This window comes from Pelobates fuscus, chromosome 6 (genome assembly GCF_036172605.1).
Source record: "Pelobates fuscus isolate aPelFus1 chromosome 6, aPelFus1.pri, whole genome shotgun sequence".
Lineage (NCBI taxonomy): Eukaryota > Metazoa > Chordata > Amphibia > Anura > Pelobatidae > Pelobates > Pelobates fuscus.
Window position 1 is genome coordinate 289470789 of NC_086322.1, and position 244650 is coordinate 289715438.

Below are 244650 nucleotides of genomic sequence, written 5' to 3' on the forward strand. Positions count from 1 at the left end.
ATAAGAAAGGAATAAATGTAAATCTCTTTAGCTTGGAAAAACGTTGCCTGAGGGGGGATATGATAACATTATACAAATATATTCGGGGCCAGTACAAACCTTTATCTGGAAATCTATTCATAAACAGGGCTATACATAGGACACAAGGTCGCAAATTTAGGCTGGAAGAAAGGAGACTTCATCTAAGGCAAAGAAACGGTTTTGTTTCAGTAAGAACTAAAAGGATATGGAATTCTCTCCCTGAAGAGGTGGTTTTATCAGAGTCCATACAGGTGTTTAAAAGGCAATTGGATAAAGACTTCCAAAAACATAACATACAGAGATATAATGTCTGATAAGGGGGGTAATAGCTGCTTGATCCAAGGAGACATCTAACTGCTATTTTGGGGTCAAGCAGGCATTTTTTTCCTAGTTTGTTGCAATATTTGAAGCGCTTCTTTTGGATCAATAGCAAAAACATATGTGAGGAAGGCTGAACTTGATGGATACAAGTCTCTTTTCAGCTATGTAACTATGTAACTATATATGACAGGATCCTTCAGCCATATATTTACACCTTGGGTCAGACTGTGTTTAAAAAAAATTCACAGTTAGTCTCTATGGTCTTTCCTGCTTCACTCCCTGCACAAAAAACATCGAAGACCATAGAGACTAACTGTTGGTTTTCAAACACTGTCTGACCCAAGGTGCATGTATATGGCTGAAGGATCCTAAAGGTAGGAAGGAGTTTCTCATTTTATTACATATACTTTGCTTTAAAAAAAACTATTCCTTTCAATATTTAAAGTAGCACTATAGGGCCAGGAACACAAACATGTATTTCTGACCCTATAGGGTTAAAACCACCATCTAGCTCCCCTGTCCCCCCCCCCCCCCCCCCCCATGCCTCCCTAAATATAGTAAAATCTTACTTGTATTCAAGCCTGAAGCTGCTGGCTTTGTCCCTGTTTACTTTAGACCTGCCCACTGCCTGCTGACATCAGCAGAAGTGGTAGCCTGATCCAATCACAATGCTTCCCCATAGGATTGGCTGAGACTGACAAGGAGGCAGATCAGGGGCAGAGCCAGCACAGTCCTGGCCAATCAGCATCTCCTCATAGAGATGAATTGAATCAATGAATCTCTATGAGGAAAGTTCAGTGTCTGCATGCAGAGGGAGGAGACCCTGAATGTTTGGATGCATTTTAGGCAGCCATGACCCAGGAAGGATCTCTAACAGCCATCTATGGATTGGCCAGTCAGTGGAGTTATCACTAGGCTCTAATGTAAACACTGCATTTTCTCTGAAAAGACAGTGTTTACAGCAAAACGCCTGAAGGTAATAATTCTACTCACCAGAACAAATTCAATAAGCTGTAGTTGTTCTGGTGACTATAGTGTCCCTTTAAATAAAAATATTATATTGATATTAAAACATATTTTGATGTGACAATTGTCCTCTAATCATTTCCACTGGGCACCCAGTATTGTAAAACTATAAGAATTCAGAATGCGTATTAATTCTTCTGTAATTCCATTTCTGGATTCTTAATCAAACCTCAAACACTAAACAGATGTTTTCCTGTTCTACGCTCTAACGATTTTAATGTTATAGCAATAGCTGTGCAAATTTACTTTCTCTGTTCATATCAAATCTCAAATACTCCGGCGTAATTAAACTTTGATTTACAATTGCTTGAAATCAAACACTGTAAATCCTCACTCCAGTGCTAATCAGACAAACTCGGGCAACAGTATTTCCAGCTGACCATAAAAGAAAAACCTCAACCTTCGTACCTAACAGCATTTTTTTAAAAGTAATATTTTTGGATAAACGTAGCTGACAATATCACCTCCCATGTTTAACAATATTTCTTAAGCGTAGCTAAGTAATGATGGATGCCTCTATGTAATTGGAAGGAGAGATAAACACATTATCTTCAGATTTACATTAACGACAAGTTAATAAATAACTTTAATTGTGGTTTCATTTCCTGTCATCAGGTCCAAGGGAAACACAACTGACGATCCTGTTATTATTAAATGAACATCACTTCACTTTGGTTCAAAGGATTGGTAGCTTTCGGGATATTTTACCTTTCTAGAAAACAGGAAGTTGTACACTATATTAAACTGTGGTATTTAGAGGGTGACACCAAACAGGAGATACGCACTTACCAGCCTACCTGATTTTTTTTTAGAATTGTTTTGCTTTGAGTGAGAAATAGAATAAATTGTCTTGTGAACTTGATAGTGTCCTCCAAACATCATTAGAGAATATGGTGGCGGGACTATTGATTATTTCTCATGATAGATCTGATTTTCTATTTCCTATATCAAGAAAAATTAACTTGCAGCAGCCTGAGCTGTAGATTAAATTACGTCTCCGAGTGCCCTATATTGCCCAAGAGATACGATGACTTTTTGAAAAGTTGAGTGGGGTCCCCAGAAAACCCTAGTAAGTGGGAATGCAATTTTATTATAATAGATGGCTAGATTCTTGGGATACCCTCACAGACTCAGTCACTCATTGACCAGAGGACATGGTCAGTCATTAGTAGGTCATAGGGACCCTGCTTTGGTTTAGAAAGTGGGCAAAGTTTGTAGGCCCTCATTAGTTACTAGAGGCCTACATAACCCTGTTTAAAGTTGAAGAAATCAGAGAATATCTTATTTTATAGGAGAATAATTATCTATCCATCTTTCTATCTATCTATCTATCTGTCTGTCTATCTATCTATCTATCTATCCATCTTTATATCTATCTATCTATCTATCTATCTATCTGTCTGTCTGTCTGTCTGTCTGTCTATCTATCTATCTGTCTGTCTGTCTGTCTATCTATCTATCTATCTGTCTATCTATCTATCTGTCTATCTATCTATCTATCTGTCTATCTATCTATCTATATGTCTATCTGTCTATCTGTCTATCTATCTATCTATCTATCTATCTGTTTTGTGCAGGCACTAATGTCTGTTTTCTGGGGGCCTTTAATATTAAAGCTATTTATTAATATATACTATGGCAACAACAGGGATTAAAATGTCCACTATTACTTGGTGACTTCAAATTTATCACTGGCGGGTAGACGTTTACCCCTAGACCAGGGGTAGGCAACCTTTGGCACTCCAGATGTTGTGAACCATTTCTCCCCTGATGCCTTGCTAGCATTATGGCTGTGATAACTTTATGGGAGATGTAGTCCACAACATCTGGAGTGTCAAAGGTTGCCCACCCTGATCTAGAGAATGTGCCAAGGCCAGAGTGGCGAGGAACACAGGTCTACATTATGGCAGCATTATTTAGGTTCACTGCATTGTTTTGGTTGCCAAAACTAAAAAGACATACTAACCAGCAGACATCTGGAAAACAATATTGGCAAAATAAAAAAAGTTTGTAATAATGACTATTTTGTGTATTTTTTCATTATTTGGGCTTTGGCTTCCAGAAATGAATGTAGCGAATAAAACTACAATAACTGATTCACGCAATCCAACTATAATTTTGCCTCTTTACAAAACAACGGTTAGACCCTGCCTTAAATATGTTGTGGATATTGCAAAACTAAATAAAAGTGCAGAGGTGAGCTACAAAACTAGTAAGGGGGATGGAAAACATTAGTTATAAGTAAAGGCAAAAAAAATTTAATTAATTTCTTTAGAAAAAAGGCATCTCAATGTGATAGCACTATACAGATATATACAGGGTTAGTAAAACTGCTATATGCTAACCTGTTCATTAGCAGAATATACAACAGGCAAGAGGTCACTCATTGAGACTGGAAGAAATACATTTTCACTTACAGAAGAGGAAAGAGGTCTTTACAGTAGGAACGATAAAGATGCAGAATTCTCTGCCTAAAGAGGTTGTGTTATCAGAATATATATATACATTTAAAAAAGACTTGGGTGCTTATTTGGTTTATTTACCACGGACGAAACGCGATATATCCCTGAAGAAGTCCTTTATTTACCACGGACGAAACGCGATATATCCCTGAAGAAGTCCTTTATTTACCACGGACGAAACGCGTTGGATATTGAACTTTTCGGACTGTTTCTTGCTTTTATTTGTTTTATAATCATTTATTGTTCCTGTACTCTGCTGCTCCTATTGGATCTGTGTCCGGTATTTCTACTCTGCCTTCCAGTTCCACTGAGAGTGGAGACATGCTTACCACTACTTTATGTTTGTAAGTGTAACCATTAAATTCCCTTTTGATATTTTTATACATACTTCACCATGTATGGCTCTTTTTTCCCATTTCTTTGAAGACACTTTTGTGGGGGGTGAGAGGCCTGATTTACACTTCTGTTTGTGAGTGCATTACTTACTCCATATCTTATTAATATATCTTTACTGTGTTACGCTATGATATACACTTTTTATCATTTCAGATTTTATTATATTCTTATATAGAATATTCCAATTTTGGATATATTCCTCAGGTTGTATTTCAATTCTATGTGAAGGTGGTTTCCACTTTGTTGCTAAAAAGGGTTAATCAACCTTAGATCTGTTTGCCTTTGACTAGCTTTGTAAAAGGCATTCACCACGTTGTGTTATCTCTTGTCTGTATATATCGTTATCCCTTGTATATATTTTCCCTATCCCTTGTATCCCTGAGATTTAAGGTTAATTTACCTTTTATAACATAGATAGTTACATAGTAAATATTGCATTTAAGAATTAGGTTACACATTACATAGTGTGTTTTATAACAAGGTGGAAAGATAATTACATGAATTAGGGGAATATAAATACGTATTTATGACATTTACTAACAACTCAGTATTTGATCAATAAATTACCACAAATGCTAAATGTAAAAAGTAGCAATTAATTTTGAATTAATTCAACAGATGTTTTGCACTTTTTTTTAACAGAGATCAAACTGAAATGCTCTGTCTGGGTAAAATGAAAAAAATTACAGTGTTTTTTCTCCCCGCAAAATATATATTTAAGGAGCTGAGGGAATTATGAGAAAGAGTTAGCAGTCCCCCTTTTTTTGTATTTTTTTTGACTTATTAGTCATAATGAGCAGTAAATCCTAAAAAAAAAATTGTAAAAATGTTTAAAAAATCTATGCTTTACTGAATCATCCAAGTTGGGAATTTACGCCGGCTGTGTATAAAATGATTCTGTTTTTTTTTTTTTATTAATTTAGCTCAATATCGACAGAAAATAGCAAGGAGATTTAATTAAGTCAATGGTTTTACATTATAAGAGCCATAGAAAATAGACTGTAATATTTGGTGTTGTGCTACTGGTGCACTGGGTCATTCTTTACTTCTTAAGCACCATTTAGACAAATGACATATATATGGAGCCATTAATCTGAGCTTTTAGAGACAATCGCAAGCATAAAATAGAACCCTGGGGATTGCAATGACGAGCTGCGAAGCAAACCTTTAGGCTTTACAGCTCAGACCGATATGTCATCTCATCAATTATTACAAATGTCTTCTGCGATACAGCACCTTCACAGATTGAGGGAATAAAATGAAATTGTCATGCTGGACACAGCACAAAAAAGGTTGCGGTTTACTGCGTCTTATTTTGCAAAATGAGTGATGGTTTGTTTCTACAGCAAAACAATATGATTCATAAATATAAATGGCAATAAAATTAAATAAACAACAGTATCTTTGTGTTAATGCTAAACGGATGCAACTTTTGTAAAAAGTACTGGCTTAAAGGTAAATGTAGCTTTAAGAGGGGAATGTTGAAATTCTATGATGTAGGGGTACAATTTTTTTCAAACTCTGTGTCCCTCTTCTATTTTAACCAGGGCTGCTTGTTTCAGTAGGGAAATTAGCGAGCCATGGCATAAAACTGACAATTGAAACATGTGCCGATACCCCAATTAAGGGGAAAGAAAACGTGTTCAAAAAACTATTCAAAAGGATATACCAATATCGAAACATGGCAATAAATTCATTTCTCAATTCACCATGACAATGTTTGTGCCCAAAATGTTCAGTGCCGACAGCATAGTTCCTACAATTCTGAAAATTCCAACAAAGTAGCAATATTTTCTGGGGTACAAATTTCCTTAAAGTGCGGATTTATTCAAATTGTTGAATTACATGAATACATCTGCACTATAATTAAATTTGTTCTCCAGAAATTCATTTTTTCACCAGGTTTCTCTAAGTACGGTATCGGTACTTTGCAAGCTATTCAGAGCTTTTCAGGTCTCTCTGTTGCCTGGCTCAGCTTTTTGTGAGAGAGCAGGGAGAGTTTCTTAGAAATGTGGCTCCTGGAGGGTGGTTCATTACTGTAAGCCCGCCTTGGAGGATGGCTTAATAGGCCAAACTCTCATCTTATTGGCCGGTGTATATGAATAAGCATTTTTCAGTAACAGAAGTCACAAAACATATTAATGTTGACGAAAGGTAAGGTTTTAGGGCTTTATAAATATTCCTGCAAGTTTAGCAATGCATTTTATTACAATGATTAATTATATGCACAAAAATACACGTTTTTGAAAATATATTTTTACTTTACGTAAACCTAATATTTAAAAAAAGAAATAGCAGGAAACAGTTCTCCTTAACTAAGTAGCAAAAAAGTAAGAAAATGACTGGGTACCTAATTTTTTGTAGATATGTTTTTTGTTTTTTTTTAATTATTGTTATTGGTCTTTTTTATTTCAAAGCAATAGTTGTGCGGAGCGATTAGGTGTTAACGTTGTGAGACTCGTAGGTCTCGCACAGGAGGTTGCTATTCAGGTTGAAGAATCAGCTAGGTGTGAGCAGGGCCGGCCTTAAGGGTGTGCGAGCTGTGCGGCCGCACAGGGCGCCATGGAGCAGGGGGCGCCCTGCGGCTGCATAGCTCACACGGCAGGGGCGTATTAGCCGCGAGGCAAACAAGGCATTTGCCTTGGGCAGCATTTTCCAGGGGGCGGCAAAAAAAACCGCCCCCAAATGCCCAAGGCAAATGTCTTGTTAGCCTTGCGGCTAACAGACATGCCGGCGGGCTGCTGGGCGGTCGGGCGGCGCTGGTGGGCAGGCTGGCGAGGGAGCATTTCCTCTGAGCTGTCTGCTCAGCTCCCTCGCGCGCCGCAGAGTGAGGCTGGGAGCCGGAATATGACGTCATATTCCGGCTCCCAGCCTCACTCTGAGGCGCTCGAGTGAGCTGAGCAGACAGCTCAGAGGAAGTGCTCCCTCGCCAGCCGCCCGCCAGCCAGCCAGCACCGCTCGCCCAGCAGCCACTGGACCACCAGGGAGGAATAGACACCCCCCAGCATTCGCAAAGGTAAGGAGGCTGGGGGGGTGTTTAATTAAATCTTTAAAAATGTGTTAATGTGGGTGAGTGTGTGTGTGTGTGTGTGTCTGTTAGTGTGTGTCTGTGTCTGTTAGTGTCTGTGTCTGTTAGTGTGTGTGTTTCTGTTAGTGTGTTTCTGTTAGTGTGTTTCTGTTAGTGTGTTTGCCTGTGAGTGTGTGTGTGTGTGTGTGGCTGTCTGCCTGTGTGTGTGTGACTGTTTGCCTATGTGTGTGTGTGACTGTCTGCGTGTGTGACTGTCTGCGTGTGTGTGTGTCTGTCTGTCTGTCTGTCTGTGTGTGTGTGTGTGTGTGTGTGACTGTCTGTCTGTGTGTGTGTGACTATCTGTGTGTGGCTGTCTGCCTGTGTGTGTGTGGCTGTCTGCCAGTGTGTTTGTGTGTGACTGCCGGCCTGTGTGTGTGGCTGTCTGCCTGTGTGTGTTTGTGTGTGTGTGTGTGTGTGGCTGTCTGCCTGTGTGTGTGTGTGTTTGTGTGTGTGACTGCCTATGTGTGACTGTCTGGGCAGACTAGATGGGCCGAATGGTTCTTATCTGCCGTCACATTCTATGTCTGTGTGTGTGTGTTTGTGTGTGGCTGTCTGTGTATGACTGCCTGAGTGTGTTTGTGTATGTGTGTGTATATGGCTGTCTGCCTGTGTGTGTGTGTGACAGGGTGTGTGGGAAGGGGGAAGGAGTGGGGGAGAGTGGGATGGGAAGGGAGGGCGCTGTGAAGATTTTTCGCACAGGGCGCCCAAATGCCTAAGGCCGGCCCTGGGTGTGAGTTCACTGGTCCGCAATGTGGTGTGGAACAACAGGGCTCTCAGGCCTCGAACGTATAACAAGGAATCAATAGTCATGCATCCGTTGTCACTTTGTATGTGGTGACAAGTCGGATGCGTATTCGGAGATCATCACGTTCTTTTCCCCTGTGTCCAAAGTTAAAGGAGGTCGGCTCATTGTCGTGGGCCTCATTGCTCACAGGCCCAGTACAGCGCCTTCGATTACCCAGGGCCCATCAGTGTCCTTATGTGCGTCTTTAAGGTCTGCCTGACTTAGGTGTGAGTGTCATGGGTCTCCCGCGAGTCGCGGAGTGTGTTCCCTCGACTGTCAGGCGTTGGTTATAGGTCCGCAGCGTGTATGCCGAGTGTTATCTCGGGACCCGCATGTCTCTAAGTGTGTGTAAGCCTTTGGGGCCTCAGTGTTTTGTCGCCTTGTCTCCCTGTCTCTCAATCCTGTTCGGTCAGCATGTATGTGTATGTTGTCGTCTCTGGTGGGTCTGGTGTGATCCTGGAGGAGCTGTGTTCCCTTAAGTTACGTGTCGGAGGGGCCCTGTATGTTGGGGCTGTGGTGTAATTACGCAGTGTGTGGTGTTTAAGCTCTTCGTCCTGAGTCACGTGAAGCTCAGTTGCCTCCCCTGCTCTTTCCCCGCATCCCTCCCTGTCTAAGCGTCAAAGTTCTGATGATTGTTCCGTCTGGTTAATTGCATTTTTTTTAATACCAGTTGATTTTCTTTTTTGCTTCTCATCCAAATTCAGTAAATGAATGGATACATTTTGATGACTCCTGTAGGTCAAGAGATAATGATAAAATCAAGGACAATTGATATGCACCGCTGTATGGAATGTATATAAAGTATTTAGTTCTCAGAAACGATTCCCAGATTCTCTTAGAGAACAGTCATCTGAATTATTTAAGAAAAAAAAGGAAATTTATCATCAATGATGCTGCCACAGAGACCAAAATTTGTACAAAATACAGATTAAGGGACAGACCGCACACAAAAAAAGAACCAAGCCATAGTGTCCCAATATCGGTGGCTCCTACACTAATTCCAACATGGGTGACAACTTAAATAGTGCTAAATGAACTAAAGTGTTTCTAATTATTTTGTTGTAAGAGCATTGTGAATATATATATATATATAATGCAAAATTAATTAATACATTCCGATACTGGGGTACTCGTCACACAGTGTTTGGTTTAACACAATATGGTTATATGGTGGAACTGAATCCCAATATCTGTTTGCTGACATAGGTGATTTTTAGTAGCCTTGTTAAATTTACAGCTGTATTTTTGTGTGCACAGTTCCTTAAGCTGTATGTTGTATACATTTTTGGTCTCTACGCCAACACCACTGCTGAGAAAGGCATGTTTTGGATTTGCCCCCAATTGCCTTTTTTTTATTTATTATGTATGTTTGGAATCCAGACCAGATTCCTTTTCGGGTTAAGCACTCCATCCAGCCTCCCAACTTCAGTTGCCCCTTTAGAGGTAACCACAGGAACGCATACATTTGAGGAGGTCTTGTATAGCAATGTCACTTTAATTATAATTTTCATTAGATATAGAGCATGTACATAAATTGCATTGTGAGTATATACTTTAAATCACTATCATTTTCAATGGTTAGTTTCAAAGTTTTCTTTTTTAATTGTGTTTGTCATGTTTATTTTGACATATGGTGGAACTGAATTTAATTTTTTTTTTTTTTTTATTCTTTATATTTGAAGTGCAAATACCACAACAGCAGTGACAAGCATGGCGGTAACTGACAGTATGAAATATTAGCATGGCGTTCAGAAAAAAACTGCACAATTTTTTGTATGGGTACTAACAGGATAGATCTCACAGCTGCACAACTTATGCGGTTGAAGTAGGCCCAGTGCTCGTGAGGAGGAACTGTGGGAATATCTGATTGTACTGTAAGCCCGGAGCACTAAGTGCTTGCGATAATAATGAGGGGACAGCTGTTATGAGATATGCTATGAAGTGAATTAAAGTAAAGCATGAGTATAGCTGAGTGAAACAAACGTCAGTAGACCTTCGCCCCCAGCTTTGTTAATTAAAAGGTGTGCTTGTCTGTGCCCTGTGCAGTTAGGTACTAAGAACCACATATAACACACAATATATTTCACAAATAAAATGTTGAAGATCTGCTTGAGCTAATGATATCACCACTGTGAGGAACAAACAGGAGTTTTTACCACTGAAAGACTAAAAACTGTGTGGCAATAATAGTTAGGACAGGCAACGCAAGGGCTACAGCCCACTCATCCAATACCCTGAGCAAACAGATAGAGTTCATACAGGTACTGTGACGGAACGCCTGCCACCCCGACTGGGTGCCTCCGTCAAAAGATGCTCCTAGTGCTCGCCAAGGACCATCAGCACCACACTCGACACCACAACCATCGACAAACCCACGAACCGCCGTAGCTTGGTTGGGATTTCGCCGTCTTCCACCCACTCTGGACCCAAGACCAGGGTTCAGCTTCCAGTGGGTAGACCTCTCTTAGATCCAGAGAGCAAAGCAGGAACAAGCTCTTACAAGAGCTTAAACTCAGGGGAGTATTGTGATATAGCAATCCCCAGAGTGTAGTTATCCCATCCCCCAAACATGAGCCAAGACTTCATGAAGGGGCAAAGCAGTTCTGTTTAATGGAAGCAAGCACTCACAATGTATACAATTCCCCAGGCCAGAGGCACACCCCCTGGACCTGATGGTACACAGGCATACAAAGTACACAAACCAATCAAAACAATACAACAACAATGAGAGTCTGACACTCCCATTCATTACAGCAAAATCCTCCCCTCTGCCTGTGATATAATTACTGAACACAATGGGCTAACGTAATTATCACAGGCAGGAAAATATACAGTTTTACACAATATTCATAACTTTAAAAGTATACATCACATTCAGGCAGCATACAAACCAATGTCAAAATCAAACAAATTGATCCAGTGGTTCAAATGTTAGGGGGAAGTCATTTTTGACCGACTGCAAGCATGGCTTGGGTGTGGTAAGCCAATTATCTCCAGGTACAGAAAATATCTCTATTCACAACAACAGCAAAAATACACAAAAATACATAATTCCTATCATACTGAACAGAACCCCCACATTCATCCTATCCCCAGATAGTTTGGATCTGAGCGCCCAATATAGGTGAACAGCGCTCAGATCCCACGAACACAGTCAAACATACTGCATCAGCTTGTTCCAGTGGGAAAGCAAGTGGGGAGATTAGCCGCCTCTCCCACACCCTCACCCCTAGCTAGGCCGCAATAATGTTTTGGGTCAAATTGCTGGACATGTAGCAGTAAAGCTTTGGATTGAAGCTGAACTGAGCATAGGCTGTCTCCAGCTCATGGATTGTTGTGTTTTTGTGAGGAAAAGTCAAGATTAGAGCAGTTTCAGAGATTTCTCACTCAGAGCTCACACTGCATGCGACCATTGAGTTTGGCAGCCAGGCCCTGCCCCCATGAATTTTCATATTTGATTGCTGAGATAAGTGATTTTAAGTAACCTTGTAAAATGTAATACTGTATATTTCTCTGTTGCTTAATCTGTATTTATTTTGATTATTTAGGACAGCTGCTTTTGGACCCTGGTTAAGAAATAGTGTTGAGTCTAATAAAAGAGTGTTCTGTGTTCAGAGAGAGGATTAAAACACATTAATCAAAATGAGTAATTGTTATTTATATTTGGATAATTTTTTTCTCTATTGTCTGTCTAATGACAAGATTTAAAATCTATTATCCTAACAATAAATATCCTATCCCATCATTTGTTCAAGGAAGATGCAGAACCCTGTGAACTAAACCCCTGACCTCGAATTATGAGTGTCCATGAAAGGCTCGTGATATTGGGAAGGTCTATAGGTCCAGGTTATAATGTCAATTAAGCAATTTATCTGGAGGAAAGTAACACTCCTTCAAAGAAAGCCTTTTTAGCAAGAGTGGCTCATCCCCGGAACAACTCCATCAGAACACTGGGGGCAAAGTAACTTTGGTGGCAGCCCCATTGCATAGGCAACACTATTTTTGTTATGATAATGAATAACCCAACACACAAGATGCAGACCAGAACCTAGAACTAAGAATGCAAAGATAAACCGTAGATATATCACTAGACTTTAAAGTGGCTGAGCTTAGTGGAACACCTCTTAAAATCCAGAATGCATGAAGGCAATAATGTATTCAAAATGTCAGATGGGCACATTGGAAGACGAGACAGGCCCAGATGAATTTCCTCAAACAGATCAAGAAGTCAGCAATGAACTGGGATCAATGGGTCATAATGCCACAAGACCTAAAGTTTCAACTAAGAAGGTGGATAAAACAAGGATGCAATTTGAACAAGGGCTTTCCCATGGAAGATCCCCAATGGGAAGTTATTACAACGGATGTAAGTACAAAAGGATGGGGAGCTCATTACAAGAACCTCGTCGCGCAAGGAATATGGAACAACCAGATCTGTCTTCTCCACTCCAACATCCTGGAGATGAGGGCAGTTTTCAAGGCAATTATGTCCTTTGCCATTTACCTGAAGGGGAAAAGACTATTGATAAGAACAGACAACAGGGTGGTTGCTGCCTACCTGACTCACCAAGGGGGCACAAAGAGCTATCAGCTGCTTTCTCAACTGCAACAAATTATGCATTGGGCCATGATTCACCTGAAAGACCTAAAAGCGATATACTTATCAGGAACAGAAAATACCTTGGTAGACTTCTTGAGCAGAGCAAGTATGGAGCCAGGAGAATGGTCTCTGAACAGGGAAGTCTTCCTACAGGTAGTGACGACATTGTTTAATTATTCCTGTCCTGACAGCTGGCAGGAGGAGCTTACCCATATGTGATGCTGCCATGTGTAATAGCCAGGAAAAGAAAATAACAGTAAGTATGGACACATTTTCTACTTTACTTTACAATATTTCTCTTTTATTTATGTCACAATTGGACAAGTAACAAGGCGACACTGCCTTACTATTAATCTTATGCAGAATACACACTCCAGGGTTGATGCAAAAAGACACAATATTTTATCCTTCATTTAAAGGAACGATGCACAAGTTGAAAGGCGTTACCTTGCATAAGGAACTGAATCTCGCTCGTCTTGTCTTTCTTAGACCTCGCTTACAAATTACAGCCTTGTACATATATATGTATGAGCCTTTCACGGACACTCATAATTCGAGGTCAGGGGTTTAGTTCACAGGGTTCTGCATCTTCCTTGAATAAATGATGGAATTGGATATTTATTGTTAGGATAATAGATTTTAAATCTTGTCATTAGACAGACAATAGAGACAAAAAAATTATCCAAATATAAATAACAATTACTCATTTTGATTAATACCGGTTCCACTCTGAATATATGGCTATAGACACATATCCCGTTTCCTAGTACAGTTTTTATATCTACCATGGATACAGAATAATCCCACTTATTGTTGAACTTTGACAAGATGCTAAGCAGTTCTATTGTTTTACGGTTAACTCCCTTCTTAAAACCTTCTATTACTCCAAAGTTCATGGAGCGAGGGACGGATCACTAGCGTACCCTGTCTTTTATCATCCAGCCCCCCTAGTGTGTGCCAAATTAACCGAGTCAGAGGAGAAGGAAACAGGTCAAAACTTGAGACAGACGTAAATTGTAATTTCTTTGTGACCGATATAATTTGAGTGCATTGTGTATATGCAAATTACATTATGTACAGTTAAACAGATATTTAGTGATGCTCTTTTATAATCCCAGATGCTTTTTATTGGTAACGTGCGCTGCATATTAAACGCTTCAGTGTCTAAGTGTTGCTCGTTGCAGTTGAAGCACATGTTTTACCCAGAGCAGTAAAAGAATCATCCGTGATCCCAGAACTCCAGAAATGATATGCTCTCTCCTTTCCAATTTTCTCACGTAAAGTATCTTTTGACAATGTTTAACAATAATAACCAGCCAGATCTGGTGTAGCAACCTTTGACACTCCATATGTTGCGAACTACATCTTCCCTGATGCTTTGCCAGCATTCCTAATGCAAGAGAACTATGGGAGATGTAGTAATCAACATCTGGAGTGCCAAAGGTTGCCTACTCCTGCTATAGGCTATATCCGCACGGAGGCTTCACATAATGTGACTACTCTCGTTCTTATCTAGCTACACGCCCAAGAATTTCACATTTAAGGCCAAAGTAGCTGAATGAAAAGCCTTGCTGACTTGGAGAATTTTTCAGCTTAGTTTTTTTTAAATTTACTTTGAATTCACTTTGAATTTGCGCGTTGGTGAATAACCCTGGATATCTTCTATTTGCAAACAAATCTACTGCCAGTGGATGGTAAAGGCCCATCGAAATTATATCATGCGCACAGCTGAAGGGATTATTGAATCATTCGAATCCCAGGAGTTTAGAGAGAGGTTTCATGCTGTAGTTTGAAATGTAATTGTACTGAAGGTAAAGAACAAAGTAATATTGTATGCCTTATTATTTATTTCACCTACAATTGTTCATTTTCATTTATTAAATATTTCATATTTTTGCAATTTAAAGAAATACACTGCAGCGTTGCAAAAGGTACTAACAATGTCCATGCATTTCACATATCCTTGAAAAAGGCAGCTCAAAAATAAATTTAGTTAAAAAAAAAAATAGCTTCTATTTCAAAATAGTATTGATGCACAGCATTGTACACACTCCAATATATGAAAAAGGATAAACTTATTCCCAGAACAAATGCCTAACGCGTTTTGTGCCTCATTGCATTTAATCTTAGGCACTCAATTGTTTCATACAGTGAAAAAAATAAGAAAAAAATTACTTGCACACTATCCCAAATCCCTATGCACATTTAAATAACTGGCGTTTTTTTAATATTACTCCATTAGCCATTCAAGTGTGAGCTCACCTGCCAAGTCAAGGTAAAACCTTTAAGGTGAGTCCTACACTAACAGTTTACCTTGCTGTCTTCAGATATAAAGTAGAATATCTATTGAGACAGAGAGGGGTATTTCTCTAAATCCCTACACACTTATTATCCCTTAATAGGGAACACGTGGGGTGGGCGGCAGCACTGTAAAATGGCTGTGTAATAAAAAAGTAATCTAACAAGAAAGAGAATGCACACCAAAAAAAGCCACAATAGTCACTTAACCTGGTTTAATAAGCCAATATCAGATACAGGCAAAAACAAACAATTATAATTAAAGTGACAAAATTAGGCACAAAAAATAAATCAAAAAAATCAATGATAATTACCAAAAGTTTTCACAAGCCTAATAGGGCAGAAACAGGACACAAAAAGTAACCCCCCAACGTTTCGGCACCTCCTGGTTGCCTTTATCAAGGGAACATTATGTAAAAAAAGCAAATACAAACATAAAAAATGAACCACCTTACATACACCTTCAAGTATATATATAAATAAAATGATTAATGTATAATGCGCTCAATGCCGCTCCGCACTTAATCTAAGGCACTCAAATATTTCATGCCTGTAACTCAGTATTTCATAAAACACGATGGAAAGAAAATCCTTTGTTATTATTTATATATTTCTACATAAATACTCTTGGCACCATAACAGCCAAATTAATGCAACGCAAAGTCAGTGCATGCAAAAAACTTCATTTCAGCAGCCCGGAATATATGTTCATTTTATCCCACAGAGTAGCAATGCACGATTTCTGGATTGTGGAATCAAATAGGAACTGTAATGCTTAAAGGGACTCTCCAGTGCCAGGAAAACATATTCGTGACTTACCGGAGTCCAGTGCCTACTCTCCACCCCGCCGCCATCAGCCGGCGGGGGAGACCTAATACGTATGCGCGGCAATGGCCGCGCACATGCGCATTAGACCTCCCCAAGCATTATTCAATGCTTTCCTATGGGGATTCCGGCGACGCTGGAGGTCCTCACATAGCGTGAGGACATCCAGCGTTGTTTAAAACACTATGTGTTTTAAGAACAAGGAAGTCCCTCTAGTGGCTGTCTGACAGACAGCCACTAGAGGAGGACTTAACCCTGCAAGGTAATTATTGCAGTTTATAAAAACTGCTATAATTACATTTGCAGCGTTAAGGGTGGTGGGAGTTGGCAACCAGACCACTCCAACGGGCAGAAGTGGTCTGGGTGCCTGGAGTGTCCCTTTAAGTCTTTAATAACCAGGGGTATCCCGATTTGCTTTTCCTTCCTATGGGGTACTGATATGTCATCAGTCCTAAAGGGCTTAATATGAGTATGACTGGGAGGCATGTTATATGAGTTGGAAAACAGTACATTTTTTATTGTTAAAAAAAAAAAAAAGGGAAGGCAAATAAAAATCCAATCATGAGATCAAATTCTCATAATGGTATTAAATTTTATATATTAATTCAAATGACATTCGCAGAGATTTATTCGGCAAACTGGGACAAAGCCTAAGTGTTTTTTATGATGCTGAAAATGCCTTTAATGCACTGTACGAAGGACGTGTGTGATAATGGATACTCAACAAGAAAACAAAGTATTTAGGAAAATGCAATGTTTATATTTAATCTGCTCGAACTAGGATTTGTTGAACAGGACAAGGAATTGGGTCAAAATCGCTGACCTATCTTTAGAAACAAAGTCATTCGTTTATATCCTTGGAACATGTTTTACGGAGAAGGATACACTGAGTTTTCGTTTTTTTGTTGTTGTAGTTTTCAAGGTTGTTCAGTAGTGATGTACCGAACTGTCCGCCGGCGAACAGTTCCCGGCGAACTTAGCGCGTTCGCGTTCGCCGCGGCGGGCGGACACATGCGCAGTTCGATCCGCCCCCTATTCGTCATCATTGGGCAAACTTTGACCCTGTGCCTCTCGGTCAGCAGACACATTCCAGCCAATCAGCAGCACTCCCTCCCTTCCACACCCTCCAACCTCCCTCCCAGCATCCATTTTCGATTAATTCGGAAGATGCATGCTTAGTGAGAGGAGGGAAAGTTTAGCTGCTGCTGATTAGATAGGGAAATTGATAGCTAGGCTAGGGTATTCAGTGTCCACTACAATCCTGAAGGACTCATCTGATCTCTGCTGTAAGGACAGCACCCCAAAAAGCCCTTTTTAGGGCTATAACATCAGGCTGCTTTTTTTTTTTTTCCTGTGTAATGTAATTGCAGGTGCCTGCCTGCCAGCTTCTGTGTGAGGTTCACATTGGATACTGTGCCTACTTGCCCAGTGCCACCACTCATATCTGTTTTAACAATAGGTTAAGCTTTACATTTAAAATAAATCATTTTTTTTCACTGTAATAGAAGAGCAGTTGCCTGCCTGCCAGCTTCTGTGTGAGGTTCACATTGGACACTGTGCCCACTTGCCCAGTGCCACCACTCATATCTGTTTTAACAATTGGTTAAGCTTTAGATTTAAAATAAATAATTTTTTTTCACTGTAATAGAAGAGCAGTTGCCTGCCTGCCAGCTTCTGTGTCAGGTTGGATGCCTTGCCCATTTGCACAGTCAGTGCCACCACTCATATCTATTTTAACAATTGGTTAAGCTTTAGATTTTAAATAAATATTTTTTTTCACTGTAATAGAAGAGCAGTTGCCTGCCTGCCAGCTTCTGTGTGAGGTTCACATTGGATACTGTGCCTACTTGCCCAGTGCCACCACTCATATCTGTTTTAACATTAGGTTAAGCTTTACATTTAAAATAAATATTTTTTTTTTCACTGTAATAGAAGAGCAGTTGCCTGCCTGCCAGCTTCTGTGTGAGGTTCACATTGGATACTGTGCCCACTTGCCCAGTGCCACCACTCATATCTGTCTTAACAATTGGTTAAGCTTTAGATTTAAAATAAATTATTTTTTTTCACTGTAATAGAAGAGCAGTTGCCTGCCTGCCAGCTTCTGTGTCAGGTTGGATGCCTTGCCCATTTGCACAGTCAGTGCCACCACTCATATCTGTTTTAACAATTGGTTAAGCTTTCGATTTAAAATAAATAATTTGTTTTCACTGTAATAGAAGAGCAGTTGCCTGCCTGCCAGCTTCTGTGTCAGGTTGGATGCCTTGCCCATTTGCACAGTCAGTGCCACCACTCATATCTGTTTTAACAATAGCTTAAGCTTTAGATTTTAAAGAAATCATTTTTTTTCACTGTAATAGAAGATCAGTTAGTTGTCTGCAAGCGTCTGGGTGTCAGGCCTACTTCAGCGTGTGCTCTGCAGACCTGTGCCAGCGTGCTTTGACAGTTGCCAATCATATCTGGTGTCTCTTTAGCGTGCTTTTACAAAGAAAAAAGGTTTCCAGTGTAAGCTAATAGCAGACAGTCAGTGTCCTTCAAGCGGCTCTGTCAGGCCTTCCTTCAGCGTGTGCCCTGCACAACCCTGCCAGCGTACTTTGACAGTTGCCACTCATATCTGGTGTCTCTATAGCGTGCTTTTACAACCAAAATTTTGTTTCCACTGTAATAGAAGAGCAGTTGCCTGCCTGCCAGCTTCTGTGTGAGGTTCACATTGGATACTGTGCCTACTTGCCCAGTGCCACCACTCATATCTGTTTTAACAATTGTTTAAGCTTTACATTTAAAATACATTTTTTTTTCACTGTAATAGAAGAGCAGTTGCCTGCCTGCCAGCTTCTGTGTGAGGTTCACATTGGATACTGTGCCCACTTGCCCAGTGCCACCACTCATATCTGTTTTAACAATTAGTTAAGCTTTAGATTTAAAATAAATAATTTTTTTTCACTGTAATAGAAGAGCAGTTGCCTGCCTGCCAGCTTCTGTGTCAGGTTGGATGCCTTGCCCATTTGCACAGTCAGTGCCACCACTCATATCTGTTTTAACAATTGGTTAAGCTTTAGATTTTAAATAAATAATTTTTTTCACTGTAATAGAAGAGCAGTTGCCTGCCTGCCAACTTCTGTGTGAGGTTCACATTGGATACTGTGCCCACTTGCCCAGTGCCACCACTCATATCTGTTTTAACAATTGGTTAAGCTTTAGATTTTAAATAAATATTTTTTTTCACTGTAATAGAAGAGCAGTTGCCTGCCTGCCAGCTTCTGTGTCAGGTTGGATGCCTTGCCCATTTGCACAGTCAGTGCCACCACTCATATCTGTTTTAACAATAGCTTAAGCGTTAGATTTTAAAGAAATAATTTTTTTTCACTGTAATAGAAGATCAGTTAGTTGTCTGCAAGCGTCTGGGTGTCAGGCCTACTTCAGCGTGTGCTCTGTAGACCTGTTCCAGCGTGCTTTGACAGTTGCCAATCATATTTGGTGTCTCTATAGCGTGCTTTTAAAACCAAAATGTGTTTTTCACTGTTATAGATTGAATAGCAGTTACTTGTCTTCAAGCGGCTCTGTCAGTCCTTCCTTCAGCGTGTGCTCTGCAGAACTGTTCCAGTGCACATTGCCAATCATATCTGGTGTCTCTATAGCGTGCTTTTAAAACCAAAATTAGTTTTTCACTGTTATAGATTGAATAGCAGTTACTTGTCTTCAAGCGGGTGTCTTAGGCCTACAGTGTGTGCTCTGCAGAACTGTTCCAGTGCACATTGCCAATAATATCTGGTGTCTCTATAGCGTGCTTTTAAAACCAAAATTTATTTTTCACTGTTATAGATTGAATAGCAGTTACTTGTCTTCAAGCGGGTGTCTTAGGCCTACAGTGTGTGCTCTGCAGAACTGTTACAGTTCACATTGCCAATCATATCTGGTCTCACAGTAGTTACTGACTGACTGCTGGGAGGGAACAGCTACAGCTTCCCAGTTACTGACTGACTGCTGAGAGGGAACAGCTACAGCTTCCCAGCTACTAACTGACTGCTGGGAGGGAACAGCTACAGCTTCCCAGTTACTGACTGACTGCTGGGAGGGAACAGCTACAGCTTCCCAGTTACTGACTGACTGCTGGGAGGGAACAGCTACAGCTTCCCAGTTACTGACTGACTGCTGAGAGGGAACAGCTACAGCTTCCCAGTTACTGACTGACTGCTGGGAAAAAAAATGACAGGCAGAGGCAGGCCACCCCGCAGGGGCTGTCGTGGTCGTGGTGCTGTGATTCCCTTTTGCCCTAGAATAATGCCCAGTTTTCAGAAGCCACGTACCCTGAACTTGAAAAGTTCTGAGGACATAGTTGACTGGCTAACACAGGACACCCAATCTTGTACAGCCTCCGCTCGGAACCTTGACGCACCATCCTCCTCCAGCTTAGCTTCAGGCACCTCTCAAGATAGCACTCACCCGCCTGCCGCCACCACCAAAACTAGCACCACAGCCACTTTACTTGGTATGTCAGAGGAGTTATTCACACACCCATTTGAAGAAATTAGTGATGCGCAACCATTATTGCTAGAGGATGTAGATAACAGGGATATGTCTCAGGCAGGCAGCATTAAACGCATGGAGGTACGGTGTGATGATGATGATGTTGTACCCGCTGCTGCTTCCTTTTCTGAGTTGTCAGATACAAGCAAAGCGGTTGATGATGATGATGCGTCCATGGATGTCACGTGGGTGCCCGCTCGGCAAGAAGAAGAACAGGGCGAAAGTTCAGATGGGGAGACAGAGAGGAGGAGGAGACGAGTTGGAAGCAGGGGGGGGTCGTCGCAAGGAGCTAGTGGCACAGTCAGACAGCATGCATCGGCACCCGGGGTCAGCCCGACAGCACGCCAATCAACGCATGCTGTGTCCACCACCAGAATGCCGTCATTGCAGAGCTCAGCAGTGTGGCATTTTTTTGTGTGTCTGCCTCTGACAACAGCGATGCCATTTGCAACCTGTGCCAAAGGAAACTGAGTCGTGGGAGGTCCAACACCCACCTAGGTACAACTGCTTTGCGTAGGCACATGATCTCACATCACAAACGCCTATGGGATCAACACATGAGTACAAGCAGCACGCCTACTCTAAGCCGCCATCCTCCTCCTGGTCCAGCATCTTCAGCCACGTCAACCACTGCTGTCCTTCTTGCCCCCTCTCAACCATCCGCCACTCCGTCTCCCGCCTTGAGCAGTTCCCGCTCATCTGCCCACAGTCATGTGTCTGTCAAGGACATGTTTGAGCGTAAGAAGCCAATGTCACCAAGTCACCCCCTTGCCCAGCGTCTGACAGCTGGCTTGTCCGAACTATTAGCCCGCCAGCTTTTACCATACAATCTGGTTGAGTCTGAGGCGTTCAAAAAATTTGTAGCTATTGGGACACCGCAGTGGAAGGTACCCGGCCGGAATTTCTTTTCACAAAAGGCAATCCCCAACTTGTACTCGATTGTGCAAAAGGAAGTCATGGCATGTCTGGCACACAGTGTTGGGGCAAGGGTCCATCTGACCACTGATACCTGGTCTGCAAAGCATGGTCAGGGCAGGTATATCACCTACACTGCGCATTGGGTAAACCTGCTGACGGCTGACAAGCAAGGAATGCGTGGCATTGCAGAGGAGTTGGTGACACGAATTGCAGGCAGTCCTGCTGCCACCTCCTCTACTCCTCCTACTCCATCCTCTTCCATAACCTCCTCGGCTGAGTCCTCTTGTGCCGCTGCTTCTTGCTCCACATCAACGGCACCCCCCCAGCTCCCCAGGTACTATTCCACATCCCGGATACGGCAGTGTCACGCCGTCTTTGGTTTGACTTGCTTGAAAGCAGAGAGTCACACCGGACAAGCACTCCTGTCCGCCCTGAACGCACAGGTGGAAAAGTGTCTGACTCTGCAGCAACTGGATATCGGCAAAGTGGTGTGTGACAACGGAAAAAATTTGATAGCGTCATTGAAGTTGGGCAAGTTGACACATGTGCCGTGCATGGCACATGTGTGTAATCTGATCGTACAACGCTTTGTGCATAAGTACACAGGCTTACAGGACGTCCTGAAGCAGCCCAGGAAGGTGTGTGGCCATTTCAGGCGTTCCTACACGGCCATGGCTCATTTTGCCGATATCCAGCGGCGAAACAACATGCCAGTGAGGCGCTTGATTTGCGACAGCCCTACACGTTGGAATTCAAGACTCCTAATGTTCGACCGCCTGCTCCAACAAGAAAAAGCTGTTAATGAATATTTGTATGACCGGGGTGCTAGGACAGCCTCTGGGGAGCTGGGAATTTTTTTGCCACGTTACTGGACGCTCATGCGCAATGCCTGTAGGCTCATGCGTCCTTTTGAGGAGGTGACAAACCTAGTCAGTCGCAACGAAGGCACCATCAGCGACATCATACTGATGTAGAATTATTAAAAAATCTTATTGTATTTATATTGAATTGCTGCTCTAACTCTGTATTAACCTGATACTGTGACAAATCCTCCATTTTGTCCTCATAACCTGACTTCTTCATATGAAAACTACATTACATGACAGTATTTCTCAGCACATCTAATACAATAGACAAGGACAGTATTCTCCATAAGGATATGACTAACCCAGGAACTGTTGAATTTCCCCTAACTCGCAACATAGTATAATTTAAAGGCCATGAGAACACAGTAGTAATGAAATGTTCTATTCATAAGAGACCTTGCACCTAACCACGAGATTTGACATCACCGACCGAGTAAAATGACGCTCAAGACCCCTTGTCCCCCACCCGTGTCCGAAAAAGTACCACCTCTTGGTGGGTGGACACGGAACTAACCACTTAGCTTTTGATCCAATTAATTATATTGATAGGTGGACACTAACCCAGACACTTAACAATTAATCCAATTAATGATGTTTATTCACTGATATCTTGATAATCAATGATGACGAAAATGTCTCTTAAAAGGGCCTGCGCGCCCGCTGATTCTGCACTTGCCAATAAATTTCCTCGAAGTTATTTTAACCTGAACTCCGTGTGTCAGACTGAATTACTTCAGCGTATATACGCAATTCAATTCTCTTTAATTTGGACAGGAACAGATAGACACTTAAACATTTTGGTTTACTGAAAAAGTACCATAACAACTTTGGCGCCCGAACAGGGACTCCGGGCTATGTCTGGCCGGTGAGCCGTCCTAAGGAAGACAAGGGTGGACGGAGGAATCCAGGGGGAAGGAAGGGAGACTGATCACCTCCAGTTACACGGTAGAGACTTCTGCAGAGCCACCGGTACGTTCCGGCCCCTTTGATTGACCCGTCCACGTGTCTGTGACTGCTTCCCGGGAGGACATCAAAGACAGGTAATATCTTGCCCGGAGTCTTATTACCCATTTGTTACCTGCATTTAGTCTATCTGTTGCCTGGGTGTGTCTAGTTTGGTTGCCCGGGCTGAATGTTTATTTGTTTCCCCTTTTTGGGATAAAGGGGGGTGGACCAGTGGTAGTTTGCTTGAGGGTCCTGTGTTTGTCTGTTTTCCCCTTTTTGGGATAAAGGGGGGGGTGGACCCGAGGGATTTGCCTGGAGTCCTGTTGCCTGTTTTACTCCTTTTAGGAGCCACGTGTTTGTGGCTGTAGGGAAAAAGGGGGGTTGACCTGTGGATGTGTTCCTGGGGGTCTTCTTTGCCTGTTTACTTCTTTTAGGAGCCTCGTGGCTGTGGCTGTAAGGAAAAAGAAGTTTGTGGAATTGTGGGATCTGTGTAGAATCATAGTTTCCTGTGATCCAATTTTGTGTCACTTTGATAGCCTAGCTAGCTTCACTGTGCGCTTTCGGACCATCCAGCTCTAGTTGAGTTGGGGACGTCCTGACCCGGACCATCCAGCTCTAGTTGAGTTGGGGACGTCCTGACCCGGACCCTTCGGCTCTAGTTGAGTTGAAGGTCCACTGATTATTTTAACTGTGGTAGGAGACTTAGCCTTGTGGCAGGGGACTCAGTTTCCTGGGGGGATTCAGGCAGGCATTGCTTGTTTTCCGCATCACGTGGTAGTGAGACTTATAGAGTGGGTTTTATAAGGGCACTACGGGAGTGAGGGTGGCGTGGCCACTTTAAGTGGACTGCTGTAACGAGGGAGGCTAGAAAGGATTTCGGACCGGTGTTAGCTGTTATCCTTGGCCGCTGGTAGTGAGACTTGAGGAAGTCATTCTCCGAGCGGGGACACTACGAGGTTGAGAAAGGTGACTTTGGAGTAAGCACATGTAGAAGGAAAGGGATTACTGTTGATTTCATTTGAACTGTGATGCATGCACTGTATTTCAACTGTACTGTTGTCTTGTTTGTTTAATGTGGAGTCATTTAAACTCCTGTATCTGTCTCTAAGGATTTTCCTTCCCTTACTCTTTACCTTTTCTACACTTCCTGTACTATTGTACTATCCACTCCCATTCCTCTTAATAGAGAAGTGATTGGTCACACACTTCTCACCTCGCTCCAATCCGTGTCTACCACCCCGGGTAGGCGGATTCAGTGACTAGTCTACGTTTTGGGAAGACGCACTTGAGAAAGACCCACGATTCTCAGGTGGCAGTCGAGCATTGTAGACGTTCCGGTTCAATTTTCCTTATCTTTCCCTATATCTGGGACGCTGGTGTAGGGGAGAAGGGATCATGGGGCAGGATTTAGGTAAGCCCAGTAAGGGCTGGTTAGCATGTGATTTAGTTGATGACAGAGAGGGTGAGGAGATGGTTAAAGGTGTTGAAAAGATTGCAAAAGTTTGTAAAATAGCTGTGCCGACATGTGGTAAATTACAACCAGAAAGTTGGCGTAGATTGTTGATGGAAAAGAAAGGCAAGCTTGCAAATTATGATTTATTAAAAACAGCTGAAGCATGGTACAGAGTAGCAAAGGCTATTCAGCAAGAAGGTTGGGTTGAAGAAGAAATAATTCACAAGGGTGTGAAAATGTTTGTGTACCATAATAATTGTGTTGCTGGGGCTCTTCCTCAGCCAGCGCCCCAAAATGGCGCCCGGGGGATGTCTATCCCAAAGGTCCAGTCAGCAATGGGAGATTGCCAGCTGACTATGTATCCCACTCCCAATCCTCCCAATCCCCATCCCGTCACCTCTCCCGTTTGCCCGGTCCTAAATTCTGATGGATCCTACTTTTCCCCTTCTCCTTCCCTAACATTCCCATCATCCTCATCCATCCCCAAGCCACCTTCTGAGTCTAATGCTAACATCTCATCTGCCATTCCTTCCTCACACTTTGTCTCCGTAGATAATCCTACCCTCCCATCTGCATCTGCCCAGTTCACTAACCCCTCCTCTCCTGCCACTGTCAATCTTGCTGATCCCACTCCGGCTCCTCCTCCTTCAGGCACCTTTACTGACTCTTCCCCACCCTCTCCCTCGCCCGCCCCGACCACAGCCCAGTTTCCCACCCCCTCTGCTAATCCCTCCCCAACCTCACTGCCCACTCCAGGTTCCGCCCCAACTCCCACCCAAATGGCCTGGCCATACCCCTTCCCATACCCCTATCCTCACTGGCCATACCCCTTTCCCCAAGCCACTCCCCAGGTTCCGGTCATGCCCAGTCCGGTTCAGTCTGCCCCGGATGTGCCCACATCCAACATGGCCGCCACGTCTTCCCTTAACCCCAATGCAACTTCCTTCCCCACCTCCAATATGGCGGCCCCCAGCCATTCAGCACCCCTGATGCCGGTGCTTCCCGGTGATTACCGGTCCCAAGGTTATGACCCAATGGCAACTCCCGCCTCCGGAGCTCCCTCCTATCCCCCGGCCCTGTCTCCTCAGGTGTTCCCCTCACGCAGAAGGTCCCAGATAATAGAGCTAGATGAGGAAGAGGATGACAGGCTGTCCCAGGGTTCAATGGAGGCTGCGAGAGCCCACCGTTCTATTGAAGATCCCTTCGGCCATCAGGGTCGGGGAGAACAGGCCCCTCCTAAATATGTCGCTTTTAACCCCACACAAGCTAGTGCTTTAATGAAATCTCTCCCTGACCCAGAGAAACAGCCTATGCCTTTTTACCGAGGGATAGTTCAGATACAAAAGACTTATTCCGCCGCCTGGCGTGACCTACTGAGCATTTGTGCTATTAAAGCAGGGGATGCATATTGGCCCAGCATGGCCCGCCACCTCAGTACAGATCTGCTTACAAGTGATGTTGATTATCCCTCCGGAGTAACCTTTTGCAATCAATTGAGAGATTGGGCTAAGGATAAACTTGCAGATCAAGCTGCTGGCCTTACTGATGTTGTGCAAGACAAAGGAGAATCAGTGGAAAGGTTTCATGCAAGATTATATCAAATGTTTACAGATTTGGGATTTGATCTCACTGACAAAATTCATTCACAAATGCTATCAGGTGCGTTTGTCCAAGGTGTTAAAGATTCCATACGCAAGGGAATCATTGCTGCACGCCCTGAATACAAGGTTGTTCCCCTAGATACGTTACTCCTAGTTGCTAGAGGTTTGGAATCTGCCCAAACCCCCAGAAGACCCAATTCAGCTCCTCTCATGGTGGCCCGTGCCACCCCCATCACCCCTGGCACCAAGGGTGTCAAGTTAGAGGACGTAACATGTTTTAATTGTGGGGCTAAGGGACACTACAGAAGTGACTGTCCAGAACCCAAAAGGGAACCGGGGGAGCCCAAAAAGTTTCCTACAGGGGAGCCCAAAAAGTTTCCCAAGCCTGCCCCGGCCCCTAAGACCATGAAAACGGTTCCAATTGTTGAGGAACCAGATGATGATTAGGAAATTGGCAAACCTGTGTCATTAACCCCTGTCATGGCAGTGTTTACAGGGGATAAGGGAGGGGGGCCACTTGCCACAGTGACTTTACCCATTGAAGGCCAACCTACCACATTTCTTATCGACACAGGCGCAGCCCGAAGTGTTCTCAGAGAACAAGACCTGCCAGACCCATCTTTCTTGTCAAGTATTGATGTCTCCTGTGTTGGAGTGGATGGCCAACCGAGACACAGTCCTCTAACAACCCCTCTGCGGGTTGGCACAAGCTTACTTGCTCGTTTTGTAGTTTCCTCCACATGCCCAATTAACCTGTTAGGCGCTGATGTCCTTTCACGCCTGCAGGCGTCTATAACCTTCACTCCAGATGGACAGGTAGAAATGTCTACACCTCTATCTGTTTCTGACACTTCAGCCCTGTGCTCCATACCTTTGATGCTGCAATTAGATATATCCAATGAGCAAGCAGCAGAACCTAGGTCCAATTTCCCAGATGAGTTAAAAACTCAGGTGCCTGCTAAGTTATGGTCCTCAGGCCCAGAGGATATAGGTCATCTAAATGTCCCACCTGTGGTGGTTAAGCTTATCCCAGGAGCTAAGTTACCAAGGAAACCACAATATCCTCTAAAACCAGCACAGGCTGCAGCCATTTCTATTCACATCAAAGCGCTCCTGGAAAAGGGTGCTTTAGTGGAGTGTAAATCAGAATGTAATACTCCATTATTTCCTGTGAAGAAGAAGACTCTAAAAGGTGAGCCAGTAAAGTACAGGATGGTTCAGGATCTCCGTGCGGTCAATGAAGCCACTGTCCTGGACACCCCTCTTGTACCAAACCCCCATACCCTGCTCTCTGGCGTCCCACCTTCTGCAAAGTATTTCACAGTCATTGATCTAGCTAATGCCTTTTTCAGTGTTCCACTAGATCCATCCTGTCAATACCTGTTCGCTTTCACCCATGAAATGCAACAATATACATGGACTGTCATGCCCCAAGGGGCACAAAATTCTCCAAGTCAATTTGCCAAAGCCATGTGTACTATTCTTGACCCATGGCAAGCTGAACACCCAGAAGTTGTTTTACTCCAGTATGTGGATGATTTGTTGCTCTGTGGAGATGATATACCCACTACTGAAAAATGTTCAATTAGTCTGCTTTGCTATTTGGCAGAACAAGGATGTAAAGCTTCGCTTCTCAAGCTGCAATTCTGTCAACCCTCTGTGATTTTCCTTGGACATTGCCTATCTCAAGGTACCAGACATCTCACTCGGGACCGAGTCAGAACAATTCTGGACATTCAACCCCCAAGGACTTCAAAATCTCTTCATGCCTTCTTAGGCCTCATTTCCTACTGCAGAGCATGGATCCCAGAGGCCTCTCTGCTTATGCAACCTCTCTACGATGCACTCAAGTCAGATCCATTCGGCCTGACCAACGAAGCTCTGGACAATTTCAAATCTCTTAAGCGTGCCATTGCTTCTGCTCCTGCCTTGGGCCTACCTGATTACTCCAAACCTTTCAAATTATTTGTCTCTGAAAGACAAGGCCACGCAACAGGAGTTCTCACCCAAACTAATGACTTAAGAGGCCGCCAGAGGCCTATTGGATATTTCTCATGTCAACTGGACATTGTGGCCAGAGGGACTCCTTCCTGTCTCAGGGCTGTTTTTGCTGCAAGAGAGCTCATAGAAAGAACCTCAGACCTGGTCCTTGGCCACCCCCTGGTTGTTTTGGCCCCTCATGACATTTCTGCCATCATCAACCAAGTCCAGCTCAAGCACGTGTCTCCAGCCAGACACCTACGCCTCCAGTGCCATCTTCTTCTACCTGACAACATTTCCATACAAAGATGTCAAGTTCTTAACCCATCCACTCTTCTTCCACTCCCTGAGGGGGGTATCTATTATGGATTTATCACAGATGAAACCTACATTTACCTGCTTTGTGGATGTATCAAGAAAGTCATGCATCCACATTTGACATTTTATGAAGGTGAAAAGCCTCTCTGTGAAGGCCCAGATCACGCCTTCTGTACCATGTGGTACAAACCAGACATTACTCCCGAGCCTTGCTATGAAGATGAGCTCTACCATTGGACTGATGTTAAGCTCACTGCTCAAGATTTCTATTGTGACTCTGAAGGCAATAGCATGGTCTTGGTCCAACTACCTCAACAACTTAACTACCTTTACCGCCATTGGGATACTGCTATCCCACATATTCCTGTTACCAAATTGAAGACAAAGTCATGGAATGATCTTGGGCCCATGGCAAAGTTATGGGCCACCATGGATGAAGAACAGCTACAGGAAAATGGTATTGTCAAATACCCAACAACTGACCTCCTGGAAGCATGGCCACGCCACTTCCTAGAAAAAGAATTTAAAGACCTAGTTATAACAAATGACTATGACCCAGAAACTCCTCATGACTGTTTCGAACAGATGAAAATGGAAACAGTACACTTACCAACTGTGCATGAGAATCCATTACCGGATCCGGATTTTACTCTGTTTGTGGACGGTTCAAGGTATGCTGATGAAGAAGGAAAATACCATACAGGATATGCCGTAACCACAACAGGGGAAGTTCTCAAGTCATCACCTCTACCGCCAGCAATGTCTGCGCAAGAAGCTGAATTGCAAGCCCTGACTTCAGCATGCAAGATTTCCAAGGGAAAGCGTGCCAACATCTATACAGATTCAAGATATGCTCTGGGTGTGGCACATGACTTCGGCCTCATTTGGAAGACAAGAGGATTTCTTACCACTGCCGGTACACCAGTCAAACACAGCTCTGCAATCAAGGAACTAATGGATGCCCTCCTACTCCCTGAAGAAGTGGCCGTTTTGAAAGTAAAGGCACATGGGAAATTGGATTCAGATGAAGCAAAGGGCAACCATTTGGCCGATCAGGCTGCTAAGCAAGCAGCCAGAGATTTGCAGGAAGTGGATGAAGAAGTGTCCGGTCAAGAAGAAGAAATTCCTATCTTTACCTTACAAACTCTTCCTACTGACCTAAGAATTCTACGAGAACAACAAGCTATAATTACCCCTGAAGAAATCCAGAAATGGAAGAAGAAAGGAGCTGTCCTAAAGGACGGAATTTACTACAACAATTCTAAATTTTGCCTTCCAAGAAGCTTATACCCAGCAGTTGTCCAATGGGCCCATGGGCCTGCACATCTGTCAAAAGACCTAATGGCCGCCCTCATTCAAAAATATTATGAAGCACCTGGAATCACAACCCTGATCAACAGCTTCTGCAGGGCCTGTGTCATTTGTGCAAAATGTAATCCAGGAAGACCAATCAAGGTGCCTGCAAAGCACCTAGCAAAACCCATGTACCCATTCCAGAGAATTCAAATTGATCATATCCAAATGCCCAAGAGTGGGTCTCATGAATATGCACTAGTAATGGTGGATATGTTCTCAGGCTGGCCAGAAGCCTACCCTGTAGCCAATATCACTGCAAAAACAACCGCAAGACGCCTACTTACAGACATTGTATGTAGATTTGGACTTCCAGAAGTCATTGAAAGTGATCAAGGCCCAGCCTTTACAGCAACAGTGACTAAAGAAATTTGGACTGCTCTGGGAGTGACCCTAGCCTTCCACACCCCTTACCACCCACAAAGTAGTGGTAAAGTAGAGCGCATGAATGGCACTCTAAAAGCCAGAATGTTAAAAATGTCACAAGAAACAAAAATGCCCTGGCCAGAAAGTCTGTCAATAGCTTTGTTCAGCGTTAGGCACACACCTAGAGGGAAACACTCGTTATCCCCATATGAAATTCTATTTGGGACAGCACCCAGGCTAGGTTGTTATTATCCACAGCAGTTACAGCTTCAATCAGATGTTTTAGTAGACTATGTAACTGAACTTGCAAGTGCCTTGAACAAAATACATGCCCAAGTTTTCTCTTCAATTCCAGATCCTGACCTGAACACAGGTACCCATAACCTGCTTCCCGGAGATTGGGTTCTGGTTAAGAAGTTCGTGCGGAAAAGCTCCCTGGAACCAAGATTTGACGGGCCATTCCAAGTTCTCCTGATCACCGCAACTTCCGTCAAATTGGCCGGCAGGCCACATTGGATCCACGCTTCCCACTGCAAGAAGTCTCCTGCCCCAGAGGAAGCAGATACCGCACAACCATGTACCTCTGGTACATTGTCTCCTTAATTAGTTTAATTAAGGCCCAGCAAGTAGCCATCACTAAAGATGCTAGTGGGTACACCTTCTGGTATAATTCATCATGTACCCGTGTGGCTACCTATACCTTTGATTATTGTGACATCGTAGAATGCCCATTCACTACAACACAAATCCAGAATATCTATAGAGATATCCCTCATGTAAAAGATCCATATGTTTGTGTAGTTGACAAACAATGGGGGCATGATTGTGGCCATTGGGGGGGCGGCGGGATGGAATGCCGGACCTTCCTGGGGCTACAAGCCAAAAAGTGCCTTATCTAAAGTAGATGATCATGGTAGGTCCCTCCTTCAAAGAATGACTCTGAGAAAGCCTGGAGGAGGCACACCAATGAAATTAATTCTTAATGTTGAGCATCCAAGCCCAACAGATGCAGACCAGTATGTATTGGGAATGTACTGGAAAAAGGGTTCCTATACTAAATTAGGGCATTTCTACCTTAAAGATATGTGTAATTCCCCTGAGTGGCAAGGAGCTACTCATATGGTCACAAACCCATTAAAACCACACATCCAGTCCTTTAAGGACATGATGGCCATTGCTAACCCCACCTTTGAAGATACTATGGCCGCTGAAACAGGTTTTAATGATGTTAACCTATGGTTAGAATGGATGAAATATAATGCCAACAAACATAACCGAACCGCATGCTATGTGTGTGGTGGTGCCCGGCCTCATCTGGGCACTGTACCTTTAACCCTGCCAGTAGATGAAGAAAAATGCATTTTAAGTCTTTTTGCCTACCAATATAATTTCAACAGGTCTCAATGTCAAGCATGGACAGCGGAGTATCCTCTTATAGCCAAAAATGTAAGACCTCCTCATGGTGTTACCGTATATAAAGGTAATTACACTTGCTATGTCAAACATGATGGGATTGGTAAATTTGTGGGTAACTTTCCCGCAGGTTATTGTACTACATATAGAACTGTTCCTGTACGTTTGCTGCAGCAGCACACTAGGTCACTGGGAGATATTTACTGGTTGTGTGGGGATTTACAGTTAAGATCCAGAATGGACACAGAGTGGTGGGGGGAGTGTACATTGGCCAAGGCCATTATGCCTATACACATTATTTCTGACACACACACCAACACCCATGAGTCCAGCCACACTAAGGCCAAGCGTGAAGCCCCAGTAAAAGGAAGTTTTGACCCTCACATTTACATTGATGCCATTGGGGTGCCTAGGGGGGTACCCAATGAATTTAAAGCAAGAGATGAAGTTGCTGCAGGATTTGAATCAATTTTTACCATAGTTACTGCAAACAAGAACTTAAATTGGATAAACTACATTTATTACAATCAACAGCGTTTCGTTAATTACACCAGAGATGCCCTCCAGGGATTAGCCGAACAATTGCAGGCAACATCCCAAATGGCCTTCCAAAATAGAATAGCCCTGGATATGATCCTAGCCGAAAAAGGAGGGGTATGTAAAATTTTGCCCGACACCATGACATGTTGTACCTACATCCCAGAAAACACAGGTCCTAATGGTAAAGTTACATTAGCCATAGCAAAATTAAATGACCTCTCAGAAGAATTAAAAAGGAATTCTGGGATAAAAGATCCCTGGGACAGATGGTTTGGTTGGATGACGGGTTGGAAAAAGGCTTTAATGCATATTGGTATGGCAATACTAATTTCTCTTTTTATCTTTGCTCTTCTCTTTTGTTGTGTCTTCCCCTGCCTGAGGAAAGCTCTCACGAAGACTATTGACCAAGCGGCACCCACTTTCACACTACTTGATGTTGATGACCAAGATTTCCAGGATCTCAACTCACCCTGTTTGCCGCTGCAATCCATCCCTTTTGATGATAAAGTGCGAGAGTTCTAGGAAGGGACTAGATTAGGGACAGCATCTGTCGGTGAATGGTAAAGGCCCCATGTGGAGAAGTGGTGGGTTAGCTGCCATGGGATACCCTTGGGTGTGAAGTGTTCGAGAGCCATACTGACAGATGAGCTAGCCTAGTAGGGTCAGAAAATAGGGACAGACTTGCACTTTGCATTTAACACCTAGCTAGCGGCCACGGGGTTTCTGTGCCTTTGGGCTAACACGTCTTCTGATATTAAATAAAGTTTTTATCTCTTAGAATCTAACATTTCATAGGGGGGACTGATGTAGAATTATTAAAAAATCTTATTGTATTTATATTGAATTGCTGCTCTAACTCTGTATTAACCTGATACTGTGACAAATCCTCCATTTTGTCCTCATAACCTGACTTCTTCATATGAAAACTACATTACATGACAGTATTTCTCAGCACATCTAATACAATAGACAAGGACAGTATTCTCCATAAGGATATGACTAACCCAGGAACTGTTGAATTTCCCCTAACTCGCAACATAGTATAATTTAAAGGCCATGAGAACACAGTAGTAATGAAATGTTCTATTCATAAGAGACCTTGCACCTAACCACGAGATTTGACATCACCGACCGAGTAAAATGACGCTCAAGACCCCTTGTCCCCCACCCGTGTCCGAAAAAGTACCACCTCTTGGTGGGTGGACACGGAACTAACCACTTAGCTTTTGATCCAATTAATTATATTGATAGGTGGACACTAACCCAGACACTTAACAATTAATCCAATTAATGATGTTTATTCACTGATATCTTGATAATCAATGATGACGAAAATGTCTCTTAAAAGGGCCTGCGCGCCCGCTGATTCTGCACTTGCCAATAAATTTCCTCGAAGTTATTTTAACCTGAACTCCGTGTGTCAGACTGAATTACTTCAGCGTATATACGCAATTCAATTCTCTTTAATTTGGACAGGAACAGATAGACACTTAAACATTTTGGTTTACTGAAAAAGTACCATAACAATACCATTTGTTTTCTTCATGGAGCGTGCCCTGCGAAGAGTGCTGGATCAGGCTGTAGATGAGTGTGAAGAGGAAGAGGAAGAGTTGTGGTCACCATTACCACCAGAAACAGCCTTATCAGCATCGCTTCCTGGACCGGCGGCAACGCTGGAAGAGGATTGTGAGGAAGAGGAGTCAGAGGAGGATTGTGTCAGGGTACCTGAGGCCTCTACCTCTAAGGGAGGTAGAGACTTGGTGGTGTATCCGTCCAGGCGAGCTGTTTCCTCCGTTCCTCGCGGTTCATCCAGTCACTTAAACACCGGCCGCGAGGAATCCACGTCCTTTTCTAGCAGGACGCTCAATACGTGACGTCATGACGCTAGCACGAGCTATCTGTCACTCAAGTGTCCGATATCCAATCGGTACTTGTCAGAGGCGTGATTTCATCCAGAGCCAGGGTATTTAAGCTTACTCCTTACTTCAGCTCATTGCCCTGTCGTGGTTCTAGCTTGTCTAGTCACTCAGTGCTCTGGTATTCTAGTTTGCTCCATTGGTTTTGACTCGGCTCGTTGTACTACCCTGTTTCTCTGTTATCCCTTGACCCGGCTTGTCTCTCGCTTATCTGTCTTCTCGTTCCCTCGACCTCGGCTTGCCTCTGACTATTCTTTACTCTCGGTACGTTAGTCCGGCCATTCTAAGGCCCGGTATACGTACCTTTCCACTCTTTGTACTCTGCGTGTTGGATCCCTGTCCCGATCCTGACATTACGACAGGGCCAATGGATCCTGCAGGTACAAACAGTCAGCTTGGTTCTTCGGATCCCAGGTTTGACGCCATGGAACATAGGATGGATCAGATGGCTTTGGCACTACAGGCACTTTTGTCTCGTGCTAGTAATCCACCTGAGGAGACACGTACTCCTTCTATCTCTCCTGCAGTCTCAGGTCTAGAGGTAGCCACTGTAGGTGCTTCTTCCCGTATTACCCCACCAGTACGTTATGGCGGGTCACCGGAGAAGTGTCGTGGCTTTCTAAACCAGATTAGCATCCATTTCGAACTACAACCCCGCTCTTATCCTACAGATAGAGCAAAGGTTGGATTTATTATTACTCTGCTCATTGAAAAGGCTTTGAGATGGGCCAATCCTTTATGGGAGAATGATAATCCACTCGTCTATAATTATAATGCCTTTGTAGCTGCGTTTAGAAGAACTTTTGACCCTCCTGGCAGAAAGGTCAATGCAGCTAGATTAATGTTGCGCCTTAAACAGGACAATCGAACACTTGTGGATTATGCACTAGAGTTCAGATCCTTGGCGGCAGAAGTTAAGTGGAACGAACAGGCTTATATAGATGTGTTTCTGAATGGGTTATCAGATGTAATTCTTGACGAGGTCGCTACTAGAGAACTCCCTGAAAATTTGGAGGATTTAATTTCTTTTATATCTCGTATTGATGAACGCTTAAGAGAGAGGCAGAACACTCGAGATAGGACCCGTAGACCCTCCTTTAAACTAGCGCCTACCTTTCAAATCTCTGAGTTCGAAGACTTACGTATTCCTGAACCTATGCAGATAGGCAGTACTCATCTCACTGAAAGGGAGAGACAGTACAGGAGAAGGGAGGGTTTATGTATGTATTGTGGAGTCAGGGGTCATTTACGCCTAAATTGTCCCAATCGTTCGGGAAACGCTCGCACCTAAGTTCCTCTAGAGGACAGGCCTTGGGTGTTTCTACTTTGTCCTCTATTCACAACTACAAGGAGCTCAGGCTTGTGTTACCCGTTTCTTTAAAGTGGGAGAAGGGAGTAGTTAAGACTATGGCGCTAATCGATTCTGGAGCTGCTGAGAGCTTTATAGATCAGGGTTTTGCTGCCAAGCATGCTATTCCATCCCAGTTAAAAGAGACACCTCTGGCTGTTGAGGCCATCGATGGTAGACCGTTACTTGAGCCTGTTATTTTTCATGAGACCATACCGATTAACTTGACTGTTGGCATCCTGCATAAAGAGGATATATCCTTGATGCTCATTTCTTCTCCGTCTATTCCCATAGTTCTGGGGTACTCCTGGCTGAGGAGACACAACCCTATTATTAATTGGGAATCAGGGGAGATAGTTTCGTGGGGAGAGAATTGTCAAGAAAAATGCTTGCGGAAGGTCTTACCTCTTGGATTAACTAATACATCGAATACCTCTGACAATCCTACAGAGACACAAATTCCGCCTCAGTATCTAGATTTAAAGGCAGTATTTGACAAAAAGAAAGCCGATACCTTACCCCCACACAGGTCCTTTGATTGCAAAATTAACCTACTCCCTGGTACCATGCCTCCCAGAGGTCATGTATACCCATTATCTATAAAGGAGAACTCAGTCCTAGAGGAATATATTCACGAGAATTTAGACAAGGGATTCATCAGGAGGTCCTCCTCCCCTGCCGGGGCTGGATTTTTTTTTGTTAAAAAGAAAGATGGTTCTTTGAGACCTTGTATTGATTATCGAGGTTTGAATAAGATAACCATTAAAAATGCCTACCCGATTCCCTTGATCACCGAACTCTTCGATCGTTTGAAGGGCTCTACAATTTTCACCAAGTTAGACCTCAGAGGGGCATATAACTTGGTGAGAATCCAGCAGGGACATGAGTGGATGACGGCATTCAATACTCGATATGGCCACTATGAATATACTGTCATGCCTTTTGGGTTATGCAATGCGCCGGCAGTATTCCAAGATCTGATTAATGAGGTTCTTAGGGAATTTCAGCAAGAGTGCATCATTGTATACCTAGATGATATACTCATTCATTCTAGTGACATTGAGATTCATCACAAACAAGTCAGGAGGGTTTTGCACAAGCTTCTCCAGCATGGCTTGTACTGCAAGTTGGAGAAATGTAGCTTTGATCAAACCCAGGTAACCTTTCTCGGCTATGTGATCTCTGGGGAGGGATTTAAGATGGATCCGGATAAGCTCCAATCCATTCTAGAGTGGCCTTTACCCACAGGTCTTAAAGCCATACAGAGATTTATTGGTTTTTCCAATTATTATAGGCGCTTTATTAAGGGCTATTCTTCCATTATTGCACCTATCACTAACATGACCAAACAGGGGGCTGACACTAAGAATTGGACTACTGAAGCTCTCCTTGCGTTCAAGACTCTCAAGGAGCTTTTCGCTTCCGCTCCAATTTTAGTTCACCCTGACACTTCTCTGCCATTTTTGCTCGAGGTAGACGCATCAGAGACTGGTTTAGGTGCTGTTCTATCCCAAAGGTTGGGTGTTGATAAACCATTACATCCATGTGGATTTTTCTCTAAAAAATTGACCGGTACTGAAAGCAGGTATGACATTGGTGACAGAGAATTACTAGCGGTTATCAAGGCTTTGAAAGAATGGAGACATTTATTGGAAGGTACATTACATCCTGTTACCATCCTGACAGACCACAAAAACTTGTCCTATATCGGAGAGGCCAAGCGTCTGTCCTCCAGGCAGGCTCGTTGGTCGTTGTTTCTTACCCATTTCAATTACGTTCTGACTTACAGACCTGGGTCAAAGAATTCTAAAGCCGATGCGCTATCTCGCCAATATGAACCCTCTGCTTCAGTTGAACCACTTTTGTCTTCCATTGTACCCAAATGCAATATTATTGCTAATACCAGTCTCAAAATTCATTCCCCGCTACTTGACCAGATCTTGAAGTCACAACATCTAGCTCCCGGAAACACTCCTGAGGGAAGAAACTTTGTTCCTCCTGAACTTCAACTGGAGCTCTTACAATGTTTTCATGAAAGTAAAATAGCTGGTCATCCTGGTATTCGCAAGACGTACTCTCTGATATCCAAGGATTTCTGGTGGCCTTCTCTTCGTAAGGATATTGAGGAGTTCGTCGCAGCTTGTGAGACTTGTGCCAAGACTAAACTATCTCATGCATCCCCATGTGGCCTGTTACACCCCTTGGACATTCCTGAGAAACCTTGGTCCTGTTTGTCCATTGACTTTATCGTTGATTTGCCTGCTTCCAAAAGACAGACTGTTATTCTCACGGTGGTGGATAGATTTACCAAGATGGCCCATTTCGTGCCATTACCTAAACTTCCGACTTCTCCTGAATTGGCGGAGATTTTTGCGAGAGAAGTTTTTCGTCTACATGGGATCCCTTCAGAGATTGTTTCTGATAGAGGTTCTCAATTTGTCTCACGTTTCTGGAGATCCTTTTGTTCTCAAATGGGCATCAAATTGAACTTTTCCTCTGCCTATCACCCTCAGTCTAACGGAGCTGCTGAACGTACTAATCAAAAGATCGAACAGTATCTGCGTTGCTTTGTTTCCGAACACCAGGACGATTGGGTCGGTCTGATTCCTTGGGCGGAGTTCGCACACAATAACCTTGTTTGCGATTCAACTCGCTCTAGCCCTTTCTTCATGAACTATGGCTTTCATCCTTCGATTTTTCCTTCGGTTTCCTCTTCTCAGGGGATACCGTCGGTTGATGATCATGTCGCCAACCTGAAGAAATTATGGGATCAGACTCGACAAATTCTATTACATAGTTCCTCGCTGTTCAAGAAACACGCTGACAAACATAGAAGAGCGGCTCCTGTTTTTGTTCCTGGGGATAGGGTATGGTTGAGTACTAAGAATATTCGCCTAAAAGTTCCGTCCATGAAATTTGCTCCTCGTTACATAGGCCCTTACAGGGTTCTCACTCGTATCAATCCGGTTGCGTATCGCCTTGCTCTGCCACCTGCCTTACGCATTCCTAACTCTTTTCATGTCTCCTTGTTGAAACCCCTCATTTGCAACAAATTCTCCTCTAAGGTCTCCTCGCCTCGCCCTGTTCAGGTGGAGGGTCGGGAGGAGTACGAGGTCAGCTCCATCATTGATTCCAGAATTTCAAGGGGAAAATTGCAATATCTGGTCAACTGGAGGGGATATGGTCCTGAGGAGAGGAGTTGGGTACCTCAGGAGGACGTCCATGCTTCTCGCCTTCGCAGAGCATTTCACCTTCGCTTCCCATCTCGCCCCGGTTCATTCCGCCCGGTGGGCGTATCTGAGAGGGGGGGTACTGTCAGGGTACCTGAGGCCTCTACCTCTAAGGGAGGTAGAGACTTGGTGGTGTATCCGTCCAGGCGAGCTGTTTCCTCCGTTCCTCGCGGTTCATCCAGTCACTTAAACACCGGCCGCGAGGAATCCACGTCCTTTTCTAGCAGGACGCTCAATACGTGACGTCATGACGCTAGCACGAGCTATCTGTCACTCAAGTGTCCGATATCCAATCGGTACTTGTCAGAGGCGTGATTTCATCCAGAGCCAGGGTATTTAAGCTTACTCCTTACTTCAGCTCATTGCCCTGTCGTGGTTCTAGCTTGTCTAGTCACTCAGTGCTCTGGTATTCTAGTTTGCTCCATTGGTTTTGACTCGGCTCGTTGTACTACCCTGTTTCTCTGTTATCCCTTGACCCGGCTTGTCTCTCGCTTATCTGTCTTCTCGTTCCCTCGACCTCGGCTTGCCTCTGACTATTCTTTACTCTCGGTACGTTAGTCCGGCCATTCTAAGGCCCGGTATACGTACCTTTCCACTCTTTGTACTCTGCGTGTTGGATCCCTGTCCCGATCCTGACAGATTGTAGCTTTGAGGAGGAGGAGGAGGAGCAAGACCAAACACAACAGGCATCCCAGGGTGCTCGTTGTCACCTATCTGGTACCCGTGGTGTTGTACGTGGCTGGGGGGAAGAACATACCTTCAATGACATCAGTGAGGAGGAGGAACGGGAAATGAGTAGCTCGGCATCCAACCTTGTGCAAATGGGGTCTTTCATGCTGTCCTGCCTGTTGAGGGACCCTCGTATAAAAAGGCTGAAGGAGAACGATCTGTACTGGGTGTCCACGCTACTAGACCCCCGGTATAAGCAGAAAGTGGCGGAAATGTTACCGAATTACAACAAGTCGGAAAGGATGCAGCATTTGCAAAATAAATTAAAAAGTATGCTTTACACAGCGTATAAGGGTGATGTCACAGCACAACGGGAATCTAACAGGGGGAGAGGTGGAAGTCATCCTCCTCCTCCCACGACCACGCCGGCAAGGACAGGACGCTTTAAAGACGTGTTGTTGATGGAGGACATGCGGACCTTTTTAAGTCCTATGCATCGCCACAGCCCTTCGGGATCCACCCTCAGAGAGCGACTCGACCGACAGGTAGCAGACTACCTCGCCTTAACTGCAGATATCGACACTCTGAGGAGCGATGAACCCCTTGACTACTGGGTGTGCAGGCTTGACCTGTGGCCTGAGCTATCCCAATTTGCGATAGAACTTCTGGCCTGCCCCGCTTCAAGTGTCCTGTCAGAAAGGACCTTCAGTGCAGCAGGAGGTATTGTCACTGAGAAGAGAAGTCGCCTAGGTCAAAAAAGTCTAGATTACCTCACCTTTATTAAGATGAATGAGGGATGGATCCCAAAGGGACTGACACTGGGCGATACATTCGCTTAAAAAAGGCCTGATGAGATGAGCTGCCTTGGGTTAAAAATGGTCCACACGCTGCTGTATTTTAGCTCTGAATGACGTTTGACTTGCGTGACTTATCCGCCACCAACTAGGGTTCAAGCCGCCATGTTTTAGCACACTTTCTGCCTGTGAAACAAACATCAATTTTTCTGGCCGCTGCTACAGCAGCGGCTGCACCAATACCAAATTTTTCAGGCATGTGTACATGCCTAATTTTTAGGCCCACTGGTGCAGCACTGTGGCTTCAAAAACCAAACCAAAAATTAAAATCCTCCAAGATGGCACCAATATACCAGTGGTTTAAGCATCTTCCCACCTTGGCCTAAAAAGGGGAGGTGATTCAACAATTAGAAATCTCTGCCATTTACACGTCCACTGATAGGAGACGCGGAAGGTATTAAACTGATATGAACAATACTCCACTCCTATCAGTAGGTCCGTCCCATTGTGATTTATGCCCCCCACCCACCGCGCAGGGATGGGGGCCGGGGGGAGGAAAGTAGGCCCCCCCATTGTGATTTATGCCCCCCACCCACCGCGCAGGGGTGGGGGCCGAGGGGGGGAGGACAGTAGGTCACCCCATTGTGATTTATGGCCCCCACCCACCGCGCAGGGGTTGGGGAGGTCAGTAGCTCCCCACAGTGTGTATCAGGGGCTTTGAGGACAGGTGTCAATCCATACCTGCCAAGTGACCCTATGTAGGGGGAACAGTCTCTATTCTGCTCTGTGTCAGTGTGTATCATGGTCTCTGTGGACGGGGAACAGTCTCTATTCTGCTCTGTGTCAGTGTGTATCATGGACTCTGTGGACAGGGAACAGTCCCTATTCTGCTCTGTGTCAGTGTGTATCATGGTCTCTGTGGACGGGGAACAGTCTCTATTCTGCTCTGTGTCAGTGTGTATCATGGACTCTGTGGACAGGGAACAGTCCCTATTCTGCTCTGTGTCAGTGTGTATCAGGGGTTTTGAGGACAGGTGTCAATCCATATCTGCCAAGTGACCCTATGTAGGGGTAACAGTCCCTATTCTGCTCTGTGTCAGTGTGTATCATGGTCTCTGTGGACAGGGAACAGTCTCTATTCTGCTCTGTGTCAGTGTGTATCAGGGGTTTTGAGGACAGGTGTCAATCCATATCTGCCAAGTGACCCTATGTAGGGGGAACAGTCCCTATTCTGCTCTGTGTCAGTGTGTATCAGGGGTTTTGAGGACAGGTGTCAATCCATATCTGCCAAGTGACCCTATGTAGGGGGAACAGTCTCTATTCTGCTCTGTGTCAGTGTGTATCAGGGGTTTTGAGGACAGGTGTCAATCCATATCTGCCAAGTGACCCTATGTAGGGGGAACAGTCTCTATTCTGCTCTGTGTCAGTGTGTATCAGGGCTGGGCTTTGAGGACAGGTGTCAATGTTAGGTGATTTCTGCCCTTTATGGATTAAAAGCAGACTCTGCATCAACTGTGTAATTTTCCATGGGAGTTTTGCCATGGATCCCCCTCCGGCATGCCACAGTCCAGGTGTTAGACCCCTTGAAACAACTTTTCCATCACTATTGTGGCCAGAAAGAGTCCCTGTTGTTTTTAAAATTCGCCTGCCCATTGAAGTCAATGGCGGTTTGCGCGGTTCGCCGGTTCGCGAACATTTGCGGAAGTTCGCGTTCGCCGTTCGCGAACCGAAAATTTCGGGTTCGCGACAACACTATTGTTCAGGCATATAGTAAACAATACATCGTATTTGCGAGATACTCATTAACACATACAAAACAAACAGTCGCGTCTTTCTAGAGATTTGAAACTGGCGGAGGATTTTGTGTTTTGTAGTAAATTAAGTTACACTTGCAGAGCGTTGGCTGAATACTCGCAGACGAGATAAATCCTGCAGTACGGGACATAGCTGAGGTAAGCTAACAGAAGTTCCTGCTTGGTATCTTCTGGCTCTCCAACATTAGTAGTGAAGGCGGGCAGCTGCGCCTGGTGCACCTGAGGTAAGAAGTCAAAGAATGGCTTGAATACTCACAATGTAGGGATGCCAGAGCAACCCTGGCACCATAACTACTCCAATAAGCTGGGATAGCTAAGGTGACTTAAACTAATTATGTCCAGGACTCCAAGACTCTGGGCAGGGACTTACATTGTTTTTACTGATAACCTCCTGTGGGGAATGTGCCTATAAAATACCTGTAAAAAAAAAACAATATGTGCTGGCACTCAATTATGTGTTAGGTGCCGGTATTCGAGGTATAACCCCACAATAGACCTCCTAATCTATATCATAAACAAAATATGAATACCGCACTCAACCAATGGCAATAAATCTGATAGTTAAACCTGTGTTCAATTTCATAGTATTTATTGTGATGTTTTTAGAACAATTCATAAAGATAGTGGTATTTCATCAAAGTAACACAAAATTCATCCTATATACACCAGCTATATACATATATCTACACACAGAATCCTCCTTTGTTCGATGAACAGTTCAAAGTCTGTATATCTGTACACGTTAATTGGTGATCTTAAGCGCAAAGAAAATAGAAAAACAAATGAGGAGAAAATCATGTGGAAAAATGAAAAAGTGAAATAATGGAAAAATAAGAAAAAAATAGGAAAAATGAAAAAAATGGAAACAATGCAAAGTACTACAGTCCTGATTAATTGCAGTCCAGTATATAGTGCACTATATATACCCCACTATCAGCGGGTTGATCTCACCAATGTCGTCTATTTCTTTATGCTGTATCATGTAGGAAGATCCTGTAGTCTGTGAGAGATGGTGTGATTGGAGGGGATGAAAACAGTTCCTGATGGTTGTAGAGATGATCACCACACTGTATCAGCAGGTAGCTGGTCAATCCTTGTGTAGTAAGAGAAGTCAATCCTAAGGCTCTCCTATAATTAGGCTGCGCACTCGGGACATGTGTGTCCCTTCGATGGCCCCAGTATACTCCGTGTAGGTTATCCCCTTTGGCTGATAGGAAGCAAGCTTGGCGGAGGTAACCAGCCGGGGTACAAGGAGCTCCGTCACACCTGTGACTACAAACGGAATGTTACCTAGCTTTACACAAATGTCAGTGTGTTCGAGCTGACCCATGTGTTTGATATATGTCTTTGTCAAAACGATGTTTGAAATACATATATGCCTCGAAACAAAATTGATTGGCAAAAAAAAATTACTCAGTATTTGGTTCATAAATTCATGGGATCCTTCATTAACATAATACTCTGAATGCGAAGGATGAAGCAAATAGATTTCAGAAGGCTTGAGAAATGCATAAAGTACATAAATGCAGATATCATTTCATCATATGCAGAGCTGTTGTTTTTTGTTTTTTTTAAAAACCTCAAGCAAATATTACTAAATATTTTGCTTAAGATTATTAGAGGAAAATAAAATTAACATGCAAACCGTCACATCGAGTATTAAGGGGACAATAGGAAAATTAATATGTCAAATGTGTCCCTACGGTAAGGATCTTCAAAAGAGATGTGAATTACGAACGTCGCCTCTCGGAAACAAAATAGTTCTTTTGAAAACAAAACAGACAATTTCAAATTGAAATTGGTCTGGAAAATGTGCGTGGGAATTCATGTTAAAATTCATAAAACCACCTACTGTGAATGTAAAGTGTCTACAATAACAGAGGAAAAAAAATGTGTTAATTTGGTCTGAAAGAACAAACAAACCGGGTAATTCAGAAAACACAACATTTTACTTGGATGGACAAAATCCAAACCTCAATTCTCATATTTCCAGAAGCCAAACCTGCTAAGAATGCAGTCGTAATAATAGCGAGGAGGGCCAATACTACTAATGCCTTTAAAATAATATATACTTCATACATCAGAATTCTTATTTCTCCAAATGTTTTTTCTTCAACCCCAATAAGACCAAAAAAAACAATTTGCGAAAAAATTAAAACAACAACAACAACAACAACAACAACAACAACAAAACCTGACACAAGAAAATTATAGATCCATCTTTACCCCATGAGGGCTCCACACAGAATGGGCTTCAGGTCAATTTTCCCATGCTTTGAACTCTCACTAGAGCACTCCGTTAATTTGACTTGTGAGCAGTGGTGTATCCTGGTTTTGTGCTGCCCTAGGCAGAACAAAACTCAGGCGCCCCCCCCCGCGCGCCCCCCCCACCCAACCTTTACCCCGCCCCGCATTCTAAATACACACACACACATTCACTGACAGATAGACACACACTAATAGACAAACTCACACTCAGTAACAGACAAACTCACACTCAGTAACAGACAAACTCACACTCAGTAACAGACAAACTCACACTCAGTAACAGACACTCACTAACAGACACTCTCTCACTCACTAGCAGACACAAACTAGCAGACACACACACTAACATACACACACACTCACAGGCAAACACACACACACAGTCAGACATACACACACACACACTCACAGGCAAACACACTAACAGACACACACACTAACAGACACACACACACACTCACTAACAGACAGACACACACACTCACTAACAGACACACACACACTCACTCACTAACAGACACACACACACACTCACTAACAGACACACACGCACTCACTCACTAACAGACACACACACTCACACTCACTAACAGACACACACACTCACACTCACTAACAGACACACACACACTCACTAACAGACACTCACATTAACACTTTTTTTTTTTTTTTACTTTAACCCTCCCCAGCCTCCTTACCTTTGGGAATGCTGGGGGGGGGGGCCTTCTTTTTTCCCTGGTGGTCCAGTGGCTTTTTTTTTAACTTTAACCCCCCAGCCTCCTTACCTTTGGGAATGCTGGGGGGGGGGGGCTTCTTTTTTCCCTGGTGGTCCAGTGGCTTTTTTTTTTTTAACTTTAACCCCCCCCAGCCTCCTTACCTTTGGGAATGCTGGGGGGGGGGGCTTCTTTATTCCCTGGTGGTCCAGTGGCTGCTGGGCATGCGGGCGGCGCTGCTGGGCGGGCGGCGAGGGAGCACTTCCCCTGAGCTGTCTGCTCAGCTCCCTCGCGCGCCGCACATTGAGGCTGGGAGGCGGAGCCGGAATATGACGTCATATTCCGGCTCCCAGCCTCACTGTGCGGCGCGCGAGGGAGCTGAGCAGACAGCTCAGGGGAAGTGCTCCCTCGCCGCCCGCCCAGCAGCGCCTCCCGACCGCCCAGCATGTCTGTTAGCCGCAAGGCTAACAAGACATTTGCCTTGGGCATTTGGGGGGCGGCTTTTTTTGCCGCCCCCTGGAAAATGCCGCCCAAGGCAAATGCCTTGTTTGCCTCGCGGCTAATATGCCCCTGCTTGTGAGCCAACCAATCAGAGTTCTCAGACGGACAAATCCTACTTCTCCTGAGACTTGGGATTGAAATATTCACAGGCAAATGGATAATCTCCGAATCTCAAAAAGAAGTGGTAGAACTTCAATACAATCCAATAGACAGAGAGAGGTCCGGGTCCTCAAGGGTTTTCCTAAGCAGATTTTATTGGTAATGGAGTAGGCAACATTTCATGTCCTCATTGGAGACTTCCTCAAACCATAAACATCATTGTCCAGCACAGTCGCACATAGTTCAGATCTACTAATGTTCGGAGGTATGAGCTGTTGATATGATTGTATAAAATATGTTATATCAGTTACCACAGGCTTGATGGATGACATACTAAATAAAATCCCCATTTCACCGTATTTCAGAGTGCATGATTGTTTTGTTTTGAAAAACTGTTTTCAATAATTGATTTTGGCTGAAGAAAGGAAATTGCAGTTTTTCAATCAAGACATCAACAGATAAATGTAAAATCAATCAAACTTCACTGGGGAGAGTTATTAACCGCATGGGGCCAGGATACCTTGGATCCCCCGTTCCTTTATTTGGTAGAGCATTTGAGTGTGGGCAGTTATTGTTGGTAATAAGGCCAGGGTATTAAGTACCCTCTGACCCTCTGGTTATTGAAATATGGTACTGGGCATCCCCTAGTGTCAATTTATATCGAGTAATTAGATACATAAATACATTGTTTAAACCAAACTATTTACATGCTCAGAAATAAGGTCTCCAAGACTTAGCTTACCACTTTTTAGGGGTGTGAATGGGTGAGGTTTGATGGTGGACTAACCTTACAGATCTACGAAGCGAGCAGCCAACCTCCTAATTGTCCCTATTTAGGAGGGACAGTCCCTATTTTAAGCCCAAGTCCCTCTGTCCCATTTTTATATGATAATGTCTATCTTTTCTATGAGCTCCGTAATGTCAGTGTGTCTGAGTGTATAACAGAGCTGCACAGCAATACAATAAATACGATAAATATGTTTAGAAAACAATCTATGCAAATAAGATACATTGTTCTTATTCTAAATCATATATTAGTTGCATAAATTATTAGTAAGTCCCCTAAAATTTCTCATAACAGCCTCCCCCAGCCCCGACCACACTCCCATTCACACCCCTAAAATTAAAGTGTATCTCTCTGTCCGTTTGAAATGATGGGCAGTATGGCAAGCTTGTAGAGTCAGGACACAAATCACGTTAGGGAGCTTCCCTGTCCTCCCTGCTTTTATAGACTAAATAAATTCTACCATTATTCAAAGACCGATGTAAGGTGTTATTTTCCATTTACAGTTGACCAAGAACATTTTTTTTTTAAATTCCCTCTTGACATTAAAGCCCTGGTATCGTTCATCACTTCAGTTGAACAGTTTATTCTCCTTGTAAGTTACTGTAATTTCAGGTGGAACAGATACATAGGCATATGGTAATTTAGAACATTAATGGTAATTAAAATATGTCACAGAGACAGTGGAGTAGCCAGAATTGACAAGACGATTTCCGTCAGCATAATGAAAGTGATTGCTGTTACATGTTACCATAGACATTGCAATTATATGGAACTGAGAATCAAGAGTAAATGTAATTATGTTTCATAATCATATTGAATAATGTACACATGTTTTTTTCTAAGCCTAAAAGTGAAATCAAATGTGTGCGTTTTCTGGATTAATCAAAAAACTGTATTCACCTTAAGGACTAGTCTTCAATTTGTTTACAGTAAACTTGTAGTGACACAGCCAAAATAATGTACGGAATATGACAACACAGGTGAATGGATATCCAATATCAAAATATCGTCTAATTACCTCTTAGCAGCTGGGAAGGTAAGTCTGTAATGCACAGACATAAAAATTTAAATAGTGCGGCCTGGAACAACCAAAGTATTGATATATATGCAAATTAGACAGTTTAAGCATTCAATGTTCTCTATACAATGATGAAAGAGAAGGGGTGGGCTAGGCTGGGGGAGGGGGGCAAATGCCTCCTGGACTTCTCTGGATGCCCGCATAAATTGGACACACGGCTCCCACAAAATCCCGCACACAGTACCGCACAATAAAAGCAGTGCTGCATGTGTGTGATATGGTGGGGGTCAGGGGCGGCTCTCTAGTTAGGCGGTTTAGGTGGCTGCCTAAGGCCTCGTGCTGGCTGGTGCCTCGCGGCCACCTAATCCGCCTGAGGGCAGACTGTGTTAGGTCCTCAGTCAGTGACCGAGGACCCGACACCAGGAGGGGGCCCGGCGGCTTGCTCAGTATGCCGCCGGGTGCAGGGCCGTCTTTAACATTGATTGGACCCTGGGCATGCATTTGTTTGGGCCCCATGGATCCTGCCCTCTCCCCCCCCCCCCCCACACACACTTTCACTCTCTGGCATGCAATCACGCCCTCCACCCCAACACAGTGGCAGAACTAATGTAGACAGGGCCCTGATGCAAGACATTGTTTTGAGCCTCCCTTCTAGCGCAAGAGCAGAGAAAAGATGGATCCTCATCTGTTGTTTAAGTGTAGGGATGTGTTTCTATATACTTTGTGAGTTTAAATTCAGGGGTGTGTTTGCATGTTGTGTTTGATTGCCGTGATGTATGACATGCATTCACAGATATACATACACATTAGCACACTGATACATGCACACATCTGGACACATGCACACACTGACAAAGACTGGCGTATACACACACAGACACATACATAAATACACTTGCGCACACACAGAGATAAAAACACTGGCACATCCACACACAGATACACACTTACACACACTGACACAGATATGTACACACACAAACACAGGTACACATGCAGGGGTGTATTTGTGTGCAGTGTTGGCGTAGGAATGCTGGAATGTATACATTGTCACACAGATGCACATTTACACAAACACTGAGATACACACAGGGACACAGATACACATGCAGTGGTGTATTTGTGTGCATTGTTAATGTTGGAATGCAGGGGTGTATTTGTGTGCAATGTTAGATGGGATGTATGCATTGCCACACGCAGATACACACAAACACAGTGAGATACACACACCCACAGTGAGATACACACACACACAGTGAGATACACACACAGATAGTTTTACACACACAGTCAGACACACACACACACAGTCAGACACACAAACAGTCAGACACACACAGTCAGATATACACACATACAGTCAGATACACATACACACATACAGTCAGATACACACACACACAGTCAGATACACACACACACAGTCAGATACACACACAAACACTGAGATACATACACACACACAGTGAGATACACACACACAGTTAGATATACATACACACACAGTCAGATATACACACACACACACACACACAGTCAGACACACACACAGTCAGATATACACACATACAGTCAAATATATACACACACAGTCAGATACACATACACACACAGTCAGATACACATACACACACACGGTCAGATACACACACACATACAGTCAGATACACACACACACAGTCATATACACACACACACAGTCAGATACACACACACACACACACACAGTCAGATACACACACAGTCAGATATACACACATACAGTCAGATACACACACACAGTCAGATATACACATATACAGTCAGATACACACACACACAGTCAGATACACACACACATACAGTCAGATACACATACACACATACAGTCAGATGCACACACACACACACACACACATACAGTCAGATACACATACAGTCAGATACACACACAGTCAGATACACACACACATATCAATTTACATAGTTTAGCCACCCTCCTTACCTTTACAGAAGTGTGGCTTCCCTGGAGTCCAGTGGGAGCTGGATGGCTAAGATTGATGGGAGTCTTCTTCTTCTTCTTGGTCTGTACCTTCTCTCTTGGTCACCTTCTCTCCATATATGCCTCCTCCTCCCCAGCGGCACTCAGTTAATTGGGAGGAAGTAACCTCACAACACTTCCTCCCAGCAGGCAGGAAGACAGAGGCCCGGTCTGGAGCTCTCTTAAAGGGCCGGGGGGCCCTTATTACCTCACCTGCAGCAGCCCACCGGAATATTTCTTAGTATCCCGGTGGGCTGTTCAGTCCTGGCTGCGGGCAGGGGGCCCACAGGGCAGCTGCTTTGGGCCCAACAGGAGCAACAGGGCCCGGGGCAGCTGCCCCGTTTGCCCCTTGTTAAAGACGGCCCTGGCCGGGTTCGAAGTCCCTCCTGTCTGCCCGGCCAGCCGTCACAGACACTGGTCTGCATCTCAGCAGTGAGCAGAGCTGCAGACCATGTATCTCGCGAGATACATCAGACCATTGCCATGGTAACCCACGGCAATGCTCTGATGGATCTCGCGAGATACATGATCTGCAGCTCTGCGGAGCTGCAGACCGGATGTAATGGCCACCAGACAACCAGGGAGCCCACCGGACCACCAGGCAGCCCACCGTTGACCACCAGTGATTAAAAAAAATATATGTTGTCCACCCCCTCTCTCCATCAGACCCTCCTCCCTTAGCATCAACCCCTCTCCCTCAGCATCACCCCCTCCCTTAACATCACCCTCCCTCAACATCACCCCCCCTTACCATCACCTCTCCTCCCTCAACATCACTCCCCTCAACCCCCTCACCATCACCCCTCACTATCATCCCCAATCCCTCACCATCAACCCCCCTCCCTCACCATCAAACCCCCTCACCATCAACCCCCCTCCCTTAACATCACCCCCCTTACCATCACCCCTCCTCCCTCAACATCACCCCCTCATCCCCCTTACCATTACCTCTCACCATCAACCCCCCTCCCTCACCATCAAACCCCCTCACCATCAACCCCCCTCCCTCTTACCATCACCCCCCTTTCTGTCACCATCATCCCCCTCTCCCTCTCACCATCACTCCCACGCCATCACCTCCCTCTCACCATCACCTCGTCTCCCTTTCACCATCGCCCCCCACACCCTCTCACCATCACCACCCCACACCATCACACCGCTCCCACTCTCATCATCACCCCCTCCCTCCCATCATCACCCACTCCCTCCCTCTCATCATCACCCCACTCCCTCCCTCAAACCTCTCACACACACATTATCACCTCCCTCAACACACACACAAACACATCCCCTGCATACAAACACTGCAAACAAATACAACCCTGCATACAAACACCAACACAGCACACAAATACAACCCTGCATACAAACACCAACACAGCACACAAATACAATTTTGCATACAAACACCAACACAGCACACAAATACAATTTTGCATACAAACACCAACACAGCACACAAATACAACCCTGCATACAAACACCAACACAGCACACAAATACAACCCTGCATACAAACACCAACACAGCACACAAACACAACTCTGCATACAAACACCAACACAGCACACAAATACAACCCTGCATACAAACACCAACACTGCACACAAATACACTCCTACATGCCAACACCAACACAGCACAGAATTACGCTGAGGATCTACCTTTTTGGCCATTCTTGCAGCCAATTTGGAAAGTGTGTGTTTCGCTCCTATTTGTGACCTGATCTAGTAACTTGCCTTCTCTCACCTATTTGCAGGTCTCTCAATAACAATCTCTTCGCTTATAACTACATTTCCTATAAATCTTGCTCCATCACACAGTTAGTTATAACCGCTAAAGAATACCGTGCATGCAGACCTGCCAGAAGATCTACTCAAAAACACAAGTGGACCCATATGGTAATTAGCTTTTAAAAAGGAGAATATTTAATATGAATACATAACACTATCTAGTAAAGTAACCTACATCTTGCTTATTCATTTGTTTCTTTCCAACTCAACATTTTCTTACATTTCCGAAGATTTAAACAATTTCCATTTTTAATACCCTACATTTCCACTGCAAGTGCATAAACAGTTTAGTTGATTGAATATGTTTTAATATGCTTAATATTGACTTACAATGATCCAATCTGGGAATACTAGACTTAAACACTCATCATTTTGAGGCATCATCTACGTAGACCTACAGCTGGTGTGGATAAGTTTGCATCCCAGAGGAAAATGCCATTATTTTTTCAAATAAGTGCAAGAAAAGGCACGCTACAACGCAGCATTTTTGACTCTTAATACTCCAAGTCAGAGGTTCCCAAACCAGTCCTGATGGCCCACCAACAGTCCAGGATTTATGTATTTCCCTATTTTATTCCAATGGAGATACTAACAAAACCTGGACGGTTGGTGGGTCTTGAGGACTGGTTTGGGAAGCGCTACTCTAAGTCAATAGTAAATTGCCAGTCGCAGATTGACCACGTTTACATTAGAATGTTTGCCATTGCTACTCATATTCTATTGTATTCACATTTTAAATTGTATTGATTGATGTAGTTTTGTCGTCTTTATAATGCTCTTTGATATGATAATTTTGAAACCATCTTATTTGAATATCGTACTTTAAATCCCAAGGCAAGGTCACTTTGATTAAAAAGAGCTGAGAATTTCTCTCTTTTTCTGGTTATCAAAGGAATCGTCTCTCAGTGACATTAATGTAATTTGCCAAATTAGACATATGTCTGTTATCAATCGTATCTGTAAATAACGGGAATAAAAATAAAAGAGTAGACATACTGTACTGAGGGAATAGTGGGGGGGCGTCTCAGAATATTGATAAGAGTAGTAAGCTATTTTATAAGCAGTGTTAAAGAAACACCCCACCGTTATATTTAAAGATATTTATTAAAACACTTGCTGGTTGGATAGTCTCTTAAACTCCCTTCATCCCCCCAAAAGCATTAAAAAAAAGTTTCAGTTACCACAAATCTAGCAGCACAATGGTGTATTTCTAAAAATATCTATTCAATATGTATTTGTTAACTGTTATAGTGGAACAAAAATGTCACATACCTCCCAAGTGTCCCTATTCAGGGGGGACAGTCCCTATTTTGGGCCCAAATCCATTGGTCCCTCTTTTCTATCCTAATGCCCCTCTTTTCTAGGAGCTCCATGTTGTTGTTGTGTCTGAGCTCCACAGTGATAATACTCCCAGTAATGTGTGTGAGTGTATAACAGAGCTCCACAGTGATAATACTCCCAGTAACGTGTCTGAGTGTATAACAGAGCTCCACAGTAATAATACTCCCAGTAATGTGTCTGAGTGTATAACAGAGCTCCACAGCGATAATACTCCCAGTAATGTGTCTGAGTGTATAACAGAGCTCTACGGCAATAATACTCCCAGTAATGTGTCTGAGTGTATAACAGAACCCCACAGCAATAATACTCCCAGTAATGTGTCTGAGTGTATAACAGGGTTTCACAGTAATAATACTCCCAGTAATGTGTCCGAGTGTATAACATTAGTTTTCACTTTTCAGGAAGTGTTTAGGAAGGCTGTATAAGTCACATGCAGGGAGGTGTGGCTAGGGCTGCATAAACAAAGTGATTCAACTCCTAAACGGCAGAGAATTGAGCAGTGAAATTGCAGGGGCGTGATCTATACACAAAAAATTGTTTTGGTGTCTATAGTGCCCCTTTAACTAGCCCCTCTCATTTCAATCTGGCATTTATTAGGGATTTAGTTATTACATTAACCCACTACTCTAGGATCACTATATAAAGCACGGCACTTTTTTTTTTTTAAGAAGCATTTTCAAACAGTACATTTTAAAGACTAAGCAATAATGAGATGTAATCAGTGTCATATATTCCACCCGATCAGCGTGGCGCTTTGGTATTCCTGTGAGGGCTGACTGTATCAATATGGAGGCTGTTCCACTTTCTTTCCACGCTGGCAGCATTGTTAACATTGCCTGATTGTGGCACATGCCTTTTTATGAAATACAGGTGCACCCAGGGCCGGCGCTTCCATAAGGCGGCTCAGGCAGCCGCCTTAGTGCTCCAGAGCAGGGGGGCGCAAAAATCCGAATCCCCTACCTCTGGCTGGTGACTAGGGTTTTTCTAATTACCTGTCTCCCTGCAGCCTGTAGCCAGTGGAGTTAGCCGGCCTCTCCTGATGATGTCAGGAGGAGGGGACGGGACTTCCTCTGCTCTTCTCCCAGGACCGCTGTGGAGTCTGGAAGAAGAGCAGAGGAAGTCACGCCCCCTCCTCCTGACATCATCAGAAGAGGCCGACTTCACTGACTGCTGTACGTAGACTCCAGATCCCACCCCTCCTGGCCCAAAGTAAGTCTCAGAGAGGGGGGGAATACACTTTTTTTTTTAGATCCCTCTTCCTCAGCCCCTGTCCCCTTACTCATCCCCTGTCCCCCTACTCAGCCCCTGTCCCTCTTCCTCAGCCCCTGTCCTCCTTCCTCAGCCCCTGTCCTCCTTCCTCAGCCCCTGTCCTCCTTCCTCAGCCCCTGTCCTCCTTCCTCAGCCCCTGTCCCTCTTCCTCAGCCCCTGTCCTCCTTCCTCAGCCCCGTCCCTCTTCCTCAACCCCTGTCCCCCTCCTTAGCCCCTGTCCCCCTCCTTAGCCCCTGTCCCCTTACTCAGCCCCTGTCCCCCTTCCTCAGCCCCTGTCCCCCTCCTAAGCCCCTGTCCCCTTACTCAGCCCCTGTCCCCCTTCCTCATCCCCTGTCCCCCTCCTTAGCCCCTGTCCCCTTACTCAGCCCCTGTCCCCCTTACTCAGCCCCTGTCCCCCCCTTTCAGCCCCATGCCCTCCCCCCCTACCACCAATGTGCTGAGGGGAGAGCACCACAGAAAGGGGCTGGGGTGGGAGGGGGGGTGGAGAGAGAGACACGCAAAAATAATTGGGGGGAGACACACAAAGGGGCTAGGGAAAGACAGAGATACACAAGGGGGGTTATAAGAGACACACAAGAGGGTGTAAGACATACTAAAGGAGGGATAAAATACACTAAAGAGGGTAAAAGGGGGGACAGGAAAATGCATCTTTGCCTGTGTAGCCAAAAATCCTTGCACCGGCCCTGGGTGCACCACGCCACTTCCGGTTACAACCAGCCCACGTCATACCTGCAACATCATTATCGTACTTTTTGAGGTTGCACAGGTGATGTGGACCAATTAAATGGTCATAACTGTTTAAATAGTGTTTTTGGCTTGGTATTCTTGCCATGTCGTGGTTTCCATTTGTCGGAGTTTCCTGAGCAGCATGTTTTTTTCTGTATTTCTGACTTCTTGGCTTGTTCTATTGACTCAGAATATCTCTTTTGCCTTATATTTTTCCTATATTTTTGCACTAGCCCGGCCACTCTAAGAACTAGTAGTATGCCCAGTACTGTATTTTCTATTTCAACCTGTTCTGTGTGATGGGGTATCGTATTATCTGACAATTAGGATCTATGTTGGCCAAAATAATAGCAATGGCGAAGAAAAATAAAAAAAATAATAATAATAGAGGAGGCAGTAAATTTAAAAAGCTGGGAAAAAATAAAAGTGGGGAAAAAGAGACCAAGAATCCTGGCCCAAGAGGACACTATCCATGGAGACCATACATTATGGCACTTCTATATTGTACAAAATCCTCACCCTTCTCCAGTATTTTGCTCTACATGGATGGACTGTCCTCTCAACCCAACAGATGTTGCATTTTATTTTTAGTTCTTATCTGTTTCTCTGCTGCCTTTTCCTTTCTCTCATTTTATCGTGTTTAACTTTTCATATCGTGCAGAGTCAACAAGCCTCTATACTTCGTTTGCACAAGATGCACTTTGTCACGTTCCACGCTATATGGCCTTGTTTGAGCAGATTGTATTACTATCTCATTAGTTTGTCAATTACTGATGGCTTACACTCGCCTTGCTCTGGTAAAGCTTTTTAAATATAGCATTTAGTTTCAATTCATAACTTCCTCAATAACTTATTTAAAAAACAGTTATTGTGTATAGCCTAACTGAAGGGCAAGCCTGGCGCTACCAAAAGATGGTACGAGCGGCTGCCTTAGGTTGCACAGGCCCAAGGGGACATAATGTCCAAAGCTTCTCCAGAAACACGGAGGTAAGAAAAACAAAGGAGGGAATATGAGACGCAAGGGTTGTAGGATACAAAAAAGGGGCAATGGTAAGAAAGGTATAAAGGGGGTTAACAGGTATAGGGGGTAAGAAACACAGTGCGTAAGAGACACATATGTGGGAGTAAGAGACAAGTGGGGGTAAAAGACACAAAGGGGGAAGAGACACAATATGGAGGTAAAAGACACAATATGGAGATAAGAGACACAAAAAGGCAATTTCATAGGTAAAGGAAGGGGAAAAGGGAGGGTTAGCAGACACATGTGATGATGCACAAAAAGCCAAAAATCCTTGCGTTGTGTGAACGCTTTTTTTTTTGTTTAGTGGCAAATTATGTTTGGAGCTGTATGGGAGATACAAGCATGCATTAAATATGTCTCCTGGAGAGCATGAATTGTCTGCTTTCTAGGTCTGCTCAATGTTTGCTCATTTATCACACGTTGCCCACTCCTGATAGATGACTCATTCCTGCGAGACTGCGAGGATGTCACTCCAAGTTAATTACCCCCCGTATAGGCTGTATCAGTGATAGCTAAACATTGGTAATGTGTTCTAGGCTGCGTTTTCAGTGGTGTACAGTCTACAGCTACAGTGCCAGTAATATACAGTTTATGTAACTCTTCTCTTACAATGGATCTATTCTAAAGAGAGTGCATATTACATGTACATTGAATAAGAGGGGATAAAGATAGCCTGCTGTTTCAGCTATCATTTAATATAATTATACATAAAATGGTATTTCTCTTATGTGCTGTGACAAGCTGTGATTGACAGGTAGACACAATGCTTATAAACTATAAGTACAGGCTGAAGGAAAACAAAACAATATTCATAATGTCTAACAAGATAAATGACACATTTAAGCCAAAATCTAGTGATATACTCTGGTCAACTTTTAAATGAGGCAAAAGGGGAAATTGTATAGTTACATAGTTACATAGGCTGGAAAGAGACATGTGTCCACCAAGTTCAGTCTGTCTCACATCTGATTTTTTGCTGTTGATCCAAAAGAAGGCAAAAAAAAAAAAAACAGTTTTAAGCACTTTTAATTTTGCAACAAACTAGGAAAATAATTCCCTCTTGACCCCAGAATGGCAGTCAGATTTATCCTTGGATCATGAAGCTATTACCTTAAAGTTGAAAAATTATATCCTTAAATATTCTGTTTTTGCAAGTATGCAGCTAGTTGCTGTTTAAACATCTGTACAGACTCTGATAAAACCACTTTATCAGGCAGAGAATTCCATATCCTTCTTACGGTAAAAATCCCGTTCCTTTGCCTTAGACTAAATCTTCTTTCTTCCAGTCTAAACGCATGACCTTGTGTCCTACGTAACGTCCGGTTTGTGAATTCAGCTGGAGTTCAGAATTAGGAAAGCTAGAGAAGCGAATCTAGTGGATCTATATACACAGTTGTCGAAATCGGAACAATGTTGCATAAACAATCCTACATTTTTTTATCTCCGAACAAATTAGAGCAGTTCTACTCCAGCTTAATCTATCACTTGAGGATGGAGTAAGAAAGGTGATTACATCATTAAATCAAAGCTGGTATAGTGGCAAAAATAGAACACGGAAGATATAAAGAAAATTATTGACGAAGATAAAATCCATCTCTCCCCGCATCATATAGGCAAAGCCTTTGTAAAATATGTTGCCTCTTCTTATAATCTGCCTGAAGACAAGTTTTCTCAACTAGAACTAGTTAAAGGGACACTATAGTCACCAAATCAACTTTAGCTTAATGAAGCAGTTTTGGTGTATAAATCATGTCTCATCATGAAGTTTCACTGCTCAATTCTCTGCCATATAGGAGTTGAACCACTTTTGTTTCTGTTTATGCAGTCCTAGCCACACCTCCCCTGATTGTGACTGACACAGTCTGCATGAAAAAAATGGTTCCATTTTCAATCAGATGTAACATACTTTGGAAGTTTTTAGCTCTTGCTCTGTTAATTGAGCTTTAATCACACACAGGAGGCTCCTGCAGATTATAGCAAGCTATTAGCAGAGCAGGAGATAAGAAATTCTAAATTAAACACAATTTGCAACAAAGGAAGTATAAGCATTAGATCTCTCTTTAAATCTAAATTCCTTCAAGAGAAGGCTTTGAGCCATGATTTCAAGTTCAGCTAGTCCAATAAATCAATCCAATATCTGGGAATTAAAATAAATTTCGATATTTCTAGTTGTTAAAATATGATTACAAACTGAGGTACAATATCGTGGTTAGGGAGAATAAATATTCTCAGCGTGTATCTGTTGCCAAAACTAAAATATAATTTTCACACTATTGTCCTCGGAGTTCCGAGAAAGCTGCTGTATCTGTTTCATAGTTTATTTTTATCATATGTTTGGAAAGGCAGGAAACCCAGTATTGCACTTAGCGTAGGGTTAGCTGAGGTGGGGTTTATCCTATCCCAATATCTATCACTTGCATGATATTGTAATGTTTTCTCCTTTTTTTAGAATGGGGAAATATGAATTTGTTAACAAAATCTTGGTACACTTATGAGGAAACAGCATGTGGAAATATTGACCAATTCTATTTTGGGTAGACAAAAAATATGTAAAAATTTGACAATTTAACAATAGGTCTTTCAATCTATGGATCCGATAAATATATATTTTTTTATTTTCACAATCATATTTCTATACATGCCCCCTCAATCTCAATCTGACCAGATGGGTTGATGCAAGTATATTGAAAATAGATTTGTACTTTAACTCTGACATTGGTACGTTTTTACAGATAAAATATTGATGATCTAGGGGCTGGCTGAGGACAAGTACAAGTGCAAACTCAGTGTGATGAAACACCGTCACTGAGTGCCATCCCCACTTCTGCCCACTTGCTTGTTCATGTATTTTTTTCTATAGTACTGTGTGTTTCCCCTGGCTACCCTTATATTTTCTGTAATATGCCCTGTTTACCGTTCGGAAACGGTCATACGAACAGAACCAATTCGTCTCCCGAACGAGGACCACCTCAATATCCCATTTAGAACGCTAGTTAGAATGTTTACACCTCTAACATAGTTGCAAAACTGCAAGGGAAGCAATTATTGAGCGCTCCCCTGGGTTGCCGCCATTTCGTATAGACGAATGCCGGCATGAGGTTGGTGTGGACTCTGGTGGGGCACTGACTGGTTTGGCGGGCTTTTCTGTGCCTGGGAGAAAAAGGGAAGGTCTCTTTTTCTGCGCCTTGACTCCCAGGCACAGAGGCTCATGGGATGAGGACCCCCCTTGTTGTCCTGGGCAGAAATCACCCTCGTCTGAGTCACGGGCTTTCCATATTTGGGAGACAAAGAAACAGCGACCCCCCCAAGCATAGTGGATCCTTGCATGGGGCTATGCATAAAAGCCGTGTTGTACCTCCAGAACTGTGTGTCGTCCAATTGCTGGGAGGAAGGGATGGGGGGGGGGGGGAGGGAATGTGTCTCTTTATCTTCTGAGATGGTTCCTGAGCAGCTGGAAGATGTTAGCAGAGGTAACTGGTCGGGTTTCCCGGGGTCCACTACAATATAATAGGGACTCTTTCTCATACTTAAGGATAGCTAATTTTTGTGTAAAATTTTATTAATAAAACAATCTCCTTTAGATCAGATTCTGTATGGGACTTACTCAAAAACATCTCTAAAGATCAGGAACATCAGCAAGTTAGGATGGGAAGATAAGAACTATTATATAATGGGAAGAGGATTTGGGTAGATCTTTCCCTTTGCAATCATGGCTTAAATCCCTTGAGCTGATCAGGACTTGTATACACTGTATGAATATAAAAAATACATTTCTTAAACTCCTTCACAGATGGTGCATGGTTCCTATTAAATTGTGTAAATTTCAGGTAGTTTCTTCCAGTTAATGCTGGAGATGTAATAAAGAACCAGGTACAATAAAGCATATCTGGTGGGATTGCTTGACTGGGGTCTCTCAGGACCTCTTCCACCGGTCCAGGGATTGAATAATTGTAAATTGGGTGTTTCTCAGTTTTCTGCAGAACTGGAATTAAACGTTATTACCTTAACTCATGAAAGGTTTCCATTTCATCTTGATCTTCAGAAATGACCTAAATTGTTACTTTCTCTTACAGGCCATATTTTGATGGCCACAAAACTTTGTATCTTTAGACATTGTAGAAAAGAAGAGAACCACTGTGAAGGAACGCTGGTACGCCGTCACTTGGACATCAAGGGCTCCTTTGTTTGGGTGGGCTCTGGTGGGGAGCGGCCATTTAGACCACACATACTTTGACCTAGCCACAACATGGAGCGACAAGATGGCGCCGAACCTGAGACTGTGTGACCACATGGGTGGGGGTTGGGACTTTCCCCTTTGTGACTCAGGGAGCTGAGCCACCTATTGTTTACTGTGTGTTAATCCCTTTACCTAATGCATAATGTTTTCCTGTGTATGCAAAGTAGGTGTTTTGTGATGGTGTGTCCTATTGGTTATTAACTTAGTTGTGATTGGCTGTTTGTTTAGGCTCAGTTTGATTGGTTGCTGTTCCAAACCTTTGCGTGTTTACTAATGATTTTACTTGTATACAAATACCTGTGTGTGTCTAATAAAAATTAATTCCTGTTGTAGCCTTCATCAAGTCTAGGCTGATGTTTGGGTAGCTCAGAGCTTAATTTTAGTCAACCGTTGCAGGGAGGCAAAATACGTCTTCACCTGTGTAATCAAAAAAGTAAATCGTCGATTGCCGTGGAGCTTCCCACAATGCTTTGCCAGTTGAGATTAACTTTTTTGGCCAGCCCTGCTCTACACCTACTTGTACCTGTAGACGTGAAGGCGGGAATTTGAGCCTAATTTAGAAAACCCTAAATTAAGCATATACTTTTTCAATTTTTTTTTTTACTATGCTATAATTTGATCCACATATGTCAGTTGTTCCTAATTTAACAAATTCTCTTTTTAACGCACACATTCTTAAAAAAATCTCATTTCAAGAACTAAATTTGCAGTAGTTAATTTTAAATCTACCATCTGTGGTTATTCATTATTTTATGACTGTTTATTTTTACAGCAGCCACTTTCATTTGACTTGGTGCCTATCAGATAGGGAAATGAAATTTAAAGGCAGGATAATTAACATGTACAAACATTTTACACACTCTGGTTGGCATCTAAAAGCTAAGCAAGCACTATTTTTTTTATTTTTTAACTCTCACAGTTTTATGTTTTATTTTACATTGTATGTCTGGCTGTCTTGGCATAGGTGACTAAGGAAGGGATACTAGCATTTATTGGGGTGAGATAATTAGAAACAAACTCTTTCAGAGAATCGACAGATACACTTTACTGTATATATGAAAGGAAATAGAACAGTCAGTTATATCCTCCTGGGACCCAGCACATTAACTTGTGTCCTCTGTACTGGACATTTCGTTCACATGCACCTCCTTTTATTCTTTTGAGCTACTCTATTAATCCCTGCTGTGTTGTGAAGAGGACATCCTGGGTTTTCCAGTGATATGTCATTTGATAGGCTGGAATGCTGGGAATTCTCTCTTTATATAAAAAAATGAATGGCATATTGGAAGACATTTATTTCCTCGGTTCCCAGGAGGATATAGTTGGTACAATCAAAGACTAAAATGCAATAAAACAATCCACATCTCAGCTATTTCCCAGCAATCTATTCGCAAAAGATGATTATGATTATTATTATTAATATTATTATTTATATAGCGCCATCAGATTCGTAGCACTGTACAATGGGTGATGTTGTGCTGGTCCTTTAGCTTGTGACTGTTAATTAAGGTTAGAGTATGTTTTTTGACTACACCCAGATCGTGAAAAATAATACTGATCAACAGCGATGATATTTTAATTTCTCAGTATATTTCTAAGTATATATGTAGTTATACATGCTGTACATAAAGGTTATGCTAAATCTAGTTATGTAACATTAAACGCTAAGTATAAACATTCACAGGAGTAATTATTTTTAAAGTATTTACTTTAATTCATTTTTTGGGGGGGTCAACCATACAGCTGGCTGTGCATTAATGTATACATGCATGCTTTAAATAGATCTTTCATGGTAACATATGCACTTAAAGGGGCTCTGTCACGTTTACTTGTTTTTACATTTTTCTTTCCTTATGCCCATTGTATCTTAATTATTAAGCTTTCCTGTTTTTAATTTACTTTACTTTATATTTATTATGTTTTCTTCCTTGCGCAAGATCTTAATACCTGGCTGCCTCCATTTTGTTCTCCTCTTTCCGTAATGTCTGCAGTTTGCCCATCTGTGGGATTGTTTTGACTGATGGATTGTGGGTAAACTAACTAAGCAACTGAAAATTGAACTTTGCTTAAGCTCCGCTCATTGTCCAAATTTGCCAAAGATCACGCTCCTCATGAGTCAAAGTAGTCGCTATATATTTCTGTGTTTAACTAAAAAACTGAGCTAAAGTTAAAAAAAAAATTAAACACAAGTAGAAATAGTATTTGTGGTTGATTAGGTGGAGAGAAGAAAGTAGTCATTAAAATACAGCCCATACGTGTCAAATCAGCTTCTGATCTGTTGACACTAATGCTACATAGCACATGTAGTGCCCATCATGTAGTGCCCATCAGCATCACACCATATTTGTACAGGAATTATTATGGATTGGTCAACCCTTGGTCAGTTGCTCGTAGTAAATGGAAAAGAAATGTAAAAGGATAATCTGAGCGCCATAAACTCCATAGCTCAGTGTAGTAGTTATGTTACAGGAAGTGTCTAAAGGTCCAATCCTATTTTTTGTCAAACCTTTATAGAACTCTTTGACACAAACATGACTCTCCCAGGCTGAGAGTGTTGGGCTAACCCAGTGGTTTCCAAACCAGGCCTCACGACCCAGCAACAATTTACCGTATATACTCGAGTATAAGCCGAGTTTTTCAGCCCATTTTTTGGGCTGAAAAACCCCAACTCGGCTTATACTCGAGTCAAGGTCTGTATTATGGCAATTTGCATTGCCATAATACAGACTGGGGGAGAGGGGGGCTGGCAGAGCTGTACTTACCTTTCCTGCAGCTCCTGTCAGCTCTCTCCTCCTCTGCGCCGTCCGGTCAGCACCTCGGTCAGCTCCCAGTGTAAGTCTCGCGAGAGCCGCGGCTCTCGCGAGACTTACACTGGGAGCTGACAGAAGAGCAGAACGGACGGCGCAGAGGAGGAGAGAGCTGACAGGAGCTGCAGGAAAGGTAAGTACAGCTCTGCCAGCCCCCCTCTCCCCCCCACTGAACTGCCACTGGACCACCAGGGAAGGAGAGCCCCCCTCCCTGCCATATATCAAGCAGGGAGGGGGGACGAAAAAAATAAAATATAAATAAAATAAGAAATAATAATAAAAAAATAATAATAATAAACAAAATTAATAATAACAAAAAAAGGGGTATAAGGACCACTATGGGAGGGAGGGGGGTATAAGGACCACTATGGGAGGGGGGGGGTATAAGGACCACTATTGGAGGGATGGGGTGGGTTAAGGACCACTATGGGAGGGGGGGGGTAAGGACCACTATGGGAGGGAGGGGGGGGATAAGGACCACTATGGGAGGGAGGGGGGTATAAGGACCACTATGGGAGGGAGGGGGTGGGTTAAGGACCACTATGGGAGGGAGGGGGGGGGTATAAGGACCACTATGGGAGGGAGGGGGGGTATATGGACCACTATGGGAGGGATGGGGGGGATAAGGAACACTATGGGAGGGAGAAGGGGGATAAGGACCACTATGGGAGGGAGGGGGGTATAAGGACCACTATGGGAGGGAGGGGGGGGATAAGGACCACTATGGGAGGGAGGGGGGTATAAGGACCACTATGGGAGGGAGGGGGTGGGTTAAGGACCACTATGGGAGGGAGGGGGGTATAAGGACCACTATGGGAGGGAGGGGGGGATAAGGAACGCTATGGGAGGGAGGGGGGGATAAGGACCACTATGGGAGGGGGGTATAAGGACCACTATGGGAGGGAGGGGGGGGATAAGGACCACTATGGGAGGGAGGGGGGGGGGATAAGGACCACTATTGGAGGGAGGGGGGTATAAGGACCACTATGGGAGGGAGGGGGGGTATAAGGACCACTATGGGAGGGAGGGGGGGTATATGGACCACTATGGGAGGGATGGGGGGGGGATAAGGAACACTATGGGAGGGAGAAGGGGGATAAGGACCACTATGAGAGGGAGGGGGTGGGATAAGGACCACTATGTGAGGGGAGGGGGAAGTAAGGACCACTAGGGGAGGGGAGGGTAAGGACCACTAGGGGAGGGGAGGGTAAGGACCACTAGGGGAGGGGTGAGTCAGGACCACTAGGGGAGGGGTGAGTCAGGACCACTGGGGGGGTGAAGGAACACGGGGGTGGGGAGGTAAGGACCACTGAGGGAGGAGGGGGGAAGTCAGGACATATGGGGGGGGGAGGGGGCGGCAAAAATTTTTTTGCCTACGGCGGCAAATATCCTTGCACCGGCCCTGCACACACTGCATTCACACACTGCATTCATGCACACACACACTGCACTCATACACACACGCTGCACTCATACACACACGCTGCACTCATACACACACGCTGCAATCATACACACACACATACGCACACACTGCATTCATTATACACACACTGTAAATAAATATTCAATTAATATATTTTTTTTAGGATCTAATTTTATTTAGAAATTTACCAGTAGCTGCTGCATTTCCCACCCTAGTCTTATACTCGAGTCAATACGTTTTCCCAGTTTTTTGGGATAAAATTAGGGGCCTCGGCTTATATTCGGGTCGGCTTATACTCGAGTATATATGGTAGGTTTTGCAAAAAAAAAAAGTAGGTTCGGGCACACCCAGTAGTTTCTTTGAGCAGGTGGATTTTCTTTGAGGAGTACAAAATTGTAGACAATGTTTCGGGCTCCCCTAAGCTTTACAAACCTGCTGAAAAAACTCCTGGGTGTGACCAAGCCTACTTTTTTGTTCCACTGGATTTGTCTGGGCTGGGGCCTTCCCTGTTTTGGAGCACCCTAGTGGGAGTATTCTCTAAAAAAGTGTGTGTGCAAGGTCCTCTGAAAATTCTACATGACAATCCAGGTTTTGTCACTATCTCCTTTGGGGGAAAAAAAGGGGAATACATAAATCCTGGAATGTTGGTGGGCCATGAGGACTGATTTGGAAACCACTGGGCTAACCCAACCCCAGCAGGAAACAGTTACATAGCTTTAATCTACTCTCTATGGATAGAGAATAAAAAATTCAGAGGAACGAACCTTAAAGTAGAACTGCAATATGATTAATGCTGCACGATATGTACTAAAAGCTAATTAAGAAGATGGCATTCTTATCTCTGTCCACAGACTAGTAAAATCCAGACTTAGCCTCCGCCGTGTGAGGCTGATGGGGCTTTTTTACAAACTATTTTAAGCATCCGAGTATTCACCTCTGCTCATTTCTTCATAGGAAATGATTTTCCCAATGGAATTTATTAAGTTAACATTGCATTTCTGAAACCTGCAGCCTTTATTATTGATTCTGTTATTAATTTATTTTTGGGGGAAAATCGAGCACAGAAGTTTTAATCTAAAATGCATTTTCAACTAGATTCTTTACCAGCGTTCCTTCTAGCACTGACGTAACAAAGGTATGAAATGTATATTTGTACCCACCAACCGTGAAATGAGTCGCTTTTGTTCTTATTGAGATGTTCTTCATTGTACTGTATCTGTCCCGAGTAATTACCTCTGTAACCCCTGCAGAACTTGTGCACTTTTATGGGTTTATTTGTTGTTGTAAGTAGTTTTACGTCTAGATTATACGTGTGTTTCCACAGGGCCCACTTCACCTTAAGCGTTTTTAAGCAATTACTTACATTTTAATTTGAAATATTATTTACTGCTTTGGACTAATGTGAATGGAATTTGGTGAATAATATTTGGACTTATTCATACTTTCTGAATTTATCCCTGGTTAACGATTCATTGGTTTATTATAGATTAACATTTGGGTTACCGTATATCAATTTAATTTAAACAACAATGTATTGATTTATTTTCCTAGATACGAGCTTCTGGTATTCTGCAAAGTATTTTCTTTGTGTTGATTTCTATATATGTTATTATAGAGCTATGGATGGTGGCTCTTCTTAGTAGACAACCCTTAATTTCCCTTCATTTTTTTTTTATTAATAAGTAAGTAATGCTGAACAGAGACGTCTTCTTGGAAGGCTCTTTATTATTAGGTCCTCTGTCCTGAGGCCAAAATGTGATGGGTTTCTAAATTAGATCTTTGAACAATTTACTTTTCATTTTAAATGTTCAGATATGCGCTCTTAAACTTTGCAGACGGTTAGTCAATATCAATATAATTATTGTCTATATTCATTATTCCATTCCTTTTAAAAAAAAAAAAAAAAGTAAATCTGCTAATCTGCCTTCATTTTCAGAAAAGGTCATTCCACCTACCTGACATTCATGACAATTCTCGTTTTATTTTATTTTTATTTTTGTTTAGCTTTACAATAGCATGCCTACTGAAATGTGCAAAGTAGATCAAATCGAACAATTCATGACAATTTTCCAGGTTTACAAAGGATTATAACATTTTGTATGGTATTATTATGCAAATTAATTTCAGGGAATAAAATATTATTCTTGTCATTGAAAGCCTGGATAATATGTCATCTTGAGATCTTGAATACCGGGTTCGGGTTATGGTGCAAGTTTTAAAACTATTTTATAAAGCATATCAGCGAAAATAACTTATCATTAGAGAAGCAAGATGAAAGTATTGTAATTATACAAATTTATTCATCAAGCTCATTTTTTTTTATTTTAATCAATTCTAAATTTCTCATTTGTTGGTGGGAAGGAAGAGGTCCTTAAAATGATGGTGGAACCTGTCAAAATGGCATGTGATCTGTATAAAAGAGGATTATGGGTAATAAAGGTTCCCATGCTAATGGTGGCAAATATATTAGATTTGAATAGATAAAAATCTCTCTGACTTATTATTCATAGAGATGGTGTACCAAATATTGGTATATCGATGCTATAATGAAAACAGCACACACGGATTAAAGTGAGCATACAACTGTTTATTGCACATAGTCCAGCAACATTTGGCAGAACAATTAATGGACCATTTTGCATATATTTCAGAACAAATGTTAAAATTGGCCACATTTTTCTTGTGTGTAACCAGTGAAGCATCTGTTTTGCTTTTGTAAGACCCAAACATTCAATACAAACATGGCCTAACGTGCGTAAAAGCTTAATCGGAGGTAAAAGAAATGCAGACTACAAGTATTTACTGCCTTTGCATTTCATTGTAACGAATTAGGTGCCAAATTAGCATGCCTGATTGTCCATGTTGGTCGAAGGATTGTGTGTTGATGTATGAAGGACACATTGGGTTTAAAATGGTGGGTGAACAAGTACATGACCAGAAGGTCTTTAAAACAACATTGTCTTTGTCAAAGAATCGTACTATTCCTTATTTCGATATCTTACATCTTTCTACAGAGTTCTAACAAATAAGCCAGTAATCCTTCCAGGCAGGCTAAATTATATTTGAGAGGATAAATGATGATACAAAACCGTAACCTTTTTGCCAGCTCATAGTGAAGATGCTATGGGTTGAGGTGAGTCAACAGTAATAAAACAGTTTTAATACTCTCTCCAAGAAAATATTCATTTGTTATGACTCAACAATATCTCTTAACTTTGAAATATGGCGTACCGAAAAAACACCACTAAGTCGGTTTAAAGAAGAAATATTCAACTGTGTGACCTTATGAATAAAAATGAGAAACAAAGCTTTATCCCTAACTTTAGTATATGACAGGACCCTTCAGCCATATCCATGCACCTTTGGTCGGTCAGTGTTTGAAAGCCAACAGTTAGTCTCTATGGTCTTCCCAGTTTCTGTGCAGGGAGTGAAGCAGGGAAGACCATAGAGACTAACTGTTGGATTTCAAACACTGACCGACCAAAGGTGCATGGATATGGCTGAAGGATCCTGTTATATACTGTATAGATGAGCTTTTCTGTTTTTTTTTTGTTGTTGTTGTTTTTACATAAACTGCTTTTGAAACAAAAAATCTATTTCCCTTACTTGTAAGGATTATTTTATTAAAAAGTATTTTTGGACTGACAGTTCTCTGTAAGGACTGAAATCTATGTTATAAGAAGCACTTCTTTCGAACTCCCAGTCCTTCTGTTGTGCTCGTCACAAAGTGAACTTATGAAGACTTGGAGCCTTAGGACATCTTCAGTATGTATTTCTACCCCATAGATACATCACTGATAAAGTGGCAAGTGAGGAATAAGTCTAATTAAATGTGAATTTCATAAGAATCATTCGGACCTCCCAAATATTGCATATGGTTGACAACTAATTTGGCACCTCTTTAATTATAAATCTCAGAAATATAATTCTGTTAATCACAGTGAACCAAAAATAACTAAAATAGTATACTTTTTAAAAAAAATTTTATTTGAACACGCAACTAACAAAAGCACGATAAGTAACAAAAAAAAAAAAAAAATCTCCGGACCTCTTTTCCGATATTCCTTAAACTTTTGCATGTCATAGACATAATCAGATGGATTTTCACATACACAACAATCCCTTTTACATTTTTTAATTTGACTTTTTTTTTTTTTTTGCTTTAATCAGTATTTTCTCAATTAGATACAGATGGTGTCTGACTTGTGTTAGCAGTAAAACTAATTTTCAAAAATAGATAAATGAACAAAACATTTGAACAACGCTATACTTCTCTGTGCACACACTTCTAAGATACACTTTTTGATGCTGAGATGCATTTTTACGTGCTGACTCAAATATCTAAATTTTAAAGAAACAGATTCAACATTCATTTGCAAAAAAAAACCACATTGTTATCACTCACAAATTGTCACATCTGAAGCAACATTCATCAAATTCATGTCTGACTGCTTTCAAAGGGCACACATTTGATTTTATATAAAAAAAAGCCCACCAATTTTTTTTTTTTTTAAATATATGCATAAACTTTTAGGACTTGTCTACTAAAACTACTGATAAAAGATGGGGGCTGAAGGGTGGGGGGCAAGAGAAACACATTAGCCTTTAAAAAAAAAAATAGCTGCATTCTGATTGGATATCTTTTCATCCATTAAGAGTATAGCTAGATTTCAAATCACAAAAAAATGTGATGTGATGAGAATAAACTAATTTCTGTACGTAAAAAATTGCAGACTTCCTGGAGCAATACAGATAAATTAGAAAAGTCCCACACACCTCACGTATTTGTTTGAACTTTTATTTAGGCTACAGTCTGCATCCAGGTATCGGCAAAAAATAAATACAAAATGAAAAAAAAAACGAGTATTGACTGCAACTAGGCAAAAGAGTGGTTGAAACATTTCCCAATTTCAGCCCATTGTTCTATTTTTATAAAGAAAAAAAAAAATATATACATATAGATTTTTTTTAAATTAACTATATTAATAATAAACTTTGCCTTTCATTTGTTATATTCCTTGTGCGCCACAACGTGTGACGGTTTGAGTGTGTTACAAAAATGTGTGTATTTGTAGACATGCATAATTTACATGTGTGCGGATTTTGTGGCTGAAAGGAGACGTACTAAGAAGGGTTGTTTCCTAAACAGTGAGATGCGGCGAATTGAAAACAGAATACAAATTTAAAATTTAAAATAAATAATTAGAAATTACCTATAATCCTGAGCTGATTACATTTTCTCCCTGTAACCTGACCCTCCTGCTCTCTCTACACCTCACGGCGTGGGGAGGGATATTATGGAGGCTTGGTGGGGCACTGGGCCGCCATGGGATGTCCATCATCAGCATGCTATGCATGTTTGACGACAGATGCATTTTAGGCATATATTTAACCCCTTAAGGACCTAACTTCTGGAATAAAAGGGAATCATGACATGTCACACATGTCATGTGTCCTTAAGGGGTTGATGGGACACTATAGGCACCCAGATCCCTTCAGCTCATTGTCCTTTAACCCTGCTAAGGTAATTACTGCAGTTTTTAATAAACTGCAATAATTACCTTTAAGTGTTAACTCCACCTCTAGTGGCTTTCTACCAGTCAGCCACAAGAGGGACTTCAAAGTCTTTAGGCGACTTTTGGTCGCCTAACCGAAGCTGGACGTCCTAACGCTATGCATGAGCACATCCAGCATTACCCAAACCTCCGTAGGAAAGCATTATACATGGCCAGAAGGTCTTTAAAATAAAATTGCCTTTGTCAAAGAATTATACAAGCTTTTCTATGGGGGAAATACTAATGCAAGTGCGGCTATTGCCGCGCATGTGCACTACATCTAGAGGAGTGGAGGCAAAGCCCGATCCAGGGACATCGGCACAGGAATCAGCTAAGTGACAGAAGGGGTTTTGAACCCCTTCTGCACCATGGGGGTAGGGCATGAGGGAGGCACTATAGAGACCAATAGTGTCAGGAAAACAAACTTTGTTTTCCTGGCACTATTGTTTCCCTTTATCATTAACCACCTGAAACGCTTGTTACGAATGGATTATGAAGCTGTCAGAGGTAGAATTACAACTCCCACAGCAAAGCTAAATATCTTTTTATGTGCAATGTTTCATGTGGAAAGATATGCAAAACACTGAAGTGGTTATGGTGCTTGAAGTAACCCATCAAATTAATAAACCCCAATCCATATTTGCAGAATAGGAAAAAAGGTATAGTCCACCAAAGACTTATTGTAGCTGTTCCCCAGAAGGGCCGCCGGGAATAATATGTGGCTGTATTGTCCGATATATCGCTTATTATCTTCTGAAAGGCTCGGCTACAGAAACTGATTAAAGCTCTGACTTAATATTTTTGAATAAGCTTTTCTAATTATTTAATACTTTTAGATGAACTTGTAAAATGATTTAATATTTTTTTTTAATTTTAATATTTTGATATGAAGATAACGGTACCTGCACGATGAAGAGATAAGACACAGGCACAGAGATGAAACTAAAAAAGGATTAAATTAAACGGTTTATTAAAGCACCATGACCACTTCAGTTATTTGAAGTGGTGATGGTGTCCACTATAAAAACGCTACACATACAGACTTTAACCACACTACTGCCAGAGGTGTAACTCCAACTCTAGCAGTGTAATTGGGGCGTAATTAGCCATCCCAGAACGAGAGTAGTGAATGTCAATTCTGTACAAATTTTCCTACACAGAATTGCATTCACTGGTTTAGAGAGGTCAGCTGACCTTGTTAGCCAATTGCAACTTTGCAGAAGATGAACTCAGCAAAAGTTGGAAGTCCATCACCAGCGCTGAGCGCAGACTATGTGCCTGGCGAGGACCCAGGTAAGAGGGCAACCTCTTACTACACGGTTTGCCCCATTACTGAGGAACTGTGCCAAGGTACTCCTGGCATCATAACCACTAAAGCTGACTGTAGTAGTTATTATGCTTGCAGTAACCCTTTAAAGGACAGTATAGTCACCAGAACCACCACAGCTTTATGTAGTCATTCTGGTGTCAATAGCCTGTCACAAAAACTGATCTTTTAGAGAAAGGTGCAGTCACTCAGACAGCCACTAGGGGTGCTTCCTATTTCAGTGCTGCACAGTGTGCAGCACCTACGTTCAGCTTCTCTACGCTCTGCATGGAGGCGCTAAGTGGAGGAGGGGCCAGCCATGGCAAGAGCGGCATGGTGGCTAAGCTATCTACGGGGGGGAGGGGGGGGAGGGGGCAGAGATCTAAATAGTTAGTTATACACTATAGTGTCTGGAATATGTGTGAATTCTTGACACTATAATGTCCCAAAAGAGAATTAATTTTGGTGTGTTATTAGAAATCTACACAATATCATGGAGATACTAGTGAATATTATTAGTTAAATTTGCATGTTAGGGGCATGCCGTTATGATTTAAGCATTATGGGAACAGTGATGGGGTTTAGGTTCGTTAGCAAAAACTGGAAAAATGCTTCTTATAAAACCCCTGACAAACACAAACATGATTACTCACAGGGAATTGCACAGAATTGACAATGGAATTATTTTGGTCTAAATTTTACAATTTCCTTGTCACTTCTACAGAATTTCTGATTTCTTGAATACACCACAAATAATCTAAAAATAGTATAACTTGATTAATAATTGTACACTCAAAAAAGCAACCTAAAACATTATTGATAAAGCCTTCATACCTCTAGTGGCTGCATGTGGTACTGCAAGTAATACATTATGAAACATTAATGGATTCTTCAGAGTAGAGAGGCCAACAGGGCATTTCCCTCTCTCCTCATCATGCCATACCCCCATTGGGGTTTTACCATTTTGAAATTGCTGCAGGTTTACTTTAAGCCCGGTCTCTAAGCTTAATATTCCTTTTTTGTGTAGGGATAATCGAAATCAATGAAACTGCTTTTTAAGTAATGATGTAGCAGAGTCCATAAATATATTTAAACATTCCTTGGCCAAGGTGTTTCTAAGTTTGATAACTTTTGCTAAAACCAATTCTATAATAACGATCTGTTCCCCAAAATGCGACTAATCGTTTTGTTTTTTTGTTTTGCTTTTTTAATGTTTAATTTCTCAAAAAAATGTTTTTGTATGTGACCCCAAAAATAAAAAAATATTGTGGACTTTTTGAGAAATCTCTTAAAACAAATAAAAACATAAAAGATATCTAAAAGACTATAAAAAAAACTATCTCAGGTGACTCTGGAAAACCGAAGATTCTCATTACTTAGTATAGGACTGTTTAATTTGTCCAAGTCATTGTGACAAAAAAGGCATATTACTCTTGTAAGAAAAAAGGAATGAACCCACGCGTTTCACTATTTTGAATATTCTTAGGGATGTGGTAGTTGACTACTGCTAGTATTACTAGGATGATGTACGTTACTGATGTCGGTTGCCGAGGGAACATTTCTACCTTTAAATATGAAGGTCATCTTTAAGACCAAGACAAGTGTGATATGCTTATCGAACAATTGTTTCTGTACTGGTACAAGTGAACAGGAAAATGCAAGACCCCCAAAGGTACATTTACCCACATAGGACAAAAGATATTCAGTTCTATATCTGTTCTCTCTCTATCTTATATTACATTGTCTTAGCTATTTTCCAGGACAGCCAGGAGGGAAAAATATAAATAATTATTTTACACCATGTTAGACACTACCATATTCTCTCAGCCCTTTGAAATAAAACAAACTAATATTCAAACACAATTGTGTTATGCAATTAATCGTGACCTACTGTACATACAATTAAAACAAAAAGAAACTAAAGCATGCAAAACTCACTCGTTAGAATTTGCAGGAGCATTGCTACAACATAACAAACTCATTGACAACAAAGTGATCAAAAAGTTAAAGCTCTACATAACACTTGAAAATGATAAGTCTTATTTTTTTAGTGTTTTCATTTTTGGACCAAGAAGAAGATATGTTTGGACCTCTGAAGACAGTCAACAGAAGATGCTGTTTCGCAACGGAGTTGAAACCCTCAGAATTCCTTTTGGCTGAGAATGTTTTTAATGGGGAACTGTCAATTTCTGAGATTTGTAATATTTTGTTTTACAAATATGTCTTTGTAAGATGTGAAAAACAATATTATAAGTAAAACAACTCAGTAGGTCCGAAAAAAAAAATTGCTCTGGTAGTCCGAAATTCATTCATAGGTCAGTTTGGCTCAGACGATTTTTGGCCATGAAAATAATTCCGCAACCCGATTTAGACAAAACAATATGGTAGATCGATGGGCCAATCAGTGCACTGAAAAATATATTATTCATGTATTTTGCAGTTAGCAATGTGTGCAATTTTATGTCATTTGGTCGACAGATCAAGTGTAAAAAAGTAGCCAATAAAAGAAAAAAGAGAAGAAGCAACTGAAAAAAAATCTATATTTCTGTATTATATATAAATTAAATATATAATATATAAATAAAGATCTTTTTTCCCCTATTGGTCACTTCTCACTTGATCTGTGAATAAAATCAACACGTTGTGGTTCTCCCCTAGCCAGCAATGATCTTTTTTCCCATCAATCTTCTAATTTTTTTGGTGCAACGGTCAGAACTCCGAAAAACAAACCAAAAGAACTTGCTTGGCCATTGTCCAGTTTGTTTGTGCGTGATATATACATAAGAGCGTTGGAGTGATAGAACTGAGATGATCTGCAAATCACCCTAAATTCGGACCAATCCTAGTTAATTTGACTGGGAGTAAGTCTACTCTTTATCCTGCAACTGGGTGCCTCCATCTTAGTTTCTTGACAATCATTGTTTTATGCTCTGATCGTTGCACCTGGCAGTCAGCATACAGAAAACATACAGGATAGAGGAGGAATTAAACAATGTATCTATTTATCCTCCTCATTTGCAATGTGTGCCCTGGCTGTGCCTTGCCTGAACTGAATTATGATATAACTTTCTAAATCTTCAATATGATTGTAAAAGAAAAAGGCGAATCTCATTTAAAAAAAAAATACTAACACTAGATTTTTTAATATATTGTTTTAATAAACGGCGTAAAGTCCAGAGAAGTGACAGTTCCCCTTTAACATCAATCCTGCCAATGGAAATCTAAGACCAATAGTGATTGGGAGGAGATTTCTACAGAGGCCAAAAACAGTATCTTTTCATATCTTTAGAACTCAAATAGACATTGATCTGGTACAAAATGAAAACACTCCATAAATCAATATTTTCATTTTAAAATTGTAATAGTCCTTTAAAACCCTAACGATTAAACCAGTGATTACACCTATACAAGATGCTCTGTATTTAATGTATTGCATCTTTTCTCTTCAACATGCTTCATTGTGTGCACTTTCATCACTATTGTACAATAATTCCAAAAAAAAAAACTAAGCTCTAGCACATGCATAAAAATATGTATAAATAAAAAAAAATATAGATTTTTTTTATTTAATTTTGAAATCCTATCTTTAAGACATGGGGTTAGATAACAGTTATTTTTTTAATTTTTTATTTTTTTAGAGTGAATAAGTGTAAACATATCATCTCCTTCTTCCTACATCATAAGATTTGCTAAACTAAATCCCCGGACGCAGAATAAACCTTTCTAAAAAAAAAAATAAAAAAAATAAACTAAGGAGATAAAATCTACATGGATCAGAGTCTCTTTCAAACACTACCCCACCCAAGCACGTAAATATTTCCATTCTAAGAATTCCTAAACTTTGTGTAGCAAAGATTTAGTTTTGCTTATTAGTGAATTCACATATTTTTTAAAAAATGTAATCATAATAGTAAAGTATGTCAGCTTAAGCTTTAGATGTTAAGCTCTTTTGAGCTGGGCCTTCACCCTATCTCTTGTTCTTGTAAGTCAAACTCGTCTTGTTGATTTTACTTGTATGTTTCGTCCACCCTTTGGACAGTGCCGAGAAATATATTAGCTTTTTCAAAATAATATTGATAAACAAATTCTTTATTTGCCAACAAGGCCAGTTTAACCTCACAGTGTGGTGCGACACCTCATAGAAGAAGTATCGGTAGTCTGTTTCCTGTCATTGCTTGAACGAAACAGGCATATGTGAAGAATTGAATTTCTGTTCATTATCCACGACTCTCAGCGCCTTTATTTCTTTGTCAAGGTACAAAACGACTTTTCCTCTTTCAGACGGTTCTCCGTGTGATCTTTCTGAAAGGCAGCTTCGAGAGATCCATGGTATTCATTATAAACTTTCCTGTGTGAGCAAAATGTAACCAAATATGTCAATACAAATATATAATCTGTCATATATTATTTATATCTATAATTGTTCACGAATTGGTAAAGGAACTTTACAGATCACATATAAAACTGTGAATTCATTATACGTTGGGTTGGGTGGAGTTACCTCCTTGTGAGTGAATATTGGAAAATATATTTACATTTTCATATGTTACGTTGTAATTCTTCTTCACTGGGCCTTTGCCAAAGCTAACAATAGTTTTCAAAAATGTCAACAATATGTATTGGAATAAAGAAATCAGACTTCAGCAGTAGAGGAGGTTGACGATAAGGTCTACTTTTTGTGGGGTCATGTAATCCATGCACTCTTGTAACCTGTCCAGGGATGTTTGTGGGACTAATTTGCCATATTTGTTAAAGGTATTGAATTCTGTCTGATTGTATTGTTTTGGACATGTGCCCATTATGCTGGTTGTTGTTTTTCTGGGACACAGGAAAAGATATTAAAAAAAATAAATAAACACTCACATCACACTCACATCATGAGAAGATCTTTGAATGAGTTCTGTCACTAGTAAGATGTCCTACGTCACTAGGTATATGCCTGGGCACTTTCTAAGCATTTTGAACATGCTCATGGTCAACCTGTTGACCTCCTTTCATTATTAAACCATGTTTACTTGTACTTTTATTTTATGGTCTTCATTTATCAAGACACTTCCCTGGAGAGTCCAATTGTGGTCTACTAATGTTGGGAGAGGTTCACTCCCTGGTTATTCAGGGCGAGTATTTCTTTATCCCTGCTCTCTTCTCTTGCTCCACATAGAACAGAATGAATATAAATAAAACTTAGTTCTATAACCAGTTGGAGGCGAGAGGTCATCATGGGTGACTCCGATAATGCAAAATGTGAGACTTGGAGCCTTCATTAAGTTTCATTAAGTTCCAGCTGGGGATGAGAGTTCACTTCTCTTTTTTGTTTCTTCACTCCAAAAAATGCTATTGAAGAATTTTAAACAACAGTTACCTCTGACGGACTTTCATATCTAAAAGAGTGTGGACAATCCATGATGCTCCAGGAGCATTTATGCATACTTGGGCATGTGCTTAAAAAATGCCTTAGGAGCATGGATGGATTTACCAATAGGTAGCTGCCTACAGGCGCCTGTTTTATAAGGGTACATGACATGATTACAAGTGGGCATTTTATTAGGATATACTTTGTAGAATTTTTTTTCATTGTGTTATTTATTAATTAATTATATATATATATATAGTTAATACATTGCTTAACACAAATACACACACCAGTCAAGTCATAAGGCCTTTCCAACAGAAATCTAACTTTAACAGTGCTCTCACTACTGCAGGGGATTCTGGGTAGGCAAATGCAAATGAGCTCAACAAAGAACCACATTTTTGCCTCAATTCCACTCTATACATGGATTTCTTGGAGTATGTGTTTGCTGTAAACAACAGCTTTGAAACACAACTCAGGAAGAGGAGCAAAGCCAGTGAACCACTCATGGACAGCTGTTTCGGTGTAAATTCAACTCATCAGCATGAGGTTGGTTACTGGCATGCTTTGGAGGCTTGGCGTTACTTCACAAGTAACGCCAAGCCTCCAAAGCAAGCCAGTTCATAAAGTGGAATTGAGGCAAAAATGTGGTTCTTTGTTGCGCTCATTTGCATACGTCTACCCAGAATCCCTTGCAGTAGTGAGAGCACTGTTAGGTGGAAGGGGTTTTCATCCACACTTGTTTCCCCACCACAACTCTGTTGGTATATATATATATATATATATATATATATATATATATATATATATACATTATTTTTCATTTTTTCATTTTTTTTGCAGAGGGTGCGACATATGTAATTTCTGACTTCAAATTGTGGACTATTTGCATTTGGTGGATTTTTTGGGGGGGTGGGGGAGATAGCAGCATGTGAGAATCTGGCCCTCATGATCTGACCTGCACATGTGAACTTGAGTATTCATTACATATGGATGGACATGCTTCTGTTAAAACATAAAGGTGACAGATTCATGATAAAGTCTCACGTGGTTGGAGAACTAAATAAATATGGCAGCAATATATATAATTACATTTTTTTCCCCTGACAAAGGTGCATGTAGTTCTGCACCGAAACGCGCGTCGGGCGGTTTTGCTTTTTGTTTTATTACTGGGCACTTTATTTTTCACTAATGGTTAGCATGTTGCTTTGATGGTTCACTTACTTTGATTTTTACTTCTGATCTTTCCTCCTATGTCTGTCTAGCAAGCTTAACAGGGAGTAAGGCTTTGATTGTTTAACTTTTTGCCAGTCTTTTATTGGTAATAGTGTCATGATCTGATCTGCTCTGTTCTGATGTCTGGACTTGGCTTCTGGTATCCAGTACTCTTTTTGCTATTCTTGCTTAGTTTTCCTTGTTTTTTTGGTTTTCTATGCTATGTCTGGTTTTCTTTATGCTGGGATTTCTGAGTTCATTCCTATAATCCATCCCTGGGATTCCCAGTCTCCAGGTTTAATTTAAATGTTTGTTTTATGTTGCCACACCTGTTTGTTTTCCATCATTCACTCTGTTTCAGTGTTCCTGCAGGCAGCTCCTCAAGGCTTCTGCCCTTTCTTGCAGGTAAGTGCTATATATGTATTTTGGTTGTTTTAGCATACATTAGGCAGTGTAGGACCTGCCAGATATGGGGTACATTGGCGTTGTTGGCAGGCTTATGCAATGTATGATCATATAGTGTGACTAAATCCCCATGATTTTCATATGTAGTACTTAGTTATTTCTCCTCTTGTTTTGCCTATGTTATCTAGTCTTGTTTTAGTTTGTATACCCAGCCCACGTACAGTCCTATCCAGTCATGCCCATGTTATGTTCATGTTTTCCTCATGTCTTGTGTATATGTTCTGGGTTTAGCTTGCTATCCTTCTCTGGTTCTGGGTTCTATTAGTTCTGTCTTGTTTTCATGTTTGGTGCCTATCTCTAGTCTTGCCTTGTTTCTAGTACTGGATACAATCTTGCTGCAGAGCCTCCTTATTCAGCTCCTTGGAGGTCTGCTAATTTCCATGCTCCTAGTTCCTGGTATCCGCTTAAGCTGATTCAGGGTCTTGGTATGAGGCTGCACAAACGCTGGTGCTCAACACCAGGGGGCGTGCGGTTACCCTGCACCAGACCCTGCTAATCCACCTCCACGCTGAAGACTCCCACTTAACATCAGGCATTATGGGTCCTGGTCCATGCGCCGTCGCCTGGACACTGTGTCTGGGTTCCGGGCACCAGACCGCCACCCTGACAAATAGCATTTTTCATCTTTCTCTAATTGGCTATATTGTAAATAACTATTTGGCCACTTGGCCACCCAACAGGCTTTATTTGACTAATTTAAATAGCCCTTCATGCCTCATACAGGCTGACATTATCTTGACACTTAGGTCCACTTGGTGCTATGTATACTGATTGACTACATAGCCTCTCTTTCCCTGCAGCAATCAATTGTTCTCACAGGGGCTGACATGTGTATATTTATTAAAGCTCATTTTTATTGTGATACCAGCCTTGTGAGACTTTGTACAATACTTATTTTGAGATAGGAGGCTTACTGTACAAGGTGTTTATTGTAGTGTATTGTATTTAATTTTTCTTTTAATACTGTACTGGAGAATCTCAGAGGACATTTACTTTGCTCCAGGTTAATTACTTAATATTTATATTTAGCAATACTACTATCTATATCTCCAGGAAGCGTTGTATGTTCCCTTGTGGTGAACCTGCATGCTCTGTTTTGTCTTTCAGCAATATATTACCTGGTAATGTATTCAATACTTACGTCATTGCTTCATGTCAGCAAATGTACAAATAGGATGGACAAGCCAATATTCAATAAAATCACCATGCAGATCATAATGATATCGGGTCTCTGAAAGACAGTAAAAGGGACAGTTTAATATTAAGGTGTTGTGACAAACCAAAACATGGATATTCAGGTATATTAGATAGTCAGAGTGTCTGTAGGGGCCCAAACTCATCATTCTAATTTCAAAATCAATGTTGGAGCCAATTATAACTCCCATCACTCATGGGAAGACTTCACGGATCACGCTATTCAGCTACAATGTATGAATAAATGTGCCTTGCAGACTCGATTTGGAACCACTGCCCTAATTAGCCCTTATATAGAAGATTTTAAATATGGTGTTTTCTCAGTTAAACAGTATGGAGTGATGCTAACACCAGGAAACAACATGAATATATGTATCTGGGAGGTTAGGATATCAAAACGCTGGCAGAGAATTTGGAAAAATAAAGTCTAAAATGATGTGATTAGAAGTGATTATGGTGCATGGAGTCCGAATATGCAGCATTTTGCAGGGCTAGAGTTTTGGCCTGATTCATGTCAATTCTGTGCCTATTTCTACGCACAGAGTTGCATTCATTGGCTGAGAGTGGACAGCCCCAACACATACACAAAACCTGCACAGCACATAGATGCACACACAGAACCTCCACAGCCACCGCACCCATACATAACACATGCAGAATTCTCAAACATAGACAAACGATGCCTTTATGGAATACTATAAGCATTAAAACAATTTAAAGTTAATGAAGCAGTTTTGATGTATATATCATACCCCATGCAGTTTCACATCTCAATTCTCTGCCATTTAAGAGTTACATCACTTTTGTTTCTGTTTATGCAGCCTTCGCTGCACCACCCCTAGCTGTGACTTAAACAGCCTGCATGAAAGAAATGGTTTCATTTTTATTCAGATGGTTTTAATCTCCTGCTCTGCAAATTTAACTTTAATCACACACAGGAGGCTCCAACAGGTTCTAGAATGTTATTAACAGAGCAGGAGATAATAAGTTCTAAACTAAACATAATTTGCGGTAAAGGAAGTGTAAACATCAGTTGACTCTTTACAGGAAGTGTTTAGGAAGGCTGTGTAAGTGACATGCAGCAAGGCATAACTATGACTGTATAAACAAAGTGACAACTCCCAACAGCTTCATTAAGCTGTTTTGGTGCCTATAGTGTCCCTTTAAACAAATAGGGCCAAAACACTAAAAGACTTGCAGTATAGCTATATAGTTACAATCTCTACAGAGAAAGTCTGCTACTGTCTGCTACTGTCTGCTACTGTCAAATTACATTTCAGGAGTTAAGCTTTTAATAAAATGCTTTTTAAAAAAAAAATAATAATAATAATTATGAAGTAAAACACTAGAATGACACTTCCTATATGTCTCTGTAATGTCAATATTTGGTTAACTACTCAAAGTAATTAAATGCATTCTTGTTATAGTCTATCACTGATTAAGATATTATTACCAGCAAATGCATTTTCAGCTAAATGAGGATATTTTATGTCTGGGCACTTTCAATATGTTAATTCCACAGTGAACTAAATTTAATAGATGCATAACCTTTAGAGCTGCAACCAGAATAGTATTCATGGACTAAAATACCATAGATTTGATTACGAAGACCTTTATTCTTAGAGTTAGATTTTTTTTGGATTCTGAAATGTATAAAGCAAGTTATCTGAGTTATGGTATAGATTACAGAATGGACAGAATGTAGCTTGCATTAATAAATAAATATATATATGACCTCAAACATAGGAATGAGTTGATGTAGCAATCGCAGAATGTAGAGATGGAATATATGTATGATGGAATGAAAGGGCGATGGAATTGACAATGTAGTGGTTATAAAGGTATGGGTTGTAGATTGAAGATATTAATATGGTAATCTAGTGATTGTGGGATGTAGAGATGAGGGTATGTAGGTTGCAATATGAGTTGATGGAATGTATAGGAGATGGAATGTAGACTATAGTTAGAGTTAGTGGAATGTAACAGTAGTGAAATGTAAATAGCAGCAAGAAATTTGTTACCATGTAGAGGTGATGGAATGTAGGTTACAGTAAGAGAGTTGGCAAAATGTTGATTTAAAGGGACACTTCGGATCTCTAAATCACTATAGCTTTCTAAAAAGGCTTTATGTGTGACGAGTGTGTCTTCTTTTTTCATTCTATGAAAAGTGCAGATTTCAATAGAAATTGGCACTTTTACAAACTAACCCATTGCTGTCAATCACACAACGGGCCCTGTCACTTCCTGGTTGTTTAGCTCAGTGTCAGTAAACTCAAGTGGCAGCAATTAACCAGTACAGATGCCTGGCAAAGACTTCTCAATGAGCTGCATTGGGAAGTCTGTGATTGGAAAGCAACAGAAAGTCTGGGCGAAGTTAGAAGGGGAGGGCTTGGAAAGGCTGCAGACAAGAGATCTGCAGCTTTTGCAAGCTGTTTCTAGATATACTACCAATGAAAGCATGTATTATTAAATAGTGATATTTTTTTTTTACATTTGAGCAGTAGAGTATCCTTTTAACGAAATTCAGATTTCAGCATGACAATAAATAGAACGCAAATTACATTACGAGAGTTGATGGAATGTAAAAGTGATGGGGTGCACATTGCAGTGGGAGACTTGATTGAATGTAGAGGTGAAGGAATGTAGATTAGAAAGAGAGAGCTGATCGAATTTAAACTTAAATACATAGATCTAATAATTTAAGTAGAGATGTCGCGAACATAAAATTTTCCGTCCATAGACTTCAATAGGCAGGCGAATTTTAAAACCCACAGGGACTCTTTCTGGCCACAATAGTGATGGAAAAGTTGCTTCAAGGGGACTAACACCTGGACTGTGGCATGCCGGAGAGGGATCCATGGCAAAACTCCCATGGAAAATTTCATAGTTGATGCAGAGTCTGGTTATAATCCATAAAGGGCATAAATCACCTAACATTCCTAAATTGTTTGGAATAACATGCTTTAAAACATGAGGTATGATGTTGTATCGATCAGGTAGTGTAAGGGTTACGCCCGCTTCACAGTGACAGACCAAACTCCCCGTTTAACGCACAGCAAACAGTCATTTGCACAACCGCAAACTCCCCATTTGCACAAGGTTGGATACCAAGCTAGCCATGTCCCGTTCCTTGTCCTCACTGATGTCATTGAAGGTCTCTTCCTCCACGTAGCCACGTACAAGACCAAGTGTCCCCGAAAGGTGACAACAAGCCCCCTGGGACGCCTGCTGTGTTTGGTCTTCCACCTCCTCAAAGCCACCTTCCTCCTCTGACTCCTCTTCTTCAGACTCCTCTCTCTGCGTTGCCTCTCTCTGCGTTATTATAAGGTGTGTTAAGTAGTACTATTCCTATCAGTTTAATCCCTGTTACGTCCCCTATCAGGGAACGTGTATATGGCATCGATTTTAGGAACCGGGAGATGGAAAAAGATGCTTGGTCGGTCCTCCTACTTCAAATATGGGGCTCTGTGCGTGCAATCTAATGTGCCACCAGATAGGAGTGGTTTGTTAAGTAGTACTATTCCTATCAGTTTAATCCCTGTTACGTCCCCCTCATCAGGCCTTTTTTAGTCGAATGTATCGCCCACTGTCAGTCCCTTTGGGATCCATCCCTCATTCATCTTAATAAAGGTGAGGTAATCTAGACTTTTTTTATTTTAAATTCTTTATTTTTGTAGTGCGTAAGTTTACAACAATTGCTCGTGAGGTACCCCAAAGGTAGTCCTCTAGCACATTTCAAACATTATAACATCAAGGTACAAGAAAAACTAGCACAATTTTTATATATATGTATGTGGTGAAGTCAGGTGGTAAACAGCTTGTGGTGAAGGAGCTTAGCCTCTGCTATGACATTTCGATTACCGTGTATTATATTATGATTATTTTGTGAATTGACGAGTGTCTACTGGGGTTTATACCGGCTGTCAGGTGTACGGACGGATAAGCCTTCCGTTCCTCTATAGATTTTATACCGGTTGGAGCGCCATAGCGTTCCCCATTGACTAGGAAAACTGTGCCTATCGGTGTAGCAGTTACACGGCACTAGGTAGCGATCTATCGCATGTTTAGCTTGGGTCTAGATCGCGGTTCTGAGCGGAGTCCTATGTTGTACATATATCAGTCGTGTGGAGCAGTAAGTGGATGTCAGGTTGGGGCCCCCTCTGTGGCTACAAATTCAGTTGGCCCAGGCTAGGTCTCTCCTGTTATACATGTTAAACACAATATTTAAACAGACGGAGCAAACTAGACATATGGGTAAGTACCGCATCATGCGATTATATGACACCTCATGGGGAAGCATGTTGTGGAGAACCCCGTTGTAGTGATGGGCTTGCGGAGGGTGTATATAATCAAAACAAGAGATCCTAGGCGTACTGGCTACGTTGCCATCTTTGGCCTTATGACAATAAAGCTGAAACTACTTTTGACTCTTAGGGGTAAAAAGGCTTAACAAGGCTTAGTTAAATAAGATAGTTAAACTGTGCTGGTACAATAGAGAAATATACAGTTGGTGGGTGCAAGTAAAACAAAGTGTTATTTTTATGAGTCAAATTAGGTATTAATGGCTCGGTGGGATCAGACTGGAGAGTGGCTTGTGCTCTGTGGCCCAAGCCTGGTACTTTATGGATCCTACTAAAAATAAACAAAATCCAAGCTAATGAAGGAGTGTAACAGTAGGAAAATAAAATGAAAAAGCAAAACTGTGGTATGAGTCACTTTTGGTCGAGTGGAAGTCAGCTGTGGGTATTCCGTGGCTGGGGTGCCGGTATCAGGTATGGGTAAACTGAGTTGGCAGGTTCCGAGCACCGTAGGTATAAGTTCCCTTTGTTGGGGCAACAGGTGGTGGGAGAGCAGTTCCACGGTAAGTGGCGGGTCAGGGCGATGTCTCGGCCCCAGTGGCAGAGGCTTGGGTATTATGCCTCCGTGTGCTCTAGGTTGTGGGCGTGCTGACAGTTCAACATGAGGGACGGGGTCCAGTTGTGCTGGTGGCCAGGTATTGTCAGGGTTCATCCCGGTTTTGCCGGGTTGATCGTTTGTGTGTTCAGGTTGTGACCACAGCCCGAGAGGTGTGGGCCTTGACCCTGGGTACAAAGTCCCGTGTGGCCTCGGGATTCCAGCCGTGTGGGTTCGTTGGACGGAGCAAGTCCAGTGGCAGTCCTAACGCCTGCAGGTGGTGTGCTGCATCAGGCAAGTCATGAATAGTGATGACCGTTTCCCCGTGAGGTATGATAAGTGCCGTGCTTGGCTCCAGCGGTAACTGATATTCTTCTCACGTAGTTGGGAAGTAAGGGGTCGGAGGGTCCGCCTCCAAGCAAGGGTTCCCCCGGATAAATCCGCGAAAAATGTCAGGGCCATCCCCTCGAAGTTGTATGGGGTATGTCCCCTGGTGGCCGCCATTACGGCTGCTTTGTCCCTGATGCTTTGGAATTGTAGCACTATGTCGCCCGGAGCTGCGGGTGGTGCCTTGGCAGGTATTGGTAGACGGAATATTCCCTCGATTTGTGTCGCTTTAGCTTGCTTCGGCACAAGTATGGCCGTCAGGAGTCGCCTGGCAAAATGTGGGAGTTCGTCTGGCGGTACCGACATCCCTACTCCCCTGATTTTCAAGTTTTTCTGCCTTCGTTTGTCCTCTAGTGTGTCAAAGGTTTTCTCGTGATTGCAGCTCTGTTGTGTGAGCTCTTCAACTTTCTGCCTCAGGTCGAAGATTTGTGTTGTATGGGTCTGCGTGGTATTTTCCATCTCACCGAGACGGTCTGTCAGTCCCCGCAGGTCTTGTCGGAGCAAGGCCACATCCGCTGAGATTTTCGATTGGAAGTCCGCCATGATCTCCCTGATGGCTGCCAGTGTCACTGGAGCAGCATCGGGTGCCTTGTGTGGGGGTTCCGTCCTCGCTGTTGGCTGCCGCACTGCTGTCTGTATGTGGTCTCCATCTTCCTCATCCGAAACTCCGTCGGAGAAGTCGGAGCAGCCGCCATGAAGGGACGCCATTGCGGCCTCCTGGACGCCTTGTGCTTGCTGCCAGAGGTCCCCGATGCTTCGCCCCTGTTGGGGTCTGTCGGGCTTTAGTCTTTTCATCTTCTTGCCCATTAGAGCTATGTTAGGGTCTTTTGGGTGCCCTTTGTCTCGGTTTTTAGGGGTTTGTTTTTATCGTTTCGCCGGAGCTCTGAGGCCATGCGACTTTCCTCTCCAGTGGTCAGGCCACACCCCCTCAATCTAGACTTTTTTGACCTAGGCGACTTCTCTTCTCAGTGACAATACCTCCTGCTGCACTGAAGGTCCTTTCTGACAGGACACTTGAAGCGGGGCAGGCCAGAAGTTCTATCGCAAATTGGGATAGCTCAGGCCACAGGTCAAGCCTGCACACCCAGTAGTCAAGGGGTTCATCGCTCCTCAGAGTGTCGATATCTGCAGTTAAGGCGAGGTAGTCTGCTACCTGTCGGTCGAGTCCTTCTCTGAGGGTGGACCCCGAAGGGCTGTGGTGATGCGTAGGACTTAAAAAGCTCTGCATGTCGTCCATCAACAACACATCTGTAAAGCGTCCTGTCCTTGCCGGCGTGGTCGTGGGAGGAGGAGGATTACTTTCACCTCTTTCCCTGTTAGATTCCCGTTGTGCTGAGACATCACCCTTATACGCTGTGTAAAGCATACTTTTTAATTAATTTTGGAACTGCTGCATCCTTTCCGACTTGTGGTAATTCGGTAACATTTCAGGCACCTTCTGCTTATACCGGGGGTCTAGTAGCGTGGACACCCAGTACAGGTCGTTCTTCTTCAGCCTTTTTATACGAGGGTCCCTCAACAGGCACGACAGCATGAAAGACCCCATTTGCACAAGGTTGGATGCCGAGCTACTCATGTCCCGTTCCTCATCCTCAGTGATCTCACTGAAGGTATGTTCTTCCCCCCAGCCACGTACAACACCACGGGTACCAGATAGGTGACAACGAGCACCCTGGGATGCCTGTTGTGGTTGGTCTTCCTCATCCTCCTCAAAGCCACACTCCTCCTCTGACTCTGCTTCCTCACAATCCTCTTCCAGCATTGCCGCAGGTCCAGCAAGCGATGCTGATAAGGCTGTTTCTGGTGGTGATGGTGACCACAACTCTTCCTCTTCCTCTTCACGCTCATCTACGGCCTGATCCAGCACTCTTCGCAGGGCACGCTCCAGAAAGAAAACAAATGGTATGATGTCGCTGATGGTGCCTTCGGTGCGACTGACTAGGTTTTTCACCTCCTCAAAAGGAGGCATTGCGCAGGCATTGCGCATGAGCGTCCAGTAACGTGGCAAAAAAATTCCCAGCTCCGCAGAGGCTGTCCTAGCACCCCGGTCATACAAATAGTCGTTAACGACTTTTTCTTGTTGGAGCAGGCGGTCGAACAGTAGGAGTGTTGAATTCCAATGTGTCGGGCTGTCGCAAATCAAGTGCCTCACTGGCATGTTGTTTCGCCGCTAGATATCTGAAAAGTGCGCCATGGCCGTGTAGGAACGCCTGAAATGGCCACACACCTTCCTGGCCTGCTTCAGGACGTCCTGTAAGCCTGAGTACTTATGCACAAAGCGTTGTACGATCAGATTACACACATGTGCCATGCACAGCACATGTGTCAACTTGCCCAAATTCAATGCCGCCAACAAATTTCTTCCGTTGTCACAAACCACTTTGCCGATCTCCAGTTGGTGCAGAGTCAGCCACTGATCCACCTGTGCATTCAGGGCGGACAGGAGTGCTGGTCCGGTGTGACTCTCTGCTTTCAGGCAAGTCAACCCCAAGACGTCGTGACACTGCCGTATTCGGGATGTGGAATAGTACCTCGGGAGCTGGGGGGGTGCCGTTGATGTGGAGCAAGATGCAGCAGCAGAAGAGGACTCAGCCAAGGAGGTTATGGAAGAGGATGGAGTAGGATGGAGTAGGAGGAGTATAGGAGGTGGCAGCAGGCTTGCCTGCAAGTCGTGGCGGTGTCACCAACTCCTCTGCAGAGCCACGCATTCCATGCTTGGCAGCCGTCAGCAGGTTTACCCAATGCGCAGTGTAGGTGATATAACTGCCCTGACCATGCTTTGAAGACCAGATATCAGTGGTCAGATGGACCCTTGCCCCAACACCGTGTGCCAGACATGCCATTACTTCCTTTTGCACAATCGAGTACAGGTTGGGGATTGCCTTTTGTGCAAAGAAACCTTCCACTGCGGTGTCCCAATAGCTACAAATTTTTGGAATGCCTCAGACTCCACCAGCTTGTATGGTAAAAGCTGGCGGGCTAAGAGTTCAGACAAGCCAGCTGTCAGATGCCGGGCAAGGGGGTGACTTTGTGACATTGGCTTCTTACGCTCAAACATGTCCTTGACAGACACCTGACTGTGGGCAGATGAGCAGGGACTGCTCAAGGCGAGAGACAGAGTGGCGGATGGTTGAGAGGGGGCAAGGAGGACAGCAGTAGTTGACGTGGCTGAAGATGCTGGACCAGGAGGAGGATGGCGGCTTTGAGTTTGTGTGCTGCTTGTACTCATGTGTTGATCCCATAGGTGTTTGTGATGTGCGATCATGTGCCTTCGCAAAGCAGTTGTACCTAGGTGGGTGTTGGACTTCCCACGACTCAGTTTCTTTTGGCACAGGCTGCAAATGGCATCGCTGTTGTCAGAGGCAGACACACAAAAATAATGGACACTGCTGAGCTCTGCAATGACGGCATTCTGGTGGTGGCAACAGCATGCTGTCTGACTGTGCCACTAGCTCCTTGCGACGACCTCCCCCTGCTTCCAACTCGTCTCCTCCTCCTCTCTGTCTCCCCATCTGAACTTTCCCCCTGTTCTTCTTCTCTTCTAGCGGGCACCCACGTGACATCCACAGACGCATCGTCATCAACCGCTTCACTTGTAACTGACTACTCAGCAAAGGAAGCAGCAGCGGGTACAACATCATCACACTGTATGTCCATGTGTGTAATGCTGCCTGACTGAGACATATCCCTGTTATCAACATCCTCTGGCAATAATGGTTGCGCATCACTCATTTCTTCCAACTGATGTGTAAATAACTCCTCTGACAGATCAAGTGAAGCGGCTGTGGTGCTAGTGTTGGTGGTGGCGACAGGCGGGCGAGTGGTAACATGAGAGTTGCCCGAAGCTAAGCTGGAGGAGGATGGTGCGTCAAGGTTCCGAGCGTAAGCTGTAGAAGATTGGGTGTCCTGTGTTACCCAGTCAACTATGTCCTCAGAGCTTTTCGAGTTCAGGGTACGTGGCCTCTGAACACTGGGCATTATTCTAGGGCCAAAGGGAATCACAGCACCACGACCATGACGGCCCCTGCGGGGTGGCCTGCCTCTGCCTGTCATTTTTTTTCGATTAGTGGTACTATGCGTGCAAGCTACTGTGACAACAGATATGAGTGGCACTGTGCACTGGCAGAAGTTGGCAGAGTAGACGCTGTAGGCCTGACACACACGCTTGCAGACAACTAACTGCTATTCAATCTATTACAGTCAAAATTGTATTTTTTTTAAAATGTACACTACTGTTACACCAGATATGAGTTGCACTCGTGTGACACTGTGCCCTGGCAGGCCCTGAAACGCACACGTGTGAAGGAAACTGACTGATATTATTTCACAGTCAAATTTCTATTTTTTTATTTATTTTTTTTAATGTACACTACTGTTACACCAGATATGAGTTGCACTGGTGTGACACTGTGAGCTACTGTGACAACAGATATGAGTGGCACTGTGCACTGGCAGAAGTTGGCAGAGTAGACGCTGTAGGCCTGACACACACGCTTGCAGACAACTAACTGCTATTCAATCTATTACAGTCAAAATTGTATTTTTTTTAAAATGTACACTACTGTTACACCAGATATGAGTTGCACTCGTGTGACACTGTGCCCTGGCAGGCCCTGAAACGCACACGTGTGAAGGAAACTGACTGCTATTATTTCACAGTCAAATTTCTATTTTTTTTTTTAATGTACACTACTGTTACACCAGATATGAGTTGCACTGGTGTGACACTGTGCCCTGGCAGGCCCTGAAACGCACACGTGTGAAGGAAACTGACTGCTATTATGTTACAGTCAAAAATTTTTTTTTGTTTTTTAAATGCAAGCTATTGTGACACCAGATATGAGTAGTGGCACTGGGCAAGTGGGCACAGTATACGCTGTGAGCCTGACACACACGCTGGCAGGCAGGCAACTGCAATTAGATTACACAGGATAAAAAAAAAAAAGCAGACTGATGTTCTAGCCCTAAAAAGGTTTTTTTGGGGTGCTGTCCTTACAGCAGAGATCAGATGAGTCCTTCAGGACTGTAGTGGACACTGAATACACTAGCCTAGCTATCGATTTCCCTATTAAATCAGCAGAAGCTACACTGTCCCTCCTCTCACTAAGAAGGCAGCTTCCGGGGGGTGGGGCCTAACTGTCATGGAGGAAAGACACACTTTGTGTGAGCTCCCTCAATATCTCACTTTAAGCAGCTATCAACAAGCAAATTTCAGCCCAGAAGGGGATGACCCAGCAATGTTGCTCCTACCTGACCGACCCAACATGCTTAATAGCGGTCAGCAACTCGACAGAGTCTTACTTACCTCCGCGTGGCAAGTGTGGCCTGGTGCTCACCGGGCGGGAGAGGCGGCCGATCTCCCGATCCTGGGATGCCCAGGAGCAGCTACTTCCCGGCAGGAGCTCCGTTACCCCCCCCTCGGACCGGTGGGGGTTATCCCGGTCCACCCCTGAGAGGCTGTCTGGAGCTAATGGACGCACAGAGCTCAGCCGCCCAGGCTGACATACTCATCTGTGACTCTCCTAATGTGGCAGAAGGCGCATGTCCTCCTGGTACCAGCAAAGCATGGCAGAATATTGAGTCTAAGCTGGACAGACTCTTTAATCAATTTTGGAAGCAAATAACAAGCAGGAAGCCCCAACAAGCTCCACCACAGCCCCAACAAGCTCCACCACAGCTAAGCGAAGCAGTCCCCATTAAAATCCACCAACGCAAAAGGCGCGGAGGCACAAACAGAAATGCAGAGCCTGCCCCACGTCAAGCACTCGCCTCCACCTTAAGCTACCACAATCCCGCACCGGACGTGAAGCACCACCGGGACAGATCCGACCACCCGACAAAACAAGCTTCCACCACCTCAAGCCGTGAACCCGGCACTCAGCCAGAGACTTGCCTTTGTTGTTCCAGGTATCAGGGACTCCCAGGGTCTGCACCTGGCGCCCAGAAGGGATCGGATGAGCACAAGCAGTAAACAGCAGCCTGCCAAGCATGTCCCACTATAGCCGATCCTCCACACCATGCCTTTGATCACATGAACTGCTCTCTGCACATTAACTAATCGTAAAGTAGCTAGCGTTTAAACATGTCATTATTTCACCTCCTAAAGAGTTTATTGTTGTAGTTCCTTACATGCCTTTACCTTAACCGTTCATGTATTATGTTATTCACTAGTCTCATCTCATGGGGCGACTCACGATATAAATACACAGTTGATAACGTGCAAGCTACACCCTAAACATGACAGCCATCTTTCACAACAATGTACTGCTATATACTCATACCCTCAGTGCAACTAGCCATGATATACGCACGTTCACCCTAGCATGCTCAAATATAACACACTTCTGTCTAAAAAAAAAAAAGAATGCAGCTTCCGAATGAATCTAAAATAGTGATTGATGGGCTTTAGATTGCATATGGTGCTTGAATGTAGACAGAATATAGATTGTGGCAAGAGAGATATTGGAATATAATTAGAAGAAAGAAAAGCATTTAGAGAAATGAGGTTACTACAAACGTGATGGAAGAGACTGGATACAGAGATGATTCAACATAGGCGTTTGGGAATGTAGCTTTGACAGAGAGTTGTTTCACTGTAGATGTGATGGAATGTAAATTAGATAGAGATAGCTTATTAACATAGAGGTTTGGGACAGATTAGACAGAGAGAGAGACGATTGAATGTACAGGGGTTGGATTGTAGACTGGACACAGTAAGGTGACTGAATGTAGAGGTAATAGGGGGTAGCATGGACAGAGTAATTGAATATAAAGGGGATGGAATGTAGAGTGGACAGAATCAGGTAATGTAATTTAGAGTGGACACAGAGTGAGGTGTCTGGATGTAGAGGTGATAGAATGTAAATTGGACAGAGATAGATTCTTTACATAGAGGTTTGAGATTGTAGATTGGACTGAGATATGATTGGTTGTAGAGGTGATGGAATGTATATTGGACAAAGTGAGGGGAGTAAATGTAGAGGTGAGGGAATGAAGAGTAGACAGAGAGAGAATTGCTTGTAGAGATGATGGCATATTGATTGGTTAGAAAGATTACTGAAAGAGGTGGTGGAATGTAGATTCAATATAGAGTTGACTGAATGTAGAGGTGATGGAATGTAAATAAGGATATAGAGTGAAAACAAAATGTGAAAGAGATGAAATAAAGATTGGGTATAAACATTGATAACAAAAAAATACTGTAAGATAGATATTATAACATAGATATGATAGATTCAGACATTGCAGAAAATAGATTACATCCAGAAATATTGAAAAAAAGCCAATAAATTTTATACATCAAATATAGTACACATGGATAGAATACGACTAAGTTTAAGATACATGTAAGACAATTTAAATATAAAATAATATACTTTATTAATATACTTTAATATAATTGGTGTAGTGCATTAATGACCTGCCAGCCTGGTAGAGATCGTATTGTCAATGTCAAAAGGGGTTTAGAAGGTTAGAAGGTTTTTAAGCCTTAATTCTCTTTGAAGCTGGGACCCCCCACCGAGGTCAGATGACAGAAGGGGTAATGGAAATTGCATAGGAATGTGAAAAGGGTTTTACCATATGGATAGAGCCTGTGAATTAATCAAAGGCTTTGTAAGGTGTGAGTGGATTTCTTTGATATGTTAATGGCCATTAGTCTTGTTTCAATATCATATCCAAAGGAAAAAATATTAATATTTACCCACAGAATAATAATTAAGCCTCATTTTTGTTATATTTGGAATGTAACAAGCGCCATCTTCTAAACAAGCCCAAACATGAGTGGCATAACTTGACCATAAGGGATGGAATTGTGATGTCCACCATATTGGGTCGCAAGTACGGCAATCAACTTATCTATAGAATGGGAAACTAATAACAAATTCGTAGATGCAATTATTATTTCTGTGGAAGGTACATTAGAGAAGATAGAGCCACATGTTTCCGTTTGGATTGATGTGAATCTGGACACAAGGTGGTGGTCACTTAGGATCTCTATAGATACGCCTTAACTCCAGGTGTGGTTATTCCAGAGGGTATATCTCTAATGAAACGGAAGTGTGCATTGTACTTGCTTGGGGCCAGAATCTAATACTAAGAGAGTGACAAACCTTCCTACCAGAAGAACCTTTTGTTTTTATCTGTTGTTGGTGTAAATAATTTGCTTATCATCTATATTTTTGTATGCACTGTGACTATTTTTTTTTTCTCATAATAAATATTTCTTTATTAAAGGACCACTATAGTGCCCCATTTGAAGAAAGGGCAGATAAACAACATATTGGTTTGATATATCTTAGAAAAGAAAATTACAATAAATTCTAAAGAACCCAGTGTTGCCCTGTTTAGTGTAGAATATCGCACTGTGCACACTTATTGTCAGTATAGGACATGAGGTCACGAGATTAACTGCTTAACAAAAAACAAATAACCCTTGTATTTAAGCTTTAAGTACATTTACTGAACAATTTCTTTAAATCTGCGTTTTGCATTTTCTAATCACAAGTCTGCTCAGTTTTGGAAACCATCTTATTTTAGCCTCTCTCAGTAGTGACTCTTCAATGTTGACAAACTCAGTAGGGACTCAACAATATCATGTTTTTAATGAGACATTCAATTTCTTCCTAGATTTTAGTTGGTACCCAGCATGGTAATGTATTCAAATGCAGAGTCATATCTGTTTTAGTCCAGGGTTCTATTGAAAAGGAGAGATCACAAGAGGAGTTTTGTTAACTGAATGCAAAACATTGGTATCAGCTTGAGCCATTCCAGCAAACCAGGCCCCACCCTCAGGGTCCCACTCCCGCCAGGTTTTAGGGGGAGGAAGGGGTTAAACGTACCTCTTTCTCCAGCGCCGGGCGAGGAGCTCTCCTCCTCCTCTCCTCCCTCTTCTTCCGTCACCGGCACGCGCACGCGCACACGTTCAGCCAGTCCATAGGAAAGCCTTATCAATGCTTTCCTATGGACGCTGGCGTCTTCTCACTGTGAAAAATCACAGTGAGAAGCACGGAAGCCCTCTAGCGGCTGTCAATGAGACAGCCACTAGAGGCTGGATTAACCCATAGGTAAACATAGCAGCTTCTCTGAAACGGCTATGTTTAAAGAAAAAAGGGTTAATCGTAGCTGGACCTGGCACCCAGACCACTTCATTAAGCTGAAGTGGTCTAGGTGCCTATAGTGGTCCTTTAAGTTCTGCTTTTGTAAGGTAAAGGATCGCGTTACCTGAAGAGACTAATTAGTATTTTTGCAATTTCTTAAATATTGGGCTAAGTTGTATTTGGTGGGTTTTTATTATTGATTTACCTGGGGGACCAAGACACCCCATTTATAAATTTCCTTGGTGGTGGCAGCATTAAAATAGTAATATGTATTTTATTATGTTTAAGTGTGGGTGGTTTTAAGGGGGATTTTGTCATTATTTCCGGTCTAGTGCAGACAAATAGTGAACTTTAACCCTTTCACCGCCACAACTATGTCACACCCACTCTTGAAGTAGGGTGCGTTCGAGACAGAGACTACTTAATATAGATTTAAAGAACAAGTTATAAAATGCAACTAAATGTAATGAAGTAATGTAGTAAAGAACAGAATGTAGATAGCAAAAACAAACATTATGTAATATACAGCTGATGTAATTTAGGATGCAGATAGAGAGATGATGTAATACAGAGATTGTGGGAGTAAGAATGTGGGTATAAGAAATGTTAATATGTCAAGGTAATGAAATGCACATTGTATACTGAAGAATTAGCAAATACTATATGTAAAAGTGAAAACCCGAACGCTCTAGCTATACACCATTTATGGTACTACGGCCTGGTTTGCTGGAATGGCTCAACCTGATACCAATGTTTTGCATTCAGTTAACAAAACTCCTCTTGTGATCTCTCCTTTTCAATAGAACCCTGGACTAAAACAGACATGACTCTGCATTTGAATCAATTACCATGCTGGGTACCAACTAAAATCTAGGAAGAAACTGAATGTCTCATTAAAAACATGATATTGTTGGGGGCGGGGCCTGACCGCCGACATGAATGGCCGCACGATCCATGCGCTCCGGAGATAACCTTATAATTCAGCCTGATAAATAAGCCAAACAACTGGAGCCAAGCATAATCCAGCTCGGAGCAGACCTGGGGTCACCCTGAGACCACCCTCGGGAGACATCCGAACACTACTTGCAGCTGGACCTTACGCGACGCTCTGTGGCCTAACGCTGGACGCAGGCGGGAGAGACACGGCCGACCCTCCTGCTGGGCGCTCCACTGGAAACTACTGCAAAGGTTGGGGCCACCGGTGAGGGATATCCCGGTTCAAGCAACAGGGTGATACGCAGAGATAAGGAGAGCACTCGACACGAGCATTGCATAATTATCACCGACCCAACAAACCTGGGAAATGCTGGCCCGACTGACAACATTTGAGCAGCGCCTGGAGGACCTTCTTAACAGCTTCTGGCTGAAATTGCAGAGCAAAGGGTTCCACACCTCCAGGGAGAAGCAACCGCGAGCTGTGCAGAGATGCCCACCCTCACTCAAACCGCACCATACCCACAGCGGGAACTGGAGGCGGCCTGTGCCATCCAACAAGAGGAGAACAAAGAAGAAGAAACAGCCCACTAAGTCCAAGACCCGCTACCGCCTTCCTGGGCCGAGGGCACGAAGGGGATGCCCCCCGACGCTTATCCCACATATCCGGACGGCCCGATACCACCCTGCGACCGCCCGAGACCTCGCTTACGGAGCTGTCAGCAGCCGGAGCAGTGGGAACTGCATAAGAGCCCTCGAGAAGGCCTGGGGCTGGCAGAGCGGACACTGTCACTGTCTGCCGCACTCCTATTCAGCAAGGGTATAGGGTAAATGCCAGGGGGCATCAGGGTAGGAGACCCATGCTCCCAATATAGTCGCCTAAAATTACCACGTCTGCTCCATTGCCGAAGGGTCCCCCACTTGTTTTGTTTATGTTTAGATATGGTTGTTCTATACTTGCTATAGGGGTAGCCGCCAGGGGACTTAATCTTTTACTTATGTGTCAATTCCCTAACCATATTCTTAAACATGTACATTGCCACCTTAGTTTTAAGCTAACGGTTATCTTGATGCACTAATAGGCACCCACATCCTGATTACTCACCTGGGCTAATCACCCACATGCTATCAGTTAGTTCAACCTGTGATAATACTGTTGATTATTGTCTACTGACAAGTGCTTCTTGTGCCCTCTTTGTTAAGCGATAAATGTGAGTCTAACATGCAAGCGTAGCACACTACACTCGACTTACCCTTAACTTTTTATATGTTCGTTTTGATGCCTATAAGCGGAACTTAGATCAGCTTGGTTACACATATTGTTTACTACTCAACTTGTCCATATCCTGATTTTCATAACAAAAATGTGCAAAGTTTCCTCATGCCATACCTGTGATATATCATGTATACGTATCTGCTTGCACCAGCTGTCGTGGCAGTGCAAACATGTCTGTTATCTTTATGCACAAACAAAATAAAGAATTACAAAAAAAAACATGATATTGTTGAGTCCCTACTGAGTTTGTCAACATAGAAGAGTCACTACTGAGAGAGGCTAAAATAAGATGGTTCCAAAACTGAGCAGACTTGTGATTAGAAAATGCAAAACGCAGATTTAAAGAAATTGTTCAGTAAATGTACTTAAAGCTTAAATACAAAGGTTATTTTTTTTTGTTAAGCAGTTAATCTCGTGACCTCATGTCCTATACTGACAATAAGTGTGCACAGTGTGATATTCTACACTAAACAGGGCAACACTGGGTTCTTTAGAATTTATTGTAAATTTTTTTTCTAAGATATATCAAACCAATATGTTGTTTATCTGCCCTTTCCTCAAATGTACCTATAGTATTATAAATAAGAAGTCTACCATTTCTTGAATGGTTTAAAGAAACAGGTTTGTAGGACACAAAGAGGACTATACAAAAGAAATAGTGGACATGCTTTAACACTCATTCCTTGATAAATTTCATGACCAGCTATTTACTATTCCGAGGAGGCACACCCAACAATAGTTATAAGCTATCTGTTACAACCAGATCCACTTAAAGTGTAAGAGAAAGAACTTGACTTTTTAATTAAAAAAAATGATACCCATTGAAAATGCTCACCTCCTCCGATTCCTCTTGTGTACTTGCCACCAAAGCACTTTGGGCACCTTTTTTAGCTACACTCTTTGCTTCATATTTTGCCACTGCTTTAGACTCAGTCTTGGGTCCAGACTTTGTTTCCGGTTTTTGGGGTGCTGGTTTTGGTGCAGCTTTAGGCTCTGGTCTCAATGCAATTGGTTTCTGTATTGTCTTGGGCTCAGGTTTCTGGACTACTTTGGTCTCATAAATCTGTTCTTTTTTTGTTTCAGTATTGTCACTTCTAGCATCAGCTTTGGAGACTGTCTTGGTCTGGGGTTTCTCTGCTTTTACTTCTGCTTTTACTTCTGCTTTGATTTCTTTGCTAGGTTCTGCTTTCTTAAGTGGTTCTGCCATGGCCTTCCTTTCTTGCGAAGATTCTTTTACATGTTCTTTCAGATCTGGGGTCCCTGTTTTCGGTGATGCTGTAGGTGATGGGAATGCTTCTCTCTCTTCGTATTCTACTGGAGGAGTCACCGGTGATGTCCGTACGGCATAGCTATGATATCCCTTATGAAATTCAACATCTGTATCAGCTATTTTCTCTTGTAGTCTGTGAATAGACTGCATTTGTGCATCATATGCAGGATTCACTCGGTGAGTTTGCCTAAGTGGACTGTAAGTTGAAATACCAGTGTTACCATGTGCCATCACATTCGATGGAGTTGTCGATCTGCTTCCAACATGACTTGCACCTCGATTCTGGTCTCCACTAAAATTGCCTGGGGTCAATAACTTCTCTTTCCTTGAGCTCTGCTTCAATCTTTTTGCATCTGATGGTGTTTCAGCCAAGGTCGGAGATGGTGTTCGAACCGGGGAAGTATCTCTTGGAGAAGGTTGATTGTCTTGATGATGGGGACTTTCTGGAGGTGTTGGAGGTGGTTCTTTTGAGGCTGATGGTTCTTTTGGCTCCATTTGGTCTGCATTTTCCATTATCTCTTGAAGCAACTTTCTTTTAATGTACTCAGGACCTGAAAACGATGACAAAAAAATAAATAAAGGTGAAAACATTTATAAAAAAAAATAACAATTTCAAAAGTAAATATGGTTTATTTCTTGGATAAAAAAAAACATTTGAACAAATGCATACACCTAGAGATAAACATAGATGTCTATAACTACTTTGGAATACATAAACATGATTTTTTTTTTGCTTGAGGGCAGTGGGTGAGGCTATTTATTCCATCTATTCTATCCCCAATCTTTAACCCCTTAAGGACCAAACTTCTGGAACAAAAGGGAATCATGACATGTCACACATGTCATGTCTCCTTAAGGGGTTAAAGAACCACTCCACACACCAAAAGCACTTTATGTGTGAAGAGTGTGTCCCATTTTTTAATTCTGCAAACAGTGCAGATTTCAATACAAATCGGCACATTTATACATTAAAGGGACACTATAGTCATCTGAACAACTTTAGCTTAATGAAGCAGTTTTGGTGTATAGAACATGCCCCTGCAGCCTCACTGCTCAATCCTCTGCCATTTAGAAGTTAAATCCCTTTGTTTATGAACCCTAGTCACACCTGCATGTGACTTGCACAGCCTCCCATAAACACTTCCTGTAAAGAGAGCCCTATTTAGGCTTTCTTTATTGCAAGTTCTGTTTAATTAAGATTTTCTTATCCCCTGCTATGTTAATAGCTTGCTAGACCCTGCAAGAGCCTCCTGTATGTGATTAAAGTTCAATTTAGAGATTGAGATACAATTATTTAAGGTAAATTACATCTGTTTGAAAGTGAAACCAGTTTTTTTTCCATGCAAGCTCTGTCAATCATAGCCAGGGGAGGTGTGGCTAGGGCTGCATAAACAGAAACAACGTGATTTAACTCCTAAATGACAGTGAATTGAGCAGTGAAATTGCAGGGGAATGATCTATACACTAAAACTGCTTAATTTAGCTAAAGTAATTTAGGTGACTATAGTGTTCCTTTAACCTTGCTAAATTCAAAAGTCAGTGGAGCTAAACTCAAAATTCAGCAATTGGCCGGAGCACCTGCCTTGCAAAGACTTCTCATTGAGCTGCATTGGGAAGTCTGTGATTGGACAGCCATAAAAAGTCTGGGTGGGATTGTCACGGTCCCCGGCTCGCGGCAGCATGTGGTTGCACTCGATCGGTGCGACCACGCTGACAGGTTGGAGGAATTACCTGTTCAGCAATGAGCCAGGAGTCAACCCGCTGGGGCATCCGTCCCCTCCACACGTGGGATCCAAGATGGTGCCGACCACGAGGTCGCGGCCATTTGTAGCTCCGCCTCCAAAGATCATGCGAACGTGCGTGTGACTCCGACGCATGCGCACATTCTGGGGTCAGAGGTCAAGCTCTGACCAATCACAGCCCAAGGAGGGATATTTAAACCCGTGAATTTCCCTAGCTCATTGCCCTGTCGTGGTTTCCGTTCCTGGTAACTGAGAGTGCGTTTTCTATTCTAAATTCTGGTTTCCCTGACTTGGCTTTCTAATCGACCTTGTGTATTTCTGGCTCCCTTGACCTTGGCTTTCCCTTGACTATTCTCTATTTTTTAACATATTAACCTGGCCATTCTTAGGACCGGTTTATGTTCTGTCTCTTTTTCTGTTCTATGTAGATGTTACATAGTTTCGCTTGCAAAGGCTGTAGACAATAGATCTGCAGCTTTTGCAAGCTGTTTTTAGATATACTACCAAAGAAAAAATGTATTAATAAATGCATGCATGTTTTCATTGGTGATATATCTACTAAAAATGGTTTCTTCTTTTTTTTGAGCAGTGGAGTGTTCCTTTAAGACACAGCAATTGTCCTGGATGTGCCTTGAGGACAGCATTAACACAGTGTTATTTTTGGGACACATTATTTCCTCTATAAGATCCACCAAAATATGGATCCCAACATTCTTTAAGGGTCCTGGAACCACTGGCCTATTTTAGTTTTATCACTCCCTCCGATCCCTTCATGCTTCTACTTTGTCTTTTGCATAGTTACAGATTCCACCTTCTGTCACATTTTATCATTCTCTTCCCTCCTCCAATTTCAGTTTAACTGCTCAATAGATTTCAGTTCACTTAAGCAATTCCCATTTCAATGTTTCTGTCCTGTTTCAGTTTTTTTTTACTCCTGCTACCTATTTCTTTATATCCTTGCTGTCTTATTTAGATCCTATTTATAACATTCTCTAAGCATTCACTTTTCTCCTCCTATGCCACATCTTATATCCCCTGTGGTACCTTCATGGACAGTTTATGTCCCCCTATTTTAGTTAAATCTTTTTAGTTTGGAAAAACGGCACCTCAGAGGTGATATGATAGCGTTATAAAAATATATTCAGGGCCTATACAAACAAACCATTGTCTGTAAATCTATTCATAATCAGGACTATTCATAGTACACAAGGTCATGCCTTTAGACTGGAAGAAAGGAGATTTAGTCTAAAGCAAAGGAAATTATTTTTACAGTTAGAACAATAAGGAGGTGTTTTTTTTCAGTCTATATAGCTGTTTAAACAGCAATTCGATAAATAGTTGCAAAAACATAATATTGAAGGATATACATTTTAATTAATTAGTGGGGTTATAGCTTCTCGATCCAAGGAGATATCTGACTGTCATTCTGGGGTCAAGAAGGACTTGTTTTTCCTAGCTTTTTGCAAAATTGAAAGCGTTTCAGACTGGGGTTCTCACTGTCTTTTGAATAAACAGGAAAAACAGATGTGAGAAAGATTGAACTTCATGGACGCATGTCTATTTTCAGCTATGTAACTATGTAGCTCTACTGACACTCCTGTGCACTTCTTCTGTAAATTACCAGTCCAGAATATAATCACATAAGTATTTGCTTCTTCTAAAACTGCTGACAAATTTTCTGGATTCTTCACACTTTAATGAATAGACTTGAAATTGTCCCTTAACCAGGGAAGCATGCATATATATATATATGTGTATATAGCAAATTGTATTCATATTATTGCAGCCGTGATGGTGCAGCTTTTAAACTATAAATATAATATAAATATGTAGCTATAGCGGAATCCACAGTGTGAACGGCCCAGAAGCCGAAGTATTTCAAACTCCCGTGAAAACACAGCTCTCCTGGCTCAATAAACACTGTTCTCAACTTATTGAAAATCAAATGTTCTGTTGCTTTCAGTTTTTCCTGCTTTTGTTCAAATAGCATTCTTCATCCTATCTCATATACTTTAAAAACAAGTTTAGAGCACTTTAGATAAAAAAGCGTGCTTTATGTCGCTGCCAACAAAATTATGACTGCGAACAAAATCTGTGATTGAGAAAAAAAAAAATACCTTTTAACAAAAAAAGGCTAAAAATTATATTCGCGAAAACCTTTTAGAGAACTCCACTAATGCATCTTTGCACTCACAGCAGAAGAATCGTCTTTGGTGTTATACATTTAAAAGTGTTAAAATTATTATTTTTTAATTTATTTTTTTATAAACAAAAAGGAAAAGTACTAATTAATACAATATATTCATCTCAGAATATTATAGCTACAATCCAGGCTGGAGGTGACCCACTTGTAGTTTTAAATGCGTTTTAGAGATAACGCATTAAGAAAAATGGATGCAAGAACAATACATTGAAAATATAAAAAAGTTACGTATATAAAAAGTTATATATGTAAGTTATATTTTTAAACTCTGCTTTTGCTGCAAATCCAGAAGCTTTGCAGCTTCTACAGTGAGCTCTAGCCTGATTGACTTGTGAGTGACAGACTTTGACAATAAAGGAGGAAAAAAAAAACTCGTTATTTTACATTAAAGGGACAGGAAAGTCATATTGCTGCAGGAATGTTTGTAAGTTTCTGGAATTAGAAGCATCTGTGCTCAGGGACCCAGTTACAGGTACTCTCCTTCCACCGTAGCCTCGTAAAACTGTATAGTTATGGTGCTTAGAGTGTCCCTTTAAGCAAGCATGGGACTTGGACTTATAATATGATACTTTCATTTCAACTACACGTGTAGGTTTTTGGCAAATTGAATAGCTAAATGTCCAGTAAAGTATTCTGCTTTTTATGTTTTTATTTTGTGTAGTCTAGTAGTTAATAAAGACATCTTTTTAACAACTGCAAGAACCTGTGAGCAGTGAGATAGGCTCAGTCCTCTAAAGTTTGTCATTTTTTGCTGGGTATGTATTTGATTGTTTATATTTTTATTTTTTTATTTTTTCTTATTTTTTTTTTAGTTCTTTTCACAGTACCTGGTTGGTAAAAGTCCGGAGAGAGCTCCCTGGCCATTGTTCTTGCAATGCTGGATTCATTGTTAGACAGGACGGCCGCCTGCTCTGCCCCGTCTGCTTTTGCCTTAGCATGAGCTGTCCTGCAGAAGAAAAAAAAAAGATAGATTTTAATATAAGAAAGACGTTCAAACAAAATAAAAAAAACAAAATCAGCAACAGATACACAAATATAAGAGATTTTTTTTAGATTTACACAAAATACACTGAGCTGGTACATTCTGTACACCCCATTGACTCTGCAATCACAATATGATTATAGTATATGTGCCTATTTGACAGTAATGTAGTTTGTTTGCTGCACCCCTTCTAGCTCAAGTATGGCCACAAGGTAGATCCCCATCTGTCGTACAACTCCCACAATGCATTGCCAGCTGGGGATCTACTGTGTGCCTATCCTTGCAGAGCTGTATTTGTAAGCAGTGTTTGTGTTTGAATGTTAGCCAGTTTTGTGTGTGTGTGAATGCATGAATGTATTTGTGTGTAGTGTTGGCACTTAAATGCTGTTGCATGTTTGTATGTACTGTTGCTATTTGAGACCAGTGGTGTACTTGTGTTTAGTGTTTATGTTTGTATGTGTTTGCATCTAGAGTTTGTATTTAGAGTTGGCGCTTGATTGCTGGGATGTATGCACATACACTGCCCTGCATATACGCACTGACACATACACACACAGACTCACATTAACACATACACACAGATGCACACTTACACACACATACAAATGCACACACTGACACACAGTGACACACAAAGATAACACATACACACACTGACACATACACAAATAGACACACACAGACAACACATATACACAGACATACACACACACATACACATACACACAAAGATCAGAATTGACATATTGTTAGCTACCCCCTGCTTGCTTCCATACATTTTTGAAGCAGGAGAGTGGCTTCCCTGGGGCCCAGTGGCCTGTGGCTGAGTCTGATGTGAGTCTGGACCAGGCTATCCCTCCTCTCTGGTTCTCCCCTCTCTTTCACTCATCTTGTTGGTAAGCTGGGAGGAAATGACTTGTACTCACTTCCTCACAGTACCCCAGATTAACACTGAGCCCGGTCATGCTGTTAAAGGGCAGCGGCACCTGTCCTGGCCCCTGATTAAACATTGCCATCGAGTGGCCCTAAGTGTATGGGCCACCCGATGGGCTCCTTGACTTTTCAGGTTCAAGTGCATCAGTAGTAATAGATCGACAGACAGACAGACAGACAGACAGACAGACATAGATAGATAGATAGATAGATAGATAGATAGATAGATAGACAGATAGACAGACAGACAGACAGACAGATAGATAGATAGATAGATAGATAGATAGATAGATAGATAGATAGATAGATAGATAGATAGATAACCACCTGGTGGGTTAACCATAAACCTACTACATATTTGTAGCAAGATCCTTAAAAATGTACCCTTAAAATTCCTTTTATTGTGCGACTTTGTGGTTCAAACAAAACAAGGTCCCAGGAATAGATAGCTGTCGATTTATGTCGGTTTTACTGGAAACAGATACTTTGTATACACATGATAAACTAAAGTTAGCAGGCAATGCATACAAAATCCCTATATATGTATAAACTAAAGGGTAACTCAACACACCATAAACACTTCATCTTACTCAAATTGTTACTTTGTCCCTGCAACCTATTTCTAAAAAAAAAACAATGTTTAATTCCAGAGATAAATACTCATTTGTATTCTGTCTTCCTGGGAATATCAGTTTTGTGCAACTTTTGCATCTGGTGTCAACACACACATATGGACAGCCTGCCCATGACTGGTGAATTACACTTACAGGGCTATTCAATAAAGAGAGAGTACAAAGTGAAATCAAATTTCATTTCACATGCACCAAACTGTAAAAGAAATTATCTAAATCAGCTGTGCTTTGAGTACGGCTACTCAGACATTACACGTTTAAATCACTTTGGATTCACTTAGAAGTCTCACTTTATTAAATCACCCTGATGGTGTCAAAGCATTTGCTGCCTAGCTCAAGGGGAATTTAATTATTTAACTCCCTGTTAAAGAAAAATACATAAATCTCTTCTGGTTTTTGCCCTTCCTGGGTGCAGAGGTCAGAGTATTAAAAAAGCCACGGCCAACTTGTAGGGAATGTATGTCCCTTTAAATTGAGTCCACCTTTCCATTTTTGTATGAATCCGTAAGTCTTCTTAAAACCGCACATCTCTATGAGAAGGGTTGGACTGGATCTTTGTCCAAACACATCTCACTAAGAAGCATTGCTGGGCAGAAAGGACAAGCCAGCTCCGAAGCTAATGAAAGGGAGTATTTCTTTCTAAGTAAATATTTTACAAAAATGTTATTGTGTTCATATTTTTGCAACTATTATTTGGGCATTTTGAACATAGAGTTTCTATTTAAACATGTAGAAAGATTAAGTCAGCCTTAAAATGAAAAGGCTCCGTATATTTGTCCTGGAGAAGAAAGAAAAATCTAATACAGTTCTGTTTGTTAAATCCATTTTAAAAATTCATTATTTGTCAGGCGCACAGACATGTAGCAGACTTGAATACCGCAGGAAATGTATTATAATGTAATAACCAACAAACTCAACAAATTTCAATTTCTATAAGATTGTTTAGAGTCAAATATGTCATTTCACGGAAGAAGAGGCTTTTCTGTATTGATTTAAAGGAAAACTGTCATAATTTTTTTTGTACTTCGGAATAAAAGATTGTACTCTATGCCCAATATTTTTTTTATAAATATGTATTGCGTCTGACCAAGGACTTAAGATGGCCTCCCCCATGAAGCATCAATAAGCCAGGATGTGCACTTAAAATAGTTATTTACTTACATTTATTCAATACAAATGCATACATACAGAGGTTATAATACATGTATTATTTTATTTAAAAAAATAATAATAATAAAGTCAATTATGTTTTCTTTAATTTAAAGGAATAGAAATGCTTAAAGGGAAACTATAGTCACCTGAACAACTTTAGCTTAATGAATCAGTTTTGGTGTATAGAACATGCCCCTGCAGCCTCACTGCTCAATCCTCTGCCATTTAGGAGTTAAATACCTTTGTTTATGAACCCTAGTCACACCTCCCTGCATGTGACTTGCACAGCCTTCCATAAACACTTCCTGTAAAGAGAGCCCTATTTAGGCTTTCTTTATTGCAAGTTCTGTTTAATTAAGATTTTCTTATCCCCTGCTATGTTAATAGCTTACTAGACCCTGCAAGAGCCTCCTGTATGTGATTAAAGTTCAATTTAGAGATTGAGATACAATTATTTAAGGTAAATTACATCTGTTTGAAACTGAAACCAGTTTTTTTTTTCATGCAGGCTCTGTCAATCATAGCCAGGGAAGGTGTGGCTAGGGCTGCATAAACAGAAACAAAGTGATTTAACTCCTAAATGACAGTGAATTGAGAAGTGAAATTGCAGGGGAATGATCTATACACTAAAACTGCTTTATTTAGCTAAAGTAATTTAGGTGACTATAGTGTTCCTTTAAATATAAAAATGTTAGACTAAGGAGCACAATTTGAATATTATTTTGTCACTGCTTAAATGTACTTTTTTTTGATAATTTTTAAAGATTATTACATACTACCTTTTACTATTTATTACTTGCATTACACATTTTATAACACAAGGTGTCCGTTAGATTATTCTCTTCTGTACCCTTCCTGGTTAGAAACTCTGATATAAACCCTGGCTGTATTATTCTAATTGGCTGGAAGAATGAAGATGACAAAGAGAATTAAACTTAGATTTTAAGCAATTATTACTCTTTACGTCCAACATGCAGATAACGGCAAATCTTATATTTTTATTTAACGTCCATCTATGCTAAGGCACTATTGTACGTTTAATGTGTAAGCAAGTCAAATTAGGTAATATCTTTATTTTATATAATCTTTTATACTGAGTAGAAAATCCAAACACAATTCCCACATTTTGTATGCATAACTGCAGTTGTATTTATTAATAATTCCGATCTATTCATATATAAGCATATTTATATTGTCAAAAAAATTCATAGTCTATAGGACACTACTGACAATGGAAAACTGTTGTAATTTTTATATGATTATTACTGAAAACAAATATTGAAAAAGGTTACTTGGTTCTATTTTACTGGGTCCTCATTGAACTCCGAGGCTCCTATTGTGCCGGGGTAACACGGGTGAAGCCGATCTAATCGCCAGTTTCTGTAACTTATCAATTACTATACAGCATTGTAAAAAATGTATAATATGCCAATCAGCTACAGAGTAATGATTTAGTAGAGGGAACCTTTGAGGAGATTTGTCCCCTTTAAAAATCAAACCGTCCAGACGTAGACAGCCACTGATTTAAATTTAACTGGAACGTTAAAGGATACCATTTGTGCTATATTCTAAGTATACATCAGCAGCTGTTTGCTGCCTTGTAGGGAAAGTTGCTATGTGAAGGACAATACGAAAATCTACCGAATAAAAAGAGTCAAATTTCTTAAGAAATATTTAGCTACCTCAAGGGATTATCGTAACCGCTTGTTGGAATTTAGAGAACTTGGTATGTGCAGCTCTCAGCAATGACTGGGGGCATTTTTAAAGTGCTGAAACTTTACCCTAATCCTTAAATAACCTGGGTCTACCATTCATGAAGGAGACAGACAGATAGATAGATAGATAGATAGATAGATAGATAGATAGATAGATAGATAGATAGACAGACAGACAGACAGACAGATAGATGAATAGACAGACAGACAGATAGATAGATAGATAGATAGATAGATAGATAAATAGACAGACAGACAGACAGACAGACAGACAGATAGATGAATAGACAGACAGACAGATAGATAGATAGACAGACAGATAGATAGATAGATAGATAGACAGACAGATAGATAGATAGATAGATAGATAGATAGATGGATAGACAGACAGACAGATAGATGAAAAGACAGACATACAGATAGATAGATAGATAGACAGACAGACAGACAGACAGACAGATAGATAGATAGATAGATAGACAGACATATAGATAGATAGATAGACAGACAGATAGATAGTTAGATAGATAGACAGACAGATAGACAGACAGATAGATAGATAGATAGATAGATAGATAGATAGATAGACAGATAGATAGTTAAATAGACAGACAGACAGATAGATAGATAGATAGATAGATAGATAGATAGATAGATAGGCAGACATATAGATAGATAGATAGATAGATAGATAGATATACAGATAGATAGATAGATAGATAGATAGACAGATAGATAGATAGATAGATAGACAGACAGACAGACAGACAGACAGACAGACAGACAGACAGACAGACAGACAGACAACCTGGGTCCACCATTAATGAAGGAAATAAATAGATAGATAGACGGAAGGACGGACAAAGAGAGAGAGAGAGACAGACAACAAAATTAAGTTTACTCACTGAACTCCAAATTGTACTAAATTAAAATCTGAATTGCACAATTTTGGCTAACGTAGTCACAACTATAACTGTAGCTGAGCTTGAAAATGTTTCCCAATCAGCTAGTTATGGAATTTAGATTTGAATGGTGCACAATTCAGAGTCTAGTTAAATAAACCCGAATGTAGGATCGTCTCAGGTCAACCCAACATCTTTGCAAAATCAAAACCACTCGGAAAGCTTGAGCCTATTTAAATATTAAGGGTTTTCTTCAAAATTCTGCTCCCTTTTTTTTTTAAACAGCTCCCAGAGCACAACAGATTCAGTGACTCAAGATTATTACCCGAGGATTTATCTAACTAAAGTGACGGAAATAATATTTTAGTATATACATCATTAATGTGTGAAATGGCTACGTTTTGAATACAAGAACTAAACAGTAAGAGAGAATGAGCAATTGTAACCTGTTGTCCTATGCCAATATTTCCTTTTATTAAGCAACCTCCGTTTTAAGATCATCCTAATTTAATGTCTCAGATAGTGCCAGGCCTTGCCAAGTCTTAATCACTGTGTATGGTCTCCATTTAATTAAAATTCTCAGCTGCAAAACTAATGGAAATAACTACAGACAAGTTAGAAAGCAAAGGGCTCCAGCAGAGAAGCAATTAGACTCTTCGAAGAGATAACTTGGAAGTATCTTTCGCCTTCTCTACTCTGCATCTGTATCCCGTGACTTTGTCAACTAAATCGCTCAATATATGGTTTTCATAAATCACATTCTAACAGACGACAAAAGCTTTTACATCAATGAGAGAGATATATCTACTGGGTTATTTAAGCAAAAGATACCCATCAGCGGATGTAATTAAAACAGAGCCAAACCGAATCCTAATTTATAGTATGAAATGTCATGGCATATGCATCGTCGTTACAAAACAGGTAAGTGAGGATTAATTAAGATGGCCTCTGACCTAAAATGGGCACTATATACGTATACTCCTCTAACAGAGACCGCTCCTCCAGTTATCTAGCCAGTCCCCATACATTAGACCCCTCATATGCCTGTCTCCTAGCCCTGTCAAGACCCATTCCCCTTAGCTGCGCTGGGCTACAATTTAGCATGTTCTATCCTGGGATTAAATCTAAGTCCCACAGCGACTGTTGTAAATAAAAAAGGAATTGGGAGATGTTAAAAGAAATCAGTCGCACCTATCAAGCTGCTACCCCCTGAACTACACACCCATTCTACACAAAATTATGCAAGACATACAGTTATGGCAAGACATGCCTATCTTGTGGCTAGGGAGACTGGCCTCCATTAAAATGAACGTCTTGCCGAGGCTCCTGTACCTCTTCCAAGCCCTCTCTATACCAATCTCAAGAACAGATTTCAAAAGCCTACAAACCCCCATAGATAAATTCATCTGGATGAACAAACACGCCAGAATCAAGCGACAAATGCTGTACGTCCCTAACCGGGCGGGGGGCCTCCACCTACCGCATCAAACACATTAGATAATAATATACTTCACACTCCACCTCCCCCTTCTCCTGTTTTTTTCCTTTTTTCTCCCTTTTTTTAAATTCTATTTCTCTCCTCTCTTCCCCACTCTCCCCCTCCTCCCTCTTCTCTCTCGTACTCATCCCTCGCGACCAGCCCCATACCCACTGGCTCCACTCGGGCCCACTCCAACGGGTACGACCCTCTCCCTGACACCAGGCTCTGCCCGGTCCTGATCGATCCGGGGCCGTACATGGAATGAACCATCGCAATCATGCCTTCACCAGCCAAACATGAGGACCAACCCAACCACATCTAACTAACACACAGACTGCACAATGTCCCATGCATTACCACACTGAAACCCCAAGGGGCGATATAAAGGACTGAGTAACAGGGACCAGAAAATGAACTCGACACCCGACCACCCCATGGTAATCCTACTACAACCAGCCCTTTTTTAATCTCCCCTGCTCAACCAGGTCGCCTCACCTAAACCCGTGAGAGGCCGACCGATTTCCACTCTATCTTAATGTTCACTGGTTTTATTTCATTTATTGTTGTTATCATGCATGTTCATTTTATGATGGCGAACCACAGAAATTAACCTTTATGTGCCTAGAGCTGCATCGACCATACGGATGACCAAAGAAACGACCCTATGTGTCAAACCGCCTCATCAATCCCGTTCATGAATTGTTAGACACTCATGTTATCTCATGACTGTAATCTTTTCGAACTGCCTCTAAAATGTAAACATTGCACTTAATAAATAAAGATTTTTTGGGGGAAAAAATCAGTCGCTTCACTGCAAGAATTGAACACTAGAATAGAATATTATACTGAAACTTTAAAAAGCAAATTTCGGGGGGCGGGGCTTAGCAACCAAGCAGCCCAGACGTGTCCAGCGAGAGCTCCCACGTCTGGGGACAAAAAAACGGGGATTTCTGCCCATAAATCAAGGCTGACAGCCTGCAAACCACGACGACTGCAACGGGGAGAGGCTGCTGCATCGATTGGTGCCTCTCCCAAGCTCCGGCACAATCCAACAGACACGCCGAGGCTTGCGGCCTACCAGGGACTGAGCCACGAGGAGACGGCCGCTCTCCGGGCACAGACACGGCGACTGCGACCTCGTCTACACACCTCCCCCCCCCCCCCCGGCCCAGTGGGGGTTATCCTGGACCATATAGCGACTGCCTAAACAAGCGACAAGACACCTACCTCCAAACCTGCAACGGGGCCTAATCAAGCATAGAGCTTCAAACCAAGATGGCGCCTGCGACCTGGCCGAGTGGGACGGCTCACACAGCAGCCCTCGGCTCTGTAGACCGTGTACTGCAGCGGCTGAATAAGCATTTCCGAAAGCTCTGGGAAACCCTGGAGAGCTACCAGCTCACTGTGCCGACCCAACACAGAGCGGATGAGCGGAGGGGCGAGGGCCGGAGAGCGGGGAGGACCCCCTCGGGCCTAGCACTAGCTGAAAAGCCTGCACCGCATGGTACCGGCCTACCTGGGCCGAGAGCCACCAGGGGCATGCCCCAAAGACACCGCCTACACAGAAAGAGGGACGCCCACCACAGACGACGGCTAAACACCATGTCCCCCCGCCACCCCCGCTCTGGAAGAGTCTTGGGCCACAAAGGAGACCGGGTCCGTGGACTAAAGGTGACAACCTTCATACAGGCCTGGGGCAGGAGGGTGAACCTACCTCGCCCTCGACGAGCCGTCGCCTCTGCGTCCTACCCTGTTTTCACGGACGCTGGACGCACACGGAGATTGGACCGAAACCGCGCTACTCACTACCGCGACATACAAGCATGGATACAAGGCACTGGAGCACGGCAGGAAAGCCTCATAGACGTTCATCCCAGAGCTGCAGGCAAGACCCCCAGACTGGGCATCGGCTAGGCGCATATGGACTGGCATGCAGGACTTCTCACACTCTTTGCCCACATACATGCCAAGTGAACTTTACAAATGACTATCAGCAGGTTTATAATTAAGGCACAGCAACTCCTGAGCGAATTTTGCTTATACCTATATTGCCAGCTAAACGTTTAGCATTTCTGTGATGTGTTATTTACCTGCAACCTATCTTTATACCAGCCAATTGACGCCTTAGTATGCAGTAAGTTAGACAACGCCTGTGCGACATAGCCAGAATAGCACTCACACAAAGCTTGTAGATCACACAAAGCTAACTGTCTAGATACACCAGCGAAGTTACCCCTCAGCCAAGCTATAGAATTAACTGTTGATCCCTCTAAGGTACGCGGAAACAGACGAGTTACTTAGCAAATTGTTTTATTGTAGCTCATTCCTTTCTACCTAACCTATTACTATGCCCTTCGAGAAAAAAATGTGTGCACTTTCTTTCAGCCACTGTATTACTCGCATATGTTCCAGTATAAATGCACGCTGTTGTGGCGTATGTCAATCGTATGTACTCCCTTTGCACACCAAAAATAAAGAATTTAAAAAAAAAAAAAAGCAAATTTCTGCCCAAATTTTTTTAAAGGGACACCCCTACAGCACTTTAGCTTGCTGGCATAAAGTCTGGGTGGGGTTACAAGGGGAGGGCTTGTAAAAGCTTCAGGCAAGAGACCTGCAGCTTTTACAAGCTGTTTTAGATATACCTGCATGAACAAAATGTACAAACAAATGCATGCATGTTTTCATTGGGGTATATCTACTAAACAGAGACCTTTATATATTTTTTTTTATTTGGGCAGTCCCTTGAAAGCACTGTCGCTCACAACTGTCACTTCAAAGTTTTTCACGAAGCTAGAATCTTTGAAAGATAGAAAATGGTACACATATTTTTGGGGAATTTCAATGAAGTTCCCAAGTAATTAAATATACACATTATATATATGACTGTCTTGTGTTTCATTAAAGCAACGTATGGGGAAAGGCAGAGCTTTATTGGGCTTCTAATTGCTATTTTTGTCATTTTACATACTGTCGCTCTTGACAGTTGATGTGAAAATGGATCTTTTCACCTGATGTGCAATATAAGTGCAATAGATATTCAAGGCATTTCCTTGCTCATTTACAGACCTGTGTAGAATTCCACTGGGTCTTCCTAGACCCCCGTTCTATAGGCTTGCGCATGCACAAAAATACAAAATGTGGCGGTTTATCATTGGTTGCTCTGCCAAGAACTGAAAAGAGTTAGATAGCAGCGCTAGGTGGAAGTATATCTGTTCCACTTCTCACATTATGCACCACAACTGACATTACTGACTGTAATATGAGGAACAAGTTGACAATATTTAGTATTTTTTATACACAAAATAAAGTCGTGTTCTGCTTGCATTAAAGGACCACTATAAGCATCCAGACCACTTTAGCTTAATGAAGTGGTCTGGGTGCCAGGTCCAGCTAGGTTTAACCCTTTTTGCTGTAAACACAGCAGTTTCAGAGAAACTGCTATGTTTACATTAGGGTTAATCCAGCCTCTAGTGGCTGTCTCATTGACAGCCGCTAGAGGCGCTTCCGTGCTTCTCACTGTGATTTTCACAGTGAGAAAACGCCAGCGTCCATAGGAAAGCATTGAGAATGCTTTCCTATGGACTGGCTGAATTCGCGTGCGGCTCTTGCCGCGCATGCACATTCAGCCAGTGGCGTCAGAAGAGGGAGGAGAGTCCCCGGCGCCGAGGGAGCCTGGCGCTGGAAAAAAGGTAAGGGATTAACCCTCTTCCTCCCCCTTCAGCACCACGGGAGTGGGACCCTGAGGGTGGGGGCACCCTCAGGGCACTATAGTGCCAGGAAAACAAGTATGTGGTCCTTTAACATGGCTCTTTTTCGGTAATTTTTATTTTTATTTTTGGAGAATAAAAAAATCCAGTTATTGAATTTTAGGTGCCTTCCTGGAAAATCACCCTGTTTTATTAATAATAAAATAGGGCACTCTAAGCATTAAAATCATCACATCTTGTCCATGCAGACTAACAAATGTAAGCATTGCCATTTGCGAGAAACTGTAGTGTTTACATTGTTACAAAGGATGCCAATAGTGGCTCTCAATCAGAGGCACTTCTTAGTGAAAAGTTTCAGCAATTGAGCATGGATTGCCATGCTTCTCATACAGACACTCTGAACTCAATGCTTTTTTAGGAAATGTATCCAGTTAGCTAAGTTACCGCATACCTGTAGGGGCTCAAAGCTTCACAATTAGAAGCACTGGATTGGACCCAAGTTAATTTGGATGGGTGATCTGATAAAGGGGGAAGCGGCTGAAGCGGCTGAGATTGCCAGTGTCGGATTTTCACCTTTGTTTTTTGTTGTTGTTGTTGTTGTTTTGTAATAGCTACGTAATTATTTCTATTTCCATTAAGGAAAGAGCTAAATTGATTAAACATAATTAAATATTTGATAGAGATGTGATACCTAATAGGACAATCTACTTTAGTTTGTCAAGTCTGCCCCAAAGTTCTATCAAATCTTTTCTGGATAGAATCACCACTGACCCAGGTTTTATCAATAATGTTATACGGACAAGTATCACCTCACAACTATTTTATAATATAGTAATCCTCAAGTTTTGAAAGGAAATAGATTTGTTTTTTCTTTTATGAAGTATATGTAAGAAAAGTAAAAAACTAGCATTTAGTCTCTATGGTCTTCCTGATTTCTGTGCAGGGAGTGAAGCAGAGACCATAGAGCCTGTCTGCTTTTTAAACACTGTCCGAAAAAATGTGCATGTACATAATTGAAGGATCTTGATATATGGATGACTTTGTCTCATTATTTTTAAATATACTTTAAAAAAAAGTTTTCCTTTAATGGAATGCAGTGGGTTTTATTTAAATTCTGGATATGTACTGGGTTAGAACACTATTCTAAGTCCTAACCTACATCTGGCGACGCGTGAGCAAAGGGGGTTATATATAAATATATTTATTTTTCATTTTAGAATGTCCTGCACAGTTAAATGTTTGACAGAGATGTGAGAAACTTAATTTGAAATTGATTATAGGAAATGTACCTATGGACCTGTTTAGTTAATGATGTTGTTTAAGTACCTCAACGGCCATGGTAGTCTTACCAATGCATAAACATTTACGATTGGCTCAATTAATATTTACAGTAGATAGCATTATAAATTTGTGCGCTGTCACACTACACCACTGTATTGGCCAATGTCCAGGCATCCGTTTAAAGAAACAACATACTGGGTTAGCAGCCCTTATTGGCTAAGTCTTCTCTAATCTCCTCAGCTGATTGGCTATTGTCCAGGCATTATTTTACCATTATCACCCGGAGAGGTTGGCCTAGTATCAGACATCTTTCAGAGATAAGGCAGCTTTGTAAATGAGGGCAAAGCTTGCATGGCTTAATATGTTCAATATGAATGTTAGGGTGATGGCCTCAAGCACTATACCAGGGGTGGCCACAAAGCAGGCCACTCAACTTTAACACTGCAAATCCCACGTAATTTTGCCAGCCTGTAGGCTGGAGGTCAACCTTTTGGCCTCCTCAGCTCTTGAGGCTTTGTGATACATGTATTAAATGCTGATGAATTTGTGTACCAATACAGAGGTTTACATTATACAAACAACAGTAGATTATTTTACTAATCATTAAATTGCCTGCTTACCTGCTTGCACCTTATAGGGAACTATGATTCACCTGTCTGTTCTGAGATATGGCATTATTTAAAGGGACACTATAGTCACAAAAACAAACTTAGCTTAATGGAAGCAGTTTTAGTGTATAGATCATGCCTCGGATGTCTCTCTGCCATTTTGAAGTTAAATCGCTTTTATTTGCCCTAGCCACATCTCCCCTGGCTGTGACGTACACAGCATGCATGAAAAAAAGTTTAATTTTCAATCAGATGTTAACTTACTTTAGATATTTCTATCTTCTGTAGTGTACATTGAATTTTAATCACATACAAGAGGCTTCAACATACCTCAATGCAGAATGCACCAGTCATGGTTCACTATATTTATTACCTATTGACTATATGTATTACCTATTGTGTATTAAATTTATATATGTGTGTGTATGTGCATCTCTCTCTCTCCCTCCTCTGTTTTTTTTATTTTTTTTCCCCCCTATGGTTTATGTTCTCTCTCTCCTTCCTCTATTGTTTATGTATATAAAGATATCTCAATGAGTTGCATTGTTACAATAGGATACAATATAATATTTAAAAAATAACATACAAACCTGCGAACAGCCCTGCCTTCATAACAGCCCTGGGCCTCACCCCGCAAGGGGCTCCTATCCCAGGCACACCCGATACCCGCCAGAGAGACTCAGAGAAACCCCCCTCTCCCACACGCAGAGGAGGACGAGAGCCGGACACCTGAACTTGTCCAAAAGAACGGACTTGATGTTTACAATTTGATAACACATGACCTCCTTTCTTTTTGTTTATATGTGTTTTTATTGTTAATAATAAGTTGAGACCATACTCTTACGATACACACTACTCTCAATATCTCTCACCACACAAAACCTAGGCTCTGCGATACCACCTGCACGCTCAATGCTAGTCTCCATTAACATGGCGACGACCCTTCATACCGGGTCTGGCGCTTCCCCCCCCCAACGCCCTGGGGTTACAGGGCACAATTAACACAAAGCGCTACAACCCACACCTAGACCTCACCACAGAGGGAGCACATAACCAAGGTGCACAGACACGATGGGCGTACCCCTATAAACCTACAAAATGGATAAACACGCTCCACACCACAACACGTACCCAGATAGACGACACCTACCAGCTAGGTCACAGGCCATCCTACAGGGGCCCAAAACACTCAGGGGCTGGACAGACCATTACACCCCATAGTGACTAAACACCGGTGCTAACACACCACTAACCCTGCCTGACACACTTTCACACGCCTACACCCCCACCTACAATCCAGCTGCTCCACGACTACATACGCCCGACTCTAACGGTGCGCACTAGGCAACCTCCACCATATGGGGTAGACACGCAGACGACAACAAGCCTTGGGTTCACACGACAAACAACGCCAGGTGGCGATTCTGACGGCCCACAAGAGCCCAACACATAGTAGACAACACCCAGTGGAAGAGCCACCCCAGTACACCTCACTACCTAGCTTACACACATACTACAGTGAGTCAATCGTTATAACCTAACAGTCCTTCATACTAAAAATGTGCATAATATTATTTAGCCAATTCAATGTATTGACATGTCTAGTATACAGGTTCACTCATTGCTGTTGTGGCAAGTGAAGAAATGTCTGTACTAATTTTATGGCACTGAAAAAAAAAAATTAAAAAAAAAAAAAATAACATACAATATATATAGTATATAGTACTTTTTTTTTTTTTATATTATATTTTACCCTGTTGTAACAATGCAGTGTTTGTGGGCCCAGGATATACTTGAAAACAAGAGAAAGCTAAATGTATCCTTCCTGGTAAAATATATTATAAATAAATAAATAAATACAGGAGGCTTCTGCAAAGTCTAGCTATTAACAGTGCAAGAGATAAGAATTCTAAATTAAACAGAATTTCCAATAAAGGAAGTGTAAACATTAGATGACTCTTTACAGGAAGTGTTTAGGAAGGCTGTACACATTACTTGCATGGAGGTATGACTGAGGCTGTATAAACAAACTAATTTAACACCTAAATGACAGAGAATTAAGCAGTGAGACTGCAGGGGCATGATCTATACACCAAAACAGCTTCATTAAGCTAAAGCTGTTTTGGTTATTATAGTGTCCCTTTAAATAAAAACCACAAGCCCTACAGTGAAACCGGTAAACTTTAACTTGTGTACAGCTAGACACTATAATCTAGTCCTGTTTGTACAACTAGCCGTGATCAAGTATGTAACTTCTGCAGATAGAAACAGAACATCTTGTTGTAGGTGTGCATACCATATAAAACCAATTAGTGCCCATTAAAGGAATTCCTTAGTAGCCCTGGCTGTGCTATGATATATCACGATGATTAGTTGCAGACTTCTGAGCCTGAGTTACTGTTTGTAACCTTAGTTACAGTCATTTGGTAAACACCGTGACTTATTCTTTCCCTTATCTGCTAGAATTGTTTGAGCAAATATTTCCAGCTGGCGAACCTGTCAATGTATAATATGTATATCATCATCACATGTATATCACATAATATGTATATCATCGTACGCTGTAAAAAGCAGAAAAAGGATAAAACCGGGTTTGTGAACAGGCAATGAAAGGAATGAGTTGGCTCTTGCCTATCCATAACGCTAGTAATGAGAGTATATATAGTATGTAGTATCTGACTGCTATTAGTGACTCTTTTTAACGAGACATCTCAGGTGCTATTATATGTTGAACTCTATACAGTTCCCGCACTCCTGCTTTGACCCCCAACATTGTTTCCTCTTTTATTGCTTGATTTTCCCATTCTCTTCAGACCCTTCTCCCCTTTATCTTCCATCCTTTGTCCTCTACTCTATGTCCTTCCTCTATGGTTTATGTTTTGTTTTCTCTCTCATTCCTCTATGGTTTATGTTCTCGCTCTCTATTTTTCTTATATGGTTTATCTCTCTCTCTCATTCCTCTATGGTCTCTCTCTCTCTTTTTTTCTCTATCCTTCCTCTATGGTTTCTCTCTCTCTCCTTCCTTTATGGTTTATATTCTCTCTCTCTCTTCTTCTCTCCTTCATCTATGGTTTATGTTCTCTCGCTCTCATTCCTCTATGGTTTATGTTTTCTTTTTCTCTTTCTCTCTCCTCTCCTTCCTCTATGGGTTATGTTCTCTCTCTCTCTCCTTCCTCTATGGTTTATGTTCTCTCTCTCTCTCTCTCTCAGTACTCTATGGTTTATGTCCTCTATCTCTCTCTGTACTCTATGGTTTATGTTCTCTCTCTCTCTCTCTTTCTCTGTACTCTATGGTTTATGTTCTCTCTCTCTCGGTACTCTATGGTTTATGTCCTCTCTCTCTCTTTCTCTGTACTCTATGGTTTATTCTCTCTCTCTCTCTCTCTCTCTCTCTCTCCACTCTATGGTTTATGTTCTCTCTCTTTCTCTCTCTCTCTCTCTCTCGTTCCTCCATGGTTTATGCTCTCTCTCTCTCTCTCGGTACTCTATGGTTTATGTTCTCTCTCTCTCTCTTTCTCTGCACTCTATGGTTTATGTTCTCTCTCTCTCTGTACTGTACTCTATGGTTTGTGTTCTCTCTCTTTCTTTCTCTCTCTCTCTCTCGGTACTCTATGGTTTATGTTCTCTCTCTTTCTCTCTCTCTCTCTCGGTACTCTATGGCTTATGTTCTCTCTCTCTCTTTCTCTGTACTCTATGGTTTATGTTCTCTCTCTCTCTTTCTCTCTCTCTCTCTCTCTCTCTCTCTCGGTACTCTATGGTTTATGTTCTCTCTCTCTCGCTCTTTCTCTGTACTCTATGGTTTATGTTCTCTCTCTCTCTTTCTCTCTCTCTCTCTCTCGGTACTCTATGGTTTATGTTCTCTCTCGGTACTCTATGGTTTATGTTCTCTCTCTCTCTCTTTCTCTGTACTCTATGGTTTATGTTCTCTCTCTTTCTCTCTCGTTCCTCCATGGTTTATGTTCTCTCTTTCTCTCTCTCTTTCTCAGTACTCTATGGTTTATGTTCTCTCTCTCTCTTTCTCGCTCTCTCTCTCTCTTTCCTCCATGGTTTATGTTCTCTCTCTCTCTGTACTCTATGGTTTATGTTCTCTCTCTCTCTCTCTCTCTCGGTACTTTATGGTTTATTTTCTCTCTCTCTCTCTCTCTCTCTCTCTCTCTCTCTCTCTCGGTACTCTATGGTTTATTTTCTCTCTCTCTCTGTACTCTATGGTTTATGTTCTCTCTCTCTCTCTCTCTCTCTCTCTCTCTGTACTCTATGGTTTATGTTCTCTCTCTCTCTCTCTCTCGGTACTCTATGGTTTATGTTCTCTTTCTCTCTCCTATCTCTATGGGTTTTTTTCTCTCTCCTCCCTCTATGGTCTATCTCTCTCACTCTATTATGTTATGTTCTCTCCCTGATTTCTACCCCCATGTTCCTCCTTGTCTTCTGTTCTTCTATCTCTTTGACCTCCACCCCTTCTTCTAATTCCTCTTCTTCCTGATTCCTCCTTTGCTTTTCAGTCCTCCTACCTGTCCTCGTGTCACTGGATGTTATTTCTTGGTTGTTTCTCTCCCACTCCAGCTTATTTCTAATGCTTCCATTTCCCCACCCCACTCCACATTCAGTGGCTATTGTATTCCACAACAAAATGTTATCATCATATAACACAGCCAGTACCAATAGCATAGAATTACTCAACAACAGACACCAACACAGACTTTTCTTTCTTTCTTTTTTAGGATTTTATTTCATGGCTGTTGATATTTTCTCATACCTTGTTTTTGTTACAATATTTCTATGAAAATCGCAAAAAACCTTCTGCACAAAATATATTAAGAATAAAACTCCTGTGTCTTTTATAATCATGGAACAAAGAAAGCGGAGGACATTAATTTATTTATTTTTACGACAAAAAAGAACCTAATTCTTAGCATTATCCTTTTTTTTTCACAATATACAATAGATGTTGCTGAAATGATTGCATTCCAATCTGGCAGAGAGCTGATATTAAATAAATCCATAGGTAAATTGTGTCCCCTAATGGAATATATTGTTATTACACAATCATTTCTACAGGAGTTGGAGAAACACATTGCCAGGATATTAGACTAAAGTAAAGCTAAGCCTTTAGTGTTTCATACAGGTGGCATTACAAACTATAAGATTTTTCTTCTAAAATATCACTTTTTGCTATGAGCTCAAAATATTTGGTGATGTGCAGTGAATATGCGTGTATCACAGAGCTCCACAGCAATAAAACTCACAGTAATGTGCAATGTGTATGAGTAAAAAACAAAGAAAAACTAAAAAGTTACCTGCGCTCTTCCCAAATCCCTATGCATATTTAACCCCTTAGCAGTGGCGTCTCTAGGATTCATTTTTAAGGGGGGGCACATGGTGGGCCAGGGACAAAAGTAGGGGGACACATTTAACCCCAGCCCTCGCCGCAGTTTGACCCCGCCCCTGCCGCATAATAATAACAATACATGGCTGTGTGTATAATATCCTGGGACAGTCAGTGCTCCCTGTATAGTGTTGCTCTCTGTATAATACATGGCTGTGTGTATAATATCCCTGGACAGTCAGTGCTCCCTGTATAGTGCTGCTCTCTGTATAATACATGGCTGTGTGTATAATATCCTGGGACAGTCAGTGCTCCCTGTATAGTGTTGCTCTCTGTATAATACATGGCTGTGTGTATAATATCCCAGGACAGTCAGTGCTCCCTGTATAGTGCTGCTCTCTGTAAATACAGATCTGTTTGTGTATAATATCCCAAGACAGAGAGCAGCACTATACAGGGAACACTGATTGTCCCAGTATATTATACAGACACAGACCTGTATTATACAGAGAACAGCACTATAGTATTATACATATAGCTGAGCATATACCCCGTGTCCCAATCTCTAGACTACTGGTACCTGTCAACAGCAGCTCCCAGATGCGTGTAACAGGGCTAAAGTGTGCGGCAGCTCACACAGATGATTCAGCGGTAAAGCGCACTCGCTGGCAGCCCTGGTGGTCCGGTGGCATGGTGGAGCGAGCCAGCCGCGTTACATTGAAGAGGGGGCCCAGCAGCACACACTGTCTTCCTTTCCAGCTCCTCTCTGACTAACTCTCGCGAGACAGGTAACCCATGGCAACGCGCTGGCGACCGCAGGGCGTAGGGAAGTTAGACAGAGAGCAGCTGGAAAGGAAGACATAGTGTGCTGCTGGGCCCCCTCTTCAATGTACAGGTAGCAGGGGGCCCTCTGTGCACATATATATATATAGCAAAAATTGCTATATATATATATATATATATATAAGTGCACATAAGGAATGTGGGGCTCGGACTGCCAGAGTAGTTTGGGCCCCCCAGGACCGCCGGGCCCATGACAACCGTTATGGTTGTCATGCCCTGATGGCGGTCCTGCTGCTGAGTCCATACACACACAGACTGCTGAGTCCATACACACACACACACACACACACACAGACTGGTAAGTCCATACACTCACAGACACAGAGACTGCTGAGTCCATACACACACAGACACACAGACTGCTGAGTCCATACACACACAGACACACAGACTGCTGAGTCCATACACACACAGACTGCTGAGTCAATCCACACACACACACACACACACACACACACACACACAGACTGCTGAGTCCACACACACACACAGACTGCTGAGTCCACACACACACACACACACAGACTGCTGAGTCCACACACACACACACACACACACACAGACTGCTGAGTCCATACACACAGACACACAAGCACATTAAGCCTACCTGTCACTGGAGCCTGTTGCTGGAGGTCAGGCAGCCATCTTCCATGCTTTCCAGCAGCAGCATGGGCTGCTGCTTAACGGCCCCAGACAGCACCTTACCCAGCGCTCCAGCTGCTCTTCCCTGCATTCCCTCGGGCTGTAACAGGCTGTTACAGCCCGAGGGAATATAATTTAAACACATAGCCAGCAGGTTGCTGGCATTTGGGGGGGATGAAGGGGGGGGGGCACAGCATGATGTAGGGGGGGCCATGGCCCCCTCTGCCCCCTCCTCCCCCAGCGACACCACTGCCCCTTAGTGACCAGACCACTTTTCAATTTTCTTACCGTTTGGGACCAGGGCTGTTTTTACATTTCTGTGGTGTGTTTAGCTGTAATTTTCCTCTTACTCATTTACTTTACCCACACATATTTTATACCGTTTTTCTCGCCATTAAATGGTCTTTCTAAAGATACCATTACTTTCATCATACCATATAATTTACTATAAGAAAGATTATAAAATATGATGAAAAAATGTAAAATAAACCACACCTGTTCTAACTTTGACCGCCAAAATCTGTTACGCATCTACAACCGGCAAAAAACACCCGTGCTAAATAGTTTATAAATTTTGTCCTGAGTTAGAAATACCCAATGTTAACATGTACTTAGCTTTTTTTGGAAAGTTGTAGGGCAATAAGTACAAGTAGCACTTTGCTATTTCCAAACCATTTTTGTTCAAAATTAACACGTTACATTGTAACACTGATATCTGTCAGGAATCCCTGAATAACCCTTCACATGTATATATTTTTTAAAAGAAGACAACTTAAGGTGTTAAACTTGGGGTATTTTGACTCTTTTCACGCACCCATTTTACCACCAATCTATGCCAAATGTAAAAAAAAATAATAATTGGTAATTTCTTTTTACACACATAGCAATTTAAGAATACAGGGTTTACACATTGAATGCGTTCTCTGGGACTTTTCTTATTGCAAAAAATTTGTGAACCGAAACGTGGTTTCCCACAAGAATGCACTGAAAATAAATTAATCCATTCCAGAGGTGCGAAAAAAGTAAAAATGAGCTGGCATGGAAACCAACCCACAATGCAGAACACACAGTAAAAGACATGCAAACGACGAAGCTCAGTTCCCTACCTTTCCACCATTTGAGAAATGCAGCCAAAACGTCCCAAAATACTTGCAAACAATTACCAGAATGGCTCCAAAACTCAAGGCAAAAACCACCCCAACACCTCCAACACCTCCACACTCGACACCATGTGCTACCCACAGACTCCAGCATGCACGGGGGCTGCGGTATAAACCTCCCAGGTGCAATGCATCCTGGGAAAACGTGCTTCATGTTGCAAAAACAAATTCGTAAATAGAGACATTATTTTCAATGGATTTTAATTTGTAAACCAAAAATTATGCTAACCGAGGCATTTGTAAACCGAGGTACCAGACCACCCAGGTGCAGTATATAGAAATAAAATAAAATAAAAGGATAGTTACTTCCTTTTTGATCGGGTATAGGTACAACAAAAGGATTCCTCTCAATCCTCAATACAACTTTAGACAAAATAGGATGTACCTAAACCTATAAAGTAAAAGAAAATACGCTCATATGGGGATTAACGTAAAGACACAAATAGCCCCACTGTACCACTGTACATGTACTGGGAACTTTAAGGGTTACTGCCAAAGAACACCCCAATATGTGTTCAGCAATATCTCCCGAGTACAGTGATACCACCCATGTATAGGTGTGTCTGGTTCTCTGGGGGGCTAAAAGACGTTTTTGGAGGGTACGCATTCCAATTTCTCCAAATCCAATTTCTTGGAATTTTCACATTTGGTCATCATGCACCCATGTCCTATTTGGGACATTTTTTAAGCCGGACAATGTAATTTACCCCCATCAAACAATAGTAGACAACCCAAGGTATTGCAAATGGGGTATGTCCAGTCTTTTTTAGTAACCACTTAGTCACAAACACTGGCCAAAGTTAGCATTTATGTTTGTTCGCGTGTTAAAAATGCAAAAAAAACAATTATGAACGCTAACTTTGGCCAGTGTTTGTCACTAAGTGGTTACTAAAAAAGACTGGACATACCCCATTTGCAATACCTTGGGTTGTCTGCTTTTGCAAATGGTATGCCATCATGGGGGTAATTCTCATTCCTGGGCTAACATACCCTCTCACAGCCTTATATTTGACCCTATAACTTTCAAATACGCTATAAAACCTGTACATGGGGGGTACTTTTATACTTGGGAGACTTTGCTGAACACAAATATTAGTGTTTCAAAACAGGAAACCGTATCACAACAATTATATCATCAGTAAAAGTGCTGTTTGTGTGTGGAAAATGCAAAAAGAGTCACTTTCACTGACAATATCATCGCTGGGATATGTTTTACTGTTTTGAATCACTAATATTTGTGTTCAGCGAAGTCTCCTGAGTAAAACAGTACCCCCCATGTACAGGTTTTAGGGTGTCTTGGAAAGTTGCAGGGTTAAATATAGTGCTAGAAAATTTAATTCTCTGGACTTTCTGCCTGGGTTGTCAGGCAGGTCTTCCAAATTGCAATCAATAAAATTATTTAATTATGTAAAATATTACATAAATATGCACATAGAATTTATATATATATATATTTATTCATTTGAGATCTATGTGTATTTATGAAATTATTTATGTAATTATGTATATGGACATATGTATATTTCGTATTATTTTTATTTAGTTATATATACATAGATGTATATATATAATTTAATTCTAAGTGTATTTGATATAAATATATATATATAATATCAAAATACAGTTAGAATAAAATTACATATATGAATATATAATTTTTTTGTAAAAATTTTAAATTATTTTCAAATTGTTTAATTTTAATTAATTATTTTTTTTATATTATATATATATACAATATATATAATTAATATATATATATATATATATACATACATATATATATATATATATATATATATATAAAAAGAAATAAAGAGATGCACTCCAAGGACTTGGTAGATGAAAAAAGGGGTAGTTTATTCCAATAGGTATAGCATTAAAAAATAGCCGACGTTTTCGATCCGTTCGGGTCTTTCTCAAGGTCCGGGACCCGAATGGGTCGAAACGTCAGCTATTTTTTAATGCTATACCTATTGGAATAAACTACCTCTTTTTTCATCTATCAAGAGTGCATTTTTTTATTTCTGTTTATATATTTTCAATGTGGGATTGCACCCAGGCTGAATTGAACTATACACATGAAAGGGTGAGTGCCAAGAAACACTGTTTGAATATATATATATATATATATATATATATATATACACACGTGTAATTTTACTCTAAGTGTATTTTTATATTAATATATGTATTTATTAACTTTTTAAAACTTTTTTCACCAACAGGAGGACTGCCTGTCAGTTCAGGCAGTCCCCCTGCTGGCAGCACTATGAACACCTATTGTGGCTATGTGACCGCTCTTTTAGAACGTCAGGAGAACGGCGGCGATCGGGTAAGTACATATGGAGGGAGAGGGAGGGAGGGAAGGAAGGGGTTAATTTAACTTTTTTACTATTTTTATTTTTTATTTTATTACACTTCACTGAGTGCCTCGACCTGATGGCTTTCGATCCTCTGCCTCACTGTCGGGAGACACGTTTGGCAACCCGGAAGTGATCGCTCCGGGGAAATGATCACCCGGCGGCCCGGCAGTGACGGGGGGTATTGCACGATGCCTCAACATCAAGGCATTGCTGCAATACCATCAGAGTGGCTGGAAGGAATCATGATCTAATTAGCCGCGGATGTATCACGTTTTTTGTCGGATGTACCTGATACGTCTGCGGTACTTAAGGGGTTAAATAAATGGAGGTTATTTATTAACTCCAATGACCATTAGATGGAAGCCCACCTGCCACTTCAAGGCAAACCTCTTAGGTGGGTCATACACGACTATTCGCCTTGCTTCCTTGATCTTCAGGCACAGATATCTCTAATGAGACAGAGAGGGGTATTTTTCTAAACCCGTACATACTTATTAACCCTTAATAGGGAACAAATGGGGTGGGCGGCAGCATTGTAACATAGCTGTGTGATAGAAAAGTAAATACAAATAAACACTTCTGTATCACACAGCTATGCTGCCGCCCACCTAACCAAAATCAGGGAGGGTGGGAGGGACAACAACAAGGTCAGTGAGAAAGCATTAGAATAGGAAAATTTCAAGATGGCTGCCCTACATGTATCAGCCTGCCCAGAGAGCTAGCCAATCCTTCCACACTAACTATAAATGCCTACCTCCTGGCTCTGTCAAGACCCTATTCCACTAAACTGTGCTGCTCCATGGGCTACAGTTAACTTTTTTTTTCCCTTGGGTTTTTACTGTATGTATTGGGGCTGTTGTGTACCATGGCCATTGCTGCCGCCCAGGAGTAGTGTTAGTTTGAGAGCAGGACTTGTTTTTGTGTAGTGTGTATGAGTAGTGTATATGTAGTCAGTGGTGTATCCTGGTTTTGTGCTGGACAGGACAAAACTCAGGCGCCCCCCCCCCCCGCACCACCCCCACCCAACCTTTACCCCGCCCCGCATTCTAAATACACACACACACATTCACTGACAGATACGCATACACTAGCTAACAGAAACTCACACTCGCTAACAGAAACACACACACACTAACAGACACACTCACACTCAGTAACAGACAAACACACTCACTAACAGACACACACTCACTCACTAGCAGACACAAACTAGCAGACACACACACTCACTAACATACACACACACTCACAGGCAAACACACACACACAAACAGACACACACTCACAGGCAAACACACTAACAGAAACACACTAACAGACACACACACTAACAGACACACACACTAACAGACACACACTAACAGACAGACACACAGACACTCACACTCACTAACAGACACACACACACACACTCACACTCACTAACAGACACACACACTCACACTCACTAACAGACACACACACACTCACACTAACAGACACACACTCACACTAACAGACACACACACTCACTAACAGACACACACACTCACACTCACACTCACTCACATTAACACTTTTTTTTTTTACTTTAACCCCCCCCAGCCTCCTTACCTTCGGGAATGCTGGGGGGGCAGTCATCTTTCTCCCTGGTGGTCCAGTGGCTGCTGGGCGGGCGGGCGGGCGACTGGCGAGGGAGCACTTCCTCTGAGCTGTCTGCTCAGCTCCCTCGTGCGCCGCACAGTGAGGCTGGGAGGCGGAGCCGGAATATGCCTTGTTTGCCTCGCGGCTAATACGCCCCTGTATGTAGTGTGTTGTATATGAATGTATCACAGAGCTACAATGCAATAAAACTAGTACAGGTTTGTGGCTTTAAAGGAACACTAAAGTCACCTAAATTACTTTAGCTAAATAAAGCAGTTTTAGTGTAGAGATCATTCCCCTGCAATTTCACTGCTCAATTCACTGCCATTTAGGAGTTAAATCACTTCGTTTCTGTTTATGCAGCCCTAGCCACACCTCCCCTGGCTATGATTGACAGAGCCTGCATGAAAAAAAAACTGGTTTCACTTTCAAACAGATGTAATTTACCTTAAACAATTGTATCTCAATCTCTAAATTGAACTTTAATCACATACAGGAGGCTCTTGCAGGGTCTAGCAAGCTATTAACATAGCAGGGGATAAGAAAATCTTAATTAAACAGAACTTGCAATGAAGAAAGCCTAAATAGGGCTCTCTTTACAGGAAGTGTTTATGGAAGGCTGTGCAAGTCACATGCAGGGAGGTGTGACTAGGGTTCATAAACAAATGGATTTCACTCCTAAATGGCAGAGGATTGAGCAGTGAGCCTGCAGGGGCATGTTCTATACACCAAAACTGCTTAATTAAGCCAAAGTTGTTCAGGTGACTATAGTGTCCCTTTAATTGTATCATCATATCTGGCAACATGCAAAGTTTCATGCATGAAGGGTAATTTAAAGGAACATAGAACACTTTCTTTTCGCTGTGAAAACCCTCCTCCTAATCCCACTTAAAACTGTTATGACCTGACAGAGGAAAGGGTAATGCCAAATTTGGCATAAAAGTTATTTTAAAAAAAAAATTTGTTCAGCCTAAATAAGATAATGTATAATAATAGCGATAATAATAGTCTATAATAACATTACACAAATGCCTAAAAACTATTACATGACTGGAAAACTAAAAGCACAAAAACAACAATGTTTATTTCAGCCAGATTAAAAGTTTAAAAAAGGCGTTTACTGTCTAGGAATCTTTTTCAACAGTTTTGGCTGGCATATCTGGTTTTAAAGGGAAACTGTGTTAAAAAAAAGAATACATTTCAATATAATTAAGCATATAGAGATATGTATGTGTTTGATTGTTGAGTTTAAATGGGAAGTGTTATTTTGTTTAAAAGAAAGAGCTGGAGTACCCATAAGACGACATAGGCGGGAACTTAAGACTCAGGCTCATAGAGGAAGTACAGTGGGGCCCTGTCTGGGCCTGGTGCTGCAGCTCTGTTTCTCTGCATTGAGGGAGCATTGTGGTCTGCACCTCTTTCTGGAGCTTCCTCTCAGTTCTCTAGAACTTCTCAATGACTCACAGTGCTGCAGTCAGCACTCTGAGTCATTGACTGAGCATCAGGGCCACAAAGGAGCTGTTAAAGTGATCTGCACCCGTAAGGGGCGCAGACTGCTATGCTCCCACTTGGGATCACCAGAGATACTGAAAAAAAATGGCCTTCCTTGGACCACCAGGAATTTCACACAACCCTCATTCTCTCCAACACACATTCAACATGCCTCCCAACATTGGGAGATATGCAATCAGGACGAGGATTAGGCCAGGAGCTGACCATCAGCCCCATACCAACAGAACCATGCGGAGAACACTATTAAAGCCTGCCGCGCAGTGCGAACGCATCAAATGTTGCACACGCATGTGCGGCCCTGGGATAGTTCCCTGGTGCCCTGAATGAAGGGCACCAGGGAACTAAAGCGGGATGGTGGGACAGGACCCCAAACGAATTATGGGCCATCCCGCCAAAAGTAGGACTGTTTGGAGGAATGCATACACTACTCATAACATTTACGTTAAATGGCCCAGGGCTCTAGAACGGGACCACAACCTGGCATGCTGCCTTGGGCCCGGGGCAATATAAACCGGGCTATGGAGATTGTATTCCTTCATCCAGTCCCTCCAAGGTATGTGTCCCTTCTCTAAGTCATACAGCCAATAGTCCTAGATTTGGAGGATCAGTCACAGAGATTAAATCTCCAAAAGAAAAGCATAGTAGGCGTTTATCAGAGGTAATAAGGGCATTGCTTCTGACATGTCCCCTTTTGGGTAGGACTGCACCGATTTCAGGATGGTCACACCGACTGCCATTACATTGTCACTCCCCTAATTGACCTATGGCTTCCCCCCATCCTACTTAGTCTCAGGATCCATGCTCTTATCCAGGGTTCTGCAAACTCTGGCCCTCAAGATGTTGCTGAACTACAGCTCCCATGTTTCTCTGGCTATCTATGTCATTCAAAGAATCATGGGAGTTGTAGTTTAGCAACATTTGAAAGGCCAGACTTTGCAGAACCCTGCTGAATGCTTAACGCAGAATATCAGAACCTGCTAATATGTCAATCAGTAAGAATGAGTGACTGCTGTCTGCAGAATACTCGGAGACCACAGTAGCTCACACTAGAGGCAAGATAATTAACCAGTATATTTTGGACTCAAAGAACTTGGTAAACACTGTGCATTTAAAATCACTGAGCCAGCATATTAAAAGTAATTTCTGATAGTTCCCTTTAAATCCTTCAAACTTTGTGTAGGGAAGTTGGAAAAATCTATTGCACAAAGCATAAAAATGAATCTTTATACATTAATGAAGGCTGTGGGATTTTGGCATCTTCTTTCTTCTTGTGGTTCACAGGAATTATATAGCATCCTATGATCTTGAAAAATTCTCCATAGACCTCAGTTTTGAACTCCTGCGCATGAGCAAGAGTATAGCAGTGACAAGGCTTCGGACAGATGATGTAAGATTTAGATGACAGATGATTTAGAAATCACAACATAATGGGAAGATAATCATCAGTTAAAGGGCCATTACTGTCAAATATAAAGCATTTAATTACTATATCATGAAATGTATTGAATTGAGAACCAGACTACAAAATTAAGGCCAAAAACATAAAGTTGGAGAATGTTTACTTTTATTGCAAATTCAGCAGAAAATACAATTTAGTGACTACACCTCAAGAACACTTCTTCCATAGCATTCCAAAATATGACTGAATAATAGATTCCTTGTGTTTTCACAGTGTGACTATTTTACATGGTAAAACAGGATTATTCTCTAAAGCTATGCTTTCAGATCTGCAATCCTGGCTTTAAATGTTAAATTTACGTGCCTATCCCATGCATGCTTAACCCCTTAAGGACCAAACTTCTGGAATAAAAGGGGTTTAACTCCTTTACTGTGTTAACCTCTACCACTTCAGCTGGAAGGCTATTCCTTGCATCCACTACCCTCTCTGTAAAAACCAAGTTCACGGCAAATGTCACATAATAATTCCAAACTATTTATCCATTCTGGTTTCCAGGTACATCCTGGGGATGTTACCTTAGCCAAAATTCCAGGGGTTGTTACTATTACCCAATGTAATGATAATATTTTATCTTCCTCAGAATGCTGAATAGCTGAGTCAATCCTGCTGGGATTTGAACCTGCTGCCTCCAAGGGTTGAACAGATTCTACTGATGATGCATTAGCCCACTGAACTACCTCACCGGCCTTAAAAATAAACATAACCTTGATAGACATTCAATAAAATATTATATTGCACTGGTAAAAGTTATTTGACCCAGGTTCTGCATTTGAGCTCAGTGAGAGACAAAACTGAGGTTAAAGTAGCTGGGACAATAATTAAGTTGGATCGTGTTTTTCAGATCACCTATTTCTGGACGATTTTAATTTGTTGCAGTTTGTGGTTTCATAAATAACCCTTACAAGTCGTTCGTTTTTAACCCTTTCAGTCCCAAAGACAAGTAGATAAACCACTGGCAATGATGAGCCAACCACTGATGAGGATAGTGACGTGTACTGCTTTAACCCTTCCAGCCCTTTACCGAGTTAAATCCCACCTTCCGCTGTTCCTGAAATAACAGAAGACACCCCTGGCTGGCTGTGGTTTAAACTGCTTAGTGGCGATCTCACATTCGTGTCACACTCTTGTTTCTCTCAGGCTAAATGACTTATATCTTCTTCTGCTCGGGATCGAGAAGACGTTACATTTCATGAGATAGAATGACTCCTCAAGGGACTCTGGTGTATGGTATAAATGACGTACAGCCAGGGTGCAGCGTTGTCAGCACTTAATTCTCTGACTATATATGGGAATGCATAGCAATGGTTTATCGGGCTTCAGAGAGAATGTGACAGATGGAGGGACGGTTCTAGTGCCGTTCAACCCACTGAGTGCATTAAGAGCCTTTAGGAAAATGTGTCAACGTAAAAACAGACTTGTACGTAATATCCCTGCAGTGTGTCAATCGGTTTATCAATTAAAAATGCTAACACTCATTGTGGGGGGGGGGGGGGGGGGACCGGGACTTTCACTAAACTGCCAAAAAAAAGAAATTGTGGCGAAAGAGAATCTGTTACATCTTAGACCAAAATAGCTAACCTGGACAAATTGATTCGGAGAATGTTTCTAGTTCAGCTCGTTTGGTCTAAAAAGTGCAATTCTCTTGTTAATTCTCGACAGCTAAAAACTTTTTCATACTTTTTTCAAAAAAAACCTCAGATGTTGTTGAGCTTTTTTTTTTTACAACTTAATTTTTTTTCAGAACTACAATCCCCACAATGCTTTGCCATCCTCAAAGCTTCAAGTAAGTTGTATTTTTTTTTTAAAGCTGGTATCATACTTTTCCCCACATCTCTTTCTATATTTATAGTGTAAGTATAATGTGCTCAACAGAGCTACATCAATATCATTAACGGCCAGCATAATGTGTCTGATATAGCCGCCCCTAATTAAAGCTATAATGTTTTTAAAATAAATATTTAAAGTACCGTTTCAAAGGTACACGCCCATCCCCATGACATCTTCAAGCAGAACTGTCATTCCCAGTATGTTTAATATTATGTTTACTTATTTTTAACAAATATGTATTTGTGAGGTGTGAAGAATAAAATAAAATGTACAAATCCGCACCGCTTTATCAAGTAGCCAAGAGCCTCCATCTTAGCTCCTTGTCAGCTGTTGTTACAAGCTCTGTCCTTTCTACCTGGTAGTCAAGTGCACTGTTTGACCTGGATTTGCCTTGTCTGAACTGAATTAAGATGCAAAAGGAAAACAGAGCATCTCATATAAAAAGGGTAAATTGAAGTTTTACAGTGTATTATTGAACATAGGGATTGACCGATATTGATTTTTTAGAGCCAATATCAATAATCTGTGAACTTCCAGGCCGATAGTCCATAGCTTACCGATATTCTGTACAATTACCGTTTTGAAAGAAATATTTTTTTTTATTAAGTGGTAAATGCACAAAATAAACATGCCAGTCAGATTTTTTTATGTTTTAAAGAATATTTAAATGTGTGTGTAGTGGGTGCAGTGAGAGTATTTGATTAGTAAATGCAGTGTGTGTTTGTGTAGTGGATGCAGTGTGTTTGTGTGTAAATATTTGCAGTAGGAACCCCCAGTCCCCCCCTTCCCCTTAATGTTCCTCTCCCTTATCTTTTAGTGCCCCCCCCCCCCACCCCAGTGTTCCTTTTCCCTTCCCTATACCTTAGTGCCCTCCCTTAATGTTTCTCTCTCCCCCCCTAGTGTTCTTTCTCCCCTCCCATGTCCCATAGTGTTCTCCCCTCCCCTGTCCCATAGTGTTCTTTCCTCCCAACGCCTCCCGTGTCCCATAGTGTTCTTTCCTGCCCACCCCATCCCATTGTTTTCTTTCCTGCCCCCCGTCCCATAGTGTTCTTTCCCTAACACCTCCCTTGTCCAATAGATTTTTTTCCTCCCTCCTCCCACTCCCCTGTCCCATAGCATTTTATCCTCCCCATTTCCCTCCCTCCCCTCTCCACAAGTGTAACCTCCCCCTGTCTTGTCTCCTGCGGTAGAGGAGATTCAGTCTCCTGTACCCAGCCGGAGAAATTCAGTCTCCTGTACCCAGCCGGACTGACAGGAAGTGCTCTTGGCCATGCTACACAAAGTGACGGGCAGGAGGGAGCACTGTGCGCCCACCTCCTGCCTGTCACTCCAATCTAGCACCTTATGGATGCACCGGCCTACCTCATTATCTGTATTACCAGTGATTATCGGCCAATGCCGATACTTACAAAAAAATCTGAATATCGGACGATCATATCGGCAAAAAATCGGTCGATACCTAATTGAACATATAGTATAAATTTCAGGGAAGTGACACTTTCAACTCACTGACGTTGTAATGGGTGCAATAGTGTCTGGGTGCCATCTTACCTTCAGGCAGGGCCCCCAGCTATAACAATTTTGGCTCAACTGTCCCATTTTGCGGTCCAGTTACGCTGTCCTGATTTAGTACGCCGGTGTCCAACTGCAGGAGACACCAGTGAACACAGACTCCAGGGAACAGTCCTCAGGCAGTCCCCAGAAAAAAACACCTGTGCCTACTCACCTCCTTCCTGCCAGCTGTTACAGTATTAGGAATGTTTGCGAGTCAAGCAGTATTTATAATTTCTCTTAATAGGCAGCCAGTGATAGACCAAAATTAAGTGAGGAGGCAAAGTGCTGGTTACTGGGTTTAACCCCAGAAAATAAGATGACACCCAAACACTCCTGCACCCTTAAAGGGACAATCCCCTGCCCAAATGCAAAATAAATCAAAACAACTGTTTAGTAAATATAACCCAAATAAAACCTTGCATGTATTTTGCAAAACTTGCAGTTCTCTAGTTTGAATACTTTGCAAGCCCTCCCCTTCTAATCCCGCCCAGACTTTCTGTGGCTGTCCAATCACAGACTTCCCAATGCAGCTCAATGAGAAGTCTTTGCAAGGCAGGTGCTCTGGGTAATCGCTGCCTCTTAAGTTTAGTTCCACCAAGCTAACCAAACCAGGAAGTATTGGTTGTCTGAGTGGCAGCCAGGCGGGGTGTAACCAGAATTTTATAGAAAAGTTTCAGTTTCTTCTGAAATCTGTACTTTTTGCAAAATGAAAAAAATAGGACACATTCTTCACAGATAAGCTAGAGTGCTTTAGGGGTCTGGAGTGTCCCTTTAATCACATCAATGAGCTAAATTTGTTCTGGGATGGGAGTGTTCCTTTAAAATGCAGTGAGTATTCAATTATTGGCCTCAGTGGAATTGTCAAACAGAATGTTCGTACTGATAAAGCATTATTTGAATTCTTAGCAATGAGGTCAAATAGATTACTACCCTATAGCAAGTTAGTATATGTTGGCAGTCAGGAATGAAATGATGTAAGTGTTAAATGATATATACAGGGTGTAAATGTAGATATAATAGTAATAATGTAACAATGCAAAGCTCAGCAGTCTCTTAGCTGCTGTTAACTTGCTGAACTTGTTCTTTGCTTGAGTTTAAACTGTGTATTTAGTAAGGCTGACCTAATATAATATTACACATGTCAATAAAGAGTTTTAGTTTCTTAAAGGGATCCTACAGTGCCAAGAAAACAAAGCCGTTTTCCTGTCACTATATGTTTCTAAGGAGCCCCCCTCCCGCGTGCCCCCCTCCCGCGTGGCTGAAGGGATTAAAACCCATTCAGTCACTTACCTGAGTCCAGTGCCGATGTCCCTCAGCGCTGGGTCAGGCTCCGCCCACGCTCCTCCCGGCTGACATCGGCGTGGGAGACCTAATGCGTATGCGCGGCAATGGCCACGATCGCATTAGGATTTCCCCATGGGCAAGCATTAATCAATGCGTTCCTATGGGGAAAGTCTGACACTGGAGGTCCTCATGCAGAGCGTTTTTTTCACATTTACATTTTTTTTATTCAATAGATTTTCATTTGTCAAGAGAAGGGTCCAAATAATTAAGAAAGTAGGTAGTTACAGGGAATGTAAAGTGGCGTGCCCAAATGGTAGATACCCAGTTGCTAAAGAAATGTAACTCCCATGATGCTTCACAAACATTTAAAGTGACAATGCATCATGGTAGTTGTAGGTCCCAAAAATATGGGGATCTACTTTTTTGTGTAGCCCTGGTGTAGAATATCAATCAGACTCCTAGGTTGATGTTCCTACTCTCTGATGATGTAGCTTTAGCTACAAATCTTCTCTGCCCACCTTCAGGAACAGGGATGGGCAGGCAAGAGAGCAGGCTGGACAGAGCACAGTGCAAATGGTAGACCCATCAGTAGCAAACTTATTCCTCTCCGTTCGATTGTCCATACCCCCCCTTGTTAGTTTTCTGAATGGAGAATGTGTGGTCCCCCTTTTACAACCCCCGAACACCTACCACTCCTAGCTTGTTAACTTCAAAGGAGCAATTAACTCAAGTGTTTTTCCATTTGTATAACCGAACACACATGCTCTAGTGAATGGAGGACATTTTATCTCCCGAACACATTCAGAGGTACATGGTCGAATGCGTGAAATCCTTTTCGGCTACTGGATCCTGCAAACTCAGGGGAAAAATTCAACGCTGCTCGTTCCACTCCCAGACAAGTTAGGAGAACGACGTTTGGGAGAAAGGAACTACCGAATGGGGGGAGCATTTGTTCCCTAAAAGCCAGGAGAAGCATTCATCGTTGTTCACACAGGAACTTCCGAAAGTGAACTGTGAAAGTGACCAGCTGTTTCCTCTTTTCTGGAACTAATTTGGGCTATCACCTCGTGGCTGGCCTGTCAGAACTTTAGCTGAATGGCGATTACGTTCTACCAAAGGGATCTCAGCGATATTTGGACATCTTGGGCGCTCAGATCTGGGCTATTCAGGGATATAAGATTTGTGCGGTTCCTGTGTATTATGACTGTATCTTCGGGGTGTTTTATGTATTTCCTATGTGGTTCCCTGTAATTGAGAGATAATTGAGTTACCGGTCTTTAACTTAATTATCTCAAACACAGGTACGCCTGAGAGGGGTTTGTGTTGTTTTGAATGGAGACCCCATGCTGGGGGACTGTGCATAAAAGCAGAGTGTGGCTCAATAAACTTCAGTTGTACTTCCAGAACTGTGTGTGGTCCAGTTACTGGGGAAGAGAAGAGCTATTCACTTTTCAGTGCCTTGTTCCTGAGTTCCAACTACCACAGGTAGCGGAGGAATGTCCTGGTCAAGACTAAGGCTCCGCTATGCCATCCATGAAAGGGGGGCTCTCCATGAAAGGCCCAAGTCTAGAGAGGTTGGCCATGCTGACTGACATCCTACACCCTCAAAGCAGATGATGGACATAGAACTGCTGAAGTTCTTAGTACCTGGTTCGAGTGCCCAGAGCCTTCCTGCATCTGGAAATCTGCCAGCAGGTTTTGAAATGCGGGTCAGGTCCCCAGGACCTATTTTTGCTGCGATAGTAACCCAAAATGCAGGACTGTCACAGTAAACTCAGGACCATTGGCGCCTATGGCTCTCCTCTAAATTAACATCATGTAGCATTTGTGGAAATACTCTTTCCATTGTTTTTTCCAATCCCTATTGTTACCACTCTGCTGGAACAGACGACGACACCATATAAATTGTTTAAGTTCTAATAGTAAAAAAAAAAAAACCTGCATGATGTTAAAAAGTTTAAAAAGAGAGAAACGAAGTCCAATTTACCTTGTGAAAACATGATAACTTTAAAGATGTATGAAAAATATGTCAGAATTGAATAAGGACAGTATGGTAGAGTAGACCATTAAACATCCCAGTCCTTAGATCATTTTTTCCCCCACAGAAGATTGTCCCTTTAAATGCTCCTCTGATCTCATCCCTTATTGAACATTTCTGCTATTTGAAACAGTAGATGGACACTATTTACCACCTGATCAGCTTGCGGAGAGGGATGAGCATTATGACCTCAGCCATGAAGAACCTACCCAAGCCAAGTAACATATTTTAAATTATAAAGTAAATGCGGTCATCACCTGTGGACCGTTTTCTTGTGATGTTTTTTATGGTGGCTGATGAAATACTGTGATACACATTAAACCGTAGCCCAGTCCAGATCCAGCCGTAACATTGCATCACTAGTCGCTCTTCTGGATGTGTCTATTAGAATATTTTATTGCACGTACTAGATACCGTCAAGAATAGCTTGCCAGCGGTCTATATTCAGGAAATGATTCAAGAGAATGGCTGTTATATTGAAAGCATGCCATGGATGTACATGCATTCATTTCTGTTGGTGTATCATTCATTGGGGAATTCAATACATTTTGACTGAGGACCATGTGATCCTCCTGTATGACATTCTGTTTGGATGTAATGTTTCGGGAATGTGCATTAGCAGTTTGTGATGCATCCCTTCATATTACCAGAATAGCAATAGACTATTAGCCTGTGGTGTACCCATAGTCGAGTTCACAATGCTAGAGATGTAAACACATACCTCCCACGTGTCTTTATTTAGGAGGGGCAGTCCCTATTTTGGCCCAAATCCCTCTGTCCCTATTTTCTTTCCTAATGTCCCTCTTTTCTAGGAGCTCCATATTGTTGGCGTGTCTGAATGTATATTAGAGCTCCACAGACATAATACACTCAGTAATGTGTCTTTAAAGGAACAACTAGAGGTCAGGAACACAAACATGTATTCCTGACCCTATATTGTTAAAAAAACACCATCTAGCCATCTAGGGCCCTTGCCCTCCTAAATATAGTAAAAATCATACCTTCATTCCAGCCTGCTGCTGCTAGCTCGGCCCCTGATCTGCCTGATTGGCTGACATCATCAGAAGTGCTGATCAAAAGTAAATCACAATGCTTTCCCAAAGGATAGTATTGGATTGGCTGAGCTTGTCAAGGAGGCAGATCGGGGGCAGAGTCCGCACAATCCAAACACAGCACTGGCCAATCAGCATCTCCTCATAGAGATACATTGAATCATTGTATCTCTATGAGGAAAGTTCAGTGTCTCCACGCAGAGGTTGGAGACACTGAATGTCAGTCATATTGTGCAGCACTGTCCCAGGAAGCACCTCTAGAAGCCATCTGGGGAGTGGCCACTGGAGGTATCCCTAGGCTGCAATGTAAACACTGCATTTCTCTGGGGGAAATATACAGTGTTTACTGCAAAACGCCTGAAAGGAATGATTATACTGACCAGAACAAATACAATAAGCTATAGTTGTTCTGGGGACTATACTGTCCATTTAAAGTACAATAAGTGTGTTTAGAAATCAGTATCACACCCCTAAAATTAAAGTCCTTCTTTGTCCATTTAGAATGTTGATAGGCATGCAAACATGTAGCTACTGGGCTACTAGCCTGAACATACATTAGGAATGAAAAGCCTTCGAATGAGACAGTTGTCTCAAAGGGATGCATGTCCTCTTAAGGTAACCTGTTAAGGATGGTGTTTTATAGACATTCTGCATTTGTGAGTACTAGAAGGATCTTGGACAGACCTGAATAATAGTCTGGGCTCCTGAGCAGAATGTGCTCCTGTCCCCAAGCAGTAATTTGCCAAATATTCCTGAGTTTTTCTCTTTGAGAGAGAAACCTACCCAGATGAACAAGGATCTGTTATCCCCTAAGACATGCTTCGAAATGTCCACTTACTAACTTGCCATTAGAGAATGGATATTCAGCTATGATCAGGGCCGTCTTTAATGCGGGGCAAACGGGGCAGCTGCCCCAGGCCCTGTCCCTGCTGGGGGGCCCAAGACAGCTGCTCCGTTTGCCCTCTGTGTCAGCAGGGGCCCGGTCGGGCGCTGTGGCGCTTTAACAGCGCGACCGGGCCCTTGCTTTTCGGCAGCCGACTGGGAGGAAGTGACAGCCACGCGTCACTTCCTCCCACAGAAACAGGAGCGCGGGAGGAAGAAGCTGTTCCAGAGGGGGCCAGGCCGGGAGAGCTTAACTCCCAGCCACCCCAGCCAGCCCCCAGGGAAGCCACCCTCCAGGAAAAGGTAAGAAACTGGAGGGTGGTTATCAAATTTTGCATGAGTATGTGTGTGTGTCAGTGTCAGTATATATGTATGTGTGTATGTGTTAGTGTGCCAGTATGTCTGTCAGTGTATCTGTATGTCTGTGTGTGTGAGTCTGTCAGTGTCTGTGTGGTTCAGTATGTATGCATGTCTGTCAGTGTATGTGTGTATGTCTGTCAGTGTGTCAGTATGTCTGTGTGTGTGAGTCTGTCAGTGTGTCAGTATGTCTGTCTGTCTGTGTGTGTGTGTGTGTCTGTCAGTCTGTCTGTCTGTCTGTGTGTATGTGTGCCAGAATGTCTGTATGTCTATGTGTGAGTCTGTCAGTGTCCGTGTGGTTCTGTATGTCTGTGTTTGTCAATATGTCTGTCAGTGTATGTGTGTTTCAGTATGTCCATCTGTCTGTGTGTATATGTGCCGGTATGTCTGTCAGTGTATCTGTATGTCTGTGTGTGTGAGTCCGTCAGTGTCTGTGTGGTTCAGTATGTCTTTGTGTATGTGTGTTTCAGTATGGCTGTCTGTGTCAGTAAGTCTGTCAGAATGTGTCTCTGTATCTGTATGTTGTCCATTTGTGTTTGTGTGTGTATCTGTATGTGTCAGTGTTTGTATTTGTATATCTGCATGTGTGTCAGGTTGTGTATCTGTGTGTCTGTATGTGTGTCAGTGTGTGTGTCGGTGTATCTATCTGAAGTCAGTGTGTGTACCTTTGTATCTGCATGCATGCCAGTGTTTGTATCTGTGTGTGTCTATGTGTGTGTCAGTGTATCTATATGTAGTCTTATCTGTGTGTGTCTATGTATGTGTCAGTGTATCTATATGTAGTCTGTGTGTATCTGTATGTTCCCTTGTGTATCTATATGCGGTCAGTGTGTATCTGCGTGTGTGTGTCAGGTAGTGTATTTGTGCGTATCTATATGTAGTCAGGGGGGCCCAAGTAAATGCTTGCCCAGCGTCCAATCCAAATTAAAGACGGCCCTGGCTATGATGAGTCAGACAGGTCCAGTGAGGTGTAAGTGGCCCAAATCGTGTACTTGCTGGAGGCTCCATAACCAGAGCTCATTTTAGGAATTATGATTGCCTCTGCATGGAACTTCTGTTGGTACTGGACAGAACTGCTTTGAAACCGCTTCCGGTGTTAATCTCTGGTTTGATATCACACACAGAAGCAGATTGAAAGGAATTGCTGAATCAGCTGATCAGTATTGGCAAAGACACAGTTTCATGTGTCTCCTCGAAGTTCACTAGACATCAGGAATAAGGTCCTCTCTACAGGCAAAGGAAGAAATCCAGGAGGGTACTTCACAATTTAAAAACAATGGGAAGGTAAATGATATTGGGTCAAAATAAGCAGATGCGCTAAGGAAAAGTAAAAATAAAAGTAAAGTGGTAGTCTTAAGATAAGAAAGAAAAAGAGCTAGTGATATAGAAAGAAAGGGGCACAATCTGGACAGATGTGACATGGACTCCTGGATCTTATAAATGACATGGAGAGAGCTTGGGAAATTTGGAGAGAGTGGGCTAGTTTCTTTAGAAGGACAAAGCAGTCAAGTGATAATAGAAGATAAAATGAGAAAGCCGACAAGGCGAAACGCGTCATCAGGCATTAGCACGTTACACCACGTCATTACGTGTAGTGAGCGAAGCTCTAGTGGTGTCTACAGACCGGGGGATTGCATAAACCAGCAGCAAATCGGAGGTGTGGCAACACTGGTATGAAAAGAGCTACCCTGTTGGGAATGTTGTTACATATGTGGTTTTAACTTTGTGAACTTTGTGAATAGACATTTTTCAAGTACCTACTGCTGCTACATGATCTCTGCTGTACCCTACCTGTATTAGAAAGATACTGAGAGCGCTTAAAGTAAAGTTTTTTACTTGTGAGTGGTATTCCATTTATACACTGAGAGTGAATAATATTAGTGTTGTATTAAACAATATATGTTTTTCTTTTGTTCTCTGCCTTATGTTATATTGAGTAACTGGGCATCTGCAATTTGGGCATGACAAGTGTATAATATAGCGTACGTGTCTTTTGTTTCAGAGTACACTACATTTCGTTTTTTGCACTTATTGCGCAATACAATTGGCATTTTACAAAGCTTTGTTATAGTGCACTTTTTTTTTAATTGCACCTTACATATGATATATTACTGTCTGTGTAGTCACAATTTTAAATACTGTCTAAAAGACTTTATACATTAGATGTTTTTAAGAGTGTATTTTTTATGGGCTATTGCACTTTATATGTATTGCTTTTTGCTCAAAATGTTGCACATATTTTAAAATCACATTTATTCAATAGACATTGTTAGAGCCTTTTTTACTTTTTTTGTGTATATAGAAGATAAAATGTGTCAGGTATCATGGACAGAGAGTGTGCCAGTGACTCGGAGAAGCAGGTGACATTAAGAGATAAAAATTAGGGTTCAAATACACGCTTATATTCATACACACTGACCCTTGGAGCAAGCAGGAAAAATACTGAAACTGAGTATCTTGACACAATGCAAGATAGAGTAAAAATGACACAAGCTGTTCTATTTCTGGAGTCACAGATCTGTCCATGACACATGATACATGTCCTCCTAAGGCCAGGAACCATCAATTCATCAAATGTCGAAGTATGTGTCACTTGCAAGTGTCGATGTCCATTGACTTGAAGGACAGTTAGTGCCAACTGCTATGTTATAAATTTTCCAGGAGTCCTTCCCCCCTAGTATACGGTGTGTTTGTAAATTCATCGTTGTCATACCTGGAAACTCTCCGAATTTGCCACCTATATAACACCTGGTCTCTGGACCTCCGGGACATAGCTCTGTTCTCAAAATGTATGGGAGACATGTTGGGCACACCATATTAATTGTCCAACTCTGCTTCAGATTGACAATTCCCCACTTCATGACCTGTCTTATCCATTCTCAATTCTGTCCACTCTGGATTTTGGACCTTTAATCAAAAAATAAATGTCCCTAGATATGGGTATTATGTATTATACCCAGCTTTGCTCAGTTAGACCACTTTTCATCCAGTAATTGATGATTACATATGATGTAGCTTCCACAAAAAGATCTGCACTGCCATACACCTTGGGAGCGAGGGTCTTTGTTTCACTATGAGCCTAAAGTCGAATTATGGAAGTGATCCTCCTTTTACTTCTCTCCCAAAAGCACAGATACTGGTGCTAGCTTTTAGTTTGCAGTGTGAAGCAGTGGAAAGTCATATTTATCATTGAAAGCCCCATTCTACTCTCTTCTATAGTGCTGGTTTTCAGTCTGCAGAGAATGTTTCTGACGGGGATCCATTCTCTCAATAATAATTTTTTGCAATGGGCATAAATGGAAGTCCCTCCTGTCTCACACAATCTAATTTTTGTTTTAATGTAATGGCTATATTATAACAGCCATGTAGGGTTAAGAGGTTTGTTCTGAGACAACGAAGTCCATTAGCAGTTTGTACAGTATACATACTTTCTATAACTGAATTTAATATAATTTGTACATTATGGTGGCGTTCTTAGGAGGCTCCATTCCCAGAAATTCCATCAGGTTCCTCTATAAATAGGCAAGACATTTTTACAATTGTCTCTTCTATTTCTGCTTAAGTGCTGCTTACAAAAGCAATGTTTCAAATGTATGTTAGCTCTTAAGTTCTGTTACAGCCAGGACTTGTATTTCCAAGTTCCAACCATGAAAATCATGGGTGCTAAGAATTCTTTAATTTCGGTCAAGCTGCTTTATAACAAGGACAAAGCAATAGCCCACTCTACCCTAACCACTGCAATCTGTTTTTCTTGGAGTGTCCGTTTAATTTAGTCCTTATTTAAACTCACATGGTTCAACTTGGGTGCTATTGCTATGTCGACTGTTTTGATAATCTGAATTTGCTACTGAGTCTGTCACCCCATCACCGTCAGTATGTGCCTCCTCTCCATTGATGCCAGAATTTGATCGAGACTCTGTGTACTTTGTGTGACCCGACTGTAGCCAACACTAGGATTAAGATTATCCATCAGGATTCTTATAGCTTGCTTGCAGTCGTGTCTATAAATTATTAGCTCAGCTCAGCAGTCAAATCTTTTTTTTTTATACAAAAAGAGTACATCACGTGGGTCAAAAGCATTGCATAGTAAAGTCGGTTGGAATAACAGGACTCGGATGATTGCATTTAATTGTATATGCATAGTTATGACACAGTGATATTGCATAATAAAAAAGAAGGGAACACGAATGGCCAAAATATAGATAAAACGTGTTAAAAGAAAAATCAGAGGGAAAATCGCGCAGCTCGGGTGGGTTTTATTTTTTCTCGCTAATTCTTTTAATTTTGGAACTAGATATAGGAACACAAATTGGTTCGTACTGGACCTAAAAGGGTTTTTAGGAACTCAATCTAAGAGGCCCACATGGATATGCACTGTTAATACCGTTTACAGAATGAGGACTTAATTTACTCCGTGGATCTAATTGTTTCTACTTTATCTATTCATTGAGTAATAGACAGAATAACAGTGGATTTTCAGTGGGAAGGTGTCATAGTTTTGGCTGCATTCAACAAGTGTGGGAGCGATGTTCGTTAATATTTACTCGCTGTGGTAAGAAAGCGGTGGAACAAGTAGGTATCTAATGTAAATGGCACGGAGGCTCCCGTAAAGGTGTTTATAGGTGCAGAGATTTTAGGCCAATAGGGCCGTATTCGGAAACATTGCCACCAAATGTGAGCTGATGTACCTGGATGAGAACCGTGTCTCAAACTATTTTTTTAATTTAATTTATAGAATTACTAGGGGAGATATTATGGAACGTCATAAGAGTGAAATGCCATCGGCATTGTAGTTTAGAATTCGCCAGTTGCATATTTGAATCTATGGAGGATGCCTGCATGAGCAAAACCATGAGTTTCCATTGGCAAGCCCCAGTTCCCTAGACTGTGCTTTAACATATTATCTGAGCAGATACCGTTTGTATAAGTGTGTGGAACATTGAGAGACATGGTTTACTTGGTTTGGGTATCGTGCATAATGTTTCAAATTTGGTTAAAGTCTGGGAAACCAGTGCCTGAGTAAGAATAGTTTTTAAAAAGTGACACATTTGAAAATGCCGAAATCATTCCCTCAAGGTTCAAGCTGAAGAAATGGGACAGCTCTGAGAGAGGGGTAATGTGAGAACCCATAGCTACCTTTCCCAAACACAGGACTTGGTCCTCTCTGGGTATACCAATGTGGATACCCACCATCCCAGGATTGAACACCGGGTTATGGGTGTGAATTTATGCCTGAAAGTTGAAATTGGGATTTATGTTTTCTACATAGTGGAATGGTAGGAATAATAGTGGGAAGTAGAGGTTTAAAAATGGGTGCCGTCTGCCAGGGAAACATGTGCAGGGGTACATACATAGGTAAATGAACTCTCCAAGCTCAATCACTGCTTTGAATTCTCAGGCCTACTTGGCATGTATACTCTAGTCAACATGTTTGCTACATAGTAGTGGTAAATGTCAGGTAAATTGAGGCCACCACATTCAATAGAGCATTATATGATGGAATAACTTAATTTAGGCTGTTTTTTTTCCCATATGAATTAAGTGAACATTGCACGCCCCGAGCTAAAGAAAGCCCCAGGGATATAAATAGGAAGAGCTTGCATAAGGTATAGCAATCATGGCAATACATCCATTTTAAGAATTTGAATTTGTCCTATCAAGTTAAAGTGTGTGAGGTTTAATTTCCTAAGGTCTTGTTGAATACAGGTGATTAAAGGGGGGAAATTCATCTCATATAGTGATAGGGATGAGGATAATCTAATTCATAGGTATTTTAGTTTGACACCCATTGGAAAGGAAACTTCGCTTTCAATATTGACACATCTGTGTCCGGCACATTAAGATTTCACTTTTCTCACAATTAACCTTAAAACCTGAAAAGTTCCCATATATTGCCATTCCTTCAAAAAAACAGGAAGAGACAGGAGAGGAGAATTTAGTGTAACTAGCAAGTTGTCCACAAATGCAGATGCCTTGCATTCCGTATTCCCTAGTTGGATTTCCTTAATGAGGGGATTATTGCAGGTTACCTGGAGAGGTCCCATACTGAGTATGAAAAGTAGAGCAGAGGGGGGACAACCCTGTCGAGTGTCCAATTGAGAATGGGGCTGAAAATTGGTCATTAAATAGTAGCCTTGCGAAAGGGTTAAAGTAGAGTGAGTGGATCCAGCTCTTCCACTTGGGTCCAAAACCCAAACTCTCCATGGTATGGAATAAGGACCAATCCACCCACTCAATAGCTTAGTGGTGCTATCCCTCGCTTCTCTGGCAGGGATAAAGCCGATGGATCAGTTATGGTAGGCGTGGTTGTAAGCTGAATGCTAATATTTTAGCAAAGATCTTAAGATCTAGGTTGATTAATGAAATGGGTCTATAGCTGCTCCAAAGGAAAGGGTCTTTCCCCCGATTGGCAAGAATTGTAATGGCATTCCATAGTGGAATAAGGCAACTCTAGGCTAGATTGCAGGGAATTAAAAAATGAGTCACCATCTCCTGTTCAAATATTTTATAATACGTGACCTCACAGTTGCTGCATGTCCTTCCCCATTTCTGACAGCTTTGTCAACAATGCATCCAATTTTGCTAGCATACTAGCATGCTGTGTAGGTCTTCCTTAATAGGTAGGTATTTTAAAAAAATTTCTATCTCGGATGCCATCATAGAGCACTCCAAAGGTTCATAACCTGATGTTCATCCAGGCAGGCCTAAGGAGTCATAGTGGATTCTCGACCCTCCGATTCCTTTGTTGTGTTATTGTGGATAGACTTGGTTAATGTTGACAAATGACATGCCACATGAAGTTTGGGAGTTCCTCCTGTGTTCCTGTCTTTTTTTTTTGTTGCCCATGACTAGGTTACTGCTTGGATGATCGCCAATTTGCTTGCTAATGTGAGCAGCTTGGGAAGCAGCATCCATTCTCATCTAGATGGAACTGCAGAGAATCAACTATAATTTGTCACATTTTGAAAGGATGTTTTTCAATTTTCTTACCATTAAGGACCAGGGCTGCTTTTACATTTCTGTGGTGTTTGTGTTTAGCTGTAATTTTCCTCTTACCCATTTACTGTATCCACACATATTATAGACCGTTTTTCTTGCCACTAAATGGTCTTTCTAAAGATACCATTATTTCCATCATATAATTTACTATAACAAAAATGTGAAAAAACACAATTTTTTTTACTTTGACCCCCAAAATCTGTTGCGCATCTACAACCGACAAAAAACACCCATGCTAAATAGTTTCTAAATTTTGTCCTGAGTTTATAAATACCCAATGTTGACATGTTCTTAGCTTGTATTTGCAAGTTATAGGGCTATAAGTACAAGTAGGACATTGCTGTTTCAAAATATATATTTTTAAATTTATCAATAGTGACATTGTAACACTGTTATCTGTCATAAATCTTTGAATCACACCTCACATGTACATATTTTTTTAAGTAGACAACCCAGGGTATTCAATATGGGGTATGTCCAGTCTTTTTTAGTAGCCACTTAGTCACAAACACTGGCCAAAATTAGCATTTAAATTTGTTTGTGTGTTAAAAATGCAAAAAACAATTATGAAGGCTAACTTTGGCCAGTGTTTGCGACTAAGTGGCTACTAAAAAAGACTGGACATACCCCATTTGCAATACCTTGGGTTGTCTTCTTTTGCAAATGGTATGTCATCATGGGGGTGATTCTCATTCCCAGGCTACTATATGCTCTCAAAGGCAACATAACCAATCTGGCAAATTTCAATGTGAAAAAACTGAAAATCATGCCTTATATTTGACCCTGTAACTTTCAAAAACACTATAAAACCTGTACATGGGTACTGTTATACTCGGGAGACTTCGCTGAACACAAATATTAGTGTTTCAAATTAGTAAAACATATCACAACAATAATATCATCAGTGAAAGTGATGTTTGTGTGTGAAAAATGCAATTTTTGCATCTTTCCCCTTCTGAGGAGGCTAATCTTTCCCCTTCTGAGGAGGCTAAGACAAGATGAAGTATCCATCATTCTCATAGCCCCATTCTGGCCACGCAGACCATGGTTTCCTCTCCTGCTGAGCCTCTGCAAGGAAAATCCATGGCAGATTCTAAAACTTCCTTATTTGATTCAACAAGGTCCATTTTTTCATCCATATCTAGTCTACCTCATTCTGATGGCATGGAATTTGAAAGGGAAGGGTTAAAAGAGAGGATTTTCCCAAGCAGTGATTAACACTCTATTGCAGGCAAGGAAGCATTCCACTTCAGCAAGATATTACAGAGTTTGGGATGTTTTTTACACATGGGCAATGTCTAAACAAATAGACATTCAGAAACCATCTAATAAAGATATTTTAGCATTCTTACAACCAGGATTAGATAAAGGCCTGAGTTATAATAACTTGAAGGTACATCTTTCGTCACTGATGGACCATAAATGGGCCTTTGACATGGATGTAGCTAGATTCATGATAGCAGTCTTAAAGGTAAATCCACCTATCAAGTCTTTTGCAACCCCATGTGATTTACTGCTGGTTCTAAAAGCTCTTAAAGCTCATCCTTTTGAACCATTAGAATCGGTTTCACCTCATCTTCTCACAATATAAACAGTCCTTCTAGTGGCCTTAGCTTCGGTTAGAATACTATCAGAACTCCATGCCCTATCTGCTAAAGAGCCCTTCAGTCTTCCACAAAGAGTGATTGTAAGAACAGTTCCCGAATTCCATCCAAAAGTTACTTCATCATTCCACATAAATGAAGTAATAGTGCTTCCAAAATTACATTCGGAGGAACAAGATAAGGGAGAAGAATCTAACATGGCATCTATTGATTTGGTGAGATGTCTTTCCATTTACGTACAGAGATCTACATCAGGGGTTTTCAACCCAGTCCTCAAGGACCCCCGAACTGACCAGGATTTAGGGATTACCCTGCTGTGTCTAATGTGTTTTTAAGGGGGGAGGGAGAGGGACAAACACTTTTGTCACAACAGGGTAATTCCTAAATCCTTGACTGGTAGGGGGTCCTTGTAGGGGGTCCTTGGGGACTGGGTTGAGAACCCCTGATCTACATCATGGCGAATCTCTTAAAGACTATTCATTATACCTAAAGGGTCCAGAAGAGGTCTTCAGGCATCCAAAGTAGCTATCAGTCAATGGATTGTCTCAGCTATCATACAAGCATACAAAGCATCTAAGATGAAGATACCAGAGGGACTCAAGGTCTCTCTCTTCCTCCTGGACAGCAGCGGCCAAAGTGTCCCTAGAACTTATTTTCAAGGCAGTCACTTGGTCTTCAACAAACACTTTCATCAGACATTATCAAATAGATGTAAAGGCTGGTCAATTTGATCAATTTGGTAAATCTGTCCTTTCTGCATCTAACTTATAAGTGTGCATTCTTGCTGTGATTTCCCATTTGTGGTTTGCTAATACACTTGCATTATTTAATCTTGAGTCTGAGTTTCATTCCTTCCCTTGGTTATTGCTTAGGTATTACCCATTGTTGTGCTTCCATGGATATGGCCAGGAAAGAAGAAAATGTATTCATACTTACTGTAATTTTCTTTTCCTGGTTATAGGCCATGGCAGCACAAAGAACCCACCTGGGATATTGCTGGTAACAAGACTGAGGGAGGAGGGGGTATATATACCTGTATTTAAATTTAGTTCCTGTCTAACCAGGGATAGGGAGGAGCTACCAATTGTTGTGCTGCCATGGCCTATGACCAGGAAAAGAAAATTACAGTATGTATGAATAACTTTTCATATAAATAACTATTTATTTTTTCTAAACTTTTTTTTTACTTTTGTCACCAGCAGGGGGACTGCCTGTCAGATGCCTGGACGCCTATTGCGGCCATGTGACCGCTCTTTCAGAGTGATCACATGGCTCTTGTGGTCCTATTTTGCAGAGGGGGGACTGTCTGGACTGTCAGACAGTCCCCCCAGTGGAGTAGAACACCGATCGACGGCGGGGTAACGGTGGCGATCGGGTAAGTACATAGGAATACCGCAGATGTACTAGGTAAGTCCACGGTCCTGTGGAGAGAGTATTTACTTATATATATATATATTTTTTATTATTTAAATTTTTTTTTATTGATTTTATCTTCACTGAGTGCCTCAATCCCTCGAGGCACTCAGCACACAGACAGAGCATCAGGGGAGCTATCACCCGGCGGCCTGGCAGTGAGGGGGGTATTGCAGGATCCGAAGCATCCCTCAAATGTCACTGAGGCCGCGTGTAGTCCAATAAAAGGCTTTTCATAGAGAAGCCTCTAAATGCACTTTTCCCCCAGCTCAGAGCACATGTGCGAATTCTGGTCCAGCGGGGCAGTGAAGGAGAAGAGGGAGGGTTTAAAAAAAACAAAAAAAAACAATGTGCAAATAGGGAGCGCAAAGTGGTGGGTGCGAGGGTAGAGCTATTTTCCCCTTGCAGCCGTAGAGCATGAAGATGGCAGTGGCTGCGAGGGACAGTCTGAGATAAGAAAACCTACCTCCCCGGCACCCCACAACCACCGTACCCAAACCGGATTTGTCACTATCAAGGATCTTTGGGAAATATCCAGAATTCCCTGAAAGTGGCAGGTCCGCTTTTGGAGGAACAAAAGGATGTGGATCCAGAATAAAGAGAGACACCTTGGTTAAAGTTTGCCTACACCTCGGATGTTGAACTGCAGATTCCTAGATGTAATTAGACTACAGTTCTCATTATTACAGGAATTGTAGTCCCACAATATCTGGTCTGTGGGCAGTTGGATTACCCTGGCCTACAAAGACTTCACCCTTTGTGGAATACTCTACTTTATGCTCTTTACTACCAACGCGCATTATAATTCGGGATTATTCTAACTTTTAGTGACCGAATAATCTAAATTTTATTAAAGACAGGAGGCGAATATTTGCTTATCTTTCTTTACTGTAACTCCCAGCAGCAAAGAAACAGTTAACAATCAGTGTAAAAAAGTTTAACCAATCAGCATGCATCACAGTAATATAAACTGTCATCAGGCTCCTCCCAATTCCTCTTTCTTGATGTAGCCGAACAGTCGTAGAGTCAACCAGGTAAACGTAGAACCATTAGAACGATGAGTAGGTAACGGTGAAACAGTGCTCAACCCGCAGGGAAGACTTGCGCGATCTTCACACTAGGAGGAGAGAAAACATTGTGAAAGTATGGTCTCTTGGGCAAGAGAAAATCAAATTAAATTCCATGAAACTAACGTCCAATTTAAGTGCAAGCTTTAACATATAATAACTAACTGTATGGTGTCTTGGGTAAGTGAGAACCAAATTAAAAATGCAATGAAACTAACGTTCAATTTGAATGCAAACTTTAACATAATAATTAACTGACGAGTATAGGCCAGAAAAGAAGACAAGTCGAAAGGATGCTAGCCACCTAGTTAGAGATGGAGGTACTAAGAGATACTTGCCTAATAGGTTGGGTAAAGGTATTCCAGGGTGGGAAAATATTCGCCTCCTGTCTTTAATAAAATTTAGATTATTCGGTCACTAAAAGTTAGAATAATCCCGAATTTTATGGCAAGACAGGAGGCTTCATATTTGCTATTTTAACGCGTAGATAGCATGGACAAAGAAACGTGTGGAGAATGTCTAAAATAAAAGGTACGGAAAGTGGATTCCCTTGACCAATCGGCGGAGGACAAAATTTCCGCCAGGGAACCTCCAGCCATGAACACAGAGGAGGCGGCCACACCTCTAACCGAGTGAGCCCAGAAAAACGCATTAATGCCAGCCAGAGCTTGTAGCCATTTAATCCACCGAGCAATAGTAGGGCTCGAGACTGGTTTGTGTGGTCGCACATAAGACACAAGGAGGGGCCCAGTAGGTGGTCTAATTGGTCTTGGTGCATCTAGTGATGTGAAAGTGCTCCCCTTCCGGTGTCAAATCAAGGGCATGAAAGTCGAAAGCCCTGATGTTGGAGACTCTTTGGAAGGAGACCAAGCAAAGGAGGAGAGCTAATTTGGCTGATATTTATTGGTACATCCAAAAAATGCAATACATTCATACAATACAAACACACGGACTGCTGAATACAGTCACAGACTGCTGAATACCTCGTTGTCTGGCCAAGCTTCTAAGAACGTAAGCATGAGAGCCACGTCCCAGAATTGATTATATTTGGGAGCCGGAGGTCTAGCGATGCAGATGTCCCACAAGAGTCTACACACAGAAGGGTGTTTGCCTACTGAAGAACTTTCAATAGGAATGTGCACTGCAGAAATAGCAGATCGAAACACATTAATAGTCCGGTAGAATTTACCCTGATCGAACATAGACGACAGGAAATTGATAATATTAATTATAGATGTTGAAAAGGGATCAAAGTTCCTTTCCAAACACCAGCAAACTTCAATGACGTCATGTGGAGATGTAAGAGCGTTTGGTTCCTGGGGCCCATGAATCCCAAAGGAGTCCCTGAGCAGGAGCCGAAAGGCCTGAGACATTCCAAGATCCCCTGAAATGGTCCAAGCCACTAGTCGGAGATGATCCTGGATTGCCAACAGGTGAAAGTTGCCTACCGGGTCCCTGAGGAGGTTGCAGGAGGTGGGTAGAAGCAGGGGAAAATCCACTGACATTTCCAGGAGGTAAGGGTACCATGGTTGGGCGCACCATAGTAGGGTTACCAGAGTTATCTTGACACCTTGAGTTTCGAGGTACTGTAGTGTGCGTGGGATCATGGAGAATGGAGGGAACGCATATCCTCTGGATATCGGCCATGTCTGTAAGAAGGCATTGACTGCAAGGCACGCTGGGTCTGGCAACCAGCTGAAAAAAGTGTCCGTCTGACAGTTGAGGCGAGACGCAAATGGGTCAAGGTTGAATGGTCCCCACCAGACCTGGAGACGGTGAAATATTTGTGGATCCAGTTGCCAATCGCTGGAATCTCTCCAATGTCGGGAGAACCAGTCTGCGATAAGGTTGTCTGATTTGGAACCTCCTAGATGATTCACATAGTGAACCGCTGAGACATTGTCCATCTTCAGCAACATGGAACAATTGTAAACATCCTTGGCAAAACTTCGGATTGCGAAGGAGCCCGCAATTAGTTCGAGGCAATTGATATGAAGAGCTTGTTTCGAATGGTAGAGCCCTCCTGTAGAGCTTTCCGAGCAAGTTGCGCCCCATCCAAGCAGGATTGCATCCGATTCCAGGATGAAATCGGGTTGAGATCCAAAGATGGCTCTCCCATTCCAAGCGTCCATGTGGTGTAGCCACCAATGGAGTTCTAGCTGGACTTCGTCTGTAAGTGTGATCTGCTGATCGTAGGATGTCGACTGATGTAAATATTGCGTCTTCAGGTGTTGCAATGCTCGGTAGTGCAATGGGGCAGGGGATATTGCCTGTATTGAAGCGGAGAGCAAGCCGATGATGCGAGCTTAATCTCGCAGGCACAGGTATGGTGATATCAGCAACCTCCGAATGTCCTTTTATATGGATTTAATTTTGGTTGCCGGAAGTTGTAGGACTGCCTGAACAGAATCTATCTGGAATCCCAGGAATTGTACCGTCTGAGACAGAGTGAGAGATGACTTCTGGCGATTGATCGCGGAGGTCATGACTGTCTGAAGGTGAAGAGTCTCTTGGTCCTGCGCCATGAGGAGAATATCGTCCAGATAAATGATGGACTGGATTCCATGGGAACGCAGTAATGCCATTACTGGTTTCATGAGTTTGGTAAAGCACCAGGGTGCGGAAGATAGGCCGAAGGGGAGGCAGGTGAATTGCCATAGTTCCTGTTCCCAACGAAACTGAAGGAGGCAGCGGTGGACTGGTGTTACCGGCACCGTGAGGTATGCATCCTTTAGATCGAAGTGGGAGAACCAATCTCCCTCGCAGAGTAGGTCTCTCAATAAATGGATTTCCTCCATTTTGAAGTGACGGTATGTGATGAACCTGTTCAGATCTCTCAGATTGGTAACAGGTCGTAGGTCTCCTGGTTTATTTTTTTATTTATTTGTTGTTTTTTTTGTTTTTACTAGAAACATGTTGCTTATAAAGACCTGTGGGCCAACAACTCTTTCGATCACACCTTGGCGAATAGATTGTTGAGTTCGCTCCATAGAGTCGACTCGTCTAACAATGACATCTTGATCGGGATAGGAGGAGATTTTTTGAATCGGTTCGTCTGAAAAGTCCATGTGGAACCCGGACACAATCTGAAGGATCCAAGGATCCCGAGTGAGTTGAGACCACTATTAGGTAAAAGGGGTTAACCAGCCTGCAATAGGAATATGAGAATAAGTAAGGTCCATTACCTGTAGCAGTGCGACCGCGGAGGGAAGCAGATCCACGTCCTCGGATAGCTCCGCGAGAGGTGAAAAACTGCCTGTGGTGGAATCGGGTATTGCCAGAGTTCCAAGGGTCTGTGGGTCAAGGCCTGTAGCCTGTGAAGGCGGCTCTGTCAGTCGCTCGGCCTCTATAGCGACCACCTTGCGGATGGAGGATTGCGCTTTAGTTAGCGTAGTAAATACAGAGATGTGTTTACTTAGTTCTTTTATGAACTTGTCTCTGAATAACATGCCTTGAGCCTCTGGACCAAGCTCTTTAATGCCCAATTCGGCAAGCTTGGCATCGATTTTATAAAGGATGGCCTTTCGCCATTCTGTCGAGATCGCCACGTTGGCATTGCCTAAAAGGCACAAAGCCCTTTGTGCCTACTCTCGCACCATATGTGCGTCAAAAGTGCCACCTGATAGAGCCTCGTCTGCTATAATGAAAATTTGTATAAGCGGGCCCGCCACATCCATCAGTTTATCTTGAGTGGCGTTCAGACCCTGTTCTAGACCCTTACGGGGGTCTTTCCCTGACTTGGTCAGAAAGGTAACAAGGAAGGGGTCGAATTCAGGTGTAATGGCCACCTTGTCCGGGATGATGGGACGTGGGCATTCTGCCCTCAATTTGTCTCTCACCTCTTTTTCTAAAGGCCGACGGAGCCACATTCTACAGTATTTGGCAATGTGGTCCGTGGGTGTCCATTTGGCAGATCTAGGGTGCCTGATGCATCTAGGGTCAAATAAAGGGCGGCCAGAGGTGTCAAATAAGGTGTCATCTTTTAAGTTAGGGTCAGATGTTAGGTCAGATATCAAATGGAATTCCTCTTGATTTGATATGAGGGAGGGCTCATTAGGAAATCAGAAGGGTAAAGGTCTCGGGATGTCTTTTGAGGTGGAGCATCATTATCCGAATGTTCTGCATAGTATTCATCTACCACCTGAAGATTAAAATTAGAAGTTGAACCCTCAAGTGGGTCAAAATCATGTTGGGAGACAACTGCCCTGGGTTTAGAAAGGGCAACTATCGGGTGTTTGGCAGGCGCCTTGCCTTTACCGGCGGTAGCGCTATCGCCCTTCCAAGGGCGCTTGCGAGGAACTTCGTCCCGGTCTGAACCATGAGACTCCTCAGAGTCTGACAGCTGGGTAATAGTCGCCGTAGGGGCTGGAACTGTCTGCTCGCGGAAAGCCGCTAAAGCTTTGGGTATAGAGTCGGCAATTGCATTGTATAGCCCATTGGCGGATCCAGGGGGGGGGCAACGGGGCAATTGCCCCCCCCCGAGAAAATATTGCTGCCCGAGGCTCTCCCCTGCCGGTCCATGCAGGGCTGGTGCTATCCAAGCACCAGCCCTGCTGATTGCCATCACGGACCGGAGATCAGTGATCTCCCTCCCCGGCCCACACAGGCAGATTGCTGGGCGGCCGGCAGGGGAGGGAGTGAGAGAGAGAACCCGGGGAAGCTCTTACCTGCAGCTCCGCCGGGTTCTCCTCTCGCGAGCACGGAGCGTTACCATGGCAACGCTCCGTTCTCGCGAGAGTGAACTCTAGCCTGAGCTGCAGGTTAGAGTTCACTCCCCCACTAGAACCACCAGGGAATGGAAGAGAAAGCAATGTCTCCCCCTCCCTCAGCAAAGGTAAGAAGGGAGGGGGTACATTAGCTTTATTTATTTAATTATTATTTAATAATGAAAACAAAAAAAATTATCTTTTATCTGCACCCCTATCCCCTCACACACTGCACCACACAGCCCCCCTAACCTACACAGCCCCCCTTACCTACACAGCCCCCCTTACCTACACAGCCCCCCTTACCTACACAGCCCACCCTTACATACACAGCCCCCCCCTTACCTACACAGCCCCCCTTACCTACACAGCTCACCCTTACATACACAGCCCCCCCTTACATACACAGTCCCCCTTACCTACACAGCCCCCCCCTTACATACACAGCCCCCCCCTTACATACACAGTCCCCCCTTACCTACACAGCCCCCCTTACCTACATAGCCCCCCCTTACCTACACAGCCCCCCTCTTACATACACAGCCCCCTTGCCTACACAGCCCCCCCTTTACATACACAGCCCCTTACATACACAGTCCCTTACCTACACAGCCCCCCCTTACATACACAGCCCCCCTTACCTACACAGCCCCCCTCTTACATACAGTCCCCCCTTACCTACACAGCCCCCCCTTACATACACAGCCCCCCCTTACCTACACACCCCCCCTTACACACCCCCCCTTACATACACAGCCCCCCTAATACATACACAGCCCCCTTACACACACAGCCCCCCCTTACACACACAGCCCCCCTTACATACACAGCCCCCCTTACACACACAGCCCCCCCTTACACACACAGCTCCCCCTTACACACATAGCCCCCCTTACACACACACACAGCCCCCCCTTACACATAGCCCCCAATACACTCACTGCCCCCCATACACACACAGCACCCCTCACACAAAAACACACTGCGCCACTCACGCACAAACACACTGCTCCCAATACACACACTGCACCATTTACACACAAACACACTGCTCCCAATATACATATTGCTACCCCATACATACACTGCACCCCTCTCACACACGCACTACCCCTTCATACACATACTGCGACCCTCACACACACTGCACCCCTCACACACATACACACTACAACCCCTATCCCAGCAGACATGGGTAAGTTATCAACATTTTTTTAAACAGTTTGACTACTTACTCTGGGAGGGCGCCACAGCAACTCCTGGCACCAAAACCACTACAGAGAGCTGTAGTGGTTATTGTGCCTGGATTGTTTATTAAAATAATCTGCCAGTGCCCCTCCCGAGATTAGCTTCTGGATCCGCCACTGGTATAGCCATGCTTTAAGTTTGGCAGAGACTGCTGGATCTGGTAAATCCGACATAATGTCAAAAACACTGGGGTCACCACTAAAATTTATATTTATTTATTTATTTATTTATTTTATTATTATTTGTTTGTTTGTTTGTTTGTTTGTTTGTTTGTTTGTTTTTTAAATATGCAGACAACTATTTACAAAGAGGCGGTGGACTTTAAACAGGATTTGTACAATACATAAAGAATTAACCTGTTAGACAAGTGGGGTTCATCCACCGTATATCAGTGGGGTTCACCCAGAGAAAAAAAGGACAATATAACGTCCAACATTAATAACAGGTATGTACCTGTGTAATCATATAGGGGGTTACCCTGTATAGAGGCAAAAGGGGGTCACCCTTAAATAGAGGCTATAGGGGGTCACCCTAAAAGTAATGCAAGGGTTTAAGGCATTTAGTTTTTGTGTTTTGGGAATCTGTAACAGAAAAATTGATATTTTGAGTTGTGTGTTTGTATACCTTTAAATAAATAACGGTCTGGGGCTTTAAGAAGAAAATGATTTACTTACCTAACGGCTGGATCGCAACCACAGATCAGGAGCTGAAGGCAAACGAAACTGCCGCACAGAGACCGTCCACAAGATGGCGCCCAGGCAAAAAGCCCGGGAAAAAGCAAGAGAGATGGCCGCGGCACAGAGGAAAGGGCGGGACGCGTCACCATGGAGACGCTGAGGGGAAGGCAGGCGAGCACAGCAAACTGAGTGGCTGAACTGACCGTCAAAATGCCGGGAGCTGCGGCGAAACTGTCAGTGATCTAATTAAACTGACAGAGCACAATATAAGAAGGCTGTTATATTTAGGAAGTAATATAAAGCTGTGGGCTGACTGGAATGTCAGCCCACTAAGTGTGCTAAAACGGAAAACACTTCACATTTTTAATAAATATTAAATAAATAATAATAATAAATTAAATGATTACTGACAGCTAAAAGAGCAAGATTATTAAAAAGATAATAGTCAGTTTAAAAGAGCTATTAATAGGGATATAATTAGAATAGACTCACCTGGGAGGCTGAGCAGCAAAGAAAGAGGAGTTGGGAGGAGCCTGATGACAGCTTATATTACTGTGATGCATGCTGATTGGTTAAACTTTTTTACACTGATTGTTAACTGTTTCTTTGCTGCTGGGAGTTACAGTAAAGAAAGATAAGCAAATATGAAGCCTCCTGTCTTGCCATAAAATTCCCAATATGTTCTAGAATCTGGAGTATTTCTAGACTGCGAAGTTTATCTTGGCCGCTGTTCAGTGAGCACTGCTTACACTTAACAATAACAAGTAAGAAACACGAAATGGTTTTCATCATTCATTGGAATGCGGTGTTCTGCGTCGACATAACAATAGCTCGGGAAGAAATTCCCCACTAAGGAAACCTTCAGCTCTCCTGAAACCTTAAAAAAAAACAAAAAAAAAACAATACCCAGTTTGAACTTGCTAACATGGAAACAGGCTCATCCCTTTTTATTTTTGTGAATTCAACTCCATATTGCAGATAACCTCCATCATATATCTCGTTACCCTTTCCTTATCCATGGTAGAACATGCTGTCCTTCTGGGTCCTTCACACCCTCCCTCCAGAGAGCTGCAGACAGATCTAATTTTGTATGTGGAGTTCAATTAGCCCTGTTTGGCAAACACCAAAGGGAGAAGGGGGAAGGTGTACTCTTACGTTTTATTGCAGGAAAGAGAGATATTAAAGGAGAACTGTTACTTCATGGGATTTTTAATATTATGTTTGCTTATCACAATGGCTAAAAATGTACCTGGCATGATAGTTTCAACTTATACTCTTTTTAAAGAACATGAAATGCTGTGCATACGTTATGTTAGCGGACTTGCTAGCAGATGTATAGATTCTGAGATTAAATAAATAAATATAAAAAAAATATAAAAAATAGGTCTTTCTCTCACCTGTCAATCAATTCTTCGCAGAGGAATTGAGTGACAGGGAGAGCAGAAGAGACGTTGAACAAACAGTGCTTATATGCTTTCATGTGCTGCCTGTGGTTGTTATGGTTAGTCCCTGGCCAACTAGATAGGGCCTTTGGAGCAGAGTGACTGACACTATTCTGCTCAAAATATGTTGTCTAGGGGTGTATACATCAACGGCAACATTCTTTCTATGTTAATTTTAAGACAGGATGCCACATAATCACTTATACTTATTGCAAAGGATGGACACACAAAGGACAACAGAACATTGTAGAAAGGTATGTATTATTGGCTGTTTTTAACTATCCCTTAACAGCGGTCTATTTATCATATTGTTTTTTCCTGATTTCACGTATTAAATATTGAAAAATATATATATATAAATGTCTGTAAATAACATAACGCATATACTTATACATTATCAGAATATTCTGTTAAGCTAAAAAAATAAACCGATATATATATATATACTGCAATATCATTTAAAATATGAGCCCTCCCAGCACATTCCTCTATGGATCAACTCTCAAACAAAGAATGGCTATGTGCTCCTGTAACAGCTGAGCTCGGGGAAGATCAAACCCTGGTGATCGTCGGATCCAAAGGAAACAGGTGAGTATCAATCTCCGATATAGACAACAAAATCTACAGAATATGGGGAGCAACAACTTATATTTCAAACCAAAATAAACTTAAACTAGCCGAGTGGAGGGTATAAGGCCCTCTATCGGAAGGACACATATATTAAATGATATTGCACTATATGTATATAATTCGCACTTCAGAGATTTGAGCACATAGCACTTTAAATAAGCCTAAATACAAAAAAAATAAATATACAGACACAAAAAAATAAATATACTGGCACTCTTATATCGTAACCCTGTTGTCTAAAGTATATAGTATTATGCATCATTAAGCATCTCACAGAATTTAAACACTACCATTTTGTTACATTGGACATTGTCTGACTATATTGCCCTCCGGTATAGCGCATTCAATGGGAGGACGCATGTGCTGGTGAAATTTTTACACGCATGCGCACACGGAGAGGAGCACGTAATGACGTCATGTGCGTCATTACGTCATTCGGACGCGACCCGCGCGAACAAGCGGGCGCACCGAATATGGATATAAATGTGGACTTATCACTCTTTTTTCCTACACAGGGTCATTGAAGGGGCCGAAGGGTCCGGAGCGCGCAGCCCGTCCATCCTTTAAAAGAGTCTGCAGTCTGGATATATTTGACCAGGACCTGCCAAGTACCTACCAAGTATTTGCCGATCCACCACTTTAAACTAACAGAGGAGGAACAGTCTACAACATACAGCATGACAGCTTCACTTGGAATTGGATCTTCCCCTTTTTTACAGCAGGACATATTGGTGAGATCCACCCATATACAATAGTGTGTACACACTGGTGACTGTATATACATTTTTTCTTCATTATTTCTTTTTTCCTCTCTTTTTTTTCTTTTTTTGATTTTTTTCAATTTTTTCTACCTTTTCCTCATTTTTTCCCCAATTTTTTCCATTATTGTATATATTGTATATATTTTTCTGTCAACATTGGTCAATATTCCAGATTGGGAATTCCTCATGCTACTATAATGTTCATTATACATATATGAATTTAACTCTTGTAAGGATTTTGTGTTTTTTACATGATATTCCATTGGTTGCTATAGGATACATGTTATTTACAGTATCTATTTTTTCAAGTTTTTTGTACATATTCAAATATCTATGAAATTGATTCATTATCAATAATTAAATATAACACTATTTTTCTACTTTATTTTGAGTGCAGTATCAATTATTGTATTAAATAAGTCTAAGCCTATTTTTTCCCACCTTATTTAGTTCTTACGTGTTAATTATTCGTTTTATGCTCCAAATCAATTTTATTTTTATTTTTTGTGTGGGGAATGGCATACAAAAGGGACATGGTTGATAAACATAATATTTCAATGCTGATTTCATATACGGACTAAGGTTGAAGAATATATTCATTTAAAATTTGTGGGGGTTTTTGTTTACTTGTTTTTTGTTTGTTTTTTTAATTTAATTTCTGTTCTTTTGGGTCCATTTATTTATTTTATTATTTTTTTAAAAAACAAAAAACATGTCTAGTTCCCAAGATAGAAAGGCAAAAAAAATGTGTCTTTATGTCAGTTGTGTAAGGTGAAATTTTGCAGATGAAGATCTAAAATGGAAACATTACACGGGGAATCCTCGAATATGCTTACATATGGCTACTGGGAGGTCATTCAACATCCGCGTAGAGATAAAAACCAGAGCAAAATAGACAGCCCTTACTTCCAACTTTTAAAGGGAAACAGTACCTGGTATTTAATCTATGTTATAATAAAGCCTTAAGGACGTACTTTACGAGTGCTTTTACAAGTGTGAAGTGGAATCAAAGTAACTCAAACAAGGTCACATACCAGTGGCGTACACACAACCCATCGGGCCCCGGTGCAAAAACTGATCTGTGGGCCCCCCCCACCCCCCCCACTTACTCTGCGCGGGCTGGGGCCGCAACACATGGCGGGCGGGCACCTGGTCGCAGGGCTGCGACCCGTGCGACCGCGGTATGTACGCCAGTGCATGCATAAACACACACACTTAAAGGACCACTACAGACACCCAGATCAAATCAGCTCAATGAAGTGGTCTGGGTGCCAGGTCTCTCTAGTTTTAACCCTGCAGCTGAAAACAGCAGTTTCAGAGAAACTGCTATGTTTCACTGAGGGTTAATCCATCTCTAGTGGCTGTCTCATTAACAGCCGCTAGAGGATTTTCTGCGATTCTCACTGTGAAAATCACAGTGAGAAGACGCTGAACGTCCATAGGAAAGCATTGAGTAATGCTTTCCTATATGGGCGGTTTGAATGCGCGCGTGGCTCTTGCCACGCATGTGCATTCGGAGCTGAGAGGCGGATCGGGACGGAGAGATCCCCAGCGCCAAGGGAGCCCGGCGCTGGAGAAAGGTAAGTGCTTTAGACACACACACACACACTCTCATGAACAGACGCACACATTTACTGACAGACACACACTCAGTGACAGAAGCACACAAACATACTCAGTAACAGACACACACACTAACACTAACACACTCTAAAACTAACACAATCACTCACACTAACACACTCTCTAACACACTCACTAACACACACTCACTAACACACACTCACTCACTCACACTCACTCACTAACACACTCACTCACTAACACACACACAAACTAACACTAACACACTCACTAACACACACTAACACACTCACTAACACTAACACACTCACTAACACACTCACTCACACACTCACTAACACAATCACTCACACTAACACACTCACACTAACACACTCACACTAACACACTCACACTAACACACTCACACTAACACACTACCACTAACACACTCACACTAACACACTCACACTAACACACTCACACTAACACACTCACTCACACACTCACTCACACACTCACTAACACAATCACTCACACTAACACACTCACACTAACACACTCACACTAACACACTACCACTAACACACTCACACTAACACACTCACACTAACACACTCACTAACACACTCACTCACACACTCACTAACACAATCACTCACACTAACACACTCACACTAACACACTCACACTAACACACTCACACTAACACACTCACACTAACACACTACCACTAACACACTCACACTAACACACTCACACTAACACACTCACACTAACACACTCACTCACACACTCACTCACACACTCACTAACACAATCACTCACACTAACACACTCACACTAACACACTCACACTAACACACTCACACTAACACACTACCACTAACACACTACCACTAACACACTCACACTAACACACTCACACTAACACACTCACACTAACACACTCACTCACACACTCACTCACACACTCACTAACACAATCACTCACACTAACACACTCACACTAACACACTCACACTAACACACTCACACTAACACACTACCACTAACACACTCACACTAACACACTACCACTAACACACTCACACTAACACACTCACACTAACACACTCACACTAACACACTCACTCACACACTCACTCACACACTCACTAACACAATCACTCACACTAACACACTCACACTAACACACTCACACTAACACACTCACACTAACACACTACCACTAACACACTCACACTAACACACTCACTAACACACTCACTCACACACTCACTAACACAATCACTCACACTAACACACTCACACTAACACACTCACACTAACACACTACCACTAACACACTCACACTAACACACTCACACTAACACACTCACTAACACTAACACACTCACTAACACACTCACTAACACTAACACACTCACATTAACACTAACACACTCACTAACACACTCTCTCACTAACACACACACTAACACACACACACACACACACTAACACAAACTAACACTAACACACTCACTAACACTAACACACTCACATTAACACACTCACTAACACACACACTCACTCACTCACTAACACTCACACACTCACTAACACACTCACATTAACACACTCACTAACACACACACTCACTCACTCACTAACACTCACACACTCACTAACACACTCACATTAACACACTCACTAACACTAACACACTCACTAACACACTCACTAACACTAACACACTCACTAACACACTCACTCACACTCACATTAACACACTCACTAACACACTCACTCACACTCACATTAACACACTCACTAACACAAACACACTCACTAACACACTCACATTAACACACTCACTCACTACCACTCTCACTAACACACTCACTAACACTAACACACACACACTCACTAACACTCACTAACACACTCACTAACACTAACACACTCACTAACACACACTCACTAAACACACACACACGTTTTTTCTGTTTTTTTTTTTTATTTAATCCCCCCAGCCTCCTTACCTGCGTGAGAGCTGGGGGGATTCCCTGGGGTCCAGTGGTGTTGCTGGTCACCCGGCTGGCGGGCGCGCGAGGGAGCACTGTCCCCTGGGTGCTCCCTCTTCAGCTCCCTCGCGCGCCGCGTACTGATACCGGAGCCGGAAGATGACGTCATCTTCCGGCTCCGGTTTCAGTGCGGTGCGCGAGGGATCTGAAGAGGGAGCACCCAGGGGACAGTGCTCCCTCGCGCGCCCGCCAGCCGGGTGACAGCAGGGCCAGCCTCGGGGGGCCCGGAGGTGCCCGGCTCCTGGGCCCCCCAGCAGAAGAGGCTGGCCCTGTGGGTACATACCGGGTCGCAGGGGCGGCCGGGCCCCCCTGGTGGGCCGGGCCCGGTCGCAGCCGCGACCCCTGCGACCCTGGTATGTACGCCACTGTCACATACTGCGGGAACACTAGCGAGGTTGATGGTTTTGAGGCAGTGAGGACAAATCTTAGCACCACAGAAATGTGTGAACTATGTTTTTCATGATGCTCTCCCCATCCAGAGTAGTGCTGGGCATTAAAGGGACACTATAGGCACCAGGACTACTTCATCTCATTGAAGTGATCTGAGTGCAGTGTTCCTGTTCCCTTAACCCAGCAATGTTAAACAAACTGCAATGTTTATATTGTTGTGCTAAGACTGTCTACTTTAGCCGCTTCCTGGATTTATACAGAGTTTAACTCAGTGAAACAACGTTGGACATCCTCGTGCTCTGCATCTTCAAAATCTGTGGGGAAGCCCTACTCCGCATGCGCATTGAGATCCCACATCGGAATGATGTCGCTGGAGGAGGAGACCAATCGAGCGACCGGGGACCTCGGCGCTGGAAACGGGTAAGTGTAAAAAAGTTTTTTGACCCTTCAATCGTTGGACAGCTGGGAAGGTGGGATAAATAAATAGAAAGAGAAGCACCATAGCAATGTTTTACATTGCAGCAGGGACACTGTACCCAGACCACTTTAATGAGCTGAAGTGGTCTGGGTGCCTTGTGTTCCTTTAACTTTAGCCCATAAACCTTGTAAATAAATGAATGCTAAGTACATGAAGAGCCGGCTTCTCGAAGAATTGCTGTCAAGGAAAGAGTTCTCCTAGAAAGAAGCAAATGCACTTACCTGACGACCAATAATAATAATATTCATTGGTTGTGGGGATACAAGGGGAAACCATTACATTCTTTGAAAGTCGGTGAACTTGCAAACACATTTTACTTTAAAAGACTCTTCTAACATAGGGTTAAAATTATCGTTTGTAATTTTTTTTATTTTACCTGGAAGCTGAGATCTCCGACTTTTGCCGAGCGATAGCTGCTGCCCTCTGTGCTCCTTCAATACTTCTGTCTACTTTCTGCCTAATCTTTGCACTCTTTAATGGTATCACTCGCTTCTTCATTCCCTTAATTAAAATATTGTTCCTATACTTTCCTTCTTCCTTCCGTCCGTCTGTAAACGTCGTACAGCCGTAGCCATGTCTTAAATTGTCCAGCCATTCTCCTTCATACTTTAACCCATTCGAGCGTTCGCTAATTCCAAAGCCAGATCGTTTGTCATTCTTCCATTCGCCATTGTAAGTCTCAGTGGTTGTAAGCTCGATATCTGAGTCCATCGGTGGAAATTCTTCAGGTTCCATCCCATCACCAAAACTCACGGTTGAGTTGGTGTCACTTGCTGCAGAACTCATCCCGCTTTCGCTCTTCAAGAAGCTTAGTTTGCTTCTTTGAGAGGAAAGAGAAGTATTTGAATCTGTTTTCCTAAGCTTACCCAACAAAGAACCTCTTCTGAAAAAGCCTTTTTTCTTCCCCTTGAGGGATTCAGTGTCCGAATAGAGCGAAAGGGCGAAACCACCCCTGGTGATAGTGGGAGAAACTATATTATCTGGAGATACAGAGATGGTGTCATGCTGCACCATCCCATTGCTGTGCTCGCTTCGAAGTGAGGTTAGGGAGGTGCGGAGAGGTGATCGAACCACAGTAGCATTTGCGTATGGTACACTTTGACGAACCCCATAGCCGTGCCGCATGCCATTAGTGAATTGTCCCTGGTAGGTTCCTGTAGATAAAAAAGAAAAAGCACAGATAATTGAGTTTATTTCACACTGCTACAATTGCTTGACACAATCATTCAAAAGGTAAAGCACTTATTATTCTATAAAATGATAAAAGGCAAGCTCCGCCGTAATCTTTTGTCCAATCCCAGCAGTGGGATTCACTAATGGTCTCGCTCATTGTGAAATTTCATCTATGGAGGCACAGCGGTCTTGCGGGATCCTCCATAGACCTCAGTATTATACTTTTGTGTATGAGCGAGAATACTGACATGGCTCCTGGAAAATTAAGCCGCAGGAGCTGAAGAAGACAAGAATAAGAAGATGGGGGAGGCAGATTCCGGTAATTAAAACCTACCTTCCACTGCAACCCTCGGCCACCCTAACCAGAGAAATCACCTTCAGGGTTTTTTTTTGCCAAATATGCAAAGTCCCCCAAAAGTCACAAAGACCCTATAGGTGAATTGTTGGAAATTCAACATGAATTTCACATTTTTAGTCAAAATAACTGGATTTAAAAAAAATTTAAAAAAAAGAGTTGTTTTGTCAACTTTGTTTTGTTTTGTCAAGTTTGGTTAATTTGGTATAGAAATTGAGTTCAAACTAGAATTGAAATCTAAATGGATGGCAACATGTAGGCAAAAATAGGTATCTGGAAAAATTATCCAACACACTACAGTTGTGGTTATATTATCCTAAATTCTGGTATTCGTATTTCAAATTTCTTTAATTCAGAGTTCAAGAAATAACCCTGTGTAAGAATGAGCCACCACTGGACCCCAGGGAAAGTCACCCTCCTGCACCTAGGAGGCAGGAAATAGGAGGGTGACTTAAACATTTTGTATATGTGTGTTTTTGTTTGTATGTATGTATGTGTGATTGTGTGTCTGTCTGCATGTGTGTCTCTGTATGTGTGTGTGTGTGTCTGTGTCTGTATGTATGTGTCTTTGTGTGTCTGTGTGTATGTGTCTGTCTCTATGTATGTGTATGTTGTATGTATATGTCTGTGTGTGTGTCTGTATGTATGTGTCTGTGTGTGTCTGTCAGGGGAGTGGGGGGGGGGGGGTGTCCATGGATCAGTTTTGCCCCAGGGGCCCATGGATTGTGTGTACGCCACTGATGAAAATATATATATTTCAAACAAATCCAGATTTACATATTGTTTCTCTGGCATTGTTTGTCTTAGGCATCCAATGACATCACTGCTTCTTTAGAAGATACTTTTTGATATACAGATGCCTCGTCTAATTCATGATACAGGGTGGGGACTTCGGAATGTAAAATGAGCACTGTTTATTTTCTAGACTGGAAACGATATGGTAAACCCATTAGTTGCTAGTGACCAGGGCTTCCATCAGGAACCATGGAGTGGCGCTGTATACAAAACAAATTTCATTGTTTTCGTTGTTGGATATTAATAATAATTATTGCTAGAGATTCATTCTGCTTTTTTAATTTATCATTTCTTGTTTTATGATTTTTTTTCAATTTAGAAAACTACACTCGGACATTACAACTGTTTTCTGAAAAGGCACAAACAGGGCATTTTATGCAAATCGCCTTCTTTGTCTTGTGATCTTGAGATACAATTAAGCCCGGTCAGTTATTATGCGTTTATGAGAACAGATTGCAAAAATGTGGGGAAATTACTGCTACTCCTTAACACAACTCCAGGAAAAATGTGTGTTTAAATAAGTGTAATAGATTTTTGTTTCCTACAGGGTAATCATAAGATCAGAATGCATGCCGCAACCCAGAAATGCTGCACAGAGGCAAAACCTCTGGGGCCTGCACGCTCACCTGATGGGTATTGCTGAAGAGGGGTCTGATTGCCGCAGGTTCCCTTTAACAGCACAACCACTCCCCTGTAATTTCGGCGATGTTGGGAGGAAGTGAAAACAGATCACTTCTTCCCACATACAGAGGAAGCCGTGTGGGAATGATAGGAGCAAAGAGTGAGCCAGCTCCACCCCGCACTCCAAATCAGCCTCAGGCAGCAGCAGCCGACCCCCAAGAAAGCCATGGCATATTGCTACAAATATAAAAAGTATGACGTGTGTGTGTCAGTTTGTGTGTGTATCTATGTGTCAGTGTGTATAATTGTATGTATATATGTGTCAGTGTGTTTATCTGTGTGTCAGTGTGTGGATGTGTTAGTGAGTTTATCTGTGTGTCAAGGTGTGTGCATGTGTCAGTGTGTATATCTGTGTGTCAGTGAGTGTATCTGTGTCAAGGTGTGTGTATGTGTCAATGTGTGTATCTGTGGGTCAAGGTGTGTGTGTGTGTGTATCTGAGTTTGTGTGTATGTGTCAGTGTGTGTATTTATGTGTCAAGGTCTTTGCATGTGGCAGTGTGTGTATCTTTGTTTATATGTCAGTGTGTATCTAAATGTGTGTATATGTTTCAGTGTGTGTGTGAGTGTGTGTATATCTGAATGTTTGTGTCTGTGTGTGTTAATGTATATGTATATCTGTGTATGTATGTGGCAGTGTTTATGTGTATCCACATACATTCCAGCAAGCAAACGCCAACACAACATGCAAACACACCCCTGCAATAAAACATAACATACAAACACACTCCTGCATTCAAACTCCAAAATTATATACAAGCTCACCCCTTCATTCAAACACCAATAATGCACACAAATGTACACCTGCATTTAAAATACAACACAACCTACAAACACACTCCTGCATTCAAACGTGAACACTACCCACACGTGCACCACTGCATTCCAATGGCAACAGTACATACAAATACACCCCTACATGCACACACTCTATACAAAAACATGCTTACATGCAAACACATAAACAAACACTGCTCACAAAGGCAACCCTGCAAGGATGGGCAAATGGTTCCCCCAGCTGGCATACTATCGTGGGAGTTTGACAGATGGGAATCTGCATTTTGGCCACCCTTGACATTTCTTGTGCCAGGGTCCTCTCTACATTAGTTCTGCCACCTGGTCCTGCACAAGATCCTCAACGTGCCCTGCTCTTCAACCCTTTAAAGACGTCCTGGTCCCACAAAACGTACAATCTAATCATTAGAATTTAAAAGCAGTCTGTTGCATTAACTTACTGCTGACTTTGGTCTGTGATACAAAGTGTTAAACATGTCTTAGATCATACAGTGCATATATTTGGACATATCTTAAATTTTGCAGACTCCTAATCTTTGTTTGTACACTTTCTTTTACAGGCAATGTCGGAGTGTCCGGTTTATCTTAATGACTTCAGTTATGGTTTGCTCGATGAAGTAAGGTAAACACTCAAGCATTCACTAAAGCATTGACTGTGGAGAATTCAAAATAAATTTCAAATTTCATGCCAAAATGTCTGAACTGAAACATAACTCAGAGAATTCACTTTTGATTTCACATTTCAATGGTGGGCAGTCACCTCCGCATGCACTCCAGTGTTATCAGTTGTCCTTTCTGGGCATCCAGTCTGGGCTGTCCACATGTTGGCTTAAGGCAACAGAGCCTGTCTATCGGGTGATCTAGGACAGGAATAGGCAACCTTTGGCCTTTTGGACTACACCTCCCATGATGCTTTGCCATCTTTATGGCTGTAAAGGCATTGTGGGAGATGTAGTCCACAACATATGGCGTGCCGAAGGTTGCCTATCCCTGATCTAGGAGATGGATTACAGATTATGTTACACATCTGCCCCAACTAAAAGTAATGAGGTTTGTGATTAGGCATGTGTAGTGCAAACCTCCCAGCAGTCAATCGAGAGGGGAAAATTGGGACGGGGTGGGTGGAACTTTGAAGTGCAAAGCTATGGGCGAACCTGCCCCGAAAAGGGGTCAGGTCCACCGGCAATGGCTTTCAGGACCATGCATTAAAGGATCACTATAGGGTAAGGAACACAAACATGTATTCTTGACCCTACAGTGTTAAAACCACCATCTAGCCCCGCTGGGCCCCTCATGCCTCCATAAACATAGCCAAATCTTACTGTATTCAAGCCTGAAGCTGTAACTCTGCATGCTGTTTGCTTCAGAAAAACAAGCAGTCTGCTGACATCATTAGAAGTGGTGAATCAATGAATCTCTATGAGGAAAGTTCAGTGTCTGCATGCAGAGGGAGGAGATACTGAATGTTTGGATGCATTTTAGGCAGCCATGACACAGGAAGGATCTCTAACAGCTATCTGAGGAGTGGCCAGTGAAGTTATCACTAGGCTGTAATGTAAACACTGCATTTTCTCTGAATAGACAGTGTTTACAGCAAAAAGCCTGACGGTAATGATTCTACTCACCAGAACAAATTCAATAAGCTGTAGTTGTTCTGGTGACTATAATGTCCCTTTAAATGCTCCCTTCTCGGCCATCTGCTCAGCACAAGTGCGAGCACTGTGTCTATGACAGTTCCCTGGTGTCCTGGAACAGCCAGACAGGACCCTAAAATCGAGACTGTTCTGTCGAAAGCAGGACTGTTGAGAAGCCAATAGCGTGGATTAGAGCCTAGAAAAATTGGCACTTTATTGTCTTCAATTTTAGCCATTCTCATTATTCTCTAAAAGCAACCGTCAATACATTTGGACAACTCTCCTCTGGAACATGATATATCAACATATAAGTAAAATAATAAAAACGCATCTCTAAAATAAGAATAAAACAAACAAAAAATGCTTTTTTCCCCAAATACAGTACATTTTCCCACCACTGCTTCTTTTACTCACATAATTAAACTCTTCCAGACATCTGGATATCTTTATATAGTATGTAACGTTTTACAAAGTGCAGAGGAATGAAACTGTCACAATTCTAGGAACCAAAACACGCTAACATACACACAGAAAAGGTGCAGTACCGGACCTTAGAGTGGCCGGGCTAAGCACACAAAGAATAGTCAGGAGACAAGCCGAGTAAGGGGAACCAGAAGACAGAATAACGAGAGACAAGCCGAGGTCAACGGGTAGGAGAAAGTCACAAAGTCAGATTCACAAGCCAGAGAGTACGTAACCAGAAAACACAAGTTCAGTAGCTATACTAGCAAGCAAAGACCACAACAGGGCACAGAGAGACAGGAAAGGTAAGTATTTAAACCCATTGCTTAACTCTGATTGGATATTTATACCTCCCACTGTGATTGAGGCACTGTGCCTTTAACGCCGGGTCAGGTGGCTGACCCTGGCGTTTACAAAACTGGGCGGTCTCACAGCGTGCAGCGTCACGAAGAGGAAGACGCGGGCGGCTTCCGAGGCTGGGAGGATGCCGCTCGCCGAGCGCACGAGGAGAAGGGGACCGCGGACGGCTGGAGGGTGAGTGCCGCGAGCGGACTGCAGCCTCCCCTCGCAGCCGCCCGCGGGATCCTGACAGAAACATCCTAAAATACATATTGTTAAGGGCAGCGACGGGCGGAATAATCAGATTTGTAGAAATACCATTGGTTACTTTGACCAACAGATAACGTGGAATGAGTTATTTATACCCGACGCATTTTATGTCAACATTTAACAATCTAATTTTTTACAGTGAATTCACAGAAAGTTAGCCAAACATTCATATTATTGTGTACGATGCATGTTCAACCCTGCATTGCTGCTACAGATGTAGCAAACAGGAGGGCCGGCGCTACCTGTTAGGCAGACTAGACAGACGCCTAGGGCACCCCTTGGGAAGGGACGCCGCCAGGAGCGCCGGCCCCCCTCATGCTGCAGCCGCCCGAGCGCTCTGTAGAGAGCCTCAGGCGGCTGCAGCTTTGCCCGGGCTGGTGCGTCCATGAGGGCGCACCGCCCGGGCGCAGCGTGAGGAGAGGGGCTGGCAGGAGGTTAGGAGGTCAGGAGGTCACTCCCTCACTGTAGCGTGGCCGAGCCCTGTATGGTCCGCGGGTACAGGGAGCATCTGTCTCCTGTACCCGGCCGGACTAACAGGAAGTGTGCACTGAGTGTGGACTTCCTTTTAGTCCGGCCGGGGACTGGAAACAAAAGCTCCCTGTACCCGCGGACCATACAGGGCTTGGCCACGCTACAACACAGGTAGGGGAGGGGGGGGGGAGAAATTGACAGGGGGAAGAAATTGACAGGGGGGGAGAAATAAATTGACAGGGAGGGGGAATAAATTGACTGGGGGGGAGAAATAAATTGACAGGGGGAGAAATAAATTGACAGGGGGGAATAAATTGACAGTGGGGGAGAAATAAATTGACAGGGGGGGAGAAATATATTGACGGGGGGAGAAAGAAATTGACAGGGAGGGTGGGGGAAAGAAATTGACAGGGAGGGTGGGGGAAAGAAATTGACGGGGGAGGGGGGAGAAAGAAATTGACAGGGAGGGTGGGGGAAAGAAATTGACAGGGAGGGTGGGGGAAAGAAATTGACAGGGAGGGTGGGGGAAAGAAATTGACAGGGAGGGGGGAGAGAAAGAAATTGACAGGGGGTGAGAGTGACAGGGGATGGAGGTGGAATGAGAGTGGGGAGGGAGAGGGGAGAAGAGAGTGACAAGGGAGGCGGGAGAAGAAAGGGTCAGGGGGGGGAGAAGAAAGGGACAAGGTAGGGAGAGGGGGGAAAGATTGACATCCATCACACACACACACACAATCGCACACAATGCACCCCTTACACACAAAGACAATGCACCCCTTGCACACAGAAAAACACACAATGCATTACACACACAGACACACACACACACACACAAGCAATGCATCCCTTACACTCACAGAAACACACAATGCATTCCTTACACACACTCAATGCGCCCCTTACAGACACACACACTGCATCCCATACATACACAGAAACACACCTTGCAGCCCTTACACATACAAACACAGATTCACACAATGCATTCCTTACACACATATCAGGACATCCCCTACACACTCCACCCCCTCTGAACAAACTCATTGGTGGAACATGAAGGTGGACCCTGGGACACAGCACATTTTTGTGTAAAGGGCCCCCAAAAAATTGAGCTGCTTCCAGTTCTACCAGAACATTGATTTTTGTGACCACAGTTACAAACAGCCTCCAGAGAGCCTGTTCTAAACCAGACCAGTGGAGCCAGACTGCAGCCAGAGCCCATCATCATCCTCATCTGGTTGTAAGTAGGCAATCTAGCATATTATTCGTGGCACTTATCTCTAATTTACCTCACATTAAAGAAACACTATAGTCCCCAGAACCACTGCAGCTTAATGTAGTGGTTCTGGTGTCTATAGCCTGTCCCTGCAGGCCTTTTAATGTAAACACGGCGGCACTGCAGCTCTGGCGTTAGTTAACATGGCAGATCATATGGGTGGGGCATTGTGATGTCACATGGGGGGGCGGCAAACTTTACTTTTGCCTAAGGCGGCAAAAATCCTTACACCGGCCCTGCAAACAGGACACATTGATCTCCAGATCTTCAAAGACCGAGACCTACTTGCACTGTAACCTCTACAAGAAGCATTGATCGTTTTTGTTCTTGATTTATCTCTTAAGTTTCACATGTGCCGTCTCTAAATAGTTAAAGTGTAAAATGACGCCAACATGCCCAGCTCGCTAGACAGATTGTATTTCTATATCTCTGACTGTACCAAGAGCAGAGAATATGATGTGTTACTTAAAAACCCGGCTTGTAATGCTAAATTGGAACATTTCTTGAGAAGATATGGCTGAATAATAATATGAAATAATATGAAATTTCTGCTGACTGATTTTCTAGCTTAACCCTATAAAACTATAAAAATAAAAGGTGGGGGTTACCTTCACTACACGGGTACACCGGTCTCCATGCAGCCGCCCCACCTCCCCTGGCTGAGAACACCAACCCTGATGATTACAGCCAATCCTATACTTTCCTATAGGGATGCATTGGGAGGCTAGTAGGCATGCGTGGCAAAACATCTCACTGTGCCAGTCAGCATCTCCTAATAGCAATGCATTGACTCAATGTATCTCTATGGGATACCAACAAAGTGTCCCTGTTTAGTAGTGAGAGTCACTATTTTGGAGCCAAATCCCTCTGTCCCTCTTTTCTACCCTGATCTCCCTCTTTTCTAGAAGCTCCATATTGTTGGTGTGTCTGAGTGTATAACAGAGCTCCACAGCAATAATACTCCCAGTAATGTGTCTGAGTGTATAACAGAGCTCCACAGCAATAATACTCCCAGTAATGTGTCTGAGTGTGTAACAGAGCTCCACAGTAATAATACTCCCAGTAATGTGTCTAAGTGTGTAACAGAGCTTCACAGCAATAATACTCCCAGTAATGTGTCTGAGTGTATAACAGAGCTCCACAGCAATAATACTCCCAGTAATGTGTCTGAGTGTATAACAGAGCTCCACAGCAATAATACTCCCAGTAATGTGTCTGAGTGTATAACAGAGCTCCACAGCAATAATACTCCCAGTAATGTGTCTGAGTGTATAACAAAGCTCCACAGCAATAATACTCCCAGTAATGTGACTGAGTGTATAACAGGGCTCCACAGCAATAATACTCCCAGTAATGTGTCTGAGTGTATAACAGAACTCCACAGCAATAATACTCCCAGTAATGTGTCTGAGTGTATAACAGAGCTCCAGAGCAATAATACTCCCAGTAATGTGTCTGAGTGTGTAACAGAGCTCCACAGCATTAATACTCCCAGTAATGTGTCTCAGTGTATAACAGAGCTCCACAGCAATAATACTCCCAGTAATGTGTCTGAGTGTATAACAGAGCTCCACAGCAATAATACTCCCAGTAATGTGACTGAGTGTATAACAGAGCTCCACAGCAATAATACTCCCAGTAATGTGTCTGAGTGTATAACAGAACTCCACAGCAATAATACCCCCAACAATGTGTCTGAGTGTATAACAGAGCTCCACAGCAATAATACTCCCAGTACTGTGTCTGAGTGTATAACAGAGCCCCACAGCAATAATACTCACAGTAATGTGTCTGAGTGTATAACAAAGCTCCACAGCAATAATACTCCCAGTAATGTGTCTGAGTGTATAACAGAGCTCCACAGCAATAATACTCCCAGTAATGTGTCTGAGTGTATAACCGAGCTCCACAGCAATAATACTCCCAGTAATGTGTATGAGTGTATAACAGAGCTCCACAGCAATAATGCTCCCAATAAGGTGTCTGAGTGTATAACAGAGCTCCACAGCAATAATACTCCCAGTACTGTGTCTGAGTGTATAACAGAGCCCCACAGCAATAATACTCACAGTAATGTGTCTGAGTGTATAACAAAGCTCCACAGCAATAATACTCCCAGTAATGTGTCTGAGTGTATAACCGAGCTCCACAGCAATAATACTCCCAGTAATGTGTCTGAGTGTATAACAGAGCTCCACAGCAATAATACTCCCAGTAATGTGACTGAGTGTATAACAGGGCTCCACAGCAATAATACTCCCAGTAATGTGTCTGAGTGTATGACAGAACTCCACAGCAATAATACCCCCAACAATGTGTCTGAGTGTATAACAGAGCTCCACAGCAATAATACTCCCAATACTGTGTCTGAGTGTATAACAGAGCCCCACAGCAATAATACTCACAGTAATGTGTCTGAGTGTATAACAGAGCTCCACAGCAATAATACTCCCAGTAATGTGTCTGAGTGTATAACAGAGCTCCACAGCAATAATACTCCCAGTAATGTGTCTGAGTGTATAACCGAGCTCTACAGCAATAATACTCCCAGTAATGTGTCTGAGTGTATTACAGAGCTCCACAGTAATAATACCCCCAGTAATGAGCTCCACAGCAATAATACTCCCAGTAATGTGTCTTTAAACTACAATAAATGTGTTTAGAAATCAGTCTGTGTACATAAGATACATTGTTCTTATTATGAATCACATTTTAGTTCCATAAGTTATTAGTAAAATCGCCTAACATTTTTCAGAATACCGCCACGTATGACCACACCCCCCACTCACACCCATAAAATTACGTTGTTTGCAGTATTGGGTGGTATGTTGTATTATCCTTATTATATTACAGTTGACAAATGGGTGCTAAAAAACTGAAGAAAGGAACAACAAAACAATAGCAATTACATTTTTAGGGGACTGATAAAAAAAAAACTAAAGAATTGCTGACATAGGGTTACTATATTGCTGTTTTATTGTTAATATAGCGCCTTTATAAAATTTGTACAATATGGCTGTAACAAATATATAATATATATATATATATATGCGATTATCTTATTTCCATCCAATTCCAATGAATAATTCTAGAGATTTAAAAAATAAAATTTGTGTAGATTCTAGATTTGTTGCTCAGGGATGTCTCTTCCTAATTGTTGAGACAGATCATTTATTTCAGGGTTTGTTCACCCTGTACAAACACTAAGCAACCAATGGCGAAGTGATGCCGTGACGTTGCAGTACTTCTCCCCAATGAGTGCAGACACGTAGAACCGCGGGTCACAAATAGAAAGAGGAATTCTCAAGCCAAGTTCTAAAATTAAATCAATGAGTAGGAACATTCCATTGGTTTCCATGGTTACTACTTCAATTTTAGAATTTTACTCCGCGGGAACTGCTCTTTATACACATAATCCTCAGCTGTTATTGGTCCACAGGAACCGTGGTTCTCAGTCAGCCTTTTGGTGACCGGTGTCTCGGATAATCAAAGGATTTTCAATGACAGCTGCAGAGCGCAATGTTGGCTGTCACTGGCCTAGCATTGCTGGCTACATCCAAATTATTATAAATGTCCAGGAATTTAAGTGAAGACATTGAGATCAGTCTTAACAAGTTTAGTGATAATTACAGATGTTTAAACGATTATAAATTCATGTTTAGCTGGGTCTACTGGGAATATGACTTAACAAATAGTAGAGTATTTGAACATTATTATCTATTTTATTCAATCAAGCCTACTTCATGTTACAAAATAAAATAAAAAAGTATTTTTAATTTCCTGTTAATTTTGTTCACTTGCGGTATGAAATATTGCAAGGTAAAGAATACAGTATTGTATGTGTAATAACTTATATTATCCAACATTTTTGCATATGAAAAATATATAGAAGTTTTTTTAGAATTCACAGTTTTAAAAATTTGTAAACAATGATCTGTTCACAAAATTGCTGTTTAGTTTATGTAAGTTTATTTACCATGATACTGCAGAGTTTAGATGATGCAGTGTGTGCAGTGGCTAGGGAGGGGAGTCACTAGATTCGCCGGTGGTCCAGTGGCACAGCAGGTTGTATACTGAGGAGGGGGCCAAGGAGCCTCCATGTCCCACCACTGGCAGCCAGGCAGCAGGTTCTCTCCTTGTCTTGTGAGCCTGGCATGTGTTGCATGCAGTGCGGCACGTTGCCATGGCAACTCTCAGCAACGATCTGACAGCTGCAGCTCGAGAGAGGACACTCCTGGAGGTGGAACTTGGAGTATCCTCACAAGAGGAGAAAGCAGGGGTCTACAACTGCGTATTATATATCAGTACTTGCTATATAAATATGCACATTAAGGGAAGAGGGTCTAGGTCAACCGGGCCCCTTGAGCAGCCAGGGCACCATACAGCTGTACCAGCTGTACCCCCCTTATGCGGCCCTGAATATAGGTATCAAAACAACTCTAACTTCAGGAAGCAGTTTTGGTGTAGAGATCATTTTTTAAGCCCTAGCCACCTCTGGCTGTGATACGGCTTGAATGAAAAAAAATGGTTTCATTTTTCAAGCAGATGTTAACTTGCTTTGGAAGTGATTTTTTTATCTCTTGCTCTGTAAATTGAACTTTAATCCCACACAGGAGCCTCCTGCAGAGTCTATCAAACTATTAACAGTGCAGGATATAAGACATTCTAAATTAAACAGAATGTGCAATAAAGGAAGTTCAAACATTAGATCTCATTTTACAGGAAGTCTTTAGGAAAGCTGTGTAAATCACATACAGGGAGGTTTGACTAGGACTGCATAAATAAAGTGATTTAACTTCTAAATGGCAGAGAATTGAGCAGTGAGACTGCAGGGCCATGATCTATACACCAAAACTGCTTCATAAAGCTAAAGTTTTTGTTGGTGCCAATAGTGTTCCTTTAACTTATCTTTGCCTTATGAAAGATTTAATAAATGTTTTTTGGTTTTATTGTGTTAGCTTTTTTTAAGGGTTAATGCATAAAAATAATGAATTTTAATATTAGAGTTCCCTATTATTAAAAAAAACTGGAATACATTTTTGAACGGAATAAGTTCAGTCAAGCTATTTTTCATTTTACACTTTTTTTCATGAAGAATGGAAATAACAAACATTTCACATAATAGAGACGTGTAATGTTTTGATAGAGATTCTCTGATAATTAATGGTTCACTCGGATGGCCATGTGTTTATTGATGTTCTCCTCCTCAGCCTAATTAAACACTTATCAAATTCAGAAAATCATATGAAAGCAAATGTTCACTTTTTAGTAATCCAGATAAAGATGGATTGATCCTTTTGCGTGAATTGTGTCTAAATTCACCATATCTCTTTTTATTTAAAGGGACACCATAGTCACCAGAACAACTACAGCTTATTGAATTTGTTCTGGTGAGTAGAATCATTACCTTCAGGCTTTTTGCCGTAAACACAGTTTTTTCAGAGAAAATGCAGTGTTTACATTAGAGCCTAGTGATAACTTCACTGGCCACTCCTCAGATGGCTGTTAGAGATCCTTCCTGGGTCACGGCTGCCTAAAATGCATCCAAACATTCAGTGTCTCCTCCCTCTGTATGCAGACACTGAACTTTCCTCATAGAGATTCATAGATTTAATTAATCTCTATGAGGAGCTGCTGATTGGCCAGGGCTGTGTTTGAATCATGCTGGCTCTGCCCCTGATCTGCCTCTTTGTCAGTCTCAGCCAATCCTATGGTGAAGCATTGTGATTGGATTAGGCTACAACTTCTGATGATGTCAACAGACTGTTTGTTTTTCTGAGTCTAACAGCATGCAGAGTTACAGCTTTAGGCTTGAATACAGTAAGATTTTGCTATATTTATGGAGGCATGAGGGGCTAGATGGTGTTTTTTTTTTTTCAGTGCATGAAAAAATAACAAGCGAGCATGTGGTACCCCTATGGCATTCCTCTTGCTTTTCAGTAACGTTTGAAACAGTAGGGTATAAGTTAGATCTTGCACACACACACACATATATATATATATGTACTATAAGTCCAGCATAGGTGAGACAGACTCATGGAGCAATTTGGTAAGGTTTAGGTGGGCTTATACAATTAAAGATCATTGTGAGGGTTAAACAAGCTTAGGCATATAACAGGTTAAAATATATCTTGTTGAGCAGTGTTAGAGTGCATGGGTCTCTGAGTGAGTAATAGAGTGGTCTTGAGTAGCTTGTCAGGGTGTTTTAATCGTGTAGTAATGCCTGCAGTGTGACCTTTTGCATCGTAGGACCCTAAGCTCTCTGTATGTCAGTGTCTCATTAACAGCCTGGTTTGCCAACATTATATTCTACTCTATGCTTATATGTAGCCTTTACCTTGTCCGTAGTCCATCTGTTGGCAACCTGGTTTGGATATGATATTCCTCCCACTTAAACTGCACTGGTTATTACCTGCGTGATTTGATGTCATTTCAAAGAGATTAAAATGTTATCTATATATCGAGCCAAATTGCTAACAACTGTATAGACGGTCATTTCACTATTGATTTCATGACTTTCTCAGTCAATGACGCTATGATGCAGGCGGAATGCCTAATGCAGGCCAAATTGCACTCATCTTGGGGCACACACTAATTTTGGGTCACTTTGGGTAAGCACACTGTTTGGATGCATAGAAATTTAATGAAAAATCGGCCACAGGGTTGATTATATCTCCAGTAAAAAATGTAGTGTATTGTGTCTTATTTTTTTATGCAAAGTATAGATAATAGATTCCATCCATACTTGTTTTAAAAATTATGTTTATAGAAGTATAGAAGAAGATGAGATCCTGGAGGTAAAGAAAAATTGTAATTCAATCAAAACGACACTGAAATTTTTTTAAAAACAATGTCCATACAGCCAGAAAATAAATGGAAGAGGTGTTCCATAACCAATTGAGAACCCTTGGAGCTGATGTAAAGATGTCTAAATGTTTTGTAATTACTGAAATCACAATCTAGCTGACTGGTTGGCCCACACAGAACAATCCGTTATTAAATACCAGAATACAGGAGATTCCAGAACACAGGATGCGTAAGATGTCTTGGATGTGGTACTTGTGGACACATTATCCCAAGCACACATCCTTATTCAGTGCTGGACCTTGTTCTTACAGCATAACATGCACTTCAGACTGTGATGTATTAGAACACCTGTCCATTGGGATTTGCTTACATAGACTGACCTCACATTGATGGGACGGATCAGAGGCCACCAGTCTAATACGTGACATGGCCATACTGATGTACCCGTAGAAAAACACATTTTTGAATATAAATCAACTTCCAGCATGAAATTTGTTGCCATTGATCATGTACCTGAATCTAACCGGGGTTGACAGCAGAACCCGATTGTTGTTATAAAGAGACTTTTGCATAAGAGACCTGGAGTGGATACATTATCACTCAGAGATTTAAACGAAAAAGTATCTCTATTATATTATTTGAAACAAATACAGAATCTTTTTTTGTCATTGAAACTATTTGACTACTTTCTACTCTTTGATAGATGAGTTATGGTTTTTACATAATCCCACCAAAAATGGAGGCATCACCATAAAACAATCAACTTTTTGTTTGTAACAGTTTTCATTTTACTTTAGAAAAATTAAAGGGTTACTCCAACCAAGCGCACGTGCTTTCATAAAACGCTGGCTTTGGTTAGAGCAAACCTTTCTCGGATTGTCCGCACCCCAAAAGCTTAAAAAAATAAGTAAATGCGAAAAGTCACCACCGTTCCAATGTCGAATCCAAACCCAATCCTTAGCTGATGTCACCCCAACTTCGCTGGAGGACAGGGAAAGCATGATGTGCGCACTGGCGCCAGATGCCAATTTTGCACAGAATTGACATTAGACAGCCTGGATGTTTGTTCTGGTAAGGCTAATGACACTGCCGGAGGTTTAGCTACAACTTTGTCAGCTAAGGGGTTAATCTCTGTGCAGCATTTCAAAGCAAAACGCTGGACATACAGACTCCCTCACTATAACCACTTAAAATCAATGAAGTAGTTATGGTGTTAAGAGTAACATAATTAGCCACTAAAACGTGAACAAGTCAGGAAATCTATGTGACTTTAGAATTATAGACCAATGTAGCCAAACTAAAAATATCACTGATCGGAGAATATTTTTTTACTTTATCTAATGTTCCTAAGTTTCGACACTTTGAATTAAAGGCCAGCAACTCACATTTAATGAACAACAATCCGGTATTGATGATGTTAAAATATTGCATGTAAGAATATGAAAAGTTGAATTCAGTGCAAGGCACATTTTCCAGTAATGAAAGAATTTAAGAGCTAATCCAGGCACCAACACTTTACTTTATTTGCAATGTATGTATTGTGTCGGTTATGTTACAGCTAGTTAATCTTCTTAAATTTTTATAAAAAAATAAAGCACTGTTCATGGATAAGATCAAAGGTGCTTTAGAAAATTGAGTGACCTATCATAATTGGCAAGTCACTTCCTGGTTTGGTGAGAGCTCACTGCAGAGCCCGCACAGCCTGAAGTTATGCAGCAAATGCACTAACATCAGTAGAGTTACTCAATAAATTCCAAATCCCAGCAAATGAAATCTGAATGGCAAACTTGAGGCTATATTAGTTTATTTGGGAAAAATTATCCGTCTATAGTGACAGCTTGACTCATTTAAGCCTCAGTCTTGCAGTTTAGATTGTATTTGATAAAACGTTGAGTTTAGTGAACAACCCTCGCAGTGCATCTTTAATTAATTTATTTTTTTACTTTTGTTAAATTTTAATCTATTGTTTTTGCCTATTTTAATTTAATGTATGTTCTACTTAATGCATAAAAAAACCTATTGGGTCATTTGCACAATGTAATGTCCCTAATACTATTTTATTTTGTATCCCAGCGTAAAACGCTACGGAATTTGTTGGCGCTATATAAATATAATAATAATATCAGTCAATTTACACAGGCTGCAAAAACATGAAAAAATGAATATTTGAGCGATTTTTACATACAGACTGTATAATGTGGTGAGTAGGCAGCAAAATGACATCATTTTGGCTTAAAATATTTGTGAATGTGGCTGCCCATTCACCAAATCTCACCATTACAGGATAAACCCATACCATCCAATATTTCAAATGGACACTTTAACTTTATGGGTGTGAGAGGGGGTGTGGCCGGACGGGGCTGTTCTGAGAAATTTTAGGTTATTTACTAATAACAATTTATAAAACCAAAAAGCAATTTAGAAGAAGAACAATGTATCCTGTTTCCACAGACTGATTTATAAACACTTTTTTGTAGTTTAAAAACACATTACTGGGAGTATTATTGCTGTGGAGCTCTGTTACACACTCAGACACATTATTGGGAGTATTATTGCTGTTGAGCTCTGTTACACACTCAGACACATTATTGGGAGTATTATTGCTGTGGAGCTCTGTTACACACTCAGACACATTACTGGGAGTATTATTGCTGTGGAGCTTTGCTATACACTCAGACACATTACTGGGAGTATTATTGCTGTGGAGCTCTGTCATACACTCAGACACATTACTGGGAGTATTATTGCTGTGGATCGCTGTTATACACCCAGACACATTACTGGGAGTATTATTGCTGTGGAGCTCTGTTATACACTCAGACACATTACTGGGAGTATTATTATTGTGGAGCTCTGTTATACACTCAGACACATTACTGTGAGTATTATTGCTATGGGGCTGTGTTATGCACTCAGACACATTATTGGGAGTATTATTGCTGTGGAGCTCTGTTATACACTCAGACACATTACTGGGAGTATTATTGTCGTGGAGCTGTGTTATACACTCAGACACATTACTGGTAGTTTTATTGCTGTGGAGCTCTGTTATACACTCAGACACATTACTGGGAGTATTATTGCTGTGGAGCTCTATTATACACACAGACACATTACTGGGAGTATTAATGCTGTGGAGCTCTGTTATACACTCAGACACATTACTGGGAGTATTATTGCTGTGGAGCTCTGTTATACATTTAGACACATTACTGGGAGTATTATTGCTGTGGAGCTCTGTTATACACACAGACACATTACTGGGAGTATTATCGCTGTGGAGCTCTGTTATACACTCAGACACATTACTGGGAGTATTAATGCTGTGGAGCTCTGTTATACACTCAGACACATTACTGGGAGTATTATTGCTGTGGAGCTTTGTTATACACTCAGACACATTACTGGGAGTATTATTACTGAGGAGCTCTGTTATACACTCAGACACATTACTGGGAGTATTATTGCTGTGGAGCTCTGTTACACACTCAGACACATTATTGGGAGTATTATTGCTGTGGAGCTCTGTTACACACTCAGACACATTATTGGGAGTATTATTGCTGTGGAGCTCTGTTACACACTCAGACACATTACTGGGAGTATTATTGCTGTGGAGCTCTGCTATACACTCAGACACATTACTGGGAGTATTATTGCTGTGGAGCTCTGTCATACACTCAGACACATTACTGGGAGTATTATTGCTGTGGATCGCTGTTATACACCCAGACACATTACTGGGAGTATTATTGCTGTGGAGCTCTGTTATACACTCAAACACATTACTGGGAGTATTATTATTGTGGAGCTCTGTTATACACTCAGACACATTACTGTGAGTATTATTGCTGTGGGGCTGTGTTATGCACTCAGACACATTATTGGGAGTATTATTGCTGTGGAGCTCTGTTATACACTCAGACACATTACTGGGAGTATTATTGTCGTGGAGCTGTGTTATACACTCAGACACATTACTGGTAGTTTTATTGCTGTGGAGCTCTGTTATACACTCAGACACATTACTGGGAGTATTATTGCTGTGGAGCTCTATTATACACTCAGACACATTACTGGGAGTATTAATGCTGTGGAGCTCTGTTATACACTCAGACACATTACTGGGAGTATTATTGCTGTGGAGCTCTGTTATACATTTAGACACATTACTGGGAGTATTATTGCTGTGGAGCTCTGTTATACACACAGACACATTACTGGGAGTATTATCGCTGTGGAGCTCTGTTATACACTCAGACACATTACTGGGAGTATTAATGCTGTGGAGCTCTGTTATACACTCAGACACATTACTGGGAGTATTATTGCTGTGGAGCTTTGTTATACACTCAGACACATCACTGGGAGTATTATTGCTGTGGAGCTCTGTTATACACTCAGACACATTACTGGGAGTATTATTGCTGTGGAGCTCTGTTATACACTCAGACACATTACTGGGAGTATTATTACTGTGGAGCTCTGTTATACACTCAGACACATTACTGGGAGTATTATTGCGGTGGGGCTCTGTTATACACTCAGACACATTACTGGCAGTATTATTGCTGTGGAGCTCTGTTATACACTCAGATACATTACTGGGAGTATTATTGCTGTGGAGCTCTGTTATACAGTCAGACACATTACTGGGAGTATTATTGCTGTGGAGCTCTGTTATACACTCAGACACATCACTGGGAGTATTATTGCTGTGGAGCTCTGTTATACACTCAGACACATTACTGGGAGTATTATTACTGTGGAGCTCTGTTATACACACAGACACATTACTGGGAGTATTATTACTGTGGAGCTCTGTTACACACTCAGACACCCCAACAATATGGAGCTCCTAGAAAAGAGGGACATCAGGATAGGAAAGAGGAACAGAGGGATTTGGGCCCAAAATAGGGACTGTCCCTCTAAAATAGGGAAACCTGGGAGGTATGAAAATCCCTGTGCAAACGGACCTATAGCTGTGAATCACTTTTGCAGAGCATGAAAATACCTCTTCTCTCTGGTTTAAATGAGATAATCTCTTTTTGAACCCTGTGAAGCCACTTGATGTTGAACATCGGCCTAGTGGTATGACTCATGAAGTATACTAAGGACAATGGGAGGTAAAGGACGTACAAGAAATCCAAATAACTTGTGTGAGAGGTTTATCTCCCCCTTTCAAATCATATTAAAAAAAAAAATACAAAATAATAACACAATATTCAGACGAAAAACATTGAGCGGTATGATAAGGCACAATGAAAAAAAATTACTTTACTCATGGGATGACAGACTACAGTGTTAAACTAACTGGGGATTTATTTACTAAACAGTGATTTAAAAAAAATGTAGGCTAAAATTTAAAAAAACTTTAAATGTTCTCCCAACTTTCCTTAATGGAAACTGTTACCTAAGTCGGTTCCTAAGTTTTTCTTGCAATGACGAGAAGTGCCATCCCAAGTATTATGTAAGAGGTGACAACGCCAGTAAGTATGCAAGGTGCAAACGTATGTATGCGTGTGTGTGTATGCATGGCTATATATTTTTTTATCTTTACTTGTTACATAATATAATTTTATTAATCAGAATTTTTTTTATTGGTATTAACACAAATTAATTCTAAACTCACATTTAGTGAGTAATGAATAAAGTGTACATTTTTATTAAAGCGTTACGTTTATTTTAATATATTTTTATATATATACACATAAATATTTGTGCGTATTTTCTTTTGTTCCTTACCTCCATCTGCGTACGTTTCTGTGCCATACCCGTCTTGTAATCCATTATTCCACGTCCCTTCATACTTTGCTCCACTGCTAATACTTTGTCTAACGCCGTATCTTCCTTTAAACCCATGTGTCCATTCACCTTTGTATACCCAGTGTCCTTTTGTTTCAATTCCTAATCCGTGCCTTTTTCCTTGAGACCAGTATCCTTCAAACATATTGCCACTAGGCCACGTATAAATCCCCACCACCTCGAATCCATAATTCCACGAGCCAGAGTACTCTCCTTGACCTTTTGGACCTGTGCAAATGCCATGTCCGTGGGCTTTTCCGCCTTCCCAACCACCGCAGTACGCCCCGCCATCATCAAAATCAAATCTCCCGCCGCTCATCTTAACGACAAATTTCTTTTTCTTCTTGCTTTCAAATTTCTATTATTAACTTAAAAATATACAACCACACATACGCTCTGTGGATGGTGCAAAAACTAAAATAAATATATTTTGTGTTAAAAAAAAAAATTAGTAAATGAAATAAATTATTCTTGAAGGCCACAGGGTTAGAAAAAATAATAATATTTTTTTTTGCTTAAAATTAAATATAAATTTCAAGATAATTTTTTTAAATTTTAGTTTTTGTTTTGGAAGAAAAAAAAATGTGATTTCTGCAATAAATTAAAGACGTGACATTCAACTTCAAAATTAATAAATAACCGAAAAACGATTGGTATTTTTTTTTCCTTTTCTTATAAATAATTCAATCGTAAGCAGCAGCGATGAAATAAAATTATTACTCCTTACTAGCCTGGTTAGTGCTTTCTTTCAAAGGTAGTTACTTACAGGTGGTTAATTTAAATCTATTTTTTTCTTCAGCTTAGTTGGTATCAGAGATCGAAAAAAGTTTACTTTATCCGTAGTCCCACTGCACATTATGTCAATCTTCTTTTTCATTATATCAGGCTAGTCATTCTGAATATTAACCTTCTTTTTGGAGAAAAACCTGCCTTCTCCAGGAGACAGTGCAGCTTCGAGTCCCAGACTGAAAGAACGAGACCCAAGCGAATGCTAAAACAAACCCTAACAAGGCTATCGGATCCCAGCTGTTCCAAAAATAAAACCCAATCCTTGCACTCCCCGTTTGCCATTGAGAGCAGTTAAAAAAAAATAAAAAAAAAATACTTCTCTATGAGTGGTGAGGGATGGGCTAACTGAGGGGTGAAAAAAAAGAGTGTCTTAAAATAGCGATAGTGGATTGGAGATTTTTAATGGTTGTGTGACAAGTTGGATTCTACTAACAAATAGCTGAGATTTGTGTTGGGTTCAAAGTGACGGCGATCACTGTATTGTGTACTTTAAAGATGTTTTTTTGTTTTTTTGTTTTTAATATCCCTAAACTGCAGTAGGTGACCTGATTCATTGTCACTAAATTAACTCTTTCAGAGCTGCAGTGGGGAACATGAAAGTAAAATTGTCTAGTGCAGAAGTAAAGACACGGGCAAAAAAAATTAATAAAATAAAAATATTTAAATTTAATAAAGTCTTGTTTAGTGACAGATCTTACACATTTAGAAAACCATATGGAATGTTAACGGGGGATTGTGACACATCGGGGATTCACTAAACAATTGCAATTGTTTGTACAGCACCAACATAGTCCACAGCGCTGTACAACAGGTAAAACAAGACACAATTAATTCCAAAAAAACACATTACTTACAGAAACAGTGAGTGAAGAATGTCCTGCCCAAAGGAGCTTACACTCTAAAAGTATGAGACACAAATACACAGGGAAGTGAGGGGATTAAATGATCTGGATATAGGAGAAAGGATGGGAGAGGCATACGACACTTTTGCTATAACACATTTGGCTGTTTTTTGCCTTTTACTAGAAGGGGTTTAGTTTATTAACATTTGTTTGATAAAATTCCTTTCACTGCATTCATCGACAATGGAAAACTAAGCATTAATAAAAACCGTAAGGCACACCCGGTTCTCCAACCCCAAAATAAGGCAGATAAAGTAAGTGTAGTGTAAAGTAAGTGTAAGTGCAACTGGACATTGCAGGCCTAAAAATATTTAAACGACACACTCATATTTGACAACTGCCATATGCATAAATGGGTGTGCATAATTCTGTTTGAATTGTATTTTTGTGTTTCAGATTGTGAATATACGCAGCTGGGTAAATGGCTGTAGGGTTAAAGATAATGTTAGAAGTGGTTAGGGTAAAGGGGGGTTTAAGGGTAAAGAGGTTTATTCAGTGGCGGAACTCCAGCAGGTGCACCAGTGCCTGCAAACTCAAGGGGCTCAGGTGGCCCATGCACTTAGGGCTACCTGATGGGTAGAGTTGATCAGTGGCCCTTTAGTTGCACGACCGAGCCCCTGGAGTATCGACAGTGCCAGGAGAAAGTGAAAGCTGGTCATTTCCTTACACATACAAATGGGGATGTAGAAGAGGCGGCACAAGTGTTGGGAGGAGCAAGAAACGAGCCAGCTCCAGCCCCACACTCCCGTCAGCCTCAGACAGCATAAGCAGGACCGTAAGGAAGCCACCCTCCTGCCCACAAAATGTGACAACATACCGGCTGGTTTGTTTGGAGAGGAACCCTTGCAAACATGTCCCTCCCAGATGCCCAAGTGGTAAACCTGGAAGATCTATGAGGGCATGGGTGCTTTTATTTACAGAGGAAGTGTAGAAGTCAGAAAGGAGTAAGTAGGAAGTGGAGTCACGGCTGGCTGCATAGGAGCGAGGTCAAGAGTCAAGCCAAAGGTCAGAAGCCAGAAGATCCACCAATAGAGAGCAAGGCATCAGAAGCCAAATATTGGAGACAAGAAGCATGGTCATGGCCAAGCTGGAGGTCAGAATCCGAGAAATATTACCGATAATTAGGAACTGGAAGCCGGACCAGGATCAGGAACAAGAACCAGGACCAGGAACTAGGAACTTGTAATAATAATCAGGATCATGAATGAGGAACAAGGACCAGCATCAGGAACCAAGAAACAGAACTCCAGGAGACTGGGAACAAGCACCAGGACAAGCAAACACTGACTGAGTGTAGTGCTTGCCTATTTATAGGAAGAGCCAATCACATGATCATGTCAGTATATGCTTCTGTGTATATTTCTATCTGTGTGTCAGAGTGTGTATGTCTAAGTATGTGTACCTGTGTATCAAGGTTTGTGTGTACATGTCAGTGTGTGTGTTTGTATGTCAAGGTATGTGTATGTGTCAGGGTGTGTATATGTGTCTGTGTGTCAGTGTGTGTGTGTGTGTGTCAATGTGTATCTGTGTTTGTGTGCATGTGTCAGTGTGTGTATTTTATTGTCAGGGTCTTTGTATGTGTCAGTGTATATATCTCTGTGTCAGGGTGTGTGTATGTGTCTGTGTGTTTAACAGAGTGTGCATGTATGTTTAAGTTTGTTTAACTATTAGTTTCTGTATGTGTCAGTGTGTTTCTGAATGTGTGTGTACGTGTCAGTGTGTTTATATGTGTGTACGTGTCTATGTATGTATGTATGTATCTATGTATGTATGTATGTATGTGGCAGTGTTTGTGTGTATGTTCATACATCCAAGCAATCAAACAGCAACACAGCATGCAAACACACCCCTGCAGTCAAACACAAACATTACATACAAACACACCCCTGCATTCAAATTCCAAAATTCTATACAAACACCACTTCATTTCACCAATACTACACACAAAAGCGCACCTGCATTTAAAAGCCAACACTACATACAAAGACATTTCTGCATTGAAATGTAAACACTACACACAAGTACACCACCGCATTCCAATGGCAATAGTACATACAAATACACCCCTAGATGCACACAAAAATATGCTTATATTAAAACACACAAACACTTTTCACACACACAACCCTGTAAGAATGAGCTAAAAAGGAACATCACCAACTGGCATTGATAGCATTGTGGGGGTTCAACAGGTAGGGATCTAACGTTTAGCCATCCTTGTGCTAGAAGGGGCCCGAAATAATTCTTGCACCAGGGCCCTCTCTAGTTAGATTACATGGTGTGTTTAATGTTAAGAAGATTAATGGCTCAAATGGTTGTAGTAGTATGAAAGCTTTTTAGGATTATTGTGTTTAGGGCTAGAGTTGGGTTAAATTTAGTATTGGGATACATGAGATATTTCGTTTTTAATATGAGTTAAATATAGGATTATGGTATTATTTGTAAAGTGCTCACCCTCATATATATTCTGTAACCCAGTCAGACTGTTGATATAAGAGCTGCAGGAGCTGTTATACAATGTGTATCATTCATCCCTACTCCTCCCACGAGGTATGTCCTGTATGAGAGGTTGTTATGGGCAGATAGGAAGTGATCCCTTCAACTTCATGTCCAGACTCACACACAGACACTGGAGGAGCTGGGGCAGAACTGGGTGTTACACCCTATAAATCTGTTCCTGCAGCTCTGCTACAATGGCTTACTGTACTACAGAGGACACTGGCCAAGGCTGCTGGTACTTATCGCTCACCATCAACCTTTTTAAAGGAATGCTATAGGGTCAGGAACACAAACAGGTAATCCTGACCCTATTGTGTTACAAAAAAAAAACATCTAGCCCTCCTGCCCACCCTCTTGCCCCCCTAAATATAGTACAATCTTACTTTTATTCCAGGCTGCAGCTGCTGACTCTGCCCCTGATCTGCCTGCTTGGCTGACATCATCAGAAGTGTTGATCAAAGACAATCACAATGCTTTTCAATAGGAAAGCATTGAATTTACTGAGCTTGTCAGAAGCAGATCAGGGGCAGAGCCAGCACAAGCCAAACACAGCCCTGGCCAATCAGCATCTCCTCATAGAGATACAATAAATCAATGCATCTCTATGAGGAAAGTTCAGTGTCTGCATGCAGAGAGTGGAGACACAGAACGGCAGTCACACTGTGCAGCACTGCCCCAAGAAGCACCTCTAGCAGCCATCTGAGGAGTGGCCAGTGGAGGTATCACTGGGCTGTAATGTAAACACTGTATTTTCTCTGCAAAAACAGTGTTTACAGCAAAAAGCCTGAAGGGAATGATTCTACTCATCAGAACAAATTCAATAAGCTGTCATTGTTCTGGTGACTATAGCGTCCCTATAAGCTCAAAAAGGCACTGAAAACAGGCACCCCTAGTGGTTAGGCACCTGTCGGCCTATAAAAGAATCTGGCCCTAGTTACTTTATTTCCAGCTGGGACTGGCCCCTTGTCAGCATTATATTAGAATTGTGGTGACACAACCAAACAACATATAAAATATAACGGCATAGAACAACAGAAAGCACAACAAAATATTACTACTCCAAAGGGTGGGAATGGGATTACGAGAACACAATAAAATACAACTTCGCACACTAACTGCAATTTACATGGATGGCTACAAATGTATACAAATATGCCATATATATATAGTTTAAACCTTCAGATATTGCACACAAACATGGATATATATATTATATATGGATTGAACTTAAAGGAACACTGTAATGTCAGGAACACAAACATGTAATCCTGCCCTTATAGTGTTAAAAACACTTAGTCACAAACACTAGCCAAAGTTCGCATTCATAATTGTTTTTTGCATCTTTAACACACAAATAAATATAAATGCTAACTTTGGCCAGTGTTTGTGACTAAGTGGCTACTAAAAAAGACTGGACATACCCCATATTGAATATCCTGGGTTGTCTACTTTAAACAAATATGTACATGTGAGGTGTGATTCAGAGGTTTATGACATAGCAGTGTTACAATGTCACCATCGATACATTTTAAAAATATATATTTTGAAACAGCAGTGTCCTACTTGTACTTATAGCCCCATAACTTGCAAAAAGAAAAAGAAAAAAAAAAAAAAGAACATGTTAACATTGGGTGTTTATAAACTAAGGACACATTTTAGAAACCATTTAGCATGGGTGATTTTTGGCTGTTGTAGATGTGTAACAGATTTTGGGGGTCAAAGTTAGAAAAAGTGTGTTGTTTTTTTTTTAAAATTCATCATACTTTAGAATTTTTGTTATAGTAAATTATATGATATGATGAAAATAATGGTATCTTTAGAAAGACCATTTAATGTTGAGAAATACTGTATATAATATGTGTGGGTACAGTAAATGAGTAAGAGGAAAATTACAGCTAAACACTAACACCGCAGAAATGTAAAAACAGCCCTGTTCCTTAACGGTAAGAAAATTGAAAAACGGTCTGGTCACGAATGGGGTTACATATATAGTTACATAGCTGAGAAGAGACTTGCGTCCATCAAGTTCAGCCTTCCTCACATATGTTGTTGCTGTTGATCCAAAAGAAGGCAAAAAACCTAGTCTGAAGCGATTCCAATTTTGCCACAAACTAAGAAAAATTTCCTTCTTCACCCCAAAATAGCAGTCAGATGTCTCCTTGGATCAAGCAGCTGTTACCCCACTAATTAGAAATTATATCCCTGTATGTTATGTTTTTGTAAGTATTTATCCAATTGCAGTTTAAACATCTGTATAGACTCTGACAAAACCACCTCTTCAGGCAGATAATTCCATATCCTTATTGCTCTTACTGTATAAAAACCTTTTCTTTGCCTTAGATGAAATCTCCTTTCTTCCAGCCTAAATGTGTGACCTCTGGTCCTATGTATAGCCCTGGTTATGAATAGATTTAAAGGTTAAAAGGTTAATGTTAGAGCATCACCAAGAAATCGATGAATAATGTTTTCTGAGATTAGTGGGAGTTAAAATGATGTTAGCTGCCCTAGAGAAGTCGAGTCTATACTATATCCAATAGACTATATGACACATGTTCTCTACAGATATATATATATATATATATATATATATATATATACACTGCTCAAAAAAATAAAGGGAACACAAAAATAACACATCCTAGATCTGAATGAATTAAATATTCTTCTGAAATACTTTGTTCTTTACATAGTTCAATGTGCTGACAACAAAATCACACACAAATAAAAAAAATGGAAATCAAATTTTTCAACCCATGGAGGTCTGGATTTGGAGTCACACTCAAAATTAAAGTGGAAAAACACACTACAGGCTGTTCAAACTTTGATGTAATGTCCTTAAAACAAGTCAAAATGAGGCTCAGTAGTGTGTGTGGCCTCCACGTGCCTGTATGACCTTCCTACAATGCATGTGCATGCTCCTGATGAGGTGGCGGATGGTCTCTTGAGGGATCTCCTCCCAAACCTGGACTAAAGCATCTGCCAACTCCTGGACAGTCTGTGGTGCAATGTGACGTTGGTAGATGGAGCGAGAAATGATGTCCCAAATGAGCTCAATTGGATTCAGATCTGGGGAACCGGTGGGCCAGTCCATAGCATCAATGCCTTCGTCTTGCAGGAACTGCTGACACACTCCAGCCACATGAGGTCTAGCATTGTCTTGCATTAGGAGGAACCCAGGGACAACCACACCAGCATATGGTCTCACAAGGGGTCTGAGGATCTCATCTTGGCACCTAATGGCAGTCAGGCTACCTCTGGCGAGCACATGGAGGGCTGTGCGGCCCCCCAAAGAAATGCCACCCCACACCATTACTGACCCACTGCCAAACCGGTCATGCTGGAGGATATTGCAAGCAGCAGAACGTTCTCCACGGCGTCTCCAGACTCTGTCATGTCTGACACACGTGCTCAGTGTGAACCTGCTTTCATCTGTGAAGAGCACAGGGCGCCAGTGGCGAATTTGCCAATCTTGGTGTTCTCTGGCAAATGCCAAACGTCCTGCACAGTGTTGGGCTGTAAGCACAACCCCCACCTGTGGACGTCGGGCCCTCATACCACCCTCATGGAGTCTGTTTCTGACTGTTTGAGCAGACACATGCACATTTGTGGCCTGCTGGAGGTCATTTGGCAGGGCTCTAGCAGTGCTCCTCCTGTCCCCCCTTGCACAAAGGCAGAGGTAGCGGTCCTGCTGCTGGGTTGTTGCCCTCCTAAGGCCTCCTCACATCTGCTGATGTACTGGCCTGTCTCCTGGTAGCGCCTCCATGCTCTGGACACTACGCTGACAAACACAGCAAACCTTCTTGCCTCAGCTCGCATTGATGTGCCATCCTGGATGAACTGCACTACCTGAGCCACTTGTGTGATTTGTAGACTCAGTTTCATGCTACCACTAGAGTGAAAGCACCGCAAGCATTCAAAAATGACCAAAACATCAGCCAGGAAGCATAGGAACTGAGAAGTGGTCTGTGGTCACCACCTGCAGAACCACTCCTTTATTGGGGGTGTCTTGGTAATTGCCTATAATTTCCACCTGTTGTCTATCCCATTTGCACAACAGCATGTGAAATTGATTGTCACTCAGTGTTGCTTCCTAAGTGGACAGTTTGATTTCACAGAAGTGTGATTGACTTGGAGTTACATTGTGTTGTTTAAGTGTTCCCTTTAATTTTTTGAGCAGTATATTTATATATATATATATATATATATATATATATATATATATATATATATATATATAGTAAAAAATGAAATGAAACATTCTATATATATATATATTTGTTTTTTTTTATTTGTTTTTCGAGGGTACGCTGGCACACACTCCCAGATGTGCACACTGATTTAAATACATAGACACATAGACATTGCCAGACACGCACACTCAGATTCGCATTCTCAATTACACACTCATTCCCAAACAAACACAGAAACATGCATTCACAGACACAAATTAACACGGAGATACACACATGGCCAACCATACACAAGGATAAACACACATTCCAAGATATTCATTGCCACACTCACAGATGCACAGCACAGACAAACACAGATATAACTAAATAGTTGTACAGATATTTTAGGCAGCCTCTTGCTTCCAAACCTTTTGGGTAAGGTCGGTGCCGCCTTACGGCTCTCTGGCTCGGGTGCCGCGGTATCTGAGGATACTGCTTACCCACCATCAATATCCAGTCTAATTCTTATTTAATACATGGTTAGATTGGCAGTATATTAAATTAATATAAATCCCTGGTGGTCGTGTGGTAGAGCACGTAGTCCTCAAATATGGCTGGCACAGATATTAATAATCGCGCCCTTGTGGATCCTGGCAGCAAAGGCAGAGTGAGCCCAACATAGAGATCACTGCGCTAGGTGGGTGGCGGATGTGCTGTTAATCTGGTGCTAAGTAAAGTATAACAGAAGCAGTTACCCATAATTATAAAAGTAATTGAAAGAAAAAAAAAAGAAAAGCCCTCAGAAACTTAAACCTCCTATAACTTGCCACCGTACGCACAGGCTTAGTCGCCATATTTCAGAATACGTCAATGTCCGTACTGCAGGGTTGCGAACTGACAGAGGTGTAGCTTAAAAAAAAAAAAAAAAAAAGAGGGAGAAGGATGGACAGATTGACGGACAGACACTTCCAATCACGGAAGTATTTCAGAATACATGATTTAGCTTTTTTTTGTCTTTTTTTTTTATAAACAGTGATGCCAACGCATTTTATTTGCTTTAGAATAAATGTAGAATTAAATTTTGAAACACAGGTAATGGAAGGCGTTTGTATACTGGCGAAATTAAGGTGTTTTTTTTCTCTCAGGTGACAGCTGCACTTTAAAGACGTCATTGTGAGCTTGTGGACGGGCACAGTGGCAACTTCGGAATGTTCGAGCTCTCTCATCTCCCATACTTGTACATTCCAAATTAGAGAATTCGTATGTTAATGTTAAGAGATGTGAAGTGAGAAGATTAACAGAAGCAGTAGGCGATTTCTGGCACCCAGAGAGTTTTAGTGGCTTGCGACTGGTGGAATAAGTCCAAAGGTTGCAGTGGACCCAGTGTGAATAAACAGCATGATCTACAAGACACGTTTCAATTCCACTTTCCCTTGTCACCTTCTTCTGTCTCAACAGAATTCGCCCTTTTAGCTGAAAACAGAAAGGTGAATTGTTAGCGTAGGACTCACCTTAGTGTTTTTGTTTGAATTTGGCAGGTGAGCTTACACTTTAATGGCCATTACGTCAGTGCTAACAACCTGCTATTGTGCGCAGGTAACATTTTTTGGTTTTGTATTGTTTATACTTTGGGCTAATGAATACTATAGCCATTCCTGCATCACAAAATTAGTGGGAGTTCGTGTTCCGAAGCCAACTTCAGTGTTTTTATTTGGTTTATTTTATTGCCAAGGGCCTTCCCTTCCTGGATTGTTATCATCTTAAAATGTAAACACAATGGGAAAGATTCTCCAGTTACCCGAAAACTAACAGTCTTCTCGTGCCTTCTTTCTGTTTCAAATTTTACAGCTACTTCAAATTCCATGCCCTTCATCGCCCTCCTTGTCTTTTTAATCTGTTTGTTTTTGCAGTCCAAAATGAATTATCGCCCCTGATGTTGTCAACCTTAAAACATTCAGAATCCCAGCTGTCACAGGCTCTTTAAATTGCCCCAGATCACTGACATTATCATGCAGCCACTAGGTGGCAGTAACCAGCAGGATTTGGCATCCACTACCAGACTCAGATTTGCAATACCTAGATTCACCACTAACATTCTTGAATAAATGTGTGGCTTCATTCATGGGCATCACCAGCATAGGGCAAGAGGGAAGCATTAAAATGGAGCACCTGTGTATTGGGAGATGATCTAAACCTAAAAGATTACTGTTCTAGACTCTTATGGAGAGGACTCCCATCATGCCTATATCCTAGAGTAGGGATTGTACCACTCCACAATGATAAATAGGATATTTGAAGGCTCTATAACATTCTGGAGATACACCTGACATCCTTAAGAGGAGATTTTACCACTCAAGCGCATAGAAGTGGAGCTAATTTGTAGCTCCACAAAGTGTAAGTGCATCTCTTTTCCTGCCTACTGCTATTCGTGATATACTACACTGTAAACTTGTCAATTGTCCCTTTCTCTGGTTCCATATTATAAACATCTAAACATAATTTCACCTCGCAACTCGCTTTTTAACAGAATTAAATGCATGCATGTTTTTGTTAGGGGGTATATCTACTAAACCATGATTTTAGTTTTTCTTGTATTCAGGTAGCGGAGTGTCCCTTTAAACTCATGTCTATGGTATACTATATCCAGATTTACAAGGTTAAAAAAAAAAAAAGCAAACCAGATTTAAATATCAACTCACGGCAAGTCGTGGCAAAAAATAAATAAATAAATAAATAAATAAAGGGGACAGATCACTGTAAAACATCCAAATAATAAATTGTGTCAATTGCACACACGGGAAAGAGACTAGATATCGGTCAGGATTGCAACATTCCAAGAGTCCAACACCCTGTTTGAAGACCTTTCAAGGCACATAGTTTTTATTTATTTATTTGTAAAGCACCAACATATTCCACAGCGCTGTACAAAGGAGAGGTCAGTTCATTTCTAGAAATCAAACCCTAGAATGAAAAATTAAATTTGAGGGCAGAATTTCCTTAACATCTTAAATATCTAGTCTACTAATCTGCTCCATGTCTTCCCACATACATTGCATGTTACGCTCTGCGGCTGTAAATACATTGCAGGTCTCCCTTGACAGACCAGGAATTAAAAATAATTTGAACAGATGTCAGAGAGGTTTGGTGGTGGGGACACCTGTTCCCATTAAGAGCCTGCAGGGGCATTATCTCCTAAATTCTGCTTGGTAAACCCTTTCTGTGACCTGGTTGTGAAATACGAGAGGGAGCAGATTACCTCAATGCATACGGATGTGTAATATCACGGTGTCCGTTACAGCGCCACAGTCTAATTTGGTGACTGGATTAGCGAGCAGGATAAGGCATTGGGCAACATATTCAAAATACAAATGAGCTACACAATTTTAAAACTACTGGGGGAAACACATACTTATTGTCTAAAGTAGGGATGGGTGGCCAAAAAGGTAGTTCACCAGCTGTTCTGGAACTCCAACTCCACATCATACCCGGCAGGGCACCTTGGTTGTTGTAGTACTACAACAGCTGGAGATCAAACTTACAGTCATCCCTCATTCACAGATTGTGCCACCAGAACAATTTATAATTAACTAAATTGTGAACTGAAACTAAAAAGGGTTATGTACCGTATACAAAAAAAACAAAAACAAAAAACTGTTGCATTTCCTATTTGTGCCCATATATTCCTTACTGAGATGTTTCCATTAATTTGCCTATTCCATTTTTTTTTATCTTTAATAAACTTGTTGCTTTAATGCAGGGCTGTCCAACCTGCGCCCCCCCCCAGATGTTGCTGAACTGCAACTCCCATGATTCTTTTAATTAAAAAGATAGCCAGGGAATAATGGGAGTTGTAGTTCAGTAACATCTGGATGAAAAGAGTGGTGCATGCTCAGTGACAGGTAGTCAGCTTCCACGGTCTTCTTTTTAAGGAACACTCCGGGCACCATAACTTTTACAGTTTAACCCAAAGGTTGTGAAGACTGCACTCGTCTGTTTTGCCATCAGGTTTTTGGCGATGGTCCGTGAGAAAACCTCACCCTAGATGCCGCAGATGGGCTGAGAGCGTCAGCTCATGCTCTCAGCCTATCACTTTCCCCGTTCACAAAACCACATGGTATATGAACACACTTGTAATGAAAGTATTTTCTTATATAAACCACATTAAGAGATAAATGTCCCCATGTATCTTAATGACTGATTACAGATACAGTGCAAAGAGCTTGAGAGAAGGCTACAGTCCACACCGGGTGTTTGTAGAATCGGTGTGCAAGCCCTTCTTTACTAAACCTTTAGGTTATCAGTAAATAGATCTGCAAATTACACAGCCATACTTCAAAAACTTCCTCAATATTGGGAAAATTTAAAGGAAAACTATAGCGTTAGGAACACAAACATGTATACCCAACACTATAGCGTGATGCTACTGCGGTGTTGTCCCTGCTGTGCGGGTTTGAAGGATGAGTATTACTTACCTTACAGCCCTCGGCATGCTGGTCTCTGCGATCGTGCTCCACCTCTTTGAATGAGATCATCAGTGTAGATTACCTCAGCCAATCCAATGTTTCCCCATAAGGAAACACTGGGAGGCTAGTGTGCATGTGCGTCAAACATCAACCCTGCACCAATCAAATGATCTCTACGAGACCATCTAATTAAAATAGAGTTTAACTTGGCTATTGAGGAGTAACCGCCTCTAGTGCGCATTGTGTGACAGCAGCTAGAGGGCATCTTAAATCTGCAATCAAAACATTGCTGAACATGTTTTCATTTGCAGGGTTAAAACTACATGGAAATGGCACCCAGACCACGTCATTGCAATAAGTGGTTCGGGTGCCTACAGCAGGGGTATGCAACCTTCGGCACTCCAGATGTTGTGGACATAATGCTTTTACAGCTATAATAATAATAATAAAGTATTTACCAGGAAAGGTACATTTAGATTACTCTGGTTTTCAAGTACGTCCTGGGGATGTTACCCCCAGGGGTTGGCAAAGCATCAAGGGATGTGTAGTCCAAAACATCTGGAATACCAAAGGTTGCCTACCCCTGGCCTATAGTATTCCTTTAAATTAAAATGAATTCTGTTCTTTATTGGAAGTGGATAAAATACTGTGGGGTAAAAAGACAGGTGAGATATTCAGTAGAACTAGACAACATATATTTACAATTATTAGACTATTAAAAAAATAAAACAAGCAAAACTCCCACAAAGTATAGTTTACAAAGTTAAATTTAATAAGACAAACACCTCTGTGGTGACAGACCCACTTTTTCATAGGAATCAGCAGTTTAACACCCTCTCCTGTATTACACGAATGACCAATACACATTTTTTTTTTCAGTGCAATGTCAGTGATTTACCAGCAGGGTGCACTGTATCTGGATGAGCCAAATATTACATCACAACTGATGCTGACCATCCCCGGTCAACACCGACTGTCTGACATTGACATAATAGAAGGGAAAAAAAGAGAAGAATCAGGAAGAAAAAAAAATAATGATCAAAAAACAGATCAGCAATTTTTAAGCTCTTATTTTACTGAATGTTTATTTGACGAACATTAACCACTGTTTTCAAAGATCCAGAACAATTTAAACACGTGGGCTTTAAAATGCAATTCAGGAACATCAATGCAACTGGGAAGGAAATGAACTCTTCTTGCATTTTTTAATTATTATTATTATTTTTTTTTTTTTTAAAGCATTCAGGCATAACATTCCCGAGTCTAATTCGTCTAATTTTAGGACACAAAAAAGTTTATCTAACAAGACCAAACAATGCTGTAACACTGCAAAGCACATAAGTAATTTCTTATTAAGCCATCTGAAAATATTAGGTTTACAATACTGCATTTAAAATGATTATTCATCGTTCCCCGCTATCTATTTAGGGAAACTTTTGGATACTACGGCAGATTCCAAAACCTAAATAAAACACTCCTTTAATGTAGCTACGGCAGGATCATTCACTTGGCTAATCCACTACAAGCGTCCTCATCGTGAAAAAAATTAACAGCCGCTTGCATACAACCTCTGCTAGGAGTATGAGGGAGACACGCAGGTAGAACGGACCCAATGCAACAGACTGATTAAGAACATCCAAGAAGGACACGGGGAGAGATTTACAGTGAAAGCACGTTAACAGAACAGTGACGCAGAACAAAATTCAGTATTCATATTTCAATTAGATACCAGGTTTTTTTTCATTTAGGTTTTGTTTTAAGAGCACAGATCAGCCCTGCAAATTGTTATGAGGTGTAATTTGCTGCATTAGGAAATGAAGTAAGTGAACCTTGCATTTGAGAAGAACCAGTGCAAGGATGCAAGAGTCCATAATTATCACACGCACACACAGACGAAGACTGATAACCTTCCTCAGTATCGATCTATATGCGATTAGCTTTAATCAAAGCTTAACTGCTGAACAAAATCCTGGCAGAGTGGTCAGGTGTACATCATTTCTGCCATGTGAGACATCTTCTTTGGGATATACAGATAGTATTCCATATATCCAGCAAGGTCTTCTATAGTGACATCATCAACTGAAGCTCTGGCTTGTTCTGAGCAGGAACGTGGGGACCCGGATGTCCCGTTTGTGGAGGTCTGAGTTCGATTTTGAAAAGAGTAGTCCTCTTTAACGCTTCTCTCGCATTCTGTGAGCATGTCCCGCAAGCCGGAAAACGAGTACACCTCCATATTTTGCCAGTGCTTGCATTGACACTCTTTACCTTTGCAAGAACATTTCTCGGCAGGGTTGAGCTTGGACACAGACTGAAAGTCAGATTGTTGACCAGCCTTGGCACTTGCTCCAGCGACCAAGGAGACTGGAGATTTTACGCTTATGGTCTCTGATGTTGCATCTAAAGCGGATGCACCTGTAGTCTCAAGACAAAATCTTCTGTACCCGCTGACATCAAGAGTAGTGCTAGATGGATTACCACCAATAGCAGCGACAGCTCCGTCCTGGGAATCGCATAGGCTTTTGTGTTTTAGTGGATTGCTACAGGGCGTCTTGGCGCTGCAGTGTGTAAACTTTGGAGGATGAAGGACTGGGGATTTGGAACGTCTCCTGCGTGGTGTTCTTGCTACTCCTCTGGTAGTTTTTCTTGATGACCTACAAAATAGAAGAACAAAAGACAAAGGATCAAACAAAGATATTGATATAGATATATATTTAAAAAAAATAAAAAAAAAATACACAAAAGTACTGGTAAGTCCTGTATTTTTTCACATAAGAAGAGAAAAGCGGTAGTTCGGTTCAACCCGTCACAGTCTCCAGATTCCACATGGAACATGAATATCAAAATAAGCACATGCCTAAATATTTTTGCTTGAGCACTGTATGTACTTTGATCATGACATCTATCTTTATAAAAAGCTGGACTTTCTAAAACCAGGGCCACATTTTATCTACACCGTGATATCCAAGCTGCAATCAAACATATATACAGGTGTCATTATTTGGGGCAGGGCTGTTGTGTGTTTGTCCATATTTTGATCTACACATTTGAAAACAATTTTCTCAACACAATGTAGAGACTGATGTTCAGCAATGGCTACTTAAAGGGGATCTTAATGTCAACACATCAAAGGTTCCATTTAAGACACATGCCTGCATTTAACGATGTTCCTTATTTTATTATGTTTCTCTTGTCCTTAAATAAATTATGGGGGATTTGTGTGACGGGGGGTTGTGTTATTTTGAGTGTTCATGGAGAGATTTACATTGAAAGCGCAAATACAGTAACACAGAACACAATTTAGTATTCATATTTTAATTAGATACCCCCTTTTTAACATTTAGGCTTTGTTTTAAGAGCACAGATAAGCCCTGCAAATTGTTATGAGGTGTAATTTGCTGCATTAGGAAATGAAGTAAGTGCACCTTGCATATGAGAAGAACCAGTGCAAGGATGCAAGAGTCCATAATTGGCACACACACACACACACACACAGACTCGGACTGAAAACCTTCCTCAGTATCGCATCAAATGTCTTTGGGTAGGTGTTCGGGGAATGTTAGAGAGCGGTCAGAGAAAACCTTGACAGGGTCACACTGTAACCTGTCATCTTTTGGAGAGGCTGCTTCCATTTCCGAGGTACTAGGGTTTATATACAGAGTTATTCACTAAAGTGAGAATTCAATTTGAATTTCAGATTTAAGGCAATAATAGCCAAACTGGAAAAATTCTCTGAGTTGCCTATGTCTCCAGATCAGCTAGTATGGGCTTTACTTTGAATTCTCTCTTTACTGAATTACCCTGATACGGTTAACCGTCAGCCATATCTCAGTTTGCCCTTTGATGGTTTCCCTACTCTCTCTATGCTGGCCTAAACCTGTGGTTTACTGTGTAATAAACAAGATTCTGCTGAGCTTTGTTATACTACAGACATTGTTGCGATTACACAGTATGGCCTATGATTGTGACATAAGATTTATCCGATGGTTACATTACATACATTGTTGTGATGTTCCAGTTGTATTGGTTACAAAGTTCTGCAGCTTGAGCGAGCAGATATTGCTTAAAGACGGTCATTTTTACATTTTGACACTGGTTTCACTTATTTAAATTGTTTCACTAAGCTATTTTTTTTATAAAAGCCTCCTAGTAGTTTTTTTTACCGCTTTAATTATCTCTGAGAGTTCTCGAGCATCGCATTTAGTACTCAGCTGCTCTCCTTCCCTCGCTTTACGACGGATACCATCATCATGGGTTGTTTTAGGGATAATAGGAGTTAGCTTCTTCAAGCTTTTTTTTTTATTTATTTTATTAGGCTGTACCATCTGATCATCATTTTTAGCAGGGCTTGCCTGCCTATGTGTTCTAATCACAATATATGATTTTTTTAGTTTGCCGTCAATTATACTTCTACCCAGTTAAAGTTCAGAGCGTTTGCATTTATACATGGAGTCCTCCACTATGGATAGACCGATTATAGGTTCTGCTGATTATTAGAACCGATAATCAGCATTGGCCTTGTAATTTACAGATATTACCGATAACTTACTCATCTCTCTCAGTCACCACACGCCGTCTTCTGCATCCAGAAACTGTAGCCACCAGCAGAAGATGCTCTACGCCATGACCTCACTTCACTCCTTTTTGTGAGTCCCCGCGTGTGGAACTCAGCTGAAGGCAGGGAGGTGAGAGGGTGAATAAGCTACAGTAATGCACTGGGCTGGCAGACAGAGTGATAGGAGTGTGACTGCTGTCAGCAATCACACTGCTATCAGTAACAGCACTGTACATGCTGGGATGTCACAGATTTCAGCATGTACTACCTGCCTGAGAGTAATAGGAGTGTGGTTGCTGTCCACATCTTCAGTTAATGCCAGGCTTGTGTAGAAATTGTGTTACTTTTTAAAAACTTGATGAAGGGTTGTATTTGTTTGCAGTGTGAACTAATACGTGAATTTAGGGTCATGTGTGTATGGGGCCAGTGTGTGCATGTATCGGCAAGAGTACAAGAGGACCAGTCACAAGAGGTATGTACGTATGGATTACATACATTACATATATACACAAACATATACAGACACACAGACAGATGGGGAGGGAGAGGCTGGGGTGTATGTGCACCCTCTTTCTCCTACTCATATCATTTGTACATAGCAGGTACCATTGGCAGGGACAGTGCCGATGGCAGCATTCCTCACATTCTTACCCATGCCAGCTTTCTTTTAAGGAACTTAAAACTTTAGGTTTGACGTCATCCTGAGACGGTCTCACTGATGTTCTTGTACCACAGCCATCCGCAGCACACAAGGATGCAATAGATCTACAAGAGAAGACATGTTTTAAATAGCAGATTTAACCCGACCTATGTGTGCATTAACATGTACATGGCAGCATGTAATATTTACCCTTTGAGCGCTAAGTGTACTTGAGGCATATTAACCCCTTAAGGACCGGACTGTTTTTGCGATGTTGTACATTTGCGACCAGGCATCTTTTTACACTTTTGTGGTGTTTGTGTTTAGCTGTAATTTTCCGCTCTGTCATTTACTGTTCCCATACAAATTATATATTGTTTTTTTCAGGACAAAAGGGGCTTTCTTTACATACCATTAATTTATATAATCTCATGTAATTTAATTTTTAAAAAATGAAAAAATATGATGAAAAATTGAAAAAAAAAACATGTTTTTTGACTTTTATGTGAAAAATCTTTTACTCATCTACAGCGAATGAAAAAAACTGCTAAATAGATTCAAAATTTTGTCCTGAGTTTAAAAATACCCAGTGTTTACATGCTTTTTGCTATTTTTTTGCATGTTATAGGGCTATCAGTACAAGTAGGATATTGCGGTTTCAAAACATACATTTTTAAAATGTATCAATAGTGACATTGTAACACTATTATCTGTCATAAATCGCTGAATAACACCCCACATGTACATATTTTTTTTTTTAAGTAGACAACCCAGGGTATTCAATATGGGGTATGTCCAGACTTTTTTAGTAGCCACTTAGTCGCAAACACTGGCCAAAGTTAGCGTTCATATTTGTTTGTGTGTGAAAAAAGTAAAAAAACTAAATTGAACGCTAATTTTGGCCAGTGTTTGTGACTAAGTGGTTACTAAAAAAGACTGGACATACCCCATTTGTAATACCTTGGGTTGTCTTCTTTTGCAAATGGTATGCCATCATGGGGGTAATTCTCATTCCTGGGCTACCATACGCTCTCAAAGGCAATGTAACCAACCTGGCCATTTTCAATGTAAAAATATTTGACCCATATATTTGACCCTGTAACTTTGAAAAATGCTATAAAACCTGTACATGGGGGGTACTGTTATACTCAGGAGACTTTGCTGAACACAAATATTAGTGTTTCAAAACTGGAAAATGTATCACAACAATTATATCATCAGTAAAAGTGCTGTTTGTGTGTGAAAAATGCAAAAAAAGTAACTTTCACTGACAATATCATCGCTGTGATATGTTTTACTGTTTTGAATCACTAATATTTGTGTTCAGCAAAGTCTCCCGAGTAAAACAGTACCCCCCATGTACAGGTTTTAGGGTGTTGTAGAACGTTACAGGGTAAAATACAGTGATAGCAAATTAAATTCTCTGGACTTTCGGCCTGGGTTGGCAGGCAGGTCCCTTAAATTGCAATCAATAAAATAACTTAATTATGTAAAAATATTACATAAATACGCACATAGAATTTAAATATATATGCATATTTATATATTTGAAGTCTACGTGTATATTTATATAATTATTTATGTAATTTTGTATATGGACATATGAATAGTTCGTATTCTTTTTATTTATTTATATATACATAGATATATATATATATACAATTTCATTCTAAGTGTATTTTGATATAAATATATATAAATATCAAAATACAGTTAGAATAAAATTTCGTATAGATATATAATTTTTTTTAAATTTTTATTATTTTTACATGTTTAATTTAATTTAAATTACTTATTATTTGTATTTTATAATAATATATATATATATATACACACACACACAATATATATATATATATATATATATATATATATATATATATATATGGAACATGGGGGGTATATATATATATATACATACACACATATACACACAGGTGTGTAATTTAATTAGAAGTGTATTTTTATATTAATATATGTACATATTAATATAAAAATACACTTAGCATGACATTATATATATATATATATATATATATATATGATAAAGGTATATATATATATATATATATATATATATATATATATATATATATATATAATAAAGGTATATATATATATATAATAATTTTTTTTTATTCACTTTAACTTAATTTTTTTTTCTGATTTTACAGCAGCAGGGAGACTGCCTGTCAGCACAGACAGTCCCCCTGCAGGCAGACACCTATTGTGACCATGTGGTCGCCCTATTGAGCGATCACATGGCCCCAGGGGTCCTAATCCGCCATGGGGAGACAGTCTGGGCTGCAGTCAGTCTCCCCACAACGGGAGCACCGCCGATCGCCGCCGGGGGAACGACGGCTATCGGGTAAGTACATCTTAAATTTAGGACGGTTCAGGACCGTCGTTGGTCGGCAATGGGTCCTGAACCGTCCTAAGTCCTTAAGGGGTTAAATAGAATGGGAAAAAAAAACAAAAAACAAAAAAAAAAAAAAACCTTTTCCCCATGAAGGAAATCGCAAAGTGGCATTTTAGGAAAGCTGTGTAAACTATCACTGCACACAAACCTGTATTATACACGTACAGCTACCAGCTCCCTCATTTATCTGCAACAATTGGGAAATGCAAGTTGCTAGGATTGGACTATTATAACTGAAAATAAAGGACTGCATTGCAATATAAATATCTGTATTGCTTTGTTGTGAATAGATACAGAAGTAAATAACTTGTGAGTGCTTCTCCTGGCTTACCCTTGCTCTGTGAGAGCAGCCATGTTTGGCCCTCTCTGGTTGGAAACACGGCTTAATTGCCAGTTCATAATATGAACAGCACTCGGCATGATATCAAGTTTCCTAAATGCACCGTAGCTCTTGACTACCTGTGTATTTTTATTTGGAGAAGATGTGTTTCTGACCAAAGAGGATTAAAGATTGCTGTCCCTTTAGAGAAAGGGGCAGCAAAGATATGCATTGAACAGCATTTACCAATATGTACAATAAGACACAAAGAGGCAATACTACATGTAATCTTTTCTTTTAAAATATAATAAAAACCATAATGTGCCTTTTTAAAGACACTAAGGTTATCTAGCTTACAGGTCGTCTTCAAATGCATCTATAAAGTTGTAGCCTTTGCAAATTACACAAAATGAGAATGTGCCTGAGGAGAGGTATTAGAAAACTCCTGTCACGCAAAAAAATAAATAAAATCAGGTTTAACCAGTTTGAACAACAGAGGCCAAAGCAGCATAGGGTTTAATAATGAATTACACCAGCTGGACACATGATGGGAAAAACGCTACAGTCACCACCACATGCAGATCTCTACTGCAAAAAAGACTACTTTATGCAATTAAAGAACCACTATAGTGCCAGGAAAACACTTGTTTTCCTGGCACTAGTGCCCTGAGGGTGCCCCCACACTCAGGGCCCCCCTCCCGCCAGGCTCTAGGGGGAGGAAGGGGTTAAACTTACCTCTTTCTCCAGCACCGGGCAGGGAACTCTCCTCCTCCTCTCCTCCCTCTTCTTCCGTCACCGGCTGAATGCACATGTGCGGCAAGAGCCGCGCGCATTCAGCCAGTCCATGCTTTCCTATGGACGCTGGCGTCTTCTCACTGTGAAAATCACAGTTAGAAGCGCGGAAGCACCTCTAGCGGCTGTCAATGAGACAGCCACTAGAGGCTGGATTAACCCATAGGTAAACATAGCAGTTTCTCTGAAAATGCTATGTTTACAGCAGGCAGGGTTAACCCTAGATGGACCTGGCACCCAGACCACTTCATTAAGCTGAAGTGATCTGGGTGCCTATAGTGGTCCTTTAAGAGACTTAACAAAATTACTTGTGCCGGAGGCCTCGCTGGATACGGAGTAAACAAGCATGGCTGAAGCCTCAAGAAATGAGGACTACAAACAATCAGATCCAACATTGCTTTTTGCATTCTTTTCTTAAGTTCTGTTTAAAATGCCAAACAGCATTTCCGTATCAAAAGATTGACTTGAGGTTATTCTGCTGAACAACTCAACATTCGCAATTCATAAGCTAGGTGATCTGGCAAAGCAGGTAAGTGAAAAAAAAACAAAACATTTCGGACCCCTTTTCAATCCAGCTGCGGTTTGTTTTGTGTTTTTAATTTTATGCAAAGTGCTCTCGACTTGTTTAAACATGTTAGCAAAAACTAGAAGAAGCACTTTGATACCTTTAATTCAAAGTAAAGGTTTATTATGCAACAACATAATCTAACTGCCATGTGACAGAGGGTGGCAAATAAACAGCCTATGACTAAGCAGCTCGGCAGGCTAAACGCACATGGCACTCTTAACCTGGCACACAGCACTTGCAAAATAAAGTTTACTGCGGGCTCCAGGAGTATACCGTATTTTTCAGCAACTGATTTGTTGTTTGCAAACAACCCCTTTCCTCGTATGAGCAGCCCACAATACTTTTAAACAGTTAGGTTCACATGTAATTAATTGGGTTAAGTTTATTCACATACACAGGAGGTAAAAATAATCAAACATATGTTAAGACATACAAATAAGAGTTTAAAGAAATAGGATGAGGACATAATAACGTAAGGTTCTTACCCTTCAGAGTCAACACGCAGCTTTTTAAATGCACTCTGCAGATTCTCCTCTTCCCCGTCTTTGACTTCCGATGCCATCATTGAGCTGCGTCAGCCAAAGCTAAAACAGGAATTATCGGTGAAATCTGAAAAAAAAACCAAAGACAGCAGGTAAACGTTTAGATCAACTAATCTGCATCAGCACAGACGTGACGACAATAAGAATGAACTGCGTTTAATGTACAGAGTGATGAAGCACCATGGTTTCAGACGGCATAAAAAAAAAATAAAAAACACAAACCAAAAACGCATAGCTGTAATCAATTGCCTGTGAATAAACACTTAAATGCCAGACAGGCTGATGTATTGTGAGATTAACTGCTCCGGCTGCAAACGTTGGATTAGCTGCTGAAATCATGTGCACGTTCGTTAAACATAGATTTCGACATAGCAGACGAGAGCTCTATGTGAAATGTATCACTCACAAGCATTGGTTGCATTTATCATGCTGAGATTTTACTTACGTAATAGAGGATGTTAAGATCACAAAAACACACAATCCAACAAAGGCGCTGTATTTGAAAGGGTAAAAGGGGTTACTCTAAGCACCATAACCACTAGTGCTCAATTTAGCACTAAAGTTGGCAATAATCTCTGGCCACCATTGTGCCCAGCTCTTTGTCAAACTGTTTTGGGGCATTCGGAAAAAAGCTGGGGGCCTCTCCATTCCTCAGTTGAATGGATAATGTTAAATTTATGCTTCCATATCACCAGCGTCACTTTTGTTGAACCTGAATGAATAGCCCGCCCACAGCGCTCTTGGTATATCACTGTCAAAGTCAAGCTCGAATTTCAGGCCAAAAACGGCCAAATTGGAATAAATCCGCTAGAGCTTCAGTTCAGCTATTTTGGACTTTTAGAAAGTTGACATGGCGAATAATAACTCTGCTAGTGTAAGGCTTTGCAATGCTTGCAGCATTCTTTCCACTGAGCAAGTCTCAGGAACTGATTGCGTAGATAGATTTCTGAAACGCTTGCAATGCATTCGCATATATCAGCCATTCATTTGCAATTACTGGAATAGCAGTGAAGCTCTAGGTAGAACACAATCCCAGAACTTGAGCATTACTTGATGCGGTTTGCCAAACAGCACAAGGTCGCAATATGAACTGCAAATGCAGTGGCAGAAAAATAATTACACCATTATCATCACAAAAAAAAAAAAAAAAATGTCACGCTGGATCCCACCTAAAATAAAATTCTGGTGAAAAAAAAAAAATGTAACTTTGTAACCACTAAGGAGGAATTGCGGCACCATCACCACTAAAGTGCCAAAAATGCGTGGGTGCTATCCCATTGCCCATGAAATGGGACAGGGTTTATTTGCCAAAACCACTTCATTAGCATGAAGTAGTTTTGGTGCTTAGAGTGTAACTTTATAGATAATGTCTGTGAAGGAAATTTACCGTCAAATAAATTCTTGAATAGTATATGCGTCTTTGGATCTTTAATGACAATTTGCTTATTTACATACAGCGTATAAAATATTAATTTAAAGGAACATAGCGTTGTGTTCCTAATGCCAGTGTCCCTCTGCCTCCACGGCCACCACAACCAGTAATTAAACAGTTAAAATCACGTTTTTCCACTTACCTCTTACCAGCCCTGAGGTCCCGTGATGCTGGACTGGTCTCCTCCTCCCACGACGTCATGTCCATGTAGGAGCCTAGTGCGGCAAGCACCGTGCGAGCATTAGACCTTTCTCACAGGAAGCAAGGAATCAATGCTTTCCTATAGTGTTTTTGAAGACACTGGATGTCCTCATGCAAAGTTTGAGGATGACCGTTTCACAGAGATAAAATCCAGGAAGCGCCTCTAGTGGCTCTCAGTGGTTCCCAAACTAGTCCTCAAAGTACGCCTACCAGTCCGGGATTTAAGGATTAACCAGTTGCGTCGAAGCGTTTGTTTGTTTTATTCATCAAAAAAAAAAAAAAAATAACACCTTGGATACAACTTGGTAATCCCGAAATCCTGGACTGGTAGGGGCAGCTGGAGAATTAGTTTGGGAACCAGTGGGCTATCGGGAAGACCCTGCAATGTAAATTTCTCTGAACACTGTACCCAGACCACTTCAATAAGATGAAGTGGTCTGGGTGCTTATAGCCTTTTCAGGCTTTCAATACTAGTTCCTGGTGTTAAAGCATGTTTCTTTTTTTAAATTCTTTACTGGCAATAAGATATACAGAGTGTTTACATTTTCATTTAGGACAAAGCAGCCTGCCCTTGAAAGTGAAAGCTTTTTCTATAAATCAGACACCTCAACCGTTTTATAATCTAGTTACATATAGACTCCAGCTTTGTAAAAAATAAAATGTATTCGATGCTTTGATGGTTTGTGGGATAGGAGTTCCTATTGGCTGTCAATTGATTAGGGGGAAGTCACTGCTTAGAAAACAATTGAAAAATCACGACAAATAAGCCCAGATTTCCTGTACAAACCTCCCCCCCTTTAATTAATCCACCCCCCCTCTAATTAATCCACCCCCTCTAATTAATCCACCCCCTCTAATTAATCCACCCCCTCTAATTAATCCACCCCCTCTAATTAATCCACCCCCTCTAATTAATCCACCCCCTCTAATTAATCCACACACCCCCTCTAATTAATCCACACACCCCCTCTAATTAATCCACACACCCCCTCTAATTAATCCACCACCCCTTTAATTAATCCACCCTCCCTTTAATTAATCCACCCTCCCTTTAATTAATCCACCCTCCCTTTAATTAATTCACCCTCCCTTTAATTAATTCACCCTCCCTTTAATTAATTCACCCCCCCTTTAATTAATTCACCCCCCCCCCTTTAATTAATTAAGTCCCAGACATAAAATACCGGTATCTACTCACAGTTCAAAGAGTCCGACCACTGGGTGCCTCACCGCCCGGAATGGATCCTTCCGCTGAAGATCCGTGAAGGCAGACTGACGGCACTGCGCATGTCGTCATCATGCTGCGCAATGCCGCGGCCCGCAACGCTCCTCCCCCTCCTCATGGAAGAAGGAAGTCCCGCCGGGCCGCAAAGGTAAAATGCCTAGGTCTTATTTTCGGGGTAGGGCTTATATTGCAGCCCACCCCGAAAATTCGGCTAGGGCTTATTTTCGGGGTAGGTCCTATTTTCGGGGAAACACGGTATATGTGCGGTAGGAACCCCCCCATTCCTCTTAATGTTCCCCACCACCACAGTGTTCCTTTTCCCTTCCCTTCCTTGTACCTTAGTGTCCTCCCTTAATGTTTCTCCCTCCCCACTAGTGTTCTTTCCCCTCCTCCCCTTTCCCACAGTGTTCTTCACCCCCCTTCCCTCCCTATAGTGTTGCTTTCCACCCCAACCCCTGCCCCATAGTTTTCTACCAGCCCATAAGTGATTCTTACTACATTCCTTCCCCTCCCCCCCCCCCCCCCCCCCCCCTGTCCCATAGTGCCCCTCTGCCAGGAGAGGTGCAGAGAGGCACTAAGGGACGGGGGACTTAGGGGTGGTGGTAAGGATCACTATGGGACAAGGGAGGTAGAACACTTGTGCCGCCTTATGAACACCCCGGCCCACCCATTCATTATCTGTATTGCCGGTGATTACCGATACAAGAAAACAAAAACAGAAAAAACTGATTATCGCCCGATAGTATCAGCAAAACTGATAATCGGGCGATCCCTAGTATTAACACTGCAATGCAAACATTTTACATTGCTGAGTTAAGGAAACAGGGACACTGCACCCAGACCACTTCAATGAGATGAAGTGGTCATGGTGACTAAAGCTAGGGCTACCAGATCCACCATGTTTTCAGGGACACAAATCACGTATATATATTGATGGGCAGCACATTAAAAGGGTTGCCCTGTAGAATTCGGAAGAAGGAGTAAAATTAAGTTATTACGCAACAAAGAATAGTGCTGAATATACATTATACATACTGCAGGGCTACCCTTTTCATGTGTTTTCATAAATATGACAAAAAGATAGGTGTCCCTGAAAACACGGTGGATCTGGTAACCCAACATTTAAAGGCTACACCAAACACCACAAGCACTACAGTTTATTGTAGAGGTCAAAGTGAACCTGCCATGCCACGCTCAACTAAACATATAAACAGGTTCCAAAGCAGCAATATATCATTAAGATAAGCTATATGATTTAAGGAACATTTCAAGCACCATAACCACTACAGTAAGCTGCATTTGTAAAAATTGACAAGCCATTTTAGAACAGTTTTACTTCTTACCTGGGGTCTGACAGACGACACTCCCGCTTCCACTACAATCTTCACAGAGCCAGGTGCACTCCGTCTAAGCAAAGCCCAGCGGTGCACGGCTTAGCTCAGGAGGGCTAATGTATGCTCCAGGCTGCATAGAGGAGGCGGGAAGCAGCGCGTAGCGGACCGCAGTTAAGAAGTCAAACTGTTTTAAAGTTGATTGACTACTTACAATGGGGGAGAGGGGTCTCAGGTTACTCCTGCCATTATAGTTACTACAGCATGCTGTAGTTAAGGTGCTTTGACTTTATGCCCCAAAGCAAAGAAAAAATCTAAATGTAATTTCTACTGTACAATAAACAATTACCTGTACATCTAAGGTATACAGTAACAAGCCAATTGACCAGAAACAATAGAATATAATTAACCCCCAATCCATGCATTCTGCACTTGACAATGATGGCCAGCAAGTCTGATAAGGCAGTAGGTTTGAATTGTAGTCAAAGAGATAATGTGATGGGATGATGTGACAGGTGACAACACTACTTATATAACAGAAAAATTATAAGGAATAGATAAGGCCCTAACAATGGTATTTTCATAGTTTCAGTTTTGCTTTTGCTTATGAGAAGTTCCAGCATTTCTACACTATAGGCGCCCAGACCACTGTCCCTGTCCCCTTTAGTGCTGCAATGTAAATCACAGTTTTATTGAAACGGCAATGTTTACATTGCAGTACTAAGACTACCTCTAGTGGCTGTCTGCCACAAGACTTGACAAATTTGTTTGAAATCTAGGAGCTAGTTTAAGCAAGGAGCAAGTGCAATTCTTAAAGGGACGCTACAGTCACCAGAACCACTCCAGCTTAATGTAGTTGTTCTGGTGTCTGTAGCATGTCCATGCAGGCTTTTCAGTGTTAACACTGCCTTTTCATAGAAACAGAAAGTGTTTACATTGCGGCCTTGGGACACCTCCAGTTGCAGTCACTTAGACGGCCACTAGAGGTGATATCTACATGCTGAACCTATGTTCAGCGTCTCCACACTCTGCATGGAGGTGCTGAATGTTCCCCATAAAGATGAGGAAATGCTGATTGGCGCTGTGCATGCGCAATATCCTCCCAAAACTTTCCTATGGGAAAGCATTGGCTTAGCTGAAATCATAAACACTGATGATGATCTCAGCCATGGAGACGGGACCGGCTGTGGCAAAACTGGCACGGAGTGGGAAAAAGGTGAATAAAAACACCTTTTATTAGTCTATCGGAGGGGGGTAGATACCTAAACAGACACACACAAAGACAGACACACACACACACACATTTCCAATGACACATTTTCTCATAAAATCACTAATTAAGATTTGTATTTTAATTTATGCCCACCCAGCCTCCATACCGTTGTGAGAGCTGAGTGGATCTTTCCCTGGGGTCCAGTTGGACTTCTCTGATCCCCTTACTGCTGTTCCTCTCTGCTCCCCTGCACACTCTCTGTTTTGATACTGGGGCCTGAGTCATGTCATATTCCGGCTCCCGTCATCACTAAACAGCGCTAGGGAGCAGAGGGAAACTGCAGAAAGATCACTACTCCGTTGCACAATGCCTTCCATGCTACCGCGGGCCGCAGGCTCCGACACTACCCTGGGCGGACGGTCGTCTTCACTAAAAGTCTGCTGGGACAAAATTTCTAGTCAGGCCAGATAGCCACGAGAGGCGCTTCCTGGAGTTTCACTGAGGATGACGCCATGAATTGACGCTGGCTGGACTTCCTCACGCTCTGCAGGAGAACATCTAGTATCAAGACAAAAAACTCCATGGTAAAAAGCGCCTTAGGTGCCCCTTCCATTGGCTGACGTCAGAGGAGGCGGAGTGAAACCCAGCAAAGAGGGACATCAGTGCTTGATTCGGATAAGTGAAGAAAGGATTATTGAACCATTTACATTGCAGGTGGGTAGCCGAGGGGCGGGCAGAGGAACACATTGTTAGGAATACATCTTTCATGAATAATCTGGCAACAAAGAAACAAAGCCCAAAAGTTGGTGAAAATCGGTATGTAGAATATCTTAAAATGTTACTGCCCTACAACGCCTCATTCTGGAGTACCAGGTGACAGGGACATTGAAGGTGCTAACCCCTAAAATATCAAGCCTCCCAATATTTCAAATGGGCAAAGAGACATCGTAGGTGACTTACTAACAATTTATACAACTAAAGTTTAATTTATAACAAGAACAATGTATCTTACTTACGCAGACTGATTTCTAAACACATTTATTGTAGTTTAAAGACACATTACTGGGAGTATTATTGCTGTGGAGCTCTGCTATACACTCAGGCACATTACTGGGAGTATTATTGCTGTGGGGCTATGTTATACACTCAGACACATTACTGGGAGTATTATTGCTGTGGAGCTCTGTTATACACTCAGACACATTACTGGGAGTATTATTGCTGTGGAGCTCTGTTATACACTCAGACACATTACTGGGAGTATTATTGCTGTGGAGCTCTGTTATACACTCAGACACATTACTGGGAGTATTATTGCTGTGGAGCTCTGTTATACACTCAGACACATTACTGGGAGTATTATTGCTGTGGGGCTCTGTTATACACTCAGACACATTACTGGGAGTATTATTGCTGTGGGGCTCTGTTATACACTCAGACACATTACTGGGAGTATTATTGCTGTGGAGCTCTGTTATACACTCAGACACATTACTGGGAGTATTATTGCTGTGGAGCTCTGTTATACACTCAGACACATTACTGGGAGTATTATTGCTGTGAAGTTCTGTTATACACTCAGACACATTACTGGGAGTATTATTGCTGTGGAGCTCTGTTATACACAGATATATTACTGGGAGTATTATTGCTGTGGAGCTCTGTTATACACTCAGACACATTACTGGGAGTATTATTGCTGTGGAGCTCTGTTATACACTCAGACACACCAACAATATGGATCTCACAGAAAAGAGGGACAGAGGGACTTCGGCCGAAAATAAGGACTATCCTTCCTAAATAGGGCCACTTGGGAGGTGTGGCACAGGAACACTCTAAGAGACACTTCTTACATATTAAATAGAGGCTGTGATGTAATTCCAGTAAAATACAAGTTTAGCAGGCTAAGATTGCCACAAGGCATATGTATGTATATGTGTTTGTAGTATCAGTTAGTTAATAACACGTAGCTAAGATACTGTCATCACTGTACTGACCAGGTGCAGGAATGTAAGAACTGGAATTACGCGTCCCTCTCCTTTGTATCAGATGAGCCACGTGGTTAGACCGGATGGATGAGTTTAGACTCTATTCATTAAATAGGTTAAGGGTATGTGTGGGTGTAGTTAATTGTGGGAGGAGCTACAGTGCTATATAAGGAATGTACTCTATGTATTCAGTACTCAGACTTTGCTGTATTTTGGTGACGCTAGTCCCTCTGAGTCCCGATCGGTGATCCAATAAAGAATCTCTTCCTTCCTGAAGAAACCTGTGTCCATCTCTCTGTGCTTGGCTTCCGTCAGTTTCTCCGGTATCAGAGGCCTTATCTAATGTCTCTAAAACCAGGCTCCATATTAGAGCTACCTGCCCACCTGCCCAGAGATAACCCCCTGAATCCCACATAGGACCCAAAGCTGCTGCTCAACTACAACTCCCATGATGCTCTGCCAGCTGCCTGTCCTGTCAGTGAGATGGCAGCTGGGAGTGATGGGAGTTGGGGAGACTGCCCTATCCCCCCTATAACCCGCTCTCCGTGCTCACCATGTATCCGGGCTCCGGTATGTGAGGAGGGGGGAGGGGTGCAGGACTCGGTCCCCCCCCGCTGTGATCGCCGAACGCTCGCTACGGTGACACTGCAAACCCAGCGCCCGGGGTGACGTCAGCCGCCAACAGCCATAGAGACGCGATACACAACAAGGGATAGAGCGGCCGGAGACCGCAAAAGCGTGCGAACAGGCAGCGACGTCATGGGTGGGCGGGGCTTGGGGGCAGGACGTCATGGGCGGACGGGGCGGGGCGCTCTGCGTGCCAGGACTCGCTCTGGAATGGAACGCAAGGGGCAGGCGCCATTTTGGCGTAGTGGGATATATTATATTTCAAATATTGTGTTGTTGCTTTTTTTAATTTTATTTATTTATTTTTAATTCATATTGTTATCAGCAACTGTAAAGGAAACGATTTAATATTCATAAAACATATATAATGCAATAGATAATACAGCCAATATAATTCAATATAGATAATAGAGCTGATATAATTTAATAGATAATATAATTTAATAGATAATACAGCCAATATAATGCAATAGATAATACAGCCAATATAATGCAATAGATAATACAGCCAATATAATGCAATAGATAATATCATTCAAAAGATAATACAGCCAATATAATTCAGTAGATAATACAGCCAATATAATGCAATAGATAATACAGCCAATATAATGCAATAGACAATACAGCCAATATAATGCAATAGATAATATCATTCAAAAGATAATACAGCCAATATAATGCAATAGATAATATCATTCAAAAGATAATACAGCCAATATAATTCAGTAGATAATACAGCCAATATAATGCAATAGATAATATAGCTAATAGAATTCAGTAGATAATATAGCTAATAGAATTCAGTAGATAATATAGTAGTAGAACCTACTCGCACTAACAGAAACATGGCTCTCTCCCTCGGATACTGCTACACCTGCCTCACTGTCCTTTGGTGGCCTTCACTTTACCCACAACCCAAGACAAGCAGAGATTAAAGGTGGCGGTGTAACGGACGAGTTTCCGATACACAACGGCACCCGTCAGGGATGCCCACTTTCCCCGCTGCTCTTCGTCCTTGCCCTTGAACCCTTTATGTTGGCCATCAGGGAACACCACGACATAACGGGCATACACACGGGAGACACACATCACAAAGTGGCCGCCTACGCGGACGACCTCCTCTTTTATGTCACGAAACCGGAGATCTCCCTCCCCAATATACTACAAGCCTTCAAGACATTTGGACTCATATCCAACCTTAAAATAAACTACTCCAAATCCCACATACTGAACGTAGACTTACCTAACAACCGAACCTCCCCCATCCGCCCTAGCTTCCCATTCCAATGGGCAGAACACAAAATACGCTACCTGGGTACATGGCTAACCAGACAGAAGGAAGACATATACAAAGAAAACTTCACCCCTATGTTGAACACATTTAAGAGAGAATTAGCCGAGTGGTCCCACCCACACATTTCGTGGCTGGGAAGGGTTCAGGTAATTAAAATGAACCTCCTCCCACGACTACTTTACTTATTCCAGACACTCCCTATAACAATCCCTAAAAGATTTTTCACTGCCTTACGCACGTTGACAAGTACCTATATATGGAATGGGAAAAGACCACGTCTCAAATATCAGGCTCTCACTCTACCTAAGGAGAGGGGGGGGTTGGCCATCCCCGACTTCTATCTATATTACACAGCGGGACACCTACGGAGAGTTTTGGACTGGACCAAGACCAATGTCCACAAGCAATGGAAAGCAGTGGAAGAGACAGAGATAGCAGGACCAGTGTCGACCCTACCGTGGTGCTCCGGAGGTGGCCTGGGCCGGGGATGCTCCTCGTTGGCACAACATACCCTACGGGTGTGGCATAGAGCGTCCCGGGTACATGGCCTCAACCGACACCCCTCACCCTTATTACCACTCATCCACGACCGGGACTTCCCACCAGGTCTAGATCCGAAGGCCTTCAGAGACCTCATCCACAAACCCATCCCCAGACTACACCACATATACACACATAACGGACGGAAGACACTCATACAACTGACGGAACATACACACCCTACATTCATGCAAACCTTCAAATACAAACAACTTTCGAACTACATAGACTCACTGCCCGGAGGACAGAACCACGCTAGGGAACCGACCACCTTCGAGGAACATTGCATCCACCCAGACCCCCTTCCCCACAGCATATCTATCCTGTACTCACTACTACAGAGGGAGACTCCGACCGAGACTCCTGCCTTTAAGGGAACATGGGAAACGACCCTGGGGAGGACATTTACTGAGATGGAATGGGACAAAATTTGCTATCTCACACACCACTGTTCCACCTTTTCAAAGACGCAAGAGACGGCATTTAAACTGTTGAGCCACTGGTACCGTACCCCACATAGACTACATGCCATAGACCCCTCACACTCCGACCTATGTTGGAGGTGTGGAGAGGCTACAGGCACCACACTACATCTATGGTGGGAATGTCGTAAGATTAAACCATTCTGGAAGGATATCCACGCTATCTTGTCGAGGCTATCAGACGCACCACCACCGCTAGATCCAGCGGCAATGCTATTACACCACACGACCATACCCAGATCTAGATATAAAAAATCCCTGACCATTAGGATCCTCAATGTAGCAAAGCAAATCATCCCACAATATTGGAGACAGGACAGACCCCCTCCCCTAAGAGCCTCGTTCAACCAAATGGAGGACCTCAGGGCTATAGAAGTGTGATGTAATTCCAGTAAAATACAAGTTTAGCAGGCTAAGATTGCCACAAGGCATATGTATGTATATGTGTTTGTAGTATCAGTTAGTTAATTACACGTAGCTAAGATACTGTTATCACTGTACTGACCAGGTGCAGGAATGTAAGAACTGGAATTACGCGTCCCTCTCCTTTGTATCAGATGAGCCACGTGGTTAGACCGGATGGATGAGTTTAGACTCTATTTATTAAATAGGTTAAGGGTATGTGTGGGTGTAGTTAATTGTGGGAGGAGCTACAGTGCTATATAAGGAATGTACTCTATGTATTCAGTACTCAGACTTTGCTGTATTTTGGTGACGCTAGTCCCTCTGAGTCCCGATCGGTGATCCAATAAAGAATCTCTTCCTTCCTGAAGAAACCTGTGTCCATCTCTCTGTGCTTGGCTTCCGTCAGTTTCTCCGGTATCATTTGGTGCGTTGGCCGGGAAGCTCATCGTTCAACGGTAGCTGAGAGGCAGAGGCGTGAGACGGTCTATCTTTGCCCACGTTCTCTACGGCTGCACCCCTGAACTTCTGCGTGGACCTCCCTTCGTCTCGGCGCCACTGGTCTGTTGTCCAGGAGATCATCGGCCTCTACGTGAGAAGTGCTGGGGTGTCCCCGTCGATGAGTGTGAACTCAGGTTCAGGAACGAGGAGGTAAGACAACTGCTGTTTTAGACGGCAGGACCCACTAGGGGTATACCGATTGTGCGGTAGGCCCAAAGGGGTTTTGAATCTGTGTATCTGCCCCCTCTGTCGGAGGGAAGGAGCGAAGGCGCACCGCTCGATCGAACGCTCTTTAGTCAGACCGTTTGATTTGGTTAGTCAGGCGGGGTCCTGGTGTAAATAGCCCTAGCCGGACACCGGTGTCTTGTCTAGACTAGCGTTCTAGGGTGTATATTACGTTCGCTAGGTCGGAGGGACCGGGAGACTAAGCGGCGCCTGTGTAAATTCGGTTCGCTAGTTCTCATCCTATCTGGGCTAAGTGGGAAGGCGTGTAAATTTGGAACCCACTAGACTTTTGATAGTGCGACTAAGAGGCGCCTGTGTAAATTCGGTTCTCTAGCTCGCTATATATGTGGTGATTGGGCAGTGTGGCTAACCAAAACGGGTGTATATAGTTTTAGGTAGTCCATTCAAGGTACTGGCCAATAGTTTAGTTGGGAATTGTAAATGTGTTAACGATTGTTTTAGTAAAGTGTATATCTTGTTAGATAGCGCGAGCTCAGCCGTCTAGCGAGAGTGTTAATAGTGTGTTGCTGTATTATAGTGCACGGTACCATAACCCTGTATATTTACTGACATTATATAATAAGTACTAATCATTGTCGTCCATTGCATGTTTAACACCATAACCACTAATAATTGTATTGTGACCTTAACTTGTGCTTTGACCTATGCTAACCGTACTGTAACCGCTATTTGTAAAAGACGATGTTACTGGGGTGTGTTATAGACGGGTAATTCGTATATAGAGAATTATAGCGTGGGTGACTGTATAGTTACGCCAAAGGGCATAATATTGATTATATAGTGACTGGTGTAACAGCTGTGTGTGTACGGGAATTCCCTGAGTGTTTATTGTTATTGTGTACGTTTCACTTGGTAACCGTACCACGTGGTGCTGTTGCCAGAGGAAACGGGTGTGACTGTTGAATAGTACGCGTGTATAGTATTCGTTGTCGACGACGTTCCATTGTTAAGTATGGGTGCGTCGCAGTCAACGATTCCGGATCCCTTAGGATGTATGGTTAAGAATTTTAAAAAGGGATTCAAAGTTTGTGATTTTGGGGTAAAGATGTCTCCTGTACGTTTGGTCACTTTGTGTACTAGGGAGTGGCCTACTTTGGTTGCGGCATGGCCGCCACGTGGCAGTTTGGATCCAACTCTGGTACAGCGCTTACACGTGGCTGTATCGGGTAGGCCTGAACTTTACGGCCAGTTTCCTTATATTGACTGTTGGAGACAGGCCGTAAATGACTCGCCAAAATGGCTCCAGACATGCCACGAGGAGCAGTGTCGCCTCATGGTAGCTAGGACTTGCTCGTCCACTAGGACTGGTGTTAGGCCCATTTTGGACACGCCCCCTGAGTCCGAGATCCCTTTGCCGCCCCCTTACTTTCCGTTAAGAAGAAGTGACGCAAACGCAGGAAGTCCTGCACCCCTCCCCTCATTACCCTCATCCACTTCCGCTTCCTCCTCCAGTACAGGATCCACCCCCCCTCGTACTAAATCTCCCCTTCCGGAACCAGAATCCACCCCCATTAGAAACGAATATCCTGATTTGGCGCCACTTCAGACTTCCGGTCAAGCTTCATCTAGCTCGGCTCGAAGTGTTTTATTTACGACCTTTTCCCAAAACCGACCTCCCACATCCCCATACCCTATCTCTCCCCGACCGGAACCCATGACTGACGCCTCTCTACGTAGCCCCATCCAAACCCGACAGTTGACTGGTGCCCAACAATTAAAGCACTATCAGATGCCTCTTCGTCTGAATCCCGGGTCAGCTTATATCGATGCCGCAGGTCAAATGGCACACGCTGACCCAGTCTTCGTATATGTCCCATTTACCACAACCGATCTTTTAAACTGGAAGACCCATAATTCCTCGTATACTGAGAAACCACAAGCTATGACTGATCTGTTCACCTCAATAGTACAGACGCATAATCCGACATGGGCTGATTGCCAGCAGTTACTAATGACTTTATTTAACAATGAGGAAAGGACAAGAATAAATCAAGCAGCCATTAAAGCATTAGAGGATAGAGCCCGTGCTTTGAACCAAGCCAATCCAGCAGCATGGGCCGCGACACACTATCCCAACACCGATCCCGATTGGAACGTAAATGGTGCTGATATGGTTCAACTCAGAGCCTATAGAGACGCTATAATTGCTGGCATGAAAGCCGGAGGAAAGAAAGCCATTAACATGTCGAAGACAGTTGAGGTGATCCAGAAAAGCGATGAAGCGCCCAGTGTCTTTTATGACCGATTATTGGAGGCATACCGCTTGTATACCCCCTTTAATCCGGAAGACGCAGACAATTCCCGAATGGTTAACTCCGCCTTTGTCAGCCAAGCATACGGAGATATTAAGCGCAAGCTACAAAAGTTAGAAGGGTTTGCAGGTATGTCCATCACCCAACTAATGGAGGTAGCAAATAAGGTCTATATGAACAGGGATACAGAAAGTAAGAAAGAGGAAGAGCGCAAGATGCGTAAAAAGGCTGATATGCTAGCGGTAGCGATCGCAGGCGTAGATAAACGGGGCCCAGATAGAGGCAATAATAGATGGAGTAGGGAGCCTTTGAGTAGGGATCAATGCGCGTATTGCAAGGAAGAAGGGCATTGGAGGAACGAATGTCCGCAAAGAGAGCAGTACGAGAGAGACCAACCCAGGGCAGGCTACGGAAACTTTAGAGGTAGAGCGAGAGGTAGAGGAGGCCCCGGAGGGAGTAATGGTTATAGAGGGAGTAATGGGAACAGAGGAAGTGTTAGGGAAGACAGGTATATTCCAGCAGCGCAAAGGTCCCGCGATAGAGAAGGTAGGGACTTTGTAGGATTGGCTGACACTGTCATGGAGGACTATTGATACCGACCGGGCTCCATCCCCCTTGGTCGAGCGGAGCCTATGGTCGATGTATCAATAGGGGGGAAAAGGAGTGCGTTAATGATCGACACTGGTGCTGAACATTCAGTGGTGACTAATCTAGTTGCTCCTCCATCTGGAAGGACTATTACTGTGATAGGAGCAACTGGAAGAAGTGCTGAAAAACCGGTTCTTAAAAGTCGACTCTGTACATTGGGAGGCCACGTAGTAAAACACCAATTCCTTTATATGCCTGAATGTCCAGTCCAATTGCTGGGACGTGATATGCTATCAAAATTACAAGCGCAGATTACGTTCCTACCAAATGGAACAACATCCTTAAAGTTTAATGGACCTTCAGGTATTATGACTTTATCCGTACCAAAGGAAGAAGAGTGGCGACTTTATACAGTGTTGACTAGCCAAAACCCTAGGAGTGATGAGACATTGTTTAACATACCAGGAGTTTGGGCAGAGAACAACCCACCAGGACTGGCCCGCAATATTCCACCAATAAAAATTGAACTGAAACATGGGGTTTATCCAGTGAGCCTAAGACAATATCACATTCCGCAGAAGGCTAAGAAGAACATCCAATCCTATCTGGATAAGTTCATACGGTATGGTATCCTAAAATTCTGTACTTCCCCTGGAACACCCCATTGCTGCCTGTTCAAAAGCCCGGTACAGATGAGTATCGACCTGTACAGGACTTAAGAGCAGTCAATGATGCGGTTGTTAGCATACATCCAGTTGTACCCAATCCATATAACCTGCTTGCTTTAATTCCGGGCGGGGCTACTTACTTCACAGTCTTAGATCTCAAAGATGCCTTCTTTTGCCTCCGAATTGCCGCAGAAAGCCAATGTATTTTCGCTTTCCAATGGGAGAACGCTGTAACGGGCTCAAAACGCCAAATGACTTGGACAAGACTGCCCCAAGGGTTTAAAAATTCACCTACCCTATTTGGTTCAGCTCTAAGTCAAGATCTACTGGATTTCGAGTCTATCCCAGGAGAATGTGTATTGTTACAATATGTAGATGACTTGTTGATAGCAGCAGTTACAAAAGAAAAATGTCAGCAAGCAACGCACGATCTACTACATATTCTCTGGAAGGCAGGATACAAGGTGTCCAGGAAGAAGGCTCAGTTGTGTTTGCCAACTGTCAAGTATCTGGGATTCCATATCTCTGAAGGTCAAAGGATTATGGGGCCAGAGAGAAAAGAAGCTGTCTGCCAAATACCAATACCCAAGAATAGAAGACAAGTGCGAGAATTCTTGGGGGCAGCAGGCTTCTGTAGGATATGGATTCCCAGCTATGCGATACTGGCAAAACCTCTGTACGCAGCCATCAAAGGTACAGAGCACGACCCCTTCTTATGGACCCAAGAACAGCAAACGGCATTTGAAGATGTGAAGAAGGCTTTGATGAGTGCCCCAGCATTAGGTCTACCTGATCACACACGACCATTCTACTTATATGTACACGAGCAAAGAAGAATGGCTGTGGGAGTATTGACACAGTACTTGGGATCATGGCAAAGACCTGTTGCCTACATGTCTAAGCAACTGGATGCAGTGGCCAGCGGACTTCCACCTTGTCTAAGAGCCGTAGCTGCAGCCGCCCTGCTAGTAGCTGAAGCCGATAAACTCACTCTGGGTCAAGAACTTTATGTACGAGTCCCACATGCAGTACAGACGTTGTTGGATTACAAAGGAAATCATTGGTTTAGTAACAGCCGTATGACCAAGTATCAAGCAATGTTGTGTGAAAACCCAAGAGTGCATTTAGAGACTGTAAACACCTTAAATCCAGCTACCCTTTTGCCGCAACCTACTGAAAGTCAACATGATTGTTTGGAAGTAATGGATGAAGTATTTTCAAGTAGACCAGATCTTCGTGATTTTCCCATCCAGAACCCCGATGTTCAATATTACACCGACGGCAGTAGTTATGTGAAAGAAGGGATCCGCTATGCAGGATATGCAGTGACAACAATAGACAAGGTGATAGAAGCTCGGCCACTGGCGAAAGGAACATCAGCACAAAAGGCAGAATTAATAGCACTAACACGAGCGTTACAATTGGCTGAAGGTTTAAGAGTAAATATCTATACGGACTCTAAGTATGCGTTTTTAACCACTCATGCCCACGGAGCTTTGTATAAAGAAAGAGGACTACTGAATTCAGAAGGCAAAGAAATCAAGTACGCAGCTGAAATCCTACAACTATTGGAAGCAGTGTGGGAGCCGAAAGAAGTCGGTATCATACATTGTCGAGCGCATCTGAGAGGAGATGGTGATGTAACCAAGGGAAATCGGATGGCAGATAGTGCAGCTAAGCGTGCTGCTGAATCAGGAAGACAGGAGTATGTGGGGCATATAGCTGCTCTTATACCAACTCCACTGTCCCAATGGACTCCAGTTTATACAGCTCAAGAAGAGGAGTGGTTAAAGACTGAACCGGGAAAGTATTTGGAGAACAAGTGGTATCAGCTAGAAGATGGAAGAATAGTCATACCAGCATCACTAGCGGTAGAAATTGTCCAAAATTATCACAACGGGACACATTCTGGGAGAGACAGTACTGAAGAATCTCTCAGGAAACATTTCTACATACCAAGATTGTCCAACTTGACTCAGGCCATTGTACGCAGATGTGTAACGTGTGCTAAGAATAATGCAAGACAAGGACCAGTAAAGCCACCAGGAGTCCAGTTTATGGGGGGACTCCCCATGTCCGATCTACAAATAGACTTTACAGTAATGCCTAAATCGGGTGGACATCGTTACCTGTTGGTAATTGTGTGCACCTATTCAGGCTGGGTAGAAGCATGTCCTACTCGTACAGAGAAAGCAGGAGAAGTTGTAAGATTCCTGCTACGAGAAATAATACCCCGATATGGACTACCCTGTTCTATAGGATCGGACAATGGTCCAGCTTTTGTTCATCAGTGCCTACAACAACTGACTCATATGCTTGGTATAAAGTGGAGGCTTCATACTGCATATAGACCCCAGAGTTCTGGTAAGGTAGAGAGAATGAATAGAACTATAAAGAACCAGTTGGCTAAAATGTGTCAGGAAACCCAACTTAAGTGGAACGTTCTCTTACCCATAGCTTTATTGCGAATCCGCAGTACCCCTACCAGAAGGATGGGCCTCTCTCCTTTTGAAATCATGTATGGGCGACCACCTCCCGTACTTGGTAACTTAAGGGGGGACTTGAGTCAGTTGGGAGAAGGAATTACCCGGCAGCAGGTTGTAGAGTTGGGTAAGACTATGGAGGAGGTACAGAAATGGGTACAAGATAGATTACCTGTGAATATTTATCCCCCTGTTCATAGTTATCATCCAGGAGACCAAGTGTGGATTAAAGAGTGGAATAATGTACCGTTAGGGCCCAAGTGGAGAGGTCCTTATGTTGTTCTTTTGTCTACCCCTACAGCGATAAAAGTAGCCGAAGTAACTCCGTGGATACATCACTCCAGGGTTAAACCAGCAGCAGTCGATTCTTGGCAAATTACAGCAGATCCAGAGAATCCCTGCAAGATCCGGTTGAAACGCACTACTCAGTCGGAGTAACGAGGAATTATTGTGGATTACAAATTTTATTGTTACAGGTGTGAGTGAGAAGGCCATAATAAAGCCTGTCCGCTTACCAACACATAGTGTATAAGCCAGGAAAGTCTCGAAGGGACACCTGTGAAGACGAGCAGAACTCCATTCCCTGCAGCCCTCACATCCTGGAAGCTGAGGTTCCATCGCACGGACGAAGACTGAGGATGACGGCGAAAGATGTGCTTTTGATTGTGTTTATTTATATGTGTTTTTATATTCAGGAAGGTAGAGGTACCGACACTCCTAGCTGTGAGGTATGCATTAAGACTACGAGAACAGGTAACCATATTTCCCAAACCCTAATTTGGCATTCACAATACGAATGTAAAGGAGAGGTATCAAGATGTAGATACCTAAATATAGACTATAGTGTGTGCCATTTAGGAGTAGGAGAACCTAAGTGCTTCAGTCCAGAGTATCAACCTCGTACAATTTGGTTGACTCTCAGGAATGGAGATCCTCAGGGGACCCTAATTAATAAGACGGTGTTAGAATCCGTACATTCTTCGGGTGTTCTGCTATTTGATGCATGTAAGGCGATATCAAGTGGTAGAAAACCGTGGAATGTATGTGGGGATCTTAGATGGGAGAGGACGTATGGGTCTAATGATAAATATATTTGTCCCAGTAGTAAAAATAAATATGTGAGTCCTAGATGCCCAAATAAAGACTATAACTTTTGTCCATATTGGTCTTGTGTGGGGTGGGCGACTTGGGGACAGACAGTAGATAAAGACATGATAGTGACTAAGTTGCCGACTAGCCCTTATTGTAAGTCTATGGAATGCAACCCAGTCCATATACTTATTAATAACCCCGACAAGTTCCTAGATAAGTATGGAAATTTATTTGGGTTTCAGATATACGGGACGGGTTTAGATCCTGGGACATTATTGTTTATAGGAATAGAGACTGATACGGTATCCTCCCAGACTCATCAAGTATACCATTCCTTTTATGAAGAGATGAGTATAGATAATAAGATCCCCCATAACGCTAAAAACCTGTTCATTGACCTAGCTGAAAGTATTGCCGGTAGTCTTAATGTTACCAACTGCTATGTGTGTGGAGGTACTAACATGGGAGACCAATGGCCTTGGGAAGCAAAGGAGGTAATGTCCGGTTCTGAGGCAGTTGACCAACTAATATCTACACAAGCCGATTATCATTTGAGTGTTAGAGGTAAATCTGAGTGGAGATTAAAGACCTCCATCATAGGTTATGTTTGCATAGCAAGGAAAGGAATAATGTATAATACTTCTGTAGGAGAATTAACTTGTCTAGGGCAAAAAGCTTATGATGATGATACTAAAAATACAACTTGGTGGTCGGCTTCAAATGTCTCAGAACCATCTAACCCGTTTGCTAGATATGCCAGTTTAAAGGATGTGTGGTTTGATTTATCCATCACATCTACCTGGAGAGCCCCAGCAAATTTGTACTGGATCTGTGGTAAGAAAGCCTATTCGGAGTTGCCACAGGACTGGGAAGGGGCATGTGTGTTGGGTATGCTCAAACCATCCTTCTTCTTGTTACCGATTGAAACAGGTGAGACTTTAGGTGTTAAAGTGTATGATGTGAATCATAGGAAGAAAAGGGGACCCTTAGAGATAGGCACCTGGGAAGATAATGAATGGCCTCCCCAGCGTATCATAGATTATTATGGGCCAGCCACGTGGGCAGAAGATGGTACCTTTGGTTATAGAACCCCAATTTATATGCTCAACCGTATTATAAGATTACAGGCGGTGGTTGAGATTATTACTAATGAGACCTCACAAGCACTCAATCTTCTAGCGAAGCATAATACCAGGATGAGGACAGCAGTGTACCAAAATAGATTAGCCTTGGATTACCTTTTGGCAGTAGAGGGAGGTGTATGTGGGAAGTTTAACCTGAGCAATTGCTGTCTTCAAATAGATGACGAAGGGCAAGCAATAGCTGAGCTTACTAGCCATATGGTTAAACTAGTGCATGTGCCTACTCAGGTATGGAAAGGGTACAATCCAAGTAGTTGGTTTGGTAGCTGGTATGAGTGGTTTGGAGGGCTTAAGGCAGTGGTAGGTGGAGTCCTACTGATTTTACTGTTGTGTCTACTCCTACCGTGTCTTATACCCTTAGTAGTTAGGTCTGTGCAAAGCCTGATAGGAAGTATAGCAGAGAGGAAGGCTGCTGCACAGATAATGGCGATATATAAGTATAAGGCTCTAGATCAAGGAGAACCAATGCAGGAAGATGAGTGTTAAAAGATTCACATCATAAGATAAGTCTGGTCTGGTTCATGGTAACCTGAGGTATATGCAAACCAAGGTTAAGTGATGCCTCAAGTAATTGTGAAATATCAGAGGCATCAAAGGGGGGAATGTGATGTAATTCCAGTAAAATACAAGTTTAGCAGGCTAAGATTGCCACAAGGCATATGTATGTATATGTGTTTGTAGTATCAGTTAGTTAATTACACGTAGCTAAGATACTGTTATCACTGTACTGACCAGGTGCAGGAATGTAAGAACTGGAATTACGCGTCCCTCTCCTTTGTATCAGATGAGCCACGTGGTTAGACCGGATGGATGAGTTTAGACTCTATTTATTAAATAGGTTAAGGGTATGTGTGGGTGTAGTTAATTGTGGGAGGAGCTACAGTGCTATATAAGGAATGTACTCTATGTATTCAGTACTCAGACTTTGCTGTATTTTGGTGACGCTAGTCCCTCTGAGTCCCGATCGGTGATCCAATAAAGAATCTCTTCCTTCCTGAAGAAACCTGTGTCCATCTCTCTGTGCTTGGCTTCCGTCAGTTTCTCCGGTATCAGAAGAACTCCACTCTGGGGCAACTAATACCACTGTAAAATACATGGAGACCTGGACACACTGGATTATATCCACCATGCAGACAGACTTCACCACTCACCTGGAAGCAGGAGACTCACATGACGGAACGGACTGACCCCACCACCCCACTTACCCAACCTACCACAGCGCCCAAATCCCCTCCCCCTTCAGGATCTCCCCTACCCCCCCATTTCCTCCCCTTTAATATCTCCTACATCCCCCATTAAGGTCGCAGGCAAATACCCCGACGGCACGGAGACCCGTATGAACACTTAACAGAGGCTTTGGAAGTCATATAGACACGTAATGCACACCTACAGTGCCTTGGAGGTTGATACGCACTAGCGGTTATCCAGCCCCCTCATCCAACGAACCGAAGCCACATACATACTGAATCTAGGCACCTTGACAATCACCAGTGGTGACCTCATATGTAGTCAAACCAAGAGGGACGCACGAAAGATACAATAAAAGCCTAGCCAAGGTTCACATGACCTAGGACCTGCGTGTCCACCACTGTTGGGGGCCTGCGTGCTCCAATTCCAACCTGTATTCTATGCATATTGTAGCACATGTTGTGCTTCGTTTCTACCACTCTATGAGAGACCTGCGAGTCTTGACTTGAACGTTGAATATGTTACAGCTATAGAGACCCGAGAGTCTCACAACGAATATAAAAATGATAATAAAAATATATTTACAAAAAAAAGGTGGCGGTGTAGGCTTTCTCCTCTCACCCCACTGCTCCTTTAAAGCCCTGCCCACCCCCCCTTCCCATTATTTGAAATTCCTTCAATTCGCCTTTTCAAACCCTTCTCTGCTAACATTGCCGTTATCTATCGTCCCCCTGGTTCCCCTCTCCTCTTCCTTGACCTCTTCCCTGGCTACCTTACTTCCTCTCTTCTAATATTCCATCCCTAATTCTTGGAGACTTCATTATTCCCATTAACCCACCTTTGACCCCAGCAGCCTCTAAACTACTTTCAATTACTTCCTCCCTCGGACTATTGCAGTGGGCTAACTCTCCAACCCATGTAGCTGGCAATACCCTCAACCTTATTTTCTCTTATTCATGTACAGTATCTAATATCTTCAACACTCCATTTCCTCTCTCTGATCACCACCTCTTATCATTTGCTCTCAATTACCCCCTCACCCAACAACCTCAGCCTAACCCCCCTCAGCTCAGGAGGAACCTTAACTCTATTGACCTCCAGCAGCTGTCAGCTGACATTGATTCACAACTGCTATCCATCCCTTCCCTCTCCTGTCCCTCACTGGCCATCTCCACATATAACACTACCCTCACCTCTGCCTTGAACGCTGCAGCCCCGCTCCAAACATGCACCTCGAGGAGGACACGACCCCAACCTTGGCATACTAAATCAAAACACTATCTGCAGAGTTGCTCCAGTTTTGCTGAACGCTCCTGGAGGAAGTCCCGCACCCAGGCAGACTTTCTCCAGTATTGATTCATGTTGCGTTCATACAGCGCAGCCCTTGCCCTCGCCAAACTGTCATACTTTTCCTCTCTCATTAGTTCATGCTCCCGCAATCCCAGACGTCTCTTTGACACCTTTAACTCACTTCTGCGCCCTGCTGTGGCCACCCCCCAAACTAACCTTACAGCTGATAGCTTTGCATGCTACTTTACCAACAAGATTGAACAGCTAAGGAAACAATTCTCCCCTCCTTGCCGTTCTCTTACTCAACCACACATAAATCATGCCTTCCCTACCCTTCAGACTTTCTCCCCGGCTACTGAACAAGAGGTGGCTGTGCTTCTCCATTCCTCTCGCCCCACCACTTGCCTGCTCGATCCTGTCCCATCTCACCTCATCAGATCTCTCTCCTCTTGTCTTGTGCCTACCCTAACACACATCTTTAACTGCTCTCTATCTTCTGGCACTGTTCCTGCTGACCTTAAAAATGCCACTGTAGTACCTATCCTGAAAAAAACATCTCTTGACCCATCCTCCCCCTCTAACTATCATCCCATATCCCTGCTCCCTTTCTCATCAAAGCTTTTGGAAAGACTTGTCTTTACCCGTGTGTCTCGCTTCCTCAATTCCAACTCTCTCCTTGACCCTCTTCAGTCTGGCTTCCGCCGCCTCCACTCTACTGAGACTGCTCTCATCAAAGTCACTAATGACCTAATCGCAGCTAAATCCAAAGGTCACTACTCCATATTAAGTCTCCTTGACCTCTCTGCTGCCTTTGACACCGTTGATCATGCTCTCCTCCTTCAAACTCTTCAATCGCTCGGTCTCTGTGACTGTCCTCTCTTGGTTTTCCTCCTATCTCTCCCAACGCTCATTCAGTGTCTCCTTTTCCAAGCATACCTCCTCCCCTCGTCCTGTCTCGGTTGGAGTTCCCCAAGGCTCTGTCCTTGGTCCCCTTCTATTTTCTCTTTATACTGCCTCTCTTGGCAAGCTTATTGCCTCTTTTGGATTCCACTACCACCTGTACGCTGATGACACTCAGCTATACCTCTACTCCCCGGACCTCTCCCCTGCCATCCTGCAATGTGTCACTGCCTGCCTTTCTTCCATCTCTGACTGGATGTTCTCACGCTTTCTGAAACTCAATCTCTCTAAAACTGAACTCCTTGTCTTTCCTCCTCCTAATACTGATCCTCCTCTCTCGCTCTCCCTTCAAGTCAGTGATATCCACATAAGTTCATCCTTGCAAGCACGCTGTCTTGGCGTCATACTTGACTCTGGACTCACCTTTGACCCTCACATCCAGTTTGTTGCCAAATCCTGTAGGTTAAAAAAGAAAAAGAAAAGAAGCCAGTGACTAAGTCAACCGGCTCACTGTATCATTTTTGGTGTTCACACATATATAGATTATTTTATTTTTACGAATTGAAATAAACGTTAAGTTTTATCCAGAAGCATTACCGAAGGGAGGGGTCTCCTATTGGGTGGATCAGGGTTGGGGCTGAGGAGGTTCCTCTTCTCCACCTAGGTCTACCTTTTTGAAAATATTGTTCAAATCCTGTAGGTTCCAACTCAAAAACATAGCCTGCATCCGCCCCTTTCTTACGCAAGGTCCTTACATTGGCTCCCTGCATCCTATAGGAGTCAATTCAAAGTGCTAACCCATACATTTAAAGCACTGAACAATTCTAGCCCCTCTTATATCTCCTCAATGATCCATAGGTATGCCACTCCTCGTTTCCACCGCTCTGCCCGTGACCACCTCCTGCCCGGCCAACTCGCGCTTGCAGGACCTCTCGCGGGTGGCTCCTTTCCTATGGAATAGCCTGCCTACCTCCATCAGACTCTTCCCTAGTCTTCAATCATTTAAGAAGAGCCTTAAAACCCATCTCTTCAGGAAAGCTTATGGCCTCCCAGAGTAACCTCTACCTTACATACCTGTCTCTTGCTCTCTCCTATAGGACAGTGCTTTACTCTCTCCTCCAGCTCTGCTTCACTCCCCACCCTATTTAATTGATTGATATTTCCTGTCCTAACGTGTCTTATACCCCATCTCCTATAGACTGTAAGCTAGTTTGAGCAAGGTCCTCTTCAACCTATTGTTCTGTTAAGTTTTCTTGTAATTGTCCTATTTATAGTTACATCCCCCCTCTCATAATATTGTAAAGCTCTACGGAATCTGTTGACGCTATATAAATGGCAATAATAATAATAGATAATACAGCTAATAGAATTCAATAGATAATATAATTCAATAGATAATACAGCTGATATAATTTAATAGATAATATAGCTAATATAATTTAATAGATAATATAGCTAATATAATTCAATATAGATAATATAATTCAATAGATAATACAGCTAATAGAATTCAACAGATAATACAGCTAATATAATTCCATAGATAATACAGCTGATATAATTTAATAGATAATATAATTTAATAGATAATATAATTCAATAGATAATACAGCTGATATAATTTAATAGATAATATAGCTACTATAATGCAATATAGATAATATAGCTAATATAATTTAATAGATAATGTAGCCAAAATATTTTAATAGATAATACAGTTGAATAGATAATATAGCTAATATAATTCAATATAGATAATATATTAGTAAGGAGCATGGTTGCTGACATTTCTATTATTTTATTTATTTGTTTTCTGTTTTGTTTTTTAATACAGGCCAGGATTGAATGTTTACATGTAATAACCCTCTTTGCACATAGAGTCATTTGGACAGTCAGTGCATGAAAAGTGTTGCCCTGCAGTATGTGGGATTCACATGCTGCATGATGGATAGTCGTTAAAGAGGCTCTGACACGTTTCGGTATATTTTATCATTAAGATACAATATGAAGTACTTGCGCTGACTGTGATAAATTTTATGAAAATGTATTTTAATTTTTTTCGTGGTTATTCAATAAATTGTGAGTTTGAAATCACAATTCTAGCTCCAAGTCCACTATGCTACGCCTGTTTTGCCCGAAAATGTCACTGTGAATTTCTGACAATTTACACGTTACAGGGTTATTCACATTGTGGTTTATTTATAAAACTCGGAATTGTAGCCAGGTACATTGTTATATTCCAGAAACATCTGGGGCGTGAAAACTCAATGGGAGGTATGGGATCAGGACATGGGCAGGGTGACCAGATCCACCATGTTTTCTGGGACGAATATCATATATACATATTGATAGGGATGCACCGAAATAAAAATTCTGTGCCAAAACCGAAAATTCAGGATGCCCTTGGCTGAAAACCGAAACTGAAAATGACTTTTTTCCCCCCAAAAAGGGAGAGGGTGACAGTGACTGAGGGAGGGGATGACTGGTGAATGAGGGAGGGGGTGACAGGGTGACACAGTGACTGAGGGCGGGGGTGACAGTGACTAAGGGAGGGGGTGACTGGTGACAGTGACTGAGGGAGGGGATGACTGGTGAATGAGGGAGGGGGTGACAGGGTGACACAGTGACTGAGGGAGGGGGTGACAGGGTGACACAGTGACTGAGGGAGGGGGTGACTGGTGACAGTGACTGAGGGAGGGGGTGACTGACTGAGGGAGGTGGTGGCAGAGTGACTGGGGGAGGGGGCGACTGGTGACAGTGACTGAAGGAAAGAGTGACTGAGGGAGAGGGTGACAGTGACTGGGGGAAGGGATGACTGGTGATTGAGGGAGGGTGTTAGTAATACATTTGTTTCCCTGGTGGTCCAGTGTCCTGGCTCCCTGGTGGTCCAGTGGTCTGTCCCTACAGTCTGCAGCTCTGCAGGGTGTGATCTGCAGACTGTGGTAACCAGTGGCAACGCTCTGAGTGGCCAGTGATCGCGAGATACAGCACAGTCTGCAATTCACACCCAGCGGAGCTGCAGACTGTGCTGGCTCTCTCCCCGGGCAGACGGGAGGGGCCTTGCACCCAGCAGCACACAGGGCAAGCCGCCGGGCCCCCTTCTGATTTTCGGCAGATTTTACCCTTTTTCGTCCGAGATGGGATAGGCCCATTTTCGTCCGAAAATTTTGGTGACAAAATTTCGGTGTATCCCTACATATTGATGGGCAGCACATGAAAAGGGTAGCCCTGTAGTAAGCAATTAGACAATGAAGAATCCTCCAATTAAGCAAATATTTGGATGCCCATCTGGGAAATGGGGCAGTTCGCCCACTGAGTGGGCAGTGTCAGCCTGACGTCAAGCACATCAGGTTCACTGGCAGCCTCTCTGGCAGCACCCAATCAGTGTAGCCAGCACCGCGTTTTTCTCTATTTTTAAAGTGGGTTGTATTTTTCGGGATACTGCACTTGAAAAAGACCCTGGAGGGTCGAAACGCGTTGTGCTAGCTGCTGTGTCAGCAATTTCTGCTTTTATTATTTTATACTAAATAAATGTTTATTTTAACACTTCACCTTACCTGGTTCCTGAGTTCCTGGTGAGAAAAACTTATTGCAAACATCTAAGAGGAGGATCAGATCCAGTGTATCCCTTGGTGGATGAAATACCTTTACAGTCCAAAGCCTAACTTATGTGGCTCTGGAAAGTGTGAGTGAACCTTTTTTATTCTCCACATATTGTAAATAGGTTTCAACAGTATACACTATGTTGTTTTCTTGTATATATTACATATAGGGTCCACAGTTACTGTCTGTTGCTGAAAATAGGACCTATACAAGATTTTAAAGGTAAAATATTCCACTGTTTGTGCGCTTTCACCTTTTTTTCTGTTCACTTTATTTGGGTGCCTTTTTATTTAATTGTGCAGGAAAACTGCAGTATTTGCCATCCCTATTCTCTCCGACGCCGCTTCTGGGTTCAGGACCACGGCAACATCACTTCCGCCCTCCTCCTGTGACCTGACTGGGTCACTTCCGCCGCTGGACCCCCTACCCCCAGGAGAGATTTACTGCTTCTGCCCCCTTGGTCATGCTTTTCTGACCGCCCTCCCTCACCAGAGCCGTCTCTAGACCCCAGTGACAACTCAGCTGTCACTCTCCGTAAGGGTGCAGTCTGGCTGGCTGAAGAGCCCAGGGGAGGAGTAGTCACACACAGAGTGCGAGCTGTTAACTGAATTCTAGACAGTGAACATCACAAGTGCCTATACAGTCAGAGAAAGAATCCAAGTTTTTCTTTCTACACAATATTACCGTTATGTGTTGTAATGATTATTATTGAGCTGCCGCAATTTGGCTATTTTTTGTCTTCTTTTTTGGGCTAGATTATTGTGGAGGACTTGGTAACACTGCCCCCAATGTAGAAAACTATGCAGAATGTGCTCCTGAAGCACTCTCTGCGTGGTCCTAGTCCCTTGGCGCAGCATAAGTGCATCTACTGATGCGCCAGTGCTCTCATGCACGAGGACGGTTCCCCGTGTCCCCAGATGCTTGGCACTAGGGAATGACATTGGGAAAATGGGACAGGACCCTAAAATAAAACTGAACAAAATTCAGGGGCTGCACACATGTTATACCACACACCTCTCAAGGTGCCTCAGAGACCAAGGACGCTTAACCTCAAATCCAGAGTAATAAACAGATATCCAAGCACGCAGTGGTAATCCACCAATAACCTCCAGGCATCTCCACCAACCATGCTAAAGAGCTCTAAATCCAGGCTTCAACCCCAAAGCCCTCCCTACCAGCGCATATAATTGAAGTGAATTTAAATCCATTTGGCAAAATCTATGCAAAACTACCCAACTCAGCTATAGACACAGCTTGGCCGTCGTAACCTAAGTTTTGCCATTCAGACTTCAATCCTATACGATTCCGAGTTTAGTAAATAAACTTAGACTTTGAATTTTCAGGGATTAACCGGCGAATTGGCAATCTAAAGCCAACATAGTCAAATTGTCTGTTATTTACCAACTTATTTATTATAAGGTTATTATGGTTATTTTGCCATACAAGTAGCAATTTTTTCTTGGTGAATGCCTAAAAAATATCAAAGTTTTGTGAGTTATCTTGGAAGTGTTTGTACAAAGAGCACAATGAGTGTTTGGCTCAGCACAATGTAACTTTTGCACCACTACTTGCAGTATTTAAGACAATGTTTCTTAATGATAAGATGATATGTATCTTATACTTATAGATATACTTACCTGAAGCACTGTCATCTTCTGTGTCCCCCCCTCCCCCCCAACCACCACTTTGCAATAAAAAAAAAAGTGTCTCCAGTGCTTAACCCTTGGACATACTTACTAAACAGACAACTAGATGACTGGACAAAAAGAGAACAGAAATCGCTCCCAAAATGACGTTAGCAGCTAGGAGAGCGTTAGCTCAGTCATGGCTGAAGGTAGATATGCCACCCATTAAAAGGGTCATCTCCAATATCAAAGAAGTTTACCTAATGGACAACCTTACAGCTAGGGTGAGAGGATCCACGACTAAATTTGAAAAATGTGGGAACCCTGGGCAAATAGTGAGTATGTCTGACACAACACAACCCACCCCTCATGGGAACAGGGAACTGACAGGAGGTCCCCCATAAAGACCGTGCACACAAAGAGGAACCCTGATCGTGCCGCACGTTGTACCACACCGGCGTATCCCCCCCCCCCACCTTCTTTCCCCCCTCTTTTTTCCTACTTACTATCCTCTCTCTTGCTTACCTTTCTCTCCGCTTGTCTATACAGTCTTTCCACATTTTCCACGGGAAGGGACACAGATGCAGAGCCCACTCACTACACTAGCTTCCACCACAGCCCTCTGACACCTAACAAGGTCCACGACAAAGAGCTTAGTCACTAAGTCCCAACCCAAATACCAAGCAATACCACAGACACTACAAACTGCTCATAATAGAAGGCTTTTTGAACTGCTCACCGCTGTTTTTTCTCCAAGTTATACAAAAAACAAAAGTGAAAGATCTTTGTTACAACTAGTAACGGACGTGTTTAATAGATAAAGGAACGAAAAGATGTTGATGTCACAGAGGCAATGTTAACTTGTACGTCAAGTATCACATGTCTGATGCATATTGTATGTAACATTTACAACAAGATTTTTCATACAAAAATAAAGTTTTTTTTTTTTTTTTTTAAAGTGTGTTTACTCACCGTATAGCCCTTGCCATGCTGGTATTTATAATTGCAGTCTTGTCTCCTTGGCTCAGATCAATGGTTTCCTATAGCATTGGGAGGCTAGGGGGCATCCATGTCAAAACTCCTCTCTGTGCCAATCAAATGCTCTCTATCAGAGTAATTTTATTAAATAACCGAGTCTGACTTGGTTATTAATTGGAAGCACCCTCTAGTGGCTGTTAGGAAGACAACAACTACATGTGTGTTAACCCTGTAATGATAACATGGTGGTATCAGGTGTTAAAACTACAGGGCCACTGAACCAAGACCACTTCATTGAGATGGAGTAGTCTGGGTGCCTCTACTGGTGCTTCAAATGTAAAATGTATTGTGAATTCCCAAGAATTCTTACTTTGAATAATCCTGCAATAGAAGCATTGTTGGCAATTGCTGCACATGTACCCAGCTTCCCCATGCATCGCTATGTGAAGCCTTGGATCAGATGAGTGATTGTCAATAATGATACTCTCCCAAAGGGTTTAGCAGTGCTGTAGAGAGGAACCCCATCCTCACTGCATTAGAAGTAATGTAACCCTTTTATTTTTTTAAAGCATTCTTAAATTCTTTATTTTTTTTTGTAATTCTTTATTTTTGACATGCAAGTAAGTACAACAGTGCCTGTATTGCCACAGCAGCATCAGCAGGCTCAATTTGCATAGTCATAACAAAACAGAATTAAGGCATTCCGGATTTGCATACAGTTACTACATAATCAGTTAACGGTTCTAGATCTAAGTGCATGCTCGTCAAACGTCTGGTGAAGGTGGTTCATATCAATACAAAGCTTCACATTTGATCCTAAAACCAGAGGTGGCTGTAAGTGTCTGGGTGTGTCCCTAACGATAAGGCAGCTTGGTAGAGTGCTACTAGTGCAGCTGTGGGTAGAGTATCATTGGGCATGCCAGCTGATGAGCAAGCGGAGGTAGTAGTGTAGTGGTATGGTGACTGGCCCATAGAAGGGCCGACATAAGTGAACAATAGCATCTGTTAGATCATTATTTTAGCATGGAATTATGAGCGGTCGGTTAAATATTGTGGTGTTCGCTGTTGAGTGTAAGCTGTTTATGTTTAGCTTTTTCGAGGTCACTTCAAGTGTGTCCAGTGGCCACGATTACATTACCCCAAGGTCAGTTGGCTGTGATCTGTGCGTTAAGGAACCCTTGGTATAGAAATCCCCAGTTCTGGACAGGTAGGAGGATATCAGGTGAGACATGAACCACTGTGGGTAACCCTGAGCAAGCGGATGCTGTAAGTTATGGCGCATGCACACTGTGATGGACCGCTTGGCACCCTGACCGGGTGCCACCATCAGTCGATGCTCCTACTGCTCACCGAGGAATTCCAGCACTCCACCAGACACCATAAGCACTGCAGACCCCACTTCCAGCGATGCAGCTGTGCCGGGGTCTCGCTGTCCTTCACCCACCCTGGACCCAAGACCAGGATCCAGCTTCCAGTGGGCAGACCTCTCCTACTCCCAGAGAGCGTAGCAGGAACAGAGCTAGTGATTATAATTCCTGGGAAGTATAGTGATATAGCAATCCCCAGGATAGGTACAGCCGTTTCCCCCACACATGAGATGAGACTCTATGTTGAGGGTAAGCAGGAACAGAATTTTAAAGGAGGCACACTGGCCTTTTATGCAAGTTTCCCAACAAGGGTGACACCCAGGTGGACCTTGTTGGTCACAGGGACACAAAATGAATAAACCAATAAAAACAGAGTCATACAGTGAGACAGTCCTATACACAAACAATATAATCTCTCCTCTGTGCTTGGGAGATAATTGAATCAGGAACTGCTCTAATCTAAGCCAATTATCTCTAAGCACAGAAAAACATACAATTTTATGAAACCCCAAAAAGTATCTTAAAAACACATCCCCTGGGAGCTTAGATATGGGTGAACAACATATCCAAAAATCATCCAGATCGGTTCAGGGATACGGCGCAGGAAAAGGGGGAGAGAGGGAGTGGACGCGAGGCAAAGACTGCCGCTAGGCAGCCAGGACGCTGGCCGTCCAGGGCTCCCATATCTTTTCGAACTTCTTTGTCGAACCCCTAACTCTCGCCGTTAAGTTGTCCATTAGGTAGGTTAATTAATCCTTCATTTTTACTATGATTGATGCCACAGGCGGGACCCCTAGTTTCAACCAGGCCTGTGCTACTGATCTCCTTGCTGCTAACGTGATCTTATGCACTAAGATTTGTTCATGTCTGGTCCACTCCTCTACTGATCTATTTAGGAGGTAAACCCGTGGGTCTAGATTCGGTGCTCTCTGGAACAGCTGTGTTACGAGGTCCTTAATTGAGCTCCAGAACATTCGGATGTAGGGATATTCCCACCACATGTGAAGATAGGTGCCCCTGTTCCCGCACCCCCTCCAGCATGTGTCCGAAGGCGTCTTTTGCATTTAATTGGAGTCGTGTACCAGTGGAACATCGTTTTAAGGGACTGTTCCTGCAGGGAAACACAAATGAAAGTGGCATTGTTGGCTTCCCAGATCTCCTGCCACTCTATACCCTCGAGAACCTTCCCAAGGTCCCTCTCCCACAGTCCCGTATAAGTTAGCGCGCCCCATTCCTTCGTCTCAGTGCTCAGTTGGGTGTATAGAGAGGAGATTAAGCCTTTCGGCATAGATTCGCTCAGACATATCCCCTCGAAAAAGGTAAAGGGTTTTTGTACAGTCTCTTTGATGTGGGCCTGGGATGTTGTATATAGCGGAAAAAGTCCGCTGGGGTTAAGTGCAAGGTCTGTTTCAGGCAGTGGCGTACATACCGGGGTCGCAGGGGTCGCGGCTGCGACCGGGCCCGGCCCACCAGGGGGCCCGGCCGCCCTGCGACCCAGGTATGTACCCACAGGGCCAGCCTCTTCTGCTGGGGGGCCCAGGAGCCGGCCACCTCCGGGCCCCCCGAGGCTGGCCCTGCTGTCACCTGGCTGGCTGGCGGGCGCGCGAGGGAGCACTGTCCCCTGGGTGCTCCCTCTTCAGCTCCCTCGCGCACCGCACTGAAACCGGAGCCGGAAGATGACGTCATCTTCCGGCTCCGGCATCAGTACGCGGCGCGCGAGGGAGCTGAAGAGGGAGCACCCAGGGGACAGTGCTCCCTCGCCCGCCAGCCAGCTGGGTGACACCGCTGGACCCCAGGGAATCCCCCCAGCTCTCCCACAGGTAAGGAGGCTGGGGGGATTAAATTTAAAAAACAAACAAAAAACGTGTGAGTGTGTTAGTGTTAGAGTGTGTGTGTTAGTGAGTGTGTGTGTTAGTGAGTGTGTTAGTGTTAGTGAGTGTGTTAGTGTTAGTGAGTGTGTTAGTGTTAGTGAGTGAGTGTGTTAGTGTTAGTGAGTGAGTGTGTTTGTGTTAGTGAGTGTGTTAGTGTTAGTGAGTGTGTGTGTGTGTGTGTGTTAGTGAGTGAGTGTGTGTGTGTGTGTTAGTGAGTGTGTGTGTTAGTGAGTGAGTGTGTTAGTGTTAGTGAGTGAGTTAGTGTTAGTGAGTGTGTGTGTTAGTGAGTGTGTGTGTTAGTGTTAGTGAGTGTGTGTGTTAGTGAGTGTGTGTGTTAGTGTTAGCGAGTGAGTGTGTGTGTTAGTGTTAGTGAGTGTGTTAGTGAGTGTGTGTGTTAGTGTGTTAGTGTTAGTGAGTGTGTTAGTGTTAGTGTGTGTGTGTTAGTGAGTGTGTGTGTTAGTTAGTGTTAGAGTGTGTGTGTGTGTTAGTGAGTGTGTTAGTGTTAGTGAGTGTGTGTGTTAGTGTTAGAGTGTGTGTGTTAGTGTGTGTGTTAGTGAGTTTGTTAGTGAGTGTGTGAGTGTTAGTGAGTGTGTGTGTTAGTGAGTGTGTTAGTGTTAGTGAGTGTGTGTTAGTGTTAGAGTGTGTGTTAGTGTGTGTTAGTGTTAGAGTGTGTGTGTTAGTGTGTGTGTCTGTTACTGAGTATGTTTGTGTGCGTCTGTCACTGAGTGTGTGTCTGTTAGTAAATGTGTGCGTCTGTTCATGAGAGTGTGTGTGTGTGTCTTAAGCACTTACCTTTCTCCAGCGCCGGACTCCCTTAACGCTGGGGATCTCTCCGTCCCCATCCGCCTCTCAGCTCCGAATGCACATGCATGGCAAGAGCCACGCGCACATTCAAACCGCCATAGGAAAGCATTGCTCAATGCTTTCCTATGGACGTTCAGCGTCTTCTCACTGTGATTTTCACAGTGAGAATCGCAGAAAATCCTCTAGCGGCTGTCAATGAGACAGCCACTAGAGGCTGGATTAACCCTCAGTGAAACATAGCAGTTTCTCTGAAACTGCTATGTTTTCAGCTGCAGGGTTAAAACTAGAGAGACCTGGCACCCAGACCACTTCATTGAGCTGATGTGATCTGGGTGTCTGTAGTGGTCCTTTAAGTGTATGTGTTTATGCATGCACTGGCATACATACCGCAGTCGCACGGGTCGCATCCCTGCGACCAGGTGCCCGCCGCCATGTGTTGCGGCCCCAGCCTGCACAGAGTAAGTGCTCGCGCGGGGGAAGGGGGGGGCCCCGGATCAGTTTTCGCACCGGGGCCCCATGGGTTGTGTGTACGCCACTGGTTTCAGGTCATCAAATTTAACTAATTCCCCGTGTACCAACCCTTTTATTTTTTAACAGGCAAGGTGGGGTTGTGGGGGAAGGCATCAGACTCACCTACCTATTTATTTATTACTCTGAAGTGTTGTTTAAGGATTACCCAAGGCTGTTCTTGATGACTGGTATGTCATATGTGGATACTCTCATAGTTTGACCCTGGCTTTAATTGCTACTATTCATATTTCAAGGTCTCTTGCTGAAATATACATGTTTTAACGTCACACAATCCTCATCTCTTCAGTCACGTATTGCACCATTGAATTATCTGGTAGTATTATTTTTTTTTTTGCAACTCACATAGTAGGGAAGGGATTAAATCATACATGGGGCATAGAAAAGTGAATTTTGTGAGTTGAAGCACCTGTGAGCATTTGATAAATAGCGTACCTTAGATTAACCAAGACACGTTTGACTTGTAATATAACAAGGCTTGCTGCCAGGAGCCCATTCTAGCGTGTCACAATTCTAAAATTGGCCGATGACTGTTACCTGCTGCGTGACTGCGAGTACTGTGTTTACTTAATGGAAATCCACCGACTCCGAATTCTGCTGAGCACAGTGCCGTGCCTGCAGATTGTGTAACATACGTTCGCAATCCAAAAGTCATTATGCCCCCATTTAATTTTCAACAAGCTGCTTTTCGAGTTTATTTTCGTATAAGTAATCATATTAAAAGACTCGTCGTACCATCTTTGCAGACATATGTAAAATATTATGATGGCTAATTGTACTATATCTAAATGGAGAATTACACTAATAAAAGCTCTAAACAAGAGCACCCAGTTCTCACTTCCGGCTGCGAAACATCAGGTAAAAATTGAGGACAAAAACAACTGAGCTGGAAAAATTCTCCTACTCAGCTGTAGTGACAGATCAACCTAACAAACCGAGCCGGGTGACAGCGAGGCTCCCTGCTAACTCAGCAGCAGGCAATCCCAACACTGTAAGCGAAACGGCCCAAAGTAAGGACGTAAGAACATAACAAAAGTTACAGAGCTACCCTTTTCACGTGCTGCCTATCAATATACGTGATATGTGTCCCTGAAAACATCTGGTAACCCTATCTACGCACCATAATCACTTCTGTAATATGATATGTTTATGGTGCTTAGAGTGACCCTTTACCCAAAATACATCATTTTGTGCATTTGCTTTCATCATTTTATATTATTTTAAGGAAAATATAAATATATGCGCTGTGTGTTAAAAAGACAATGAGAGGTTTACAGAGATTAACCGGGTAATTCACCAATGTCAAGATTTCCCCGTATAGCAAAAACCCACAATATATAACAATGTCCGGATGTTGTAGAATAGGCTCTGAATAAGTTTGGGTTTGATCCAGATGTCATCCGGACCAAAATGTTTTCAGTCTTTAAATATGGGCCCTGGATTTTAAAATTTAAACTATAGTTTTTAACTAATAGTTTAAAAATCTTTGGTGGCGCAAGGATTAACCATGTGGTGGCTGACCCATGCTTGCTAGCCATCTGCCACATTTAAATTTGTAAAAAAAAAATTAAAAGCCTATGTGGGACAATTTATTTTTTATGTCACGGGGAGGGGGGAATATCTACTAAACAGTGAGCAGTCAGCAGACATAGGGTGTGAGCGTTAAATTAAATAATGGTGGGTGGACAGATCACTGTTTACCCTCTTGACCCCACCTATGGCCAGTGGGCAGGCCCGGTGGGCCGCGATGGTCATGGGCCGAGGCCGGCAGGGGAGGACACAGGATCTCCCCGGCTGGTCCATACAGAGCCTTCGCTATCCGAGCACTGGCCCCTCTGTGTTTCATGACAGGCCAGTGGTGAGACCAAAGATCTCCCTCATCGTCCCAAAGTCAGTTACTTGTGACCGCCGCCTAGGAAATGAGGGAGAGAGGAGAGGACCCAGCGGAGCTCTATCTTGCAGCTCCGCCAGGTTCCTCTCGCGAGAGCCGGAGCGTTGGGTCCAGATCTCGCGAGAGGGAACTCTAGCCCTACATGCTAGAGTTCACTCACCACTAGGACCACCAGGGATAGCAGCACGGTCCTCCCTCCCACGCAACAGTTAAGAGGAGGGGGGGATGGACGGAATACAATGCCTGTTTTTTTATTATTATAAAAAAATATATATATATTGTAATTAACCTGCCTCCCCAACACACAATCCCTCCAAACACACACATCACCCTCACACACACCTCACTCACACACACAGCACCCTCACACCAACACCATCACACAGTGCACACCTCACACACTGCACCCTCACTTACACACACAGCACACCTCACACACAGCACCCTTACGCACAGCACCATCACACACACACAAATCTCACACATACTGCAAACCTCACACATACTGCAAACCTCACACACAGCACCCTCACACACACACATGGCACCCTCACACACACACACCACGCACCTCACACACAGCACACACACACACACAGCACCCTCACACAGCACCCTCACACACACACACACACTGCACACCTCACACACACAACGCTCACACACACACAGCACCCTCACACCCTGCACACACACACCGCACACCTCACACACAGCACCCACACTGCACACCTCACTCAGCACCCTCACTCACACACAGCACCCTCACACACAGCACACCTCCTACACACACACACTCACACAGACAGCACCCTCAACTCCCACACACACACTATACTCCTCACAAATACACACTACACCCCCTCACACCTCACAAATACACACAGCAGCCCCCAAACACACTGCAACACTCACACACAATACTTACAAATACTTAAGCATATATGTATATATACTACAGAACCCCTCACACACATACTGCACCCCTAAACACATTACATTCCAGACACACTAGACCCTTTACCCAACTCTGGATCATCTACACATATACACAAACTAGATCCCTATGTACACTCTGAATCCTCTACATACACGCACTCACTAGATCTCCTATACACACTCTGGGTCCTTTAAACACACACACACTGCACCACCTACACACACTACATTTCTTACATACACACTCTGGATCCCCTATGCACACACTAGATTCCTTGTAAGCAAACACATACTACATTCCCTAAACACACACTCTCTACAACCCCTACATCACCTATACACACACACACACACACTACAGCCCATAAGCACACACTCACTACATCCCCTATACACACTATGCCCCCTATACTCAGACTGTCTACAGCACCTAGACACACATACATTACACTACACCACAAACACAACATGACTGAAACCAACCTATTAACACAAAACCACACCACAATCAGCTCACTCTACACACACACACTCCCATAAGCAGGCTCCAAACACATGCCATTTACTAGACTAGTTGTTGAGACTTATTTCCCAAATCAGAGATTTACCCAATGGCCAGGCCTGTAGATCCCAACTGAGGACTGTCTCGCTGGATCCAAGACAGTTGGGAGGTATGTGTATGGCAGCTAATTGATTACCTGACATCCCATTTTTTAGTCTGGCACCAGTTTCAGTTCAATCTATTCTACCCACATTCAGGCCCATGTTGTGCTGTTTTGTCCTGGGTAGAACGACCTTTAAAAGCATCTGACTCCAGCGCTCCAGCTATAGTGAAGCCTTTGATGAATCATTTGTGCTCCTGATATGTTGGTTTACAGCTCTCTGTATTATATTCACCATCTCTTGTTATCAACCACCCCTGACTTTAGTTTAGCTTTCCTATTCTCCTTTTAACTTTGATATCTGCAAATTTTGCTATACATTTTTACCATAGATGATCAGATTTTCTCAGCTTCTCTCTTCAATACATTTGTTATCCCTTTTTTTTATTATTAGACTGGGCGCTATATTGTTTAGACATGTGCAATTCATTTCATCCCGAATGTCAATTCGGATGAATTTTGGCCAATTCGGACATTCGGATGATCCCGAAGTCCCGAATTTTGGAATGCCGAACCAAATATTTTCCCCATGCACATCCCTACTATTGTGGGCCCCGATACACAGCCATACCTTTTTATATGTTGAATATGTTAGAAAACATGTTTGTTAACAAGCACAATACAGAAATATTTGTTACTTATTAACAATGCTGAAAGT

The 244650-nt window shown here is 42.2% G+C and overlaps 2 protein-coding genes across 2 annotated transcripts; both read right to left on the minus strand.

The window, feature by feature from the left end:
• Positions 1-74806: 74806 nt before the first annotated feature.
• JPH2 (junctophilin 2) lies at positions 74807-184425 on the minus strand. Its single transcript, XM_063459419.1, has 6 exons — positions 183920-184425; positions 163499-164276; positions 101592-101710; positions 96385-97370; positions 78910-78999; positions 74807-75083 (listed from the first exon to the last, which is right to left on the minus strand). Exons 1-5 carry the CDS (start codon positions 184296-184298, stop codon positions 78919-78921), a joined length of 2343 nt encoding a protein of 780 aa, XP_063315489.1. The 5' UTR covers positions 184299-184425; the 3' UTR covers positions 74807-75083; positions 78910-78918.
• Positions 184426-197553: 13128 nt separating this feature from the next.
• On the minus strand, positions 197554-214783 carry OSER1 (oxidative stress responsive serine rich 1). Its single transcript, XM_063459420.1, has 4 exons — positions 214580-214783; positions 206580-206703; positions 202008-202121; positions 197554-199455 (listed from the first exon to the last, which is right to left on the minus strand). The coding sequence occupies exons 2-4, from the start codon at positions 206657-206659 to the stop codon at positions 198786-198788; spliced, it is 864 nt and encodes a 287-aa protein (XP_063315490.1). The 5' UTR covers positions 206660-206703; positions 214580-214783; the 3' UTR covers positions 197554-198785.
• Positions 214784-244650: the final 29867 nt, after the last annotated feature.

Excerpts from the sequence above, each read along its gene's own strand:
- OSER1 (XM_063459420.1), bottom strand. The coding sequence starts at position 206,659 with ATGATGGCATCGGAAGTCAAAGACGGGGAAGAGGAGAATCTGCAGAGT. Across the intron at positions 202,122-206,579 it reads CTGCGTGTTGACTCTGAAGG|ATCTATTGCATCCTTGTGTG; the intron begins GTAAGAACCTTA and ends CTTCTCTTGTAG. Across the intron at positions 199,456-202,007 it reads TTAAAAGAAAGCTGGCATGG|GTCATCAAGAAAAACTACCA; the intron begins GTAAGAATGTGA and ends TCTATTTTGTAG.
- JPH2 (XM_063459419.1), bottom strand. The coding sequence starts at position 184,298 with ATGAGCGGCGGGAGATTTGATTTTGATGATGGCGGGGCGTACTGCGGT. Across the intron at positions 164,277-183,919 it reads AGAAACGTACGCAGATGGAG|GAACCTACCAGGGACAATTC; the intron begins GTAAGGAACAAA and ends TTTTATCTACAG. Across the intron at positions 97,371-101,591 it reads TCCGGACTTTTACCAACCAG|GTCCTGAGTACATTAAAAGA; the intron begins GTACTGTGAAAA and ends CATCGTTTTCAG.